The sequence below is a fragment of the Pelmatolapia mariae genome, linkage group LG9 (assembly GCF_036321145.2).
Source record: "Pelmatolapia mariae isolate MD_Pm_ZW linkage group LG9, Pm_UMD_F_2, whole genome shotgun sequence".
Lineage (NCBI taxonomy): Eukaryota > Metazoa > Chordata > Actinopteri > Cichliformes > Cichlidae > Pelmatolapia > Pelmatolapia mariae.
The window spans coordinates 36322039-36610396 of NC_086235.1; the positions used below are offsets into that span (position 1 = coordinate 36322039).

At 41.9% G+C, this 288358-nt stretch overlaps 1 protein-coding gene across 1 annotated transcript; it reads left to right on the forward strand.

The window, feature by feature from the left end:
- The first annotated feature begins 104089 nt into the window (after nt 1–104089).
- On the forward strand, nt 104090–109511 carry LOC134634200 (uncharacterized). The gene is made up of 3 exons (XM_063483258.1): nt 104090–104756; nt 106126–106256; nt 106450–109511. The coding sequence occupies exons 1-3, from the start codon at nt 104090–104092 to the stop codon at nt 106459–106461; spliced, it is 810 nt and encodes a 269-aa protein (XP_063339328.1). The 3' UTR covers nt 106462–109511.
- Nucleotides 109512–288358: the final 178847 nt, after the last annotated feature.

The window sequence follows — 288358 nt, forward strand, 5'->3', positions numbered from 1 at the left end:
ACGATGTGGGCTTCATAGATAATTGGCAAACCTTCTGGAGGAAACCTGGTCTTGTTAGGAGAGACGGCATCCATCCCACTTTGGATGGAGCAGCTCTCATTTCTAGAAATATGGACCAATTTATTAAACCCCCCAAAATATGACTATCCAGAGTTGGGACCAGGAAGCAGAGTTGCAGTCTTACACGCCTCTCTGCAGCTTCTCTCCTCCTGCTACCCCCCCAAAAACCCATCTCCATTGAGACTGTGTCAGCTCCCAAAAAGACAAAAAACAAACGAAAAACCAGCAATAAAATACTTAAACATAAAAATCACAAAGAAAGAACAATACAGAATCCACATCTGAACCAAAGAGTAAAACAGTGAAATGTGGATTATTAAATATTAGGTCTCTCTCCTCCAAGTCTCTGTTAGTACATGACTTAATAATTGACCAACAAATCGATTTACTCTGCCTTACAGAAACCTGGTTGCAGCAGGATGATTATGTTAGTTTAAGTGAATCAACACCCCCGAGTCATTCTAACTACCAGAAACCTCGAAGCACAGGCCGAGGGGGCGGTGTGGCAGCAATTTTTCACACCAGTCTATTAATTAACGAAAGACCAAGACAGACTTTTAATTCATTTGAAAGCCTGATGCTTAGCCTTGTCCAACCCAGCTGTAAAACTCAGAAACCAGTCTTACTTGTTATCATCTATCGTCCACCTGGGCCTTACACAGAGTTTCTCTCTGATTTCTCAGACTTTTTATCTGATTTAGTTCTCAGCTCAGGTAAAATAATTATTGTGGGTGATTTTAACATCCATGTAGATGCTAAAAATGACAGCCTCAACATTGCATTTAATCTGTTATTAGACTCAATTGGCTTCTCTCAAAATGTAAAAGAACCCACCCACCACTTTAATCACACTCTAGATCTTGTTTTAACATATGGCATAGAAACTGAACATTTAACAGTGTTTCCTGAAAACCCTCTGCTGTCTGATCATTTCCTGATAACATTTACATTTACAATGATTGATTACACAGCAATGGAGAGTAGACTTTATCACAGTAGATGTCTTTCTGAAAGTGCTGTAACTAAGTTTAAGAATATAATCCACCCACTGTTATCATCTTCAATGCCCTGTACCAACATAGAGCAGAGCAGCTATCTGAACGCTACTCCAACAGAGGTCGATTATCTTGTTAATAATTTTACCTCCTCACTACGTACGACTCTGGATACTGTAGCTCCAGTGAAAACTAAGGCCTCAAATCAGAAGTCCCTGACTCCGTGGTATAATTCTCAAACACGTAGCCTAAAGCAGATAACTCGTAAGCTGGAGAGGAAATGGCGTGTCACAAATTTAGAGGATCATCATTTAGCCTGGAGAAATAGTTTGCTGCTTTATAAGAAAGCCCTCCACAAAGCCAGAACATCTTACTATTCGTCACTGATTGAAGAAAATAAGAACAACCCCAGGTTTCTCTTCAGCACTGTAGCCAGGCTGACAAAAAGTCAGAGCTCTACTGAGCCAACCATCCCTTTAACGTTAACTAGTAATGACTTCATGAACTTCTTCAGAAATAAAATTTTTATCATTAGAGAAAAAATGACCAATAATCATCCCACAGATGTAATATTATCTACAGCTACTTTTAGTACCATTGATGTTAAGTTAGACTCTTTTTCTCCAATCGATCTTTCTGAGTTAACTTCAATAATTAATTCCTCCAAACCATCAACGTGTCTTTTAGACCCCATTCCTACAAAACTGCTCAAAGAAGTCCTGCCATTAATTAATGCTTCAATCTTAAATATAATCAACCTATCTCTAATAATTGGCTATGTACCACAGGCCTTCAAGGTGGCTGTAGTTAAACCCTTACTTAAAAAGCAATCTCTAGACCCAGCTGTCTTAGCTAATTATAGGCCAATCTCCAACCTTCCTTTCATATCAAAAATCCTTGAAAGAGTAGTTGTCAAACAGCTAACAGATCATCTGCAGAGGAATGGCTTATTTGAAGAGTTTCAGTCAGGTTTCAGAGCTCATCACAGCACAGAAACAGCTTTAGTGAAGGTTACAAATGATCTTCTTATGGCCTCTGACAGTGGACTCATCTCTGTGCTTGTCCTGCTAGACCTCAGTGCAGCGTTCCATACTGTCGACCATAATATCCTATTAGAGCGATTAGAACATGCTGTGGGTATTACAGGTACTGCACTGCAGTGGTTTGTATCATATCTATCTAATAGACTCCAATTTGTTCAAGTAAATGAAGAGTCCTCTTCACACACTAAGGTCTATTATGGTGTTCCTCAGGGTTCAGTGCTAGGACCAATTCTATTTACATTATACATGCTTCCCCTAGGCAGCATCATTAGAAGACATAGCATAAATTTTCACTGCTATGCAGATGATACGCAGCTCTATCTATCCATGAAGCCAGGTAACACACACCAATTAGTTAAACTGCAGGAATGTCTTAAAGACATAAAGACCTGGATGGCTGCTAACTTTCTGCTTCTTAATTCAGATCAAACTGAGGTTATTGTACTTGGCCCTGAAAATCTTAGAAATATGGTATCTAACCAGATTCTTACTCTGGATGGCATTACCTTGGCCTCCAGTAATGCTGTGAGGAACCTTGGAGTCATTTTTGACCAGGACATGTCCTTCAAGGCACATATTAAACAAATATGTAAGACTGCTTTCTTCCATTTGCGCAACATCTCTAAAATTAGAAATATCCTGTCTCAGAGTGACGCTGAAAAACTAGTTCATGCCTTCATTACTTCCAGGCTGGACTACTGTAATTCTTTATTATCAGGATGTCCTAAAAACTCGCTGAAAAGTCTTCAGCTAATCCAAAATGCTGCAGCAAGAGTCCTGACAGGGACTAGGAAGAGAGAGCATATTTCTCCTGTTTTGGCTTCCCTTCATTGGCTTCCTGTTAAATCCAGAATTGAATTCAAAATCCTGCTCCTCACATACAAGGTCTTAAATAATCAGGCCCCATCTTATCTTAATGACCTTGTAGTACCATATCACCCTATTAGAGCACTTCGCTCTCGCTCTGCAGGCCTACTTGTTGTCCCTAGGGTATTTAAAAGTAGAATGGGAGGGAGAGCCTTCAGTTTTCAGGCCCCTCTTCTGTGGAACCAGCTTCCAGTTTGGATTCGGGAGACAGACACTATCTCTACTTTCAAGATTAGGCTTAAAACTTTCCTTTTTGCTAAAGCATATAGTTAGGGCTGGACCAGGTGACCCTGAATCCTCCCTGCAATAGACGTAGGCTGCCGGGGATTCCCATGATGCATCGAGTTTTTCCTTTCCAGTCACCTTCTCACTCACTATGTGTTAATAGACCTCTCTGCATTGAATCATATCTGTTATTAATCTCTGTCTCTCTTCCACAGCATGTCTTTATCCTGTTTTCCTTCTTTCACCCCAACCGGTCCCAGCAGATGGCCCCGCCCCTCCCTGAGCCTGGTTCTGCCGGAGGTTTCTTCCTGTTAAAAGGGAGTTTTTCCTTCCCACTGTCGCCAAAGTGCTTGCTCATAGGGGGTCATATGATATGATTGTTGGGTTTTTCTCTGTATTTAATATTGTGCTATCTACTGTACAATATAAAGCGCCTTGAGGCGACTTTTGTTGTGATTTGGTGCTATATAAATAAAATTGAATTGAATTGAATTGAGTGAAAACAGATATAAGATCCCTTGAAAAATTATATAAATGAAACTTGTATGTTTTGGATACTTCCTAAAAAAATATATGAAAGTAATGAGAAAGTGGCCACTTTCATGAGTAAATCATGTAAGCCTTATATGATTCATTATATGAAGTAGGCCAACTCTTATGCAAGTCTTTTATAAGATTTTTTTTTATTTCTTTTCCATATGGGTAGGAATAATTCAAGTATATAAGGTCAAATTGGTAATACATGCACCCTACCCTATATTTCATGTCATTAAGCAGCATCTCCCTGGACTCTATGCAACTGTTTCCATTTTCTGTTCCAAACTAAAGGTGCATCTTCAAGAAGGCCTGCATTTAGAATTGGTAAATAGGTCTATCTACTGTTTCATTTTCAAAGATTGTCTATAAATAGGTAGGTGGGTGCTGCCTCAACAGCCTTACAAGCCTTTCATTCCAACCTCAGTCCGATAGCGGCAATCACATCAAAGTCACCTCGGAGGCGTAGGGTAACTCCCTACAATTATAAACAGCTTTCCTCTTACTCGTCTCCAAATGGACTGCAGCAACCTTTTGTTCTTGCATCCATTTCAATTCAACATCACCCCATGTGGTTGCTCAAATCATGTTTTCTTAACCTGGGGTTCTGCCTACTCTTTCTAAGACACCCAAGTCTAAACTCCTGACAAGTCGGCATATAGCTAGTGGTGGTATCCAAGTCTGTCTTCATTGTCCTGTTGCCAACTCTTAGCCTCATTAGGGTCTCTGTGCTCTCTTCCAGCCTACAGCAGCCTGAGCCTTAATGCAGGGTCTTCTCCCCCCTGTCTCTTGCAACTTTTTCGCAGCCTCTCTGCTCTCTGTCGGCCATCAGCTGCCCCGAGCCTTAACCCAGCTCTGCCGCTCTCCTGGCCTTTGTCATCCCTCAGCCCTTTCACTGTCTCTGTTCTTCTTTCTGATCGAATGGAAAATGTGGCCTGCTATCGGAAGGCCCAGCACTCAAGCTGATCCTTTGGGTGGAGTGTTCCTCCAGCCAACAGGCTAGCCTCTAGCCGTGGTCGGGATCTCTCCTTGCAGGTTCTCTGTTCTCTGTCGGCTATCAGTAGCCCAAGCCTGATCGCAGGCTCTTCTCTCTCCTGCCTCTGCAACTCTCAGTCTTCATTCAGTCTTCGCATTTTCAGCCTTTGCAGGCCCTCTGTTCTGTCGGCCATTAGCGACCCCTCACCATCGTGGCTCTTATATCCTTTCTGTCTCTGTTTTCCCTTCTGAACGCTGGGCCCAGCACTCATGCTGATGCTTTGGGCAGTCTGTTCCTCCTCCCAGCAGGCTCGCCTCTAGCCATAGTCGGGATCCTTCCAGACCTGTCCCCATTTCTCACACTTCTTGGTGCTTATGCACGTTAGGAGTAATGCATGGCACAGGCTTAAGCTGTTTTTCTGATAAATCTAGTATGACACGAATGCAACATAAGAAGACCCTGCAGCTTTTTATTGGTTTGCATTAGTATGTCACCTTTTATTTCAGGGCTGCATTGACTACCAAAAATCAAAGGCGGTATTCAAAAACTCAGTCAAAAAGCCATGTGACACTACCTGCCCAGACTCAATGCAAAACAGGGAGCAGGCAGTAAAACACTCATCAAAAAACAGGGAAGCTTTCAGGCATCTTTAGTCTTGAGTGTGGTGCACTGTGTGGACGTGTCAAAGACACAGCTGCTTCGTGAACTAGTAGAGGCACTTCCACTAATGACTTTTTGTGAGTGAGTTTGTGCTTTCACTTTGTTTGTGAGTCAAAATGTGTGTGTGAGTGCATGTGTAATTTATGTGTATACAAGTCTCTGTTATGCATGTGTTTTAGTTGTACTCAGTATGCATGTGTGAGTGTGTGTTTTTTTCTTTTCTGTCCTGTAATATTGTGAGGTGAAGGTGAGTAAATATATTCAGCTGAATAAATATAATGGTCTAATTAGAGAAGAGCAATATAAATACAATAATGAAGTTTAGTCTGTGATAGACAGACAGAAGTACAGGAGCAAAATAGAGACACTGTTTTATTTATTTATTATTTTTTTGTGAGCACCTCATCTGGGTGATTTCCACTGGAATACATAAAACATGTGTAATGACATTTTCATCTTGGACCATATTTCATTTTAGTCCACATTTTACCCTTCTCGTTAAAAGACCTTTAATTTGGAACCATTACCAAATTAGTAATGGTAATGGTTCCTTCACACCATTACCAAAAGAATCTTAGGGGATCGATTGATTGGTAAAGTTTTCTATAAGGTAAAGACATTGTAATATCAGAGAAAAGTGCCTTGAGGTGACCAATGTTTTGTATTTTGCTGTCAAAAACAAATAAAGTCTTCAGAGCAGTACTACAACAGACTATTTTCATCCGAAAGTGAACTTTAGGTTTAATAAGTGACTCGGTACAGTTAGAAAATGCTTTTTTACAACAGTGAGCTGATCAGAGTAGTAGACAGACATGAGACCAAAGAGGCCAAGGTTTTCTGGTTCGCAGTGACTAAACTGCAAAATCACAAGAGGACTGTTAATCAGTAAATTGATTGCACAGTTTCTCAGCTGGATGAACAAAATATTCTTGGACATTATACCTCAGTAAAGTCCATGATGATAAAGAGAAACGTTTTCTGAACCGTGCACCGCAGTCATTGCAAAGCTATCCCCCCACACAGAGGGGTAATTACAGAATCATTAAATGGCTAGAGCTAAGCCTAACCAAGTATATTTTACTTCCAAGAGACCTGGCTCTGAGAAGAAAAAAATCCAATGAACTATTGAGCTTCAGGTCTGTGGCGTGAGTTATAACTATATCTTCTGTTTCTTTCACAGAAAGAAACAGAACAAAAAGAACTGTGCATGGGAGCTGAGAGGATACTTCCTTGTCAACAACCAGTTTCCCAAGGAGATCCTGGAAATATGCAAGGTCCTGTTTCCGTTCCTCAACTGCTCAGAACGCTCTTTATATGAAGTTTTTAAGCTGTGCGTCATTGGGCACCTCTGTCATGAACAGAACAACACACCAAGGCTGAACTGATCGTAAGTAAGGTGATCTATAAAAAAGTCTGTTTATAGAACTTTGAACATGGCTGAAGAACAAGCTAATCAAAGAAAAAAACCCCAACTATATATTATTTAAAGAGTAACTGGGAACATTGCTGATGATCAACATCAAATACGACATACGTACACAACAAGTCCACTGGCGTGGTGACAGCACTTTTATTTAATCACACTGTGGTTTCAGTACAAAGCATGGGACACAGACACTCCCGCTCCGCTGTCACGCCCGCTCCTCTCTCCCTGACTGTCACTTTGAACGCAAAAAGAGTCACCATTAATCACTCGTTCCCAGCACACCTATTCATGCCGCCTCTGTGCCACCCCGGGAGGTCCCTGTGCCACCCCTCCTCTGCAGCCGGCCAGACGTCACACCCACGCCACACATCCTCACCGCCCGACTGAGGCGGGGCGCGGGCAGGATGCAATCGACACCGTCTTCTCCACTTGAGGACGCACCTGCACGCCCCCCAACTGGTACCCCAAATACTGTACCTCCCTCCGTCCAACCGCACACTTTTTCGGGTTGGCTGTGCCTCAGAGACTCCATGCGCCGCACATGCTCCACCCACGTGTCACTATATATGATTACGTCATTGAGATAGGCGGCAGCATATGCAGTGTGCGGCCGTGGCACCCGGTCCATGAGACACCGAAAGGTGGCTGGGGCTCTGAACAAGCTGAACAGAAGTGTAACACACTGGTACAAACCGTACGGAGTGGAGGAGGCTGTTTTTCCTTGGACTCTGCAGACAAGGGAATCTGCCAGTAGCCCTTGGTCAAATCCAGTTTCGTGAAAAGCGAGGAGTGCCCAACCGGTCCAGGAGCTCGTCGACCCGGGGCGTGGCATAAGCATCAAAACATGACACCTCATTTAACTTGCGATAGTTGACACAGAACCGTATAGACCCATCCTTCTTCACCACAAGAACAATGGGGCTACACCAAGCACTGTGCGACTCTTCTATTACCCCCAACTTCAGCATTTCCGTCAATTCCCGCTGAACAATTTGTCTTTTATGGCAGCCTGTAGGGCTGTGAACGCACCATCACGCCAGGCTGTGTTTCAAAATGGTGCTCTATCAGAGAAGTACGGCGGGGTAGGGGGGAGAACACGTCAGCAAAGCGCTGTTGCATTGCAGCAACATCCGTCCTCTGGGCCTGTGTGAGATGGCAATCACAATGGAGGAGGGCGGGCATGTTGGATTTTGGCACCTCCGGCCCCTACTCATCTCTCTCCCTTACTAGGCTCACCAGAGAAGCGGTCTCCACCTCCCTCCAGGCTTTAAGGAGGTTGAGGTGGTAAATTTGTGTAGCTCCACCCCTGTCCGACCATACTACTTCATAGTCAACGTCCCCCACTTGTGGTGTGACCACGAAGGGCCCTTGCCACTTGGCGAGTAATTTCGAGCTGGTAGAAGGAAGTAACACAAGCACTTTGTGTCCCGATGAAAATTGCCTGAGTTTCACTCCTCTGTTGCAAATTCTCCCGTGAGAGCCTTCCCAGTGTGTGCAGCTTTGCTCTCAGGTGCAGCACCTATTGAACTTCACTTTTCACAGGGCTCTGACCTTCCTCCCAGTTTTCCTTAATCAGGTTGAGCACCCCCTGTGGCTTCCTGCCGTACAATAGTTCAAAGGGAGAAAATCCCGTGGAGGCCTGGGGCACCTCCCGCACTGCGAATAACAGAGGGTCTAACCAGCGATCCCAATTGCGCTCATCCTCATGAATGAATTTACGGATCATGGTTTTATTCAGCCGCTCCACCAACCCGTCAGTTTGTGGGTGGTACACGCTGGTCCGAATAGCCTTAATGCCCAACAACCCATACAGCTCCTTCAGTGTGCGTATGGTAGCCAACCTTTCAAATGCAGGTTTGACAGGTTTGTGAGTGTACACTTTATCCAAAACCTAGTGATAGTTTACTCATCTTTGCACTCCGTTTAGCGAAAGTGTGTGATTGGTTGAATGTTATATAGAGCACTTTGAGTAATCCGGGAGAGTAGAAAAGCGTTATATAAAAATCAGTCTGTACACTGTCTGAACAGAGTTTCGTCATGTTACTTTTGCACTATTATGGTTCCGGCGCATGTTGTTATTATATGGCTTGATTAAGATACATTAGGCTGACATCTGGGGCCAGAGCTGAAACTGTTCTGGGCCAGCAATGTGTCTACAACTGGCCCATGACTGCACACAACTTACACATGGCCCTCATACGGCAAAGAATGACGGCCCTTTGGTGGCCCAGATCAGGTTTGCCAGAGGTACCACCAGTGTGTCTGCAGCTGGCCTTGTGCTGGCCCATGTGTGGGCCACATCTGGCAAACCAGATCTGGGCCACCAAAGGGCCGTCATTCTTTGCGGTACGAGGGCCATGTGTAAGCACATTGTGTGGGCCAGATCCGGGCCATACCAATTTTGCTATGTGGGAAGCTTCATACTCATCAAATATTAATATAATGCTGCCATTGAAGAATTTCTTAACAATATAAATCTAAACCCTGGCAGCCTACGTCTATTGCAGCATAACTAAGAGAGGATTCAGGGTCACCTGGTCCAGCCCTAACTATATGCTTTAGCAAAAAGGAAAGTTTGAAGCCTAATCTTAAAAGTAGAGATAGTGTCTGTCTCCCGAATCCAAACTGGAAGCTGGTTCCACAGAAGAGGGGCCTGAAAACTGAAGGCTCTACCTCCCATTCTACTTTTAAATACTCTAGGAACAACAAGTAAGCCTGCAGTGTGAGAGCGAAGTGCTCTAATAGGGTGATATGGTACTACAAGGTCATTAAGATAAGATGGGGCCTGATTATTTAAGACCTTGTATGTGAGGAGCAGGATTTTGAATTCTGGATTTAACAGGGAGCCAATGAAGGGAAGCTAATACAGGAGAAATCTGCTCTCTCTTTCTAGTCCCTGTCAGGACTCTTGCTGAAGACTTCCTGATAAAATAAAATGACATGTCGATTACACCAATCATGTTTTCCGTATTATTGTGGAGTCTGTACCTTACAGTACCGGTCCCCAACCTTTTTTGCGCCACAGACCGGTTTAATGTCAGACAATATTTTCACGGGCCAGTCTCTAAGGTGTCGCAGATAAATACAACAAGATAAAATGATATGACCAAGACAACAACTGTGGTATTTTGTAATTATAATAATAAACGTGAATTCACTATGTAATTGTGTAACTTTATTAGCAGCGTCCTCCTGAAATGCGCCAACAGTAAGAATAACATCCTCCTCTCTGCCCCTTAATGCCCTCTGGTCGCTATGGTAACGTGTAAATATTTCTTTCAAAATAAGACACACAACTACAACACGGGAAAAGACCCAGGGAAACCGAGTTAAAGATAAAAACCCTGAAAACCATAAATTTCAGACTTGACCTTGTAGTTGTCGCGGCCCGGTAGCAAACGACCCACGGACCGGTCCGGGGCCCGGCGGTTGGGGACCGCTGCCTTACAATATAAAGCACCTCCAGTCAGCTGTTGTGATTTAGCACTATACCAGTAAAACTGAATTAAATTGAACTTATTTAGGAAAATTTGGCTTTATCTTGTTAACTCGGACATTATTAACCTAAACTACAATCGTTCCCAAAGCCAGTTTCAGTGGCTGAACTGAACTAAATATTTTAGGTACTTAGACACCACCAAAAGGTGAATGACACCAAAGGTTGACAGCAAGTGAAACAAGAAACAAGTGAAATTGTAATACCAAAAGTTCCAAAATGGGAGCTGAATCACGGCCTCATTGTTGACAAACCTGTGCCTCACTTCCTGCTCCCTTAAATACATTTACAGTTACTTTTGTCAGACCAAACCACGCTACGTCCTATACCCCAGGCCAGGAACAATGACCTGCTTCCATGGTAGTGGATTGCATGGCTTCTGCAGTACCCTCCAGTTTCTGTCCCTTGGGCATGCTTAGAATTCCCATTTCTATGTTTGTGATCTTGAACGATGATTTAGCTGGAAATAAATCAATTTTGAGTCATTGTGCACGATATTAAAAGGGACAACTTTCAGCAATATAACCCTTCAATTAATTAAAATCTATTGCATTTCTTACAGGCAATTGTTTCACATTATGATGACTGATCATAAGAAATGTCTGTACTGACTGTAAAATAGGCAGAAAAGGAAGAGAGCTAAGAATTTGCAGGGGCAATGAAAGCAATTCAGAACTGAAAAAGACAATGAGTGATAACTTAAATCAGGTGGAACTTTGGTTCTTCAGGGTGAGGTCGCTTTTAGAGCAGGTCTCATATTGCATACAGTGACATAAGTACACAGCTATGGAAATGTGTCATAGGTCTGGTTTGATCACAAAATGTGAGAATTTCTGTCTAACGTCAATGGCAATGAACATTTTAAATGTGCAACGATGGCATGTTCACCATTCTGAAATTCTAATTTGAGGTCTGGTCTATATTGAATTGAACTGAAAATGCATTTGGCCCACTTCCTGATACTGACCACGGTTGGCCTAGGCACACAGGAAATAAAGTGGGGTCTGGTTCTGTGTTTGGAATGCTAAAAAGCTAAAAAGCGTAGCTGTATGAAAATAGAGGGAGATTTATCATTTGGCTCTGACGATTTCTGGGTTCCACTTCACTGTCCTCTATGAGCTCAGTGGGCAATGGAGCATCTAGTGATCCATGGGACAGAGTGTGGGCCATGGAGATCAGCTAGCCTCAGCCCACTTAAATCACTTCCAAAGATCACTTCCCTCTGCCAATCAGCATATAAATTGCCCTGATAACAACAGCCAAACCTAATAACTTGAATTGGAATCACGAAATGAAACATTCCAGTAAAGATGGGAGTTTAATCAGATGCTACTATGGAACTCTTTCCACCTGGACAAAACTGAAATGTGAATATTGGCTATCAGTCCTAAAATGAGATATTAGTGAATGCTAATTTCTTTCTTCTTCATGGTGCATGCACACAGCTAGCTGTCAGTGTAATTACTGACTGTGTACTCAGTGGAGTGTAAGAAAACCCCAGAACATTTATACACCCTTTTTCCCAGCCAGTTATTTATGCACAATAACCTACAATAAATGAGATCACCTGCATTAAACAGTTATTTTGCCAGTATGGAGTGTGAATTCTGGGCTTTTAGAGACTAACTGTTACATTGTTGCTGCATGTTTACTGAGGGGGGACTGTTGATTTGATTATCTGAAGATGTTTTTATTGAACATCCAAAGATGCATGAAGTTTCACAAACACACAACAAAGCACAACATTCAACCAAAAACTGAAAATACTGCAAACATATATACTGCTGAGAAAGTAAAGGGAACACATCAGATGTTGATGAATGAAGTATTTACACTGAAAATCTTACTGACATACACTGTGTAATTTGTTGAGAACAAAATGACATAAAGACCATCAGAAACCTAAATTATCAACACAAGAGCTTGATTAGAACCAAGCATAAAGTTAAAATCTTAGATTTTTAAATTGTTCCCTTAATTTTTGGAGCAGTATAAATCATATTATACTGTACAAATAAGTGTCTGCAGTGCAGTCTAGTTGTTAATTATTCATTTCATACTGATTCAACATTTTGACAGCGTGAAGAACATAATAGTTTGTTTATCTTTCACATCTAAATATGAATTCAGAGGAGCGAAAGGTTGGATAACAGGATTTCATTTATATACAAGACTGCAAAAATGCTGACATCATGCAAGTTCTAACATGTAAAATGAGAAAGTCACAGCTTGAGTTTGATAAACTTCATACTTCAAAAGTATGTGACTGCTACACACTACATACATACAGCTACATACATACTGGAAGTGATTTAGAGTAACATGACGCCCATAGGAAGTGAATGACATTCCATGACTTCAAGTGACTACACGTGAAATTACCACCTGTGACAGGAAGTGTGTGGGACCTGAGATAAACTTTTCTCAGCTTCCAGGTGAATGACTGAAGTGGCTACCAATTAGAGTGAAGAATACTGTGGATTGACTAAATAAATTAGAGTTGCTCAGGCAGCTGGAGCCTGGGATGTCAACTTGCCACGTCAATGACAATTTCTTTGAAACTGCATTTCTGGTGATCTGAGTGAGTGCAGCCATGTTTGAGGTTGTGTGGATGAGCGGTTCACACATTTTGGCTAAATGTTGTTCTCTGTTCTACTCTGTGGCTTAGGCACCAGAGACTAAGCTGAACTTGGCTTGTGTCTGTTTTATAAATATTAGTCATACCATTTTTCCAGAAAGGATGATTATCTGTGGTATGTTTATTTGGTAATAAGTCATTAGCTGATGAGTGTGTGGTTCAAAAGTCAGAACCTTCCCTCTCTTGTCACATATGGATTTTGCAACTAAGACGGTGATGATGAAATTGCTCATCTTGACGCTTCAGAATAATAATACTCATACTGATAATATGTTTATTAATATTAATGTGGCTTCAAGCCTCTTATTCCATCATTTACATCCCAACCAAGTGCCAAACTCTTATCCAATCCCATTTCTAACCTTAAACAGGCCTTTGAAGGAATGTAAATTAGTCACTCCAAGTTGTAGTTTTTTAATCACTTCAATCCTGCAAAACTATAGACTACTACGGCCCACACAAACACACACACACACACACACACACACACACACACACACACACACACGCACGCACGCACGCACGCACGCACAAACACAGACACACACAGTGTATTCTTATAGCTGTCTTTTACTTTAACTTAGTGTAGACAATTTCTGTAAACTGTCTAAAAATGATAACTAATGACTTTCTGGACAGGCTCTGCACTCATTATTATTAAACAGCAATACACTACATTCAAGCCAACATGATCGTTCCATTTCAGCTGACAGTGTCTGTGTTTCATTTTCGACTAATAGTGAGAAAAATAAAACCAGAACCTCCAAATTCGTTTTCAGAAGAATTAAAATCGAGTGCAACACCCCACTGATATTTATAATTGCAAACTTGGACCTTTTCCCGTAGCATGTCATTGTGGTTACTCTGTTTATCGAGATGAGGACATTTTTTAATGTAGCTTGTTCAAATCTATGCTTAGGAAGCAAAGGAACAGAAGCTTGAGAAGGCTAAATTATGTCAGCTAATAAACTCACTGAGCAAATTTATTTAATGTTATTTATATAGCAACAAGATAAATCATGTGTTATATTAACCCGTGCTTGTGTATTCCATTGTTTTGATGTATATAAATCAAACAATACTGTGATCAAAGGCCTCAAATAATGATATCCTATCAAAACATAGTTTCATAGTGAAATATGTCAAATTGCAAACATGAATTCCTTTACATGGTCATACATGAGAGCATTAAAAATTAAGACAAGAAGACAAAAACTCTGATTCTCTGTCTCTCGCTCACAAACAGAGTGTAGGTGGGAGAGGGGGAGGATGTAGCCACCTGGCCGAGCATGCAGGAATTAGCCTCCTGCTGTGAAAATGCCCCCCTGCTTCAAACACTGCCATGTTGATTGTCATGGAAATCAGGTGCCTATGTGTTTATGTGTGTAGATGAACATCTGTCCAACAGCTTGGCAAAATTTTTGTATATGCCTTTGTAGGTCTGTGCTGAGGCCCATAGGATAATATTCTATTTAATGTTTCCTTGATTGAAACAAATTCTGAAACTGAATTTTTCACATCATTTTTCAGGCTTTTATGAGCTGAGTTCACTGGTCAGTTGTGATAATGAATGGCTCTGTTTCCTATTAATTTTGTTTGTTTGTTTTTACAAATAAAGGTGATTCCCTCGTATATTTAGTGTATTTACATTGCTCCGGGATTCCATTTGTTTGTGAAATATTACAAATGTGTTTGTAATGAATTCTTTGCACCCCAAATTACTCTTCTAACTCAGGAAATGGAAGAGGAGCTTCAAATTAACACTGTGAAAATGTCTATTGTTACAAAATCATAAACCTTTCTAAAACTAACCAAACTTGTTCAGTATATTAATGATCAAGGAACTGACCTCACAGCCCATTGTTCATTCAGTGGTGCTAGTTTCAGTCATTATACAAATGTCCTGTTTATAAGGTTGGAAACCTGCAGTCAGCTGAGACTGAAGAAGTCACCTGGATGAGTGACGAAACGTTTCTCCCACTGAAAATGTCCAGATGAACAGAATCAACTTTTTGGGAAAAGGTTGAGAAACACTGGCTTAGAGGTCACGGGCTCAATGACCCGTGAAAGAAAATGAGCTGTGCAGTTCACATATCCTTTCCTGTATAGTACTTCGAAGTTGAAGGGCTACAGTGCAAGGAACCACCTAGTGACTCATGAGTTGGTGTCCTTCATGTTCTGCAGCCAGGACAGTGTTTCAGTGAATCCAGTGCCCACTTCATAGCCAGACACTCCTTTTCAATCACTGAATACTTTAACTCGTGCTTGAGAAGCCTCCTACTGATGTGGCCACAGGCTGGAGGTTACCTGGCTCTCCCTGCAGCAAAACCGCTCCAATGCAAACTTCAGAGGCATCCATTTGGACTATGAAAACCTGCTTAAACGCAGGGCTCCTCAGAAGGGGCTCATTGCAAAGTGAGTCCTTCAAACTCTGAAAAGCAGTTAAGGTGGGCGGTAACCCGCCAGCCCCCAATCACATGATCCAAGTCGGCGACAGCATATGCAGCGTGCGGCCGCAGCATCCGGTCCATGAAGCGCTGGAAAGTGGCTGGGGCTCCAAACAAGCTGAATGGAAGTCTAACAAACTGGTACAAACTGTATGGAGTGGAGAAGACTGTTTTTTGGAATCTGCCAGTAGCCCTTGGTTAAATCCAGTGTCGTGAAAGAACAGGCCGTATAGACCCATCTTTCTTCACTACAAGTACTATGAGGCTACACCAGGTGCTGTGTGACTCTTCTATCACTCCCATTTTTAGCATTTCAGCCAATTCCCTTTGAACAATTTGCCTGTTATGCTTGGGAAGCCTGTGGGGCCGTGAACGCACCGTCACGCCAGGCTGCGTTTCAAAATGGTGCTTGATGAGAGGCCAGGAAAGTGCTGTTGCAACGCGTAACATCCACTATCTGGGCCTGTCTGAGATGGTCATCACAATGGAGGGAGGTGGGAATGGTGGAATTTGGCACCTCCGGCCCCAACTCATCTCTCTCCTTAACCAGGCTCACCAGAGAAGTGGTTCCAGCCTCTCTCCATGCTTTCAGGAGGTTGAGGTGATATATCTGCGTGGCCCCTCCCCTGTCTGACCGTACAACCTCATAGTCAACGCCCCCCACACGCCGTATGACCACGAAGAGCCCTTGCCACCTGGCGAGTAATTTAGAGTTAGAAGAAGGGCACAAGCACTTTGTCTCCCAGTAAAAATTGCCTGAGTCTAACCCTTCTGTTATACAGGAGTTGCTGACGCTGCTGAGGGTCTAACCAGCAATCCCAATTGCGTTCATCTTCGTGAATGAACTTACGAATCATGGACTTTAAAGTCTTATTCAGCCGCTCCACCAGCCCATCAGTCTGAGGGTGGTAGACACTGGTCGAAACAGATTTAATCCCCAAATTTATGCAGTTCTTTCAGTGTGCAAGACATGAATGGTGTGCCCTGTTCAGTCAGTATGTCTTTCGGATGCCGACTCGAGAGCTGACCAGAAACGGCGCCACACTCTTTACAGAAATGATGCGCACTGCTTCCGGGTATCACGTTGCATAATCCACCAGAGCTAATAAAAGCAATAGCCACGTGCACTCTGGTGAAATGGCCCGATGAGGTCCATGCCAATGCGCTCAAAGGGGCTGGACTCTGTCTCAGACTAGATTTGCCCTCGGTGAGAGGCGGCGGGCTGGGGTGGTATCCCCTTGGCTTGCTGCCTGTAGGTTGGGGTTTCTCCCAGTCGACGAGGTTCAGGTTCAGGTTCAGGTTTATTAATTTATATAGCACATTTACAAACAACAGGGTTGATCAAAGTGCTTAACAATCAGCAAAAAAACAGCAAGAGATTAAAAGTTAACAAACAAATAACAAGCACACCAACAAACATCAAAGGTGACAGACATAAAACAGGCCTGATGATTGTTAAAACTAATTTGATCCAAAAGCCAAAGTAAAAAAATGAGTTTTAAGACGCGATTTAAAAGAATGTATAGACTCAGAAGTGCGAATAGAAGCGGGGAGACTATTCCAGAGTCTAGGTGCTGCAATTGCAAAGGCCCGATCACCTCTGGACTTCTGCCGGGGTCTAGGTTGTTCTAAGAGCATCTGGCAAGATGATCTTAGTGCCCTCCTGGGGTTATACAAGCGGAGGAGTTCAGTCAGGTAACTGGGTGCCAAATTGTTTAAAATTTTAAAAGTAAGCAAAAGAATTTTAAAATCTATACGGTGTTTGACAGGGAGCCAGTGCAAATTAGCCAGAACTGGGGTGATATGATCATACTTTCCAGTACCTGTCAGAAAGCGTGCACCAGCATTTTGAACTAACTGCAAGCGGTAGAGGGAGGATTGTTGGAGGCCCAGGTATAGAGAGTTACAATAGTCCCATCCAGAGGTGATAAATGCATGAATACGTTTTTCAAGTACTTTTAAAGGAATATAGCGCTTCGCCTTTGATATCAAACGCAACTGATAAAAGCTAGTTTTTACCACTTAGGACACTTGCTTATCCAATTTAAGAGAACTATCCAAAAACACTCCAAGGTTTCTTACCGTGTGAGAGAGAAGCTGGCAAGAGGACCAAGGGTGTCTGTTAACTGACCCAGAGAGGAATGACTATCAAAGACAATTACTTCAGTTTTATTTTCATTCAAAGTGAGAAAGTTTTGTGATAGCCAAACTTTAACATCATGAAGACAGTTGAACAAAGGTTGTAGTGGGTCAGAGACATCCAAGTTCAGGGGGAAGTAAATTTGGATGTCGTCGGCATAGCAGTGGAAGGAGATGTTATATTTGTTGAAAGTAGAGCCCAAAGGCAGCATATACAGGGAGAACAAAGTAGGACCAAGAATAGACCCCTGAGGCACACCACAGTGGATAGGGGCAGAAGAAGAAAAGTACTGGCCCATAGCAAGTCCTCTCTGAAAGATATGATTTAAACCAAGATAGTACTGTGCCTTTGAGACCAACAACATGCTCCAGCCTCGATAATAAAATGTGGTGATCAACTGTATCGAATGCAGAGGTCAAATCAAGTAAAACCAAAACCACAGAGCAGCCTGAGTCGACAGTTAAAAGTAAATCATTAAAAACTCTTACTAAAGCCATTTCTGTACTGTGGCGAGGTTTAAAACCAGACTGGAACTTTTCACCAATATTGTTAGCATCTAAGAAGGACTGAAGTTGCTTAAGAACTACTTTTTCCAAAATTTTAGACATAAAAGGGAGTTTGGAAATTGGCCTGCAGGTGGGGAGAGATATAGGCGAGGTGGAGGAAGAACTCAGCCTGGGTGTATATTGTCTTGTGTAGTCTGGAAGATAAGTGGATGACGGGGTGGGTGCAGTTTTCTCTGTGGTGGGGTCGGGTGGGCTGCCCCGGGCTCTGTGGGGCCGGGCGGCGCTGCTGAACTGGGCCCCAGTCCGGATGGGCCTGGGCCCCCTTTCCCTGGTGGGTTGCAGAGTATGGGGGTGCCTACTAGGGTCAGCGGGGGAGCTGGCCCCAGGGAGGGGCCACTTGCCCCTCCCTTCCTTCCCTCCCCATCTCCAGCTGCCTCCCTCTTCCCGCTCCACCACAGTCACCCACACATGCAGGGCCTTGGGGTGCAGGTGTGTCACCAAGGTGCAGGGGAGGCATCTCCCCCTCTGTCCCCTTCTGGCTGCCTCTGCCTCAATTTTATCCCACAACTTAGACATTCACATTACTCACACTCTCATTACACATACATATAGGACCTTGGGGATGGGCACGCTATACGTCATCCAGAAGACCATCAGGGTGTACAACCTCACCCCTGACGTCGTTGCCCACCTCTCAATTTTAAATACACGTAGACATTGAGGGCTATCAGGAGGGGCTATGCGCTTACCTGCTGCTCTCTGGCAGGTAGCTCCATGCCCTCCTGGGTTTTAAATGCACCTTAGAACACACATGCATCAACACTACATATGAGCGGGCGGAGGGAGGTTTGGAGTTTTCACACACCCCCGTTCTCTGCGGCCTGTTGGGGTGGGGGGACTGGGAGGAGGAGTTGGCCATCTGATTGGGGTCTGGAATGTGGGGCCTCCCTGCTGCTGCGGAGTCGGGGCAGTCTGCTTCTCTCCACCCCAGGGAAAAGGGTAACACTACCTGGGTCTGGGTGCAGTTTCCCCCTCCAGGTGCAAGGGTACCTAGACCTGGGGCTTAGAGTACGCTTGGGGAGTGTGATTGTGTGTACAGTGTCTATTTATATCTGTCTCCACGTTGGTTGAGTGTTGAGTAATTGCATATGAGAGCATGAGGGTGGGAATGGATGTTTGTATCTGTGTGTGCCTGTTTGTCTGTGTCTATATGTCAGGTTGGGTATCAGACGCCACCTCTCTGGGGACATCTCAGGCCCTCCAAGGTTTGGAGGCCTATCTCCCCCCACCACTCCCCCTGCCAGTGGCAGACGCCCTTAGACATCGGTGCATTGGTGGTTCTTTGTGTCTGGGGATGGGCGTCCAGGTACGCACTGGCTCACTCCTGGTGGCTGCTTGTCGGGGCCTGGAGCCTGGGGCTTGCTCGGGCTCCTTCGGGGGTGGGGTGCCCTCGGCCTCTCGGCCTGGGGCTCGGTCACTCTGGCACAGCTGGCTGCCGGCGGAGCTCACGGGCACGTCACTGCAACCCCCCCTGGCTTCTGCTCCGCGGCTGCTGAGTGACCCCTCATCTGGGACTCTCCTCAGCTCTTTCTGGGATAGTGGCGCGGCTGCCCCTCCATTGGTCTTCCTTGGTCTCCTTTGCTCTTGGGGCCTCTGGATGTCTGGAGTTTTGATCTCCTCCGTACCTGCTTCATGCCCTGGAGGACGGGGCTGTGGCCCCCCACACCCTCTAGCAGATCATTACATGAAGGAACCTTTTAAAAACAAGCGCGTTCATGCTCACAGGTGTACACACGGGTGCTCACACACACAAACTACACCCTTTTTGGCTCCTACCTCAAAGCACACTGTGCGCTGTCGATCTTACGTGCTGCACAATAATGTTTAATATTTAGTATTTACTGTTATATTCACATAGATCATCATGATGTTGTTTATTATATTGCTCTCTTTTTCTTTGCTTGTTTTCTCTTTTCTCTTTCACAACAGGTGATCCAGGTGATTGATAGACGTATTTTTTATCTGTTTGTTTTGTTGGTTTTCGGTTTTTGCCCTTCATCACCGTTCCTCTTCCCCGCTCTTTTTCTTTCCCTCTTTCTTTCTCCCTTTTCTTTTCCCCAGTCAAGTCTGTCCCGTGTTCAGCAAATGAAAATAAAATAAACAATAAAAGCAAAGGTGAATCAAATAGACCAATACGGCAAGGCTGGGATGGTCCATTTGGTAAAGTAAATCCGCTGGGCATCTTTTTTTGCCTTTAGACAATAATTCTGATGGCATAAGAACTAAACGGGACAGGCAAAAAAAAAAAAGAAAAAAAAAAGGAAATTGGTCTGTAACTGGAGAGAGCACTAGGGTCAAGATTTTTCTTCTTAATAATAGGTTGTACACCAGCATGTTTCAAGGCAATCAGCGCACAACCTGATGACAGTGATGCATTCAGCAATAGTAGAATATAAGGCCCAATGGTGTTCAAAGCGTCCTTGAAGATGCAGGAGGGAAGAATATCATGCGGGGAGTTAGAAATTCTAAGGTGACCAATTATCTCCTTTAAGGTGGAGAAAGACACAGGCTCAAACTGCTGAAAAACAATCTGAACTTGAGAAGCAGGAACTTGGCCAGCCAATGTCGGCAAATATGGAGCCCTTAGGGCTAAGATTTTATCAGTGAAATACTTTAGGAAGTTATCACAGACTGCAGGGGAAGCACCTCTATGAGTAATGACATCAGGGATAATCATAGAGTTAAAGATTTTAAAAAGGACTCGAGGCTTGTGACTGTTTTTTGTAATTATACCTGACAGGAAGGCAGACTTGGCAGCTTTAACAGTATTTTGATATTTTGATAAACAATTTTGAAGGATGTCAAAAGAGACCTGAAGTTTGTCCTTTTTCCGTTTTCTCTCAGCGCGACGGCTTTCGCGTCTGAGAGCGCAGGTAGTTTCGTTCAACCAAGGTTGACGTAACAGTTTAGTGCGCTTAGTCCTTAGAGGAGCCACATTATCGAGAATAGAGGAGAAAGTTGAGTTAAACAGATTAGTAAGCTCATCAACCAAAAGATCCTCATTACTGTTAGCATCATAAAGGACAGAGTTGGTAAAAGCAGTGGAGAAATGAGCAGTGGTCTGGGAATTAATTGTATGCAGTTGGCGCAACGGACCCACGCTGCTCAGCTCCACATTACACACTGAAACATTGAACATGACCGGAAAATGATCTGAAATTCCAGAGACCTTGATATCCGTAATGGAATTATCTAAGCCATTCGACAATACCAGATCAAGCATATATCCTTTTATGTGGGCTGGTTCTCTAACCCATTGAGTAGGATTAAAAGTGTCGATAAGGGTAAGGAAGTCTTTGACTAGTGGTCCAGTCTCACAGCAAACATGGATTTTGAAATCACCAACAATTAAAATACGGTCACCTCGTAAGAAAAGGCTCCCTAGTAAGTCAGCAAATTCAACGTTAAAATCCTTATTGAATTTCGGTACACCACAGCACAAAGAATCGAGGGGACGAAGTTTAGCTCCAATAGCTGCACCTCAAAGCTGGGGTACAAGACAGGAGGCAGTTGCCGACATCGAAAATTGTTTCTAAAAACTGAGGCTAGCCCTCCGCCTCTGCCAGAAATTCGGGGGGAGCTAATAAAAGCACACTCAGGAGGGAGAAGCTCTGAGAAGGAGAAGAACACACTGGGACGAAGCCAGGTTTCCGTCAGGAAAAAGTAATCCAACTCCGATGAGAGAAAAAAGTCGTTTAAGACAAAAGTTTTATTTGCCAGTGATCTTGTGTTTAGCAGGGCCATCCGGAGGGGGGGGGTCGCATTTTTGCTGGCTGGAGCATATCTCAGTTGACGAAGGTTGTTGTGGTTCACACCACCTCTGGAAGACCGTACCCAACTCCGAACAGGTGGAGGCTCAGCCGGCAGGTCCACGGGAGCATGAGGTCCAACAGGGCGAATCCAGTGATGGCAGAACAATCTGTGGCTTGAGTGATCCCAGTGAGCACGGGAGGGTGGTAGGGTGTCCATGAAAGCACTGTGAGTAGCCACATTATGAGAATTTAGAAAAGCCTTGATGCGAACACGGAGACCGCTTCGTTTACCCCGTCTCCTAGATCGCTTCTTGTGTGGAGGAGAAAAAGGTAAGCGGCGTAGGCAGTCAGAAAAGCCTGACGGAAGCGGGGGAAAATTTTCTGAATTCCACTTCAGATCAGGTGTTTGGTGATGCAAAGGCCTAAGATTCAGAAGAGTTTGACGATCATCTGTGAAAAGCGTGTAGACATCAGGACAACACAAAAAAGAACAAATAACAAACAGCAAACAGAAGTCGAAGAGACGGCCCGCTGTGAACACTGGCGCCATCTGGAACAGTCCTGTTGTCATGAGAGAGACGAGAGAGTTTGTTCCCTGCACCTTCTAGTCGAGGAGCGGGTCCTGAATATCGTTTGCGCTTGTGAGCTGAATGACGGTTCAGAGTACCCAGCCTTCTTGGAGTCCCTGGGCGGGGTGCTGGAGGGTGCTCTACTTGAAGACTCTGTTGTCCTACTGGGAGACTTCAATGCGGGCAACCACAGTGAGACCTGGAGGGGCGTGATTGGGAGGAAAGGCCTCCTGGATCTGAACCCGAGTGGTGTTTTGTTGTTGGACTTCTGTGCAAACCACAGTTTGTCCTTAACGAACACCGTGATTGAACATAAGGTTGTCCATAAGTGCACGTGGCACCAGGACTCCCTAGGCCCCAGGTTTATTTTGTAACCGCTCTATCAATTTATGTGACTTTGTGGCTGAGTTGCTGTCATTCCCAGTGACTTTCACTTTGTTATAATACCACTAACAGCTAACCGTGGAATATTTAGTGGAGAGCAGCCATGAAATGGCGAGTGAATTCACTGAAATTCACTGGAATTCACTGACCTCCTGAGAGCAACCTATTCTTTTAAAAATGTTTAAAAATGTTTGTAAAAGCAAACAGGTGCTCGATTACACCTTTGGCCATGGAAGTAATATAGTGCATATACATACTCCTATACTGATATTTGGTTGTCAGTATAGGAGTTGCGCATACTTTTGGCATCTGGTTGGTTTAATATTGTAGGGTATTTACAAAATAAACAAAATTTGAGTAAATGATTAGAGTATGTCACATGCAGCAGTAATAAATGAGCAAAAGCAGCTGTTTTTGTTTCACATAGTTTTAGTCAGACGGTCATACACCATTGTACATGCGGTAGATGACAGTGACTATTTTAAACATCAGTATTAGTCCTCTACAGCAGCGTACTGTCCTCATACTTTGCTAACCTCTGACTTTCTGAGTTTAAACATCCTAATAAGTAGAGGCAGCCTGCTGCTTCACCACACGCATCACAAATATCAAACCTAGACTTTCCACATCAGATGGCATACTCTGAACAGAACAGCAAGTGAAATCTAACATCACACACATGCAGACATGAATTCACACACACCCAGTAACAGGCAATCTGACCTCTTGTTACAACCGTCGCTTGCTTGTTGGAAATTAGAGTGTGGACAGCAGGCTAATGATCAATAGACAGGCCCACTGGAGAGCCCCCACTGGGGCTCATTATAAGCTACATGTGGTCATACTGGCACACACACAAACACACATACATCCCCAGAGAGATCTGATAATCAAACACTGGACCAACGCACATGGTCCTCCCACAGCGACCTGAAGAAAGCGAGGAAGGGGGAGACGGCCAAGGCATTTACAAATATGCATTTCTGGATTTAAACACCAGGAGAAAGTAAATACTGTCAATGCTTCGTTGCTGATTAAAGTTCACACAGTGGGCACCGAAGTCTTATTACAGAATAGAATAGCCTTTATTGTCATTGTACAGGGTACAACGAAATTCGAGTGCCACTCCCTTGGTGCAAAATACAATAATAAATATAAATATAAAATATAAAAAGTACAATAAAACAATCGTAAGTACTCAAACAATAGTAAGTACGATATATACAGGATAGCAGCATTAATATAATGACAGTATGAATAGCAGCATAATATTGTGACAGTGACAGTATGGTATAGTTAAGCAGGTTCAATTGTTTTTGTGCTTATTTACTATGGTGATAGCTCTGGGAAAGAAGCTATCCCTGAATCTGTTTGTCCTGGTTTTATGTGACCTGTACCGTCGGCCTGACGGTAAAAGTTCAAACAGTTGATTGCTGGGGTGAGAGTAGTCCTTGATGATATTGCCAGCTCTGCTGAGGTACCGAGAGTTTGCAATGACCTCCAGGCTGGGCAGAGAGCAGCCAGTGATCTTCTGGGCTGTGTTGATGACCCTCTGCAGTACTTTCCTGTCTACAGCTGAGCACCCTGCATACCATGTTGTTATGCCGTACGTTAGGATGCTCTCTATGGTGGCTCTGTAGAATGTCACCAGCAGCCTTTCCTCCAGGTTGTTCCTCCTGAGCACTCTCAGAAAGTGGAGACGCTGCTGGGCCTTTTTTACCACTGCCGTGGTATTTGCAGTCCAGGAGAGATCATCAGAGATCTGCACGCCCAGAAACCTCATGGAGTGTACCCTCTCCACACAGTTCCCGTGAATGTAAAGTGGGGCCGGGTCTGCTCTGCCCTTCCTGAAGTCCAAGATAAGTTCTTTAGTTTTCGTGGTGTTCAGTTGGAGGTTGTTAACTGAACACCACTCAGTCAGTCTGTTGACCTCATCTCTGTAGTCCGACTCATCCCCCCTTGAGATGAGTCCAACCACTGTGGTGTCATCTGCGAACTTTATGATGGTGTTTGAGAGATGGGTAGGGGAGCAGTCGGATGTGTAGAGCGTAAACAGGAGGGGACTCAGAACACATCCTTGTGGAGACCCGGTGCTGAGTGTGATGGTGCTGGACAGGTGGGGGCCGAGTCTAACAGACTGTGGTCTATTTGTCAGGAAGTCCTTGATCCAGAGGCAGATGGGGGTGGAGAGTCCCAGGTGAGACAGTTTCTGGACCAGGATCTCTGGGATGATATGATTAAATGCTGAGCTGAAGTCCAGGAAGAGCATTCTCACATAGCTTCCTCTGTGCTCCAGGTGACTCAGCGCAGTGTGGAGCGCTATGGTGATAGCGTCCTTGGTGGATCGATTTGTCCTGTAGGCAAATTGGTGGGGGTCCAGAGTGGGAGGCAGACCGGCCCTGATGTGCTGACAGACCAGTCTCTCAAAGCACTTCATCACTACAGGCGTAAGTGCAACAGGCCTGTAGTCATTTGGGCTGACCACAGCTGTCTTCTTGGCGATGGGGATGATGGTGGAGGTTTTGAGGCAGGGCGGGACGGTGTTTAATGACAAGGAAAGGTTGAAGATTTTAGTGAAGACTCCGGTCAGTTTGTCAGCACATGCTCTGAGAACCTTTCCATGTATTCCATCAGGACCAGCCGCCTTCCTGGGATTCACTGACCTTAGGGAGCATCAAGTGAGGTGTGTTCTAAGTGTTAGTGTGCCGGTGCTGGAGGCGGGTGGAAGTGGTGTGACAGCTGAGGGCCTGGTCGTCTCAAAGCGGGCGAAGAAACGGTTTAGATCCTCAGCCAGCGAGGCATCAATCCTAGATGTCGCCTGGTTATTGCTTCTGTAGTTGGTAATGTGATTGATCCCCTGCCACATTTTTCTGGGGTCGTTGTCAGCAAAGTGATCTTCAGTCCTCCTCCTATAGGCAGCCTTAGCTTTCCTGATGCCTCTACTCAGGTCTGCCCTGGTCGCCCTATACGCAGCCCTGTCCCCTGACTTGAAGGCAGTGTTGCGGCTTTTTAGGAGGGATTGCACTTCGCTATTCATCCAGGGTTTTTGATTTGGAAACACCCTGACCCTTTTGTTGACGGTGACATTGTCAACACAGTTCCTGATGTACGAGTGTACAGTGTCCGTGTACTCCTGGAGGTTGTGGCTGGAGAATAAATCCCATACAGTTGTTGAGAAGCAGTCCTGCAGTTGAGAGAGGGCTCCTTCAGGCCAGGTTTTTATTGTCTTTGTCTGGGGCTTTGTTTTCCTCAGCAGGGGGGTGTAGGTGGGGGTGAGGGACCTGTAGAGGTGGTCAGATCCAGCCAGGTGGGGGAGGGGTGTCGCTCTGAAAGCATGCCTGATGTTTGAATAGACATGGTCCAAAGTGTGTTCTCCTCTCGTAGCAAAGTCCACAAACTGGACAAATTTAGGAAGCACAGTCTTTAGGCACGCTTTGTTAAAGTCGCCGGCGACAATAAAAACCCCATCGGGGTGGGCAAGCTGTTGTTTGTTTATGGTGTTGAGCAAGAGGCTGAGAGCCGTGCCAACGTTAGCATCCGGCGGTATATAAACAGCTATCACAATAACTACTGTAAACTCCCTCGGGATATAAAAAGGTCTGCACGAGACTGCCAGAACCTCCAAATCAGGAGAATAGTGTGTGTGAATGATCCTGCTGTTACAACACCACTCGTTATGCACGTAAACACATAGCCCCCCTCCTCTGCTTTTACCTGAGTTGCTGTTTCTGTCATGCCGGTGTAGCGTGCGGCCTGCTAACTCGACTGCAGCGTCGGGAATCAGCGGGTGAAGCCACGACTCCGTGATAAGAATAATGCTGCAGTTACGTGCAAAGCTCGTGGTTGCTATCTGTAGCTCCAATTCGTCCAATTTGTGGGTGATGGATCTGGCGTTCGATAGGAAAAGGCTCGGAAGTGCTGGCCGGTGTGGTTGTTTGCGTAGCCTAGCATCTGAGACCTGCGTAGACATGCGTGTTATACAAAGGTCACATGTATGCACGGGGAAAATCAACCAAAGACCCAGACAGACTTTTAATTCATTTGAAAGCCTGATGCTTAGCCTTGTCCAACCCAGCTGTAAAACTCAAAAACCAGTCTTACTTGTGTTACTTGTGTCTATCGTCCACCTGGGCCTTACACAGAGTTTCTCTCTGATTTCTCAGACTTTTTATCTGATTTAGTGCTCAGCTCAGATAAAAATAATTATTGTGGGTGATTTTAACATCCATGTAGATGCTAAAAATGACAGCCTCAACATGGCATTTAATCTGTTATTAGACTCAATTGGCTTCTCTCAAAATGTAAAAGAACCCACCCACCACTTTAATCACACTCTAAATCTTGTTTTAACATATGGCATAGAAACTGAACATTTAACAGTGTTTCCTGAAAACCCTCTGCTGTCTGATCATTTCCTGATAACATTTACATTTACAATAATTGATTACACAGCAGTGGAGAGTAGACTTTATCACAGTAGATGTCTTTCCGAAAGCGCTGTAACTAAGTTTAAGAATATAATCCACCCACTGTTATCATCTTCAATGCCCTGTACCAACATAGAGCAGAGCAGCTACCTGAACGCTGCTCCAACAGAGGTCGATCATCTTGTTAATAATTTTACCTCCTCACTACGTACGACTCTGGATACTGTAGCTCCTGTGAAAACTAAGGTCTCAAATCAGAAGTACCTGACTCCGTGGTATAATTCTCAAACACGTAGCCTAAAGCAGATAACTCGTAAGCTGGAGAGGAAATGGCGTGTCACAAATTTAGAAGATCATCATTTAGCCTGGAGAAATAGTTTGTTGCTTTATAAGAAAGCCCTCCGCAAAGCCAGAACATCTTACTATTCATCACTGATTGAGGAAAATAAGAACAATATGCAGTGAAACGTTTTTGTGTCCGTGCTGCAGACAGCCTGCACACGTAGCCACATCATTCCAGGGCTTGGTTTTTAGCATGGGGGGTCTAGCCAGGACCTTTACTGGATAGAAATTGAACTTGCGACTCTCGCTCCAAAGGTGCGTAGTCTTACCACTACACTATCCAGCTGCTTACAGATGTAACGTTATCTACAGCTACTTTCAGCACCATTGATATTCATTAAGTCTTAAATCTAACTGATTCAGTACTGTAATTCATTATTGTCAGGAAGTCCTAAAAACTCCCTGAAAAGCCTTCAGTTAATCCAAAATGCTGCAGCAAGAGTCCTGACAGGGACTAGAAAGAGAGAGCATTTATGGTAAAATGTTGTTCTTTCCACTTCTGGATTATGGACCCTTCAGAAGTTTAGAAATTCTTTCTGAACCAAAGTATGTTTAGCGACAATAAGGTTACCTATTATGAGATGTTTCTTTTGTGCCACTTTGGGAAAGCGATACCTTTTTATTGGCCATCAGTTGGAACAGAACCCTATGAAACTCCACAAGCAATGTTCAAACATTTTTACTGATGTTCTCTCATCTTCACAAATGGTTCCAAATCCATGTTGACTCTAACTAAACACAAAATAGCAAAACAGCTTGTCAATGAAATGTTTATTTTTTCAGTATTTTGAAGAATTGTGAGAGCAGAGAAACAAGTCTGCAATTTGTGAAGTGGTCTCTCTCTCTCTGGATTTATACAAAGGTAAAACTTGCAATTTTCATTTTGTTTGAAGATCTGCCACCTTTTATTGGCAGATTGCAGATACATGTTGGAGGTTCTGTAATCTCTTCAATTACTTAAAATTCTTATTGTTAAGAATTTTGATCCAGTCTGTTTTTCCTACAAGACCACTTGTAGGAATCATGTTCTTCTACTGCTGTAAGATAAATTGAATTATCTTGAAGCACTTCCATCCAGATAAAGAATTCCTGGATGGAAGTGTTCATCTGGATGTAGCGTTTCGGTGGGAGAAATGTTTCGTCACTCAAGTGACTTCTTTAAACCTACGCATACAGCGCAGTATTTAAGGTTTGACTCTCATCATCCACTGGAGCACAAACTGGGTCAGAATGCTACAACACAGAGCGAACACCATCCCCACCGCCAGGGAAGCAGAAGAACATCACATCAAGAAGGCCCTGAGTAAATGTGGTTATCCCAGCTGGATATTTGTCAAAGCTGGGAAGGTGCCAAAAGAAAGCTCCAGCTGATCCAGGAGAGAAGGACAACTGCTGCCTAAGCGACCTGTAGTGATCCCGTACGTGTCAGGAGTATCGGAACAGCTGAGATGCATTTTCTCTAAACACTATGTCTCTGTGGCTTTCAATTCAATTTAATTCATACAGCACCAAATCACAACAACAGTTGTCTCACGGTGCTTGATATTGTAAGGTAGACCCTACAATAATACATACAGAGAAAAACCCAACAATCAGATGACCCCCTATGAGCAAGCACTTTGGCGACAGTGGGAAGGAAAAACTCCCTTTTAACAGGAAGAAACCTCCGGCAGAACCAGGCTCAGGGAGGGGCGGGGCCATCTGCTGTGATTGGTTGGGGTGAGAGAAGGAAGACAGGATAAAGACATGCTGTGGAAGAGAGACAGAGATTAATAACAGATATGATTCAATGCAGAGAGGTCTATTAACACATAGTGAGTGAGAAAGGTGACTGGAAAGGAAAAACTCAATGCATCATGGGAATCCCCGGCAGCCTACGTCTATCACACCATAACTAAGGGAGGATTCAGGGTCACCTGGTCCAGCCCTAACTATATGCTTTAGCAAAAAGGAAAGTTTGAAGCCTAATCTTAAAAGTAGAGATAGTGTCTGTCTCCTGAATCCAAACTGGAAGCTGGTTCCACAGAAGAGGGGCCTGAAAACTGAAGGCTCTGCCTCCCATTCTACTTTTAAATACTCTAGGAACAACAAGTAAGCCTGCAGAGCGAGAGCGAAGTGCTCTAATAGGGTGATATGGTACTACAAGGTCATTAAGATAAGATGGGGCCTGATTATTTAAGACCTTGTATGTGAGGAACAGGATTTTGAATTCTGGATTTAACAGGAAGCCAATGAAGGGAAGCCAATACAGGAGAAATCTGCTCTCTCTTTCTAGTCCCTGTCAGGACTCTTGCTGCAGCATTTTGGATTAACTGAAGGCTTTTCAGGGAGTTTTTAGGACATCCTGATAATAATGAATTACAGTAGTCTAGCCTGGAAGTAATAAATGCATGAACTAGTTTTTCAGCGTCACTCTGAGACAGGATATTTCTAACTTTAGAGATGTTGCACAAATGGAAGAAAGCAGTCTTACATATTTGTTTAATATGTGCATTGAAGGACATGTCCTGGTCAAAAATGACTCCAAGGTTCCTCACAGTGTTACTGGAGGCCAAGGTAATGCCATCCAGAGTAAGAATCTGGTTAGATACCATATTTCTAAGATTTTTAGGGCCGAGTACAATAACCTCAGTTTTATCTGAATTAAGAAGCAGAAAGTTAGCGGCCATCCAGGTCTTTATGTCTTTAAGACATTCCTGCAGTTTAAGTAATTGGTGTGTGTTACCTGGCTTCATGGACAGATAGAGCTGGGTGTCATCCTAGGCGCTGCTTTCAAATCCCAAAACACACTGTGCCAAAAACTGTTCCAGGAGGATTGCCAGGATTTATACATCGGGAAAACCAAACAACCTCTGGCTAAGCACAAGGCACAACACAGAAGAGCTACCTCGTCAGGCCAGGACTCTGCAGTCCATTTACACCTACAGGCCAGTGGACACTCTTTCAATGATGAGGATGTACACATCATGGACAGGGAGGAACTTATTGATCATGAATCTGACCTCACGGGCCATTGTTCTGTTTATAAGATTGGGGAAACCTGCAGTCAGCTGAGACTGAGGAAGCCACCTGGATGAGTGATGAAACGTTTCTCCCACGGAAAATGCTACGTCCAGATGAACAGAATCAATTTTTTGGGATAAACGGAATTGGGATTTTTTTCTATTACATCCTCCGCTCTTGCTCTCGAAAGTAGTAATTTTATCAGCCAGATCTACTTACCAAGTTGCACCATCGGCGTCATTTTGTGCTGAACATTGGGGGGGTAGGGGTGGGGGGTGTCAAGATCTCGGTCTACATAAATAAATAAATCTGGGTAAATTCCCAGATGATTTAACATGCAACTATTTTCCTGGTAATACCTGAAATGAGTAAAGAAAATCAACAGCCTATTTATGCAAGATAATTCATAATTTTATTGGGGGGGGGGGTGTTGTATTGGTTGGGTCTGATTATTGGGGGGGTCATAACCCCCCATCCCCCCTGGAAATTATGCCTCTGAGTTGCACCCTGTTCCGATTCTTTTGGTATCAACAACATAGCACAATTCCAGCTGGATATTTGACCACCCTATGTATGTTTTGGATACTTACTAAAACAATATATGAAAGTAATGAGAAAGTGGCCACTTTCATGAGTAAATCATATAAGCCTTATATGATTCACTATATGAAGTAGGCCACATCTTATGCAAGTCTTTTATAAGTTTTTTCTATTTCTTTTCCATATGGGCAGTGTTTATAGAAGCAGTCAGTTTGTGGAAGCCTATGTGCTTGATTTTAAACACATGGTAATATAGTAATATAGTAAGTGTACGTATATATATATACGTATAAGTATATAAGTAAGTATATATAGTGTACATACACATGCACCTTTCCTAATATTTGTTTAAATGTCCTTTAGCAAGTTGTACCTAAACTATATTCTTTTGGTAGCCATGAACAATCTTCATGCATAATTTTGGCAGGATGTGTGACCACTCATCTTAGCAGCATCGGGAGAGTTCATTTAAATGGTTGGTTTCCTGGTATGGACCCAGCTTTTAAGTATTATCCAAAAATTTTCAATAGGGTTCAATAGGATGTACACTGTAAAATCTAATTAGTTCCCAGAACTCAAAAAAGCTAAGGAAACTCGTTGCCTCAAAAAAATTGAGTAAAGCTTAGCTAAAAATGACTAAATTAGGACAACTTATTTATTTTGAGTACTCTGTAAAAGCTCATTTGTTCCCAGAACTCAAAACAATTGGATCAAATTTACTTAAGATGACCAAGTTAGGGCAACTTACTCATTTTGAGTTCACTGTACAGCCTTGTTAGTTCCCAGAACTCATAAAAAATATGGAAACTCGTTTCCTCAAAAAAACGAAGTAAAGCTTACTTAAGATGACTGTTAGGACAACTTATACATTGCAAGTCTGCAGTATTAAGAATAACTTGATATTTCTGACTGTACAATACTAATTGTTTACCTACTGACAAACATTTCAAGTTCAACTAAATGAAAAAACAATTTGTGGTAACCTGAATATGATTAAAAATAATTAACAACACTTTTTGTAATGATGTTAAAATGAGCCCAACTTTTATTTTCAAACACAACAAAGTATAACAGCCAACATACTGGACACTGTTCTGCTGAATAAAAATTATATTGCCATCACTGTTATAATCTTACAACGAAACAAAGTCTCAGATGTAATTATTCTGAGTTTAGGCCTACCACAAGTTTGTTTTGTACTTACATTACTTATATAATCAAAATAAAATATATTTATTGCTCTGTCACAAGTGCAGTCGCTAATTTAAACAACACATTTGTTTTTCATTCCAACACAGGAGCTGGAATGTTGTAATATTTTAAGGATGGCTTGTTTCCAGTCCAGGCATTACTGCCTGAATGACTGTCATGGATCGAGGTGATCCAAATGTAGGTGCAGAAGAAAGTCTTTAACTTCCCTTAAGTACAGTGGCAGTGGATGTGGGTTGGAGATGCAATGAGCTTGAACCTGCAGGCGACCATCTTCACTGACCACACCATCTGTGACGGAGGACTCATCTCTCCTGGTGTCTTGCAAGCAAACAATCATATTTTTTGGAACATGAACTTAATTGCTTTCTTAAAACAGTTTTTTCTGCATTTGGTATAAAACAGACTCCAATTTAGACAATCTCAGGCTCCCTCCCCACCGGAGAGGTGACATTCAATGTCCCAATTGTCAGTCTGGATAGCCCTGACCACCACCCAACACACAATAATGTCATGAAAGCATCATTTGTGATGCTTTTTTGCGATCCTCCTTTTCCCCAGACTACCCTTTCTGGGTCACAAAATAACCTTTTAAGATATTTTCAGGCGAGAATGTAGCTGTGTAATGCTCAAATATCTACTTAATTTATCAGAATATCACATATTTGCAGAAGTGCTTCCACATTTTCGGAGAGCTCTGTTATCCACCAGCGCGATAGCTGACCGGGAGGTCAAGGCTTGATAGAGTCCGCGAGCACAGCTAACTCCTGGCGTATTGTTTTCAACCCCCCTGCGGTCTTTTGCTACTCAGGTTAAACATGATATATAGTTAGTTACTTAGTTAGTTAGTTAGTTATGGCTATGGAATGTAAATACCCACCCCACCCCTAACGGCTGCACCTCCCGAAGAATTTTGTCTGGGCTCTTATCTCACTTTTTTATTTCAAACAATCAACAGAAAATTTCACAGACATAGTTTTATGTAAGGTTTTTAAGGGTGTGGTGTTAATTTTTAAGTAACATGAGCCCAGCGGCAGCAGCAACGCTAGGCTAACACTAACTAGCTAGCAAGATTATAAACCTGGTGCTAAACTAAGAGAAGCCACAAATCAGTTTGAATAAGAGTAAACATTTACTCACCAAGTCAGTGTATCAGGTAAAGATCCACAGCAATGACAACAATAATATCTTGAGCTGACACTTCTCCAGGTTTGCTCAACATATTCCATAACAAATGCACCATGAACATGCGGACTGATCCGCGAGGGAGGAGGACGGTAGTCACGTGGCATTTTCAAAACACATCTTTCATCCTTCCGCACAGAGAAGCAAAACTTCCAGCTTACTTAGTTTTTCTAAGTTAAGACAACTCAAATAAATTGAGTTTATCAGCGTTTTTGCATAAAAAGTACTGGTAACTTATTTAAATCGAGTTCTAATAACAAATTGATAAAAATTGAGTTCAGCCTATTTAATATTTTTAATTAAACACAATATTACATTTTACAGTGTGGCCCGTACAACTGACCAAAAACAGCACTACAGCATGATACCACCATACTATGCTTGTCAAATAGCTCAAGCTTTGCTTTGTCTGACCTTAACTATCTTCTCCTGGGCAGGTGCAAATTTCACTTGAGTTTGAAGTTGTTGATCTTGGTTCCCTGTCAGTCCATGACAATGTAAAACTTACTTCATTGTGGACATTGATCCTGGTGTTTTCCATTAGTACCTACATAGCACTGAGTACCAGGTACTTTTTTAGCACCTGCTTGCCCGGGGTTCCAAGCGCAGGTACTAAATTGGGACGTCATCATGGCACGGATTGGCTGGTCAGTAGCATCACTCGATGACTCATGAGAGTGTCTCGTTCACGAAAATTATAAACAACATTTTTGAAAACCGGCAACGAGGGAAATTACTGCAAAAACAATGCTGCGTTCCCCGAGTCTGACGAACAGCCACTGAACGAGGAGCAGGTATATTCTTGCTTCAATTTCCACCTTTTTTGTAGCGTTTGTGTTGCATATTAATTAGGCTGTGGGATGTTCGGACGCGTTACTATGACGACAACAATAGTACCGGATTGTAGTGGAAACCAGTTGATCCAAGTTGAGTCGTGGAGAGTCAATCTGAGTAAGTACTGATGGAAAAGAGGTTTATGTGCTGCACTGAATGGCAGCAGGTGTGAGTAGCTCCTGAGAACGCGTGCAGCTTTTGAATGCGTTTTTTGAGTGTTATGAATCACACAACTTTTGGGAAAAGTAGCCTTAACAGATGTCAGATGGTGGAAGAAGAAAAGAGATAAATGACTAAGAATAACTGTGTGGAGAATAACTATAACTTTTTCCTTGATGTTTCTGAAATGATGAATCTTTAGAGGAATAATGACCTGGAACTTTATACAAAGTGTATCTCAGTTATCACGGCCACTTGCTGAGCTATTCCTCACCACAGTTTTATTGTGGAAGTCAAGACAGACTAACTGTAAGACAAAGTTTGATCAACTTTGTCTCCAAAACATTGTGCAAATACTTAATGTTTGTTTGACCCTTTGCATTTCTCATCTGTGGTTAACAGTCTCTTTCTTTATAGAGTATAACTCTGAATACACACATTAAACTGCCTGGATGAAGAGACACACACCTCTAGCCAATAGACACACCTCTAGCCATCACCTTGCTCTCTGTGTCAGCTATCATCCCACACACACACACACACATACATCAGAAATCCCTATTTAGTCAGGACTGGGGATTAGAGTTGGCCTTTGTGGATCTGACATTCACCAGCTGGACTTAATTAGCAGTGCTGAACCTGCTGCTGACCTTTTGTCATGTGAGCTGTCATTGAAAACCTTTCTGTTGACTTGAATGGGGAATGCTATTTGTAATGTAATCAGAGATCATCCAATTCAGGCTGCTGCACATAGGGAAGTATTGTCTTCTCACTGTGTGGAGAAAGTAGGGTTATCAAGGTAGTAGTAGTATTTAAGACTCCATAATGAGCAGTCCCAGCAGTAATAGCAAGTTAGTCATTTCTTGAAATAGTTATTGATTTTCAGGTGATTTTTCCAATTATAAGTTAGATTTAACAAAATACATGTTTATGATTTAATTTGAAGGGTTTTACAAATTATTTAGAAAATTTCCTTACATATAGCAAAGTGGCCTCAAAATGCAGATTTAACACACGGAGGCTGGAGAGTAATGTGGATAATTTTTTATTTACAAAGACGTGATTAAAACAACTATTCAGTAGTGAAAGGTGCAGGTAGCTATATACAGTGATGTGAGTGAAGGGGCTATATATGCAGTGCAGGCAACAATATACATGGGCGTGGAGAATCTAAAGCAGTGTAACCAGGAGCAGACTATACAGAAGAACATGAGCTAACAAGCCAGAGCAGGATGTCCCCAGCCTCCTCCTTTCGCTTAGTGTAGTCTCAGGATGCTGGATTTGGGGTGTAACCCTCCATGCATGGTCAGGAGCTTCCTGGTCTTGATGTCAGTGGCTTCTATCTCCCCTTTTGGCCAGTTTATTTTCCCAGCAGGGTACCTGATCACCTGCACGGCATAGGTGTTGATAGCCCTAGTTCAGTGGCTGGCTTGGCATTGAATGTTTTTTGTGTATCAATAAAAATTATTAACACATTTGCAAGTCATCTTTTCACAGTAACTGACATTAGCTAAACTCGGCTAAAGGTCCTTTTACATGAGATACGTCACGCACAGTGCAACACCATTCATCTCTATTGCATGTGTTACATAATAACGGTTTCCCACTGCTCTGAGCAAAGCGCAGCGCAAACACGCCAGTGAGGAGTACTCTCTGTATCCGTGCGCATTCTGTGCATATCTGAGTTTGGTGAACTTTTTGACACAAGTTTGCAAGCACATATAGAGACCTCCAGAGCCTTTAAGTCATTCCTTTCAAAGGCTTTCCTTGGGAGGAAAACAGTGTTGTGGAAACGACAAACTCTTCACTAGTACGGACAGTTACCACACTTCCTACTTTATGAATGTCAGATACATGTTGTTTTAAATTAAAAAACATAATACAAACTCTCGTAGAGGATAGAAAGTCATTGTATATTATGTCATCATTATGGATCCACACTCTAAAAAGTAATTCAGAAGCTTAGTAAATATCACTATAAATATAAGTTAGATGAGCCTGATAAAATCTATGAATATCCTTTTAGTAATTATTTGAGTTTGATAAATTGAAATAAATGTCTAAAATGTTAACGTATGTGCTTGTGTTAAATTAAGGTATTTATTTACATTTATCTCAGACAAAAAATTCAGTATGTGGTTCACAGAATACCTTCTTTGCATGTACTTAATATTTTTGTTTAAAATTGAATCAAAATATTTGAGAAACAGGTATCTATACTCATCAGTATCTTTTACTAAAATCATTAATTATCCAAATAAATCTTATAATCTTATAATCTTATAATCGGAAGGTTGCCGGTTCGAGCCCCGGCTTGGACAGTCTCGATTGTTGTGTCCTTGAGCAAGGCACTTCACCCGTTGCCTACTGGTGGTGGTCAGAGGGCCCGGTGGCGCCAGTGTCCGGCAGCCTCGCCTCTGTCAGTGCGCAGCTGTGGCTGCAATGTAGCTTGCCATCACGTGTGTGTGAATGACTGAATGTAGTGTAAAGCGCTTTGGGATCACATTACATTGATCAAGCATGTCAGTGTTATTTACTCAACTTTTTCATGTTTGTGTAACAACTACAATTATTTATTTCAACTTAATATGTTTAAGCTTTAGTTATTCAATTGATCAAGTATATTGAACAGATTTGACTGGTTTCCAATCTACTCAATATTTTTAAGTGTAAAAGTGTTGCCTCAAAAATTTTAAGTATATGTCAGTTTTAGTTTTTAGAGTGCAGCCAGCATTATCTTTGTATATATGTAAATTGTCCATGTACATTTAAAACATGGTTTGTCCTAATTTTTTTACTGAATGGGGTCTGGAGTGTTTTCCACTACAGAAAAACATTTATGTCTGTAGACTGATGGGTCCAGATAGTTTGGAAATGACCATAAAACCCAGCAACAGTTGGTTCTCTAAGAGCATTGCTGATGTCTTTCCTCCCCGAGATAGTATTAATATTAAAAGTACCTCAAGGGTAGCATTAGTATTGGTTTACTTTTATATGCTTTTATGGAAGTGCTCATACCTGCTTATTGCTTAATTAAGGTCAAGGTCAAGTTTATATATATATAGCACACTATCAACAGTCCATACTGCACAAAGTGTTTAATAATGTAAAATGCCACTAAAATAAATAAAATGCACAACAATGATGCAATAAAATATAGAAGAGAAAATAAGTAAATAAATAAAATCAAAGTCAATAAAATCAACTTAAAACAACTTAAACAACAACAACAACTCAGGCTGTTAAAACCAAAATGTTTAGGTCAGCGTGTGTTAAGAGCTAGACCATAAAAATGTGTCTTTAGTAATGATTTAAAACATTAAAGCATTTGCGCAGATCTAATATTAAAAGGAAGACTCTTCCAGAGTCTGGGACCTGCCACAGAGAAGGCTCTGTCACCACAGGATTTAAGTTTAGACCGTGGCATAGTTAAAGTTAGTTCTGACCTGGACCTCATGGTTCTTTCTGAAGCATAAATGAATAGAAGCTCAGACAGGTGAGAAAGAGCTCGGCAATTAAGTGATTTAAAACAAAAAGTAAAATTTTAAATTGGGTCCTGTGAGGAACAGGAAGCCACTGTAGAGAGGCCAAAACTGGTGTAATATGCTCCTTCCGTTTTGTGCCAGTTAGCAGATGAGCAGCTGCATTTTGGACCAACTGGATATGATAAAGAGAGGCCTGGTCCAAACCAAAGTACAGAGAATTGCAGTGGTCCAGTCTGCAAGTAATGAATAGATGAAGAACACTTTCAAAGACATTAGCCGGAGGTATGGCTTTACCTTGGCTAGTCTCTCACCTGCCCACACAGTTTAGAGGAACCACAAAGGTACACACCAAGAATTTTAACATTTGACTTACAATAGGAAGATAATGGCCCCAGAGGAGTGTCAATGTGTTCATTAACAAAGTTACCAAAAATGACAACTTTGGTTTTGTTTTCATTTCATTTAATTTTTTTTTTTAAAGACATCCACTGTTTAACGTCATCAGAGCTGCGTAATAATAACTAAAGTGAGTTCTATCCCTGCTTTTAAAGGCAGATAGATCTACAAGTCATCTGCAAAACAGTGAAATGAAAGGATGTACCACTTTGTCCATAACTTTTAAAAGGAAAGCTCTAAATTAGCCAGAACAGTTGGGTCCAGATTGTGTTTTTTAGGGAGAAATTGAACATGCTTGTTTCAAACATGATGGGACACAGCTTGTAGCAAAGCAAGTGTTAATTAATCTCTTTTATTAATCTCTAATTAATAAAAGACCCAACAGTATTAAACACATTTTTAAGTAGACTTGGGGGAAGACAATCTGATGGACAGTGATGATCTTAGGTGATGAACTACCACAGACAATTCACTCAAGGAAACAAACTCAAACTGCTCTAAAACAGCTGAGCACATAGGAGGAACACTGGGGTCTGAGACAGTGGGCAAGGAGACATAAGACCTTATAGCTGAAACTTTGTTGGTAAAAAATGGCAAAAAGTCATCACATAGTGTCAAGTTAGCCTTAAAAGAATGGCGACATCTGTTTGAGGGAGCTGGATACCTATTTACCACTTTTATAGATCATAAAAACCTCACTTACCTTAGGACAGCCAAGAGACTCAATGGTTTGCCTGTCTCCACCAGAAACTCTGTGATCCTCTCTGTCATTGATAGGTTCTCCAAGTCGGCTCATTTCACCCCCCTAGATGAGCTCCCCTCAGCTGCAGAGACTGCTAAGCTCATGGTGGACCATGTGTTTCGACTTCATGGAATCCCATTAGAAATTGTCTTGAATAGAAGCCCCCAGTTTGTCTCGCAAGTATGGAAATCATTCTGCAGCGCCTTCGGGGCCAAAGTCAACCACAGCCTCAGTCAAACGGCCAAACTGAAAGTCTAAACCAGGAGCTGGAATCAGCCTTCTACTGCATCACTGCACACAGTCCTGCAACTTGGTATCTTCCCTGGGTAAAGTATGCACACAATATACTCACCTCAGAATCAACTGTCTCCTGAAGACGAGGCTGACGTCGCAGTCGCCTCAGTTCAGCACCATCAGTTCAGCCAGTGCTCTCAAGTCCAAAAAATAAATAAGTGCCAGCATCAGGCACTCTAGCCAAAGTGGCAACAGTTTCAGCCGGAGAAGCTTCGGCCAGCTCCCTCTCCAGATCTGCAAAGCATCTGAAGGAACAGTTCTGCTACCACTGCAGAGACAATGGGCATTTTGCAGCATAACCCAGAAAGTCAGAGCAAGGTCTTAAAAAAATAATTCAAGCACTAAAGCTTGTAAAGTAACACCAATCATCTGCTGTAACAGCAGGGACAGAAGTTAACTGTGGTGTCAAGAGTAGTCTCATGTTTGAAGGTTCAATTGAGTCCTGTATCAAAAGCACCTGCCAGATGTCCCCAAACAACCAGTGTCAGGTCTTGCTCTCTGGGGTTTAAGGGGGTCAGAGGCTAGCTGTCCCTATCATGGATACATTGTGGTGGACTTAGAGTACCAAGGTTGACATGTCAAACTGCAACTGTCCTTGCCCTCATTTGCCCCAGTCCACGAAATGATGAGCAGACCCCGGTTATTACAGGGACAAATACCATTCGTGTCAGAAGTCTAGTGAAACAAAGTCTGCAAGTCTCATTGATATCTCACACACACGCACACACACACACGCACACACACACACACACACACACACACACACACACACACACACACACACACACACAAACAAGCTGACTCTATCAATGAGTGTTCTACTGCAGACACTACAGCACCTGCCAGTGAGCCTGAGAACAATGTTGGCATTGTGACATTGTGCAGGTTCCTGGCTCTCTTACTCTGTCCCCAAGTGAAAACCTGCAGGTGTTTTGCAAGGTTGACCTCTTAAAACCTGTTCATAAAGAGATCCTGATGGTTGACTCATCTAGGTTCCACTTCCAGCAAGTGTGCTGCTGCAGCCGTTGGTAGTGCCAGGGCATACTGTGAATGTCAACAATTTTAGAGTCCTGGTTCAGAAGGAGTCCTTGAAAGAGACAGGCATACCAGTGGGCACAGTCCTGGGACATGTGTATGTCACCAAAAGTGTTGTTACTGTTCTTCTGACCAAATCATCATCTTCAATGGACATTGATTCCAGCCTCATTCATTTTGGAGATTCACCTGTCCCAGAAGAATGGAAGGAAATGCTAAGGCAAAAACTGTCTCAAAGATCTGTCTTCTCCTCCCGCATAGAAAAGCAGGAAGCATAACAGAAACCCAACTTAGAGCAAACTAAAACAGTCAGAATCTTTTGGCGAAAGATGGGATCAGTCCCGCATTGATGCATTCCACCAAATAATCTACTGCTTGACTCATGCCCCTGTATTAGCCTTCACCAATGCAGAAAAGCCATACATCTTGGGGCAATTGGGGCTGTACTGTATCAGGAATACTTGGAAGAATTAAGACCAGTTGTGTTTGCCAGCAGAAAGTTAAGCCAGTTTGAGAAATGCGACCTGATACATCAACTGGAGTTCCTGTTGCTGAAGTGGGCTGTGGTGGACAAGTTCTATGATTACCTTTATGGGGCTTGTGTCACTTTGCGTATGGATAACAATCCCTTGACATACATGCTCACCACAGCCAAGCTTAATGTGGTGGGGCACCAATGGATTGCTGCCCTCTTTACACATGACTTTCCAGAAACTTTCCAGATGACAAAAACAGCACAGAATGGGAGACCATTCAACAGGCAGAAATAAAGTCAATCTATCAACATAATTCTGTCTCAGAGTCCTCTGATTGTCCCCCAAGGTACATAGATGAGTTTGGAGCTTCTTCTGTTTGCGTTCCAGATGTCTACTCTTTTCCAGCATGCATGGAGCTGAAGTCTTTGAAGGATCTGGGAAAACCACAAGTAGTATGTGCTTAAAAAGAGGATACAGTGATTTGGAGCGGCTTTCCAAGCAGCGCAACACCAACAATGGCTAGAGGATACAGACAGTAATCCGGAGCTGTCTCAACTGAAATGAGAAAAAGTTAACTCATAATAAAGGATGGACTGCTTAATCGTGTAAGCAAGCAACCTTCAGGGGAAGAGTTCACTCAGCTTGTCTTACATTAGGAGTTTCGTAAGGTTGTGTTGAAATCATTGCATGATGACCTAGGACATGTAGGAATCGAAAGGACTAATGAGCTTCTGAGAAGAATGTTCTTTTGGCCCCAAAATAGCAAAAGATGTAGAGCAGCATGTAGAGTGCATTACCCATAAGTCACCCCCACAGAGAGCAGCTCTATTACATCAGATCCTGAGCAGTGGACCAATGGAACTAGTATAAACTGACTTCCTTTCAATGGAACCTGACTCTAAAGGCCTGAGCAATGTATTAGTCATCACTGATCAATTTACACAGTATGCACAAGCTTTCCCTACAAAGAACCAGAAGGCTCAGACTGTGGCAAAGATTCTGGTTTATAAGTACTTTGTATATTATAGCCTGTCCTCCAGAATTCATTTGGATCAATGATGAGATTTTGAAAATCACCTGATTCAAGATCTCTTAAACATGCAGAGAGTACTAATGTCACAGACTACTCTGTCTCACCCCCAGGGAGACCCTCAACCAGATAGGTTTAACTGGAATTTGCTCTCCTTGCTTGCTACTTTGTCATGAGGGGAAGCAACAGTGGAGTCAACATGTTGGATTCCTGGTTCATGTCTACAACAGTACTAAGTGTGATGCAACAGGTTATTCCCCTTATTATCTGATGTTTGGTAGGGAAGCCCGGCTCCCAGTAGACTTGTGTTTTGGTACTACCCAGGATGGAAAAGAAGAGAGCCATTCACGCTATGTGGCAAAGTTGAAAGAAGATCTCTAGAGAACATATCAGCTTGCCTCTGAAACAGATGAAACAGATTACAAGAGTCACCAAAAGAACAAAAGAGTTGATTTTCAATCTGTAGAAGTAGGTGACAGAGTGTTACTTAAGAACTTGGGGCTGAAAGAAAAGCATAAGTTGCCCGCCAGCTGGAGTCCTTTCTGCTACACAGAAAGGGGAAATTGCCCAAGCTTCCAGTTTATAAGGTCAAACCTGAAAAGTAAGTAAAGTAAGTAAGTAAAGTAAAATTTTATTTATATAGCACCTTTCAAGATAAAAATCACAAAGTGCTTTACAGAGGCAGAAAACAGACATTAAAATCCAAAACAAAACAAAATTAACCAAAAGCGAGTTTAAACAGATAGGTTTTTAACTGCTTTTTAAAAGACATGACTGAGTCCACAGATCTCAAACTCAAAGGGAGCGAGTTCCAGAGTCTGGGAGCCACTGATACAAACGCTCTGTCACCTTTTGTTTTTAACCTTGTATGCGGGACAACCAGCAACCCCTGGTCACAAGACCTCAGGGACCTGCTGGGGTGATAAGAAAGAAGAAGATCACTTAAGTATGTTGGAGCTACACTGTGCAGGGCCCTATAAGTCATGATTAGGATCTTAAATTGGACCCTGAACTTGACAGGGAGCCAATGCAGCTGAATCAGGAGGGGAGTGGCATGGGAGTGTTTGTGATGCTTTGTCAGAAGCCTAGCAGCAGCATTCTGAACAACCTGCAGCCGTTCCAGGGAGGCATTACTTAAGCAAGTAAACAAGGAATTACAATAGTCTAAGCGGGATGAAACAAAAGCATGAATAATCATTTCCAATTCGGAACGTGACACAATGGGACTCAGCTTAGCGATATTTCTTAAATGGTAAAAACAAGAGCGAACCGAAGATTTAACGTGTGTGTCCAGCGTCAGAGCTGTATCAAATGTAACACCAAGGTTCCTAATGGATGATTTAATGCAAGAAGCAAGAGGGCCTAGATTTTTAACCACGTGGGGAACAAATTTCTCAGGAGCAAAGACAATGATTTCCGTTTTATCAGCATTTAGTTGAAGGTAGTTACCAGCCAGCCAATCTCTAACGGAATCTAAGCAGGACTGCAAGATTTGGAGCTTAGAAAAATCAGGTGGCCTAAAAGAGATATATAGCTGAATATCATCTGCATAACAATGATATGAAATATCAGAGAAAGAGCTGAGAAGTTGCAGAAGAGGGAGTAAATACAACAAAAACAATAACGGTCCCAAGACAGAGCCCTGAGGCACCCCATAGGCAAGAGAGCTGACAGCGGATCTGAACTTAGAGGTAGCCACAGAGAAAGATCGATTAGACAAATAGGATTTAAACCATTCCAATGCGGTACCCGATACACCCACCCAGTGGTTTAATCTATCTAACAAAATAAGATGATCAACGGTGTCAAAAGCAGAGGTCAGATCCAACAACATCAAAACAGTGCACTCTCCAGCATCATAATTCATCAAAATATCATTAGACACTCTAAGAAGTGCAGTTTCGGTAGAGTGAGCCTTACGAAAGCCAGATTGAAATTTATCAAGAACCTTGTGTTCATCTAGAAAATTCGTGAGTTGCTTGGCCACAACCTTTTCTAAAATCTTGGCAATAAAAGGCAGTTTTGAGATGGGTCTGTAACTGGAAAGCAAAGAAGGATCAAGTTTAGGTTTTTTTAAAAGTGGGTGAATGACAGCACTTTTACAGTAAACAGGGACCTGACCAGAGAGTAGAGATGCATTAAGAATTTTAAGAACACTAGGACCAATAGACTCAGAAACATTTTTAAGTAAAGACCCAGATAAAATATCAAGGGGGCAAGAGGACGATCTCATTGAAGAGACCAGCTTCAACAACTCAGGTAAAGACACTGGTGAAAATCTTTCAAATATGACAGGCTTAAGTAAAATCGGAACAGGCAAATGGTACATGGAGGGAGAGATGTTGCTCCTTACATTGCTAACCTTTTCAACAAAGAAGGAAAGAAAATTTTCACAGTCTTCATTCGAAGAAATAGGGACAGCAGCAGAAGCCGGAGCAACAATATCCCTAATTGTGTCAAATAAAACCTTAGGGTTACCTCTGCTCCTAGAGACTAGGTTTGAAAAATAAGCAGCCCTTGCATCACGAATTAAAGAGTTAAAAGAAACTAAAAGGTCTTTTAAATGAAAGAGATGAACCTGTAAATGAGTCTTTCTCCACAAACGCTCAGCTTTACGACAGACACGCTTTAAGCAGCGAATGCTGTCGTTTATCCAGGGCGAGGGTTTTGTAACGGGGGCAAGTCTAGTTTTAATAGGACAAATATTATCGATAATAGAAAGACAGTAATTATTAAAAAGATTTGTTAATAAATCAACATCATTAGAAACAGGCAGAACCAAATTAAAAACGTCAGAAAATTTAGCAGCAGTAGAAGAATCTAAGACGTGCGAGCTAAGAGCACGACGCTCAGGAGAAGGAGGCAAATAAAAAGACAAATTAAATATAATACAATGATGGTCCGAGATAAAAATATCCTCAGAACTAATACAGTCCATGGTTAAGCCAATAGTAAAAACAAGGTCCAGAGTGTGCCCTTTGGTGTGAGTGGGGCCAGATACATGCTGTGTGAAATGAAAAGAGTCCATGATGCTAAGAAAACCTCTGGCAAAGAGGTCAGAGTCATCATCAATGTGCATGTTAAAATCGCCAATTATTAGCAATCTGGACAACTTCAAGATGGAAGATAAAAAGTCACTGAATTCCTTTAAAAATTGACTGTTAGGTCCAGGTGGACGATAAACTACAGCACAGTAACACGGATCTTTAATTCCAATTATAACCAGCTGTAGTTCAAACGTTGACATTTTTTCAACCATCAATGAGCGACAGTGAAACCAGTTTCGATACACCACAGCCAGTCCTCCGCCACGACCAGAAGTCCACGGCCGACTGACGAAGGAGTACCCGCCTGGGCAAAGTTCAATAAGAGAAGAATAGTCACCATCACGCTGCCAGGTTTCGGTTAAAAATAATAAGTCCAGTTTTTTGGAAAGAATAAGATCGTTTAATAAGAACGTTTTATTTGTCATAGATCGGGCATTGAGAAGCGCCATGCTCAACGAGGAATAAGTCAAACCATTATCAACACTGACCCGTTTTAGGGGGCGTAGAAACTGGGGGTTCGATCCATAACGATCATAGATACCGCTTGCTGCTGGGGCAGCGGGCCAAATAATAGGAGAGTCTGGATGAACACTCCTAAGGAAACACGATCTCATAAGTCCAGGCTTTGCACAATCCAGCAGGGACGGGGGAAAAAGATTCACCTCCGAACAGGTAGTCTGAGCACAGGTAACCAGAAATGCTTGACGTCGCTTACCCGCTAATCCACGTCTGAAGAGGAGTCTAAATTTCACCTGGACACCTGCTCTTTTACCTCTCCTCCTCCGAGATTTGAGTGGACCCAAAAGGGTGCTGTTGGCGACATCTGTCAAAAATCCAGACACCGGCAGCGGAGGAGGGAAGAAGCCATTGTATGAAGGAGCGATATCCAGGCCCACCATAGAGGAGCGAATAGACAGTAGTGTCAGACGATCATAGACTAGTGCGGGCAGTACATCAGAGACAAAGAAGGAGAGCAGGACAGTCAGAAACAGCAGCATAACAGAGCGAGGGAAATTGCAGCCAGCAGCGGCAAGGCCGAACACAGGCGCCATCATACCGTGAGTTGCTTGGGCAGTGGAGGTGTGAAATCTGTCCATCAAGACCATATCCTGCCTAATAGACAACTTGTGAGGTTGCCAAAGACAGATTGCAGCCCTTCTACCAGGTCAAAGACCAGAATCTCAGCTGCCCAGAGGTGGACCCAAAACTCACCTCGGGGTCAAGACATACAAGACTCTTACTCATCCTCTGAGTTAAGTATTATAAAGCTAATAGATTTGCTAATTAATGCTCAGAAACCCTGGAGCAACAACTCTGGCAACCAGCTAGGCAGTCATCTGTTGTACTAGAGGATGAGAGGCCACTTTCTCAGTCAAATGAAAGTCCAGAGCTGGATAATTCTGAACAAGAGTTTGGAACGACCAAGATTAGGAATCCCATAGAATTCTGTTCCTCTTTCTGAAACTGGCTTTGCAGAAGACCTGGAAGAAGATTTGGAAGGGGATGGAGCTCATGATACTAAACTTCAAAATTTGTGAGAGAGACAGATGGCAGAGTTGATGAGAGAACTGAGACCCACCCCAAGAAGACTGTGAAACCAGTAGTTGATCAACCTACGATGAGACAGGTAATGCCAAAGACCAACCAATCACCATCATACATAGAGGTGTTGTCATAACAATCCATAAAAGTCATAACATTTCATAAAAATCCATCACAGTACAGCAGAATATTTCCATGCAACCTTACCTTAGTTTACCTTAGTTTGTTTTGCAGCACATTTCATAATATGAAAAGACATAACGTCACATGTAAAGACCCAATATCTGATTTAAAAACATGAAGAATTATATGTAAGCTTTCAATTTCCAGTTCATTAAATACAACTGAGTAGTCCTTACCTTTAAATACCGTTTTCTTCCTTTCCTGTCCTGTCTTTCATATCTTTCTCCATCTCTGAGTGAAGTTAACTCTCATTCTTTTTCCGCCCTGTAAAGTACAGCAGCTGGACCTTTAGCTAGCTGATGCGCTGTGCACCAAACTGCACACAAACTGTTTGTGTTTGCTGATGTTTATTGAGCTGATAGAAATGCTGCATTTTGAAAATTATCTGCTGCTTAATGCAAGCTCCTTTTCAGTATCAGTAGCTAAATTAATTACTGTGATGGCAACTTATGGACATCTGCAGTCATTCTGGTGTTGTGTCAAAAAAAAAGCCCAAAACAAAACACCTGCTGTGAAGTTGGATCATTTACACACGTACAAGACACTGACGTGGTGACAGCACTTTAAACATTCTTTTACTGTGGTTTTTAATGGCACACAGACACTCCAGCTCCGCTGTCATGTCCGCGCTCTCCCTCCTCCAACTGTCACTGTGAACATATAAAGAGTCACATTCACATCCCAGCACACCTGTTCACCCCGCCTCTGCGCTCCCCCGGGAGCTCGCTGCACCACCCCTCCTCTGCAGCCGGCCAGAGACCACACCCACGCCACACCTGCCCATGGTGCACAGTAATGCCTCTATCATCTCTTTTTATGCAATATCCCCTCTTGATTGATACACAAACAGGATTACCTCTCATGTGTTCCTGTTTAGGCTCAAATTGGTTTGATGTACGGAGTCTCCCAGTGACGTGAAACAATAACTCCCCTCAAATGCATCAAACCAAAAGTAACAAGCCTGCTTTGAAAATGTAAGGAGTAAAAACTACAGATACTTGTTAAAAAGGGAGTAAAGGGAGTAAAAGTAAAGAGTTGTCAGAAAAAGAACAACTCAGTTTAAATTTCTTCGGTATTGAAAAGCAGAAATGAGGCTTTCTTCTCTGAAGTCATTTTTGAAAAAAACAAACAAAAAAACACAGTGGCCGACAGCGCTGAACACAACGGTAGACTCATGTGGCGCTGTCACTTGGTGTTTCGCTCGCTTTGTGGTAGAGTATCACTTCCTGTTCCTGCTCAAACACAGTGGTGTTTCTGAGTAGCTTTTCTGCTTAGCAATTTAATTGAAATCTTTTGATACATCCCTTTTTCATAGTATAATCTTAACGTGCTTCATCTGAATCACCCTTTCTGTGTGCTCACTACCTAATTTATAGCCAAAGTATTCACTCACTGTCTCTTTACTGTTTCGCTAGCTTAGCTTAGCTCGTAGCCGACTCGTTAGCACCATGGCTACTTCACCTGTCCCTCCTGCACTTTCCTGCTCATTGTGTCAGATGTTTAGTTACTCCTCGGCCTCCTTTAGCAGTAATGATACCTGTAACAAATGTAGCATATTTGCAGCTCTGGAGGCCAGGATTACTGAATTGGAGACTCGGCTTCGCACCCTTCATTCACCCGTAGCTAGCCAGGCCCCTGTAGCTGGTGCAGCCGACGATAGCGTAGGCCCCGCTAGCTCTCCCCCGGCAGACCCCAAGCAGCTGGGGAACGAGGGCGGTTGGGTGACGGTGAGGAGGAAGCATAGTCTTAAACAGAAGCCCCAGGTACACCATCAACCTGTTCATGTGTCTAACCGGTTTTCCCCACTCGGCGACACACCCGCCGGGGGTCAAACTCTGGTAATTGGTGATTCTGTTCTCAGACATGTGAAGCTAGAGACACCGGCAACCATAGTCAATTGTCTTCCAGGGGCCAGAGCAGGCGACATTGAAGGAAATTTAAAACTGCTGGCTAAGGGTAAACGTAAATACAGTAAGATCATAATTCACGTCGGCAGTAATAACACCCGGTTACGCCAATCGGAGGTCACCAAAATCAATATTGAATCGGTGTGTAACTTTGCCAAAACAATGTCGGACTCTGTAGTTTTCTCTGGTCCCCTCCCCAATCAGACCAGGAGTGACATGTTTAGCCGCATGTTCTCCTTAAATTGCTGGCTGTCTGAGTGGTGTCCCAGAAACGATGTGGGCTTCATAGATAATTGGCAAACCTTCTGGAGGAAACCTGGTCTTGTTAGGAGAGACGGCATCCATCCCACTTTGGATGGAGCAGCTCTCATTTCTAGAAATATGGACCAATTTATTAAACCCCCCAAAATATGACTATCCAGAGTTGGGACCAGGAAGCAGAGTTGCAGTCTTACACGCCTCTCTGCAGCTTCTCTCCTCCTGCTACCCCCCCAAAAACCCATCTCCATTGAGACTGTGTCAGCTCCCACAAAGACAAAAAACAAACCAAAAACCAGCAATAAAAAACTTAAACATAAAAAATCAAAAAGAAAGAACAATACAGAATCCACATCTGAACCAAAGAGTAAAACAGTGAAATGTGGATTATTAAATATTAGGTCTCTCTCCTCCAAGTCTCTGTTAGTACATGACTTAATAATTGACCAACAAATCGATTTACTCTGCCTTACAGAAACCTGGTTGCAGCAGGATGATTATGTTAGTTTAAATGAATCAACACCCCCGAGTCATTCTAACTACCAGAAACCTCGAAGCACAGGCCGAGGGGGCGGTGTGGCAGCAATTTTTCACACCAGTCTATTAATTAACGAAAGACCAAGACAGACTTTTAATTCATTTGAAAGCCTGATGCTTAGCCTTGTCCAACCCAGCTGTAAAACTCAGAAACCAGTCTTACTTGTTATCATCTATCGTCCACCTGGGCCTTACACAGAGTTTCTCTCTGATTTCTCAGACTTTTTATCTGATTTAGTGCTCAGCTCTGATAAAATAATTATTGTGGGTGATTTTAACATCCATGTAGATGCTAAAAATGACAGCCTCAACATTGCATTTAATCTGTTATTAGACTCAATTGGCTTCTCTCAAAATGTAAAAGAACCCACCCACCACTTTAATCACACTCTAGATCTTGTTTTAACATATGGCATAGAAACTGAACATTTAACAGTGTTTCCTGAAAACCCTCTGCTGTCTGATCATTTCCTGATAACATTTACATTTACAATGATTGATTACACAGCAATGGAGAGTAGACTTTATCAAAGTAGATGTCTTTCTGAAAGTGCTGTAACTAAGTTTAAGAATATAATCCACCCACTGTTATCATCTTCAATGCCCTGTACCAACATAGAGCAGAGCAGCTATCTGAACGCTACTCCAACAGAGGTCGATTATCTTGTTAATAATTTTACCTCCTCACTACGTACGACTCTGGATACTGTAGCTCCAGTGAAAACTAAGGCCTCAAATCCGAAGTCCCTGACTCCGTGGTATAATTCTCAAACACGTAGCCTAAAGCAGATAACTCGTAAGCTGGAGAGGAAATGGCGTGTCACAAATTTAGAGGATCATCATTTAGCCTGGAGAAATAGTTTGCTGCTTTATAAGAAAGCCCTCCGCAAAGCCAGAACATCTTACTATTCGTCACTGATTGAAGAAAATAAGAACAACCCCAGGTTTCTCTTCAGCACTGTAGCCAGGCTGACAAAAAGTCAGAGCTCTACTGAGCCAACCATCCCTTTAACGTTAACTAGTAATGACTTCATGAACTTCTTCAGAAATAAAATTTTTATCATTAGAGAAAAAATTACCAATAATCATCCCACAGATGTAATATTATCTACAGCTACTTTCAGTACCATTGATGTTAAGTTAGACTCTTTTTCTCCAATCCATCTTTCTGAGTTAACTTCAATAATTAATTCCTCCAAACCATCAACGTGTCTCTTAGACCCCATTCCTACAACACTGCTTAAAGAAGTCCTGCCATTAATTAATTCTTCAATCTTAAATATAATCAACCTATCTCTAATAATTGGCTATGTACCACAGGCCTTCAAGGTGGCTGTAGTTAAACCCTTACTTAAAAAGCAATCTCTAGACCCAGCTGTCTTAGCTAATTATAGGCCAATCTCCAACCTTCCTTTCATATCAAAAATCCTTGAAAGAGTAGTTGTCAAACAGCTAACAGATCATCTGCAGAGGAATGGCTTATTTGAAGAGTTTCAGTCAGGTTTCAGAGCTCATCACAGCACAGAAACAGCTTTAGTGAAGGTTACAAATGATCTTCTTATGGCCTCTGACAGTGGACTCATCTCTGTGCTTGTCCTGCTAGACCTCAGTGCAGCGTTCGATACTGTTGATCATAATATCCTATTAGAGCGATTGGAACATGCTGTAGGTATTACAGGTATTGCGCTGCAGTGGTTTGTATCATATCTATCTAATAGACTCCAATTTGTTCAAGTAAATGAAGAGTCCTCTTCACACACTAAGGTCTATTATGGTGTTCCTCAGGGTTCAGTGCTAGGACCAATTCTATTTACATTATACATGCTTCCCCTAGGCAGCATCATTAGAAGACATAGCATAAATTTTCACTGCTATGCAGATGATACGCAGCTCTATCTAACCATGAAGCCAGATAACACACACCAATTAGTTAAACTGCAGGAATGTCTTAAAGACATAAAGACCTGGATGGCCGCTAACTTTCTGCTTCTTAATTCAGATAAAACTGAGGTTATTGTACTCGGCCCTGAAAATCTTAGAAATATGGTATCTAACCAGATTCTTACTCTGGATGGCATTACCTTGGCCTCCAGTAATGCTGTGAGGAACCTTGGAGTCATTTTTGACCAGGACATGTCCTTCAAGGCACATATTAAACAAATATGTAAGACTGCTTTCTTCCATTTGCGCAACATCTCTAAAATTAGAAATATCCTGTCTCAGAGTGATGCTGAAAAACTAGTTCATGCCTTCATTACTTCCAGGCTGGACTACTGTAATTCTTTATTATCAGGATGTCCTAAAAACTCGCTGAAAAGTCTTCAGCTAATCCAAAATGCTGCAGCAAGAGTCCTGACAGGGACTAGGAAGAGAGAGCATATTTCTCCTGTTTTGGCTTCCCTTCATTGGCTTCCTGTTAAATCCAGAATTGAATTCAAAATCCTGCTCCTCACATACAAGGTCTTAAATAATCAGGCCCCATCTTATCTTAATGACCTTGTAGTACCATATCACCCTATTAGAGCACTTCGCTCTCGCTCTGCAGGCCTACTTGTTGTCCCTAGGGTATTTAAAAGTAGAATGGGAGGGAGAGCCTTCAGTTTTCAGGCCCCTCTTCTGTGGAACCAGCTTCCAGTTTGGATTCGGGAGACAGACACTATCTCTACTTTCAAGATTAGGCTTAAAACTTTCCTTTTTCCTAAAGCATATAGTTAGGGCTGGACCAGGTGACCCTGAATCCTCCCTGCAATAGACGTAGGCTGCCGGGGATTCCCATGATGCATCGAGTTTTTCCTTTCCAGTCACCTTCTCACTCACTATGTGTTAATAGACCTCTCTGCATCGAATCATATCTGTTATTAATCTCTGTCTCTCTTCCACAGCATGTCTTTATCCTGTTTTCCTTCTTTCACCCCAACCAATCACAGCAGATGGCCCCGCCCCTCCCTGAGCCTGGTTCTGCTGGAGGTTTCTTCCTGTTAAAAGGGAGTTTTTCCTTCCCACTGTCGCCAAAGTGCTTGCTCATAGGGGGTCATATGATATGATTGTTGGGTTTTTCTCTGTATTTAATATTGTGCTATCTACTGTACAATATAAAGCGCCTTGAGGCGACTTTTGTTGTGATTTGGCGCTATATAAATAAAATTGAATTGAATTGAATTAATTTTAACGGGCCTCAAATGACGTGCTCAAACCACTACTCCTCCACATCAAAAGGGTCAGTTGAGGTGGTTGGGGCACCTGATAAGGATGCCTCCTGGGTGTCTCTTGGGTGAGGTGTTCTGGGCATCTCCCGTGGAGCTGAGGCCCCGAGCCAGACCCAGGATATGCTGGAGAGATTCCATCTCTCGGCTGGGGAACATTCCGTAAGGATAAGCTAGAGGAGGTGGCTGTGGAGAGGAAGTTCTTGGCTTCTCTGCTTATGCTCCTAGCCCTGCAAAGTGGAAGAAAATGAATGGATGAATATTGTGTTTTGATTTATGTCTGTATTATTAATATTGGATTAGTAGTTCAGTATTTTCTCTGTTATCTCTAGTGCAAGTCTTCTTGTTCCTGTGTTGTGTCTTGTGTGTATTCCCTAATTTATCTTGAAAGTTTGTTAAAAGTCCGAATGGCCTAGAGGAATAAGCTGTTTGTGAGTCTGGAGGTGTGGGACCTGATTAACCTGAGGCGCTGACCAGAGGGCAGCGGGTCAAACAGGCGGTGGGCAGGGTGTGAGGAATCACCTATTTTGGCCCTGGTTTTCCTGATATAGGAGCGGCCGGTGATGACCTCCAGGGTTGGCAGAGGGCAGCCAGTGACTGTTTAAGCAGTGTTTATTATGCTCTGTGCAGCCTTCCTGTTCTCATTTGTCGCCCGTGCTTACCAAACACCCAGGCAGTAGGAGAGCTCGCTCTTCGTTGAGGAGCAGTAGAAGTAGGAGGCCAGCAGGTAATAAAATAATTTGTCTCAACAAACAGAAGCATTCACAGACTTCTGACTGCCTGAAAGGTTGTTTGGCTTCTTTTAGAAATGTATCAACTGTAGTAAAGTAGCATGAGTCCATATGTATACAGACTGTTCTTTTTTAATATTATTTGTTATGCTATTTAAAATCTTATTTACTCTGTCGCATATATAAATAATCAGGTAAATGAGTTTTAAGGCCAAATACCAGCTTGTACCAAGATGGTTTCCTTGGCACAAAAATTAAGCTGACCCCTCTTCCACTTCAGTTCTCTTAGTTAGAAACCAATATAGCGGATGCCATTAGAAAGAAGTATCAGTCAATGAATAACAAAAAAAGCCCTCCACCCCCTCAAACCCAAAGGATTTCGGAGGATAAGTCCCTGTTTTGTTATACCCCCCCCCAAGCCATATCAATGGCTGTCAAAAATTAGTTCTACCTCAGTTCATTCACCCACCTACTCATCCTCCCACTCCCTACCCTGTGCTTGCCTCCTTCCCCTGCTCCGTGCGATATATGATCACTCATGGATAAATACTGCGAATAAGTGCCAGTAAGTAATGAGGGACCAACTGAGCTCCAGCACACCACCAAGAAGCAGCTGAGTGAGAGAGGGAAGGTGACAGAAAAAAGAGAGAGGAACTGGAAGGACTGGGGGTGGGGGGTGGGTGACAAGAACCTTGACAGTTAATTATCTGGGGAATATGGCAATCAGAGCAGCAATGAGTGTTTCTGAACGTCTTTCTGTTATTTGGTCCTTGGGGACATGTCGTCGAATTCAGTCGACAGACAATCTGCTGAAGGCCTCTGGGCTCCTCTGCTCAGCTGTGTCCACTGCCACACCATTCTGTTTCTCTGATTATTCACCTTCACATGTTTTTTCTTGTTGCCTGGAGTAACGCTTTTACACAAGTAGCTTCCCCCCCTCTTTTTTCTTTTACATAATTGTATGTATTGGTTCATCCATATAAAAAAAGAGCCAGACTTCTAGTTTAGCTTTTTTTCCCCAGTCATATGGATGGACATTTGGGTAATTTTTCTTTCTTTCTTTTCTTATCTGCCACAGCATTTTTTTGTAGTTATTCCATGTGTAGAAGTCTATTTGAAATAGACTTCAGCCTGTAAACACCAAACTCTACACATTTAAGAATGCTGTTTTCTGGGCTAAACTGGGCTCGCCGTTCATGGCCTTTAATCTGGATCTTTTAAATTTTTGATTTTGTCCAAACTGGGTTAAGAAGTAAAATTGGAAAATCACTTTTCAGACTATTACAAGAACTTGAATGCAACCTAATTTCTACCATAAATTCATATTTTTGTATTGAGAATTTTTCTGTAAACTCCCCCCCCCCCCCCCCCCCCCCCAATCATCTTTATGGTGAATAACCATCAAGGTTAAAACTGGATTAAATTGAATTAAAACTTAATCTTCATTTAATATGAGATTTTATTGACATTTTATTTGGTTGTGATCAGATTGTTACACACCTGGACATGAACTCCAGGTACAGAGACCAGAGACTGCTTCAGCGTTTGCACACCTGAATGAATGACAGGTGCGTTTAGAGACCTTTTTCTTTAAAAAAGGAAAAATTTGAATTCATAATAAATTATAAATGTTCTTACTTACCACGATTAAAAATCACAACATTTTGGACCAACTGACTATCATCAGGTACAAACAATGTACACACAGTCACACACAATAATATATGTTCACTCGCATTCATCAGGCAGATTTCAATCATTGAAATGGGGAACTCTGGCTGTTCATGCTATTATTCAGACAATCAGATCAAAGATCTTAGGGACATTTTGTGCCATCCACTTTTTTATGTTCATGCCATTTTTTGCTGTGCTGAATGAATATCGCCAAAATCTGCCAGACGATGTTAATTTAAAAACAAAAATTTCGTAGAACTTTGATCTCAGTTAAATTAGTTTAAAATGGCTAAATCAGGGGTCGGCAACCTTTCTGATGATGAGCGCCGTCTAAAATTTCCTCAGAAGTCAATGTGCCATATGATTGCATTGGCAACAAATTTAATAACGCTCTATATTAACAGTTATACACTATATAGAACAACTTTATAGAATTATATTTGTTCACAGATGTTGGCAGCTATCAGCGAATAATTATCAGCTATTTTGAAACAAAAAAAGACTTTTCATCCATAACAGCAAATGAACTGTACAACAGAAAATGCAAATGCTATTTATGGTCTCCTCACAACAATGATAAGAAAAATAAACTGGGCCAATATGGCACGTTTGTTAATACAGAGATACACATGTTAATGTGATCTCAGGTCTCCTACTCAGAGACACAGGTCTCCGAGTGTCCAGCATTCAGACAGCTACCTGAGGACACTCATGTGAGAGAAAATCTGCTCACACAGATATGTAGAGCCAAATACTGTCAATAAGGCCTCTGCAATGTTCTGAAGACAGTTAAACTTGTCAGGTAGTGATGTCCAGCAGGTGAAAATGCAGCTCCATGAACACGCACAGCTGTGGATTCCAGCTGCATTCGTAGTTCTGCAAACTTTGACCCCACAGAGTCGAGCTTTTCAGTTCAATCAGCTGCATTTCGATGTCCTCTGTGTCCAGCCAGTTAATGTGAGACAAACCCAGCTGCTCATTAAAGCTTTCTGGTTTGATCAGAAAAGAAAACATTGGTCCATACACCTGAAAGTCCTGAAAACACATTGTGAATTCTGTCTCGAGTCTACGGATGTATCCGTGTATTTCCGTGGTGCTGATGCTGTGCTGAGCGGACAGCTGCTGAAGCATTTGAAGTGTTGGAATGTGGAAATTTCAACATCGCTTGAAAAAACTGCCAGCTAGCAACGTCCCTCTCACCGGTAGGCTAAGTTATTTTTAGCCAATTACAAGTTGAATCTGGTAGTTGGAGTTGTTAGCTAAGATACTGTCATTAAGAAGCGGCACAACTAATGTGTGTATGTGAGCTAATCTGCGATGTGCACTGCTGGCCCGGCCATTTATTTTTTAATGCACCTTCTCAGATTAACTCACTGCGTGTCGTGCCCAGGGCTGGACTGGGACAAAAAATCGGCCCGGGCATTTTGACTAGAGACCGGCCCACCAGGTATTAAAGCCATAAAGCCTTTGAATGAAAACAAACACTGTTGTGACAGTGATGTACAGTCTTGTTGGTATATGTATGATTTCTATGCATTTTACATCAGATAAAAACTTTGGTTGTAAGATTCAGATAATTATTTAATAACAGCCAGACATTTTAAATGAGAATAAGAAAGAGAAGTATTTCTTTGTGCCCCCCTCTCCCTGTTAATGCCCTACCTGGCCCCCTGGCAAAACTTTGCTAGACCCGCCCCTGCACAGTTACCAGCTGTTAGCTACTTAGAAAAGGATCTTGGTGTTATTTGTCTCTCAGAAACAGTTCATAACTTCCCCTTAACTTCAGCTCTGATGATTCAGTAAGGACATCTCCTGGTTTCATCTTCATGTTTCCCTCTCACCACATATCCAAACTGACATCATGACCAGCAGCTTTTACAGCTGTGGCTCCAGCAAACATCAGCTGATACTAGAAAGTAATATTAAATAAATTCTAACAACAGCTGATCAAACTTAAACGTGCTGCTGTTGTTTAGCGTGACATCCGCTGGTTTCCTCTTTCTGGTGCAAAGTGGGCGATAAACAAACGAGAGAGAAAAGCCGATCAGCTGATCATTGATCAGTTTCATGATTGAAGTAGAAACAGGAGAGGGAGGGGGAGAGAATGAGAGGAGAAGAGGCAGCTGTGCAGCAAACACAGAATAACTCCAGCTTTGTGTCTTTTTTCATTCTACCTGAAGTTCGGGACAAACTGCGCTCCTTTTCAGCTCAATACGAAACACGTAATATTTTCTCTTAATACGAGATGATTCCGTGTTTTACGGGACGGTTGGCAACTCTACTAACTAACCTTATGAATACAATAAAGTTCACTATCAATAACATCAAAGCACCCACCCAGCTGTATATAAACTCCGTCATGCTAGCTAGCACGCAGTACAAGTTATTGTAACTGACTGTAAAAAGTCAGCACAATGAAAATAAACTCCACCTAAACTTGGTTTATATCAGACCCAGATAGACTGCAGCTCATAACTTCTTACCTGAAGTTCAGTTCACCTGACACTCGGACCGGCAGCCGCCTCTCCTCCTCCTGCCTCCCCTTTCCCTCATCCACCTGCTGGCCTCTGTGGAAGCTCCGCCATTGCCACCACCAAACAACTGACTTATTGTCAAATCAAATCAAATCACTTTTATTGTCACATCACATGTGCAGGTACACTGGTACAGTACATGTGAGTGAAATTCTTGTGTGCGAGCTTCACAAGCAACAAAGTTGTGCAAAATACAATAATGTAAAACAAGCAAAATATAAAAATGGCTAATCTAAAAAGTAATAAATATATGTACAATATGTAAAGGTATATACATTACTGAATGTGTATACTAAATATGTTTTTCTACGTGTGTGTGTTTGAGTGTGTATATAGTATGTATATACATGTTTTACAAATGAAATAAAGTAAACAATAAAATAAGATATATAAAATATACAGAGGTTGGTATGTGCAAAACAGTGGTATTTATATACAGTATGGAGTGCATAATGTTGAAGTTCCAGTAGTGAGGGTGAGGTGTCTATGAAGTGTTCAGCAGTCTGATGGCCTGATGGAAAAAGCTGTCTCTCAGTCTGCTGGTACGGGACCGGATGCTGCAGAACCTCCTTCCTGATGGAAGTAGTCTGAACAGTTTATGGCTGGGGTGACTGGAGTCCTTGATGATCCTCCCCGCTTTCCTCAGGCACCGCTTCCTGTAGATGTCTTGGAGGGAGGGAAGCTCACCTCCAATTATCCGTTCAGCACACCGCACTACTCTCTGGAGAGCTTTGCGGTTGTGAGCGGTGCTGTTGCCGTACCAGGTGGTGATGCATCCAGTGAGGATGCTCTCAATGGCACAGCGATAGAAGGTCCTGAGGATGCGGGGGCTCATGCCGAATCTCTTCAGTCTCCTGAGAAAGAAGAGGCGCTGCTGCGCCTTCTTCACTGTTTTGTTTATGTGTACTGACCACGTAAGATCCTCAGCCAGATGTACACCAAGGAAGCGGAAGCTGCTCACTCTCTCCACAGCGGCGCCGTTGATGGTGATGGGGGTGTGTACTCCTCTGCACCTCCGGAAGTCCACTATCAACTCCTTTGTCTTTGCGACGTTGAGGGTGAGATGGTTGTCTTGACACCAGTGGGTCAGGGCGCTGACCTCCTCCCTGTAGGCCGTCTCATCACCGTTGGTAATAAGACCCACCACTGTAGTGTCGTCCGCAAACTTCACAATGATGTTGGAGTTTCTAGTGGCCGTGCAGTCGTAGGTGTAGAGTGAGTACAGGAGAGGGCTCAGTACACACCCCTGTGGAGCACCAGTGTTCAGTGTGATGGGGGATGAGGTGGTGCTGCCCAGTCTGACCACTTGGCGTCTGTCAGACAGGAAGTTAAGGATCCAGCTGCAGAGGGAGCTGCTCAGTCCTAGATCCTGCAGTTTCCTGTCCAGCTTCGAGGGAACGATGGTGTTGAATGCTGAGCTGTAATCTACAAACAGCATTCTCACATACGTGTCTCTCTTCTCCAGGTGTGACAGGGCAGCATGGAGTGTCAGGGCTATGGCATCATCAGTGGACCTGTTGTGGCGGTATGCGAACTGTAGAGGGTCCAGTGAGTCGGGTAGTGCAGAGCAGATGAAGTCCCTGACCAGCTTCTCGAAACATTTGCTCACGATGGGGGTCAGGGCTACGGGTCGCCAGTCGTTCAATGAGGAGATGGTGGAGGATTTGGGTACAGGGACGATGGTGGCCATTTTGAAGCAGGCTGGGACTACAGACAGAGAGAGGGAAAGGTTGAAGATGTGTGTAAACACTCCAGCCAGCTGAGCCGCACATGACTTGAGGACGCGGCCGGGAATCCCGTCCGGACCAGTAGCTTTGCGCGCGTTCACCCTCCTGAAGCACTTCCGCACATCCTCCTCAGACACAGTGTGCGCACTGACGTCATCCGCGGTGCGCACACTGTCCGGTCTCGTGGTGTTCGCTGTGTCGAATCTAGCGTAGAATACGTTTAGATCCTCACACAGAGAGGCCGTGGTCTGCGGTGTGCTGGTTTTCCCTCTAAAGTCTGTGATCGTGTTTAGTCCCTGCCACATACTCCGAGGGTTGTCAAAATGTTGCTCCACCTTGTCCCTGTACTCACGTTTGGCTGCTTTGATCGTCTTCCGGAGTTGGTAATGTGCGTGTTTGTAGTCCGATGTGTTCGCGGAGGCAAAAGCGGTGCTCCGTGCCGCCAGTGCTGTGCGAACATCTCCGTTAATCCAGGGTTTTTGATTTGGGAAGGATTTAACTGTTCTGGATGGGACGACATCTTCCACGCATTTTCTGATAAATCCGCAGACTGAGTCTGTGTACTCGTCAATGTCTTTAGCAGCCACGTGAAACATTTCCCAGTCCGCGTGATCAAAACAGTCCCGCAGCGTAGACTCCGATTGGTCCGACCAACGGTGCACCGCCCTCAGGGTTGGAGCTTCCTGTTTCAGCTTCTGCCTGTAGGCGGGCAGGAGCAGGATGGAGCGGTGATCTGATTGGCCGAATGGGGCGCGGGGGAGGGCTTTGTATGCATCCCGGAAAGAGGTGTAGCAGTGGTCAAGAAGCCGGTCTCCACGAGTGCTGAAATGGATGTGTTGGTGGAGTTTTTGTGAGACTTTCTTCAGGTTACCCTTATTAAAGTCCCCGGTCGTGATAAACGCCGCCTCTGGGTGTGCGGTTTCCTCACTGCTGATCGCGCTGTACAGTTCCCTGAGTGCTCGGTCAGTGTCGGCTTGTGGGGGAATGTAAACCGCCGTAATAATCACTGCTGTGAATTCCCTCGGTAGCCAGAATGGCCGGCACTTAATCATCAGGTACTCCAGGTCCGGTGAGCAGAAAGATTTGACCGGGTGCACGTTCGCATAATCACACCAGCTGTTGTTGATCATGAAACATACACCACCGCCTCTGCTTTTCCCAGTAAGCTCCTGTGACCTGTCCGCGCGGTGCACAGAGAACCCCGGTAGTTGTATTGCGGAGTCCGGTACCTTGTCCGATAGCCAGGTTTCTGTGAGGCAGATCACGCAGCAGTCCCGCATCTCTCGCTGGAATGAGATCCGTGCCCGAAGCTCGCACAGCTTGTTCTCCAGAGACTGCACATTAGCCAGTAATAAACTGGGTAACGGTGGTCTGTTAGTGCGCCGTCTCAGTCGAACCAGAACGCCAGATCTTCTCCCTCTGCGTCGGCGTTTGCGGCCTCCACGGGCCCAGAACAAAGGCGTCTCAGGTGAGATGAATGGGGGGTCTGCAAACGGAGGGTCCGTGTTGCAAAACTTGAACTCCGGAAAGTGATGAGAAAGTCCATCTTTTATGTCCAGTAAGGTTTGTCGGTCGTACACAAGGAGACATGTGCTACTCGTGAAAAAATAAAGAAAAAGTAAAATTAAACACAAAAAACAGCTGTTGCTTGGGGGAGCTCGCGACGAGGCTGCCATACTCGGCGCCATCTGGAGATCATTGTTACACATCGGCCAGCATCTGGCCAATCCACCACCTTTCATTGCTTATACCGTTACAAAAAAAAAAAGAAAAAAAAAAGGATAAAAACAAAGTGACATTGAAAATCTTTGAAAATGCAATTTATCTTAACTTCAATTTAAGATTTTATTTTGCACTACTCACTTTACGTCTTTAATTTGCCCACCAGGTGGCACCATGTTTTACTGATCAAAGCATTTCCTGCTTATTAGTTAAAAACTGCCATAGGTGTTTCCAGATAATAATAACATACTTCTTAAGTTTGCTTTAGTAGGTTATTAATATATTATGAAATATAAATTGGGCGTTTAGCATTTTTCGTCTCTGTTTCCTGCTTATTACACAGAAACTACCACAGGTAATTGAGTGGTAATAACTTAGAATTGAGTCTTGTTCCTGCCTTGTTAGCCTACTATTACTACTTTATTACTGAGACATAATAGAAAGTACTACCGTTATTTTATTTATTTATTTTTTTACCATTTAGGAGATTTGCAAAATCTTTCTGCTCTTCTTCACTTCCCTAAAAAATACAAAACACGTAATGGATCTTTTGATTGGTCATGAATCTATAATATTTTATTAGTCACAAAAATATCTGTTCAAAATGGACTTAAATTTGAACAATTTTTTTAAAAACAAACAAACATGTAAGATAGTATAATGGGGTAGGAACAAACATTATGTCCAGGTAATTTCCTGAGTACGGTAGCCGTAATACTCCGACAATCCATCAAGCGGTGCCGCTTCGTAACTCAGCAAAGTCGTACTAAAACATTTTTTGACAGATTTTTGAGCGCCGTGTAGCACATAAAATCGGTTCAAGGTCAGTAAGCACAACCAGTATTCATACATGAGGCGCACTGTCGATTTTTGAGAAAATTAGAGGATTTTAAGTGCGCCTTATAGTGCGGAAAATACGGTAATTTATGTTTGTTGTTGTTCAACACAGATTTCAGAGGAGCAAAGAGGAGCAATGTTGCTTCATCCTTAATACTTTAAAGCAGAACTAGATTGGAAGTCAACTATCCTTAAAAGCTTTTTCTCCTCCCCGACTCTCAAAGCCAAACTTCACCCCTGAGAGCTGACGGGATACGATTTTTTAAAAGTGACATTATCAGAAACCAGTGGCGGAGCGGGGGGGTGGCTTACTGGGCTTAAGCCCGGGTTGTTTTTTCAGAAGCCCGGGGTCTTTTGGAGTGTAAGTTTTTCATAGTTAGATGCCTGACTGACAACTGTATAAAACAAAAACTACACACAAATTTCGAAGCACATAGCGCACACTGTGGGAATTTATGACTGTGCATAAATCCCCCCTAATTTTGGCATTATCCGAGCTCAGACACTAAGCGACTGAGCGAGGGGGCGGGGAGAGCTGCTGCCTGCGAGTGCACTGTTGGAGAAACGCAGCCAGGCAGACAGAGGAGAACTGAAGTTCAACCAGGTACCAAAGCAAATCATTCGTACTGTACAAATAATGTAAATATGACGGTGTATCACGAAAGATTGATATCAAACTGATCACTTGACCCATATTACGTTTCTTGCTCTTCAAGTGAATCAACAAATGGCGAAATGAAAAGCTGAACAACAACAATGCTGTTTCTTTAGAGAGTCTTAGCTTACATGTGGGTTTATTTCATAGTTTCAGTTGTTACCCTCCACGGCTAAACAAACTCTCTAAACCGGTTTCAGTTATGTACTGATATACAAGAATGGACATAAGGGGCTTCTTTCAAAGAAAAAACTCTGGTAGATGTTATTTTATATATTATGCTTTGTATGTTGTTCAGTATATTTCTATGCAAAACAAGAGGAATTTCAATACACAGCAGTATATTCACAGCTGAAACCAGATATTTACATACACTTTATGGAAAACACAAGAACATTTTTTTTACTGTTAAACATCAATTTAGAGTAAACTTGTTTTGTTTTGGATAAATAAATGTTGAAATATCTTTTAAATGTCAGAATAAAAAGAGGGAGCTGTCTATTTTAATCACTTTCATTAAATTTAGGAGTACATATACACTAAGTTTATTGTTAATTAATAAGAAAACTTCAGACGATTCCATTCTGAGCTGAAGAAGCTTCTGATTGGTTAGTAGAGTCCATGTGAGTAAATTGGTGGCACAGCTGTGGATGCATATAAGGCAAAACACAGAGCCTGTTTCTTTGAAATGGGAAAATCAAGAGATGTCAACCAAAACACCAGGAAAAGAATTGTGGAGCTCCATAAGTGGGGCTCAATTTTGAATACAATTTGGTGCCATTTACAATTAAGAAATACAGATAGTTTCTCTCTTTACTCTTAAAGTTAACAAATATGTTTTTATATTTATCAATCTAAAATAAACATTTAGTCTGATTTGATGTTACAATTAAAAAGTGTTTGTGTTTTTATCTGAAGAGTATGTAAATATCTGGTTTCAACTGTATATTTGATGATGTTGGTGTTTGGCTTGATTGTCAGCACAAAGAGGGAGAGAGAGGAACAGAGAGGGAGAGAGAGGGAGAGAGAGAGAGGAACAGAGAGGGAGAGAGAGGAACAGAGAGGGAGACCTTTGACCTTTAACACACCTTTATTACATCAATACGTCAACTCACAACCATAACTGAAAATACATGCCAAATCAACATATGACCAAGCCTCCCCTCCCACCATCAACCCCACTCAAATGCAATAAACACAAAAAGCAAAACAAAACCAGAAAACCTCTTTTCAAAAATTCAAAACTAAATCATCATCAGTTATTTTACACAAAACTCCATTAATGCCCCAAATAGAGACAAACTCTTCAATGTTGGACACCATCTTATAATAAACAAACTCTACTTTCAAACGTGCACCCACTAACCCTTTAAACATAAGTTCTAAGTTAACAGATCCTGTCCCCTTCATTTTGTTCCTCCTCGTGAGCCATATGCTCATCTTAGCCTGACCTATTAAAAAATTAATCAAGCAAACCTTCCTACGCTGCGCTGCAGAGTACCTCGGACCCAGGATAAAGAGACCCTCCTCCAAAACACTCCCAAGGCCAGCAAGCCACTGCCGCAGCAATGAAAAAAGGCCAGCTAGCCTGGAACAGCCAAGCCACAGGTGCTGCAGTGTTTCCCCAGTCAGACAGAAAAGACAGTGGGTCCCTGTTCGTGGATCCATATGTGCCACGTGCCTGTTCGTAGCCACGGCCCCATGCACTATCCTCCACTGGAGATCCGCACTGCGTTTCTCTATAGGAGGTTTGTACAGGGACCTCCAGCTGCCCCTCGGAGATGACCCCGGAGCCAACACACCTGACCACTTCGACTCCAGAACACCAGCCAACAAGCCCCTATTCAGCACCTTCACAGCCACCTCATATATAGCCTTCTTTGAAATCCGTGACAGGTCACCCAGAACAGGTGTTCGAAAGGAAAGAAGAGAGCCTCCCTCCTCATCCTGCTCCCCAACTACAGCACAAACAGACAGCGAAGGGAAGTCAGCTGAACTTGGTTGACTACCTGCAGAGCGATTCCCCAGCGCAGCCCTCACGAGTCCAGGAAGAACACTCATGACCTCTTCCACCAGCTTCTCCAGAAAGCGCAGAGACCTGATCCCAGTCTCCTGAGCCAACTTGGCAGCCGTTTTCCACTGCCCTGCCGTCCTCAGGCCCGCCAGCTTGGTAAGACCAGCATTTACGAGGAACCTCTGCACACTAGCAGTGCTGAGCATCCTACTTGGCACCAAGGAATTGTAAAAAAGAGGCTCCTCACCAACATCACCATAAAATTGAGAACAGTCTCTCTGTACTTTAAAAACAGTCTTCCAAGCAGTCAAAACAGACTGGTAAAAAACAGAGGTCTGCGAAAGATCCATGCCAGTCAGGTCTATGAGAAACAGGTGCTTGTCATATGTAAGGTCCTTTACTCTGTGAAGCAGCGTAGATGCTGTCTTGAACCAGGGTGGTTGTTGTCTTCGATAAAGATAACGCTGTGCTGTCTGAAGACAGAACGCTGTGATCCGGCTGCGAAGGTCAATCAAACCCTGACCCCCCTCTGACACAGGTAGAGACAGCACAGCAGACCTGGTCCAGTGAAACCCTCCCCAAAGGAAATTAACCAGTCTTTTTTGTATCTCCTTGAGAAGAGAGGCTGGAGGCTCAACAACAGTGGCACGGTGCCAGAGTACGGAAGCGGCCAAGTTGTTAACAACCAAAGTCCTTCCCCTATAAGACAACTGTGGCAGGACCCAAGTCCATCGAGACAACCGGGCAGCAATCTTTTCAACTACACCCTCCCAGTTCTTCCCCTGAAAAGCATCAGTTCCCAAAAAAAACTCCCAAACACTTCAGCCCCTCCCTGTTCCACTGTAAGTCTGCCGGTAACACTGGCTCCCCTTCATCAACCCACCCTCCCAAAATAAAACCTTCACACTTTGACCAGTTAACCTTTGCGGAGGTTGCTCGCTCATACAAGTCCAGTGTCTTTCTGAGTGTTTCAATATCACATTGACCGGTTATAAAAACCGTAACATCATCAGCATAAGCTGACAACTTTACTGGACTTCCTGCTTTGTCAAAGGTAAAACCTAAGAGTCCCTGTCTAAGATGGTGTAAAAGGGGTTCAATAGCCAGTGTATACAACATACCAGAAAGAGGGCATCCCTGCCTAATGCCCCTCTGAGCTGGAACAGGCCGACTTAACCCTCCCCCCACTTTTAACATGACAGTAGCATTCGAATACAACAATTTAATCCAAGAAATAAAAATGTTCCCAAACCCAAAAGCTTCCAAAGTTTCAAACAAATAATGGTGATCAACTCTATCAAAGGCCTTCTCTTGATCCAGAGATAAAAACCCCACATCCAAGTCCTTGAACTTGGCCAGATCAACAACGTCTCGAATTAAAAACAAGTTGTCCATAATAGTTCTTTCAGGGACACAGTACGCTTGATCCACATCAACAATCATGTCAATACAGGTCTTCAACCTATTAGAAAGACATTTCGCAAGAATTTTGTAGTCCGTACAAAGCAAAGAGATAGGCCTCCAATTTTTGAGCAAGCCCAGGTCCCCTTTCTTTGGCAGTAAAGTCAAAACTGCCCTTGTGCAACTTGTTGGTAAGATCCCAGTGGTCATACAGTACGTGAAAACTTCATAAATGTCCTCTCCTATCAGCGACCAGAATTTCTGGTAAAATTCCGCAGGAAGACCATCAACTCCTGATGACCGACCACCGTTGAGTTGTTGAACCGCTGAAGACATCTCCACAAAAGAAATAGCAGACTCCAACACAGCCGATTCAGCCTCATCCAACCGTGGCAGCCCCACCAGCATCTTCGTCACACATTCAGGGTCACACGCGTCAGCACTAAAGAGGCCGGCATAAAAGTCAATGGCGAGCTTCCTCATTGTCGCTGGGTCAGATGTCACCTTCCCATCTGGAAGCCTGAGGTGCAACATTTGGTGTGACTCTCGAACCCTTTTCTCCAGCTTAAAAAAGAACCTTGTCGGGGCATCTATTTCCTTAATAGCAGAAATCCGAGTCCTGAGAAGAGCACCCTTTGCTCTCTCGTGAAGAAACTTACCCAAAGCCTTTCGCCTACTGTCCCAGGTATTATTTGTATTGTCCGTCCCACTTATAATCTCAGTCTCCAGCATCTTGAGCTCTCGTTCTAAGTCCTCAAAGTAGTCTTTAACAGTGGCTGTTGCATGTGATGTGTATTGTTGACAAAAAAGCTTTATCTGTGTTTTCCCCACCTCCCACCATTGAGCCAAGTTGCAAAAGTCCATTTTCCTTAGTTTCCAGTGGCACCAGAAGTCAGAAAAAGCTCGACAGAACTCTGTGTCATGAATCAGCTGCACGCTAAAGTGCCAGTGTGAACAGACGTTAGAATGCATCAATAAAGAAATATCCGCAGTCACTAAATGATGATCAGAAAAACCAACAGGTGTAATCTCTGCTTCAACTAGCCTATTATTGTACGTCTGGTTGATATATAATCTATCAAGCCTAGCTGCCTTCACATTGCTCTCAGAGACCTTTACATATGTATACTGTCTGGTTGTGGGATGGAGCTTTCTTCACACATCAGTCAAATCATTCTGAAGAATGACTGTAGACAAAAGTGAGCCCGAAGGTGGGTGAGGCTCTCCTGTGTTTCTGTCAACCGAAGGGTGGGTTGTGCAATTCCAGTCCCCTCCCACCACTATTATTGAACCACTGTTTAATTTTGATAACTCATCACTAATTTTGCGAAATAATCGCACACGACCCGCAGCTGAGTTATGGGCGTATACATTCATAAAAGCAAAAGATATTCCCTTGATAGTTGCTTTTACCACCTGAGCCCTTCCCTGCTCTATCTCACAGACAGAAACATGTGACAGGTGAAGGTGCCTAGAAAATAAAATTGCTACACCCGCACTGAGGTTGGTACCATGACTTAAAAAAGCCTGCCCACTCCAACTCATTCCCCATTCTGTCTCATTATCTATAGTGCTATGTGTTTCCTGTAAAAAGAACACATCAATGTTTTTGTTCTTGCTAAGCTCCACTAAGACTGCACGCCTTTCCCTATCCCTACCCCCATTAATGTTAAGTGTACCCACTCTCAAACTTGCCATAAAAGACAGAGAGAAGAGGAGGAGAAAAAGAGAAAAGACAGTGAGACGCCTCCAGAAAGACACCCTTAGTGCTCCAAACATTTTACTATGCTTTTAAAGGAGTTTTCCCTCGTTTTTCCCTCCTCAACTTAGTCAAGATCTTTTTAAGACGGAATCTTTTCTGTTTGCTTAATTGTTCATAACCAACAACTCTTCTCAGTTTCAGAACAGATTTTATAAAAAGATCAACATCCGGAAAAAACTCTGCAACTTCCACGGACTGCATACCAAAAGTCTCATCCAAAAAGCGGTTTATATCTCCTAAGGAATACGACTGCTGATGGTCCTCTTGTGAAACAACATCAGAGCATTGTGACAGGGAATCATCTTCCAACAAGTCGTCTTCCTCATTTTCTGCGCTCAAAGAACCTGAAATTACATTCGCAACACCCACCTCACTTGCCGTGACGTTGGCCTGCCCACTGTCCCGATTTTCCTCCACACTTTCCCCGTCCTGTATGTTATCAAATCCATCCTCCACCTCATTGGTCCCCTGTACTACCCCCTGGTCTTCTAGCGCAGCCTGTGGAACACTGGCTGCGACCTCCATTCTGTCACCCTGAGCCGCTAGCGGCTCGCCGATGACAGCGCTGCTCGTAGACGGCTGCTCGTCCGCACCGCCACGAGCCAGCTGTTCCCCCGTACCGGCAGCTACAGCGCGCTCCCGCTCACTTGCCCCACTAGCATGAGCCTCTTGCTCACCTGTGTCACCACGCACCTCCCGCTCTTTATGAGGGCAGGAAGAGCGTTTATGGCCAACATCACCACACTCAAAGCACTTCATGCTACCTGCACTTGCGTAAACAGTATATAAACCATTTTCATATCTCACTTTAAAGGACACCTCCAGTGTCTGCGAAGGATCGTTCAGGTACATGAAGGCCTGCCTTCGCAGTGACTGAACGTGCTGCAGTCTGGCGTCTTTGCAGCCAAGACGAACAACCCTGAACCCGCTAGCAAACTTGCCAAAGCGGGTCAGTTCCTTTTCAAGCAGTTCATTCGGGATGAACGGCGGGACACCGGACACGGTGACCTGCGTAGACGGCACAAACAGTGGCGAAACAGCCACAAACAAATCATCCAGAATGATCCCCCTTTCAACCAACAGGTGAACCAAGCGCTCCTCACGGAGAAAAGCCACCACAGCCTTGTTCATCCGAGAGCCATAAGTTATGTTCTCGTGGCCCACCTGTTCACCAACAGCTAGCAGAACCTGCTCCACGGTGTACTGTTGGGGTGCCACCACCCTGGCCCCATGTCTGATAGACAGGGGAGGCGAACCCTCCCTGGGGAGGGACGCCATAACTCAAGGAAAAAAACGGCCAATTAGCTAAAATTCTTCACTCCACACAACACAATGAAATAAACGTGCCTTACCTGTTAACCACCCATAAAGCCCAAAGTTTCCCAGAAAAAAGAAACAGTCCAAACGTCCCAAACTCACTCAGCGGCTCCACGCACTCACCACACACATTCACACACCCATTCACTCACACTCCCAGCATGCAGTGCAGGAAGGAGAGGAACAGAGAGGGAGAGAGGAACAGAGAGAGGGAGAGAGAGGGAGAGAGAGAGAGGAACAGAGAGAGAGAGAGGGAGAGAGAGAGAGGAACAGAGAGGGAGAGAGGAACAGAGAGGGGGAGAGAGGGAGAGAGAGAGAGGAACAGAGAGGGAGAGAGTAACAGAGAGGGAGAGAGAGGGAGAGAGAGAGAGGAACAGAGAGGGAGAGAGGAACAGAGAGAGAGAGAGAGGGAGAGAGAGAGAGGAACAGAGAGGGAGAGAGGAACAGAGAGAGGGAGAGAGAGAGAGGAACAGAGAGGGAGAGAGGAACAGAGAGGGAGAGAGAGGAGCAGAGAGGGAGAGAGGAACAGAGAGAGAGAGAGGAACAGAGAGAGAGAGAGGAACAGAGAGAGAGAGGAACAGAGAGAGAGCGGAACAGAGAGAGAGAGAGGAGCAGAGAGGGAGAGAGAGGAGCAGAGAGAGAGAGAGAGGAGCAGAGAGGGAGAGAGAGGAGCAGAGAGAGAGAGAGGAACAGAGAGAGAGAGAGGAACAGAGAGAGAGAGGAACAGAGAGAGAGAGGAACAGAGAGAGAGCGGAACAGAGAGAGAGAGAGGAGCAGAGAGGGAGAGAGAGGAGCAGAGAGAGAGAGAGAGGAGCAGAGAGGGAGAGAGAGGAACAGAGAGAGAGCGGAACAGAGAGAGAGAGGAACAGAGGGAGAGAGAGGAGCAGAGGGAGAGAGAGGAGCAGAGAGAGAGAGAGGAACAGAGGGAGAGAGAGGATGAGGACAGAACAGAGATGGAACAAGAGCAGGTGAGACACACATGTTAGTCACATGGTTGTTTGCCTAAACTCATCAGAACATGTATCTCGCACCTAGTGTTTCTTTTTAGGTTTGTTATTTTTCAAATTCTATATTTATTAAGTTATGCAGGCTTGTTTGCACAACAAGGCTAAATAATTATATAAACTTTTCTGAATCTAAATAGTGGACTTTGGTAGAATTAAAATAAAGTGTAGTGCAGGTCTATGATGATTTTTAGTGCTACTATCATCTAGTTCTGATTCTGGTTCTGTCTTGGTTAAATCCTAAGTAATCCTGATTTTGAACTGTTGTAGTCCTGTTTTAATTCCGGATCAGTTCTGGGTCTGGTTGATTTGGGGTTTAGTCCTCGTGTCTTGATACAGCCCCGACTTTGTTCTGCCTTGCTGCTTAATTAAAAAACTAGTTTAAGGTGTCCTGCATATGTGATATATAATCTTCCCTATATGAAGTCATTCTGTTTTGAACAAAACTCAAAACAGAGCCTATTAATCTTTCAGTCATTTCAACCCCCCCCCCCCCCAATCCCACATGCATACTACCCTTTAGGGCTAACCCCCGGGTGTATCAAGTGTCTGCCTCCGCCTCTGTCAGAAACAAAGGTGAGCAACAATACTTAATATTTGCTTTTAAGATAACTGTCATTTATAGAGCCATCTTGTATTTGTTAAACAAAATCAACTGTTTGTTCGTTTGTTCTGCCACTTAAAGGACATTTCAGAAGTAACTGACTAGTTGAATGTTATTCTAGTGACTCCTGGTCATTTGCAATGATGGACATATTTTTCATGTTCTTCCATCTATTGAGTAAATTCAGTATCTGTCAGTCCTGCTATTTATAGTTTAATGATGTAAGATCAGATGTCGGTTATGGTATTACATAAGCATTCATCACATATCAGTCATATGCTGAACAGTACAATGTTACTGACACAAGAGAGGGACAGCTATGGCTATTCAACGTCATTACACGACACATTCAAGCTCCATAAAGTAAATAAAATGACTAAATTGTCTTTTTTGTGGCTTATTGTCTTCAAACCAGCAGACAAAGCCGATGGAATTCAGAAGAAGTCAGGGAAGAAATCTTTGGGGCCGTGTACTGAAAAGGTTTTGTTTTCTTGTTATCATAAGACATTTGGAGTGACGGCTTCTACAACTGCTGAAGTAAAGTACAGTCTGAGAAATCACAGTGTTGATATTCAACACAAAGAGAAAAGCTCACCTGTTTGAATCTATTTACAATTACAAGTTTGATATTCTGTGACACTAGACGTCCAGTGAGGAGATTTAATAAAAGTAAAAAGAGCAAAGAAACTGTCAGCCTGCAAAGCCACAGGTGTGCTTCCAAGCTAGAAGCTCTACTCACATTCACTGCCAGCTAAACACCTTGAAGAAACTTGCTAACAGGGGACAGGTACACCTGCCCAAACTGACATGACCCCACAATACAAAGTGAACCAACTCATTTAGTTAGACAACAGGGGGCCAAATGCACCTAGTGTCTAAACAACCTCACATTTCGTCACCTGATGTTAAAAGAATGGACGGAAGTGTTATGGTCCTGGGTCGGTGACCCAGTGTTTTTGGTTTTTGTACTTTTACTTTTGATTTCAGCATGGTTTGTGACCGTTTGTGTTTTGGTTTCTATCCTAGTGTTTCTAGCTCCCTAGTTTCATGGTACTTCCTGAGTTCTGAAGTTTAGGTTTTGTTATTTGGCTTCCCGGTGTTAATTCTGTGCTCCCTCTGTTCTGTGTCTTCGCATATGTTTTGAGTTTCCTGTTTTATTGTGAAAGTCTGTCTTATGCCAGTGTGTCCAGTTTGCGTTTCCCCTGTCTCGTCTTGTCAATCAGAATCAGCTGTGTCTCCCTGCTGTGTGTCGTTTCCTCATTCCCTTCTGTGTATTTATAGTGTGTGTTCCCTCATGTTTGTTGCTAGTCCGTCTGTGTTTCTTCCCTGCGTTTTCTCCCAGAGTCGTCTGTTCAGGTTCGTTTTGTTAGTCACTCCCAGTCTAGGTCAGCTTTAGGTTTTGTTTTTGTTCGCCATGTTTCTGTTTGTGCACCAGTGTGTTAATAAAAGCTCGCTCACATCCAAGCCAGTGCCAGCATCTGGGTCCTCTCTCAACCCTCCACACGTCTGCCCCCGCAGCCGTGACAGGAAGTTAAATGACTACATACATAAAAACCTAAAAACCACTTATTCCCAGATACTGAGTATTAATTGTACTGAGCTTATACCAACAGTTGTAGATGACTAAGCTACCTGAGACATTGCATTCAATTATTGTTTACATCCTAATTATTTCACCTGGCTGGTTTCACCTCAGATATTCTACTTTTGCTTTTGGTCGATCAAAGCGTCTCCGCTGTTTCTGCTTCTATTTGGATGCCAAGAAGAAGAAGAATGCTTCAAAGAAGTGGCATTCATGGTCTCAGTGAACAGTGTGCCAATCATGGTCACACACTGCGTGTGGTTTTAAAAGCAACGATCAAAATACTGATCAAAAACTCTGAAATATGTATTGTTGTTTGGACATGTCTGTTCTGTTACCTATTGATGGGCTGCTTGACTGTGATTTGGAAGTGGATGCAAAAATCACATGGAGCGTGCTGTAGTTTCTTTTTTAATATGATGGACTGAACACAGGAGGTGTCTGCTTTTGACTATGCAAAGATTAATCTGATCCCATTTTTACCTGATTTAACTGAAGTTTGTTCAACTGTAATTGTCAGGATAGGTTTATTCCAACTGTCATAGAGCAAATGAATGAAACAGTCAAATGTTCTTTGATTAGATACACAATGTGAAGTTCATAATTCTCTTACAAATAACACTGTAAAACAGAGCAGCTGTGCTTATTTATGAGGCATGAATGTTTGTAAACAACTTTATTTTTTGAATGTGTTCATATTTAGACAGTTTTTTTGTAGGCTGAAACTGTAACGGTGAACCTGAGGTGATGGTCAACAGAAAGTAAATATATATAAATATAATACAATTCTGAAGTAATGTCTTCACCCTGTGCAGTGTGTGGATGCTGTGCACACAATCATCTGTAATAAACGTTCACCGCTAGCTAACATGGCTGACTCTGTCTCCATGGTTACATCAAATCGTACATTATTAGCTATGTAAACAGCTTCCAAAGATACCGCCATAGCTCTCTGCAGCTGCAACACTTTCACTGTTTGCAAACATTTCATATTCTTGATATGAAGAAAAAATATGTTTTTAAGGACATACTAGGCGTTTGCTATGGTGGTATGGTGATTCAAACCTCACTTTGTCCTTTAAGAAGAGGAAGCTGCTCATGACGCACGCACACACACGTGCACGCACACACACGCACGCACACACACACGCACGCACGCACACGCACGCACACACACACACGCACTTTGCCTCACCCTGACAATGCAGTGTCTGATATAAAGTGGAAAATGAAGCATTAAGACTCGGGGTCTGCAGTTCACAGTATACGGTCCTGAATGACTCCTTCCACATTCATATAATTCATTCAGACTGTTACTGTTTAATTTTTTACCTTGTTACCTCGTTATGTCATGAAGGTTCACCTGCTGGAGGTTTGATGGATCAGTTGGACGATAAAGTCAAAGACAGGCTTGAATGCACAGCCATTTCTTCATTTGCAAGAATCCCAGTTTATACATACATTCATATTTTTGAACCAAATATTGAAAACGACCCTGTCAGACTGGATACCTGCCCACAGTGTACACTGTCTTTCACCCAAGGATACCAAGAACAAGCCCCGCCCCACCATGAGCCTGGGTGGATATGTGATTATAAAATGAATGATACTGAATAAGAATATTACATGAAAATCAAATTATAATACAAATTCCTAGGTGTTTGTTGTAGCCAGCAAGAGTAATATGGATTACATATGTCTGCTAATGCTAACTCTAGCTCAACAAACATCAATACCCTGGACTGTCAGTATTATTATGCTGTGAACATAAGTAGCTTTGTTCACAGTTTCAATTATAAAAGAAAAAGCAAAATAGAAAAAACCTGTGACATTGTGATGTCATTTCTTTCCAACTCACAAGAAATTCTTCAGGCTCACTGTTTATGACGGGTTGGGCCAGGTTAGGGTCACCATCTCTGTTTGAGGATAATTAATAAGCAAAAAACACTAAACATTATACATTAATTATTAATAAGTTATACATGATTAACAGCATTATTAATAGCATATTTTTCTTCAGATTTTCTAACAATTAGAAAAATTAGACTCTCATATTGTTACAGTCCTAGTGCCAGTATGATTCTTCGTAGCTCCTGCTTTGAAATACTGAACTTTAAAATTTACCTCATGAAAGATAATAAGTATATAATCTGAATCTCCTTTCTCAAATGTGCTGTGAATAAATGCTGCAGGTAACTCACTGTGGGGAAGCTGTTATTAAAGTGAAAACATGTGACACATGTAACACTGAGGATGAGGACACAAAGGGAGGACACACAGAGGCTGTGTTAAAGTCAAAAATCCAAATCTTTAGTCAAAGACAGGCAGCAGTTACAAACATGAAGGCTCAGTCTGTTAAACAGTGTACTGGTGCACACGTAAAGAGAATTCAAAGAGTAATACAATAACGATGTGGGCGAGTATGTTCAAGGAATTCTCATCAATTACAAAAGAAGACAAAACTGCATGCAAAGTGAGCAGATAACACAAAGAGCAGAGGTTACAAAAATAATCAGAAATAACTTCAAACTTACTGAGAGCAAGGCCTCTTTCAAATATCAGTCTCATACATGATCAGTGTTAATGGTAATTGAAAAGCTGCCTCTACCCAAACCATTTACATATTTCATAGAGTCAACAATTCCTAACATTTGTTTTCTTAGAGTGTGGCAGGTAAAGATGAAAACACATGCAGAATAAGAAGTGAGTTTGGTTTGTTAGCAACAAATGATGAGAAAAAACAAGAAACACAATCATGCTCATGATATTCATGAATAATGAGGAGGCAGCAACATGGTCGTGGGTTTTTTCAGTCTGGTCCTGAGGAAGGCGGGGCCATCTCTGGTGATGTTACCATGAATGGCAGGACCAGCGTCTGCCACGTGTTGGTGAAACATCACAGTACACTGGTGTAGTTTCCTTTCCAGGAAGAAACAGAGTCTAAGGTGACTGGCAGGAAGTAACCAGGTCGTTAGAAAGTGGATGGTATGTGTTTAGAGTGACTGTGTTATGGTTACTACAGTTAGGCAGCTATACTTACCAAAAGCAGAAGCAGACACACCAACAGGGGTGATCATTGAATGCTGCTCTGTTCTTTTGTCGCATGTCTCAGTCTTTTGTTGAAGTTGGCTGGTTGGACACTCTAACAGCGATGTCACATGCAGAGGTTAAGAACATTACTACTTTTAAACATTAGAGCTCAAGTCTACATACTTTAGATCTAAATAGTTCTTAATTTCAGCAATCCACTGACAGACAGGAGATCAGAGGACAGATTGGTGTTTTAGTCAGCCAGTGAGATGTTGCATGGTGAAGCATCTCCTGATTCTGAATGAATACAGTATGATGTCATTTTAAATTAATGTGTCAAAGTAATTTATCAAATGTATGTTGTTTTTTAATTAAAGAAAAGCAACTCTGAATGAACTAAACATTGAACAAAAAATAAAATATATAGTAACATTCTACATTTTCAAATACAAATTTCATGAAGTTAATTTTTGATGAACAGAAAAAAATATTCATTATAAAAAATAATATATATTATTAATAGTCATAGTGGTTTATATTCTGGAACAATGACCAAATTCATAATCATCATGCCAGTATTGTGGATGGTATTACTGCTTGGCTCATACTGACAAACTTCAGGAGAGCTGATGATGACAAACAGCTCCAAACACTACAGTAAAGTCAGGTTTCTTTTCTTGTTTGTGTGACCTCAGCATGCTGGCAGACTGCTAAAGATTTTTAAAAGTGATAACTATAGGGAAGAAATTTCTCTTTTGCATCCTTTTCACCAAACATTTTATATCACAGCTGTCTCCGTCCTATAGTGTTCTGTAACTACAACTAAGCTTGGATTTGGCTGCAGGCATCCCTGTACAGCCTTCTCAGCAGCACACATGTGGGTATACTGGCTCAGTCATACTTCGTCCTGAGCTTTGCTTCCTCACAAGACCAAAGGTGTCACAGTCCTAAGGACCCCACAGTTGTATAATTTTTCAGACAGTCCTTTTCCTTTGCAAGGAGAGAAAAAGTAGACACAGTTCTTCTGACTGTTAATGTTTTGTTATAATGGTATTTTCTCTTATCCGGTGAAAATGATAATATTATACTGCATAATATTACACGAGGCATGCAGTGAGGGCAACTCAGATTGATAATTAGGCTGCTCCGATTCAGTCTCAAAAGTGTCTGATGCTTGCTGCAGGCCTGGCTGCTTTTCCTATGGATCACCCCCAGACACAGTCCTGCATTTACTCTTCAGTTTACAGCCACTGCATGCACATACACAAAGATGGAGAGAGAGAGAGAGAGACAGGCCAGCAGGACTGCAGTTGGTAAAGGTCAAATTTCCTGGTCAATATAAGGAAAGTTTAGACACAAATAAGCACAGAACAATCCCCAACTGTCCGCCCACTCTCTGAAGCTCATATAACTTCAAGCTGTAAATATCGACAATCCCAACTCTTTAACTCTTTTCAGGATGGATTGGCAGAGAAGGGAGGGCAGGGGGATTCACGTACTTGTGCTCTGAAAGTCAGAAAACAGTTTTCCTACATATTCCCTCCCACCCACCACTGAATTGTCATACATTTTGATTCTTTTTTGGGCAAAGAAAACTTTAAACAATAAAAAAATCCCACAATCTGGGTCCCGTGTATGTTCTGAGCTTTTATTTCTGTTTAAAGAGTTTTTTCTCCCCACTTCTATTAAGCATCAAGAACCTTGAGATGATTTGTGTCTGACCTGCTGCTACAGATAAAAAAAATCAACTGACCATTTCAACTCTGATGTCAGACTTTGAATGGTAATGGGCATCATTCCATGGACCCTGATCAACGTAAGCCAGGCTTCGATGAGCTCTATAGGCAATCCTGGCTATTGTAGCAGCACAATGTTGTGTCACACAAATGTTCCTTCCATCAACGTTCCAAAAAAGCTTGGGTGCCAGCTACCCTAGCACTTCTTTTTTTAAGAAGGAAAGTAACAGAAAAGTAACAGAAAAATCAAAGAAAATACTCAAAGTATTACAGAAAGAAATACTATGATAACCAAAGATCAGTTTATTTACAGTCAGTGTCAACAGGGAACCATTTACTTGAGGCAGGGAAAGTCCAATAGTGACAGTTTGGGCTCCAATTAGTGAAGGGACGTACTGTACAGAGGCTTCGGGGCACGTGTCGAGAAATCCAGGAAGGCTTTTGTGAAGCACGTGCTGGGCTCACTTTATTAAGGGCGAGTGATGTCACTGATGACGTCTGAAGCCTCGCTGTTTCAGAAAGTCGTTCAACTGTTCTCATGGCCTATTAGGTTTAAGCACTGAGTGAAATATAGTTTCATTTCTTTAATCAGTCAATCCACACTTCCTGTTGGAGAGCCACACTCCCTCTGTAGAGAGAGAGAAGGCAAATGCAGTACTGCTGAATTAGAAAGTTGGATATAACTACAGTTTTACACAATACTTGTGCAAACTGAACGAAGAGTTTCACAAATGTAGCTGTGTTTGAACTGTTTCCTGGTGAGATGAGTTAGGGCAGCTAACTAGTCTTGCAGCCATGTTGGATGTTATTGTGTTTGCACGGTGACCTCGATTTCCCATGCTGGCAGGTGAGCATTACATTTATGCTGTTGTTTTTAACCAAGTTGCCTTAATGAACTAAAATTAAACTTTTAAATATAAATGGTAGCCTCGCTTTGATGCTCAGTGCATTGCACCCTGTGATAACAATAATATGTAGTACGTAGTTTAATGCATTGCATTATGATGTTGTTTACTTGAGTGTGTAAAACTAAGCACAGGTAAAATATATGTTAAAAGTGTATATTGTTGATGTTTTATGTTAATAATTGATGGTTAAATAAAAGCTAAAGAGACAGCATGAGCCGTGTTCTCCCTCTGGTACTTTGGGAGGTGTTGAGCCAGCTCTGAACCTGATCACCTCCTTCAAGGTGATCTGAATGAAAGCACAGGTCAGCTTGTCTGTTAGCTACAGCTGTCTACAAACCAGGGGAAAGTTCAACTGGGGGAACAAACTAAAGACATTTTAAATTATTTACTTAGACTTTCTGAATAACACCATAAACCAATAACATTTCCTAAAACTCTTGTTTGCACTGTAGTACTTTTAGAAATGGTTAGTCCATTATTTATAAAGTATAAAAATGCTTGTTATGTTATGTTATGCGTTATGAGCTTATTAAGCAAGACTGAACATTTACATCTATGTTAATAAATAATATACTGTGGACAAATAATGCTTTATAAATGACAAATTAAATATTAACCACTACTATAACGATGCTTATTAGTGTGCAGTTCTTATGAAATTTATTCAAAGCTTGTTTTGATTTCTGAAAGAGGCAAAAAGGCATGACAACCCTTTATCATTAAATAAGCATCAAATAGCATTAAATATGGATCTTTTGTTAAAAACACATGAACTGTGTTCTTGGCATGGTGATACTGGTTGTGATAACCTGTAGCACACATTACATTGTTTCCATGTTGACTCTGTTTGATCCAATTCAGGCACCAAAACGTATTATTATAATAACCCATCCACCCATCTGTTTTCTCCTGCTAATCCATAGTTCGGCCATGGTAGCAGTGGGTCAACCAGAGTAACTCTTCAGGAGGATTCCCAGGTGCTCCCATTCCAGATCACAAGTTTTGGCTGTACCTCAGGTATTTTTCCTACATGAGTGTGTTCACAAAAGGGAGGAACCAAGAAGGTATGCATAATGGATGCCAGACTATCTAAGCCGGCTCTTTTGGACACAAAGAAACAGCAGCGTGGGCTCCCTCGTCTATTTCTAAGGCTGAGCCCAGTCACCCTATGCGGAGAAGTCATTTTGGGTTTCTACTCAGAGCTCAGGACCACAGGTAAGATGCTGAGACATAAAGTGAATGGCAAACTGAAAGCTTTGGTTTTTGATTAGCACTCTATTAAACCTGCATGCTAGAAGTAGAGCTAAATAGTATGTAAGATGTTAAAATACAACAACGAATTGTTCTGGCCAACAAAACACTCAGTACTTGATATTCAGACCCTGAATCCATAAAAAGCTGATGTTTTTTGCAGCAGCACAAATAAGTGCATGTGTGCAAACAGCTCCTGCTTTATCCTACCAAGCTCTAAAGCCCCAAGCAGCATCAGAAGCCCAGGTGGATGTATTCGTTATGCGAAGCTCTTCAAATCAAGGCCACAGGTCACCTACTAACAAAGAGCACTAGAGTTGCTCTGCCTCACTTGGAAGCTGCTGGTTGTTAGTGTCATAAGGCAGAATGTGCATGTTGTGATTGCCACGTTTTAACTAGGTGTGTTTTTAATTATTTTGCATGAGTTGCTGTGTTTTATCTTTTTTTTAATAGTAAGTGTTTTATTCTTCCAGTTTTATCTCATGCTTTTATTGTGACATTTGTTTGACTTGTTCCTGGGAGGCACTCCATCTTAGACACTAAATAGTCTCGCAGTCATGAGGTGGTGAATAGCAGCATGGCGACTGTGATGCAGAGCAGCACATAATGGACAAAAGAACTCGGTGATGATGATGATGACCGTGATGACCACCAAGAGCACCACGGCTGTAAGAGCTTTGGGCGGCGTAGCCGGAGACGAAAAAAGAAAGGACACTGTCGGCGGAGTGTGAAGAGGTGACAGGAGAGCATCAAGAAGAGAACAGAGAACGGTGGCGGGCGAGTTAGGAGCTCTGCCCATTCAGTTCCAAGTTCCAAGTTCGGAGCCAGTCCTCGGATGAACGAACATTGGTAAATACAAGGAAGTGACTGCCACTGTCCTCCTTTCATGGGCAGCAGAGTGAAGAAGTGGAGAGAACATGTGAGGACGCTGCTGGACTTTGTATTTTAATGGACTTTAATTGGACTTTCAGCAGTTTTAACTGATCGGCTGTCACTATTGTACGGAGCCCTGCAAGGGACATTGGAGAAAAAACATTGAAGATGTCCTTTTGCAAGATCCTGCAAATGTTTTAAGTCCATGCCCCTCCAGGTCAGTACTGAAACCTTAGAAACAACCACAGCGATGGAGGACACACAGCCATGTGAGAGATTCATAGATTTTTACTTTGAGCTTGGCCTAAACTATAAAGATATTAAAACAGTGCTAGACACAGTTTTCAAATAAGAGAGAGACATCTCAAGAGAGTTCTTAGCACAAGGGGACACGCTCGTCACAAAACGTACTCTGACCTGCAGTCTTTGACCTGCAATTCATTGACCACCAATTGCAGTTCTCTGGGCATCTTCACGGGTACCGAAGGATGTTTGCTGAATGCAGGGAACATGGACTACAAGTGAGGAAAGAGGATGTGCGCTTGGTGTTGAAGGAGCTGGATAACTGAGGAGTGGCACTGAGGAAAGCAACACGTCTCAGGCGAAGGAACGAGTTTTCAAAAGGGTCGAATTTCATCTGGCACCTGAACTCCATATGGCATCTGTTTCAATGGGAGTATTGATGGTTTCTCAAGAAAAATAATCTGGCTTTATGCCTACACAACAAATAGTAATAGTAAAATGGCCATGGTAGAGGCTTTCAGCGTTTCCTTGTGCCCGTGGCTCCAAACGGCACCCTTGAGAGTTACTTGGAGTGAGCAAGTACCACCAACCAAAGAACTGAACACTGGTGGCAGTTTCTGGACAAAAACCTCCTTCAGTTTTGTTGCATGGGACTTATCCAGGTGAGTTAATAAATTGTGTTTTCTTGCGTGTGTGGATGCATTCGTGTGTGAGTGAGAGATAAAGGGAATGGAGGAGGTGACAGAGTGGGAGTAGACAAAGTATAGTGAGAGATAAGAGCAGGGCCAGGTTGAGGAACGGAGAGACCTGCAGGAAGAAAGAGACAAGAGCAGAGGTGGATCAGGGAGTGTATGAAATGAAAATTGTGTAAATACTATAATTTAGCCTACTACTTTTTTAGGCAGGCATGTATGCACATTTCTTAAATTTGTGTTCTTTTTAACAGGATGAGTTGGATGACACTGCACAGGTTTGGAATACACCATCAGGCCATCAAAAAACATCAATATCCCCAGTGGAACTGTTTAAAAACAAGTGTGTTTTTCAACTGACCAAACCATGTGATCCAGATGTAGGGATGGGTATTGATAAGATTTTCACGATTCCGATTCCATTTTCGATTCTTTATCGATTCTCTTATCGATTCTTATTTTTTAAAAAGGAGAACACTAAGGTTGATTAGCTTAGAACTTTGTTTTATATCTTCTCTTTGAACAAGATAGAAATTTAGGAGTAACATGGCCTTACAAACCCAACAGTGAGATCTTAAGAGATCCACAGCCTACGGCTCTTCAATGGGGTGTCACAGGGTCCCCGGGGAAAAAAATTGTAAATGTAAAATAATAAAATAAATATTCTTCTGTAGCAATAACAAAGTATAACATAAATTATTCTGTAGCAATTACACAAGAATATCCAGTAATGTCCCTGCCTACAATTAAACACATTCACTTACCGAAAATCGGGGGCATCTGCTGTGGCAAATGGGTGCAAGCCTTTGACCACAAACTTAGTCACTGCTCGGTGACATTCGTCTATCCTGGCCTGAAAGGAGACGCTACCGGTAGACTGCAGCGACAACTGCCAGCATCTGAGCCAGCCAGACTCTGTCTCTCTCATCATGGTCACCTAAATGCACAGTAATGGCAGGTTTTGTAATAAGGCAGATCACGCTAACATAATATGCACTGTTAGTTGATTATTTACCTGCCGCATTAACGGGAGAGGACGTGCAAACGTTACCGCTGCTGCTGGGTTGAGATTCACGAGTCCGGAGAATTAAAAACACGACATTCATTTAAGGTCATCGCGTGTTTTGTGAGCAAATGCTTTTGCATATTCGTAGTGTTTCCTCCCTTAAATGAAATATCTACTTTGCAAGTATTGCAAGTTGCCCTGTTGTCATCCGTTCTCATAAAGTATAACCAAACTTTTGAGCGTTTGAGCCGCTTAGGCGCCATGTTTCCTGCCAGGTAAATGACGCTCCACAACGTGGTGACGTCATTCGGGGCGACTGGAATCGATAAGGGAATCGTTTGCAAAAATGGCAAACAATTCCAAGGAATTGAAACAGTGGGAACCGGTTCTCAACAAGAACTGGGTTTCGATACCCATCCCTAGCCAGATGTATATGAATCCTTACAATATCCTTATGAGCCCCATCTGACTCCACCAACAGACCCATATCAGGCTGTGAGCTGTGTACATGCATCTAAGAGAGACCATCATGCATTCAGTGTAAAACACATGCACTGCAGCAGAGATCATTTCTCAAAATGCAAATATTTATTTATTTATTTATGAGAATAAATATATCTTAATTGCCCCTTTGGGGATAAATAATAAAGTCTTTCTGATTCTGATTCTGATTCTGATTATACATAAAATATTGAATATTGTGTTCCAGGAGGGTCAGTGAACTAAAGTATGAAGGGAGTCTCTGCTTTTTAATGATATTCTGAGTGTTCTTTAGCACAAAAACACTGTGATGTTCTGTCAAATGTTATCATGTCTTATGTCTATTACTTTGAATTACTCTCTCTGGCTTGATACATGGATCAAACCATAAGACAAAAGTCTGAATTATGTTTTTTTTGATTGAGGAAATCTCACAGGAAAAATGCTCACACCAAAACATTTAATTAGGAGTTTTAATGTACAGTATTTACTCAGATAATGATGATAATCAACATTTTTGAACAGTGAGTTGGCATTTATTGACACCAGCTGACTGGAATATTTAGTTTTCTATCGTGGCCAGGGGCATTTTTAGCCCATTTTGGGGGTGCTTTAGCACTCCCAAAATGACTCAAAAAAACCCTGAAGATTTCTTACTTTTTTTTGACAATATTTGCTGTTTGTGTGACAGACTACTAAAAATATAAAAACCATACAGTACTTGGTTGAGACGTAATATTTTAACAACGAAAGTATAGATATCCCCCCCCAAAATGGTTTGTTCCAGCTCGCCTCTCCCCTACTCTGGCTCTAGCGCCCTTTCTGCCAGAGCGATGGTGGCTGAAACGCAGCCGAGCGGAGGTGTGAGTGCCTGGCTTCAAACAGGACATGTTAGCTGCATTTAACCTTCAGTTACTCTTTATATAGTTAGGTAGGAGTCAGACCATGTTTCTTTTTAGCTGAAGAACATTACACCCAGGTAACCTGCAGTGTTGAAAACGTTAGTGACATCTGACCGTCCTGTTGCGGCCATTGAAATGTATACAGCCTATTTAAAATCTAAAACTTAAAATTGTCCATAGCCTACTGTTGTTACCACTGTCCTGTTTGAAATGGAATGAGAGAAGCTGCTTATTTTGTTATATGTGCCGATATTAAACCCAAGGTACTAACTAGCTAACTGACTGGATGCCCATTAACCTTATAACTCCTGTTGTGTGTGTGTGTGTGTGTGTGTGTGTGTGTGTGTGTGTGTGTACAGAGAGACAGCCAGGTTCATAATGGATATAAGGAAGTTTTTTCAAAAGAAGGAGCCACATTCAGGTAAAAGTGTAAGATCAAATGATCCGTCAATAAAGGATAATGTTGGATCAGTGTTTCAATATTTATATCTTTTATTAGATGTTCATGTGGTTTGGTTATTTGCCTTTTGGTTGAAAGTACACTGAGAGAGGATTTTTTTATTAGTGATCTTAATAGTATTTTTTTTCATATTAATGTAATTTTTTCATCTAATTGAATACAATCTATTTGTGTATGATTGTAAGTCCAAAGAGGGAGAGAGGAAAGAGGGGAATATGAGGAGAAAGTACAAGGTCAGGAAGAACCAGGTAAGAAATCAGACAGGGAACAGTGACAGGCAAAACAGAAACTGTTAAACTGAGAAAGAGAAAAAACCTGATTTTACTCATACAATCTGGAAGTTGTGTCCTCCCTATATTAAAGCTGCTATACAGAATCTGCTAAACAAACTGGGTTGAAACATTTTTGACAACATTCCAACATAACATTATAATTGATTGGGGAGATTAAAATTAATGATATATTTTTGTTGTTCAGCCACAACTCTACTAAAACCTCAGCCAGTAATAGGTAGGCCAACTTTTGGGCCATCTAGTTGTCTGTATGACTGCTGCAGTACATGCGTCACATTTGCGCACTATCAGAAAGTGCCAAACGGTGCCCTGGTGGAGTGAGGAGCTGTAAAGAGAAGCAGATGCTCTGTTTATATTCTAAAAATGTTTTAAGCTAGTTTGTTTCAAAAGATTCTGTACTGCAGCTTTAAATGTTTTCCAAAAGCACACATACACTTAATTATCAGTGTTTCTCAAACTTTTTACAGTGTGTACCACCTGAGAAAATGTCAAGCTCTCCCAAGTACCACTATGAAAGCATGAAACTCACAAATCTTACAACACAACATTCCAATCTGTTACTAAAATGAAAAGTCACATAGGTTAAAAGAAAAGAAAAAATCTGCAGAGCCATAGTAGTATCTGCAGTAAAGATTTTTTCATACATTGTATACACTGTACCATAGGCAAAGTTGCCTCCATTTTTATAAATTTTTTATTAATATTTTGTACATTTGTACATTTCAAGGACTCTTCTATTTTTGGAGTGTATTTTTTATGTATCTGTATTATATTATACATACACTTTAAAAGTGAATCTCTGTCCAAAAAATGCACTCAGTTTACTTTTTACTCACTATGAGCATCATTCATTATTCTCCCGCAGTAATTAAGGTTAGGATATGTATTTTTTTTATTCCAATTCCAATGCTGCGTTCTTCTTTTGCGGCATTTAAATAACCTTTATCAGATTTGATGGTTTTGTTACAGACTTCTCAAAAAAGTGTTTTGCTTTTCTTTCACAAATGTGGGGATTAAATTGTGTTAAAATGTCCAAAACAGTGATGTCATGTTTTGAGACGAGGACCCAGGCACAGAGAGACTTGATGAATTTAAGAATCTTATGGTTTAATAAAGAAATTTGCAGACTTGCACAGAGATGGTAAAATTCTGATGACTGATAACGGAGATGAAGACAACAGACGATGAGGACAGGGAGGAACAGGGGTTTAAATGCACCAAGGAGACGGTCAAAGAGAACTCGGCACAACTGGAGACATTTAAGGATGCAGGGACTGACAGAGACAGGGAAGAAGTCTCATCGTGACGTTTATCTTGCCTGGCTGGGCAGCTCTCTGGGTGCTCAGCACCTCCAAAGCTCTGATCCTAGAATCACCCCTGATGGTGGCTAGAATAGAAGTTAAAATTGAAGAGAAATTCTATTCTTCTTTGCTACTTCTTCTCCATGGCTAGCTAGCACTAGGCGTGGAGAAGTGCAGAGGCAGGGAGAGCAGTCCCAAAACTGACCTTTATGGTAAAATAGCTGCTAAAAACCACAACCAAGGAAAAGCAAGAAGCAGAAGAGATTTTTTTGGTACCAAGATACACAAGGAATGGACATTAGACCTGTGGAAATCTGTGCTTTGGTCTGATGAGTCCAAATTTGAGATCTTTGGTTCCACCCAATGTGTCTTTGTGCGAAGCACAAAAGGTGAACGGATAGTCTCTGAATAATAATAATAATAACTTTATTTATAAAGCGCTTTCAAACAAAGTGCTGTACAGCTATTTGAAACTAAAAAGATAAATAACAGCGATACATAGCAATACAAATAAAAAACACAATACACGTTAAAACAGTAACAATTTAAAAACCAGAAGGCACAGAATTAAGACATGTAGGATCGGGTGAGCAAGTGGGTCTTCAGCTTAGTTTAAAAAACCTCCACAGAGCATGCCTGCCTAATATCTTGAGGGAGGTTGTTCCACAAAAATGGGGCACGAAAAGAAAAAGCACGCTCTCCAGTTGTCTTTTTTTTGGCTCTAGGAACCTTTAGAAGGCCAGAGTCCTGAGATCGGAGAGCACGGGATGGAACATAAAGGTGTAAAAGGTCAGAGAGGTATGAAGGTGCCAATCCGTTTAAAGCCTTGTAGGTGAGCAGCAGGACCTTAAAATCTGCTCGAACCTGACAAAGTAGCCAATGAAGAGATCTCAGTACAGGGGTAATGTGCTTGAATTTCCCAGTTCTTGTTAAAATGCGAGCAGCTGCATTTTGCACCATCTGTAGACCTCTAAAACTTTTCTTTGGTAGCCCAGAAAGAAGAGCATTGCAATAATCAATACGTGAGGACACAAATGCATGGACAAGAACCTCTGCAGTGTCGCTTGAGAAAACGTGTCTGATTTTGGCGATGTTCCTCAAATGATAAAAGGCGGTCTTTGTTATCTCTTTTACATGAGACTCGAAGGAGAGCACCATGTCGAACCACACGCCCAAGTGTTTTTACCTTGTCCCTGCAATTTATGACACTGTCATCAATTTTCTTGTGGTCCAATGACCATCAACTCTGTCTTATCAGTATTTAGGCGCAAGACATTATCCGATAACCAGCCCCTAATTGCAGATAGACAAGATTCTAGTTTAGAGACTTCAGCACAGTTTCCAATGGTTAGAGGAACATAAAGCTGCAGGTCATCAGCGTAACAATGAAAGGTTATATTAAAAGAACGTAAAAGAACACCAAGAGGCAGCAGGTACATAGAAAACAGCAATGGTCCAAGTACAGAGCCCTGAGGGACCCCATGCCCCACTGCACAGGTCTCGGAGAGATCATTTTTAAAACTAACAGTCTGAGACCTCCCAGACAGGTAAGATCTCAGCCACAATAAAACATTTCCTGTAACTCCAATAAAATGTTCAAGCCTATCCAATAAAATGCAGTGATCCACAGTGTCAAACGCAGCACTTTGATCCAGCAGTAATAAAACTGAAGTGTGATCGTTGTCTGCATTTACCAGCAGATCATTTATCACTTTGACGAAAGCTGTTTCTGTGGAGTGATTTGGTCTAAAAGCAGACTGAAATGGTTCAACAGATTATTTGTTGACAGATGCTCAGTGAGCTGCTTAAAAAAAATACTTTTTCAAAGACCTTAGACAAAAAAGACAGATGTGTTAAGAGAAACAGAATGTAGGGTCCTAATACTGACCACAGTTCCTTTATAGCCCAGGCTGGTACAGGATCCAAAGAACAGGTTGTACATCGAGCTGCTTTTACAACCTTAGTTAATCCAGACAGAGAAATAACCTTGAAGTCAGAGAACAGTTTATCAGCACCAGCAGGCAAAGCAGCCGAGTAGTCTAATGAACAGCTTGAGGAGGGAGTAATCTGATTCCTAAGTGTTTCAGCCCTGTCTCTGAAAAACATAAGAAAGTCATGAGCCGTCAAATTAGAACAGCAGAGAGTTGACTTACTCTCTGTTGCGACACTGCGTTGATGACTCATGATGAGATTTGAGAAATAATTTGCTATCGCTGCCGACATCACAGATTGAAAAAAAGACAGTGAGTCCAAGCCTGGAGAAATACTTCTAGTCTGGAAGATCGCCAGTGATGCTCTGCTTTTCTATAATTTTGTCTCAAATTCGAGAGCTCCTCATTTAGCCAGGGCATAGGGTTCCTTTTTTGACATTTTAACTTCTTTATAGGAGCAACAGACTCCAGTAGTTAGAGAAGTGTATTATTAAGGTTCGCAGTCAAGGTGTCCACACATAACTCCTGGGTAAAAATGGGGTCCAACACATCAGGTAAATGTAATTTAACTTCAAGCAATGCTTCGGGGCTAATATGACAAGATGATCTGAGGGGCAATTTCCCCTCTCAGAAGCTGGAGATTTAGGGATTCAAATATGTGGTCTAAAATAGGTAAAACACAGTTTTCAGTCACCGACACATTCAGCCCGTAACCCAACACAAGGTCTAGGGTGTGGCCCTTAAGTGTTGGCCCAGACACAAATTGTGTGAAGTCTGAGGAATCAATTACATTTAAGAAATCTTTGACCAGGGGTTTATCCTCACAACACAGATGAATATTAAATTCCCCCACTATAAGAATCCTTAGTCTGAAAATTCCGAAATAAACAAGTCATTATATTTAGGTGGACGGTAGATGACTATAATTAGAACCGCAGGACAGCTTAAAGTCAGGAGCTGGGACTCAAATGAGGTAAAAACACCAGGACTTTGTATCTGTTTGCATTTAAAACAGTCTTTGATGATAGAGGCTACCCCGCCTCCCCTCCCAGACAACCTGGGGGAGCTGAAGAAGCTGGAATCAGAGGGGCAAAGTTCCAGCAAGGGTGCCACTTCACCAGCGCGCAGCCATGTCTCAGTTAGGAACATGACGTCCAGCTTATGAGTACCAAAAAAGTCCCGAAGTACATGAGTTTTATTTGATACAGATCTTGCATTTAAGAGAGCTAATTTAACTCTCTGTCCATCCGTGGTAGCAGGCAGTAATTGTAGGTTGTTTATATTCGCTTCACCTCCCCTCGTATCCCGTCAGCATGGCGACCAATGAAACTGCGTGAAACTGTGAAGGCAGCGCTGTTTGAGGCCAAAATAAAGTCCTAAACAGCCAGGGTCGCCGATGGTAAGGGCCCGCCACATCCAAGTTCTGACCTGAACACACTTCCCAGAGTGCATGCCACGTATACGTCCACTTCTTTTTTTTTTTTTTTAATTGTTTATTTTATTTTTACTTGTTGTATGCGGGACAGACTTTACTGGGGGAAAGAAAGGGGAGAAAGAAAGAGGGAAAGAAAAACAGCTGGGAAGAAGGACGGCGAAAAAGGGCAAAAAAACAAAAACCAACAGAATAAGCAGACAAAAAAAAAAAATATATATATATATATATATATTGACCACCTGGATCACCTGTTGAGAAAGAAAAAAGAAAACAAGCAGAAGAAAACAAGAGTAATAGAATAAACAACATCACAATGATATATGGGAATATGGCAGTAAATATTAAATGTTAAACATTGTTGTGCAGCACGTAAGATTGACAGCGCACAGTGTGCTTTGAGGTAGGAGCCAAAAAGGGTGTAGTTTGTGTGTGTGATCACCCGTGTGTACACCTGTGGACATGGACGCGCTTGATTTTTTTAAAAGGTTCCTTCATGTAATGATCTGCTAGAGGGTGTGGGGGGCCACTGCCCCGTCCTCCAGGGCATGAAGCAGGTGTGGAGAAGATCAAAACTCCAGACATCCAGAGGCCCCCAGAACACAAGAGACCAAGGAAGACCAACAGAGGGGCAGCCGCGCCACTATCCCAGAAAGAGCTGAGGAGAGTCCCAGATGAGGGGTCACTCAGCAGCCGCGGAGCAGAAGCCAGGGGGGGTTGCAGTGACGTGCCCGTGAGCTCCGCCGGCAGCCGGCTGCGCCAGAGTGACCGAGCCCCGGGCCGAGAGGCCGAGGGCACCCCACCTCCGAAGTGGCCCGAGCGAGCCCCAGGCTCCAGGCCCCGATAAGCAGCCGCCAAGGAGTGAGCCGGTGTGTATCCGGACGCCCACCCCCGGACACAAAGAACCACCAACGCACCGATGTCTGGGGGCGTCCGCCACCGGCAGGGGAAGTGGTGGGGGGACATAGGCCTCCAAACCTTGGAGGACCTGAGATGTCCCCAGAGAGGTGGCGTCTGATACCCAACCTGACATATAGACACAGACATACAGGCACACACAGATACAAACATCCACTCCCACCCTCATGCTCTCAATTGCAATTACTCCACACTCAACCAACGTGGAGACAGACATAAAGAGACACTGTACACACAATCACACTCCCCAAGCGTACTCTAAGAACCGGGTCTAGGTACCCTTGCCCCTGGAGGGGGAAACTGCACCCAGACCCAGGTGGTGTTACCCTTTTCCCTGCGGTGGAGAGAAGCAGACCGCCCCGACTCCGCAGCAGCAGGGAGGCCCCACATTCCAGACCCCAGTCGGACGGCCAACTCTTCCTCCTAGCCCCCCCGCTCCAGCAGGCCGCAGAGAACAGGGGTGTGAGAAGACTCCAAACCTCCCTCCGCCCGCTCATATGTAGTGTTGATGTATGTGTGTTCTAAGGTGCATTTAAAACCCAGGAGGGCATGGAGCTACCTGCCAGAGCAGCAGGTAAGCGCATAGCCCCTCCTGCTAGCCCTCAATGTCTACGTGTATTTAAAATTGAGAGGTGGGCAACGACGCCAGGGGTGAGGTTGTACACCCTGATGGTAATTTGGATTCCGTGTAGCGTGCCCACCCCCAAGATCCTATATGTATGTGTAATGAGAGTGTGAGTAATGTGAATGTCTAAGTTGTGAGATAAAATTGAGGCACAGGCAGCCAGAAGGGGACAGAGGGGGGGGGGATGCCTCCTCTGCACCCTGGTGACACACCCCTACCCCAAGGCCCTGCATGTGTGGGTGATTGTGGTGGAGCGGGAAGAGGGAGGCAGCTGGAGATGGGGAGGGAAGGAAGGGAGGGGCAACTGACCCCTCCCTGGGGCCAGCTCCCCCGCTGACCCCAGTAGGCACCCCCATACTCCGCAATCCGCCAGGGAAAGGGGGCCCAGGCCCATCCGGACCGGGGCCCAGTGCAGCAGCGCCGCCCGGCCCCACAGAGCCCGGGACAGTCCACCCGACCCCACCACAGAGAAAACTGCACCCACCCCATCATCCACTCATCTTCCAGACTACACAAGACAATAGACGCCCAGGCTGAGATCTTCCTCCACCTCCCCTGTATCTCCCCCTCCTGCAGAGAGAATTCCTGAGGAGAGGAAAGCTCCTGCAAGATGTGACATCCTCCCCCACCAGTTGAAGAGCCCCCCAGGTGGCTCGATGCACCGGCAGCACCCTGCGCCAGGGCTGGGCCCCCATACACCCACCCGCCCACAACCCCGGCAACACACCAACCAGGACCCAAACCCCTGAGGCCCGGCCAGGGCCCCAGCCCAGAGACGGAGCGCCCCCAGAACCTCACGCCCGTCCCGGATCCACCCAGGGGCAGCCAGGCTACCAGGTCAGTAACCCACGTCCGTCAGCACAGACCCTCCCCTAGCCCCGCTGCACGCAGCCACGAGGAAACCGTCACCTAAGAGCCGACAGAGCCCCTAATTGGCCATGACCGCTACCCCGGGTTGAGCCCCCCAAGGAAGATGCTCCTGGGGAACCCCCCGACGCCCTAAGCCTGTCCCTACCCCCACACCAATCACAACAGTGAAGGTGGGACCAAACTATGACCCCCCACCCCCACTAGGTGATGGAGCTGATCAAAGGAGCCCAGAGCAATTGATCTGATGTGGTGGCAGAGGCTGTATCAAGACTAATGTAATCTAATAGATAATTTCTATATTGGTTAGAATTAAGATTATTTTTATTTTTCCAGTTCATGAGGACTGTTTTCTTGGCTATGCATAGGGCAGTGAAAACCATATGGGCTATATTCTTTTCCGTAGTGACATTATCTAAGCTGCCCAACAAACATACTAAAGGAGAAGTTGGAATGTTACATTTCAGACACTTTGATAAGTCTTCACATATCTCGCGCCAAAACTTCTGAACTGGTGGACAGAACCAAAGAGCGTGGATATAATTGTCCGGTGAATTGGTTTGGCAGTGTGAGCAGTTGTCGGTAGACGTAAAGCCCATTTTGAACATCCGATGACCTGTATAGTGCACTCTATGTAGTATTTTGTATTGAATTAATTGAAGACTGGGATTTCTAATTAGATTAAAGGTTTTTAAGCAAATCTGAGACCAGAAGTTTTGGTCTAAGTTAACTGATAAATCCGCTTCCCATTTTGCAATAGGAAGTGATATTGATTCATCTGTTTTACAAAGCATTCTGTATATTTTGGATAGTAATTTGGGGGTTTTAAGAGTAAGAAATTGAACCACACTTGGTGGTGTTTGTAGTTCAACTTGACCCGGTTTAAATCTCTTTTTTACTATGGATTTAATTTGTTGATATTCTAAAAATCTTTTCTTGTTGATCCCATATTGTGTAACTAGTCTGTCAAATGAAATAAATTCTGTTCCTTCTAGTATATGTTCTAAATATTTGATTCCTTTACCACTCCAATCTGAAAAGTTTATCATATTATTGTTTTGTAATATGTCAGGGTTGTTCCAGATAGGTGTACGTTTGCATGGGATTAATGAGGACTGTCATTTTTAGAAACTCCCACCATGCTGTCAGAGAGGAGCTAATGTTGACGCTTTTGAAGCATTCATGTCGTTGGATGTTTGAGCTGATAAATGGTAGATCTGAAATCTCTAGATTATTGCAAAGTGCTTGTTCTACATCTAGCCAAGGTTCATCTAAGAGGGTATGTTTTAGCCATCCTGAGATAAACTGAAGCCTGTTGGCTAAGAAGTAGTGCTGAAAGTTAGGTAGTTCCAATCCTCCTTTATCCTTGGTCTTTTGTAGTGTTTTTAAGCTTATATGTGGGGGCTTATTTTTCCAAAGGAATTTGGACATATATGAATCTAGAGATCTGAACCAATCTTGTGGCGGTTTAGTTGGGATCATTGAGAATAAATAATTAATTTTTGGTAATACCATCATTTTTATAGCGGCAACCCTTCCCATGAGTGATATGGGTAGACATTTCCACCTAGCCAGATCACCTTCTACTTTCTTTAAAAGTGGGATATGGTTTAATTTAGTTAGATCTGCAAGCTTGGGACAAACATTAATACCTAAATATTTTATATTTCCCGATTGCAGTGGAGTAGAAGAGGAATTATGAAAGGAGCAATTAATCGGAAGGACTGTAGATTTTGACCAGTTAATTGAGTAATCTGATATTCTTGCAAAAGAGTTTATCAGTTCAATCACCCCAGAGATATTGGTTTGTGAATTTTGGAGAAAGAGTAACACATCATCCGCATAAAGGCTTATTTTATGTTCCACGTTCTTGCATTTTATGCCCTCAATTACTGAATTCTGTCTAATTGCTGCTGCTAGTGGTTCGATAAAAATTGCAAACAGTGAAGGGGAGAGTGGGCATCCCTGCCTGGTGCCCCTCAGGAGACAGAAGCTGGAGGATGTCTGGTCATTTGTTCTGACACAAGCTGTTGGGGAATTATATAATATTTTTAACCAGTTGATGAAAGAAGATCCAAAACCAAATTTGTGTAAAGTTGCAAATAGAAATTTCCAGTTAACTCTGTCAAATGCTTTTTCTGCATCTAAAGAAAATATTGTAGTTTCAAGGTTTTTACTGTATGAGTAGTCTATCAAATTAAGTAATCTACGTGTATTAGTTGATGAGTGCCTACCTTTTATGAAACCAGTTTGGTCAGGATGAATTAAGAGGGGGGTTATTTTCTCTAGTCTCTTCGAGAGAGCTTTGCAGATTATTTTGAGGTCTACATTTATAAGGGATATTGGACGATAGCTTGAGGGATATACAGGGTCTTTGCCTGGTTTTAGCAGGAGATTAATGTTTGCAGAATTCATATTTGATGGAAGTCTGCCATTTTCTTTGATTTCCAACAACGTTCTGTAAAAAATTGGGGCTAAAATCATCCAGAATTCTTTGTAGAATTCTGCAGGAAAGCCGTCTGGGCCTGGAGCCTTATTATTGGTCATATTTATCAGGGCTTCCTGGAGTTCACCTGATGTCAGTGGCGAATCCAGTGCCATTGCTTGAGAGTCTAATAATTTTGGGAGAGTTATGTTGTCTAAAAATTGATCAATTTCCTTTTTAGATGGGTTTATTTGTGGTGAATACAACGTTTTATAGAAATCCCTGAAAATGTTGTTTATTTGTTTCGGGTCATATACTGTGTTCCCAGATGAATCTTGAACAGCCCATATAGTTGTTTTTTCTTTATTTATTTTTAGCTGGTTTGCTAGAAATTGACCGGATTTATTACTATGTTCATAATTTTGTAAGCGTAGTCATTGTACTAAGAATTTTGTTTTTTTATCAATTATCTCATTTAATTCTAGTTTTGTTTTGCGTATTTTGTTCAGTGTTTCCTGATCTTGGTGGGACGCGTAGGCTTCTTCTAGTGATTTGATGGTTTTTTCTAATTCCTGAATATTTTTGTTTTCTTTTTTCTTTTTATGTGATGAGAAAGAAATTATTTTACCTCTCATCACAGCTTTCCCTGCTTCCCATAAAACAGAAGCTGATGTTCCGGGAGTGTCATTAAAGTCTAAATATGAAGTCCACTCTTTTTTAAAATATTTAATAAAGTCTTCATCTTTAAGCAGTGATGTATTAAATCTCCAGTTTTTACTTGGCGTAGTATTATTCTTGTGCATTAGTGTTAAAGATACAGGAGCATGATCGCTGACAGCTATAGGGTGAATCTCAGTGTCTGAAATGTCACTCAGCAGTGAGCTGCTGACCAAAAAATAATCCAGACGAGAGTAGGAGTGATGAACATGTGAGAAAAAAGTATATTCCTTACTGGTGGGGTGAAGGGAGCGCCATGCATCGCAAAGACCAAAGTCGCTCATATACTGTTTGATTATATTTGTGGACTGCCAATTACGCTGAGTTCCTGTTGTGTTGAGCCTATCCATTTCTTCATTTAGTCCAAGGTTGAGGTCGCCTCCAAGAACAAGTGTGCCATCTAAGTGTTCAGAGAGTGCACTGAAAAAACCGTGAAAGAATGAGGGATCATCAACATTTGGACCATATACACTTACAATACATAGCTTTTTATCAAGTATAGATAGTTTAATGATTAAGAATCTGCCCTCTGGATCTATAACTGTATCGAGTACTGTGAAATAAATTTTTTTATGGATTAAAATTGCTACTCCCCTTTGTCTAGAATTATAACAAGCTGAGAACACATTAGGAAACTCAGGTGTTTTAAGTTCATTTGAACCTCTAAGAGGTCTGTGGGTCTCTTGTAAAAGCACAACATCTGCCTGTAGTTTTTTGAGTTGGTTAAATATTTTTAACCTCTTTTCTCTGGAGCCAGCTCCATTTACATTCCATGTAACGAATCTTAGTGCACCCATAGATGTCTGTGTATAACTAGGGGTGTGCGCTGTGTGTGTCGCTTAGACAGGTGGAGAGAATACATCACGTGTTCATAAATAAAGAGAGGGAGAGAGAGAAAAAATGTGTGGCGAGATGCTCCCTGAGTCTGACTATGTGTGTGCATATTTACTGATATGAGTACGCTTGGCTTAAGTGTGTGTATCCTATACGACTGTGTGCGCTGTCTGACTGATGTAAATGTGCTGCCGTTGAGCGCATGACTGTGTGTGATTGTGCTGTGCATATGTGTCGAAATAAGGGATGTTGTTTGTGGATGAGTGTGGAAGCAAGTGATCGAAGCAGTGAAAGAAAGAAAGAAGAAAGAAAGAAAGCAAGGACAAGGGTGAGCAGCATAAAAACAAGAGGGAAAAGGAGAGAAGAAAAAACGAGAAGAAAGGAAAAAAACCCGGAAACATTCCGATCAAACCATTGACGGTGAGTGACGGTGTTAATTCTGCTATGATATCACACCTAAGATGTGATTTGATACTGGTAAGTTAAACAGATGTTAATGCAAGTTAGTGTGAGTGGGTGGGGAAAGGGTGTAGCGGATTCTTATCTGGTGTGAAGTTAATACAGCCACGGAGTGATGTCGGGGTCGCGGTGGAGCTGTCCGTCCACGTACAGCCGGTCCACAGCGATGACAGCGCGGGAGCCCTTCTGGATGAAGCCGCGTCGGATTGGGAAGAGGACCCTGCGTCGTTCCAGGTTCTCTTTGGGGAACTGGTCGTTCACGCTGAAGTCCGTTCCTTTTAATTCCCTGCCGCGGCTTTTCACATGTTCCTTTTGTTTGAAGTGGCCGAATTTGGCCACGATAGGACGTGGTCTCCCGGCCGCAGCCCGAATGGGGACGATGTTCTTCACCGTGTCCTCCGGCAGCTTCAGGTGGGTTTTGATGAAGCTTTTTACCGTGGTTTCCGTGTCCTCTCCAGCGGCTTCTGGAATACCAGAAAATACTAGATTATCACGCATGCTACGAGCTTGTAGATCAATAACTGTGTCTTTTATTTTTTTATTTTCTCTATTGAGCTGGGTAACATTTTCTGTGAGACATTTCACCGACTCCCTTAGCGTGGCATTTTCAGTAGCGAGCGTTTCCACTTGCTGCTGGCTGAACTCCAGGGATTCTCGCAAGGATTTAAATTCCCGGTGAAGAATCTCCACCAAGGACAGCCTTGCGTCGAAACTGGATAATCGCTTGTCGATTGACTCCAGTATGTCGGCAATATCTTTGCCGGCTGGCGATGTTGTGCCGGGGGAATCTGCCGGGTGAAGTCTTTTCGACGATGGCGTCTCAGGTTTGGCCGGGGAAGCTGCACTCTGGGCCTTCTTCATCACGAGATCCTGGAAGCACTGATCAATGTAATCTTGGAGAGCCTCTAAACTCTCCCCGTTGTTCTCCAGGGTGTTGGAGATTATTTAGACAAATATTGTTAGTTATAAGACAATTGATAAGTGTATTTGGTAATACTGAAGCTTAAAGGAATTTGTTCAAATCTAAACTACCATTTGCTTTAATTTTCCGCCAAAATCTCCGGCGTCTGACGTCAGTTACAACATGAGTCGCTTACCTTGTCCGTCACTTCCGTCACTTACCTCTCCTCCCTCGGAGGTGTCCACTTCTCCAGCGCTTCCGTTTAGAAGGATTCCAGGGTGGATCACAGCGATGCAGTTCCTCCGGTACCGACGCCATAGGCGACGGGAGTCCTCCACATCGCTCCCTGACGCTGGGGAGCTTAAGCAGTCACAGATATTAAGCAGCATCTGTCGCTCATACACCAACAGGGAGTGGGTTTTTAAAACTAGCAGGGACACCACTAAGAACACAAAGCATAAACAGTGCAGAACCGAGAGACGGCGTGCCATGACACCCTGCGCCATCTTCTCATATGTTGCTTTGTTTCTGAAAAGTAGATGGTTCCCACCATGAAGCGTGGAGGAGCAGGTGTGATGGTGTGGGGGTGCTTTGCTGGTGACACTGTTGGGGATTTATTCAAAACTGAACCAGCATGGCAAACACAACATCCTCAGTATCATCCGAATCACCAGCCTCAGAAATTGCCATCCGATCGCGTTTAGTTTAGAAGTGGGCTGATGAGATGAGAACAGGGCGCTGTTGGAATGCTACTCCGCAAGTAACCCCCGTGGAAGGAGGACATGAAGAGGATGTGAAAAAACCTATGTAATTTTCAATACCCAGCATCAAGACTGAGGATGAAACAACTCAGTGTTCCAGCATTCAGAAGAAGGAACTGATGTGTCTGTGAAGGTTCTCATTCATCCAGGTCATCGTAGTCCAAGGAGCTTAGAAAGAAAAGCGTCTGGACTTCTTTAAGTTTCCTTATAGACGTTTCACCTCTCATCTCAGAAGCTTCTTCAGTTCTAAGAGCAACTGGCGGAGAGTCCCAGATTGACCTCAGTAAATCACATGATAAAGTGGGGCTAGGTTGTCTTCAACTGTCTTCACACCCTGGCTCATGTGATTAGGTAGAGGATCAATAGGGGGTCCATGACACTCTTGGGGACACTCCCATAGGGCGTAAATCTGGGACTCTCCACCTATTGCTCTTAGAACTGAAGAAGCTTCTTGGGTGAGAGGTGAAACGTCTTCAAGGAAACTTAAAGAAGTCCAGACGCTTTTCTCTCCAAGCTCCTGAGACAAGGAACTGATGTCATAACTGGAGATCAATGAGATGCAACACAAGTGCCATGGTAAGGGGACATCAGGTAGAGTGCGTGTGTACTCTGAGTGTGAGAGGAATGGACCTGAAAGACAGGATCATGGCAAAGCTGGAAACCAGGACCCTCCATAGCCAGTTACCAAGATTAAGTGAAGTACCCTCTGAAGGTCTACTAGAAGATGTGAATGCAGCATTACAGACAACCCTACTGTGGCCATTGCTGAAACCAACGGACTGATCTACACTAGAACTATACAAGATCAACAGGACCTAAGAACCTTTATCAGGAACTCAATGGGGATGTGGTGTACAACACTAGAGGCCAACTTCAAGCCTATAGCACAAGTTACCATCAAGCCTGGGATTAACCAAGGAGAGATGCTTTGTCTCCACTATGTTTTGCAAAGGCCTGAACCCCCTCAGTGAGATTATTGACAAGATTGGCTACAGATACCAACTACAGAATGGAGCAATTGTCCACCACCATCAAGATGTATCCCAGGACTGAATGAGACATTGATTCACTGGTGTCCACCACAAGCATATACAGCGCTTTGGACTATAGAAGTGTAGTGGGATGCAGCAAAGAGAGGGAAGGTAATCAGAACTGAGGGGACTGACTTCTGCACTACCAGAAGTCAACATTGCAGGCATCAAGGACACCTGGAAATCTCCCAATCAATACCTATGCTCTGCCAATGATCAGATACCTCGCTGGGATAAATAGCTGGCCAAAAGGAGGCGATAGAAGCCCCTTACATCAGGACAAGGAAGCTCATCACGGCCGCAAAGGCCGATGCGGAAAAGTGGACCCAAAAGCAGATACAGGTGAAGGTACAATAGACAGATTTCTAATCAGAATTTATTAGCAAACACCAGGTTACATCTTAAGTTTGTGGAAGGAGAGAGGCATGAATCAAAACGTGATTAAGGAGTGGAGTGACGATGGAGGTCACTGAAACAGAAGGAGAGAGATATCAGAGGAGTTCTGCATGAGGCATCGGGAGGTAATGCACTGTATAACTTGCAGGGTTTACTTGCTCGCAGGTGGAGTGCAATGTGAAGGGGAGGTGGAACGGTCCGGGTGAGGACCCAGGAAGGGAGAGCGGGTTCCTACGGTGATGTGTGATGTCACACAGGTAATATTTCACACACTTTCCTTCTCATTCATGCTGACTGAATGTGAACGGTGTGAAACAGCAGTGAGCAGGAAGGGAGTGCGTGGATTCCCTTCCCTCTTATCCCCGGAGCCCTGGGCCCCCACCCAGCTCACTGTATATATATTGCACTGTGGTGTTCCCAGCTGAAAATAAACTGTGAACTTTTTCAAGAGCTGTGTCTGCGCTCGAGTCTGTTCTGTCCTGTAAAATACCCAAAGTTATGCAATACTTACAAAACAAATTCACTGCCTAAGGTTACTCATATATTACTTAAATTTGCTTAGAGTATAATTATTTATTTGCTTCCTGTAAAACACTGCTCCCTTGCTGCTCCCTTATTCTACTGTACCTATCATTAAGTATTTGTAGTTATGATAAATATGATTACACTGTAATTTTTAATAAAATCCATTTCAGTTCCAGTTAACTACAGTGCAAATGCAGCCATATTATAAAGTGTAACTTCATAATCATAATTATGAAGTTAAGGATCTCAGTCTTACATCAGACAATAAAAAGAGTCAAAGCCATCAATGACTAGATAAATTTGCTTTCGGTTAGGTTTAGATGCCAAAACTGCTCGTTAAGATTATGAATAGTTTGGTTCAAATGTGTTTCATCCTTTGCAAGGATTCAAATAACATGTCCTCACACAGAGCACTTAATCTACAAAGGTTCTTTTACTTTGAAAATTGTCAGGATTTTCTCAGCTAAGAAACTCAGCTTGATAGAAAACTGTGGCACAGCGAGCAGTTCTGTTGGCCACGCTGGAGCCTGAATGTGAAACAGTCACCTACACTGCATTTCTAGAGTTAAGCACTTTTTAAATTCCTGTTGATTTCATAAACTGCAATTTTCAGTTATAGTTAAGACCTTCTGCTGGATGCTGCCTCCTGTGGGTTTCACAGCGCTGAAGGAAACCTCGCGCCTCTACGACGCTGGCAGCTTTGACTCAACAGAAGCATTTTATATCCTTGGAATTAAATGGGATAACTGATTAGTAAAGAAACCTTCATTGCAAAAAATGATCAGCTGTGATGCTGCACAGAATATGCAATACTGTAATTTGATATTTTCTGTTATAGAAACTAATGACAATAATATTCATAAATTATAACGACTAATTATTTATAAATGTAATTGAAACATTTTTGTTATTTTGTGCAGCAAGTTAACTGTTTACTAAAGATTAATGAAGCAATAACTTTGTACTTTATAACAAAGTGTCACCAAAGAAACGAGGCACCAAAGCTGTGTCCACACAGGAAGCAGTTCACAGCAATCAAAGACTAGAGAAAGTCAATGACATTCTGTGGCTTTAAATAACTACTGGACAAATAAATGCTGGTGACGCAAAGTGGGCAGGTCCCATGATTAACATATGACATGCCAGTAAATCCATTGGAGGTTACCTTGGCAACTGGAACTTCAAATACCCAGAGGCTTTAAGGGGTGGCTACAGCGCCTTTGCACCTTTTGTTTTTTTAAAGATCCATTTTAGTAATATTACAAAAAGATGTAAAAAATATTACCAGATATTCAGAACTGGTCTCTGTAAGGTACCAACCACAAGACTACCCCCTGTCAAAGGTACAGCAGCATTATCTTAATAATGTCCTCACTGACGAGCTGTACTGCTAAAGGTACAATGGAGCACTTTATGTTCGTAGAGTGTAGTCATTTCAGCTGTGAATCTGTGCTTGGTTTCTGGGTGTCTGGGGAAACAATGTAACTAACACATATAGTAGGAGTCTGTAGAGAGCCAAAAACAAGTGTTTGCCCTGTGGCCCCTCAGGAGAATAATCCTCAGTACATCGCAACAACACAAAAACTGCTGGGCATGACCCATCAATGTGCTCGCTGTTTGTTTTTTTAACTACATAAACTCCACATTGCATACTTCCACACTGACATGAAACAGAAAGGCAGTAGAAAGAGAACCGTCATCCTTACCTCTGTAGACAATGGAAGTATATAATAAAAAGGGAATAAATAATAAAGTGTGCTAAACCTGACTGACATAATTCATCTGCACTCTGGCATTATTTAAATGTATGGCTCCAAGATACAAATCTCTAACTATTCGAGCTAAAACTCAGACACAAAGACCTTGATTTCAAAAACACACTGCATGACTTTGCTGTAATGCGAGTCACCTGTCTAATGAAGTAGACGTGCATGTGCAGACCTGTGATTTGTTGAGCACGGCAGGAAAGGCGAGGCTCCATCTTGTCATTGAAAACCGCTTTATGGGATTAATTGGCTGCTGATGGCTTATGGATTTTTTCTTTTTCCTCTTTCTGTCTTTGTGTCACAGTTGTGCTGTACATGTTGCTGTGCTGATATTTGGCCTTGTGGTGCTTCAAGCTCAATTCAGTGGCTTTTGTAAGGCTGGCTGCTTTGAAAAGGGGAGACCTTCCTCTCTCTCTCTGCCTCTCGCTCTGTATCAGAGCAAAAGGATTTTCAGTCCAGCCTGATTCTTTGGGATGAATGCTGTGGACAAAACATATCAATATATTTAGTGAGGAACTTGAGGAAATTCACTTCAGTGAAGGTGAATATAAACACCTTTTTTTTTTTTACTTTTCTAAATGTTAATTTATGGAAGAAGTGTGTTTTTGTATGTAAAGGAGAATACAAACATGAGCAAAACATAGTGGGACATTCTTATTCAGAACACATGTAGCGCCTGTTCATGCCAAAATACATTTGTTCATAAAAATGCATAATCTCTTAGCACTATGTTAACAAAGAAGAATGAGCAGCACAGTTACAGCTCATGTCTAGTCCCAGAGTGCTCTTAATATAAGCATTTAATAATAAAACATTTCTGCCCATGTCCACAGTAATGTCCACCTCAGCTATGACGGACCGTCTAAAAACCTTTTGATAAAAACAAACAAACAAAAACATGTGGACCTCTAAACCCTGCCAGCCTGCCTGTGAGCACACGGCTTCAATGAAGAAGCTTTGCAGCTATTGGCAGAGATCTCTACACTGTGTGTGTGTGTGTGTGTGTGTGTGTGTAAAGAGTCATTAAGTTCACCACAAAGTCTACATGTATGACAGAAAGACGTGCTGTTAGGTTGAAGCCTCAAACACAGAGCAGCAGTGTTGTGATTATTTAAATGCACTTTCCAGTAGAAATGCAGGAGAAATGATATTCTCCATGTCAGGTGGTCAAATATTAATAAGCTGAATGGTGTTGCTGTGCTGGTGCTGGGTGTGTATCTGAGACTGGATTACTTAGATTACTCTGCACAGTCCTGGGTGTGTATTGTGGCTGTAGTCTTATTCCCGCACACACTGATAACCCTGATCTCTGATATTCAGTGTCTCTCGGCTTATCCCTGTAAAAGGACCATCTGTGGCTGAACAATGAGCCCACAGCAAGTGGGGGCCACTAGGGGGCACTACACCGCCACGAAACAGAGCCAGTGGCCCCCCCCAGCTCCTCAGGCTCTTTTGTCTGCTATACATTAACGAACCATCTCTTTCGCAGATAAAACCGTGTATGATTATTTTACCCCCCCATTCGCCCTCAAAGGCGCCACTGATCACTGTGGAATCCTTGAGAGATTTTAATTTCCATTGACTCTGGAGATTCGCCAGTGTCAGAGGAAGTAGCAGAAATGTAAATGTAATTGCTCTGTTGCTCCATTGAAATGAAGACACTGCTGAAATTAAGCATTTGTGTGGCTGCTTCTTTTTTTTAATCTACTCACAGTCGACTTTGTTCAAATGTGGAAAGAGGAATCAAACAAGAACAAAAGAGAACAAACAGAATCATCACACACAGGCGCGTTGCAAGGATCGCACTGCCTAATTTCTCAATAGTCACTGAGAGATTTGGTGTGCAGCTTGTGGCCTTTCAGTGCAGCTACAGTAAACACAGAAATAGAAGAAGAACATGAAAGCTTCTTGGATGTTTGTCCGCATTTCATTTCTGGCACGGCTTTGAAAAAGAATGGCACAACATTACTGCTGTGTTCCTGCCTGTGTGTGTGTGAAAGAGAGCTGGACACCTACAGGGAACCTTATATGATCTGACCATTATCTCTGGTTAAAAACACGGGCTCGTTTTCTCCCCCACAAATGATTTTAAGCCTTCCTAATTGAAAATGTCAGCGCCTGTTGCAGCGTGTTAAGAGAGCAGTGTGGAATTAAGAGCATCTTAAATGGACCCCGAGGAACTCGGTTTCATTCCTCCTCACTTCATCCTTCTGTTTTTTCATACTGTCACTTTGGAACTGTTTTTCCGAGCTATTCTGCAGGTCTGATGTGAGGGTCCGAGTCACACTTTGGTCACTGATCAGTTTCTGAATGTTCATGAATCAGAATACTTTATTAATCCCTAAAGAAATGATGTGGGATACAGATGCTCCAAGACAGTAACAGTAACAGACCAAACTAATATGTTACAAATTTAACAAATAGCACCAATGTATAAAAATCACTCAATTATAAATATCAAGAATATTACAGAGGTGGACATTTGACTCTAACCTGTGAACTTTGTCACTTGCTATTCTACTGTACAGCGTGTGAAAAAAGGATATTATTATTATTATTTTCATAAAGAAAATAAAGAAAAACACACACCGTGTGTGCTCACTGCTGTTTCACACCGTTCACATTCAGTCAGCATGAATGAGAAGTGTGTGAAATATTAGCTGTGTGACATCACACATCACCGTAGGAACACGGGCGTTTGGCTCACACCACCTGAAGCGTCCCCTTAACATGTTTAACAAAGACGGCTAATAGGAAATGTTGGCAGACTTCAATCCACACAGCAGCCTCGTCGTCCTCTGTGTGTGTGCGTATCAGTGATTCCTCACATCCTCGTTGTATGCTTTCATCAGTCCCAGGGGCCCATTCATTTCCTCTCTTCTTCTCCAGCATCATCACAGTCACCCCTCACTTCATTTCTCATTTTTTTCTCCCACAGTTTAGTGGCTGCTGGTGGAAGTGTTGGCTGAGGGCCGTGAAGCACACAGTACATCAATTAATCCAGCAGTACTAGGTTCCAGGATGTGTGTGTGTGTGTGTGTGTGTGTGTGTGTGTGTGTGTGTGTGTGTGTGTGTGTGTGTGTGTGTGTGTGTGTGTGTGTGTGTGAAACGCTCAAATCTAATTATTCTCTACCTCTCCTCGTAGCAGGGATGTGGCTTAGACAGACTGCTGCTGGCTCAAGGTTTTCATTGCTGCAATACCTCTCTCTCTCTATCTCTTGCTCTCTCCCTGCATCCTACCTTACCCCACCTTCTTCCTGGTTCATCTATCCTCCTGCCCCCTGTTTTATCTTTCCCTCTCTCCTCTATCACTCTCTCACAGATGCCACATCACACCACACACTTGCACTTTCCCTCTCTCTCTCTCTCTCTCTCTCCCATCTGCCTGCTTTCTCACTCGCTCCACCAGCTTGTCGCCGGCTGTCTGTTCATTTGCCACGGCAGAGCAACAACTGGCTTCTTTCAGTGCTGGAGAGCAGCAGGAAAAGTGGAAGGAGAAGAAGAAGTAGAGGAGGGAAAGGAGAAGAAGAGGAGCTCTTTTGTGAAGCGTCCTTCGCTCGTCCCTCTCTGGCAGCAGCAGCCGCAGCATCCGTACTGCTGCCTCCATCAGCAGCGGCGCAGCGGCCACCGCTCTCGCTGCTGGATGCTCCGTCTCCTGCCGGGATCTGCCTCCACCTTCTCCTCAGGGAGCTCTTCCTGGAACTGGGAGGGGGAGGGAGATCACCACCTCCCAGTTTGCCACGGACCCTCAGCGAGGCAAGGAGAATTGTAGGAGAGCTGAGGAGAGGCACCACCCTGAGTGACAGGAGGAAGCAGGGTAAGAGGCCAGAGTGGCACACACAGAGCTCGCACTTCTATACTTTGCTGTCTCCATTTGCACATCCTGTGAAGCGCAGAAAAAAAACCTGGCTTCTACATCACCTCCATCAGCCTGCTCTCATCATCTTCACCAGACTGTGGGCACTTTAGAAGAACCACAAGATGTGTGAATGTGTGTGTGTGTAAGCAAGGTCCTGAAAGTTGAGTGGAGACAGGAGGGAGTAACTGCAGTTCCTGTGCAAAGAGAAAGAAAGCAACTGTTTGGGGCAGCATCCTCCTGATGTGTGCTGCTGCTCTTCCTGACGCTCACAAACAAAGACTGACACAATCATGCTCACAGTAATCTGATGAGACTCCAGGGAGCTTCCACTCTACAATCACTGATACTTGGGCCGGCCGACCTCTCTGAGAGTGTGTGTGTGTGTGTGTGTGTGTGTGTGTGTGTGTGTGTGTGTGTGTGTGTGCGTGTGTGTGTGTGTGTGTGTGTGTGCAGTCTGGCCTGGCTGAGTCGAGCTTAAGTGAAGAATAGAGGAGGAGATGCTAGGTTAGCCTCTGCTTTCTTCCTTCTTTGTCTCGTTCCTCCTCAGTCTTCCTCCTGCCAGCTTGGGGCCGCTGACTCTGATCATCAGTTTGTTTCTTCGTTCTGCTTCAGCTCATCTGCACGTTGGGATTTTTCATCCTCGTCACTGTGTTTTCTGATTGCAAGTCCAGTCACATCAGTCTGTTCCTCCTGTTAAATATGATTTTTCAGTTCTCAGGAACAATGAACATTTAGTGCCAGCGTGACAGAGACACAGACTGACAACCTTTTACCAAAGCAGCCACAGACTGATTGTGGAAAAAAAATCAATGGAATGATTTTGGATCAGCTTAGCTGGAGCGTGCTCTTTGTATTCAGCCGGCTAGTTTAATTAGAATAGAATGGAATAAATTTGCTTGAACTTTTCATCCATTATTCATGCATCACCCACCGACATTTAAATACATTGCTTTAATTTCAAAATAAAGAAATAAATCTGCCAAACTAACATTTAGGAACCGATTTATAGTCAATTTTAAAGTTAACAAGTTGCAACAAGTAAACTCTGTAAACGTGACAAAATGCTTGCTCTTCCAGTAAATAGCCCGCTCCAGTAAGCTAGACTGCTGCAGAAACACAGTAGTATTTCATAAAATCAAACAAATGAGTTGCCTGCATGCGCTGCCCCCTCCCTCCCTCCCGTTGTATAATCCATGTGTTGATTTCTCTGCCTGTCCCGTGGGGGTGGGGAGGGGATGCTAATGGAGCGTACAGGGCTATTGTCACACCGCAGCAGCTCCTGGCCTGACCTGCCTAACCCTCCGTCTCCCCTGTGTGTGCACCCCAGCCCCCCTGTCACCCTCCAACCCCTCCTTCCCAGGTCTCACGGGGAAGAGCTGGATGAGCACCGGGAACCAAAACTCCCCATTGCTTCGGACTTTCGGGAGATCTGGGCGGTGCTGCCGGGCTGTAGTCCAGGTGAGAGACGGTCGCCGTTTCTCACGCTCCCCCCTGTCGCTTGCAGAGATGGTTGCACAGAGCCGTGAGAGACTGAATCGATGTAACGTGAGCTTTTTCACACCCTTTTTTCTCTGTTTTCTGTGTCTCCCTCTGACACCCACTTGCTGGCTTGGATTGAAAATGCCACCATTGTCAATTTTCTCCTTTGCAGAGGAGCCATTGATGGAGCCTAGCCTCACACTGCAGCGAGGCGTCTTCAATCAATGCACTGGCCACTCTCTGTGTATGTGTATGTTTCTGTTTGCCACCGGAGCCTGAAGGGGGGCTGCTGATGGCAGCGGCGATGGCCATGGTGGTGATGGTGGTGGTGATGATGATACGATGGCAGTGGCGCTGCTCACGTGCTTTCTGGCTTAGCTCCCCTGTTTACTGAAAGACTCTCTTCGGTGACGGGTATTCTTGGGTGGATAATACAGATCACGTTGTTATTGCTTAAGAATACGCGTAGTCGAGGAGAGTCCTCTCTTCGCCCAATACCCCTCAGCCCCCCCGCACTCACCCACCTCACCTCCCCCCGACAAAACACCACCCAACCACGGAGGTCTGTCAGGTTGGGTGAAGCCACACCTCCACGCTCCACCTTCCTATAAAGAAAACCCATCTCTTCTTTGATTTCCGCTGCATCCCGCTGTCTTGCCTTCCCGCCCACTTCCTGTGTGCTGAGCCACGGTGTGAGGTCGACAGTGTCCTCGTGTCTGTCCCACCATACATCTGTCGGTGTGTCTCTGTCTGCGAGGCATGGTGTGTGGATGTAGTCTTTCAGTGTGTGTGTTGTTCTTTGAGGGAAACACTGGATTATTAGACGTGTGCATGCGTACGTGTTCCTGCAAACCCAGCCTGGAAAAAGCAGTGGCAGCAGACAAATGCCTGTCTGAAGCCTTCCCATCAGGAAGGACACATTCTCTCACGCGAGCAACAGGTTTCTGTGCTGAGCGCTGGATCTGCATTAATACTCCCGCCTGGCACTCTGTGTGCCGACAACATGAAATAAGCAAAGATAAGGTGCTAGATTTAAACATAGAAACTAAAGCACGGCTCATCAGGTGTAATATCTTTACATCTTTCATTTCCTTGGTCTGCACTGGACTGGCTGTACCTTAGACTCCAGGGCTGTGTGTGACAGGTGGGATAGGCCCCGCACACTCACACTGGGTATGCAGAAGAAAGGGCTTTTTGGTCCTTGAAGGTTTGGAAATTAGTCAATTAATAAAAAAGATCATTATTACAATTGGAGATAGATGATTTGACCACGCCTCCAAACACGCCCCTAGCTCTACGAGCTTTTCGTTCTTGTTTTCTTGCCCCACCCTCCCTCCCCTTTTTCAGTTCTTTCACTTCTTCTCTTCTCATTAGTAAACAGGGATCCCTCCAACACCTTCCCCAAACCACAGCTCAGTTCACATTTAATCCTTTATCTACTCAAAACGCTGTCAAACCTAAAATAAGGACGTGGGACCAGCTCGTGAATGCACTCATCGAAGAGCAGGATGAAGACCAAGGCTCAATTCTGTCTAACACCGAAGATGCCAACAACACCAAGAACATACTGAGAGTGTGTGGTGATGGCTTCAGACTGCTTCTCTTGTTTGAGCGTCAGTCCTCATGTGCACACACTGCAGGCACAGCGCTCTGTGCTCCGGCACAGCTAAACAAAAACTACCATAAAAGCTGTGTGATTAAGTTTGGCTTCATTAGAGTGTGACATCTAAAGGAGCAACAGCGTGGGCCTGTAATATTTACTGAGGGGCCAGTGGACATCCACCAGCTGCGGTTACAGAGTGGAACCTCCTTTTCTTCAGCTCCATGTAGTGCATTTATTCTGTGACTGAGCTGTGCTGAGCTGCCTCTTGTGTTCCCCCTTTTTTATGCAAATGGCTGCTCAAATGGCATTTATCGCAGTGAGGTTTACGCCACATGTAACACTGCTGCTGCAGCTGAGCCTCACACACACTCACACTCATGCACGCACACACTCATAGCTGAGAAAACAAAATGTCCACCACGAGCAGTCGACAGCTCAATTTATGCATTGTGGAAAGCGGCGTCTAGATAAACAATTACCCCTGGCTCAAATGGTCTATAACCAGCTTTTTCTGCGTTGCCAGCCGGGCCAATACATCATGAATATGGATTCCATCTCCATGTCTGATGGCACATTCTGAACCTTAACAGCCGTGTAAAATCCATTTAAACACCTAATAGGATCAGCTCGAGTCATACAGCCATGTCCTCACATGTATCGCCTCCCGTGATTGTGTGCCGCAGATTTCCGTATCGCCGGCCTTTTCCAAGCCTTTAAGAAGCAGTTTCTGTGCCGGCTTTGCTGCCACGTCAAATATTAAAGTTAGCCGCAGAGTCACTTAGACATGCTTGTGATTGTAATTATACAAATCATCCCAGTCATTACCACTGCAGATTATTCCAATAATGCAATTAATGCTTAACACTTGGCTTAGCTGATAATTACTGCTCCTTTGCTCGTGGAAACAAACAGAGCAACATGCTTAAATGTGTGTAGGAGGACGTAAACCGGAGCATTTGTGGGGTAATGACAAATCCAAAAAAGAGCCTCCTCCCCTGCTCTGCATGTCCACTGTGCCGTAGCGTGGACGCGGTCCTCTCGCTGTTTGCTACCTGCAACTGTGTTTGTTGCTGCTGCGGGGCTTCAGCTGGCTGCCACCGCTGCTGTCATCTCATGTTGCATTGTGTAAACACCTTACATCTAGCTCCACTGCTACACCGTTAGTCTGTGATGATTCCTTTGTTTGCATTAAAAAGCAAACACATGCATCGAGGCAGTCAACTGTCGCATTTCCTGACTGATTTTGGACTCTTCAGTGGTGTGTGATGAGCACACCGTGATGTGGTATAAAGTGTTGTGTTAGTCACTGTGCGTGCCAGCCTGTGTTTGGACTGTTTCAAAAGAGCTGCTCTGCTGTAAAACCCACTGTTGACATGTCCTGTCAAATGCAACGCTCAATTTCTTTGAGGCGTGGATGAATGAGGCATTGTGTGCTGAGAGTGACGCCTATCTAAAGTGCATGTGTGCTCCTGTGCTCGTGCACTAATGCTGTTGTGTACTGACGGCATGCTGCTGCAGCTGCTGATGACTACGGTGATCCCTTTAAGCTAACCACTCTTTTCAACACATGTGAGTTTGTCCTGTAAGTGTGCCTTATTTCTGTCAATAAATTGTGGCTGTAAATACAAATAAATCCCTCTCTTCAAATTGAAATGTGAAACGAAGCATTAATTAACAACTTGTGTATACACACACACACACACATTGATGTGGAAAGAGGCCTTTACTGTGTGCTTGAGGCCTGTTTCATATCATAACACAAAATAAAAAATACACGAGGTGAGAACTGCATTAGTGTTAAATATTCGGGTTTAACATAACTTAAACACTTTTTGTCCCCACACTCTGTTGGCCTTTTCACCTCAGAGAGTAAAAACAAAACTATCTCCTCTGTTCTGCTCTTTGGCAGTTAAGTCCAAAGAAGCTGAAATATCCAGTGTATTTAAAAAAGGCAGACCGAGCTATGAAACTTTCATTTGTAAATAATAGATATTTTTTACTAAATTGCAAGGTTTCTTCAAACTACACACACACAAGCAGTAACGGCTAAAAAATGTGACTGACGAGCAGATTTTAAAATCATTTCCTCTTTTTCAAAAAGAGCCATTTTTATCCCTCTTATTTTCACTTCTTTACATTAACTAATAGAATTTTCATCAGTTCAAAAAAACAAAGAAAAGCAAGAAAAAAAATATATAAATACACTCCTGAAAATTGTTTTGTGACCTTACAAGAGCCACCAAAGGATTTGCTGCCCTGGGTTTGCTTCAATCGTGCATCTCTGCACCCTGAGGGAAAGACCTGCAGGCTCTACTTAGTGCTGCAGAAATGCCACGGGTTCAGCACCAGCACGCATCATAATTTTGGTATTCTACTAAAGACTGAAAATTTTAAATAACAATAAAAAAGATCTTCTTTTTCATAATATATTAAAACTGTTCGGACAGCCTTGAGGACAAAACGGGGCTTTCAAGCACTTTTAATTTTAATAAGCTTCACAAAGAAAAAAACCCACAGATTAAATGCAGGGAACATTTAACTGCAGTTAATTAATCGTTATTTATTGTTAAAAGACAATGAAATATTTTTAATTGATGCCACTGAAGTTTAAAAACTTTATGAATGGTAAATAAATATGATTACAGCAGAGGAACAGATTCATGTGGTGCTTTTATGAAACTGAAACAAATCCTTCTAATACTTGTTGCGGAGGCAGACGGGATGATGAGGGTTATTGTTTTTATTTGGATAGGCCGAGCCACCGAAACGCAACAGAGGACTGTGGCTTTGATTACCCTGCGTGTTGAACGATGATGCTGTAATGCATTCAGAGCGCCTTTAACAAGCGTCTACGTGTTTGTCGTTCGTTTTCACCAGTCCCACCTTTGCTTCGCACCTTGAATTATTCGGAACGTGCTCAGCAATGCAACCTTGTTACAGAACAACAACTGGTCATCACTGAAAAACACATATAAAAATGTAAGTAAATATAGTGAATATAAAAATGGAAATATAATGTAATCGTCTCTTATCAACTATAATAAATATTACATTTATTCTTTTTTTTTAAACCACCAAAATAGTGACATAAATAAAATTAAGTCATATCTACTACTAAATAAAATCTGCTAATAATTATTATGAATCGGGGTGACATTATTTGTTTAGGGTAAAACATCAAATAACATGATAACAACACACTCACTTTACAATTTGTTATTGATGGTTATGATTGGGTTTTTTTGCATGTTGGGTTAATTGGTGATTATAAATTGGCTGTAGGTGTGAATGCACGCTTGAATGGTTGGTGTAGCCAGACTATCCCCCTGTGACAGCTGGGATCGTCTTCAGGCCCCTGTGAACATGAATGAATTGGATAAGCAGAAGAAAAATATAATATAATGAAAATATTGAGCCTACAAAGTCCATTGAGGTGAATCAGTATAAAGTGACTCATTACTCTCATCATCCAAATAATAGAACTACATCATATTTTAGCGTGAGACCTCTCTAACCCACAACTACTAAAAAATTAGAGAACCTGACGCCATTGTTATTCACACCAGATTACTGATCTACTGTCAGTGGTTATTTGCATCCTCTTATCACTAAGCAACAGATTACCATATTACATCGTATTTAATTTAGCCTGCAAATACCCCAAGCATCTTAGTGCCTTTTATCTCTTGTAATCCTGTTAAAACCACAGTAATTGGAATCACAGAAATAACCCCACTAGACCAAAAACACTCAGTGTAGCCAAGGAAAATTTCACTGTTTTTACTGGACAGCAGTGATTCCAAAAGACAAAATCTATTTAACAATATCTGCTGTTTTCTTTTTACATCTGCAGGCGTTGATCCTTTCATTGAATCAGTTTTCAAATAGGACATTTAGTGTAAAAGGTAAAAAGAAATCCAGTCGAGTCTTCACACTGTACTGAAAAAAAAAGTGTGGACTGGAAGTTCAAACATGGCTCTTTTTGTATGTTGCAGTGTATTATTAGGAAGGAGTTTACAGCCCTGTGAAAGCTGCACAGCTATTGGTTGGGGATGTTTTCAGGCCACTCATTACTTATTAAACACACTATTAGTGAAAATTGACAGTAATGATGGGAAAGATAGGACCCAGGCTCATTTGGCAGAACCGCCACAGGAAATATTCAGCTTTTGTACCAATTAATTATGCATCATCTTTACTTTGCTCTCTGTAGACCGAAACTGGGTGTAATGTAGCAGAACACACTGCAGTAGGTGAAAAGGAAAAACCCTCATTATAAACAAATAGAAAGAATACAAGACTAAATTTTATTTTGTAAGATCAAGTGCATTTAAACAAAATACTTTAAAGCCAAATGGATTTGAATTTTAAAAGAGGTTGTGTTATAGACAAAGGTCAGTATTCCCTCACGTTACTCCTATTTCATGAAATCATTAAATTTGAAAATAACAAACAACGAAATAAACGATAAAAATGTTTTGGTATTTTCCAGTTGCCCTCTAAGCTGATGCTTTTACCTTAAAGAAGCAGAGAAAGCTGTGCACTTTCATTATGTTTAGTTTAATACACAAAGTATAATACAGCAACTGCTCTAATCTTAAATCACACTCGGTTCTATATTTTTATTCTTTTCAGCAAATCCCGTATGCGATGCCAAACCACCACTGATTATACTCCACTAACAAGCACTGTGTGGGCATCGCAGCCCGATATAGCTTACTCCTGCGTGGTACAGTGTTCCATTGTTTTCCAGAAATCATTAAAAACACATCAGTGAGCCACACTGGTGTGCTCGGTGACATGTTTCTTCATTATCACAACACACACACATATGATATTTATTTAAACTCAGTCACACACACACACTGTCCTGATGCTACACTAGACCACAGGGTCTGGGTTCAAATGCTGTGGAAGGCAGTCGCAGACAGATGTTGGCGTTATCCACTTCCTGTGTAAACACTGAGCTAATCCATCCATGGAGGTGTGTGCTGTTTCTTTTCCTCTTTTTTAAAAGTCTGTTTTCATCTTTGACAATCGCTGGTTTTTTAACAAAGCGACACACAAATCTTGTCTTGTACAAATTATTCTTACATGCTGTTAATTTGTTTTTAGGGAAATAGAAAATGCTCGTGTGGATTATAAACTGACTTACATAATACAGCATAATGAATATATTTGCACAACTTTCTCTGCTTATGTTTTATGTTTTATTTTTTTTAAATATCTGTATGTTATGATTTAAGCATAAATCATCTTCAGTTGTTTTGTTTTTTTTCAAATCTGACTCATCACAAGTATTTATTTCCTCTTTTGTAATGGACAAAATATTATGTTTGTAAATGACTTAGCTGTTTTTCAACCAGTGCAAAACTGCTGTGATAATCTTCAATCTGTTCATTTATAAGCACATTTAAAAAACAACACAGGTTGACCAAAGCGCAAAGTAAAACAAACAAACACAAAAAGAACAAAACAAAACTCGGTCACAATTAAAAGCTCGGGAGTAAAGATGTGTTGTTACATCTTATTTACCAAAAGGCTGATATCAGCTGACAGTGACGTTCAGCCCTTATTAAAATCCATGCTGCTCAGAAGCCTCACACTGGATCTGTGCACTTAGTTAATTATGTAAATACCGTCTTTGGCCATTCAAAGGGTTCCACTGACTTCAGTCAAACTACACGGATGTGAAACTCCTTTGCTGTCAGTGGCCTGTATGCTAATACGCTCACAATCCACGCTGATCATGTTCACAAAGATAATAAAAGAAAAATATTTGCAGACTTTTACACCTCACTGAAAGATAATTTCACTAAGACAATGATGATAACTGTAATTTGTTTAATGTAGTGCAGCAAGGTATAGTGACAAAACCTGAAATTACATTTGTTTTCCAATTTTTTCATTATGTGTTTAGAATGATGTTTTATGGTTCTGCAAACCATTTTGTAGGGCGGTTGTTATTTATTCCCTCTTTTCGATTTTAAAGTCTTTAACTCTATATGTTGGTATATTTAAACCTTTTTTCACTTGCATAAAATCAATATGATAAAACAGACAGACTCATGTCAGGAAAGCATCAGTAGCTTTTAATATCAGACGTGTTGTAATGTTTTGTTTTTTCTTTTTTTCAAAAATCAACAGTAATTAGAAGCACACGTCCTTATTTTAACATTTAATACCTGTAAATGCTGTTCCACCCTATAAGTAAAAACATTAGCACCCCCCAAAACCAAACTCATGATTGCAGATTTTTAAAACCACAGGAAAACGTGCAATTGTTTTCATTTCATTTAGCCATTTCAGAAAATTCAGAAATGTTCAGAATCTCAGAAAATTGGAGGAGCAGAAAGCAGCATCATGAGCAGGCTCAGGACAGTCATTGTATGCAGCAGCAGGACTGGGACAGTGAGAAACAGCTTAAAGCGTCTCCTGAGCTGCTCTATTCCCCTTACTGAATCACGATAACAATTCTGGCTCTCCTCCTCCTCCTCGTGTCCCCCTCTGCCCAAACCACCCACCAACAGGCAGGATAATGTGGTTTCCGCCAACAAACCCTGTCTGCAGTATTAATCAATTGGAAATGTGCTGCATTTCCTCTCTTCCTGAGACAAAAGCACATTGATGTTTGTCTTTGCTTCTTTTTCCCTTCTTTCGCTAGCTGTAGCATAACATTGACTCTAATGAAGTACCTAGTGGAGCTACACAAAATATCTTGCAGTTAATAACTATGTTTTTGATTTTTCATTGAAGGATGGCCTCCCACCTCCCCCGACATGTCTATAATGTGTCTTTGACTATTTTTTACATTTATTTCTGACGTCCAATAAGGGATGAGTGCTAGACTACCAGTATTGTAGCCCTAATAACAGTAAGTGGCTCTGCTATCAAATATGCTGGCACTCATTTAAACAAGGGCCACTATGAAATGTGTCCACATCAGTGGCTCCAAGATAGAGAACTAAGCAATCTATTTAAAAAGCAATCTATTTCTCGCTGTTGTGGAGATTGCACAGATTGACTGGGGGAGTCTGAACCTCAATGGAAGGCCCACTCGATCCACCCTCCACTCCACTTTTATCTCACAGCTCTTCTCCAACTCTCTGCTCTGGGCTGCTTATAAAGAAAAGGGGAGAAGGGGGAGCTTTTCCTGTAATGCATCCATTAAAAAAACAACCCAAAATGAGCTCAGCACTGATGAGAGCTTCTTATAAAGCCGCTGTGCTCAGGTTTCATAGCCAACACCAAGACTATAAACTCTTAGCCAGAGAACAGAATTCTTTTTTTAAGATTAACATGGCCACAGCATGAGAAGAAAATCATTTCAATTGTTGCCTCAACAATATATGAAATTAAATAAATCTATAACGCATACGAAGAAAATCAAAATTGAAGATTTTCCTCAACTTTTAGTTTTTAGTTATGAATATTTCCTTTTTTTCATTTTTGTCCCCTGCTAGAAAAGCTTTACAAAATTTTCACATCCAGAATAATCTTTATTTATCTTATATTGGGCTTCATTTGATCATCTGTCTGAAACAAGGCATCTTATCTTCAGCCCTACACCAAAGTCTCTCTGACTCTGATTAGCCACATGAGCCATTCATGCTTTCATTTTGCTATTTTATTTGCTCTTGTTGCTGATGGACCAGCAAAAATGCTGGTGAGAGACTTCAATTGTATCGTATCTACTTGTCATTTATTCAAATATAGTTTCTGCATAAATAAAACAACTCTGGATTATTTTGAGCAGAGAAACAGAAAAAATGAGACATATGCTGTAGATGTCGGCAAAGACTTGGAGCACTCAAGTCTATTAAAAACGTGCTTGTTTGAATGAGGCATGCTGTATGAAGCACTTTAGGTGCTTTCTATCTAACATTCATCCTCCAATGGCTGCATCAGAGACCCACTTGGGTTTCGTATCTTGTCTGAGGATATTTGGCATCCAGACTGGAGCCATCCAGGATCGAACCACCATCCTTTGATTAGTAGATGACCTGTTTTTACCTCCTGGGTTGCAATCATCTGAGAAATTGATAAAGGTAAATTGAAAAAACCAACAACTTTTAAAACAGTGAAGAATTGGTAAATGGTGTAGCCATTAATAATTTTGTATGTATTCCATTATTATTCATGCATTTCCTTTGAAATGAACTAAATTTTCAAAGCAATATTCTAGCCTTACTGAACAATCCAAGTTTTACTCCCATACTTTTATCTGGCAACTTAAAAACAGGTGATTTTTTTTTATTTCACCCAATGTGATCCAATAGTTTTTTCAATGTATTTTAGCTTTATTAAGATGGAAAACCGGGAAGAGAATTTCTCTTCACTGCCAACACTAGCTAGCTTCCCCTACCAGTCACAACTGCCAGATGTCAGAGGTTTCCAGCCAGATGCTTAGCAGCATGGACTCTTCACCTTTCCCTTCTGTACTTTCCTGCTCATTGTGTCAGATGTTTAGTTACTCCTCCGCATCTTTTAACAATAACCATACCTGTAATAAGTGTAGCCTGTTTGCAGCTGTGGAGGAGACCCGCTTCGCACCCTTGAAAAACCCATAGCTTTCCAGGCCCCTGTAGCTGGTGCAGCTGAAGGTAGCATCTGGGAAACAGGATAGCTGGGTGACAGTGAGGAGAAAGTACTGACACATGGTTACCTCAATCGGAGGTCACTAAAATCAATATTGAATCGGTGTGTAACTTTGCCAAAACAATGTGGGACTCTGTAGTTTTCTCTGGTCCCCTCCCCAATCAGACCAGGAGTGACATGTTTAGCCGCATGTTCTCCTTAAATTGCTGGCTGTCTGAGTGGTGTCCAAAAAACGATGTGGGCTTCATAGATAATTGGCAAACCTTCTGGAGGAAACCTGGTCTTGTTAGGAGAGACTGCATCCATCCCACTTTGGATGGAGCAGCTCTCATTTCTAGAAATATGGACAAATTTATTAAACCCCCCAAAATATGACTATCCAGAGTTGGGACAAGGAAGCAGAGTTGCAGTCTTACACGCCTCTCTGCAGCTTCTCTCCTCCTGCTACCCCCCCAAAAACCCATCTCCATAGAGACTGTGTCAGCTCCCAAACAGACAAAAAACAAACAAAAAACCAGCAATAAACAACTTAAACATAAAAAATTACAAAGAAAGAACAACCCATATGGAAAAGAAATAGTAAAAACATATAAAAGACTTGCATAAGATGTGGCCTACTTCATATAGTGAATCATATAAGGCTTATATGATTTACTCATGAAAGTGGCCACTTTCTCATTACTTTCATATATTGTTTTAGTAAGTATCCAAAACATACAAGTTTCATTTATATAATTTTTCAAGGGATCTTATATCTGTTTTCACTCTTGTATGCTTTTCATACAAGTTTCACACAGATACAAAATTTATAAGATTTATATATATCTTTTCCATATGGGAATACAGTATCCACATCTGAACCAAAGAGTAAAACAGTGAAATGTGGATTATTAAATATTAAGTCTCTTTCTTCTGTAATATGGTTACAGCATGATGATTATTTCAGTTTAAATTAATCAACACCCTTGAGTTATACTAATGGTCAGAATCGTCAAAGCACAGCCCGAGGTGGGATGGCAGCAATCTCCCACTCCAGCTTGTTAGTCAACCTGACACTGAAAAAATGACTCATAATTATCTCACAGATGTAATTTTATCTACAGCTACTTTTAGTACCATTGATGTTAAGCTAGACTCTTTTTCTCCAATTGATCTTTCTGAGGTAACTTCAATAATTACTTCCTCCAAACCATCAACGTGTCTTTTAGACCCCATTCCTACAAAACTGCTCAAAGAAGTCCTGCCATTAATTAATTCTTCAATCTTAAATATAATCAACCTATCTCTAATAATTGGCTATGTACCACAGGCCTTCAAGCTGGCTGTAGTTAAACCTTTACTTAAAAAGCATCTCTAGACCCAGCAGTCTTAGCTAATTATAGGCCAATCTCCAACCTTCCTTTCATATCAAACATCCTTGAAAGAGTAGTTGTCAAACAGCTAACAGATCACCTGCAGAGGAATGGCTTATTTGAAGAGTTCCAGTCAGGTTTCAGAGCTCATCACAGCACAGAAACAGCTTTAGTGAAGGTTACAAATGATCTTCTTATGGCCTCTGACAGTGGACTCATCTCTGTGCTTGTCCTGCTAGACCTCAGTGCAGCGTTCGATACTATTGACCATAATATCCTATTAGAGCAATTAGAGCACGCTGTAGGTATTACAGGTACTGCACTGCAGTGGTTTGTATCATATCTATCTAATAGACTCCAGTTTGTTCATGTAAATGGAGAGTCCTCTTCACACACTGAGGTTAATTATGGAGTTCCACAGGGTTCAGTGCTAGGACCAATTCTGTTCACATTATACATGCTTCCCTTAGGCAGCATCATTAGAAGACATAGCATACATTTTCACTGCTATGCAGATGACACCCAGCTCTATCTATCCATGAAGCCAGGTAACACACACCAATTAGTTAAACTGCAGGAATGTCTTAAAGACATAAAGACCTGGATGGCCGCTAACTTTCTGCTTCTTAATTCAGATAAAACTGAGGTTATTGTACTCGGCCCTGAAAATCTTAGAAATATGGTATCTAAGCAGATTCTTACTCTGGATGGCATTACCTTGGCCTCCAGTAACACTGTGAGGAACCTTGGAGTCATTTTTGACCAGGACATGTCCTTCAATGAACATATTAAACAATTATGTAAGACTGCTTTCTTCCATTTGTGCAACATCTCTAAAATTAGAAATATCCTGTCTCAGAGTGGCGCTGAAAAACTAGTTCATGCATTTATTACTTCCAGGCTGGACTACTGTAATTCATTATTATCAGGAAGTCCTAAAAACTCCCTGAAAAGCCTTCAGTTAATCCAAAATGCTGCAGCAAGAGTCCTGACAGGGACTAGAAAGAGAGAGCAGATTTCTCCTGTATTGGCTTCCCTTCATTGGCTTCCTGTTAAATCCAGAATTCAAAATCCTGCTCCTCACATACAAGGTCTTAAATAATCAGGCCCCATCTTATCTTAATGACCTTGTAGTACCATATCACCCTATTAGAGCACTTCGCTCTCACACTGCAGGCTTACTTGTTGTTCCTAGAGTATTTAAAAGTAGAATGGGAGGCAGAGCCTTCAGTTTTCAGGCCCCTCTTCTGTGGAACCAGCTTCCAGTTTGGATTCAGGAGACAGACACTATCTCTACTTTTAAGATTAGGCTTCAAACTTTCCTCTTTGCTAAAGCATATAGTTAGGGCTGGACCAGGTGACCCTGAATCCTCCCTTAGTTATGGTGTGATAGGCGTAAGGTGTTGGCGGATCCCTTTGATGCATTGAGTGTCTTCTTCAGTCACCTTTTTAACTTACTATGTTTATACGCCTCTCAGCATTTAATCATCAGCTATTGTTAATATCTGGCTGGTTAATATCCAGTGATGGGAATAACGGCGTTACTAACGGCGTTACTTTTTTCAGTAACGAGTAATGTAACTAATTACTATTCCTATCGTTACAACGCCGTTACAGTTACTAACAAGAAAATGCGGTCCGTTACTATTTTTCAAAATACAGATGGTTGAAGCTGTCTTTAGCTTACCGCACCTTATTTCAGTTGCATGGAAGGAGCTGTAAGTAATCTGGGCGCTACAGCTTTAAGCAGCTCTGCACGCGGACGGCAATCACTTTCTGGCAGACGATCACTTTTTGGCACAACACCTGGAGCTAAAGGCAGCAAAACAATCGCATGAGTGCTGCTGTTTGACTGAGGAAGAATAAAGTAGTCGGGGTAAGGAATCACATGACCTCTTCAAGATGACAAAGCAAAAAGGTGATATATACCAGTTTTTAAATTGTGTTGCTAGGCCACGTAAAACCAGAGTCATGATAAACAATATATACGCGGCGTTTTTTCCTCAATAGTTTCGTCACATTTAACGTCTAAGGACAGCGCTAGCAAGCACTCTCTGCTTATGACCAAAAAAACAAAAAAACAAAAAAACAAAATCAGCCCGTTTGTGTTGGTGGAAAAATGCACCATGTCGACCAATCAAAAAATGATATGGCAACATGACATTTGGTTGTTTAGGAAGAGGGGGAAGTTTTAGGAGTGAGGGTGAGAGAGAGAGAGAGAGAGAGAGAGAGAAAGAAAGAGAAAGACAGCAGAAAAAGAGAGATAGCGAGTTTTGAGATGTGAGAGATTTGTGACGTTTAGCGTGTTTAGAGTGTGTAGTTAGTGTGTAGTGTTGTGGATAGTTTTGTGTTGTCTGTCAGAACAATGCTGTCTCCAGCAGTCACCTCATTTTTTTTCGAGTGGCACAAATAATTTGTGTGGCATCTTATTGAATGCAGAACAGCTGATTGTTCTGTAAATAGTTTGAAATGGGTATTTAAAAAATCAAGGTAAAAGGTAAATGGCTGCAAATAACTTTGTTGTTTGCAAAACTTGTGCATATGATTTTTAAAATTGACAATTTATATTTGCATTTAACGTTATGAAATATGATTCATTAAACATGTTTGTGGTTGTTACAGTAAAAAATATAACTTTCTACTCGGATTTTATGTTTTGTGTCTGATTTTAGATCAGTTGTGTTAATACATTATGTCAAAAAGAAAACATAACTGTAAATTCAGACACGTGAAGTTGTGCTGAAAAGAATGATACCAAACAAGACAAAGTAAATAGTTTTTAAAGGTGAAATGTAGAGGAAACATCAAAAGTAGTTAAAAATGGCCAATTATACCCTGGACCCCAGAGGGTTCAACATTTTTTTTAAAGTAACGCAATAGTAATTAATTACTTTTAGAATCTTGTAACTCAGTTACAAACTCAGTTACTTTTTTGAAGAAGTAACTAGTAACTATAATTAATTAGTTTTTCAAAGTAACTTGCCGAACACTGTTAATATCCACAGCATGTCTTTATCCTGTCTTCCTTCTCTCTCCCCAACCAATCACAGCAGATGGCCCCGCCCCTCCCTGAGCCTGGTTCTACCGGAGGTTTCTTCCTGTTAAAAGGGAGTTTTTCCTTCCCACTGTCGCGAAAGTGTTTGCTCATAGGGGGTCATATGATCATATGATTGTTGGGATTTTCTTTCTTTCTCTGTATTATTGTTGGAGTTCCTGACAGAGCAGGAAAACATGGCGTTAGGTGACTTCTGGAATTGTCTTTTTTTCTCCAGAATAATTTTCTCTTTCTTCAAAGTGTATTTTCAGTACAGTGCACCCTCCAAAGAAAATTAAAAAAATAAAATGAGCTAATCACCGAGTTACTGATGAGCTTATCCAGAGAATATTATATCTTTGTTTTAATAATGGTGATTAGTTTGACTAGAAGCCTTTCATACTGCATGCTGCTAAAGCCAATCTCAATCCAATTATTTCTGTTAAGACTGATGCATTCAAGTCAGCACAGTTAATCACTGATGCACTGATGCAGGGAATATGTTTTCACAGCTCTATACAGCGGTTTTGTGCACGTGAACCTGTGATAGAACAAAAAATATATGTTTGATTTAAATAACCAGTTTAGTCCAGGAGGTCAAAGATGAGTGTGATGGTTTTTCTGACCTCGGGTAAGGACAGAGATGTCTATACTTGCATGTACTTCTTTGTGAGTGATTTAGACTGGATGGGTTTTTTCAGACTGTCTAATGGTGTGTGCTCTGGCTGTGTGCTCACTGTTGCAGTCAGTTCAACACTTTACAGTCAAATCTTTCTGCTGATATGCTTTGTAAAATTCTAAGTCATTACAAGAGAGCATTTCTGTAAAGTGAGGATGAAACGAAGTGGAGAGAAGCAAGTAGGAAGATTCAACAAACTGCTTCAGTCTTTACCTGTCATGGTCCTGGGTCGTTGACCCAGCATTTTGTGTTTCATTTTGGTTTCATCTTGTGTTTGGTGTTTATTCTGATTTTGTATTAATTCTTTGGGTTTGGTTGTCGTGTTTATTATCCCTACCTGTGTCTCCCCTCTGTGCTCTGTTCGGGTCCCTGCGTTTTGTGTTGTAAAACAGTCTGTGTGTTTCCGGTTTTACTTTGTAAGTCCATGTCTGCATGTTTGAGTTTCCCTCTGTGTCTTTCGGTTCTTAGAGTCCTCTGCCTTATGGTTTATGTCTCTGTGTTTCTTAGTTGCTGTCTCCACCGTGTCAAGTTCGCGTCTCTGTGTCATACTTCCTGTTTTACTTTGAAGGTCCGTGTCTTATGTGAATGTGTCCTGCTTTGCTTGTCTCATCAGTCCTGATTTCTCCCAGCTGTGCCCTCCTTCTGTGTCTCATTCCCCTCGTTACTTCCCAGTGTATTTAAACCCTGTGTTTCTCTGAATCAGTGTCGTGTCGTCCCTCATGCTGTGTGGATCTCCCTGTGTGTTAGTTGTTATTTCCCAGTTTAGTTTAGTTTGCGTTGAATACTCGTTTTCCGTGCCAGCCATTAAAGCTGTGGTTTTGAGTTCATCCCTTGTGTCTGAGTCCTGCATTTTGGGTCCAACTCCTGCCAGCCACACAGCGATCCATGACATTACCACCTCATCCACCGTTTATGCGCGTAAATACAGAAACTAACAGTCAGGGCAATTTACATAAATCTTTATTTTTAACTGTGTCTCAGCATTTGTGGATGTACTCAGTTGTCACGAAGCAGCTTCAGCTGACACCTGGAATGTGGAACACAACACCATGTTGGTCATCAGGTTGGATCAGATTACTTCAAGTACAAATGACAAACGCTAAAAGATGTTTCAACACATGAAATAAAACAACTGAATGTGTAAGAATGAATGAATGTGGCTTCTAGTGAATGCACTTTATACTGTAAGTATCAATCCGTTTGGTACAGGCCAAGCTGGCTTTTCATACAGGAGGATTAAATTAACTGAGGCAACACCACCAAACAACACCAGTTGCCTGGGAATACCAAAATAAAACCACTAAAGCAGTTAAAGGTCATATTTGACACCCAGACTGCACTGCATGGACTCGAGAACACTTCTGTTTGCTGATGAATGCAGGGTTTATAAAGGTAAGGTATATACATAGAAGGAAGATTTGAATTAAAGCTGGAAGTCTGCATATGCACTGAACAAACAAATTAATTTTAAACAGAGTTCAAAAGTTCACTGAAAGACACGATGAGCACAAGAGCAACTATCTTTTTGTAATGTAGTAAGTAATAGCTGACAAATAATGTCAAATTTACAAGTAGAAAAATAATTGTTTTAAGATTTTTTTTTCTTCTTCAAATAAATTAGGGAAGTCTGTGTATGTGGTTAATGTTTAGAATAATGCATCTTTCAACAATGTATGCAGTGCATGAGCTGATTCTCTGTTTCTGACAGTACTTAGATCTGTAACCTGCCCTATCTTCCAGCTGAGGAAAGAGCAGTAGTTAGAGTAGATCAACAACGGCTCCAAAAACTTTCCTGAGGACATAATCCCAGGACATCCTACTGGAACGAGACATGGGTCTATCATGCCCATTTCATGCTTTCTCTCTCCAACGCATGAAATGGACACGCATGCAGAAGTTGCAGCACGGAGAGATGATATATTTAAAGCCAAGAAGTCACTAGTGAGCAAGGAAGGTATGAAGTACATTCCAGTGTCCTTCTATAGCAGAAATGATGAAGTTAGGCGGTTACTTATATATTTCCATGTAAATGTATTAGTAACGTCTGTTTAAATACTTTCCCGCGATTATTTCCATGGTGTCTTAAATAAAATTTCTCCCTTTGCTGGTAGTGCAGCTTACTGCAACTTCTGCATCCTTTTCATGATTTGCTTCTCCAAAGCGTTAAATCGGCACATTGGACCAGCATGCCTATTAAATATTTCACCGAGATACTGGGTTGGACCCAGAATCTGAATCTTCAGTCTTCTAGTTCCAAATCCAAATCCTGGAAACTCGATCAAAAAGAGTGGATGAAGGATCTTTGATATGTGATATTATGACTCTGGAAATGTGTCCATTAACAAATTATATTCTTTGAAAAACTGATTATACTGGGGAAAGTACAGATTTAATGTTTAAAGCAAAGAAACTCAAAATGGTCTGTACAGAGAGAACATCAGTGATCTAAGAAATATCTCACGTCTCCCCCCTTCAGAATCAAATTTTCCAGTGATTTCTGCAGAATCTCTTCCCTCTCATGCCTCAGGACTGTGCTGTGTAAAAAAATCTCACTCTCAGAGGACTGTCATTTTCTTTCCACATGTAAATGTCAGTCTCTTTTGACAGCCTCCCCACAGTTTTGGAAACGATTAAAACCGTACCTGAAACTCTGATCATCAGTGATGAGCCTGGGATAAAGCAGAAGCTGATGTTTGATCTGTGATGGCAGTACATGTGGTCACAGTGGGATTTCCACTCTGAAAACATACATGTGTGAACGTGCACGAGAAGATGAAGACTCTAAACAGGAGATTTCTTTTTTCTTTTTTTTTCTTTAAGAGCCATTTACCAGAACTGTCTGTTCTCACATCATAGATGCCGCTGGCAAAGTTATACAGGACACTGTCCGGTTCCAGAGTCAGGGAAGTATGTTGGCTTGCTTAGTATTTCGAATACAGTCACTGAACAGCTATAGACATACACAACACATTGTGCTGGACTTGTGTATATGCTTTTGTCTAAGCAGTTTCACTAAAAGCTGTGAGGCAGTCAGTCCTTGAGTGTGTAGTTTAGCAATCTGACCACAGACATATGTCTACGTGCTCTGTAGCATTTACATAAACCAAGACAGATCTGTTAGCATCAGCAGACCTGTTTATTACAGTATGAAGCAGAGCACAAACACCCTCTCAGTGATAAACACATGCTCATTCATATACAGTCGACCTTATACTCACAGACCATCTGTTGCACCTCACGAGAAAAATCTGAAGTTTTTATGGTGTGTAGATAAAGAAATTCTTGTTTTTCCTCCAAGCAAAGCTTTCAAAGTAATGATTTCTGTCAAAAGTATTTCGTAAACAGACTGTCCTCACACAGGAGGTCTCAGGTTTCTAACGTGTGATAATACTTATAAGAGAATCTGACCCACACCACCATCTTTTCCTAAACATAAGAGAACAGTGAACAACAACAAAGGTTAGTGACTCCTATGTGTGAGTCAAACGCCAACATTGTGTCTGAAAATCCTTTTTTTTTTTTTGTCAAAATCACTCAGAGCGGAGTTTGTTCTTTTAAACTGCACTACACTTATGCCTGCTTGCAATTTATGTCTATGTAATGAAACCTGTAGATTCAAATTTCAGAAGTTTATTGTTAATCAACTTGCCTGATTCCACTCAAGAACAGTCAGGTGGTGAAGTTTAATCACTGCCACTGGACAGTCAAGCTTGAGCTCTAAAAGCAGTGTATGTCCTTTCCTCTTGTTTCTTTGTGTTGGACACATGAACACAACAATGCACGCACATTGGATTTCTTTACTTAGTGATTTCATGAACATTATGCACTTCTTGCTCATTCCAGTGTCCAAAATACCACACGTGGACTTAAATACCCCTTGATTACTGAATATGGCCCCATCTCTACACTTCTGAATCCCCACCTTGACATGTCGATTGCATTCATGTGCCTTTATGACCCCAGGGACTCTTTTGCAAGGAGAAATTGCTCCTGGTACAGCAACTCAAGATTAATCAGTCCTGAGCAGAAACCGCCAAAGAGCAGGAGCTTCAAAAGTGAGCTATCTGACATTTATAAGAGACATTTCTGCCGAGGTGGACAGCCAACACAGAGCAGCCACCTCATGGACCAGCCATGTGCAAAGAGGTGGGATCTTTCAAACAGTGATACCAAAGGAACTGATAATACCCACCTGTGAGGAAATTAAACAGCATGTATAGTCTGGACACGAACCATCGAGAAGATGTTTTATTATTTTCCTGTCTTCAAGTGTTTTGTTTTTCTTCTATTTTGTGTGTTGAGATCTTAGTGCAGTCTAAATGTGAATAGGTTTAGGAATCAACATAGATTGGTCAGGAAAGTCATGGATTGTGTCAAATATAAAGATTACTGGTTTTACGTGTCATATCACAGTAACCTGTGATGTATTTGTGCTTCCATGTAATTAAATACAAGCAGAGGAGCTATGAAGATAAATTTGCTGATAGGTATAGAGCTTTGGAACTGCAATGCATTCTGGGTAGTCACCACCATGTCAGAAACCAATAAGTAATAAGGAGGAGAACACACTAGGAAAAGCTGAAAAAAAAAACCCCAAACAGAGAAGATCAGATGCATGATACGAGGCAGGGAGAAACAATGAGGCGTAGCAGTGTTCTTTGGGGGAGGGGCTTGTTACATGTTCTCGAAATCTATTTGTGATGAGCAACAAGACATTAAACAAGTTAAAAATAACAAATGGCTTCAAGCTCACGTTCATACACATGGCACTCAATTAAGTCATTCTCAGTCAATAACCAAGGCTCTGTCATAATGCTGACATTTGCAACATTGGGAAAACTTACAAGGGAACCAACTACTAAATGCTCGATTACTATTTTGCCCCTATATGGCGGTCAAGAGTGGGGGCCCTGGCAGACTGATCCCCGGCTATTGGTGCTGACTACTGGGACATGGAACCTCACTTTTATTCTGACTAAATAAAGTCAGGCTCACCTCAGTGCACCGCTTGGCCTCTGGAACCGGCCACCTGGAGAGGGGTTGGACTGTGTTCTAGTCTGGAGTTGACCTTGGCAGCAGGCAGGGGTGGGTATTCATGTATCCCCTCGGTTTGCTGCCTGTATCTTGGATTTATTTGCCAGTGGAAGAGAGGATTGTTTCCCTGTACCTTTGGATCAGAGAATAGGTCCTGACTGCAACAGTTCAGAGTACCCAGCCTTCGTGGGATGCTCAGTTGTGATCCAGCTGGCAACTCTGATGTCCTACTGGGAGACTTCAGTGCTCACATGGGCGTGGGACACTGCCATTATGGGCAATGGACATAGCGGCATCATTGGATCTGCAGCTGTAGGTTATGGTGAAGAGAGAAGCTGAGCAGTCAACTGATCATTACCTGGTGGTGAGTTGGATGAGATGGCATGGGAGGACACTGGACAGACCTGGCACACCTAAACATATTGTGAGGGTGCGCCGGAAATGCCTGGCAGACACCCCTGTCTGTGAGACCTTCACCTCCCGTCTCTGGCAGAGTTTCTACAGTATTCTAAGGGTGGCTGTAGCTCCTAAAAGCTCCTCTTAAATATTTGAAACATTTTTTTTATCTGACCACATTAAAAAAAAAAAAAAGATATCAGTCAGTAACATTAAAAAAGAACTGATCTAAATTAATTTAACTGTCTCTCTTTGTGAGGACAGCGATTCCATTCCCAAGGTTTAACCATCACATCTAGGTGCCAAACGTTTACCCTAACTCACATCTAATTTTAACCCTAAGATCAGCTCTTCACCCTCAAATGGGCCTTTTGAATGGCTAAAAACGTGTAACTTTTACAAAATTTTATTACTCTAATGTACTCAAAGCAGTAACTTATGCACCACACTCGTAATCAAAATGACAAATAAACATATATCTTAGAGGAAAGCTCATTCAAATCAACAAAGTTCTGAGAGTTGGAGAATTAGTGCCAAGTACTTTGAAGCTGTGGTCTAATGCTTTATACCATGAACATGAGAAGTATCAGCAATTTCCCAGTTCCACAGAATTTCTTGGCTGTATATACATGAACACTGTGAATGACTGTCCTCATTGTCAGCAGACTTTTGGGAGGCCCAGGTCAAACTGCCTCTAGCTCAGTCTTTTTTTGCTCTGAGATCAGATACAATGTGCAGATACACAAGGTAAAACAAGACACAGGAGCAATAAGCTAGCTAATCACACTCTGACTCATTGTAATACCTACAGCATCCTCTAATCTCTGCAGAGACTGATGAGCTCTGAAATGTTTCAAATAACCTATTCCTCTGTGTGGGGTGGGGGCGTGTTCTGCAGTGCCCCTGCAGAGGAGGTGGATACACCTGCACGGCAATCACCGATCGCCAGCTTAAAGTCTGATGCTGAAAAGCATGCAAATGTGGACGGGTCTGCTGTGGTTCTGTTACACTCTGCAGATCATCAGTTAGCTGTTTTACAGCTACTCTTTCAAGAACATTTGAGATAAAAGGAAGGTTGGAGATGAGCTTTTAATGAGCTAAGACAGCAGGTCACCTAGTAATTAGAAGGTTGGATCCCTGGCTGAGCAAGAAGCTACACTCTGAGTTGCTATGTGTTTATCAGAGTGTGAATGTTGCACTTTTAACCAGTCACATGTAGCCCAAGTCTACATTTCAACTCTGTTTTGTTAATTGTAGTAATTAATTGAATTAATTCTTTACTTACTCTCAGACCATTGGGTCTGCAGTTCAAAGAAGAAAAACTAAAACTTTCTTATGCAAATTTTCACATTAATTTAATGGAATAATTGATGATAACCCATCAGATTCTTGATACAAATACAGGAGGAGCTTAAGGAGAGGACAATCATCAGCTTCTAATTCTGAATCGGTATTTCGTTTGAATGACCAGAAGCATATCAGGAAGTAGGTGTACTGAATTTATCCCTTTAAAAAATTTTATAGCCATTATTACACCTTTTAATTTTTCACATACGACGGCTCCATCGTCTTTAACAAATTTACGAAGGGTCCAAAAAATTAAATCTGTCAAGGCTGTACGACGAAAAATCTTGTAAAAATCTTGTAAAAATCCAGATCAAATATGCGGCTCCTCTGCTGTCCATTAGTCTGAGACCTTTTAGGAAGCTCACTGTGCCTTGTTTTTGTCATTGTGTAACTATTTCGGAATTTCTGCTGTGCTGAAGTTCAAATTTCCAATTGGAACTAAAATGACTTATTTTCTTCCTTATCTATTTCTGTAGCTTGTAAACATCTTTCTCACAGGTTAAAGACAAACAGATGGTTGGTGTTGCAAGTGTTTTTTCAGTGCAGTATTAATTAAAGCTTATAGCAGCTGATGCAACAGATTCACACTGACCTGCAATTAAGGAGAACACTTGAGAGTTTGGAGAGCTGGGGATATAGCAGCCTAACAAAGTGCTGCCAACTGCCATTAAAAATCCATCCCTCTCACTGGGATTTGTACTCATTAAAAGTTGCTTTGTGACATTTTGATTTAGATGGTTTTTTTTCGCTCTTGTCTGTGTGCTTGTGTTTGTCTGGTGCTTGTGAAGTTCTCCTAAATGTGAGGTTGGAGTAAGTCGATGAGCAAAATGTAAACACGAGAGGATGAGTTTACCAGGTTATACACGGCCACGAACTTTATGAACATAATAGCATGTTAAGTTAATAATAATCCGTCCTCTTTTTCGCTTGTCCAGAAGTGTGCAACAAGTAACACGGGAAAAAATACAGGTCAGTAGTCCATCACCAGGCCAATGCAGACAAACAACCACAAATCACAATATCAAATTCAAAGGAACAGAAGACATACAGTTTCCAACCAGGAGACCCACATCTACAACCTGGAGCTTTGAGGTGACAGGGAAGGAAGCTCACACGGGGAAGGAAGAAGAAAAGAAAAATCCATACAGCACCTGCAATGCAGAAATATAAAAAAATGTACAGATACGTGAGGGCGTGTGTGTGTGAGAGAGAACAAGAGAGAGAGAGAGAGAGAGTCTGTGTATGTGTCTTTGTCATGAAATCTTCTTGAAAATGAGGGTGTGAAGCTTCAATATCGCCCCCTGGAGCTACAGGCAGACAGAGATATATCCAGGAGTTCCCCAAAGAGTACCAAAGACCTAAGGCCTCACATCTGGGCAACAACTGCTTGTCCATTCCAGGTGGGGTCACTGCATGTAGTGAACCGTAATGACTAGTTTAGTGTAATTAAAAAGGAGGGGCAGGTCGCCGCACAGCCAGCAAAGCCGCATGATCACATGACTGACTCACAATTCTTTATAAAACTCTGCTGGAAACCCATCAGGACCAGAGGCTTCACTGTTTGGGAGATGCTGTAGGTTCATGAAATTCAGACAATGAAAGAGGTGAACTCAGAGCCTCAGGCTGTTCTTTTAGTTTTGGTAGATTTATATTGTTAAATTCTTCAGTGGCTGCTTTATATGAATTAATCTGTGATGCGTCTACAGCTTCATCATAAAACTCTCTAAAAAGAATTTTTTATTTGTTGTGGGTCATGACTAATGTTTCCAGTTGAATCCTTAATAAAATGAATAGCAAACAAAACGTTTTGCCACGTTTGAAGTTCTCCAAAAGCCGCCTTTATATCAGAAATTCTTATTAAAGATTTAATTGAACTCCAGTTTCAGTTTTCTCAGTGTGTTAATTATATGTTCATCTGGTGAGGCAGCATACACAACTTCTAATGGTGGAATTTTTTGTTTTAGTTCTAATACAAGCATTTTTTCATTATCTTTTTTCTTATGTGAACAGTAAGACATTATTTTGTCCTAAATTATCAACTTTCCTGTTTCCCAAAGAATACATGGTGAAATTAGTGGGGCGCCATGTTCCCTCAGTGAGCTGTCATACTCGTGAGTTTGAGGAAGTGAACACCCCTACTTGTAATTTAAAACAACAACTTTTTTTCAAGTTCTATTAACATCTAACTGTCCCAGCTGCTGTATAAAGTATAATCATCATAATTCTTTCTTGTAAATTACGTTTGTGTTTCAATCCTCTGACAGTTTTTAATTTCATTTATCATCATGGTCTCTTACTATTCGCTTGTTGTTCATTTATCTCAGTAGTCACCACTAACAGCTCCCTGTTAATGTGTTCTCCTGCACCACCCTAAAATAAAAATCACTCTTAGTTTCATAGTTTTTTGGTGTTTAACTGAAGAAAACAATCATTACACCAAGTAAAAAAGACATCCACACATGCACCATACTTTGTTCCTTCTTCTATGATCAAACCAGCAATTACAGTATCACCAAGCTATTGCATAAAAAAGAGCAAACTGGGCCCACTTCCATTTGAATATATGGAAGTGGCTCCAGTTTGCACTGAGCTGAGAACATTGTGTAATACCACTGACATCACGTGCAATGAACAGATTTAATGCCTGTATTTTGATATTTTCGGTATGGGAGCATTTATTGGGGACTTTACATTTCTTTCTACATTTCTTTACATTAGGACCATGCCACTTAATCCAGTAGGCCAAGCTGTTTTTTTTTAATCTTTTAATCTCTCTAAAAATTTGACTTAGTCAGGGTCAAGCTGTTCCCAAATGTAACTCACACTGAATTCTGTGTTTCAGTCTCCTATAAAAAGCAATCAATCCAAAGATCAAATCATCCTGTAAATAAGTTGTTTTCCCTGCCCCATCCTTGTGGACAAGTTCCTGCCATCCCCGTCTTAGGTTATCTTTCATTATTATTATTTTGTATACTTTTCTAATCCCCAGTAGGGAAATTACTCTCTCCATTTAACCCATTCACTCAGTGTGTAGGGACAGTACCTTACTCAGGGTACCAAACGGCTACCTCAGGGCAAACACTTGCTATCCCCCCCCCCCCCCCCCCCCCCTTATTATACTCTCTATTTTCCTGCTTATACTTATATTTACACCTAACAACAATTCATTCATGTTGTATAATTTGGAAAAATTGTGATTTCTTTTTATATAACATTATCAACACAAAACTTTTCTTAATACATTTCTACAGTTCTAATTTCATCCAAATTTCTAACAGTCCACTGAATCATCATTCCACTAATTGCACCTTACACTGTAAATTCCAGTACCTTACATAAATTAGTTAACTTGGCGAGGAACAATACAAGATTTTTAATAGTTTGTGTTAATTATACAGTAAAATTTTTAATGAGTGTTTACTGACTGTTAAGTGAAGACAGTTGTTTTACCAGTGGGAGGAAGTAATGCACTAAAGTATGCCTAGTCAGATGAAAAGAAGATGCTTAGTTATTTGGAGAGATGTGGATTTTGACCTTTTCTGAAGACCTTTTTTTTCCAAAAACAGTAGGGTGAGTAATCGAACTAGGAATAAGTGGGATTCCCTCTGTTTCTCAGCTGATAAATAACGTTTATTAAAGTATTAAACCCCACTCCAGGAGACTGATTCCAGAGTTCAAGCCATGTATCGAGGTGATCCCGACTATATGTTCCTGTCAGTCCTGTCAGCCGAATCCTGGCCCTTCTCCCACCAGAGAGGTGAAATTTTATGTCCCAGCCACTAGCATCAGTCCACCATGGCCACCACTGCCCGACACATACTGCACGTGACCCCTATGATGCTTTGTAGGTAAGTTGAAGTTTTTGCCAGTGGAAGAAAGGGTTGTTTCCCTGCACCTTCAGGCCAGGAAATGTGTCCTGACTGTCATCTGCACTTATGCACCAAGTGACAGTTCAGACTACCCAGCCTCCTTGGAGTCGCTGAGTGGGGTGCTCAAGTGTTCTCCATCTGGTGACTTAGTGGTCCTACTGGGAGACTTATGTGGGCAATGACAGTGATACCTGGAGGGGCCTGAATGGCAGGAACAGCCTGCCTGATCTGAACCTGAGTAGTGTTTGTTATTGGTTATGGGAGTCACAGTCTGTCCACAACAAAGCTGTGGATGCAAGGGAGTTGTTGCATGTCATGGTGATAACCGCTGAACTAGATGATAGACACCAGTGTGTATCCTGTAGGAGGTGCTGTGGGAGTATGCGGTGTCTGTTGAGGTGGTATGGGCATCTGACTAGGACACCTCCTGCGTGAGGGAGAGGGACATCTGTGATCCTCTGCTTAGGTTCTTGCCCGCATGATTACCCCTAACGGTCCCGGATAAGTGGAAGAAATTAATAATTGAATTGTCATTAGTTATTATTAATCTATGGCTCTCTTCCGCAGCGTGCCTTTGTCCTGTTTTTCTCCCATCACCTCTAACCAGTTCATCCATAATATACATCCCCGTACTTTGGACTTAACCTTTATATTTATTTTCATCTAGTTACCTTTAAAAATGACTCGATGAAAGGAGCTTTTTATTTATCTCTATGAAAGCTCTCAATTCACATTTTCAATTTAACTCCGTTTTATTTATTCAGAACCAAATCACAACAACAGTGCCTCAAAGTGCTTTATATTGTAAAGACCCAACAATAATACAAAAAAACACAGAAAATGTCAATGATCATATGACCCCCCAGTGAGCAAGCGCTTTGGGAAGGAAACAGTGGGAAGGAAAAATTCCCTTCTAACCTTGGACAGAGCCAGGCTCAGGGAGGGGCGGCAATCTGCCGTGACCGGTTGGGATTAGGGGAGGAAGACATGCTGTGGAAGAGAGCCAGAGATTAATAATAACTCATAATTAAAAACAGTAATACATATAGTGATTATTAATATAGCATACATTTCCTACTGCAAGAGGCAAATGGTTTATACCCTTTTTTGTTTTAACTAAGATTACCTAATTAAAATTTACAGTGCTAACAGGTTTTAACCTGCTGTTACAGGTCTCACATGCCTTTGCAAACTTAAACATTTTCAGTTTTAAAAGAAAAATAAAACAACGCTTTCAAGAAATGTTGTTTTAATTAAAAGAAACACAAATTAACAGAAATATAAATTAGATTTTGTTACTAGAAGACCCTTCCCTTTTAGGTCAAACTGTCGTGGTTTGAGGCGTCACAGACAGACTTCATAAATTAAAGGTGATCTTCCATGAACAACAAAACAAAATTAAAATGACAGGGCTGGGTCAGGTGAGCCTGAATCCTGCCTTAGTTATACAACAGTAGGCCTGGGCTGATGGGTGTTTCCCATGATGCACTGACAGGCAAGAGACAGAAGACTCACAAAGTAAGTAACTAAACAGGGAACCAATGAACACAGTAATACTTTGAAGGCAGCAAAAACTACAAAGGAAATATATATTCTATGCACGTTGTTAGAGTATTTATTATTGTACTGCTGTCAATATAGTTTTTAAAGTACAGCTCAAACAACTTACCAATAGCCAATTTAGTAACTCCTTTTTAAGCTTTTAATTTATTCCTTATGCTGTTGTGAAAAAAACTTCGATGAAAAATGTGTCACTGTAAAAAAATGGACAATGAACTATGAGCTATCTAAAGAATACTTATGAACCTCAACTAAACAAGGTCTGGACTTAAACATACAATCAGAGTGTATACTTGACTATTGTAATGCCATTTTTAAAAAGAAATGAATATGTACAAGTCTTACGTTTTTTATGTTCAGATGTAGGTGACCGAATCAAACATAAGAATGCCAATGATTTAACATGCCAGGATTAAATCCCCTTCCCACATTCAGCTGTGTCATTTAACTTAAACATTTAATATTTAATAATATAACAAATAATTACAAATTTGAACAGTGAAGAATGTTGTCAATTCAATTGTTAATATTTGCTATAGTAGATTCCTGCATATCAGATTTAGAAATGATAACATCCTCCTCTGTCACACCAACCTTGTGCATGTCCTCTATCATTACATCTATGAACCTCCTCTGAGGACTTCCTCTTTTCCTTCTGTCTGGCAGCTCCATCTTCAACACATCCAATAAATCCACTATCCCTCCTCTGCACATGTCCAATCCATCTGAGCCTCACCTATCTCAATTTGTCTCCAAAATGCTCAGCCTGAGATGTACCTCTGATATACTCATTTCTAATCCTGTCCATCCTGGTCACTCCCAAAGAAAATATTAACGTCTTCACCTCTGCCTCCTGTCAGTTCCACCATCTACAAACCATACATCATAGGAGGTGTAGCTGATACCCATCTGTCACAAATCACTCCAGCATTCATCTCCACCCACTCCACCCTACTTGCACTCTCTTCTGCTTTGATGATGGACTGAAGAGTGCCGTCTTCAGTGCAGTATGCCTTTTACCTACATCTGTAAATCTCTGTACACAGAAGGAGGCAACTCTGTTACACTGACTGAGATCAGCAGCAAAGTATCAGAGACAAATATGTGATAATGACTTGACTCTCTAATGTGCTCTAACTTGTGAAAAATGGTCACACTTTCACAGAGGGTTGTGGCTCCTCTTTATCACTTCACATTGCTGGCTTTGTAACTATCAGTGCCCATTACTTACTGCAAACTATGCATGTATGTTCTTCAGATTTGCTCTTTATAGAGGCATCATAGGCACACAGAGGGAATATTTCTTCGATTTGGAACAGGAGGTGGTTACCATTAATGATGGATGGAAAGTGAAACAAACGCATGCACATACAGGGCACTTGAATTCACATTCACTGGACCCATTAATAAGATGATTGGGATTCAAAAACTCCAGAAGCTTTCAAACAAGTTTCATCATGTTGCCACAAACATAATATGCTCTGCTCTACTCTCTATACACACACGACTGCACTCCTCGCCACCACAGCAACATCTTTGTGAAATTCGCAGACGACACCACTGTGGTGGGGCTCATTTCCAAGGGTGACGAGTCTATGTACAGAGACGAGGTGGAGCAGCTGACGTCATGGTGTAAGGCCAATAACCTCCTCCTCAACACTTCAAAAACCAAAGAACTCATAATAGACTTCAGAAGGAAAAAGGCAGAGATCCAACCACTATTCATTAATGGGGACTGCGTAGAGAGGGTGGCAAGGTTCCGCTTCCTGGGAGTCAATATAGAGGAGAACCTTTCCTGGAGTGTGAACACCTCCGAGCTGCTGAAAAAGGCCCAACAGAGATTGTACTTCCTGAGAATTCTCAGGAGGAATAACATCACACAAAGACTGCTGGTGTCCTTCTACAGAGCCACCATTGAGAGTGTTCTAACCTACCGTATTTGCATTTGGTACACTAGCTGCACAGGAGCTCAGAGGAAAGCACTACGAGGGATCATTAACACTGCCCAAAAGATCACTGGCTGCCCTCTCCCCACACTGGAAGTTCTACACAACATCCACTGTCTTAAAAAGGCCCAAAACATGATAAAAGACACCTCACATCCTGGCCACTCCCTGTTTGAACTGTTGCCCTCAGGCAGACGGTACAGGGCAATCAATTCAAGGACTAATAGACTCAAACACAGCTTTTATCCAACCGCAATAACACATCTGAATACTGCAAAAAAATGTCCATCACGCCACTCTTGTGTTAATCCATTCGTGGTCTGAAGCATGTATGTGGGAATGTATGTGAATGTTTACTGATATGTCTTATTAGTATTTTAAGTATTTTGTTTATTTTATTTATTATTTTGTTTATTTTATTTATTGAAATTTTATTGTTTTATTTATATTTTGATATTGTTAGGGATGACGCAATGATCGGGGACCTTTCTTAATTTCGTTGTACCTGTGACAATGACAATAAAGTTTCTGATTCTGATTCTGAAATGCATGAATGAGTTGTAGTGGGATATTCATTTTTAGGTTTGTATCTGCTCTTTGTTTTCAAAGTTAAGGTTCTTTTCCTGGCGAAACACTGCTTTCACATGTTTTTTTCACACATATTTTACCTCTGTTGGGTTGTTCCTCTATGGAATCTTATGGACATAGAAATAACAAATAAAACTACCTTCAAGTCTTCAATAACTTACATGGTGATTTTTTCACAAGGATACTTAGATTAAACTCTTGTGAATCATCAGTAGTAAAAAAAAATCCAAATTGTCATATATAATCAGTTAAGATGGGATTTTCACGATAATTTAAACTCTAGGCCACCAATCGGCAGACTGCGGTCCAGATTTGGACACAGCTGCTGTTCTACACCTACAGAGACCATTGCTATTTTACTCTGGGCAGCTTTTCTCATATTTATAGTGTAATTACATGTTTATATATACTGCTTACATGTGTGGCTAAAGAAAAGAAGAAAAGGGGAAACTTACACTACAGTTTTTCATTACCTTTTTAAAATTAAGTGCTTAATTTGAAGACAGGCTTTCCAAAAGCACTTTATTTTATATTTGAATGTAAAATAACATTTATTTTATTAACTAACATGTGTTAGTGTCAAATTCAAATTATATTATAATACATGTGGAACTTTGTAATATTCCTGACAATTGTTAAAGGAATTTTTTTCTAACTGGACCTCCGTAAATTTTTTATTGACTAACCCTGAAAAAAAGTTAAGTAAAGTTTCTATCCATCTATCCATTTTCTTCCACTTATCCGGGCCGGGTCGCAGGGGCAGTAGACTAAGCAGGGAAGCCGAGATCGCCCTCTTCCCAGTCAACTCTTCCAGCTTGTCCAGGGGAACACCAAGGCGTTCCCAGGACAGCTGAGAGACATAATATCTTCAGTATGTCCTGGGTCTGCCCTGGGGCATCCTTCTGGTAGGATATTCCTGGAAAACCTCCCCCAAGAGGCATCCTAGATGCCTGAACCATCCTAACTTTTCGATGTGGAGAAGCAGCGGCTCTACTCCTGAGCACCTCCCGCATGGCTGAACTCCTCAGAGAGAGGCCAGCCACCATTCATTTCTGTTGTTTGTACCTACAATCTCGTTCTGTGAGTCACTACTCAAAGCTTGTGACCATCGGTGAGGGTAGTTATGTAGATCGACCAGTTAATCAAGAACTTAGCTTTTGCACTCTCTCTTCACCATGTCGATTGGTACATCATTCACATCACTGTATCCACAGTATCAATCCATCTGTCAATCTCTTGCTCCCTTCTCCCCTTACTCATGATCAAGACACCGAGATACATAAACTCCTCCATTTGGGACAGCAACTGAAGGGTTTTGCTTCAGCCACTGCTCAAGTCGCTTTTCACTTGGCCTGTCGGTATCTATCGGCTGCCTCTGTAGTCCCACAGACTAACCAAGCCTGATAGACACCGAGCCGCCTGTCAACAAAGCTATTAACTCTCAGAAACTTGTCCTCTCATTCAGCTGTGTCTTTGGAAGAGGTCTGGCAGACCCAATCAGAGTTTGCCCCAGTTTCTGAGTGCCTTTTGATGGTGAAGGAAACTGTACTTACTGACACCTTGACTTTGCAATTTCTCTGTAAGAAAGACCTACATTTTTAAGTGTTATGATGGTCTGTCTTTTTCTTGCCATTTTTATAAAAACACACTACTTTCTTCAGTACAATACTGTTCAACTGATGCTCACGAGGGTATGGTACCACAGTGTGTTCCAACACAGAGGGAGTTGTAAGAGAGCTAAGATCCAGTGTAACTTCCCACAAATCTTAGCTCAGTCATTCTCAACCACCCTAGGGGCCATATCCCATTTTGACCTCGGAAATCCCAGGACATGCTTGGCACAGATGTTCCTATATGCTATGCAAGCCACCTGGTTATGATGTTTCATGTATGCCCTCCCTGCTAGCATTGTGATAAGAAGATTTCCTGTCTTGATGTCAGTGGCTTCTATCTCCTGCTTTGGCCAGTTTATTATTCCAGCAGAGTATCTGATCTTGTTATTCATATTAAGCTGACTCCTCAGGATTTGCCTTAATCTCTGCAGGTATTTGGTTGTTGTAGCTTCCCTAGTGGCCTCTTCATGGTTCCCATTTGCCTGTGGGATCCCCAGTTACTTGTAGCTGTCCTCTATGTCTGCAATGTTGCCTTCTGGTATTGCAAACCCCTCAGTTCTGACTACTTGCCCTCTCTTTATTACCTTCTGACTACACTTCTCCAGTCTGAATGACTGATGTCATTGCTTTAGATCCTAGTGGCATGGATCAGTGAATCGATGTCTTGTTCACTCCTAGCAGACATAGATAGCTCTAACTCAAACCATGTAGAGGAGGTGGCTGATGTTTGTTCCATTCCATAGCTGGTATCCATAGTCAGTCTAGCTAAAGATCTGGATATGGGGTTTAGCCCTGCAGAAAATCAGTGGGGACAGAGCTTCTCCTTGGTAAATCATCAGCTTAATGGTTAATGGATCATCTTGAAATTGGTGTCTAGTGTTGTTTGCCATATCCCAGTTGAATTCCAGGTGAAGGCTCTTAGGGTCCTGTTGATCTTGTACAGTTTTAGGCATCCCAGGATCCATGTGCTAGGCACTGAGTCAGGACTTAGCCATTCTATGTATCTTATACATTATTAGGTGGTTCATTCGTGCTGCCAGATGCTCATGGTGCGCAGTTAGCTTCTTTAGCTAGTTGGTGTGGATTATATCAGAGTGGTGACATGTCAGGGTGTTGCTATCCAGCTCTTCATATTTGAGACTCTTTCCTTGGATATACCAGATGGTTACTGGCAAGGTTACCATAGTTAACTGAAACAAAAAAACCCTAAAACTTGATGTAAAAAACACTCATGTAAGACCTCTTTCAATACTTGGGATACAGATTGGAATGCTTGCCTGGGTGCTGGGCCAATAGCTAAGGTTCGACTACTAGAGCAAATTGGATGACTAATAAAACGCTCTGAGAACTTGGTTTCATGAACTTGTATTCACAAATGAATAATCACATATACATACAATGAAAACAATAGCATTACATTAAAGGAAAAATTGGGCCCAAATCATGGAAAATAATAAACAAAACACTCCCTCGGGGGATTTTGCTCGGTCTCTCTAGTGTCAGGCCAAACCTTGAAGTGTGAGTCCAGCAATAAGGCTTCTCCTTGCAGGATACGCAAAGGAGAAATGAGGTGCAATTCTGTCCTACCACTTAAGTAGACTTTGTACAGTTCAAGGCTCGTCCAAAGAATTTAGTTTTGTTTTCCGACCAATCATCTCAAGGACTCACGGAGGGGTACATCCGAAAAAACCTGACCTGTATAACAGAATCAGAGTAACATTCAGAAATCTCCACTTAGACATTCATACATATATTCTTTCCTATATTTTCTACATACATACTAGCAAAGTTGCAGTTTTCTGTCTCTCCAGTATACAGAAAGAAAGACAAAATATCCCCAAACATTGACAATGATTATTTCTTATTAAAGTAAACAACAAAATGGGCTCTCCTGGAGCTTCAAAATGTTGATGGTGCAGCGTCGTAGCACAACTGCAAAAAAAACCCACCCCCTTTTCTTTAAACTGCATTAACTTCACAATAAATACAACTAGAGGTTTGATATACAAACATACACTCTCTACAGCATACCTTCACATTTAACCTGCAGTCTTTACATACAGTGTTATAGGAAGCTAACAAAATCTAATATAAGGTTTGATCTTCACAATTGTACATTTACAACCACAGGCTAATAGCAATGGCCACGATAGCTGTTAGCATGTCATCGTTGATGGCTTAACATCACAATATTCTTACTCAGAACAAGTCAACTCACCCAGAAGAATCCCAGCAATAACAAAACTCTTCTCCAATTAAGAACAGTACCCAGACAGTTCATTCCCTCCGTACAATCCGGATAAAGAAAGGCAACCATGTTTCACACTTGGAAAACCAAAGTTTTTTTTTCCTCTCCCTTTTTCCCGATCTCAGTAGCACCCCCCCCCCCCCGCCATATACTTCAAAGACCATCTGGACATCATAAACACCTGCTATTTAATTATTTCTCAACAAAACAATTTTACTTAATAAAGCTTAATAATGAACACAACTTTTCAACCTCACTCATAACATACTCAAACCATTAGTAACTCTCTAAGGTTACACTCACACTGTGAAAAAAAAGTAAAACTAACAAAGGTCTTTTTATTTTTCATTTTGTTTTTATAATACCTGCCCTTATTTTCCTAAATCTTGCCTTCACATATGCCTTCACATAGTAATTCAAAAGACTAAAACTAACACTGGTACTACTAAAAACTAAGCTAAAACTAAACATTTGCAAACAATAAAAACTGAAAAGAAATTCAACTCTGGAAATGAACTGAAACTAAACTGAATTAAAAAGTCAAAAATAAAATATTTTAAAATATTTTTTTAAAGATTCCTTAATAATCACCTCTTAATAAATACCAGAATGCAAAGAAAAAATAAAGATAAACTTATAAATAAGTAGACTTTATATATCAGTCTAAGGTTTTGTCCGTTTTTAGTTAGTTGCATGCAATTTTGTTTCACTAATAAAGGTTCAGTAAGACAGATTTATAATCACTCACCTGCTCCTTTCCTGGGTGTTCAGCTGCTAATTTCTTCATCACATCACTATCACTTTCCCATGTTGTTGATCTCAATACTGACATCATTACTATAATCGAATCATCTTCTTGCTTGCTTTCTTTAAGCCAATCAGCCACCATTCTGTGTGGTTTAAATCAGTGCTCTCCATCATTCTCTCTTTTGTGAACCCTCCGTCTGGCTGACAAAAGTGCCTCAGAGCTCTATCCAAGCTTCCATCTTCTTCTTCACCACGACCAAAGTCTAGACTCGTGTCCTCAATCCTATCACTGATGGGATCTGTTCTGCCATGATGGGTCGTCAGAATCTAATCGCCAAACACATTAATTTCTTTATCTTGTTAATTCTTCCAAATGAGCCCTCCATATTGAACTATAATATCTAGAAGCTGATTAGCTCATGTGCAAGTCTAATGGCACACTTCTACAAGTGTTACTCTATCAATCTTTGTCTTTAGTTCTCATCTTGTCAGACAAGCTCTCATCCACTTTAGACTACCTTCTGACAGTTTTACTACCCGCATGTTGTTCCCTTCCCATCGTGGCTCTAGGATTGTACAACCAAAGATGATCTAATAGTCATAAAGAATGTGTATTAGACAATAAATATCATCAATAATAGTGCAATAAATAATTTAAAAGAACATTATGAGAAAGCCTAAAAAACTTTTTTAAAATTTGCAGTTGCTGTAGATTAAAGTTTTAATTTGCACCCCTCATTACCGGGTGTATCCTAAAATGCGTAGAATTGTACAAGATTAATCAGGACTATAAGAATCATCAGGAATTTGATGTGGCGAACAACACTAGAGGCCAACTTCAAGCCAACTGCACATGTCACCATCAAGATGCCCCATCTCCACAGCTGTCTGCGTAGGCACATGAGACAGTCAACACAGTAAAGATGATCAACAGTGTCATTAATATTTTAAAAGAACATTTTAGAATAGCCTAAAAAACATGCAGTTGCTGTAGATTTAAGTTCTATTTTCCTCAATACCGGGGTGTATCCCTGCATCAGACTGGTGATCTGTTCAGGGTGTAGGCCGCCTCTCGCCCTTTGCTTGCTGAGATATGCTCCAGCTCCAGAGCCTCTTGAGAATAAGTGGACGAAGACGGATGGCTGGATGGATGAATGGCATTACCTGTATGGTCAGATTTGTTCATTTAAAATCTGCTTTTACACAAATTCTGTTAATGCTATGCATACTGAGAATTTGGATTCTAGAACATCTTGTTCAGAGTCCATAGTCAGATTTAAAATATTACGCTCTTATGATTCAAATCCAGCGGCAATAATTACAGCAAGCTGTCTGCTGCTGTGCTTTTTTTCAATCGTTTGATTTAAAGGCAGTTTGTTTACACTCATATTCCTCAAAGTAAGAAAAAAATCAGTAAGCGCACACGTTTTCTCCACTTAGGATGGTAAAGGATGGCTCTCATTTAGACTGCAGACAGTTATTAAGTCATAGCTTATGGAACACAATGTGGCCTGCATATTCAATATCTTCATTAAACAATTACTGTGCCTTTGTTAAATTGGCTGGCCAGATAATCTTATTAAGCCATTTGCCAGAGGCCTAATTCCATGGAAGGTGATACAGACTATTTTGAGGCATTGCTTGAGCTTTCATATCAGGACCTGGTATTGTGTTTGTAATAGCAAGGCAGTATTATTAAAAAGTAATGTGGGAGTTGAGATGATATTACATATAATGATTATGTATTCTTATTTCCAAATATAAGACTATGGAGACTCACAGGCCATGTTTAGTCATGCTGGCAGACGTTAAGCTTCTTCCACCTTCACATTGCTTCATTGTTGGATATACTACTGCATGGATACAATTCTTTTCTTGCCAATCAGTTTCACAAGTGCACTATTAGGAAACAGCATTTTTCAATTTTGAATTAAATTATATCTATTTAAAAAAGTGTGGAAAGTTTCTAAATATCTACGAAAATGTGATTTATTCAACTATTCAGCAGCTCAACTTCAAAAAGTGAAGCCAACAGAAGCTTAGAATATGTTTTCAGAGCAACAAAATATATTTTTGCCAAATTTTCACCAAAACATCACTTAATCAGAGTAAACACTGAAATGTAATACAAGTTGTAAGTTAAATTTTTTGGTAACACTTTATAATAAGTGCACACTATTAAGCATTAGTTAATCATCTGTTAAGCATTACTTAATGGTTACTTACAGCATCTACAAAGTATTTCTCATAATCAGTTAATAGTTTTCAAGCACTGCTTTAAACACTTTATTCATGATTAATAAGCTAATGTACAACACTTTTTATTAATTATGTTTTCATGTTCTAAAACTCATTGATTAATCATTTATAAACGCTACTCTGCATCAGTTACAAACCACTCATTTCAGGATGTTAAATGGTATACAAAATCATTGGTAAAAGGTAAGTAGATGGTTAACATACCCTACATAATACTATAAACTCTACATGTACTACACATAGTAGTTTCATACTAGATGTTTTATAAACACTGAATATCAGGGTTACATCACTCAGCTGCTATATCTTAACAGATGTCTTACAATACATTTATAACTGTCACTTAAAGGCTGCCAAAGCTGTAACTCACTATCGGCCAACTTCTTTTTCGAAAGATTATCTATAAATACTCATAAATACCTTAATAAACGTATTTAGGAAGTTACAAACCATTTACTACTTGTTAGTAAAGTATCTTGAGTGAGCCCATCTAAAGTGGGGACCATATATACCTTACAACCTATTTATAGATGTGAAAGTTTTTAAAGTACATTGTAACAAAAAATAAATGACAACACACAGGATAGATCCAGAATGCACTGTATTTTTAAGATGCCAATCACAAAAACATGAGAACAGATTGGACACACAAATTTTGATACAAAAATAAAAAGTGTCATTAACTATCAGCCAATATTTGAGGTAATACAGAACACGGCTGGATGCAAACTATATGACCTGTAGTTCTTTACATTAAGTGTATCACATGTGTGATCATTAAAATAAAACTACAGAATTTATAAAAGTAAAATAATTATAAAAAACATGCAAACCAAAAATCAAAAGTGTCATCTTTTTAAACAAACAATTGACCAATCAACCAGAATACATAACTTGTATTTTTTAAGCTGTTAACAATGGTGGACTCTCACCACATTTCACCATGTAAAAAAAACAACAAAAATCGAATCTTTCTTTGTTTTAAGAGGAAGTAACTTTCCTGAAGACTTTGAATTTTTCCTCTGTTTCTGGATCTGCACTGATTGCTGCAGCACACTGTGTAGCAAACAATGAAAGTTTCTGTCCCTGCTTGTTTTTTTCTAATTCTTTATACCTCTCAGGTGCAACAATGAATAGCTCAGCAATTGGAGCAGTTGCCACAATCGTGTTCCGGTCCACTCCCAGACATTTAAAGGCAGCAGACATGGTGCCTCCTCTTTTGAACAGCCTTAAAATCTTGTCATACCGGGTGACTACTTGCTTAGGATTCTGGACTGCAATTGAGAGAACATAATCATTAATGTAATGTAATAGTGTAGTAACGTAACACACCGCATGCAAAATCAAACTGTTAAATTAATCACTTTACCTATTTTTCTTTGTTTTTGGTCATGTTTCTTTGACTTCTTGTGCTTTTTTGCGTTGCCCTTCTTCCTCTTCTTCCTGTCTTCATCTGATGAAGTTGTGCTCATGGAGGAGTCAGAACTCTCATCAAAAGACCCATCAGAGGACAGTGAAGATATGCTCAATACCTCACTGGAATCCTGGACAGAACTTGTGGGTTCCTTTGAGAGAGCTAGTAAAACAGTTAAAAAGACAACACAAAATTACTCAACAGAATGCTTACATAAGTGCTCAAGCAGAGGAAGTATGTGACAAGCTATGTAATGTTTTTAAGAGTGGACTTACATGCTGCTAATTGCTCCTTTAGATAGTCTCTTTCTTTGGTGAGCTCATCAATCTTATCCTTTTGCCACTCTAGCCTCATCTTACAGATCTCCAACTCTTGTGATTTTCTTCTGTCTGCCAGCTGTGCAGTTGGGGCAACAGTCACACCTAGAGAAAATTAAAAACAAAACGAGACTTGGCTATAAATAAAATTAATAAAACAAATAAAATAATAATAATAATAATACTGTACACTTTGTAGAATTTAAATAATAGTAAAGGCATTGCAGTGATTGATAAATAGCCTACACTGGCAATATTACAAAATATAATGAGTTATGTATTTAGAAACTGGCCAATTTGACTATAATTATATATTAACGTATTTCAAACATAGTGCATTAGATTGTACAATGTAGAGCATTTATTGTGAATTTATATTGCATAGACATGCAGCAAAATAGCTGGAGAAGGCCTGACAAACTAAATTACAGAAAGCACAATTTTTAATTACAGCCCAGAGTAACACCAAAGGCGATAATCCTCATTTACTTCTTGAGCCACAAGAAACAATTAATAAAATAAACTGAACTGTGTTTTTGCCGATATCTAAATTTGAAATGTAGGTAAAAGCTAAGCTAAGCTAATCGCCTAATAGCAGCTAACGAAAAGCTACCTGCTAATAGGCGGTGGGTGTTTACAATGAAATACGGTAATACAATGAGGTAAAAAAATATACTCACCACTGGTAACACGAACATCCATCTTGTTCACGTTATTATTTCCCCTTTTTGCCCGGGTTCGCATGCCGGTAGATCGCTCGGGGCTTGTCGTGTTCACAGAGGAAGCCATGACAGCAGCTTGATTATGACCTACAGGTGAGAGGTCACAGCATCGCGGTCTCCTATTGGTCATGTAGGAAGCAGGAAGCAGCAAAAGCGCGGCTTCCTCTGTTGGCTTAACAACAAACTGGCTAAAAAATGGGAAATCTCACGCAACTGAAAAAACTAATTAACGAGGAGATTTCGAAAAGAGGCCCACTGAAGCTTATAAAATATCTTCAGAGGAAAAAGCTACTTAAAAGAAAAAAAAAATGCAAAGTCTGCCAGCAGAAAATGAAACTGAAGAAAAGGGTGAACAACGGAGACCAATATGCTTGGTAAGATCTCTATATTAATTTTCATATTATTTTTTTTAGACTCAACCTCATACGAAGTGACACACTTACTGTAAAATTTATTAGTATTATTTGTTTTCACACCAAAATTCTCCTTAAAACGGAGCTAACAGTGGTTTCATTTAAAGCGTGTGGTCTGGCAAATTAAAGCAAGTGAAGTCAGTTAGATTATCACCTTAAAGACTTGTCATTAACATTACAACTACACAGAGTCCCTTTTATCACATTTGATAAAAAGACACAATAGTAAATTGAAGGCTACAATTAAACAAAACAAGGAATGACAAAATTTGTCTGCAAGTGCACATTAAGTTTAGTTTAAACAAATACTTATTGCATATAATTAAACATACATATTTCATGTTACTATTTTGAAAATAGGATCTGTCGTGGAGCAGCACATGGTGGACACGTCAAACAAACCTCCGTCAGACACAAGTCACTTTTCAGCCGTTCTAAAGTCTCACTCCAACGCTGGATGCAATTTATCTACAGGTGAGCTTAAACACTACAGAAAAAAATAACGAAATAGATTTAAATTACTCTTTGTAAGGATTGTTTAATTTTCTCTCAAGATTTTCTCAGGGTCTGCGATTACATCAAATCGACATGATAGATGACACCATTGCAGGCAGCACAACAACACTTAGTAAAATGTCCAAAAAAATAAGGAGGGTATGTGTGGCTGCAGGTCAAAGATTGAGACGTCGTACAGGTCAGCAGATTGGTGGCCGAAGGGAGTTTGTTGTGACTGATGAGAGTCACTTTCGTCACAAACGAAAGGTAAGTTTTTGTGACTGTAATTTAATATTACATCTATATATTTATCAACCTTTCATAGTATCATTTAGTCATTTTTTTTCCATTTTGTTGTTTCTGCATCAGTATGGGAGAGGAAGAATGGCTGGGGGATGGAAAAGAAGAAAGTGGGTCTTTGGAATGCTGGGCATAAAACATCGAGGGGAAACAAGGCCTATCTTACGACTTGTGGAGAAAAGATCTCGAAGACATCTTGTTCCAGTGATTACCCTTCATGTCCGGATTGGTTCCTCAGTGATAAGTGATGAATGGCGGGCCTATCGTGTACTCCCAAATTTAGGGTATGAACACCATACTGTTAACCACAGCAGGTGGTATGTTGTCCCTCGTACAGGTGCCCATACCCAACTTCTGGAGACAGCCTGGAGGTCTTACAAGGAGCAAATCTGGAGACTCAGGGGTAACAGAAATCATAGACTACTGTCAGAACACCTTACAGTTATTGAGTGGAACGAGTGGCTCGCAAAAAAGCACAAAAATGGTACATTGGGGAGACTGATATATGACATTTCCAAAAAATACAGATAATTCTAAAAGTTAATGTTGCTACTGCTTTTTTTCTTCTTTTTGAAAATGTTATTTGAAAACTTTATGTAAAGAACTACAGGTCATATAGTTTGCATCCAGCCGTGTTCTGTATTACCTCAAATATTGGCTGATAGTTAATGACACTTTTTATTTTTGTATCAAAATTTGTGTGTCCAATCTGTTCTCATGTTTTTGTGATTGGCATCTTAAAAATACAGTGCATTCTGGATCTATCCTGTGTGTTGTCATTTATTTTTTGTTACAATGTACTTTAAAAACTTTCACATCTATAAATAGGTTGTAAGGTATATATGGTCCCCACTTTAGATGGGCTCACTCAAGATACTTTACTAACAAGTAGTAAATGGTTTGTAACTTCCTAAATACGTTTATTAAGGTATTTATGAGTATTTATAGATAATCTATCGAAAAAGAAGTTGGCCGATAGTGAGTTACAGCTTTGGCAGCCTTTAAGTGACAGTTATAAATGTATTGTAAGACATCTGTTAAGATATAGCAGCTGAGTGATGTAACCCTGATATTCAGTGTTTATAAAACATCTAGTATGAAACTACCATGTGTAGTACATGTAGAGTTTATAGTATTATGTAGGGTATGTTAACCATCTACTTACCTTTTACCAATGATTTTGTATACCATTTAACATCCTGAAATGAGTGGTTTGTAACTGATGCAGAGTAGCGTTTATAAATGATTAATCAATGAGTTTTAGAACATGAAAACATAATTAATAAAAAGTGTTGTACATTAGCTTATTAATCATGAATAAAGTGTTTAAAGCAGTGCTTGAAAACTATTAACTGATTATGAGAAATACTTTGTAGATGCTGTAAGTAACCATTAAGTAATGCTTAACAGATGATTAACTAATGCTTAATAGTGTGCACTTATTATAGTGTTACCAATTTTTTTTTTCACAAACCTGTGAATGTGCAGAAAGTACAGGCAAAATTTTTCCAGTTTAGCATCACCTGTACGCTGCATAAACACTGAATTAAAACAAAAAGAAATGTGAAATTTCTGTGCCGTGACGTCATCTCACAAGTGCTTTGCTGGGACAACTGTTTGTGATGAAAGGAATGACAAAAGACAAAGTCCCATCTTCACTTTATAGTGTAAAAAGATTTTGTAGTTATTCCATTAGAACACATGTGTCAAAGTCAAGGCCCGCGGGCCACATCCGGCCCGGCGTACATTTATATCCGGCCTGCAAGATCATTTTATATAGATGTACTATTATTGTTATGCATGGCCCGGCGATATGAGGCGCTAATAATATACAAACTACAGATCCCATAATGCAGCGCTGCAGCCTCCTCGCTGAACGCTAGGCTAACTGGGAACATTCCCCGTCAATCAAGTCAAACTTCTGTTATTGCGAAGCTAGCCGCTCACAATGGTGGAGAGAAAAGTTGATTCTGAAAGCAGAGCCTTTCAGCGCCGGTGGGAGACTGAATATATGTTTACAGACATTGCCGGTAAACCCGTGTGTCTTATTAGTGGAGCTAATGTGGCTGTAATTAAGGAATTTCATTTAAGACGGCACTACGAGACAAAACGTCAGGATAAGCTGAAACACCTAAATGCAGAGCAGAAACTACAGAAAGTAGAAGAGCTAAAGAAGAATCTGACATTTCAGCAGACGTTTTTCACCAGAGCAAAATCACAAAGTGAAGCTGATGTGAAAGCAAGTTTTATTGTAGCAGAGGAGACAGCCAAATCAGCCCAGTACCACTCTGAAGAGCTGCGTGATGAAGCTGTGCGACGTCTTGTGTCCAGACAAAACGCAGATTTTGGCAAATGTGAGCCTGAGGAGAAATACGATTGCTGATCCGGTTTGGCCACTGATTTAAGAACACAGTTGTGTGAAAGAAGCAAAAACTTTATTGCATACTCTCTTGCTGTGGATGAAAGTATAGACATGATGGATATTGCACGGCTGGCCATCTTCATCCGTGGAGAGGAAATATTGAACATTAAATCGATGCACGGGACAACGACAGGAAAAGACATTTTTTAAAACGTATGTCAAAGTGTAACCGACATGAAACTGCCCTGGGACAAACTTGTTGGACTTACAACAGATGGAGCGCCGGTGTTGTGCGGTGAAAAAAGCGGACTAGTCAGCAGGATGCGAGTAAAGATGCAGGAGGAGAACTGTACCGGTGAGTTATCAGCATATCACTGCATCATACACCAGGAAAGGCTGTGTGGTAAAGTCCTAAAAATGGAGCATGTAATGATCACCGTAACGCAAACCGTAAATTTTATCTGAGCTAAAAGTTTAAATCACCGTCAATTTGAGACTTTTATGTGGGAAATAGATTCAGAGTTTGCCGACATTCCTCATCATACAGAGGTCCGTTGGCTGAGTTGGGATAAAAATTCTCAATAGAGTTTTTGAGCTCAGCAAGGAAATCTGTCAGTTCATGGACATGGCATGTATGATGCGGTGAAGGCATTTCAAGTGAAGCTGTCACAAATGCACCAGTGCAACCTGCCTCACTTTCCCTGTTGCCAAGTAATGTTGAACCAAGTCAGCGGACTTTGCTGAACTGCACCTGTGCAGATTCAGATGGAGCTGCAGTGTAATGATACACTCAAGGCAAAGTACGACACTGAATGGCCCGCACAGTTTATTAGTTCCATTCCTGAAGCAATGCCCAGCTCCGTCTACATGCAGCTCGAACCTTGTGTTTGCTTTCATTTATTTTTTTCTGGGGTTTTTGGCAGCATGTTCATATTTCTAACTTGCATAATTTTGACAGGATATATTTTTATGAAGAGCAAAATATTTAAAGTTAAAGTTTATTTTTTTAAGTTTATTTAATCTGGAATAATATTCCTGTCTGTTTTTATTCATATTTATGTTTAAAAAACATTGTTTTAGTGTGTTCAATAAATGTTTATCTTGTTTGGCCCGCGACCTAAAGTGTGCCTTGAGTTTTGGCCCCCTGTGCAATTGAGTTTGACACCCCTGCATTAGAAGGATGCACCTTTATACTGATCTCCTTAACAAATAAGTTTGTCTTGTTAACACAGCAATTACAGTTAGTTTATTCTTAAATGTATTTTAATGCATTATGTTTGCTTTAAACACTTTCTATTGTACCATTAGATCAATGAAACGGTTTAATTCTTACATATATGCACATATTTCACTACTTTGGATGTATAGTTACAGCCATAGTCCTCAGGTCTTCACCCACTCAGCCAGTTGTATCTGTCTCTCTTCTTCATATTCACTCTCGTCTCCCTCTGTGTGTGTGTTCTGTTATGTGTAACTGCTGAGCTGGGTCCTCCTCCGCTTCACTGTGAATAAACACACAGTCACTAATCCGAGTCCTGCATCTTGAGTCCATCTGCACCATTAACGATGAAAGCTACCTCTCTTTGTGTGACCCAACCACAGAAAATATGGTTCAGCCAACCTTTTGATAAGATTGTTATTACACATATTATTCCCTTGCAAATGTAATTTAATTTACAACCCCAGCAAAATAAGGAATGCATCGAGTCAATATTCACTAGACTTTAAGCTCGAATAATTAACAGACTTGTGTTGTGTCCATGAACTATAGTGATGGGTCGGTCGCGAACAAAATGGCTCTTAGAGCCGGATCTTTGACGTGAACGACGCGAGCCGGCTCCTTATCGCGAGCCGTGGTTTTTTTTTTCTTTCTCTTACCCTCTCTCGCGCACTTTTTTTCCGCTTCACTCCGCTCCCGAGCCTTGTGCTTTACGCTGGGCAGAGGGGGGAGGGGCGGTAGTTACACAGTTAGCACAGGAACAGAGCGGGAGGGAGAGAGAGAGAAAGAGCCAGGGACAACAACGTCACATTAGAAAGGTATAGTAATCATCCAGAACTATTTTCAGTTGCAGATGATAAAGGATTCAGAAAGTTTATTCATGCAGGGCCCATATGACAGAGAAGATGCATCTTCTTTTTGTTTTCATATTTTAATTTATATTTAATTGTGTTGTGGTTTGCAGTGTTTTGTGTTGTTGCACTTTAAATTAGTTTAAAAGGAAAAAGCTGAAAATTTAAATAGTTAAAAGTTGAACTGTGACTAGTTGGTTTTTGTATTATATGATTTATTTATTACATTTTATGTGGAGTGAATAAATAAAAGTATATTTACGGTGGCCCCTACAGACAAAGCACGTACAAACTTCAAAACGCGTACGAACTCTGAAGCAAGTACAAACCCTGAAGCACGTACAAACTCCAAAACACCTAAAAACTCCAAAACACGTAAAAACTCAGAAGCACATAAAAACTCAAAACACGTACAAAAGACAACAGAAGTGCTCCAGGATGCTAGGCGCAGTGTTGAGCTTTTGTTACCTAGTGGCTACACAAGCCAGCAAGTACCAACAACCGGATTTGGTGTGTGGTAGTAACAGGTAAATGAACATTTTTTTAAAAAATATATTTGAATATATATGAATACTTGTGTATAAATACACAAACAACACACATATGCTTTCATGCTTTCAATTGTGTAATTTAAGTGATCTAGGTAGCTCTGTTTTGGAAGTTCAGTTCATGCTAGAAATGTGTTTTGGAGTTTGTACGTGCTTTTTGGAGTTTGTACGTGTTTTGTCTCTAGGGGCCACCGCATATATTTATATATAAACATATATAAATAAACCACTTTTTTTTACATTAGTAATTACTTTTGTGCATAATTTTATGTTATTGTTAATAATAAATTAACTAAATCAACAAAACAACCTAAAGAGCCGGTTCGGAGCCGAAAGAGCCGGCTCTTTTTAGTGAGCCGAACCGAAAGAGCCGGTTCTCCAAAAAGAGCCGGAAATCCCATCACTAATGAACTAACACAGTCACAATAAAAAGTTAACACATTAAATAGTCAAACATGAAAGACACTTAATTTCAGTGAATGTAAGATCATCAGATTAACTTGTCATGATCCTGGCAGTCTGGCTCTTTTTCCTTCTTTCTCACTCCCTCTATCTGTCCTCCTTTAGGTGGAGTAGTGAGCCCACTGTTCCTTACAGAGCTTCTGAGTATCCTGAGATTAGCCATCACACCTGTTTCTCATCTCTCCATCAGAGAGGAAAGTACAGTTAGTCGTTTTTTGAGGTGTTTAATAGAAAAACTTTAATGCTCGACTCATAAATGTACATTGTTTAGGTGAAATAGGTGAAATCAGGGAAGTAGCCAACTTTATTTTTTTACAATTATTATAGATGTTTTAAAGCTGTAAAACCCCTCACTACACACTTTATACACTTTTCTCAGACAGACATTTTCACACTTTTCTCTCTTGTTTAAACTCTCAAAGTTCAAACCTTCGTAGAAAAATAAGTCCAGTATTATAGAATGAAACCAAAGGCACCCGCGGTTGCCTTTAACAGTGCAAAACGTTTTGTCGACATTTTTGTGTTTGTTGGGGAGAAAACTTACAAACATACAGTACAGCACTTCAGAGTCACACTGCTAGCGATCGAAGATTTATGTAAATTTGACAAGCTGAACACATTCTGTACTGTACAGGAGACACGGCATGAGATTGATTGACAATGGTCTACAGCCAATCAGGACGCAGAACACAATGCGCTGTTAAAAAAAAAAAAAAAAAAAAAGCATGGAAAATTGAACAAAAGAAATCCGCGAAACAGCGAGTCCGCGAAAAGTGAACCGCGTTATAGTGAGGGACCACTGTAGATTTGTGTATGCATATATGTATGTACGCATATATATATCTATATATATCTATAGGTATATACACACATACAGGCAGTGTTGGGAAGGTTACTTTTAAAATGTATTCCACTACAGATTACAGAGTACATGCCCCAAAATGTATTTTGTAACGTATTACGTTACATTACTCAATGACAGTAACGTATTCTGAATACTTTGGATTACCTATTATATTATCATGCTTTTTACAACTACATGAACGTACTATTGCTGTGTGAATTATTACTATTGCTGAAGGATACTCGCCATACCAATACCAACTAGATTTTTAAATCTTAATATAAATGAGTAACAGTAGGTGGACATTAGGTAAGGCTACACTTTTTGTAGCGATCTCATATAGAAAACTATTCCGCGCGTATATAAAACAGGTCCGCGGCTCCGAACCGTAGTAAAGGGACCTCTGGCTAATACGTCGGGTTCGTGTCGGGCTCGTAGCTGAAAACTAGCTTTACTTTGTTGTCTGGGTCAACTTTGCTAGCGAGAGACAGAGAGAGGCGTTGAAAGGCTGCTCCAACGGAACTTATTGTTTCAGAGGAAAACACGAACACGGTGTACAGTCGAGTCTTAATAGCTTACTTACAACTGGGCTCGTCAGGCACTCTTTTTGGCTGCAGTGGTTATTATTATATTTACATGCTTCCAGCTCCCGTTTCTGCTCTGTGACAGCTCCTACTTTTCGACTCTGCTTTTTCTCCCTCACTCGCTCACAAACACATAACGGGTATGGCAGTCCATTCTCCCTGCAGCACGGACTACACTGCACGTAGTCCCAAAAATCACAATGTGCTTCACAGAAAAGCTAAAACATAAAAACAAAAATCAACCAAAAGCAAGTTTAAAAAGATGAGTTTTTAGCTGTTTTTTAAATGAAACCACTGAGTCCACAGATCTCAAAGGAAGGGAGTTCCAGAGTCTGGGGGCCACAGTTACAAATGCTCTATCGCCTTTCGTTTTCAGCCTTGTATGATGGACGACCAGCAAGCACTGATCACATGAACTCAGGGACCTGCTGGGGATGTAAGGATGTAAAAGATCTCTGATATAGGTTGGTGCTTGTCCATGCAGAGCCCTGAATGTCAAAGTCAAAATCTTAAAGTGGATTCTGAATTTTATGGGGAGCCAGTGCAACTGGATCAGCAGTGAGAGTATATCACGTTACACCGCTCTCACAGTATATCTGCTCAGTACACAGTTCATTCTCTATGTTTTTTTAAATACATGTATTAACGAATATAGTGATGTCATACAAAGGACCGCAGCAGAAACAAACGGCCCACGTTAAATCAGTTCACATGTACCTACCTGACACTGTGACAAGCAATCAGATATCTACGGTGGTCCTGAGAGGCCAAACGGACAGCAACTTCAAAAAACATCAGCAATAAGAAAAACACTGCAAAAGCACACAAAACACAACGGAAATAGGAAAAACGAAAACACAAATAGGAAAAAACACAACGGAAGTGTTTCTGGGGAGACAATAACCCGACGGACCAGTTGCAGGAAGCAAAATAAGCTCCGGACCCCACATAACTACCAGTTGTCACGTGACCATTTTTGCAGCAACATGAACAGCACCACTGTAAGCGGCACTGCAGAAACTTTTAAGCCATCGGAGTATTCATCTCTCTTTAATTCGCATGACATCGAGCTGTATATCACAAAAATAAATAGGTTAAATATTACCGACCCCTATAATGCTCCCGCTTTTCAAAAGTATTTCAGTGTCCCAGATCTATGCAGGATATACACACACACACACACACACACACACATATGTATATATATATATATATATATATATATATATATATATATATAGCACTGTAGCCAGGCTGACAAAAAGTCAGAGCTCTACTGAGCCAACCATCCCTTTAACGTTAACTAGTAATGACTTCATGAACTTCTTCACAAATAAAATTTTTATCATTAGAGAAAAAATTACCAATAATCATCCCACAGATGTAATATTATCTACAGCTACTTTTAGTACCATTGATGTTAAGTTAGACTCTTTTTCTCCAATCGATCTTTCTGAGTTAACTTCAATAATTAATTCCTCCAAACCATCAACGTGTCTCTTAGACCCCATTCCTACAACACTGCTTAAAGAAGTCCTGCCATTAATTAATTCTTCAATCTTAAATATAATCAACCTATCTCTAATAATTGGCTATGTACCACAGGCCTTCAAGGTGGCTGTAGTTAAACCCTTACTTAAAAAGCAATCTCTAGACCCAGCTGTCTTAGCTAATTATAGGCCAATCTCCAACCTTCCTTTCATATCAAAAATCCTTGAAAGAGTAGTTGTCAAACAGCTAAAAGATCATCTGCAGAGGAATGGCTTATTTGAAGAGTTTCAGTCAGGTTTCAGAGCTCATCACAGCACAGAAACAGCTTTAGTGAAGGTTACAAATGATCTTCTTATGGCCTCTGACAGTGGACTCATCTCTGTGCTTGTCCTGCTAGACCTCAGTGCAGCGTTTGATACTGTCGACCATAATATCCTATTAGAGCGATTGGAACATGCTGTAGGTATTACAGGTACTGCGCTGCAGTGGTTTGTATCATATCTATCTAATAGACTCCAATTTGTTCAAGTAAATCAAGAGTCCTCTTCACACACTAAGGTCTATTATGGTGTTCCTCAGGGGTCAGTGCTAGGACCAATTCTATTTACATTATACATGCTTCCCCTAGGCAGCATCATTAGAAGACATAGCATAAATTTTCACTGCTATGCAGATGATACGCAGCTCTATCTATCCATGAAGCCAGGTAACACACACCAATTAGTTAAACTGCAGGAATGTCTTAAAGACATAAAGACCTGGATGGCCGCTAACTTTCTGCTTCTTAATTCAGATAAAACTGAGGTTATTGTACTCGGCCCTGAAAATCTTAGAAATATGGTATCTAACCAGATTTTTACTCTGGATGGCATTACCTTGGCCTCCAGTAACACTGTGAGGAACCTTGGAGTCATTTTTGACCAGGACATGTCCTTCAAGGCACATATTAAACAAATATGTAAGACTGCTTTCTTCCATTTGCGCAACATCTCTAAAATTAGAAATATCCTGTCTCAGAGTGATGCTGAAAAACTAGTTCATGCCTTCATTACTTCCAGGCTGGACTACTGTAATTCTTTATTATCAGGATGTCCTAAAAACTCGCTGAAAAGTCTTCAGCTAATCCAAAATGCTGCAGCAAGAGTACTGACAGGGACTAGGAAGAGAGAGCATATTTCTCCTGTTTTGGCTTCCCTTCATTGGCTTCCTGTTAAATCCAGAATTGAATTCAAAATCCTGCTCCTCACTTACAAGGTCTTAAATAATCAGGCCCCATCTTATCTTAATGACCTTGTAGTACCATATCACCCTATTAGAGCACTTCGCTCTTGCTCTGCAGGCCTACTTGTTGTCCCTAGGGTATTTAAAAGTGGAATGGGAGGGAGAGCCTTCAGTTTTCAGGCCCCTCTTCTGTGGAACCAGCTTCCAGTTTGGATTCGGGAGACAGACACTATCTCTACTTTCAAGATTAGGCTTAAAACGTTCCTTTTTGCTAAAGCATATAGTTAGGGCTGGACCAGGTGACCCTGAATCCTCCCTTAGTGAGTGAAGAAATACTCTGGGAATCCCTCAGCAGACTCCACCAGCATAACTATGTGCTAATAGACCTCTCTGCACTGAATCATACCTGTTATTAATCTCTGTCTCTCTTCCACAGCATGTCTTTATCCTGTCTTCCTTCTTTCACTCCAACCGGTCGCAGCAGATGGCCGCCCCTCCCTGAGCCTGGTTCTGCCGGAGGTTTCTTCCTGTTAAAAGGGAGTTTTTCCTTCCCACTGTTGCCAAAGTGCTTGCTCATAGGGGGTCATATGATATGATTGTTGGGTTTTTCTCTGTATTTAATATTGTGCTATCTACTGTACAATATAAAGCGCCTTGAGGCGACTTTTGTTGTGATTTGGCGCTATATAAATAAAATTGAATTGAATTGAATGTATATACATACCCAGCCAACATTTATATGTGGGGCCCATATGGTTTGGAAATGGGCTGAAAAATGGGCCCCATATAGGATTGTCCGCGGGTTCCGTAATGGCCCCATGTTAAATGCCCATATAGGTGTTATGTTAGGAAAATTTGGGACCTAAATGGGCCCCAAGTAAGTTTTTCTGTGGGTACCATGTGGGCACCACATAGGCTAAAAAGTGGGTTTTAAGTGGGATTGTCTGCGGGTTCCATAATGGCCCCATTGTGTAAGCCCATCTTGGTGTTATATTGGTAAAATCTGGGAACTAAATGAGCCCAAACTGGGCAAAGTACACAGAAACCCACCCGGGCCCCATCTTTCAAGTTTTTTGTGGGTACCATGTGGGCACCACATAGGCTAAAAAGTGGGTTTTAAGTGGGATTGTCCGCGGGTTCCATAATGGCCCCATTTTGTAAGCCCATCTTGGTGTTATATTGGTAAAATCTGGGAACTAAATGGACCCCAACGGGGCAAAGTACACAGAAACCCACCTAGGCCCCATTTTTCAAGTTCTTAGTGGAAATGAGGAAAACATGAGCTAAAAAGTTGGAATGGCATTATCAGTGGGTTCTGTAGTTGCATCTTACTTCTTGTTTGAATTGGCTAATTTCTGGCACTGGGTGGGTCCCATGTAGAAAAACAGCCACAAAATCAATTTAGCAGACGGCCAATACGGGTTCTGTGACACAAAGACACCAAATATATTAAAGCTGACTGCAAACAGAAACATCAAGAGGGGACACAAAACACATTTTTTCACATTTATTTTGTCCAACAACTGTGGGTTTAAGTAACTGCATTCCAAGGAGTGTGAACTTAAAAAACTAGAAATGTCAAACTACATTCAAATTGCTTAGAGAGTTGGAACTGTAGCAACATGGGAAAAAAATGAGAAGGGGAAACTCAAAACCTTGTCTTGAATCAGCAGGGGTGTCTTTTTTTACAGAGCCGTTAGTCTATTTTGTCCCCTTGCAGCCCTCAGTCCTCCTGTCTCTAGCTCCAGTGAACCACTTGGAGAGAGCTTTCTCTGCTTCTTGCAGGTTGACTTTTGCTGTCAAAGAATTCTTCTTCAGTGCCTCTGCAAATGAAGAAGAAAAATGGGTAAGCCAAAGTAAAGTTAACCTTAGCTTACTTCCTTTGGTGATGATTTACAAAGAACAATGTTTATTTCACTTTCTTGCCTCAAATATATAAGATGGCACAATAACCAATCTCAGTTATGCTTTTAAACACTTATTAAAAAAGTTCAAGTGTCTCTAGTGAAACTAACTTACCATACACAACATTAAAGAGGCGCAAATCTCGGAACTTTTTTTTCCCATGTCGGCCAAGCAAGTTGTACTCCACGGCAAGCTCAGGTGATATGAGGAATTTCATCATCCTTCTTGTAGCATCATCTACACTTGTTCCCCCTATATCTGCTACCATGGCAACCTGAGGGGAACATACAAATAGGACAGATTAGATACTGGCATCTGGGTAGGATGCCTCCCTGGTGAGGTGTTTTGGGCACATCCCACCAGGAAGAGACCCAGAGGAACACCCAGGACATGCTAGAGGGACTATGTTTCTCGGCTGGCCTGGGAATGCCTTGGGATTCCCCTGGAGGAGCAGGGCCAAGTGACTGGAGAGAGCGAAGTCTGGGCCTCTCTACTTAGTACCGGATTGGGTCGCAGGGGGGAGCACCCTAAGCTTAAGATAATGGAGCAGGAATGGAGGATAAATGGATGCTTTACATATTACTTAATGTTAATTGTGTGGTGATAAAAAAAAAAAAATTGTAGTAACACAAGCTAAACTGTTAAAAATTGAATTGAAGTTCCTTAATAGGGCTGGGTATCGTCACTGATTTCTAGAGTCGATTCGATTCCGATTCACAAGGTCGGGAAATTTTGTCTCAGACAGTCAGAAATACTATAAGTCTGATCACGTATCAGTACATTTCCATATTTTTATATCTATAAAAAAAAAAAGCTGACACTTGCGAGACTTTATCAAAGGTGTGAGCATCACAGCAGATGCCTTTGTATCAAAGTAACTGAGGATAAAACACAGAAAAACAAGAAGCCGATTTTCTGGCCTGGGATTTTATACCAAATAACCTTAAAAATATTCTGCAGTAGATCAAAAACGAAAGAAAACCATTAATCAACATATGAACATTAGCTGATGCTGCTGAAGTGAAGCAGAGCAAAGTTACAGAGGTTTTATTAGAGACACAGCTAAGCGTTTTGCGATTTTGCATAATTTTAAAAAGTTTAAATTTGTTCAGCAGGCCTATTGAAAGGCAGAAAGGCTTTCTCTTCATAAGTGAAAGAAAACACAGATTTTTAGACGGGAAACTGTTCTTGAAGTACACTGAGAGAGAGTGAGAGAGAGACAGCGAGCTCTGCGTGAAGTGTGATTTTACCGTGGTGGAAAACCACCGTGGTGGAAAACCAAAACAGCAAAAGTCAGAGGGAATTCATGACGATGTTTACGTGAAGCAAAATTTTCAGTGTAGTTTGGATCTTCTTTTGCTGCTGGTTCAGTCAATATTGTTTGGAGAGAGATAAAAGCTGCAGCTTCAGAATCTAGCACAAAAAAGTGCTGAGAAAGGCCACATCTCACTGATTCTGATCCGTCGGCGGGTCCGCGCTTTGTGTTTACATCTTTGTGCAGAATGCACGTGCCTGCTCTCATTTACTTTCTCCAAACTAAAATAGGTTTTAATTGATAAATCGATAATCAAAACCCACCCCTATTCCTTACCCCTTTATCATTTACCCATAATGTTAAGCAGGACACCTGGAATTATTTTGCTGTTTTAGCTGTAAAAGTGTCATAAAATCAGCTGTGAGTGTGTGTGCTTTTATCCCTTTTTTCAGGATTACTTCTACTTTCCACATCTGGTAGTTTTTTTTTCTCTACTGTATACTATAAGAGTGTAATCAGGGATTAATAACAGAAAAGCGCAAAAAACAAACTTGAAATTTTACCATTTTTTTAACTGAAAAAGGCACTCAGAATGTACATGAATAAAAGATTTAGAATAGGCAATTTGAATTATTAACTGTAAAACAGAACAAAAACAATTTTGTGACTTTTGGCCATGTGGTTTGTTTTTGGGCATCTCTTTTCTCCTAAATAAGTCCAGGCGTGTTGGGCCCCTGGTAGAGCTCTGGTTGGAAGAGACAGGTTGGAAAAACCTGTCGCCGGCAACGGGTTGGGGGCTAAAGGGTTAAAATAAATAGGAACTGGCCAAAATTTGTATAAACTATCATAGCAGAACAAAAATAAGAAATCTATCCGTTATCAAAATCAGAATCAAATGCTTCATTAGAATAAAAAAATGTAACTTTCTGGAAGGTAAACATCTGGTATAAAAGTAACATCTCAGAAAAAAAACATCATAGCAACAGAAAAACATGGTAGCAGATGTGATGGTCTCTGGCCTGCTTTGCTGCCTCAGGACCAGTAAGACTTGCTGTGTTAAATGAAACCAATTATGCTGTATACCAAAAAAAATCATGAAGGAGAATGTCTTTCAGAAAATATATCAAAGAATGTTTTCTGACTATAAAGAACAGTGGCAAGCAGAATGGGGAGGAAAAAAACTTACTACAGCAGACATGAGACTGGAGTCCTCCAGTTTTCCATTAAGAGCCTCAACATCGTCTTGGGTTTTAAGAGGTAAAACAACCCCTTCAGGGACCTCCGTAACTGAACCATTTTTCTGCTTCAGCAAGGCATTTAACATCTTGCTATGAACCAGTTGTCTCCTTCACTTCCTCTAAAATGGCAAGGACTTTCGAGAACATGGCTTCACAAGTGGGGCTGGCGGCACTCCGGGCAGTGGGGCTGGCGGCACTCCGGGCAGCGGGGCTGGCGACACTCCGGGCAGCGGGGCTGGCGACTACACTATTGTTTTTTCCAGAGGGTCGCTTAAGGAGTTGTTCTGGAGGCGTAGGTGGAAGTTCTTCATCTGAATCAGAAGGCTGACTTGATTCAGTGTGGCTGCTCAGTTGATTCTTCATCAGTTTAACACTTGGCCTAGAAAGGTTAAGCACAGAACATTTATGACATTTCAGAAGGAAATAAACTTCATCTTGTTTGTATGCTAGTACCACTTACTTTCCTTTTCTTATGCCATTCTCATTGTCCGTCAAGTCTGATGAATTCTCTGCTTGATGCAACTTTGCCCTGGCATTTGCATAAGTTGCTATAACATGTACAGAATACCACATGTAAGATACAATGTAAAGAAGAAATAAATCTGCAAAAACAATGACAATGAAAAAATGGTTTCCAGTAATACAGGGCCATACATTTACAAAAGCCTCCAAGTAAAAAAAAAAATGTGCATGTATAAACTTTTAAAGAAAAGGAAATACAGATGTAGTGTACAAATAAAGTCAAACTTACCTGCATTTCCCATGACACGGACATTGCAGAGTATCCAGTTGCTGGTTGGTGGTGTTCCTTCTTTTACAGCCTTTGTCACATTCACCAATGAGGCAGGAGGCCACCAGCATAATTTTCTTTCTGTGTCATGGAACCACTCTGATGGAACGATGTCTACCTTCTTGCAGCCATCAGAGTCAACTTCATCCACAAACTCGACCACACTGAATGAAGACATCCTGTAAACGGCATGAAGTTACATGCTGTGTAGCTGAGGATAAGCTACAAATGCATTACGAAAAAGTAACAACATAACTGGTTTTGTAAATTTAGTTACAGGAGCACTAGCAAGATGACCTGAAAGTTTTGACAACAAATGTACACCCAGAGATGTTGAATCAATAGGGTAGTTAAAAACGCTGTTCCAGTCTCGAACAGTTCATACAAAACATGTATTTCTCCGATGAACAGCACAATGTTCCGCACAACTGCAACTTTGCCTTCAAGATCAAAACAATTTGTTCCGTTGGAGGTGGAGATTATTTGATTTCCATGTCTGTACATCTTGTACTGAAAAGAATGATGGACAAAAATTTCAGTCATCATAGGTCCAGATGTATGTGGCTGGCATTTTGCAAGACCTGTGAGGATACAATTGCTTTTCACAAACTCGTCTGACAATTTGCTGTACAGGATCCTGTGCTGTGGTCTTCTCACCAAATGGAAAACATGAAACCAAATCCAGAGGGCCATACTTTGTAGCATCATCTGCTAGGTGCAAAAGACTGTGTGTATTGTTAACTAAGAATTTAGTCCCATAAATCTTAGCAAAGTTGGCAACAAAGCATCTTAATACATTTTTGGCATAATAACAGTACTCTTTACACAAAGGAGACAAAAGTATCCACATAGCAGATGACAAAACCAGGAAGTTCTTGTACTGTGGATTGCACAGTTTCTGGAAAAGCACAACTGGTCCAGTATACAACAAAAATTGGCTTAATTCTGTAGCTTTCCATTGTCTGTACTCCATTAGGGACCGTGGCTTTCTGGAAAACGTGCATGGCAGACTTTGCCTACACTGTTTTAAGTGATCAGAAATGGCAGACAGAGTAGAAGTAGGAACCCGACACTGCAATGGTCCCTTAATCCACAGGGCAAGTAATTTACGTACAATACCCAAGCAAATTAAATGCATATAGTCTAAGGGAAAGGCTGAAACCATGCCAATGCCTAGCTCTTGAAGAGGTGATTTGGAGTTGTGGTGATCTTCATCTAACATTTCTTCAAACTGAGAATCTGATCTGAGACTTGAATCCATATCTGGAAAAATAACTTTCCCATCAACATAAACACCATACTGTGTACAGCGCTCACAAGAACTGTAGCCACCATGACCTTTGATGCATTTTAAATAAGCTCTAGCTGGGGTGTCACAGATAAAAGCATCTGGAAGGGGTACATTGAAGTGTTTTCCATTGAAAACAATACCAGTTTTTGTGACTTTTTTTAAATCTCCTATAAAATCATGCATGTAGTCGTTCACCGACTCAGGTTTGCAGGGACCAGCATATATACCTATCATGAAAACATTTGCTTGTGGTAGTTCAACTATCTTACCTAAAATAGGCCACAGTTGCATATTAGAGCTTTTAAAGAGAGGCAAACCATCAACATTCACACGAATGGTTAATGTATCAGTTTTCAGTTGATGTTGATTTATCATTTTGAGTTCTGACAATACTGCACTTTCAAGACCAAAATGGTAGTAACTTCCCCTGCCAATCTGTTTCACTTCACAGTCTTTTAATGTACTGAGCAAAGTTCTGGGATCCTTTGGCAAATCTAGACCAAGCTCCAAAAGTATGGTTAAGAGCTCTGACAACACAGAATGAGACACATTTCGGTTTGCTGCCCATTCAGCAAGTTTCCTCTTAGCATCAGAGTTTGACTCCACATCAGGAAAGTCACAGTTTGGTTCTTTATCCGCTTCACTATCCATGTTAAAGTCATCACTATCAAAATCCAGAGGTAAATCTTCATCCAAGCTGTTACTCGAATATTCCTCTACATTGTCCTCTGCCTTGTTGATAGTCTCATCTTTATTTTCTATATCTTCAATATTTTCCACTGCTTCATCCACAATCGAATGTTTGTTCGCCACATCTTCAGTGTATTGCAAAGCCTGGTCCACGGCCTTCTCTGCAAGTTCCACAGCATCTAAAGCAAGGCTCTTTAAATGCTCCTGAACTCTAACTTTAATTCTCCTTCTCCTCGTCCGTGATTTGGCAAGAAGGTAATCCATTCCAAAAAATTGCAGAAGATATTCTGAAGAGGAATACAGTGGCTTGCAAAAGTATTCGGCCCCCTTGAACTTTTCCACATTTTGTCACATTACAGCCACAAACATGAATCAATTTTATTGGAATTCCACGTGAAAGACCAATACAAAGTGGTGTACACGTGAGAAGTGGAACGAAAATCATACATGATTCCAAACATTTTTTACAAATAAATAACTGCAAAGTGGGGTGTGCGTAATTATTCAGCCCCCTTTGGTCTGAGTGCAGTCAGTTGCCCATAGACGTTGCCTGATGAGTGCTAATGACTAAATAGAGTGCACCTGTGTGTAATCTAATGTCAGTACAAATACAGCTGCTCTGTGACGGCCTCAGAGGTTGTCTAAGAGAATATTGGGAGCAACAACACCATGAAGTCCAAAGAACACACCAGACAGGTCAGGGATAAAGTTATTGAGAAATTTAAAGCAGGCTTAGGCTACAAAAAGATTTCCCAAGCCTTGAACATCCCACGGAGCACTGTTCAAGCCATCATTCAGAAATGGAAGGAGTATGGCACAACTGTAAACTTACCAAGACAAGGCCGTCCACCTAAACTCACAGGCCGAACAAGGAGAGCGCCGATCAGAAATGCAGCCAAGAGGCCCATGGTGACTCTGGACGAGCTGCAGAGATCTACAGCTCAGGTGGGGGAATCTGTCCATAGGACAACTATTAGTCGTGCACTGCACAAAGTTGGCCTTTATGGAAGAGTGGCAAGAAGAAAGCCATTGTTAACAGAAAACCATAAGAAGTCCCGTTTGCAGTTTGCCACAAGCCATGTGGGGGACACAGCAAACATGTGGAAGAAGGTGCTCTGGTCAGATGAGACCAAAATGCAAAACGCTATGTGTGGCGGAAAACTAACACTGCACATCACTCTGAATACACCATCCCCACTGTCAAATATGGTGGTGGCAGCATCATGCTCTGGGGGTGCTTCTCTTCAGCAGGGACAGGGAAGCTGGTCAGGGCAATCTTGGAAGAAAACCTCTTGGAGTCTGCAAAAGACTTGAGACTGGGGCGGAGGTTCACCTTCCAGCAGGACAACGACCCTAAACATAAAGCCAGGGCAACAATGGAATGGTTTAAAACAAAACATATCCATGTGTTAGAATGGCCCAGTCAAAGTCCAGATCTAAATCCAATCCAGAATCTGTGGCAAGATCTGAAAACTGCTGTTCACAAACCCTGTCCATCTAATCTGACTGAGCTGGAGCTGTTTTGCAAAGAAGAATGGGCAAGGATTTCAGTCTCTAGATGTGCAAAGCTGGTAGAGACATACCCTAAAAGACTGGCAGCTGTAACTGCAGCAAAAGGTGGTTCTACAAAGTATTGACTCAGGGGGCTGAATAATTACCCACACCTCACTTTGCAGTTATTTATTTGTAAAAAATGTTTGGAGTCATGTATGATTTTCGTTCCACTTCTCACGTGTACACCACTTTGTATTGGTCTTTCACGTGGAATTCCAATAAAATTGATTCATATTTGTGGCTGTAATGTGACAAAATGTGGAAAAGTTCAAGGGGGCCGAATACTTTATATATATATTAGGGGTGCAACGATACACAAAATTCACGGTTCGGTTCGGTTCGATACTTTGGTGTCACGGTTCGATATTTTTTCGATACAAAAAAATGTTCATGCCTTTTTAATTTGTCATTTATTAAAATTATAAATATATATTTTAACTCAAAAGTAGTTTTTAAATTTAATGTTGCTGAAAGTTGAATGTATATGGTATTAACACAAATTTCGTAAAGGAACATATGGATTTGCTTGTACGTCCAACAACTCATGTTTTGAATATGTCTTTCGAACATTCCATTGTTCCAACAGATTGGAAAATTGCTGCAGTTACACCAATTTTCAAAGCAGGTGTGAAGACTGACATGGCTAATTATTGCCCCATAAGCATACTCCGGTCATATCTAAAATAACTGAGAAGTGGGTGGTTAAACTCCTCACTGCTCACCTAGAAAACACCCAACCCTCATTACATCCATTGCAGTTTGGCTTTCGGGCACATCACTCCACAGATACTGCCCTGTGTATGTTAGTGGAGAACTTGAAGAGCTTGCTGGACAAGAGTCCCTGTGTTGGAGCTGTAGTTTTAGATCTGAAGAAGGCTTTCGACTCTGTAAACCATCAGATATTGTTGTCCAGATTGACTCAGTTTAATATCTCCAGTCAGGCTCTTCAGTGGTTTGCCTCATATCTCTCACACAGGAAACAGTGTGTGGTGTTGGACGGGGTTAAATCTCCATATTTAGACTGTGATACAGGGGTTCCTCAAGGATCTGTTCTTGGGCCCTTATTGTTCTCTCTTTTTATCAATAATTTACCTGAAGTCTGTCCAAATATATTTGCTCAAATGTATGCGGATGATGCAGTTATATATACGCAAGCAAATAGTGTCCAGCAGGTGGCAAAAGATCTTACAGCTGCTTTAGCATTAATGCATAGCTGGCTGGAGGACTCATGCCTAATGCTGAACACCTCAAAAACTGTCTGTATGTATTTTTCAAAACGCTTGAATTAGCTCCAGAATTTAAATATCTTGGGGTCATTCTAGACCCAACATTATCCTTTAAGAGTCACATAAATAAAGTGTCTCAGGTACTTAAATTTAATAATCGAAATTTTAATCATATACGTAATAATTTAAATATGAATGTTGAAAAAACTTATTTTTACTCAATGATCATCTCTCATATGGACTATTGTTTGACGTCCTGGTCACTTGCTTGTCCAACAACACTTAAAACTATTGAAAACATCTATAAAAGAAGTTTAAAACTACTTGACAAAAAACCGACTTCCCACCACCACTGTCATGTGTTAAAAAAACATAAATTACTGAACTTCAATAACTTAGTGAAACTTAAAAGAGTGTGTTTAATATATAAAGTCTTACACTCCCTTGCTCCACCACCACTAAAGCAGTTCATTAGGCATAAAGAAAGCTCATACAGGACCACTCGAGCTACAACCCAAGGAGACTTGTTTATACCCCACAGACGGAAAGCATTTGGGCAGAACGTCCTTTCTGTCCAGGGCAGCCATCTGTGGAACAGTCTTCCCCAATCCATTAGAGAATGCTCTACATTCAACTTGTTTAAGGCACAGGTTAAAAACTGGTTATGGACAAATCAAGTGTGTGATCATGTATAAGTTGTATAGTTTTAATGTTTTATTTGGGAATAGAATGGTGTGTATGTGTGAGTTTGGTGATGGAGTTTTTATTATAAATGAATTATGAATTCTTTATGAATTATTATGTCTATTTTTTAATGTTTTATGGACAACAGTTGGAAATTAGCCCTTGGCTATAATCTGGCATGTTTACATTCATGTAATTTATTTTACATTTATGTTAATTAACATGCACTGTCCTAAATTAAAAAAGAAAAAAACAACAAAATAATAAAAAAATAAATATCTGATGGAGAAATCACTCATCTTTGGAAAAGAGGGTTTATTACAGAGAAATGGCTCTTTCCAAAATAAAAGCTATACTATACCCTTCTTCTGGGCTATATTCTCAGCTGCATGTTAAACATATCAGGTCCCCATAAGGAGAATCATGTGCTAACGACTGTCTAAATGACTCGGGTAAAGTTTGTAGCATGCGTGCTTGTTGTTTTTGTCTGCTTCCACTTGTCTTTGCACTAGGATGATGTCGGCGTAAATGTGCAGTCATATTCATTGTGTTCCCGCTAGTGCTGTCAGCGTTAATCTCGTTAAAATGACATTAACGCCATAACGCGGCAAATCTCCGTTAACGAGTTACCACGGATCGCCCCGTGCGTGGGGCTGGACGGCGTCAACACGTTAACAAGCTAACTGCGCTAACGCACTAGTTCCCACCAATTGAGCATTGCGTGGCACATCCGACATACTGTTTTACTTTTGTCCATGACGCGCTTACCATCAGGGTCATACTTCACATGAAGACCAAGATAGTTCCAAACGCCAGATCTGAATGAGGGTGGGGGAAGTTCAATTTCGGGTAGCGTTGAGGCAGTTGCCATGTTGCAACGAGCTTAGCTTCTGTCTTGCTAGCTTGCGCTGTGCTCAGTGGATCTGTATTCGACAGTGCAGCCTAGGCGGAGTAGTCGAACGCAGATCCACTGAGCGCTCAACATAGACAGCATCATCAGAAGAAAAGTTGATAAAATAAATAAAAATTTTTGTATTGTTCGATACATATGCGTACCGAACCGAAAGCACTGTATCGAACGGTTCAATATCGATACGAGTATTGTTGCACCCCTAATATATATATATATAACACCCAGCACGCCCCTGCGGGCGGTTTATCCTTCAAGCTCGGGTCCTCTACCAGAGGCCTGGGAGCTTGAGGGTCCTGCGCAGTATCTTAGCTGTTCCCAGGACTGCGCTCTTCTGGACAGAGATCTCCGATGTTGTTCCCGGGATCTGCTGGAGCCACTCGCCTAGCTTGGGAGTCACCACACCTAGTGCTCCGATTACCACGGGGACCACCGTTACCTTCACCCTCCACATCCTCTCGAGCTCTTCTCTGAGCCCTTGGTATTTCTCCAGCTTCTCGTGTTCCTTCTTCCTGATATTGCTGTCATTCGGAACCGCTACATCGATCACTACGGCCGTCTTCTCCTGTTTGTCTACCACCACTATGTCCGGTTGGTTAGCCACCACCATTTTGTCCGTCTGTATCTGGAAGTCCCACAGGATCTTAGCTTGGTCATTCTCCATCACCCTTGCGGGCATCTCCCGTTTTGACCTCGGGACTTCCAGGTTATACTCGGCACAGATGTTCCTGTACACTATGCCGGCCACTTGGTTATGGCGTGTTCCATGTATGCCTTGCCTGCTAGCATCTTGCACCCTGCTGTTATGTGCTGGATTGTCTCAGGGGCATCTTTACACAGCCTGCACCTGGGGTCTTGCCTGGTGTGATAGACCCCAGCCTCTATGGATCTTGTACTCAGAGCTTGTTCTTGTGCTGCCATGATTAGTGCCTCTGTGCTGTCTTTCAGTCCAGCTTTGTCCAGCCACTGGTAGTATTTCTGGATATCAGCCACCTCCTCTATCTGCCAGTGGTACATACCGTGCAGGGGCCTGTCCTTCCATGATGGTTCCTCGTCTCCCTCCTCTTTCTTGGGTTTCTGCTGCCTGAGGTATTCACTGAGCTCTCGGTCAGTTGGGGCCATCTTCCCAATGTATTCTTGGATGTTCCTTGTCTCATCCTGGACTGTGGTGCTGACACTCACCCCCCTTCCTTCCGCTTAGCGTACAGCCTCAGGGTGCTGGACTTGGGGTGAAACCCTCCATGCATGGTAAGGAGCTTTCTTGTCTTTATGTCAGTGGCTTCTATCTCCTCCTTTGGCCAGCCTATTACCCCAGCAGGGTACCTGATCACGGGCAGGGCGTAGGTGTTGATAGCCCGGATCTTGTTCTTACCGTTCAGCTGACTCCTCAGGACTTGCCTGACCCTCTGCAGGTACTTGGTGGTTGTAGCTTTTCTAGCGGCCTCTTCATGGTTCCCATTCGCCTGCGGGATCCCCAGGTACTTGTAACTGTCCTCTATGTCTGCAATGTTGCCTTCTGGTAGTTCAATCCCCTCAGTTCTGACTACCTTCCCTCTCTTTGTTACCATCCGACTACACTTCTCCAGCCCGAATGACATCCCGATGTCATTGCTGTATAGCCTGGTAGTGTGGATCAGTGAATCGATGTCTCGTTCACTCTTGGCATACAGCTTGATGTCATCCATGTACAGGAGGTGGCTGACAACCGCTCCGTTCCGTAGTCGGTATCCCTAGCCAGTCTTGTTAATGATCTCACTGAGGGGGTTCAGGCCTATGCAGAACAGCAGTGGGGACAGAGCATCTCCTTGGTAGATCCCGCACTTGATGGTGAGTTGGCCTCTAGTGTTGTACGCCACATCCCCATTGAGTTCCTGATGAAGGCTCTTAGGGTCCTGTTGATCTTGTACAATTCTAGGCATTCCAGTATCCAGCTGTGGGGCATTGAGTCATAGGCCTTCTTGTAATCAATCCAGGCAGTGCACAGGTTGGTCAGTCTGGTCTTGCAGTCTCGGCTGACTGTTCTGTCTACCAGTAGCTGGTGTTTTGCGCCTCTGGTATTCTTGCCAATCCCTTTCTCTGCCCTGCTCATGTATTGACCCATGTGCCTGTTCATCTTAGCTAATATGATGCCTGACAGGAGCTTCCATGTAGTACTGAGGCAGGTTACTGGTCGGTAGTTGGATGGGACCGGTCCCTTCTTGGGGTCCTTGGGGATCAGGACCGTCCGACCTTTGGTTAGCCATTCCGGGTGTCTTTCGTTAACTAACTAACTCATTTGTGCTGCCAGACGCTCGTGGAGTGCAGTCAGCTTCTTCAGCCAGTAGGCGTGAACCATGTCGGGCCCTGGTGCTGTCCAACTCTTCATACTGGAGACCCTTTCTTGGATATCTGCCACTGTGATGGTTACTGGACCCTATTCAGGGAGGTCGCTATGGTCTGCCCTCAAATCCACTAGCCACTGAGCATTGCCGTTATGGGTTGCGTCCTTCTCCCATATGCTCTTCCAGTATTGCTCCGTCTCCAGCCTTGGTGGTGCTGTTCTCTTATTGTTCCCTTGCCACTGAGAGTACACCTTTGCTGGTTCTGTGGAGAACAGCTGGTTTATTCTCCTGCCTTCTATCTTTCTGGTCTCTCTGGACTCCTCCTTGCCGTAGCATTTATGTTGTACCTCGTCAATCTCTAGCTGTGAGAGCAGTCCCTTCTTTCGAATGTTGGAACACTGAGCTACTAGTTGTTTCGCCGTCATTGTGGATGTTGGGTATCGAAGAATCCATAGGTCCCTCATCCTATTCATGTAACCCCTTCCGCCAGGGTTACTTGCGTAGTAGCATTCCAACAACGCCCTGTTTTCGTCTCTTGCCCACCGATGCCTTCTTGTTCCAGTAGCCCACTTGTCGTCAGGGTGCCCTGGTTCCTCAACACCTGACGCGGACCTTGTTGATCCGGGCGACGTCCGAGCCGGCATGCCTTCATATTTATCTGTCTCGCTCATGTCTGCGGTAGGCTCGCTTAGCATAGGGGGTCTAGCCTTAGGACCCTTACTGGATACAGACGCCCCAGGCAGGAATCGAACTTGCGATATATATATATATATATATATATATATATATATATATATACATATATGAATGAATCATTCAGCTTCAGCTGTATTTCTATTCATCTTATGGATTCCAGTCTAATGTCAATTCACTGTTTGAGTTCAGTTTTGGTCTTAAACTCCAGAGAATACCACCTGGTTCAACAATCTTTTTATCTGATTATTTGCAAAACAGTTTTCTTCTGAGAGATGCTGCTGGAGCTGAAATTGAGCCCAAAGAAACAACAACAAAGTTTAGTTCCTCTGGATTTTCCATGGAATATTGTTTTATCACTCACTCAGGTGACTTCTCCAGTGTCACGGATGAGTGTATCTCCCACTGGAAACCATTGTGTCCAGTTAAAGTCAATCGACTTTTTTAAGGAGAATTGTTAGATGCTGTGCTCATGAGGACAATGGGTTTTAACTTGCAGCACAACACAAAGTTGCCATATTGGATCAACGATCAAAACACTTAATTGAGCAGAATTAAGTCAAAATGTAATATCCTCATATGATGACACATCACACATGACCCAGCATTGTTCTAAGAATGCAAACTTTCTTATTGGAAGTTTCCACAGCTGCCAGAAAGGGACAGATTTCTGGCTGGTCTTAATGAGTGGTCGTTGCTCTCTCGTTTTCTCTGGAATTGCTGCACAGAGGATGTAACACCCATGATAAGCGCTGAGGTGTGTGTCCTTGTCAGAAATCAGCCATCCTCAGCTTCCAGGTTAGGAAAAGTGGAACCAGAAGATATTCAAATGCATCTCTCCACAGCTGCTGATGAATTCTACAAAAAACAAAGTTTGTTAAAAACATTTGCAGGTGAATCACCACTGATTTATCAGTGACATCCATTTACTCAAAAATTACTGACAAGTGGACAACTAGAATATATAGTTTATAATTTCAACAATGTACTGTACAAAATGGAACTTTATATGACAAATGTGGTGTGGTGCTTGTGGAATTTTTAACAAGGGCCCTACAAAACTTTACAGTACTCATGCTGCCAAACTTCTGATGGCTAGGTGTGCAGTTCCTGCTTTAAATGCATTCACTTTTAAGATTAAGGAATCTAAGTGATAAGAGGCCAGAAATGTTTGAACTCGCTTATAAACCTAAACCACTGAGGCCGTCTCTCCTGCATGAAGTCCAGGTGCTGGTTTTCCAGTGTGTGCATCTGATGGCCCAAAGCTGACTCAGAGCTGTAACACCATCAATGGCTGCAGTATGGAACAGATGTGGGTGTGTCCTCATCTCCCAGAGGAGTCCAAATCGTCATCAAACAGCCCTACAGACACAAAAACATGAAAATATAAACAACCAGACTATCAGCAGTGATTTAACTACTTTAAGACCTCTGTGAAAATCATTTACAGTATTTATCACAGAATTTAAGGCCTTTATAATCACAGAGCATACAGAGAAAAGTACTAAACAATCAATTTCAGCTTTAGTTTCTCATGATGTATATTGTATTAATAATTAAACTTCATTATCTGTGTCTTTACCACACATGTGCCACACAGGTGTAGATACTGTAGGTTCAGTGAATGCTTAAATTGCACTGATTAGAATATACTGGACATTCAAAGCTAAGATTCAGCGCACTGTGTTAGAGGCTGGGATTTGATGACTTCATCATATATACAACCTTTGATCATCATTTATGTCCAGTTGAGAATGAATCTGTGCACTCACATATTAAATGAACTGAAATCAGTAGTGTGATCTCCAGTCTTGACATAAGGAATGAGAGAACTGACAGCTGTTATTTTAATCAGCCTGTTTCAGTTGTTTTAACTCTAAGTATCATAAAGTAATGTGGTAACATCTGGACTGACGAGTTTACTGTCAGCATTTTAATCGCTAGTTTAAAGGCTGTAGGTTACAGCCATTGCTCTAACACTGTATAAATGTAACAGGGCTCAGTGCTGGTTCTAACAGTCTGAGCTGCTTCCAGCTTTATTTGTGAAGAGCACAGCAGCTTACAAAACACGTAGCTAGCTCGTACAGCTGTGACATAAAACTTTCATAAGCTAAGATGACCTTAAAATAACGGGGCTACGTGCGGTGATGCTAGCATTAGCCATGTTAGCACGTTACCTTCAACAGGTGGTCAGACTGCGAAAACAGGCACTCAGTCAGAGGTTGGGCTCTCCATTTCGCTGCAGGGTCCCCTCATTCTTCACATATCCGTGTCGAGCCGAGTGTAAATCCCGAGGCTGAACGGCCTTTGTACAAGCACACACGCTTCTTAGCAGGGCGAAGCTATGAGCTAGAAAAATCCAGGCTGGCAGACAGCCTGTGTCTGACCAACCAATCAGAGAACTCCTTACATCCCACGATGTTTCTAATTTGAATAGCAGCAGGTTGTTAATCCAACAGCTAATCCAAAAGTTAATCCCTGAGCGAACAGGAAAGGGAAATGGATTTTGAAATGCAGTTTATTAAAGTGCAATTCAAAAAAGGTTTTTGAAATGAAGTTTATTAAAGTGGAATTCGAAAATGTTTTTTGAAATGAAGATTTAAAAAGCATTTTAAAAATCAGTTTATTAAATTGGAATTCAAAAATGAATTTACAAATGCAGATTTTATTCTAGAATTCATTATGCAAAAGAAGAATAAAAGTTAGAATAAAGTTAACAAAAAAAAAAACAATAGAAAATGATTTGGTTCTAATAAAACGGTTTTCTACTTTATCTGAGCACTCAAAGTGCTTCACACACCTTGCCTCATTCACCCAGTGCTTTCTGTCTAACATTCACATGCATTCACACTCCAATGGTCTTGAAGGATTTCATTAATAAAGGTAGATAGAACAGGAGCTGTGCAGTTTTTCAAGTAAGGGAAGAGGACAGCGGACTATCCAATCTTCATCAAGACCCACCTGAAGCTTCTGGAGGACACCATGAAGAGCATCACCTTCCACCACATCCATTGGCTGGGAGATCAGCTGTTTTCCTATTTAGTCACACACAGCTTTTCTCTAACATTATGGACTGTTCCTATCTCTTTTCACTCCCTCTCATCCCCAATCACTTCCCAATTATTTTTTCTTTTTCTTCTGCTTCTGCACCCTCGATCTTTACGCAATGATTATTTCATCTGCACGATTACTCACATACACACTCAGCATCAGCACATCCACTACAGCCTCACAGTGCACACAGACATATAGGACTCACACACAGGCATGCACATGCTCACTAATATAAGTTAATGTGCACACATATAATGTCACAGGGTGCCGAGGCAGGCCGTGTGGGAATTATTTAAGACCAGGAAGCGGCAGCTCAGGTGCAGGTGAGTATTTATTAACAAAAGAAAATACAAACAACAATGGCACTGGGAACATGAAACAGGAACCTAAACTGGGTAGAGCTAACAAAACAAACCAGAACGAGGATGCAGGGAGGACGGACGGAGAGACGCAGGGAGACCAAGGTAAACAACGCAGACGAACCAGCAACGAGGACGGGTGAACACACACTATAAATACACACCAGTAATCAGGGAATGGGAAACAGGAGGGAAACACACCTGGGAGACATAACAGCTGACGAGGCAGGGGAAACGTAAACAGAACACGCTGACATAAGACAGAGACCTTCAAAGTAAAACAGGAAACACATATGCAAGGACACAGACTAGGAAACGCGGACTTAACACAGGAACAGATGGGCCGAGCAGAATAAACACTAAACAGGAGGGACAGAACCAAAATCACAATAATAGAAAACACAAAACGCTGGGTCAAAAGGACCCAGGATCATGACATATAATGACACAACATCAAGCACTACTTGGGTCTATGTATTGCACTCTTGTGGAGCCTCTCACCACGCGTGTTTTTTTTACTCATTCTATTCACACTCTGAGCGTCACACACAGCATTCAACATTAGCAACACACACACAACTATGGGTCCACTAAGATTTATCACATGGAATTTGCATTGAGCTGGTTCCAGAAAGAGGTTAAAGATCTTTAATCAGCTTAAAAAAAACTACAGGTAGATGTTATCTTACTGAAAGTGAATCACAGACCTGCCATAGCTACAGATGAACTTAAAACACCTGAGTTTCTTAATGTGTTTAATGTGTAAGCTTGCTATAAGTCTAGGCAAAGGTGAGTAGCAATTTTAATACATAGAAATGTTAATTTCATAGTACTACAAAAAGTTCTGTATTGTACAGAATATATGGCCCGAAGGTTGATGACCCCTCATTCTTGACTCTTTTTTAATGCACTCTAGATTGCTCACTTGTTCTTGGGGGTGACCTCAGCTTTGCACTAAATTAAGAAATAGACAGACTCAGTACAGCTGGAACTAAGCGGAACTGGCAATCCACAAATATCGTTAAACAAACCATGAGCGATTACCCAAAATTGAACCACAGGGAATATACTTTCTTCTCACATATCCATCACTCTTACTCTCACCCGGATCATCATTGGCACCAGAGCCAAAGGCCACTGCACCCAGGCAGTAAACACTTTTATTGCGGGTCACAGAATGTTAACATGATTGGTAGAAAAAGTTGAGGGTGGCCTTATGTCTGGTATTGGCTCTTGTTTCTTCCTCTGCATCTCATCTCCTTATATGGAGATAAGCCTTCTGCAGAAAACACTCCTATTGCAATGAATTTGGTATTTTCTGGCCTTTGGACAACAACATGATTGCTACACTACCAAACAAACAGAAAAAAAACACTATTTGGTCACAATGTTTAATGAATATTTTGTTTTAATCTTCTGGCAAGGACCTTGCCATAAAACAACATTCATGTATTTCAAGGTCTAACTTTAGAAGTGGAAGTGGGTGGCAGCTGGATGGGGGCCTAGGATCGTTGCCTGGTTTAAGTACACTAATCCCATATACCCACATAGCAAAATTGGTATGACCTGGATCTGGCCCACACAATGTGCTTACACACGGCCCACATACCGCAAAGATCTGGTTCCGATCTGGTTTGCCAGATGTGGCCCACACATGGGCCAGCACAAGGCCAGCTGCAGACACACTGGTGGTCCTTTGCTGGCCCATGTGTGGGCCACCTCTGGAAAACCTGATCTGGGCCACCAAAGGGCCGTCATTCTTTGCGGTATGTGGGCCATGTGTAAGTTGTGTGCAGCCACGGGCCAGTTGCAGACACACTGGTGGCCCTGTGCTGGCCCGGAACAGTTTCAGCTCCGGCCCCAGATGTCACACTAATGTGTACCTTAATCAAGCCATGTAATAACAACATGTGCATAATAGTGCAAAAGTAACATGACAAAACTCTGTTGAGACAGTGAATGGATTGATTCTTATATAGCACTTTTCTACTCTCCTAGATTACTCAAAGTGCTCTATACAACATGCCACATTCACCTAATCAAACACTTTCTCTAAACTGAGTGCTTCCTAACTACATTCATACACATTCACACTCTTGACATGCAGACTGGAGAAGCCAGGGATCGAACCACTAAGCTACCAATCAGTAGGGGACCTGCTCTACCTCCAGAGCTACAGCCTCCCAGTGGTAGACATGAGTAAACTCTCACTAGGTTTTGGATAAAGTGTACACTCACAAACCTGTCAAACCTGCATCTGAAATGTTGGCTACCATAGCAGTATAGTATTGCAACATGGCATTTGGGTTTTCTAACTAAAATAAGAAATTATGAACATAAACAGTGCCATCATTGCCAGACCTGGCCCACATCTGGTTGACATACACTCTGCCATGACATAGGGTCAGTCAGAAGTGCCAGCTTGATGCCAGATCCAGGCTAGACCTGTTTTCTATGGGCCTGGGCCATGTAAAACACAACAAAAAGAAAACAACACAAAAACACCTGAAGCCTTAGAAACTGCCCAGCAAAGACCTATAGCCTTGAATAGTCACTTAACCCTCTGGGGTCCAGGGTATAACTGGCCGTTTTTGACTACTTTTGATTTTACCTCTATATTTCACCTTTAAAAACTGTTTATCTTGCCTTGTTTGGTATCATTATTTTCAGCACAACCTCAAATATCTGAAATTTGAGTTATTTTTTCATTTTGGCATACTATATTAGCACAATTGATCTAAATCCAGACAAGAAATTCAAAATTCGAGTAGAAAAAAGTTGTATTTTTCACTGTAAAACCCACAAACATGTTTAACGAATCATTTTCATAACTTGAAATGCAAATAGAAATTGTACATTTCTAAAAATTATGCACAAGTTTTGCAAACAACAAAGTTATATGGTACTGTTTACCTAACAATGCAGCCAAGGCCTCAGGCGTTTTTTATATAACCATTTAAATCTATTTACAGAACAATCAGGTGTGCTGCATCAAATAAGAAGGCACACAAATTATTTGTGCCAGTCCAAAAAGATAGTTTGTGTTCAGTATAAGACAGAGGAGAACACCACAGGCCTAAACCCTGCAGGTCTGACAGCAGGAGGTGGATCAGTCCAGTTTTCCATGTGGAGACAGCGTTTACACTGGAACCTGCCTTTGATGGCTTTTTTGGAGCAAATGTGACATTCAGCAGTATAACTGACCCACAATACAAAACATTAACTACACAACACACTAACTATACACTCTAAACACGCTAAACGTCACTAATGCATTACATATGAAAACTCGCTCTCTCTCTTTCTTTCGCCCGCTTTCTCTCGCAGGTGTCGGTCCTAAAACTTCCCCCTCTCCCTAAACAACCAACTGCCACATGTTGCCATATCATTTTTTTGATTGGCTGACATGGTAAACTTTAACACCAGTAGGGAAGGGGTGTTTTTTCTTTTTCTTTTTTCACTCTCAAGCAGAGAGTGTTTGCTAGCGCTGTCCGTAGAAAACACCGTCTTTACCGTTCTTCCCACTGTAAACACCACTGTTTTGATCAGAAAAAAACATTGCATGTATTTTTTATCAAAAACTAGTTATATATATAGTTTTAAGTCCGCACTTTCGACCCAAGTTGAAATGGAGACTCTGAGTCGCTGCATCTTGTTGCTGTGTCGTCTTAAATTGGTCATGTGATTTTGACTCGCCGGCGTGTCCATCGACCCCAGAGGGTTAAGGAGGTATACTAGAGGAAGGTCTTATAGGTCGGACAGTCTTGATCCGCAAGGAGCCCCATAAGGGAATAGTCCCATCCAAATACCAGCCAAAAACCTGTCTCACCACCACAGCAGCTAAGATGAACTGACAGGAACACCAGAGGGGCAAAACACCAGCTATTGGTAGATAGAACAGTCAATCGAGACTGTACGACAATACCGACCAACCTGTGTGGTCAAGATGCTAGCAGGCTGGGTATACATGGAGCCTAGTAAAGAGGAACATCTGTGCCGAGTATGGCCTGGAAGTCCCAAATTTCAAAATGGGACACCCCACCGAGGGTGGTTGAGAATGACCGAGCTAAGATCCTGTGGGACTTCTGCATACAGATGGATAAACTGGTAATAGCTAACCAAATGGAAATAGTATTGGTGGGCATGCAAAGTTAGACAGCCTGTAGCGATTCAGATAAAACTGAGGTTACTGTACTCGGCCCTGAAAATCTTAGAAATATGGTATCTAACCAGATTCTTACTCTGGATGGCATTACCTTGGCCTCCAGTAACACTGTGAGGAACCTTGGAGTCATTTTTGACCAGGATATGTCCTTCAATGAACATATTAATCAAATATGTAGCACTGCTTTCTTCCATTTGTCCAACATCTCTAAAATTAGAAATATCCTGTCTCAGAGTGATGCTGAAAAACTAGTTCATGCATTTATTACTTCCAGGCTGGACTACTGTAATTCATTATTATCAGGAAGTCCTAAAAACTCGCTGAAAAGTCTTCAGTTAATCCAAAATGCTGCAGCAAGAGTCCTGACAGGGACTAGAAAGAGAGAGCAGATTCCTCCTGTATTGGCTTCCCTTCATTGGCTTCCTGTTAAATCCAGAATTCAAAATCCTGCTTCTCACATACAAGGTCTTAAATAATCAGGCCCCATCTTATCTTAATGACCTTGTAGTACCATATCACCCTATTAGAGCACTTCGCTCTCGTACTGCAGGCTTAGTTGTTGTTCCTAGAGTATTTAAAAGTAGAATGGGAGGCAGAGCCTTCAGTTTTCAGGCCCCTCTTCTGTGGAACCAGCTTCCAGTTTGGATTCAGGAGACAGACACTATCTCTACTTTTAAGATTAGGCTTCAAACGTTCCTTTTTGCTAAAGCATATAGTTAGGGCTGGACCAGGTGACCCTGAATCCTCCCTTAGTGAGTGAAGAAATACTCTGGGAATCCCTCAGCAGACTCCACCAGCATAACTATGTGCTAATAGACCTCTCTGCACTGAATCATACCTGTTATTAATCTCTGTCTCTCTTCCACAGCATGTCTTTATCCTGTCTTCCTTCTCTCACCCCAACCAATCACAGCAGATTGCCCCGCCCCTCCCTGAGCCTGGTTCTGCTGGACGTTTCTTCCTGTTAAAAGGGAGTTTTTCCTTCCCACTGTTGCCAAAGTGCTCGCTCATAGGGGGTTATATGATTGTTGGGTTTTTCTCTGTATTATTGTAGCGTCTACCTTACAATATAAAGCGCCTTGAGGTGACTGTTGTTGTGATTTGGCGCTGTATAAATAAATTGAATTGAATTGAACAGAACAGATGGAGCTATACCAATTGATTACAGTAGCTGGGACACTGACGCCCATGCAGGGTGAGTTAGGAATATTATATTTATATTTTTAAAAGTTCCCCTCTCACTCTGTGTGGGGTCTGTAACCTTTAGAGACAGAGGAAGCAAAAGTGAACATAATACACATGAGGCAGTAAACTATCAAAATAAAACAAGAAGTAAGACACACAGGCTGAGAGTAAGGCTTGGCAGTGGGACTGGGGAAAAACACACATGGAGAGAGCAGTTGCAGAGGTGAGCCTCGGCTGCAACAAACAAAAGAGGAGGTAGACCGTGAACCAAGCTTGCATTCTGGCTTCTCCTCTAAACAAACCCTACTGCTTGCTTCTTTTATTTTCAGCAGGCATTGAAGCAGATCTTCAGTGTCTTTTCTCTCTCTGTCCCGCTTCTCTTCTAGTTTTCTTTCCCTCTACTTCTGCTAATTTTCTTCCCAACTTCTCTTTCTTTTTTCTTTCTCTTTCTCACGGTCGTTTCCATTCTGATTGCAATAACTTAAAATAAAAAAATTTATTAAAAAAAAAATAATAATAATAAAGGTCTGGCACGACCATAGCTGGACTGGCCATCGGTCAAATGTCCGGTGGGCCGATGGAGATTTTTCGTTTTTATGGGCTGATGATTTTTTTTTTGTTTTTTTTGTAACGGCATGAACAATGAAAGGTGGTGGATTGGCCAGATGCTGGCCGAAGTGTAAAAATAAGTCAGTTGTTTGGTGGTGGCTATGGCGGAGCTTCCACAGAGGCCAGCAGGTGGATGAGAGAAAGGGGAGGCAGGAGGAGGAGAGACCCGAAGCGGTCGCCGGTCCGAGTGTCAGGTGAACTGAACTTCAGGTAAGAAGTTATGACCTGCAGTCTATCCGGGTCAGATATAAACCAAGTTTAGGTGGAGTTTATTTTCGTTGTGCTGACTTTTTACAGTCAGTTACAATAACTCGTACTGCGTACTAGCTAGCATGACGGAGTTTCTAAACAGCTGGGTGGGTGCTATGATGTTAACTGATAGTGAACTTTATTTTATTCATAAGGTTAGTTAGTAGAGTTGCCAACCGTCCGTAAAAAATGGAATCATCCAGTATTCAGAGAAAATATTACGTGTTTCGTGTTGAGCTGAGAAGGAACACAGTTTGTCCCGTACTTCAGCTAGAATGGAAAAAGACACAAAGCTGGAGTTATTCTGCGTCTTTACGCTGCACAGCTGCCTCTTCTTCTCTCATTCTCTCCCCCTCCCTCTCCTGTTGCTACTTTAATCATGAAACTGATCAATGATCAGCTGATCGGCTTTTCTCTCTTGTTTGTTTATCGCCCACTTTGCGCCAGAAAGAGGAAACCAGCGGATGTCGCGCTAAACAACAGCAGCACGTTTAAGCTTGATCAGCTGTTGTTAGAATTTATTTAATATTAATTTCTAGTATCAGCTGATGTTTGCTGGAGCCACAGCTGTAAAGCTGCTGGTCATGATGTCGGTTTGGATATGTGGTGAGAGGGAAACATGAAGATGAAACCAGGAGATGTCCTTACTGAATCATCAGAGCTGAAGTTAAGGGGAAGTTATGAACTGTTTCTGAGAGACAAATAACACCAGGATCCTTTTCTAAGTAGCTGACAGCTGGTAACTGTGCAGGGGCGGGTCTAGCAAAGTTTTGCCAGGGGGCCAGGTAGGGCATTAACAGGGAAAGGGGGACACAAAGAAATACTTTTCATTCTTATTCTCATTTAAAATGTCTCGTTTTTATTAAATAATTATCTGAAGCTTACAACCAAAGTGTTTATCTGATGTAAAATGTATAGAAATCATACATATACCAACAACACAGTGTACATCACTGTCACAACAGTGTTTGTTTTCATTCAAAGGCTTTATGGCTTTTCCTATAATACCTGGTGGGTCGGTCTCTAGTCAAAATGCCCGGGCCCATTTTTTGTCCCAGTCCAGCCCTGGGCACGACACGCAGTGAGTTAATGTGAGAAGGTGCATTAAAAAATAAATGGCCGGGCCAGCGGTGCACATCGCAAATTAGCTCACAGAGACACATTAGTTGTGCCGCTTCTTAATGACAGTATCTTAGCTAACAACCCCAACTACCAGATTCAACTTGTAATTGGCTAAAAATAACTTAGCCTACCGGTGAGAGGGACGTTGCTAGCTGGCAGTTTTTTCAAGCGATGTTGAAATTTTCACATTCCAACACTTCAAATGCTTCAGCAGCTGTCCGCTCAGCGCTGCATCAGCACCGCGGAAATACACGGATACATCCGTAGACTTGAGACAGAATTCACAATGTGTTTTTTGGGACTTTCAGGTGTATTGACCAATGTTTTCTTTTCTGATCAAACCAGAAAGCTTTAATGAGCAGCTGGATTTGTCTCGCATTAACTGGTTGGACACAGAGGACATCGAAATGCAGCTGATTGAACTGAAAAGTTAGACTCTGTGGGGGTCAAAGTTTGCAGAACTACGAACACAGCTGGAATCCACAGCTGTGCATGTTCATGGAGCTTGCATTTTCATCTGCTGGACATCACTACCTGACAAGTTTAACTGTCTTCAGAACATTGCAGAGGCCTTATTGACAGTATTTGGCTCTACATATCTGTGTGAGCACATTTTCTCTCACATGAGTGTCCTCAGGTAGCCGTCTGAATGCTGGACACTCGCAGACCTGTGTCTCTGAGTAGGAGACCTGAGATCACATTAACATGTGTGTCTCTGTATTAACAAACATGCCATATTGGCTCAGTTTATTTTTCTTATCATTGTTGTGAGGAGACCATAAATAGCATTTGCATTTTCTGTTGTACAGTTCATTTGCTGTTATGGATAAAAAGTGTCTTTTTTTTGCTTCAAAATAGCTGATAATTATTCGCTGATAGCTGCCAACATCTGTGAACAAATATAATTCTATAAAGTTGTTCTATATGGAGTGTAACTGTTAATATAGAGCGTTATTAAATTTATTGCTAATGCAATCATATGGCACATTGACTTCTGAGGAAATTTTAGATGGCACTCTATTACTGGGGTAGGCAACCTTTCTGATGATGAGTATGACAATCAAGTGGACCAGTACAGCAAAAGGTCCACTTGGGAAAATAAATCTGTTGGGCATTTTTCTTGGCCTTCAGAGGATAATTGTGATTGCTGCTAATCCTACTGGGTTGGTTGATTTTGTTGACAAATCAATTAGAAACACTTTGGCATTTGATTCATATATATTTTTATATAGGCTCGCACATAAACAACACCAGATAACTGGTCAATAACAATAATGATAATAAATAACTTGAATGTTAATTCATTAAATGGTTGTGAGACTAAAATTTTTCCAGCTGTGTGTGGGATCAGGAATACCTAGTTATGGCCAAACTATAGTTTGACAGGCAGTTAATAGGTCACGCCCACACGGTGTTCAGTAACACGAGAACAGAGGTTTTCTCCTTTTTGCAGCTTTACTGCCCCCCCCCTACAAGAGCTCTGGTGTCATTGTTTACAAGGAGCTCAGTCCTCTAATAAGACTTGACACTGTGTGGGCCAGCAGCCTTCATCGCTGCACAAATAACACTGAGTGTACTGAGTGTGCTCTGTGTATGTGTGTGTGTGTGTGTGTGTGTGTGTGTGTGTGTGTATGTGTGTGTGTGTATTTGTGTGTGTGTGTGTGTGTGTGTGCGTGTGCGTGCGTGCATGCGCGCAAACACATGATCCAGGAAACAACAATGACCATGAACACACACTGATGTGAGTTTTAGCTCTTTGACAGACCCATTCATCATGGCACAAGTTGTTGAATACAGTATACCCGCATTATCTGCTATTTTACCTTAAACCAGTTCAACCCCAGGAGGAAATGGTTTTTCTACCTGAACTTTGATTCTTTCTGTTCATGCAAATCTAGATACAGCCATAAAAAAGACATTAAATGCCACAATGTGCTATTTAAACATGTAAATGTGTTCTGTATTGAATAGTAGCAAATCACATTTTTTTGGCCTTTCAGTAGGCACTCTGTAGAAAACAGCAGCCACAGACACATGGCTCTTAGAGAGATCAGTTTGCATAATCACTGTTGTCCTGTCCACTGCCCTCACGGAAAGAGAGAGCACATCATCAGTGACTGAAATGCTAAGTCACTCCATCATCCTGCACAGCTTCCTGTTAACAAAGAGAGCCACACATATTAAGAAGAAAAGATTGGGGGGGGGGTGACTGACGGGGCACTGGGTGGTGAATGTGACTTCTGGCTTTCATCTGGGTATGAGCAACATATGTGCTGTGCATTTTAATCAAACCAAGGTATGCCTTGTTACCACTGTTCTCTACTAAAAGTGTCAGCAAACCAAATGTACAAACACTAACTTATTTGTCTTAACAGCAGAACTGCAATAAACGTGGGCTCATATTTGACACAAGCTTATTAACAGTTTAAAAAACGGGAATTTCATTGTATTTATTGTAGTTTTGGATTTAAAGGAAACATTTGGGGGTAAATTGTAAATTAAAACAGGTTTTTGTTATATCAAAAGAGAAAGCAGAGTGATAAGTAAGATGTGGCTCTGCTGCACTGATGTATTAGTTCCATAGTTTGTCATCAGTCAGTGCCTCTTTTCCACAAGTACGTACTTGATTCGACTTGATTCGGTTTTTAGGGTTCCAAGCAAACTGAGTCCATTCGAAAATCTGACATCAGCGCTGCCGTGTGTGTGTGCTGCGTGCGTGGAGTTTGAATGTTCCCCCGTGTTTGTGCGGCTTCTCTCCGGGTACACCAGCTTCCTCCTACAGCCATGCAGTTAGTGAGGTTAGGTTAACTGGTGAGTCTAACTTGCTCATAGGTGTGAATGGCTGTCTCTCTTTACAGACACACCTGACCAAGGTGTACCCTGCCTCTCACCCTATGGTAGCTGGGATAGGCTTGGATAAGTGAAAGAGAATGGATGATTGGATGGATGGGTGGTTACATCCAGTTCATTTCAATAATGACAGGATGCCCACTCTCCCCTTCACTGTTTGCAATTTTTATCGAACCACTAGCAGCAGCAATTAGACAGAATTCAGTAATTAAGGGCATAAAATGCAAGAACGTGGAACATAAAATCAGCCTTTATGCGGATGATGTGTTACTCTTTCTCCAAAATTCACAAACCAATATCTCTGGGGTGATTGAACTGATAAACTCTTTTGCAAGAATATCAGATTACTCAATTAACTGGTCAAAACCTACAGTCCTTCCGATTAATTGCTCCTTCCATAATTCCTCTTCTACTCCACTGCAATCGGGAAATATAAAATATTTAGGTATTAATGTTTCTCCCAAGCTTGCAGATCTAACTAAATTAAACCATATCCCACTGTTAAAGAAAGTAGAAGGTGATCTGGCTAGGTGGAAATGTCTACCCATATCACTCATGGGAAGGGTTGCCGCTATAAAAATGATGGTATTACCAAAAATAAATTATTTATTCTCAATGATCCCAACTAAACCGCCGCAAGATTGGTTCAGATCTCTAGATTCATATATGTCCAAATTCCTTTGGAAAAATAAGCCCCCACGTATAAGCTTAAAAACACTACAAAAGACCAAGGATAAAGGAGGATTAGAACTACCTAACTTTCAGCACTACTTCTTAGCCAACAGGCTTCAGTTTATCTCAGGATGGCAAAAACATACCCTCTTAGATGAACCTTGGCTAGATGTAGAACAAGCACTTTGCAATAATCTAGAGATTTCAGATCTACCATTTATCAGCTCAAACATCCAACGACATGAATGCTTCAAAAGCATCAACATCAGCTCCTCTCTGACAGCATGGTGGGAGTTTCTGAAGTTGACAGAGTCTTCATTAATCCCATGCAAACGTACACCTATCTGGAACAACCCTGACATATTACAAAACATCCATCCATCCATCCATCTTCATCCGCTTTATCCGGGGCCGGGTCGCGGGGGCAGCAGCCTAAGCAGAGAAGCCCAGACCTCCCTCTCCCCAGCCACCTCCTCCAGCTTATCCGGGGGAACACCAAGGCGTTCCCAGGCCAGCCGAGAGATATAATCTCTCCAGCGTGTCCTGGGTCTTCCCCGGGGCCTCCTCCCGGTGGGACATGCCCGGAACACCTCACCCAGGAGGCACCCAGGAGGCATCCTTGTCAGATGCCCGAACCATCTCAACTGACTCCTTTCGATGTGGAGGAGCAGCGGCTCTACTCTGAGCCCCTCCCGGATGGCCGAACTTCTCACCCTATCTCTAAGGGAGAGGCCAGCCACCCTTCGGAGGAAGCTCATTTCTGCCGCTTGTATCCGCGATCTCGTTCTTTCGGTCACTACCCACAGCTCGTGGCCATAGGTGAGGGTAGGGACGTAGATCGACCGGTAAATTGAGAGCTTCGCTTTTACACTCAGCTCCCTCTTCACCACGACGGACCGGTGCAGCGCCCGCATCACTGCAGCCGCAGCACCAATCCGTCTGTCGATCTCCGGCTCCCTTCTCCCATCACTCGCGAACAAGACCCCGAGATACTTGAACTCTTCCACTTGGGGCAGGAACTTATCCCCGACCCGGAGTGGGCACTCCACCCTTTTCCGGCTGAGAACCATGGCCTCAGATTTGGAGTTGCTGATCCTCATTCCTGCTGCTTCACACTCGGCTGCGAACCGTTCCAGTGCGAGCTGGAGGCCTTCACCCGATGAAGCCAACAGAACCACATCTTCCGCAAAAAGCAGAGATGAGATTCTGAGGCCACCGAAGTGAAAGCCCTCCGCCACTTGGCTGCGCCTAGAAATCCTGTCCATAAAAATTATGAACATGTGACAAAGGGCAGCCCTGGCGGAGCCCATCACCCACCGGGAACGAGTCCGACTTATTACCGGCAATGCGAACCAAGCTCTTGCAATGGTTGTACAGGGATCGAATGGCCCGTAACAATGGGCCAGACACCCCATACTCCCGCAACACCTCCCACAGGACACCCCAAGGGACACGGTCGAATGCCTTCTCCAAGGCATTGTTACAAAACAATAATATGATAAACTTTTCAGATTGGAGTGGTAAAGGAATCAAATATTTAGAACATATACTAGAAGGAACAGAATTTATTTCATTTGACAGACTAGTTACACAATATGGGATCAACAAGAAAAGATTTTTAGAATATCAACAAATTAAATACATAGTAAAAAAGAGATTTAAACCGGGTCAAGTTGAACTACAAACACCACCAAGTGTGGTTCAATTCTTACTCTTAAAACCCCCAAATTACTATCCAAAATACACAGAATGCTTTCTAAAACAGATGAATCAATATCACTTCCTATTGCAAATTGCCTGAAGCGGCAATTTGCGGATTTATCAGTTAACTTAGACCAAAACTTCTGGTCTCAGATTTGCTTAAAAACCTTTCATCTAATTAGAAATCCCAGTCTTCAATTAATTCAATACAAAATACTACATAGAGTGCACTATACAGGTCATCGGATGTTCAAGATGGGCTTTACGTCTACCAACAACTGCTCACACTGCCAAACCAATTCACCGGACAATTATATCCACGCTCTTTGGTTCTGTCCACCAGTTCAGAAGTTTTGGCGTGAGATATGTGAAGACTTATCGAAGTGTCTGAAATGTAACATTCCAACTTCCCCTTTAGTGTGTTTGTTGGGCAGCTTAGATAATGTCACTACGGAAAAGAATATAGCCCATATGGTTTTCACTGCCCTATGCATAGCCAAGAAAACAGTCCTCATGAACTGGAAAAATAAAAATAATCTTAATTCAAACCAATATAGAAATTATCTATTAGATTACATTAGTCTTGATACAGCCTAGCCAGCCCTGGCGCAGGGTGCCGCCGGTGCACCGAGCCACCTGGGGGGCTCTTCAACTGGTGGGGGAGGTTGTCACATCTTGCAGGAGCTTTCCTCTCTTCAGGAACTCTCTCTGCAGGAGGGGGAGATACAGGAGAGGTGGAGATAGATCTCAGCCTGGGCGTCTATTGTCTTGTGTAGTCTGGAAGATGAGTGGATGATGGGGTGGGTGCAGTTTTCTCTGTGGTGGGGTTGGGTGGACTGTCCCGGGCTCTGTGGGGCCGGGCGGCGCTGCTGCACTGGGCCCCGGTCCGGATGGGCCTGGGCCCCCTTTCCCTGGCGGGTTGCAGAGTATGGGGGTGCCTCCCTGGGGTCAGCGGGGGAGCTGGCCCCAGGGAGGGGTCACTTGCCCCTCCCTTCCTTCCCTCCCCATCTCCAGCTGCCTCCCTCTTCCCGCTCCACCACAATCACCCACACATGCAGGGCCTTGGGGTAGGGGTATGTCACCAGGGTGCAGAGGAGGCATCCCCCCCCCTGTCCCCTTCTGGCTGCCTGTGCCTCAATTTTATCCCACAACTTAGACATTCACATTACTCACACTCTCATTACACATACATATAGGATCTTGGGGGTGGGCAAGCTACACGGATTCCAAATTACCATCAGGGTGTACACCTCACCCCTGGCGTCGTTGCCCACCTCTCAATTTTAAATACACGTAGACATTGAGGGCTAGCAGGAGGGGCTATACGCTTACCTGCTGCTCTGGCAGGTAGCTCCATGCCCTCCTGGGTTTTAAATGCACCTTAGAACACACATACATCAACACTACATATGAGTGTTGATTTCGCGGCTGCCCCTCTGTTGGTCTTCCTTGGTCTCTTGTGTTCTGGGGGCCTCTGGATGTCTGGAGTTTCGATCTCCTCCATACCTGCTTCATGTCCTGGAGGACGGGGCAGTGGCCCCCCACACCCTCTAGCAGATCATTACATGAAGGAACCTTTTAAAAAAACAAGCGCGTCCATGCTCACAGGTGTACACACGGGTGATCACACACACAAACTACACCCTTTTTGGCTCCTACCTCAAAGCACACTGTGCGCTGTCAATCTCACGTGCTGCACAATAATGTTTAATATTTAGTATTTACTGTCATATTCCCATATATCATCGTGATGTTGTTTATTACTCTCGTTTTCTTCTGCTTGCTTTCTTTTTTCTTTCTCAACAGGTGATCCAGGTAATCGATATATGTATTTTTTGTCTGCTTATTCTGTTGGTTTTTGTTTTTTGCCCTTTTTCCCCGTCCCTCTTCTCAGTTTTTTTCTTTCCCTCTTTCTTTCTCCCCTTTCTTTCCACCAGTCAAGTCTGTCCCGTATTCAGCAAGTGAAAATAAAATAAACAATAAAAGGTGAATCAAATGGACCATTACGGCAAGGCTGGGATGGTCCATTTGGTAAAGTAAATCCGTTGGGCATCTTTCTTCGCCTTTAGACAATAATTCTGATGGCAAAAGAACCAAACGGGACAGGTTAAAAAAAGAAAAAAACAAAACAAAACAAAAAAAAAAAACAATAATGACAGGATTTAATGATAGGATTTATAGGTGCGTTTGTTTCCAGACACAGCGAGGCAGCTGAAAGAAAATTAGTGGCCTTGATATGAACAGAAATCCTTCCACTGTACAAACCTGCAATCTGCCCTGTAGGTGGCACAGAAGAACACAAAACATGATTCTTTTTTCATTATGCAGGCTGTTTGATAATGGTGGTATTTATTAAAGTCAAATTCAGACATCAGTCGTACACACTTCTGATCTGTCTCATTAATACCTGATTTTTTAAGTTCTATTAGAAAAGTAAAGTAAAAGGAGACTCAAAGTACCTCTGTGTGTGTGTATACGGACCAGTAACAAAAAGATTTTTCAATTGTTGCATAAATAACTTGCAACCAAGTTAGTGGTTACAGTACAAACTATTCACTCACTGTAACCACTAACTTGTCTTGCTCTATCCATTCATACAAGAGGCACTCTGGTGAGTGGCTTTCCTCACTCTGTCTCTGTTTCATCGAAGTGTTACTGAGATCAGTAAATGATGGGCTTTAAAGACACTTGGCCCTGCAACAGGATGGAGGAATAGATGGACGAATGGATTCAGGTTGAGAAATACACGATTTCAGTTTTACAATTATTTTGATAACATGTTCTCCTTCTGCTGCAAATAAATCAGCACTCTTATCAACAATTATAACCCCACTGGGCAGAAAAAGGTTTTTCAGCATTACATTTATGCCATTTTCCACATACCTTTGTAAATTAACACCTATAAATACTGAGGCCAGCTACACATATATTTGGGTCAATGTGCATGCTGACCATAAAGCACTGGTTATGTTACGAAGCTATGAAGATGTATGCAGGACCGAGAAAGTCACTGAAGAATTTAATGAATAAGTAATTAGTTTAGTCAATTCATTTATATATTAATAATCAATAGCTATTTATATTTATAAATTATATCGTGATGCATGCTTAATCATCCAGGTAAGGAAATCCCCCAAAGTTGATTTTTTTTTCATTTGGCCATCCTCTTAGCCAGAGGTTGTTTGGTTTCCCCGATGCATAAATCAATCCTCCTGGCACTTAACAGCGTACACTATATTACTCTGTTTGTGCCGGGAAACCCGATCCTTGGTCTACGACATGGCACAACACAGAAGAGCTACCTCGTCAGGCCAGGACTCCGCAGTCTATTTACACCTACAGGCCAGTGGACACTCTTTCAATGATGAGGATGTACACATCATGGACAGGGAGGAACGCTGGTTTGAGTGTGGAGTCAAGGAGGCCATTTACGAGAAAAGGGAAAGACCATCTCTGAATCGAGGAGGGGGCCTAAGGGTACATCTGTCACCATCTTACAATGCTGTGATTGCAGCCATTCCCCAACTCTCTGTGAATGGGACTCATGGCCATCGATTAATGGTCATGACAATTTACATATTACATATTAATGATCAATTAATGCATACTAAATAAATAAATTTGATTAATGCAAATGTACTGTGTATAAGGTTGGGGAAACCTGCAGTAAGCTGAGACTGAAGAAGTCACTTTTTGGGGTTTACAATTTATAGTTATTTTGTTATAATAAAAAATCAATTATTAATCCATTGTTAAACATGTAGTAAAAAAAAGTAAGTAAGTAAAATGTATTTATATAGCACATTTCACAGATAAAAATCACAAAGTGGCTCACAATAAAATCAGAAATACAAATAAAATAATATAAAACATTGAAAAAATTAATTACAACCTCGTTTGTATAAAAATGTCTTCAGCTGCTTTTTAAAGGAGTCAATGGAGTCTAGACAGCGTAAAAACAATGGCAGGGAGTTCCACAGCCTTGGTGCCTGAAAAGTCCGATCCCCACGTGTTTTAAAGCTAGTACGTGGGACTGCCAGTAACCTCTGACCTGACAACCTAAGTGCTCGGGATGAAGCATAAGGTTTCGACAGGTCAGAGATATACTAGGGAGCTTCACCGTACAGACCTCTAAAAGTTACAACTAAAATTTTAGAATGAACCCTAAAATTTACTGGCAACCAATGAAGAGAAGCCAAAACTGGAGTAATGTGTGAGCTCTTGTTTGTGCCAGTTAAAAGTCTTGCCGCAGCGTTCTGTACAGTCTGAAGGCGATCCAGAGCGGATTTGTTGAGACAACTAAAAGACCATTACAATAATCCAAACAAGAAAAAATAAAAGCATGAGTAATCACATCAAGTTCTGCCTTGGACACCAGTAGTCTGAGTTTAGAAATATTTCTTTGATGATAAAAACAGTTCCGGACAAGCTGTTTAGAGTGTTTCTCAAGAGACATTGAACTGAATATAACATCTAGGTTTCTGAGACTCGACTGAAATGAAGGGTCTAAAAAACTGAGAGCATGTGATCAGGTGCAATAATTAATGTTTCTGTATTATCTGCATTTAACTGGAGGACATTGTCATTTAACCATTGTTTGATCTCAGACAGACAATTATTTAAATACGACAATTTATAAAACTCAGAAGTTTTGAAAGAACAGTATAACTGAATGTCATCAGCATAGAGATGATAAGAAATATTATTGTAAGGTCTGATAATTTGGCCTAGAGGGAGTATATACAACAAAAACAGAACTGGACCTAAAACAGATCCTTGAGGTACCCCAGAAGGCAGAACTGATGTTTCAGACAACACATGATTCATACACACAGTAAAAGATCTCTCAGATAGATATGACATAAACCATTTTAAAACAACACCAGTAATCCCAAACAAGTCCTTCAGCCTATTTATCATGATGCTGTCATCAACCGTATCAAAAGCAGAGGTGAGATCCAACATAACCACAACGGTGTACTCTCCAGAGTCTGCTGCCATCAGAATGTCACTAGACACTTTAAGTAAAGGGTTTCAGTGGAGTGCAATTTGCGAAAAAAACAGACTGGAAAATGTCCAGAACATTGTTCTTCTCCAAAAAGTTGTTAAGTTGTTGTGCAACTGTTTTTTCCAAGATCTTTGACACCAATGGTAATTTTGATATTGGCCTGCAACTGCTTGGAAGAGATGGGTCCAGATTTGTTTTTTTTTAAATATTGGTTCAACAATAGCTTGTTTAAAATAGCTGGGAACTAAGCAAGTATAAAGAGAAGTATTAATTATTTCCAGAATACAGGGGCCAATAGTCAAATGGAAAGAGGATTTACAGAAACAAACTTTAAACATTCTTTGAAAAATTATTTATGAATTTATTTTTGAGAAATCAAAATCTTTGAAAATGCTGTTTAAAAAGAGAACAAAACTGGATTTTATATCAATGCAGATACAGATTTGTTTTCCTGACACTGAAAATGACATTCCTTATCCCCATAAAACACAATGCTCATCGTAAATTATGGCACTTCAAATGTGTCTGTGTGCAGTTTCCACTCACACAGAGTGTGGAGAGGGATTTTCACCCATCACAAACATGCTCCTTTGCAGTCCTCCAAAATGTGGATGACATATCCATCAGTCGAATGCTGATTGATTGACGAGTAGGCCGGAACATCAATGGGAGAAGCAGGAGAGTTCACCAGGAACGGGAGAAGCATGAAAAATAATCAAAGATCAAAAACACAGCATGAAAATTGGAGACAGTGTCTGCAGTGAACACTTTTCATTGTTTTTAATACTTAACGTCAGCTTTTTAGCACTTAGCTCTCCTTCTCTTCTCTGCAGATGTACCAACACAATCAACCCACACATTGCTTGTATCAGATATTTTTGCCACTGCCTTGATCTGATAACAAAAACTCTCTCACAACTGTCACATCAGCTGCCCTTGTACTATCCCCTACTCAAGCATTAAAGCATCATAAAGCAGCCTTCTCTGTCCAGAGACTGATTAGCTACATTGTTTCTAGCTGCTGTTTGTGCCTAGATTTGCACTGTCAAGGAGAATCTTTCATAGGAAGTGTTTGTGTTTGCATAAGGACATTTTGCTTCGGTATTGCCTCTCTTACAATATTCAACATGAATATACTATGAAGAATGTCAGGGGACACTGCAGTGAAATGGGGCCCGATCCTCAGAGTGTACACCAGTGGAGACACTCGTCTTCTGCTCTCAGCCACTTTGACCCTTTTGCATTTTAAAATACATGTAAAACCACATAATCTGGTATTTTATGAGATTTTTTTTTTTGAAACTTTGAAACATCATAAACTTTGGAGTGTGCGGTACAACACCAATAGCAGCCAAAGATGTCATCATAGAAATTAATATAAAACAACAATCGGGCATGCTGGTTGCATAGCAACACTTATTGTTTACACACATTTTAAAATATGAAGGCTGCTATAACATGAACCAGAGCTAGATGTGACTGATAAATAAATATCTGGGAAGTGTAGTCAGAAAACAATGAATATTGGGATGTGGATTAACTGGGCTTGTTGCTGGCTGAGCAGAGGCCAAACTGTGGAGAAAACAAACTGAAATTTAGAGCAGCTATGTCGCTTTCAGGCCTGAGGAGAGGATCCAGCGTGGTTTCATGCTGCATTTCAGCCAGTGGTTTCAACCTGTTCTGTGTCAGGTTTAGTCAGTAGAAATAAGGGTAAAAAGTTGTTGGTTTCTCTGTGGCTCCTCCCCTCCTGCTGCACCTGCATCAGCTGACTGACACTCCCACTCATTTCCTTGTACATAAAGTCGCTGTCAAAGCTTAGAGCACAGCAAATTCATCTGGAGAGGTTCATGGTTTCACACACACTGGTATGCTGGTCGACATTTGTTTGCTATTTTGTGACTTTTTACAGTATTTTAGTTACACCAGGACAGATACACAATGATCAGTTCATTGTTTTTTTACATTAATTTCTATGACACTGCCCTGCATTTTTTCAGATAGATAAAACCATTACTGAACTCTGACTATTAACAGTAACTCAAAAAACATCTATGCTATGGCTGTAAGAGAGCCTGGGATCAGACCAGTTTAGAAACGATTCAACTGGGAATAGTAAAGCAGAGTTTCTCTGTATATTTCTTATCCAGCTATGACAGAAATAATGATATTCTCCATTAAAAAAGAAAACAAGTGAGGGTGTTACATTCCCTCAAGAGATAAAGTTTTTACTGAATAATTACTCAAACAATAAAATGGTCATGCACTGTAGCAAAAACAATTTGTACAAAAACCAAGTTGAAGGCAGATCCACCCCGGGGTCTGCTGTCTGGGTGTTTTATATCAAACGTTATTCCTTCTGTGATGATGAGAGTCGGCCTAGCTAATTAAAATGACTCTTTTCTCTCCTCCTACTTTTCGAGATAGTTGTAACGTAATGGAACGCTGACACGTGTTCATATTCCTTGGTCCACTAGATTAAAATGAAGTGCTGCTCTTTACTTCCCTGTTGTCATGGTAAATCCCAGTATCACAGCTCCATTGATGATTTGTTTCTCTACTCACACACATGCTTAACTCAGAGTTGATTAAACTAACTATGATCAGTTGTTCTGGAACAGGAAACTAATCCCAAAGTTGATCAACTCAGTTTATGTTTAAACTCAGGTTGTTGAACACACTTGCTAGAATAGGGCCAGGATGGATAGGTTGCCGTATTTTGGAGTATGTTGAAATTGTACCCAAAATGCACAGATGCAGAGGGGCAGACTTTAAAAATAAAAGGTGAGGCATTTTATTTTGAGCTGAAACAAATTCTCTGCACAAAAGCACAAAATAAATAAGTAAGTCCAAAATAAAGCTTTAGGGAAACCAGAGCCCCTATGTGATAATTTTCAGTTTTTATTCAATAAAAAACAGTTTCATTTCTTCAGTAATTCCAATAATAATATTAATTATTGGACAAAAATGCTTAAAGACAGAAAAACTTTGCTTTAATGTTCCTAGTGTAGTATTAGATCTAATATCAATATAATGAATGTAAAGTTTTATTATAAAAGGCAAACATATTACAAATGACTTTATATAGGCTGTCTATATGGTAATCAGCTACACTGTTAAAAAAAACATCCTAAAAAAACAGTAATATTCCAGCAGCTGGGGCGCCAAAATAATACCGTAAAATAACAGAAAATAACTTTCTCATAAAAATACGGTTATTTTCAGTAATGAAAATACAGTTTGTTGCCCTAATTTGACATGGGATTTGCCTTTTACAAATGCTTTTAAACATTAAATTAGGAACATTTTAATGTGATCAAACAATGAAATTACCTATAAACAAGGTCAATGAATACAGCAATATGAATAATAATGCTTAAATTTACAGAAATATACAGTTAATGTTATTTACACCAACTGTTATTTGATGTAAAAAAGTTGTTTATCCAATTGTATTTGATGTAATACTACAGTATACAACAAAAAATAATTTGATTTCTCTTTCAAAACGTGTCAAAAACTTGTCAAAAAACTAGATATTGGATTTAAAATTACAATTTACTGTTGATTCTAGATAATATCACGTATAAATGTAGTTTCTAAATGTAATCTAACATAGATTTCGTGAATATGTACTGGACTTCCAATTTCAATTCAAATCAAATCACTTTTATTGTCACATCACATGTGCAGGTACACTGGTACAGTACATGTGAGTGAAATTCTTGTGTGCGAGCTTCACAAGCAACAGAGTTGTGCAAAATACAATAATGTAAAACAAGCAAAATATAAAAATGGCTAATCTAAAAAGTAATAAATATATGTACAATATGTAAAGGTATATACATTACTGAATGTGTATACAAAATATGTTTTTCTACGTGTGTGTGTTTGAGTGTGTATATAGTATGTATATACATGTTTTACAAATGAAATAAAGTAAACAATAAAATAAGATATATAAAATATAATATAAAATATACATTAAGTGTGCTCCCTGTAAGATTGTATGTTTTATCTGTAACAAAACATCCAAAGAACCCTTATTAAACAAAACCCTGATTATAATTACATCAAGATTATGTTAATTCTTGATCATATGTTGTGTATGAGCAGTTTTTACATATTTATTTTACTTATAAGACATGAGACATGATTTCAATCATTAACATGGATTTTATTGACAAAAAGATAACCCTTCCTGGAACAATCCAAGAACAACTAACACTTATGCATGAACAAAGGCACAAAGCCAATTCAAACGCACATTTGAGCACAAAAGAAGGGCACACTATCGCAGGACAGAGTGACAGAGAAGCCTGTCAGCAGACAGTAACATACTAACTGGCTAGCACTAATGCTAGCTAAATGTGAATAGGATCTGCAGCCTATATTTCACTTTTCCCGTATCAAGCGGGCCACCCGTGCTGTTGACATTGACCATGAACCAGAGACCAGTGCTACTGAACAGCAGATTATGTTATCCTCAGGATAAAAATAAGAACTTTTTATGCTCTCCACTCGTCGTCCGCAATTTTGGTGATCAATGTCAGAACCTTTGGATTGACTGCAAGGTTTTTCTTAGACGTGTTCCACTCCACTTTGGGTTTATCTTAAGGCACCTGTCGAATGAAAAACAACAACTTCATTAAGAAACTGAGGACTGGACTGTATGTTTTTTACGTTTGAAATGAATCTAAGTGTAGATTGAGCTTGCTTTTGAGTGCGTGTTTGGACATACAGGTCATTATGGAACAGAGGGGTGATGCAAAGATGTTTGGTTAACCTGTGAGTCTTGCAAATACTGTTTCAGGGTAGTAAAACATCTGTGAACATCTACTATTCAAAGGTCTCTTTCTATAACTTGACATAAGCATGAATCAAGGATATTTCAGAGACAGCCATCTGAAACACAAATATTAATTATTTGTTGATTTCTCAATCTACAAATCATCTCAACACTCAAGCATTGCTCAGCCTTGTGCTTTTTAGCTGCAAATGAAAGGAGATCTGATGATTTGATTTGGCTTGCATAACTTTAGATTTCACTGTCTCATCATTCTTATGTCTCAATGCATAAAATTGACTGGTGCCGCCTTACCGTTGCAAGAATTCCAAGGTTGCTGCCTGGGCTACTGGATAAGAAATGTTCGTGCAGTAGTAAGAGCCAAACATCAGGATAAGTGCGTCGCTGAAGATAGTGATATGGCCATTCACAATGGCCTGGTCCACAGATAACATGAAGTGCTCGGCTGCCAAAGAGTTTCCTGTTGTGTACATGAACAAGAGACAAGGGGACAAAAAACAAGTCCACACATGACTCAAACAACTAACTGCAATGTTACAACTGATGTATATCAATTGCATACACTGGCATGCAGTTTGGGCCCCCCAGTCAACTGCAAGGTGTCCAAACTTTTGCTGTGGGCCCTTTCCTTTTCTGTTTAAAAAAAAAAAAAAAATGAAAATGATTTTATTTAAAATTGAATGTCATCTGTAACTTTATGCCATTTGGAAATTATTTCATCTTCCACTTGCTTAACTGTTCATATGAGCTAAAATTTTGACCATGGGTGCCCAAACATTTACATTAAAGCACCACAACTGCGACAGGTGTAATCTTTTGACCTCCTTAAATGCAGCACAATACTCACCTTTACAGCTTACTGAATAAATTTGAGAACTCACGCCACTAATCTGCAGAGGAAGAAAAAAAACCTTATAAATCATGAAACCTGCCAAAATCCAAATACATGTCTGCAATGTACGTTTATATGTAGTCAAATAATTCACCTCAGCTGCTTTAGTCTACTTCCTCTCCACAAAATAAAATTAAATACTTGGCTTATCCTTTACATATCCATTACATTTTACAGGGCAAAGCTAGCACAGTGGGCTACTTCTATTTCCCTCACTTCGTCATGCAGCTCATCTTGGTGCGCACGAGCTCTCTACATGAGTGCAGGTGTGCTGCTAGAGTGGAACAGCTCGCCTATTAGCTCTTAAGTTGCATACTTAATTTCACATTAAGACAAATGCATCAGTGGCAGCTGTCGTCGTGGGCCCCCTAACGGGTATTAGCGGTGTAGAAACTATCCGCGTTGCAACTGCTGTGTTTACACGGTCAAGAAAGCTGGCAGCTAACAAATTAGCAAACAACAACTCTGGTAGCCAGCCAGCTAGCGGCTGGTCTAACTACACCCACACTGACAGACGACGTGCTTTGCCTTCATAGCTCGGGATTCCATGCCTTTTACCATCTCAGTAAACTACGAGCCATAGTGGTCAAGCAATGCCAAGTTAATTCAACTAAGCTGAGTTTAATATACTTGCCTTGCAGCACTGCATGGATGATCTTTCACCAACCTCTCTCTTCCACCACACTTTCCACAGCCATACACTCGACCTTGTGGTTGTTAGTTCAAATTCCTCATGTCGTTATGTGTCCAACATCCAATGGCATGTCACATTGTTTTCATGACCACGCCCTCTCACCCCAGGTGCAGAGGCCTATTTCTGTTCAGGAATGTTGTGAATACTTTGAAATTTATATTAATTGCAATTCCTACCTCTATATTTATTTTTTTTTAAATATATAATTTGCACAGTGTGGCCGTGCAATGTTTTATATGTTTTTTTAGTTTTTATTCCTATTAATTATATTTTCACTTTTTACCTCTGAATTATTGAAACAGAGCTAGATGACATTTTCAGCAAAATTATAATTCAAATACTCCTTTTATTATTATTAATTATTCTCATTAATTTTTAGATCATTTTATATATTTTTCCATAGTTTTACATTTGAATTTAACAGTTCAATCTTTCAAATAACGGAAAAATATTTGTGAAAGTATGATACATTTGTGAATGTATTTTAACAATCTAAATATGCATATGTACAGAAAAATATATTTAAAAAACAAGAAAATTATGTTTTATTACATTTACAGTGATTTTATGTTATTTTACATTTGACATGTAAAATCACAGTCTATTTAGGTAAATTTAATGATATTGCAGAAAAACAGTACAAAACTGTAAAATACACAGTAAAATACTTTGATATTACAATTTTTTTTTTTACAGTGTAGATATTAGATTTTTCAGATTTAGTATTGGAAGTTTTTAAATTTAGACTATAGATGGTTACAGGACAAAATAAGCCACCATGGCTAGCGCTAAACTGGATGCAGACCTGATCTAGTCTGAATAAAGCCATGCAAGTGCACTCGGACACGATTTGCTGCTTGGTTCCAGAGCCTACGATTTCTTCAGGCGAATCCAGTTCTGGGTTTGTGTCAATAGAATATTGTATTTTTTATTAATCAGTATAAGCTTTTAATGATATAAGTTTACTTGTGATAGAATGCTGCATGATGACCTTTTTATGACTTAGACTGATGTCCACTACAGGACTGTTTTATAAATTCTTTCTCACAGCTGAACAAGCTGTTATTATTTCACTCCTGCCAGGAAGAGGAGGGCTGGACACTCTTATCTGACGCTCCCTAACAAGAAAAGGGGCCGCGTCTTTCTGTATCCCACAACACACACACATACACCTGAATCACTCTTATCTTCACTCCCTACACACTAACTTTCCTCTGCCTATGAATAGACGTATTCACTGTTGTATTACTTTTGTATATAAATAAAGACAAGTGCGAGAACAGAGCGCGCATCGCAGGGCCCCCACTCTGGTGTGAGCGTTCTGTGATCGCCCTTGTATACAAGTAAATGCTGCAGCGTCTGTGTGTTTCTACCCTTAGACTCTTAGCTGAAGAAGTGTCTTTAGAATAAATCTCTTGACAGTTTGTCACGGCCCCTCGGTCCTCCCTGACTGACTTCACCAGCGTTTATTTTTGTTTGCCTGCTGTTAATGTCCATGAGCGAGACCCATTCTGGGTTTCCACCTCTGAAGTTACAGACCTGTGTTAATCAACGCACCTGCCTGCAATGATTTCATCTGTACCCACTACTTGAGGTAGAGCCTGTCTGGCATGCTTTGCTGGAACATTGAACTTTGCAGTTAGTAAAGCCCTGGCTCCTTCATTTAAAAATATAGACCTTGTTTCTTCTCCCTGTATTGACTTGTTTCAGAAATAAAGCTGCATTTTGTGTTAAAAGTCCTGTCTAAGAGTCTGCGTTTAGGTCCAATCCTGCCTGCCACACAGAGTTGATGACAGTTTCTTGCTTTGTACAGATCTTCCCTGGATTCCCCTCCCTGGAGTATTTCGTGAGCCTGCCAGAGCTGAGTAAGTGTTTTTGGATATTTGGACCCCCTTCTCCCTGGAGCCCTGCCACTACTGTATATATATATATATCACATTGGTGTTCACTGTAAATAAACGCACTTGGCTTGACCTCCCAGAATCCTGCTCTCAGAGTCCTCTCAGCCAGGTGTTCGTGACAGAACGTTCCAGCCAGAAATGGACTCAGTGGATTCAGACCCAGGACAACCTGCACTCACCGCTCAGTAAGCGCAACTCAGCTGATATGAGCAGATGCTCTACCATGTGACCAGCGAGCTCAGTCATGACCCAACCGATGGCCGAAATAAAGAGGTATGTTAAGGCCTCCATCTGTAACCCACCACCCCCTTAGCTTCCAATGTCTCTGCTGTCTGTGCAAAATTTATACCCCTCAAAAGTCAGAGCTCTCGGAGTGGCCGTTACCAACACCCTATGTTATCACGGGTGAGTTGGAGAAGAGTGGTGGCTTTCTCACAAAATGTGCTTTAGCATTAAGACAGAATCGAAGATCATATAAATCTGACAGTTCAAGGATAACCTGTATACAACTGATGCATGACTGCACCCTTAAGTGGCTCATGCAGGAACAAAGGCTAACCCTGAACTCTTCTGACCATTTCCCATCCATATTCAAAAGTTTTTGTCAAAGACTTTAATCCTGATGCTGCTGCACACTGCCTTTTCTCATTAAAAGAAAGGAGGCAGAGTATGTGGTGTTATCGTAAGAAAATGGAAAGTAATATGTTAGACTGCAGGTGAAGGCCCCAGACAGTAATATCCAATTAAAGGGAAAGTGCGGGAGCGAGGGGCATCATGAGAGATGGTGTGTTTTTGTTTATATTGCAGCTAAAAGAGGAATAAAAAAAGCAATATGAGTGGATTGAGTCTCAAGCCTGTTTCCTGGTAGAAAATGCAACATGGTGTCGGCAGTCTGTCATGAGGTCTGCCAGTCTGCCCCAAAAGAAGGGTAAGAGGCTGCAAAAAGTAGGAAAAAGAAAATAACGTTCGACAGGGGAGATGACCACGCGGGGAAGAAGGATGTGCACAATCTAGTTTACGCGAACAAGAGTTTCTGCAAAACACCAAGAGGTTAAATACCTGTCAGGCTTGGTGGTCTTTGTTTTTTGCCCGCTTTAACTTCTCCATTTCTTATCGTCTAGGCTCCAACAATGTTAAACCTGATGCTCTCTTCTGGCAGACTCTGATGAAGAGTACACAGAGTTACAACCTATACTTCTGACCAGGTGTAAAATCAGAGTGGTGACATGGGTGGCGCAGGACGGCATTGATCGTGCTCTCCAAACGGAACCGGACCTTGTTAAAGATCCAGCTAACTGCCTGGCAGCCAAGGACATCCCACTTCGTGCAACCTCCCGCAACTTGTTGCCACTCTACATCAGCCCTTTTAAGGTGGACAAAATCATCAGTCCAACAGCTCTCAAGTTCTCTCTTTCTCCTACTTTGTGGATCCAGCCTTTGTTCCATGTTCCCAGGTGAAACCAGTGCTGTCGAGTCCTCTGTGCCATTCGTCCGACCCTCCACCTCCAGTCCAGCTCATTGACGGACGATTGGCCTTGTCGGTCTGGCGTATCCTGGATGTATGGCAGCAGGGTAGTGGGCAGCAGTTCTTGGTGGACTGGGAGAGGTACGGGCCGGAGGAACGTTCATGGGTGTCTCTATCACTAATACTTGACCCTTCTTTGATCACTGATTTTTTCAGGTCACATCGCAGGTTGGAGGCTGATCGACCGCCAGGAGGCGTCCCTTGAGGGAGGATGTACTGTCATGGTCCGTGTGAGTATTTTTTTCCCATAGAGCCAGTGGTTCCACCTCTGGGTGGAGTCGCCGCATTCCAGCGTGTAGTCTACAACTGTTGGCAATTAAGCCACCAGTACTGAAGACTAGCACTCACAACTACTATTTGCCAGATCTTCAGCTAACCTCCGTTAGTGTAGGCTGCCACAGATCTCTGCTCACCTTGTGCTCTCTCAGCTTACTGTAATCCACCCGGTCACCACGCTCAAAAGTAACAATACTAACCTTCATTTGGACGTTGGTCTTTTCGGCAGCTTCTCGATCACAGCGGATCTCACCGGATCCCTTGGATCATCTCTGTCTGGATCTCCAAAAGTTGACTCTGTTCATCTGGAAGTAGCGTTTTCAGTGGGAGAAACGTTTCATCATCATCCAAGTGACTTTTTTCAGTCTCAGCTGACTGCAGGTTTCCCCAAATCTTATAAACAGTACATTTGCATAATGACTGAAACTAGCACCACTGAAGGAACAATGGGCTGGGATGTCAGTTCCTTCATCATGATTAAAATTCTTATGACCACTGATCAGCAGCCACTGATCAAAGGCCACTGATCAATAACCAGGAGTACCTTTCACAAAGAGCTGAGGAATGGCTGCAATCACAGCATTGTAAGATGCTGACAGATGTACCCTTAGGCCCCCTCCTCGATTCAGAGATGGTCTTTCCCTTTTCACGTAATTGGCCTCCTTGATTCCACACTCAAACCAGCGTTCCTCCCTGTCCTGGATGTGTACATCCTCATCATTGAAAGAGTGTCCACTGGCCTGTAGGTGTAAATAGACTGCAGAGTCCTGGCCTGACGAGGTAGCTCTTCTGTGTTGTGCCATCCGCTTCACCAGAGGTTGTTTGGTTTCCCCGATGTATAAATCCTGGCAATCCTCATGGCACTTAACAGCGTACACTATGTTACTCTGTTTGTGTCGGGGGACCTGATCCTTGGGGTGGACCAATTTTTGGCGCAGTGTGTTTTGGGGTTTCAAAGCCACAGAGACACGATGTTTAGAAAAAATGCGTCTCAGCTGTTCCAATATACTCCTGACACGTACGGAATCACTACAGGTTTTTGCTTAGTTAGCGGTTGTCCTTCTCTCCTGGATCGGCTGGAGCTTTCTTTTGGCGCCTTCCCAGCTTTCTGACACTAGTAATGTTATTAGTTAACGTGGTTCAGGTTCTACTTGTTTAGCCTTTACTTTAAAAATATACACCGTTCCCCTCGGGATGAATAAAGTATGATCAATCAATCAATCAATCAATCAATCAAAAGTTGACTTTAATCTTACAGAGAATGCGACACTTTTATGGATAATTAAAGTCAGTAATATATCCACAAACAGAACAACCTGAAATGTATACAGACTTTGAATGCTGCCTGGTTTTCAGTCCCGAATATCACAGTACAAGCAGGATTGATTGCACTGTTAATGTTAGCTTGGTTATTTTGCTGCCTCTGTGCAGTGGTGTTGAGCAAAACGGACTTTACGTTTGTTTTAACGAGCTAACGGTTCACTCCTTAAGCTAAAAGTGGCATGATCCTTATGTCTACCCGAGTCAGTAAGGACACAAGTGTGTTTGTGATTTTGCTCCTGCTCTCTCCCTCCCTGTCTTCTCAGTGCCTGGGCGGAGCTCATTTCGGGCTCCCGTCTTTGGCCCACACTTTTGGCCCACGCACCTGGCAGTAATCACACACCTGAGGCTCATTACCTGGGTGGTCTATTGGCCACTATTTAAGATGGTGCCTCAGTGTGTCTCGTCGCTGGACCGTTGTATTGACCCACGTTAGTGTAACCCCAGCTTTGGTAGATCTCTTGGGACCAGTCGGCTCAAGACGTTTCTCCACTTCAAGGAGCGGTTTGCTTCGGCACCCGTCCTTTGCCAGCCAGATCGGAATCAGCCCTTTGTGGTGGAGGTGGACGCATCTGATTCTGGGATTGGAGCAGTATTATCCCAAAGTAAGGGTGATAAACTCCACCCATGCACCCGTCTCTCTCTGGCAAAGCGCAACTACGAAATTGGCGATCGGGAGATGCTGGCAATGAAACTGGCCCTAGAGAAGTGGAGACACTGGCTGGAAGGCACTATTCAACCGTTCATCGTCTGGACAGACCAAAAAACCTTGGAGTACCTCCAGTCAGCGAAGCAGCTCCACTCTTGGCAGGCCAGGTGGGCCTGCCAAGAGTTCACTCGCTTTAATTTTTCAATCACCTACAGACCTGGGACCTGTAACATGAAACCAGATGCACTCTCCTGACAATATTGGACCCCCGTCCTGTCCTTCCCACCTCCTGCTCTATAGGAGCCGTGACCTGGGAAATAGAATCCCTGATTCACGAAGCCCAGGAGACGGAATCTGACCCTGGAACGAGCCCTCCAGAACGACTGTTTGTGTCCTTTTCTGTTTGCTTGCAGATGCTGCAATGCTGCACAGCTCAGTTTACCTGTCGCCAGGGAGTTCATTGCACAATGTAGTTCCTCCAGCGCTACTTTTGGTGGCCCGCGTTGGCCAAAAGCGTGCGGGAATACGTCACCGCCTGCTCCACGTGTGTCCAAAACATACTGCCTAACCAACCACCCTCTGGATTGCTTCAACCACTACCTACGCCTGGCCAGCCCTGGTCTCATATCACCTTGGATTTCATCAACCATTTTGACAATTGTTGACCGGTTCTCCAAGGGTGCTCATTTTGAAGCTTTTCCCAAGCTTCTGAAGGCCCTTGAAACAGCACACCTACTTACCACACATGTGTTCCGGCTCCATGTCTGTCCGCAGCCCTCAGTTTACCTCCCGGGTATGGAAGGAACTCTGCTCCACCCTTGGGGCGATGGTTAGTTTCTCATTTGGCTTCCACCCACAGAGTAACGGGCAATCAGAGCAGACCAACCAAGAATGCTCTGCGATGTGTGGCTTCCACCAATCAGGCCATCTGAAGCGAACAACTACCATGGATTGAAAACGCCTGCAATTGTCTAACCTCTTCAGCCACCAGAGTTTCACCTTTTGAAGCATCCCTGGGGCCTCCACCATTTCTGGCCATTGAAGGTGAGCAACACCATATGTACAGGTGCCACGGGGAAGGGGCCACCCAGGCAGCACTACTCCCGACAAAGGAATGGAACAAGGCTCTCGCAGACCGCCATTGGACTCCCCCTCTAGAATACACCATGGGACATGGGTCATTGATGGGCAACCGGCATACACCATCTCCCGCATTATGGACTCCAGACACCGGGGGGCGGGGGTTCCACTACTTGGTTGACTGGGAGGCCAGAAGAACTTTCCTCAGTGCCTCGGTCAGCTGTTCTAGATAAGTATATGCTCCGAGAGTTCCATCGCCAACACCCAGGTAAGCCTGGGTGTTGTGTGTGTGTGTGTGTTTTGATTTTGTTCCTGCTCTCTCTCTCCCTGTCTCCTCACTGCCTGGGCAGAGCTCATTTTGGGCTTCCACACCTGGCAGTTATCACACACCTGAAGCTCATTACCTGGTGGCCTACTGGCCACTATTTAAGATGGTGGCTCAGTGTGTCTCTTGGCTGGATGGTAGTATTGACCAACATTAGTGTAACCGCAGCTTTAGTAGATCTCTTGTGCTTGAGTGTAGCGAGTGGTGGTAATTCTTCCATTTGTTTGTATATAGATTTCCCTGAATATATTCCTGGACGTTATATGTGTGCTCCCGTTATATCACGAGTTGGCTGAAGGTTCTAGGAAAGACCTTGATGTCTATCTTTGCCTCCACATAGACCGTGTGATTGTGCAATAGATCTGCTCCCTGGTGCTCCCTTGCTCCTTGAACACAAATGCATGGAGAAATACATTAATGAAGCATTAGCTGCTAGCATAATTTGACCCTGGTCCTCTCAGGGTTTGGGTTCACAAAAGGGTAAATCTTTGAGTCAATGTGTTGATTTCTGGGGTCTCAACTCAATCACTGTGAAAAAACAAATGCCCTTGCTTACATCAGTTTTTGAACTTTTACAGGGGGCCACCATCTTACTAAGCTTGACCTGTGTAACATATACCATTTGGTAAGAATAAAGTAGGGGGGCAAAGGGAAGACATCTTTCAATACTCACCTCTGCCATTTTAAATATTTGAACATGCCATTTGGACTAACAAACTCCCCAGCAGTGTTTCAGGCCAGGGGTCGTGACAGGGTTGACCCACTGCGACTGATTTAGGTGATTTTCAATGAAAAATATCTTAATGTTCAGACTTTGAATGTTTTAAATGTTACATCACATCATTTAATTACTGAATCCAACTTCCAACCTCTTATAACAGGGAAAGTCATCAGTGATTGATCAGTGTGTAACATACAATAAATGTTAAGAAACTGACAGTCTGATACTGTGGACATTAATGCAACTGTCAGAAAGAGGGAGAAAATGCAGATTTTATTTTGAGCAGATTATAAATCCACGATGTAATCACCGTCTCAGTCCTAATATATTGACAACTGAATGACTGTAAAAGTGGTTATAAAATAACAAATAACTGGGATTTGAGTTTTGCAAAACCATAAACTTCTGCAGATTAGACTTGAATTAAATTCTCTTTCTGGAATGGATGAAGACCACTTTCCCTCAACTAAGTGTTAACAAACTCAGAGTTTTCAGCTAAACCTTCTTCCTGGCCCAGCAGAGCTTTCTATTGTCATGTGATGGTAGAGTGAGATTAAAATCCCCCCAGCCGCCCCCTGTTATCACATCTAAAGAGGTCCGAATATTTAGCTATATGTGTTTAGAAATTATCAGACTACTAAAACAAAGCTCTTTTTTTTTAGCTCTTCCTTATTTGCTAATAGCAAAGGATTTGTATTCTAAATCAAGGATAAATCAAAGTATCAGTTTAGTATCAATACGTTCAATGAGAAATGTAGTTTGAGTAGTGAAAATGACAGTTCAAATGTCTGGATTTTGTGTGTTCTGTCAGTCCTGCTGTTTATTTCTAAGGTTATAGTTGAACACTAGAGCCGTGAATCTTTAAACTGCTGTCATTTATACAGTAAAACTTACTGCCTGATACAGGAGAAATTGAAATCAGCAGTTTGTCACAGATCAAAGTAAAATAAATCCGACATTGGCTGAGAGTCCCACGTTTTCACTGATTCTTTTATTTACAGTATGTTTCAGCAGAAATTGCTCTACCTTACTAAAACCACAGAATGAATTCTGTCATAAATTGGTTCTAATCTGCAGCCGCAGATTAGACAAACCTGGCGATTATCCTAATCACTGATGTTAGGGTAAGTGAATCTACATGTCTAGATGGATTTCCAGATGGAAAGATATCCAGGACATGTTCAACAAGGTTTATAGTAGGCCCAGGGACGTTAATCTCATTACCCAGTTTCCAGAGGAACAGAATGGAAAAAAACAAAAGGACTAAGAAGATTTGCAAATAAATACAAATGGAAATTAAAATTTTGCTACAGTGCATGACCAATTCATTGTTTGAATAATTATTCATCTATTGATTGACTATAACACCCTCACTTGTTTTGGTGTTTATTAGAGCTGGGCGATATAAGATTTTTTCATATCACGATATGTTTTTTTCATTTCAGGCGATAACAATATATATCACGATATAAGCCAAATAACTATATTTGTAAGATTTAAATGTGCCGTTGCTCACAAGTAAAATGTGAAATAATCTGCAGCTTGTCTTGATTTTACTATTTATTTCCCATAATAAGTTCAACAGGGTAGATGTACTTAAGGAACATCAGACTTTTTGAGATAAATAAAGGCAAATATTGCAAACTACACAAAAGGCAGCGTTTAAGTTTCAAAATAGAACAAACAAAACAGACTACTAAATTGTCAATTCCACTTAGAAACAAAATATTAATTCTAAAAATAAATCTTAGTTTGTTTTACAGAAGAACAGACAAAATTGACTAACTTTTGTCAATATCAAATAAACTGAGAACTAAAAGGAAATTTTCAATCTCTCCTTGTTGTATAGCTTTCTGAACTTTCTGAATCATTTATCATCCGCAACTGAAAATAGTTGTGGATGATTACTATACCTTTCTAATGTGACGTTGTTGTCCCTGGCTCTCTTTCTCTCTCTCTCTCCCTCCCGCTCTGTTCCTGTGCTACTGCGAGTGTAACTACCGCCCCTCCCCCCTCTTCCCAGCGCAAAGCGCAAGGCTCGCGTGCGGAGTGAAGCGGAAATAAAGTGCGAGAGAGAGAGAGGGTGAGAGAAAGAAAGAAAAAAAACCCCCACGGGTTGCGATAAGGAGCCGGCTCGCGTTGTTCACGTCAAAGATCCGGCTCTAAGAGCCATTTCGTTCGCGACCGACACATCACTACGAAATACTACTACTACTACTAATAATAATGTGCGGCTTGGCACTTGTGCTGTACGTAACAAGTCACGTGACGTGACGCTGCGGCTGTGATTGGTTCGGCTCTGCGCTACTTAATTTGGATTGGCTGTTCTTCTTTTCTTTTTTTTTAAGAGAGCAAGAGAGAGATGAGGTCTATCGCAATAGTTTTAATTTTTCTATCGAGAAAAAGTTATTTCGCAATACATATCGTTATCGTTTTATCGCCCAGCTCTAGTGTTTATTAAAGAATGTCATTATTTCTGTCATTGTTGAATAAGATATGTAAAGAGAAAATCTGCTTTAACCTCCTAGGACCTGGCATCCACATATGTGGACATCACATTTTGGGTTGTCTAGACCAAAATACTAAATTTTGCTCTACAAGGGCCTGATATCCACTTACGAGGACATTATACTGCCTCTGTTTTATCAAAATTTAAAACGAATATCCTCATATGTGGCTCTCATTTTTCTAAGAAACAAACAAAAAAATATATATCTGGTGATTCTTTGTTTTTACATTCATTAGGTCCCAATCAGCCCAAATATCAAAGAGAAATTAAAAATGCATGCCATGGAAGAATTCGGGTCTTAGGAGCTTAATGCTGTCAGTTTAATCATTTTTAATAATCTGATTTAAGGAACAAGCACAAGGACAGCAGATTTCAAACAGAGTCATAGAAATATGTAGCTACCACCATCTGGATTTCCAACCAATCAGAAAGCTTATGTAGCTTGTCATATCATTTATTTGCATTTTGATTCCATGTTTTAAAAGCAAGTGATCAAGCTAATCGAGTTGTAAATTGAAACAGGAAATGGGAAAGGAAGTGATGAAGGGAATCTAAATTTTAAATCAAGAAAGAAATCTGCATTTGTAATTTTTGAATTCTTTTACTTGTTTTAAACTGCATTTAAATATATAACAGTATATATAAGTATTTTCTTGAGTGTTTAATTATTATTCTGTAAATCATTTTCCTTTGATTCTCTGAATGGATTAATGGATTAATAGTTTGTGTCATAATTTTTTTATTGTTCATTAAGATATCGGTAACACTTTATAATAAGTGCACACTATTAAGCATTAGTTAATCATCTGTTAAGCATTACTTAATGGTTACTTACAGCATCTACAAAGTATTTCTCATAATCAGTTAATAGTTTTCAAGCACTGCTTTAAACACTTTATTCATGATTAATAAGCTAATGTTCAACACTTTTTATTAATTATGTTTTCATGTTCTAAAACTCATTGATTAATCATTTATAAACGCTACTCTGCATCAGTTACAAACCGCTCATTTCAGGATGTTAAATGGTATACAAAATCATTGGTAAAAGGTAAGTAGATGGTTAACATACCCTACATAATACTATAAACTCTACATGTACTACACATGGTAGTTTCATACTAGATGTTTTATAAACACTGAATATCAGGGTTACATCACTCAGCTGCTATATCTTAACAGATGTCTTACAATACATTTATAACTGTCACTTAAAGGCTGTGTGAACCCCCATCGCTGTCTGAAGCCTTCAATAACTTGTATCAGGTCATCTCCTCGAGGCCATTTAATGTACTCAGGCATGAGGACATAGCGGACTGCAAAGCAGAATTCATGGACGATGGAACAAACTGTGGATTTGGCAACTCCGAACAGGTTTGACATGGTCCGATAACATGCGCCTGTTGCCAGCCAATACAGCCTGATTCCAACGCGCTTGCTCACAGGTATGGATTGGCGGAGATGAGTATCCTGTCTAAGCATTCTTGCTGAAAGGCGCTGACAGAGATATTCAAATGTTTGTCTTGACATCCTGAAATTGTGGATGAACTCCATGTCAGTGAAGCCTTTCACATCCCAATCCCACCACTCCTGGTTCCGACTCCGTGTCCATATATACCTCTGCACGGAGGTAGCAGCCACTGCTCCAAACAAGGCCATTGTTAAAGCACGGGCTCTCTTTTTTCTCAGTGTCCTCCTTTCTCTGATTAATTTGTCAAGATTCTGTCGGTTACGACTGTGTAGAAATTGACAAACTGCTGCAACAATACCTACTCGTTCTGTAGCCGCCATTTTTACTTCCGTAAACAGAGCGTGTTGTGTGTGATGTCTTCTTTTGCGCATGCGGGTCGCTTTGAGGGCCGTGAACCGTTCACACTGGAGCGCGTTTGCTGTCGCATTTTATTTGTAGTGTGAACAAGCAGACAAAAAAATCGGATTTGATCAAAAAATCGGAATTGAGCATTAAGACCTGCAGTGTGAACGTAGCCTTAGTTACCATGTGCACCAATCAAAGGGGAACTGGAGTAACAGGTGTTACTGATAGATACAGGGACTGCAAGGCTCCTCAGGTTCTCAACTTTTATCAGAAGAGGCAGGGTAGACACCTGGATAACACAGGCAGTTAGACGACAGCTTAGATGGAGCCTGATGGATGGATTCGCCCAGTTCTAAGCCTGTAGGATCGGAGATTAGGACTTTTCAAACAGAGAGCTGACCCAGACTTCCAGCACTGTGGTGCCAGTTCCACCAGATCAACACTTCCTTCACTCACCTCCACAGATGTGCAGCAAGCAGTGTTGGGGAGTAACAGGATACATGTACCGGCATTACGTATTTAAAATACAAAATATGAGTAACTGTATTCCGTTACAGTTACCATTTAAAAAGGTGGTATTCAGAATACAGTTACTTTGCTGAAATAAAGGGATTACATGGCGGTATTTTCCTGTTTCATATGTTCGGCTATGCCCACTCTATTTTTGGTTTCCACGCCCCAAACAAAACACGTACTAAGAGGCTCTAATGCCTGTGTCTCAATCTCATGGCCCATGTCACCTCTACTTGCGGCCCGCATAATGACGTGAAGAAATATTTTAAAAAATTATTCACAAAAATGATTTCATATGAAGGCAATAGGCAGAGTGTTATAGGCATATCCCTAAAGAATGTAGCTTCATGGGCAGTGTAGTCCGTGCTGCAGGGAGAATGGACTGCCATACCTGTTAATGTGTCTGTGAGCGAGGGAGGGAGAGAAAGGAAAAGTATGAGCTGTCACGGAGCAAAAACGGGAGCTGGAAGCATGTAAATATAATAATAACCACTGCAGCCAAAAAGAGTGTCTGACGAGCCCAGTTGTAAGTAAGCTATTAAGACTCGGCTGTACACTTTTTTCGTGTTTTTCTCCAAAACAATAAGTTCGGTTGGAGCAGCCTTTCAACGCCTCTCTCTGTCTCTCGCTAGCAAAGTTGACCCAGACAACAAAGCAAAGCTAGTTTTCAGCTACGAGCCCGACATGAACCCAACATATTAGCCAGAGGTCCCTTTACTACGGTTCGGAGCCGCGGACCTGTTTTATATACGCACAGAATAGTTTTCTATACGAGATCTCTGCAAAAAGTGCAGCCTTACCTAATGTCCACCTACTGTTACTCATTTATATTAAGATTTAAAAATCTAGTTGGTATTGGTATGGCGAGTAACCTTCAGTAATAGTAATAAATCACACAGCAATAATAAATTCATGTAGTTGTAAAAAGCATGATGATATAATAGGTAATCCAAAGTATTCAGAATACGTTACTGTCATTGAGTAACGTAACGGAATACGTTACAAAATACATTTTGGGGCATGTAATCTGTAGTGGAATACATTTGAAAAGTAACCTTCCCAACACTGGCAGCAAGGCACCAATCTCTGGTGGATGCTCAAGGCAAAAGCTGACGGGAATAACAATTCTCCCTTTGATAACAAGACTGTGTTGTGACTCTCTTCCCCCTCCTTCAATGCCACCCGCGTCGACCTAAGACTTTTGACTTTTGCTTAATCGGGTGAAGGGACACTTTTTTCCGGCTGAACATGGAACACACACATATACGCATGTACACTGACACAGACCTACACTCAGCCCCCACCCACACGCCTTCGAAGCTTATGTCTTCTACGTTGTGAGATGTGATGATTCATGTGCTGAGGTGTTTTTTTCTGTTCTCAAACTGATCTCCCTGTTGGAGCTCAGTCTGGGGGGAGTTATTTTTTCTCCTTATCTTTCCTCATGTTGTGCATTTTCCATGTTATACCCCTCTGACCTGTCTTCCCCATGTAATGTTTGTGTAATGTATGTATGGTCAGAAGGGTAAGATGGTGCTGGCAAATCCTAACCCTAACCCTTCGGGGTCAACCTTCAGGATCAATAAAGTTTTATTGAATTGAATTGAATTGAATTGAATTGAATTGAATTGACTTGAATTGAATCTCGGTCAGATTTGGGCCAACATCACTGACTAGAACCTACACTGAGAGTGAGAATATTAAAGTGCTTTATTCCTTTATTCACTCACATCAGCTAAGCTGTATTCAACATTTAAAATTCAGCACATTTGTATTTTTGTTTGATAACAATAGCAGACCCTACCTGGCAGGTAATGTGCAGTACAGCTGACTCTTATGATTTAAAAAAAAGGCATCCCTTGTATTTTAAAATGAATCAATATGCAAAACTATGGCACACCCTTATTAACTCTTTATTAACAGGTTAAATACATGATATTTTGCTACCTTTACTGTGTTTTAAATCATGCAGACAGAGAAAAAGTGTTGGAAAAGCAGAGGTATGCAACATCCCCCCGAAGTCTTGCTAATTAGCAAGCAAAATCAACCCGTCAAATCTCTTTGTGTGTATCACACAGAAAGAGGTAGAACATGAGTGAAGCAAAGCTAAGAGTTATAGCAGCAACCTCTTGCCAATGAGCAAACACTCTTCTTCACTATGTAGTGGCTACTACTACCCACACAGCACATATATATGTCAACAACACATCACTCTCGGTTTAGTTTTTATATCTATCCATGCTTCTTCATTACGTTCCTGTTCTAGTCATTCAACATCTAGAATGAGCATCCTCACTGTTCATGTCAGCCTCTTGGTTCTTCAAGAGCGTCACTCAAAGCAAGGCTCACAAGGACAAATGAGAAATATGATTTTCCCGTAAAAGGGGGAATCTTTATCTGTGTGAAAGAGCAAACGTCAAACCTTTCATTAGTGTCTTCATTTTGGGACTGGTGATAACAGTGGCATGACCTTTGCTAGCTAAACATTGAGCACTTAAACTGGGGGGCGGCTCGTGGTGTCAGCAGGGCCTTGAATGACTCCTGGTTGGTTCTCTTCCTGTTATAAATAGCTTTGCAGTCTTAATAATAGCCATCTTTGGTGCAATTAAATCATCCATTTCCCCCCTTATGGCCTTCACCTCCTGTCACATACATGATTTTTATATCCACCACAGACTGGAAAGGGTCGGGAGAAAGGAAGGAGAAATAGGAGGATTCTGCGAAGGATAATGGAAGGAGGAGGGGGATGACGATAGAGAGGGTGAGGTCAGGAGACACGGGGGTGTAGGTGGGGGGTGGGGGTGGCTGGCTGGAACGACAGGCCTTTTGTGTGTGTGCAGATTAATTAGAATCCTTCTGGACTGCCATTAGAGCTCATTAAAAGAAGCCACAGCCACACAGGCGTCAAACAAAGAGCTGGGACTGAGCCCCAGTACAACCCCCACCACTGTCTGCCACATTCACAATAACTGTGTGTGAATGTGTGTCTCCATATACTTATTGCCAAGTGTGTTTGAAGAGTGTATATTTATTTTTATTGAGAATCATTCATATGCAGTATATGCATCCATGTTTGTGTGTGTTCTGTTTGGATGGATCTTTTAGTAGGCGGGTTTGCAGAATGTGCATGTGCATGTGTGTATATTATAAGACTAAATGTTGTGTATCATAAAAAACACAGCATGTATGTGTATGTGCATTTGTGCATGTGTGCATACTTGTTATACACACATATCTGTGTGTCTTTGTGTCGCTGCTAGGACTGATATTTAAATGAAGCATTATGTTAATTATATTTTTTCTTCCTTTTTGCCTGAGTCTCCACAGGCCCTGTTAGCATAAATGATGTTCCCCAAGCTAGCCTACTGAGGCTTGCCCATTTCTACTAAAGGGATGAATTAGGCCCAGATCAGATCCCTGTTCATTTTCAGTGAGGACGGGATGGATGTTCCACATGTATTACAATGAGAGTGTTTATGGCTGCTTATTAGCGGGTGCCCAAGGTGGCTCCAAATGATAATCTACTGGAGTTACTACAGCAACATACAGAACAGGCCTGTGGCTGTGACAATTACAGTAATGATCTGAAAAGCTTTAGTTTCATAAAAAAAGAAAAGAAAAAAGGTAGAAAGCAACTGCTGAAATGCTGCATGTCTACTGCACAAAAGGTCTGCTGTGTCGACATGACGTCTCAAGAATTAAAATCTCTCGCCACAAAAAACATTTTTTAGCTTTAAAGAAAGAAAGAAAGAAAGTTCCCTTGTAAAACAGCAATAATAATATAAAAATTGCAATAAATACAAGCTGTAAATTGTCAAATAATACTCTAATGATTGTAGCACATGTATGTATATATGTGTATCAGTATCTTCCTAATGGATGAGCCAATCTGAACAAAGCTTTATACAAACATTGTCACACATACAGCAATTATTAACATCTACATGTTTAAAAAAAGATTTATTATAAATCCAAATTCTTTCAAATTTTACATTTAGGCTGTCAACGTTAACGTGTTAACGCGCGTCAATTCATCGTCATGATTAATGCAATTAAAATTTTCAATGCAATGAACCCATCTCGAGTGCAGACTGGACGAACTTTGTACAAACTTCCCAAAATGTGTTGACAGTGACATTTCAGGGATTTTGAGTCATTCTGCGCTCCAGATGGGTCTCGCACTGACTGGATTAAACATGATGTTGGAAATGTTACCAATCAATGATTTTATTGCATGTTACCAGAGAAGCGTAAACATTTAAATGCTTCAAAATGATATTGCATACTGCGTTGATCTGATGCGCAGCCACATATCTTGGGAGGTGCATGTCAGGAAGATATGGTTTAGAGTAAAATACTAAATCCTGCTTTGGTCTCTGTTCAAAGCCTAAAAGTTTGAGTGTTGGTAGCGAACCAACACGGTGCATGACAAAATTGTTATAGTTTGCACCTTTTCTGCGCTTGTGTTAGGACAAGTACATTGATGGTGGAACATTTTGCATCCTGAGGGGATACATTTACTTCTTGATGCATTCAACAACAGTTGTTTCAGTTTGAGAGTAAAATCTGTCTTGAAGGTTTGTTAAAGTAATGAATAATGTTATGTTATGTTGAAAATTTTAATTTAATCCTCATTTTATAGTTTTGTGCAAAGTGCAGAGCAAATTAACATAACTTTATCTGGCTTAGCAGCTGAGCTGACTTCAGCTAGCATGTGTGTTGCAACATTGGCTATGTGAAGTGTGGGTAAATGTAACTCTTAAATGTTTACTTGTAACTTTTGTGGGAAGTCAGTTAAGACACTGAGGGGTTGTGTTCTACATTACAAACTCCATCAGAGCGAACCACATTGTTTATTTAAGTGCGTTGATGCTGTTTATGAGCAAGTATTTTGCTGATATGCAGCATTTCAAGCTCATTTAAAAAAAGCCTGCATGTGGTCCTTTTAATATCACTGTCAGGATGCCTGATAACACTGCAAAATGTGCAGTTCTTATGTGAATGCCAGTGTTGAGATGGCAAGGCTCTAATAGATCACTTAAAGGCGCATATTGTGGAAGGACGTCCTATGAGTTGTACAGTGACAGGATGCAAAAATGTTTAAAAGTTGAAATTGTCATTTACACAGATGCACATACTTTTCAGACCGCAATCAAATATCCCAACTGAATCTGTTAACTATGGCCCTAAAGTGTGTAAATTTATTGAAGTTAACATTGCCTGAATATCCACATTGAGGTCCTTCAGAGGTAGCATTTTCATTTTTTCAATGAATCACTGTTTATAGTGGTTGATTATGACTTCTTGTGTTCACAATGGTGTGAAGGGCACACAAATTGAACCAAAGAAAAAGAAGACATAACCCAAACCAGAGTGAGCCCAAGAGTCCTCAGCCCTCATTGCAAATCTCTCGTACAGTGTCTCTCGTACACGTACTGGATCACAGACCCAGTACCGTGACACCACTGAAGTGCAGTACCTTTAATGCCTACAGAATGCTCTAATCGCTGTAATCAAAATGTTTTGGGCAGCCTTGTAGGAATGGAGTCTAAAAGACACTGTTCTGTCCTCACTAAGTGTTGTCCTCGTGGACGTAGACTCAGCTATACAGACAGCTAAACACTCTCCTAATCAAAATCCAAGGAACAGGCCGATGTGTTGAGTTGGATGATTTAATAAGGAAAAAGTGTGAAACTGTTGACAAAACCAGAAATAAACCAATAAAAACGTTGCATCAGTATAAAATATAACAAACACACCAGTAAGTCACATATTCAAAAATATGAGCACAATATTTATCTGCTTAGTGAGTGCCCGAACAAAACACCAAATGAAATCACGCTCATGATCAAAATGTTAAAGAAACCACATGGCATATGAGCTAGCTTAACCTTACTAGCTTAGGTTATACATGCATTCAAATTAAATTCAAACTACAAACTTTATCACGCCTTCACAACAAATAATAATGCACACAAGTCGTCTCAGTGATAACAAACAATATTACTTACAGATGATGCCGTTTATCAACTTGTGAAGGCATGGATGGCAACAGATTAACAGAGGTGAAACTGCCTCTGGCTAGATCTTGCAGAGTAAAAGAATACACAAAAACAACCACTAGAGGGCAAACTGCTGCAGAACAGAAGATACCTAATGCCAGCATACTCCCCACCTGACATCCCTAGGGTGTCAAACTGCACATCACTTGACAGAGTTTCTCTGCAACAGGACTATGACTTCAGACACTGGCCTTAAGTAAAGTTTTGAAACACTGTCTCTGACAACTTTCACCTCAACCTTCCTGACCTTTCCATCGTCACTTGGAAAAGTCCTTGTGATCAGTCCTGTGGGCCAGTCATGTCTCTTCAGTGAATTGTCTTTCATTAGAACAACGTCTCCGTCCATGAGATTAGGTCTCTCCATTCTCCATTTCTTTCGACCTTGTAGACTACTGAGGTACTCCCTTTTCCACCTCCCCCAGAATGTGTTGGCTAAGCTTTGAACCTGATGCCACTGACATCGCAAGATATTACTATCATCAAAGTTACCAGGAGGAACAGGGGGTACAGCAATCTTCTGAGTTAGCAGCATAGCAGGAGTGAGGATGAGAGGTTCGTCTGGATCTGTGGACACTGAAGTAAGTGGTCTGGAATTGACAATTGCAGTTACCTCTGCCATAAATGTTGTCAGGACCTCATGTGTGAGCTGAACAGACCCAAGCTTGAGGAACGTCAAGGATCCGACGTGTGACACCGATCATCCTCTCCCAGCTTCCCCCCATGTGTGAAGAGTGGGGAGGGTTGAACAGCCATACACAGCCCTGATCAGACAGGTAGTTGGACACTTCCTTGTTGTTACAGCCTTTGGAACTGATCCCAAGCTCTCGACAGGCTCCAACAAAATTAGTTCCACAGTCTGACCTTAGCTGTTTGACAGGCCCTCTAACTGCAAAGAAGTGTCTTAGAGCGTTAATGAAACTGGATGAATCCATTGATTTGATGACCTCGATGTGTATGGCACGCATGCTCATACATGTGAAGATGATTGCCCAACGCTTACTGTTGGCTAGCCCTCCACGTGTCCTCCTCGAGGTGACACACCATGGTCCGAACACATCCAATCCAACAAAGGTGAATGGAGGATCTGTACTCAAGCGATCAGCAGGCAGGTCTGCCATTATCTGCTCCTCCTCTCTCCCACGCAATCTTCGACATGTCACACAGTTGTAGATCAAACTGCTGACAGACCGTCTTCCTCCAACGATCCAGAAACCAGCACTCCTCAAAGCGCCTTCCGTCAAGTGTCGTCCTTGATGGCAGACTTGCTCATGGTGAGTGTCTGATAAGCAAGGAGGTAACATGATGGTTACCAGGCATGATAACTGGCTGACCCTCTTCTGCTGTGAGCTGTGACTTTTTCAGCCGTCCTCCGACATGGAGAAGGCCTTCAGAATCAATGAAAGGACAAAGGTTGCTGAGAGAACACTGTTTAGAGACCTGATCTCCCTTTTGTAAGCAATGTATTTCTTCTGAATAGACCTGCCTTTGGACAGCAAGCAAAATTCTGATCCTTGCATGATGTAGCTGGTCTGGACTGAAGAGCAGCTTGCAGTTGTGCCAACCGTGGCAAGGACCTTCTTTTGCTGCCCTTGTAAAGGAGTAAGCAATGTGGCAGAGCCTGGCAATAGCTCTGGTGAGTGACCTCCAACTTGAAAATCGCTCAAAGCGTTTACTGCCCAGCTGAAATGACAAATTTGTGGCACAAGTCACTACCTCTGGATGTAGTTCCACATCTGTTGCGGGTTCAACTAGGCTGAAAGCTTCCTGTTTTAAGTGACAATGTTGCTTGTCTACAAGAAAGGCTGGTCCAGACTACCAGGAGGAAGCTGCAAGCTGGTTAGCTGGAATCGCTCTAGTTGCATGGTCAGCTGGGTTGACATCAGAAGGAACATAGTTCCATTGGCTTTTGTTGGTTGAAGGTCTGATCTTTTGTACCCTGTTATGAACATAGACGTAGAACCGTCTAGAGCAGGGGTAGGCAACCTTTCTGATGGCGAGTGCCATTTAAAATTTCCTCAGAAGTCAGTGTGCCATATGGTTGCATTAGCAATAAATTGAATAACGCTCTATATGAACAGTTACACAATATATATAACCACTTTATAGAATTATATTTGTTTGCAGATGTTGGCAGCTATCAGCGAATAATTATCAGCTATTTTGAAACAAAAAAAGACTTTTTATCCATAACAGCAAATGAACTGTACAACAGAAAATACAAATGCTATTTATGGTCTCCTCACAAGAATGATAAGAAAAATAAACTGGGCCAATATGGCATGTTTGTTAATACAGAGATACACATGTTAATGTGATCTCTGGTCTCCCACTCAGAGACACAGGTCTCCGAGTGTCCAGCATTCAGACGGCTACCTGAGGACTCATGTGAGAGAAAGCCTGCCCACACAGATATGTAGAGCCAAATACTGTCAATAAGGCCTCTGCAATGTTCTGAAGACAGTTAAACTTGTCAGGTAGTGATGTCCAGCAGGTGAAAATGCAAGCTCCATGAACACGCACAGCTGTGGATTCCAGCTGCTTCGATGTTGCATTAACTGGCATTAGCTCAGCCAGTTAATGCGAGACAAATCCAGCTGCTCATTAAAGATTTCTGGTTTGATCAGAAAAGAAAACATTGGTCCATACACCTGAAAGTCCCAAAAACACATTGTGTCTCGAGTCTGCGGATGTATCTGTGTATTTCCGTGGTGCTGATGCTGTGCTGAGCGGACAGCTGCTGAAGCTTTTGAAGTGTCAGAATGTGGAAAGCTAACAACGTCCCTCTCACTAGTAGGCTAAGTTATTTTTAGCCAATTACAAGTTGAATCTGGTAGTTGGGGTTGTTAGCTAAGATACCGTCATTAAGAAGAGGCACAACTAATGTGTCTATGCGAGCTGATTTGCGAAGTGCACCGCTGGCGCGGCCATTTATTTTGATGCACCTTCTCAGATTAATTCACTGCGTGTCGTAACCAGGGCTGGACTGGGCCAAAAAAACAGCCCGGGCATTTTGACTAAAGACCGGCCCACCAGGTATTAAAGCCATAATGCCTTTGAATGAAAACAAACGCTGTTGTGACAGTGATGTACACTGTCTTGTTGGTATATGTATGATTTCTATACATTTTATATCAGATAAAACTTTGGTTGTAAGATTCAGGTAATTATTTATTAAAAGTGAGACATTTTAAACGAGAATAAGAAAGAAAAGTATTTCTTTGTGCTCCCTTTTCCCTGTTAACGCCCTACCTGGCTCCCTGGCAAAACTTTGCTAGACCCGCCCCTGCACTGTTACCAGATGTCAGCTACTTAGAAAAGGATCCTGGTGTTATTTGTCTCTCAGAAACAGTTCATAACTTCCCTTCAACTCATTCATGTCACCTAAAAGGTAAACCTGTTTCTCCATCACCTGTTCAGCTCTGATGATTCAGTAAGGACATCTCCTGGTTTCATCTTCATGTTTCCCTCTCACCAGATAACCAAACCGACATCATGACCAGCAGGTTTTACAGCTGTGGCTCCAGCAAACATCAGCTGATACTAGAAATTAATATCAAATAAATTCTAACAACAGCTGATCAAGCTTAAACGTGCTGCTGTTGTTTAGCGCGACATCCGGCGGTTTCCTCTTTCTGGCGCAAAGTGGGCGATAAACAAACATGAGAGAAAAGCCGATCAGCTGATCATTGATCAGTTTCATGATTAAAGTAGCAACAGGAGAGAGCGGAGAGAATGAGAGGAGAAGAAGAGGCAGCTGTGCAGCGTAACGACAGAATAAATCCACCTTTGTGTCTTTTTCCATCCTAGCTTAAGTCCGGGACAAACTGCATCCCTTCTCAGCTCAACACGAAACGCGTAATAATTTTTCTGAATGCGGGACGATTCCGTCTTTTTACGGGACGGTTGGCAACTCTACTAACTAACCTTATGAATAAAATAAAGTTCACCATCAGTAACATCATAGCATAGCATAGCACAACCAAAATAAACTCCACCTAAACTTGGTTTATATCTGACCCAGATAGACTGCAGGTCATAACTTCTTACCTGAAGTTCAGTTCACCTGACACTCGGACCGGTGCGGCCTCGGGTCTCTCCTCCTCCTGTCTCCCCTTTCCCTCATCCACCTGCTGGCCTCTGTGGAAGCTCCGCCATAGCCACCACCAAACAAATGAGTTATTTTTACACACCGGCCAGCATCAGGCCAATCCACCACCTTTCATTGTTTATACCGTTACAAAAAAAAAAAAAAAAAATCATCGAGACTGGACTGGCCATCGGGCATACCCGGCATTTGCTCGGTATGCCCGATGGCCAATCCAGCTTTGGTCGTGCCATCAGTTAACCCTTCACGTGCCAACTGCTGTACGCGTGCCTAGGGTTGCCGACCCCTGGTCTAGAGTCATTAAATATATACCCAAGTACTACTTTACTGTCTGAGAAAAGCTTGATGTCGTCTATCTGAATGTCCAACTCTGCAGACATAACCTCTGCCAGTTCCACTGCAAGAACGGCTGCACAGAGCTCAAGCCTTGGGATGGTGATGTCAGGCTTAGGTGCCAACTTTGTTTTCCCAAACACGAATCCAACTTCGCTATGTCCTGCAGCATCTGTGACTCTCAGATAAGCAACAGCAGCAATAGCTTTGGTAGATGCATCACAAAAGATACAGATCTCCTTCCTCTGAGCTGTGGAGAGCGGGACCGTTGTGTAGGCCCTTGGGCTCTTCAACTCTCTTAGGTCTTGAAGGGATGTGCACCACCTCTGCCACTGTTCAAGCTTTTCTCGGGGCAGTGGTGCATCCCAGTCACAAGTCTCAGTGGTGAGTTCTCTCAAAATGAGGCGGCCCTGAACACTGAAGGGAGCAGCGAACCCCAACGGGTCAAATAAGCTGTTGATAGTAGATAACACACCCCGACGTGTAAAGGGTTTTTCTGCGCCTTCCACACGGAAAGTTAGAGTATCTGTAGCAAGATCCCAACCAAGATCCAGGCTGCGCTGCATGGGAGGGGAGTCCTGACCCACGTCCAGGTCTTGCAGGTTGCTAGCTAGATCTTCAACTGGAAATGCCCTCATGACCTCAACACTGTTAGACACAATCTTGTGTAGTCTGAGGTTGGATTGCGCTAGCATGTCTTGTGCACCTTTCAGCACTTTGATGGCATCTTCTGCACTGAGGAAAGATTTCAGGCCATCATCAACATAGAAATGTCTGTGCACAAAGCTCCTCACTTCGGGTCCATAGTCCTCTTCACCCTCCATAGCTGTCCTCTTCAGGCCATAAATGGCCACAGCTGGCGAGGGACAGTTACCAAACACATGAACCATCATGCGGTACTCCAGCACTTTGTCATCAAGTTGGTGGTTACGAAACCACAAGAATCGGAGGTGGTCCTGATGATCCTCCCTCACTAGGAAACTGTGGAACATCTGTTGAATGTCTGTCATCACAGCAACTGGGTCCGTCCTGAAACGCATGAGGACACCAATTAGGGTGTTGTTGAGGTCTGGGCCTTGTAAGAGCACATCATTCAATGAGATGCATTTGAACTGTGCGCTTGAATCAAAGACGATCCTTATTTTTCCCGGTTTCTGGGGGTGATAGACACCAAAGGAAGGTAAATACCAATACGCTTTGTCAGGCTCTGGTGGAGGAGCTGGCTCAGCATGTCCATTTTTGAAAATATCCTCCATGAAATCTATGAAATGATGTTTCATCTCCGGTTTCCTATTCAAGGTACGGCGAAGTGACATCAGTCAGCTGAGGGCTTGCTCAGCCGACTGGTGGTCTTGGACTACGAAATGGCAGGGGAGCCACCCAGCTGTTGGAATCATCTTTCTTGAACTCCTTGTTCATGATCTGGAGGAAGATTTCATCTTCGATGGAGGGTGCCAGCTTATCATCCTCTTTTGAATGGCTGAAGACCAGCTCACCTACGCTTGGCTGAGTGGAAGTCAGTGTGTCAGGGGATATTAGCTGTTCCCCTATGACCTTTTCTTTGCAGATGATCCTGTTCTCACAAGGCTTGAAGTAGCTGGGTTGTCCATTCTCAAGGACATTGGTCTTGAATATGTTGACAGTCGACCAGTGAGCCCCACCGAGACAGACGTCACCGACTATTACCCAACCCAGGTCCACTTGTTGGGCATAAGGTTCGCTGTGACGGCCGTAACGCTGACTGCGCACTTTGTGAACTCGGATGATGTCCCTCCCAAGTAACAAAAGTATCTCAGCTGACGCATCAAGAGGAGGGATCCTATCAGCAATAGACTTGAGATGCTTGTGGCTTTGGGCAGCTTCTGGAGTAGGGATTTCGTCCCTATTATTGGGAATCAGGTTGCACTCAAGAGTCGGCAATGATAAGTGCAATTGTCCATCAGCTGACTCCACCATAAATCCAGAGGCCATTCTTCCAGCAGTCTCGGTGATTCCTGAGCATGTTTTGAGGGTATAGGGGGAAGCCTCACCCTGGATGTCAAACATGTCAAAGAATGCTGATCTGGCTAGCGACACATTGCTTTGGTCATCCAGCATCACGTATGTCCTCACCTTTTGGTCTGGGCGACCCTTGGGATACACACTGACCAGACAGATTTTGGAACATGATTTACCTTTAAGACCCTCACCACACACGGCTGTGCATGAAGAGGCTGCTATGTCAGTGACACACTCGGTAGGCTCCCCACCATGCTCTGCAGAAGGTGGTCTGGAACTTGGAGCCCAAGGTGCCGGTTGAAAACGATGTGCCGGGAGTCCGCTGTTGAGTTTTGGACGAAATGCATTCTGGGATATTTAGCTGTACCAAGTCCACACAAGTCACCACCGATGCATGCTCAATAAAACGGGCGGAGCGAGAACACATCCGGGACTTTTTCGCGTTCTCGGCTTGATGCGTACTTCGAATTGGAACAGTACTTGGTCTCCGACTGATGACGTATCACGAGTACACGAGAACGCAAGTACGCACAAGTACGCATATTGAGAAACGGGGATGGAGTGCTCCACCAGGAAGCGTCTTCGCTCTGCAAGTGATCTTCCTCGAAAGCCTCTGCATTTCCTGAGGGAGTGAGGTTTCTTGTGGAGAGGACACTCTCTGTCTAGATCAACGGTGAGTCCTTTGGCGGACTGAGAGGTGGGGGGGTTTCTTACCTCAGTTTTACTTACGGATAAAGGAGGTTTGGATTTCCATTGTTTGGAGAAGGATCCGTCACCTTTGAATGCAGCTGAACTGAAGTTAGCAAAGGCAAAGCTAGGATCATTTCTCATCTCTGCATAGTTATACACGAAGTCCACAAAAAATGAGAAAGGGGGATATGGAACTTGGTGCTCCCTCTTATAGCGAGACCCCTGAGTTATCCACTGTTCGTGGACGTTGTGGGGCAGTTTCTCTACTATAGGGTTTATTCCCTGTGCAGTGTCTAGGAAGCTGAGCCCTGGCAAATATCCCTCTTGCTTAGCAGCTTCGGTCTCTAGGAGCAGGTCTCCGAGTTCTTGAAGCTTCTGGTGATCTCTATTTGAAAGCTTTGGGAAGTGGTTCAATCTATCGAAGAGAGAAGCTGCAATGGCCTCTGGAGAGCCATAGCACTTGTCCAGCCTTCGCCAAAGCATGTTCAAACCCATGGATGGATTGTTGACATAAACTGCCCTTATCCTCTTAGCGTGGTGTAGCGACTCCCCACCAAGCCACTTAATGAGCAGGTCCAGTTCTTCACTAGGTTTGAGGCTAAGTCCCTCCACAGCGTTAACAAAGCTAGATTTCCATGCCAGATAACTAGCAGGCTGGTTATCAAACACTTTTAGTCCAGCTGTGACAAGGTCTCGACGCGCCAGATATACAGCTAACTCAGATACACCTCGAGCCTCCAGTGGTGAGCGAGGTGGAAGTTGGTTTGCTGAGTCTGTGTATCGATGTGTGTGCATGGAGGGAACATCTCTATCTGTGTTAAAAGACAGAGGGTCAGGGCGATTTTTTCTCTGGTTGCCTGGGTGCAGGCCTTCTGCCGAACAAGCAGATTGATACGGCTGTTGTGTGTCACGACTGATGCGATGAACTTCAATATCTGGGAGGTGTCTGTGTTGTGGTACAGAAGCAGCAGCCTCTGTTTCTTTCTCATTTTGAGCTGAAGCATAACTCTGCCCTGAAGAGAAATGTGCTTCCATGAACTCACCAGTTCGCTGTAACGACTGCTTCGTTGCTTGAGCATGACTGGCTTTACTCCCAAGGCCACAGTTGTCTAAATCTGCAGCAGCCTCAAACACCTGAGCCTCTGCTGAGGCAGCCTCAGCTTCACACTCTTCTTTTAGTGCATTCAATGTAGCCTCTATGCGTGCTTTCTCCACTTGCATGTCTATTTTGCATAGGCTGCTCGCGTGCATGCAGCTTCCGCCTTGGCACGAGCAGCGGCACTAGCTGAAGATTTATTTGAACTTTGCTTGGAAAATGCAGCTGAGGCAGCACACTCTGACCTAACCTCCAGGCCCTGAATATCGGCGTCGATAGGGTTTGAGCTGGACATCGTTTAATACAGGCAGGTGAATGGGTCTTCAAATCCCGTAAAAAGATACCGAAGAAGCGAGCGTAGCCTCTTTGGTGTTTTTCTTCTACTCACTGGTTACTGGTGGCTATGAAATGGGCTGCCGAGATTCCTTCACAGCTTGATGTGATGGTCCATCTTTTCACTGTTCTGTCCTCACTAAGTGTTGTCCTCGTGGACATAGACTCAGCTATACAGACAGCTAAACACTCTCCTAATCAAAATCCAAGGAACAGGCCGATGTGTTGAGTTGGATGATTTAATAAGGAAAAAGTGTGAAACTGTTGACAAAACCAGAAATAAACCAATAAAAACGTTGCATCAGTATAAAATATAACAAACACACCAGTAAGTCACATATTCAAAAATATGAGCACAATATTTATCTGCTTAGTGAGTGCCCGAACAAAACACCAAATGAAATCACGCTCATGATCAAAATGTTAAAGAAACCACATGGCATATGAGCTAGCTTAACCTTACTAGCTTAGGTTATACATGCATTCAAATTAAATTCAAACTACAAACTATATCACACCTTCACAACAAATAATAATGCACACAAGTCGTCTCAGTGATAACAAACAATATTACTTACAGATGATGCCGTTTATCAACTTGTGAAGGCATGGATGGCAACAGATTAACAGAGGTGAAACTGCCTCTGGCTAGATCTTGCAGAGTAAAAAAAATACACAAAAACAACCACTAGAGGGCAAACTGCTGCAGAACAGAAGATACCTAATGCCAGCATAGACCCAAACAGAAGTCTATGTGCGAGTGGCCTGAGTGATGGGGATTACTCAGACCATGGCCTAGTTTGGTGGGTGGGTGGGCAAGGTGGCATGTAGAGGGATAGTGTTTATTTAATGTCCAAATGGCCCTGGGGAAGAAGCTGTTTGTGAATCTGGAGGTGTGGGACCTGATTGATCAGAGGGCAGTGGGTCGAAGAGGTAGTGGGCATGGTTCAAGGGGTCACGTGTAATGACCCTGGTTTTCCTGTGAAAGGAGAAGCTGGGGATGGACTCCAGGGGTGGTAATTCAATTTTAATTCAATTCAATTTTATTTATACTGCACAACAACAGTCGCCTTAAGGTGGTTTATATTGTAAGGTACATACTACAATAATACATACAGAGAAAAACCCAACAATCATATGACCCCCTATATGTGACCGGATGGGGTGAAGGAAGGAAGACAGGACAAAAGACATATATGTGGGAGAGAGCCAGAGATTAATAACAAGTATGATTCAATGCAGATAGGTCTATTAACATATAGTGAGTGAGAAGCTGAAGGAGAAATACTCAACAAAATAAATGAGCCAGAGAATCATAGATTTATTAAACTGACCGACAATAATAATTCCAATATTTTATTTTTGTCCATAAATAATTTTTCTCATCCATATTTAAAAAAATACTTTAAATACTTTCTACAACCAAAAAAGGTGAAATTCTTTCCACAACAGTGGGGGAAACAATTAATGTTGAGAGACAGAATATTAAACAAAATGTACACACACACACACACGCGCGTTATATAAAAGTTATTTCAGTCAATGACATTGACATGCATCGATAGGAGCCAGTTGAGGGCACATGACAAGGACATGCTGGAGAGATTATATCTCTCGACTGGCCTGGGAACACCTTGGTGTTCCCCCAGACAGGCTGGAGAAGGTGGCTGGAGAGATGTAGGTCTGGGACTGGCCCCAGATAAGCAAAAGAAGATGGATGGATGGACACTGACATACAGTCAATTTATAAGTATTTGATCCGTTGTAGCCTCGCTGACACCACGGACCTGCCAAACACCAACGACTTGTCAAAGGATTGCAGGGAAAACATTGCAGACCTGCACAAAGCTGGAATGGGCTACAAGACCATCAACAAGAAGCTTGATGAGAAGACAACTGCTGGGGTTAGTATGCAGAAATGGAAGAAATACAGAATGCCAATCTATTGCCCTTGGTCCGGAGCTCCAAACTGAGCTCTCTGGCATCAACTTGACCCACTGTGTTTGGAGGAATGGATGCAGCCATGTACAGTAAAATCTTACACGAAAACCTTCCCTCAGCCATAACACAAATGGGTCTTTCAGCACAACAGTGACCCCAAAAGTACTGCCAATGCAATAAAGGAGTGGCTAAAGAAGAAGCACATTAAGGTCATGGACCAACATTGTCAGTCTCTAGACCTCAGTCCTATAGAAAATCTGTGGAAGAAGCTGAAGCTCTTGCCAAGTGGCAGCAAGAAACTTGAAGGGTTTAGAGAGTTTCTGTAAAGAGTGGGCGAAAATCCCTCATGAGATGTGTGTAAATCTGCTGACCAACTACAAGAAATATCTTACTGCTGAGCTTGCCACCAAGTACTAAGTACATCTGCTTGCGATCAAATATTTATTTCATTCAATGACGTGCAAATCAGTTTAGAAGTTTTATTTAATGTGTTTTTCTAGATTCTTTTCTTTCAATTAAAATGAATCTGCCGTAAACTGATAGACTTTTCATTTATTTGTAAGTGTACTAAGAATATTTGCAGGTGATTCAAGTGAAAGTATTCTTTAATTAAGCATGTGTGGAGTAAAACATGAAATATGTTGCTATATAAAAGCTTCAAATTAATTCAGCTGTACAAATTAAGCTACAGAAAACACGAATGACCAATGACCTGCAGGGTTAGAGCACCCCAGTGATTTCAGTCCAGTCCTCCATATGCATCTTTAGACACACCGCATGTTTAGCAAGTTTCTAACCAAATGAAACTGTTTTGTTACAGTGCTTTTCTCATACACTTGACTCCAGATTTTACAAATATGACCAAACAATAGCTAATAGGTTATTAGCAGCATGATGGCAGTGCAGCAGTTATGTGGCTAAACTAGAATTATAGGTCCTGATTTCCTCTGAAAAACCAGTAATGTTTAACACAGATCAAGATAAAGGTATCCACTGTGCTGCTGGGTTGCATGAATACATACCTGATTTAGGGCCCATTATGCCATAACAGGTTTCGTAGCTTCCCGCTGATCTTCTATCATATGGGTTTTTTAAGTGTGTGAGTGTGCAAGTATATGTGTGAGACATCTCGTTACTGCTCCATCTAAGACAACATTATGTCTTTCACCCCAAGGAATCGAGCACAGTAGCTGCGCAGCAACCTGGCTGTTCAAAATCTGAAAATCTTATGGACGTTGTGGGAAAAGCTTTGTTGTTACAGGCTTTATGGTAATGCTCTTATGCATGAGAGCTGCATTCCTGTATAATATGCAAACGCTGCTTTACAGATTTGGGTCATGGAGAGGACAGGAGATGCCAACTCCTGGTAACTATTCTATATACCAGTAAATTTTTTGCCTTCTCAATGGGGTTGGGCCCATCAGTTGTGTTGTGCAGAGGTCAAGTTGGTACACAGCTGACAGCCCTATTTGACAACTGTTAGAATTCATATTTTGGCAAGAACCAAGTAGCTAAGTAAAGAGGACAGTCCACCATTAGTTTAAGAACTGAAATTTGGTCCATCCAGAATATCGCTAAAACTTGTGCTTGAATATGTATATATATATATATATATATATATATATATATATATATAGACATATATATACACACACACACACAAACACGCTAAAACATTAGACAAATGCAGCAACATTTTGTGTGCACATATTTATATACTCACACAAAATGTTGACGCATTTGTCTAATTATTTAATGCAGCAGGGGGGCTGGAGACTATCCCAGCTGTGATAACACTGGCAGACGGCATACACTCTGAAAGGTCACCAGTTTATTGCAGGGATAATGGCAATAAAATGTTGACACTAATTTAATTTATTATGTAAATACTTAGCTTATATAACTTAGTAGACTGTATATAAACAAATTAAGGTCCTGAGTTTTGAAATCAAAGCCAAGGAAAGTGCTTTAAGTATTTTTTTTCCCAATGCTCATCACAGGGTCACTCCTTTGGCTACATACCCTTGGCAAAATACAACAAACTTTATTTCTATAGCGCCACCTTCCTATTCCAAAGTTACGAGATGCTTCACACTATTTAAAACAAACAAAACAAAAGAATGGTATTAAAACACAACCAAAATACAAAAACTGCAAATGCAGTATTAAAGAAAAGAAGAGGTAAAATTTAATGAGACAATACATTATACATACATCATATGTAAGACGAACTGTGCAGGTAGGTTTTAAAAAGGGTCTTTAAATGTAGATGAGGAATTGATTGCACTGGTGCACCAGTGCAACCAGTACAGTAATTTGGTAATATGCTTTCAAGCACATCATATTGAAATGACTGACCATATTGTGGAGATTGTTATGCTGAGCAGAGCAACTAAATTTTTCAGATATCTCAAAAGCGCTAAAGGTAGCAGGATAATCTGCAGACAAGTTTCTATTAAAGCTTTGCAGGGACATTGTTTGCTTAAAATCAGGAGAAGGAGAGGTGCACTTTATATGAAATGAAATCATCTTATCAGCAGAAAGAGTCTGTCAAGGAGACGGAATTAATGTCTAAACCTAATGTGAAGCTAGAGACACCGGCAACCATAGTCAACTGTCTTCCAGAGGCCAGAGCAGGCAACACTGAGGGAAAGTTAAAACTGCTGGCTAAGGGTAAACGTAAATTCTGTAGACTGCACTTAAATATAGAAGGAAGTGGGTGTGAATGGGTGAATGAGGCATGTTGTATACAGCGCTTTGAGTACTCTGGGAGAGTAGAAAAGTGCTATATAATTGTCAGTCCATTCACTGTGTGGACAGGGTTTCCTCAAGTTACTTTTGCACTGTCATGTTCCGGCGCATGTTGTCATTACATGGCTTGATTAAGGTTCACATTAGGCTGACATCTGGGGCCAGAGCTGAAACTGTTCTGGGCCAGCACACGGCAAGCAGTGTGTCTGTAACTGGCCGTGTGCTGGCCCATGTGTGGGCCACATCTGGCAAACCAGATCTGGGCCACCAAAGGGCCGTCATTCTTTGCGGTATGTGGGCCATGTGTAAGCACATTGTGTGGGCCAGATCCGGGCCATACCAATTTTGCTATGTGTGTTAAATTGCTGACTATCTGAGTGGTGTCCAAAAAATGATGTGGGCTTCATAGATAATCCCACTTTGGATGGAGCAGCTCTCATTTCTAGAAATCTGACCAAATTTATTAAACCCCCCAAAATGTGACTATCCAGAGTTGGGACCAGGAAGCAGAGTTGCAGTCTTACACGCCTCTCTGCAGCTTCTCTCCTCCTGTTACCCCCCCAAAACCCATCTCCATAGAGACTGTGTCAGCTCCCAAACAGACAAAAAACAAACTAAAAACCAGCAACCAGTTTTTAGTTGGTTGCTGGTTAAATGTTTAACATTATTGTTCTATAATTTCTTTGCTGTAAGTGACTTGTGTTCCGATTTGATGTTTGGTTTTCATCATTGTTATCACTATAAGTGTATAAGCTTCTTTCTCTGTATTTCTAGTGCTCTAGTTCTTTGTTATGTGATTTCTAGTTCTTAGGTTTTCCATGTGTCCCTTTTAGTTCAGTGTCAAGTCTGCATCTTTGTGAATTGTCTCTTGTTTCCTGTTTTATTTTGATAGTCCCAGTCCTACGTTAGTGTTCCGAGCTTCGCTTCCCCTTGTCTCGTTATGTCCGATTAATCCCAGCCGTGTCTCCCTTCTGTTTCCCATTCCCTGATTGCCCTGTGTGTATTTAAGCCCTGTGTTTTCTTGTGTGCGCTGCTGGTTCATCTGTGTTTTTCCTGCTGCGTCTCCCTTTCAGGTTTCAGTTCTGTGTTTTGTTAGTTTTTCCAGTTTAGGTTTTGCTTAGTTTCTGTCCACACCTTCGCCGTTTCTGTTTGTATCACCACCTTATGAATAAACACACTTGTATCTCAGGTGCCTGCACCTTGGGTCCTAATTCTCCACCTCCACACGTCTGCCACAGCGGACGTGACAAAAACTTCCTTTTGGCTGGAAGAAACCTCTGGCATAACCAGGCTCAGTGAGGGCTGGCCATCTGCCATTACTGTTTTAGGGTGTGGATGTATGATTTTTGATCTGGATGCATTTGAGTGAGATGAATGCCATCTCAGTACCCAGCAGAGGTTCATTATATTTTCATCAAGGACTATTTGAGACAAGCAGAAACAACCTATTTTTCAACTTGTTTGTTTGACCATGTTTTTCACACTTAGGAACACAAAAACCACACTCTCATATTTTAAAGCATTTGAAGGTTACACAATGGAATAAGTCATTACGTAAAAGTTTGTAATTAACTGCGCCACACAGATTACCCTGCAGAAAAACACCACTCTACAGAGCAACAATAAGCGATAGAAAAGCAAGGCAAAACCAGAAGGGCAAAAACCAAGTCAGGCTCTTTTCCTTTACTTCTGCCTGGCAGCTTCATCTTCCATATTTGTTGTCCAACATATCTCTCCTCTACACATGACCAAACCATCTCAGCCTTACCTCTCTAACTTTGTCTGCCTCTTGTACTCATTTCTAGTCCTGTCCGTGATGCTTACATCCCATGAAGATATGAGCATCTTCAGCTCGCCTCCTGTCTTTCTGTCAGAGCCACTGTCTCCAAACCAATCTATCATACCAGCTCTCACTACCATCAGACCTTTATTTCACTGTTGGTACTGTTGGTCAGTCTTGTCTCCACCCACTCCACCCTGCCTGCACTCTCCTCTTCACCTCACACACATGTATTCTGTATTCTTTCTTCTACTGACTTTTATTCCTCTTCTCCCGGACCATTCATCCACCTATCCAGGCTCTGCCCCACCTGCTCCCTGCTCTTACTACAGATCACAATGTTATCTTAGAACATCATAGTCATCTGCAGCAGATGGCTGGTTCAGCTGGAGGTTTCTTACTGTTGACGGTGACTTTTTCCTTCTTGAAAATCTTCTTGAAAGTCAGTACCAGCACATTTCTCCATTCCTCAGGCATCCTCTCACTATCCAGGACTGTAGCACTTTTCTACTCTTCCTGAGCACTCGAAAATCCTTATACAACTTGCCTCATTCACCCATTCACACAAGCACTTTTGCTATGCTTTTTCTACAGAAGTGCTTTCCATTCAGACACATTCATACTCCACTAATCCTCCGAACTTCTTGATTCACTAACTGTCCTCCATCCACCCAAAATGGAGTAGTGTTAATAATAACTAGCAGTGAATGAATCAGAGGACTCATAAATGATCTCCAATAGCTACCCTTTTTCAAAATTTCAGGTCAGTAAACGCTGGTGTTAAAAACTCCTACCTTTAAGCTTTCTAAACAAAATATTGATGCAGAGTGCAGCTCTCTGTTTGTGGCGTGTCTCTAGCTCACCACTCACAGTTCCCCTTTTGTCAAATCTGGGGACTATGATCATGCTTCCCAGTCATCTGTTCTCCCCACCTTCACTGAGTATACTGCCACACTAGAGACAATAAAACCTTGAACTTACTGTAAGCAAGCATTAAGGATGCATACACTCTACCTCTTCACACCACCTGAGACTGTTCCATACTCCCCACCTCTCCCTGTCACCAATGGCGCCGCCCCACCCTGATCACTTAAAATGAAAAAAGTATTATGCTGAAGTTCTAGTGTTACTTGAATAGTTCTACCCACAAATCAAAACAAATGTGATTTTTTTCCTCACTTTTTCTGAAACACAGCTTTAGCCCTTTATCACTCCTCTCCTTGACTGCTGACCAGATGAGAAAGGAGCAAAAGAAGCTCAAGAAAAGAAAAAAAAATCAAGAAGCTGAAGACCAGAAAATCAAAGCAACAGGTCCTTAGTCTGGAGAAGGTCCCTATCTTATGGATGAATTCTTGAATGGATCAAGTACCAAGGAGCCTAACCATTTCAAACCTGTCAGTATTAATGTTTCCTGTTTTATTGTGATAGTCTCTTGTCTAGTGTGTGTTATTTTGTCTCTTTAATCCTAATTTCCTCCTGCTGTGTCCCCATGTGTCTCCACTTCCTCTAATCACCCTCCTGTGTATATATTGGGCCTTTCTCAATATGCGTACTTGTGCGTACTTGCGTTCTCGTGTACTCGTGATACGTCATCAGTCGGAGACCAAGTACTGTTCCAATTCGAAGTACGCATCAAGCCGAGAACGCGAAAAAGTCCCGGATGTGTTCTCGCTCCGCCCGTTTTATCGAGCATGCATCGGTGGTGACTTGTGTGGACTTGGTACAGCTAAATATCCCAGAATGCATTTCGTCCAAAACTCAAACGCGGCAATGGCGGACGAGCGGGGCTAAAAACTTTTAAATATTACTCTTTCTGGGTCACAAAATAAACTTTTAAGTTATTTTCAAGCGAGAATGTAGCTGTGTAAACTTCAAATATCTGCTCGATTTATCAAGATATCATATATTTCCAAACGCGCTCCGACGTTTTCGGAGACGTCTGTGACCCGCCAGCTCCATAGCAGACAGCGAGGTCGAGGATTATTAGAGCCGGCGAGAACAGCGGACTCCCGGCACATCGTTTTCAACCCCCCCGCCCGCCCGCCCGCCCGCGGTCTTTTCACTACTCAGGTTAAAGAAACCCCAGCAGCTGTCTATAGTATTGAGTGTCCACTAAAATAAAAATAAAAGCGTTCTAACATCTCACCTGCTTGTTTTTATTAAGGTATGTACACGTATGTACATGCACACTATTTTTATTAATAGAGGTTTCACTACTGAGGTTAAAAATGATATATAAGTCATTTAGATCACTTCTAAATGTTAATGTTTGGTTTATTTCAGTGTTTTATTTGTTCCTGAGTAAACCGGTTTGGCTGTGATTAAAGTTAAGCTTCATAACATGTTACTCACAGTTAAATTAAGAGGGGACGGCAGTAAAAACTCCGGACCTGTGACATCATCAAGTACGCTGGTGTTCCAATTGTACAAATCGCGAGTCCGTGCTCGCGTTCTCGGCGAGTCCGTACTCGCCGAGAACGCGAGTACGTACTCGCGCACTTGAGAATTGAGAAACGGCCATTCTCTCAGAAGCCCTTAGTCCTTTGTTCAGCGCCCTGGTGTTAGTGTGGTTCCTGCTTTGTTGGATTTCAGTTCCCAAGTGAGTTTAGTTATACTAACTCACTTTAGTTACATTCTTTACTTATCACCTCAACAAAGGGCTCACCTTTAGTTAAAAACCTCCCTCTTCCACTTCCATCTGCAACCTTGGGTCCTCACTACTCATATTATGAGAGATGTGACTGTTGCTTTGACTGAAGGAATGTAACTTTTTTTTTTTCCACAAAAAAAGTGGAGTACAACACATGATACATCAAAAACAAAATATCCAGAAATGGCCCACTTTGAACTTTTTACATTTTGAGAATAAAAAAATCAGAAAACAGACAAATAAACACACAGGAAAAAACAGACAAACAAAAGAAAAAACAAAAGAAAAAAATGCTGGGGGAGAGAAGGCAACAATGTCATACATAAAACTCAGCAAGAAATAAAACACAGCACTTAAGTCTCTAAACAGATGAAATTTCAACGAAGTCCGGTTGAAGATGCTTAATAAAATTGACCCACTCGCACCATAGCTTGGCAAAAACATTCTTCTTAAGACGAATTGAGGATGTGATTGATTCCATTATATAAATCTCATTCACAATGTCCATCCAATCTGATATTGTGGGGGGCGTGGGAAGGAGCCAGCATCTTGTAACTGCTTTTTTGGCAGCTGCCACAAGGATCATAAAAATATATTTATTTATCATACCCTGCAGATTATCAAGATTAGTTAGAAATATAGTAGAGAATTGTAAAGGTATATTATTTGCCTTAAATATGGTAATTAAGGCTTTGTGGACCTTGTGCCAAAAGGGCTTGATCTTCGAGCAATCCCATAATATGTGCCAGTGCCCCATCTCCTGCGCCCCACACCTTCTCCAACAGCTGAGGGCACCCGTGTGCCAATGTGTCATCTGGTTTGGTGTTATAAAAAAATGCATCAGACTTTTCCAACTGTAATCCCGCCACATATTAGAGTTCATACATTTCCATATCGATTTACATGCCATCAGCCATTCATTTGATATTGCAATGTCACCTTCTTTTTCCCACCTTTCTTTAATATAAATAGTGGAATGGGGTTTCCTGGGTAATAGCCCTTTGTATAATTTACCAATCATACCCTTAAGTAAGGTGTTTTCGTAAGCTTTCCGAAAGATTATTAAAACGGGATCATCTAGATCTGTTTTGGTAAGGATGTTTAGCTGGAGATAGTTCCTCAGCTGGATATATCTAAAATAGTCTAAATTATTAAGCTGAAAATCCGTCTTCCAATTTTCAAAATCCTTAACCTGTTTATTATGTATGAGCGAGTAGGAAGTTGTCAACCCCTTTGAAACCCAATTTTTAAAAGTCCCATCAAAGAGGTTAGGTCTAAACCCAGGGTCAAATGCGCACCATTGAAGAATCTGAATTTTATTATCTAATTTATATAGTCCTTTTACTTTGTCCCAAATTTTTAACTGAGTTTTAATCCAAGGGTTCTGAATCTTCTCAATATGGGTACCCAGGCTTGTGTGGGCCACTAATGCTTGAATTGGTGGATCTTCCATTATTGCGAGCTCAATATCCTTCCATCTTGCATTAAATTCTGAGGAGCACAAATAAACAAGAGGCTTGACTTGAGCCGCATAAAAATACAGTTTGAAATCTGGTAACGCCCTGCCTCCTTCCTCTTTTGGAAGTTGTAAAGTTTTATATTCAACCCTAAGTTTCCTACCTTGCCAAATAAATCTATTTATTTTGGCAATTGACAAAGTCATTTCGAAATGACTTCATTTCTGACGTCATTTCTAAATGACTTTAGAAATGGCTTTCTCAATCGCTGATAATTCTGTCTGGGGGATTTCCACTGGATGTGCCTGGAACAAATACAAATATCGTGGGAGTATATTCATTTTCACACAATCAATTCTATGGCCCAAACTGACAAAGGAAATTGCATTCCATCGTCTTATATCTCCTTTAAGTTTATTATATAAAGGGAAATAATTAACTTCGGCTATACGGGAGATATCTTTTGGCAAATAGATGCCCAAGTATTTCACCAATTGCTGATCCCATTTAAGAGGGAATTTCCCACAAAAATGTTTTGATGGATTTTAATTAAAAGCTAGGAGTTGAGTCTTTTACACATTGATTTTATAACCAGAATAATCCCCAAATTTCTCCAACATATTCATCAGTTCCGGGAGTGTTTTATCAGGTTCAGAAATATATATCAAAACATCGTCCGCATATAATGCAACTTTAAAGGTATCCACATAAATGGAGAGGACCATAATGTTATCTGTCTGTTTTAGCCATTGTGCAAGCTGTTCTATATACAAAACGAAGAGGAGCGGTGAAAGGGGGCATCCTTGCCTCGAGCCACGGTGTGTAGTAATAGACTCAGATAGATCCCCATTAATTCTAGAAAATGGTTTCTCATGCAAAGTTCGAATAACGTGAATAAAATCATGATGAAACTGCATTCGTTCCAGAACTTTGTATAGGAAAGCCCAGTTTGCTGAGTCAAAGGCCTTCTCCGCGTCAAGGCTCACCATTAAGGCCTCCAGTTTATTCTGTGAGATATGCTGTAGAATATGTAGTGAGCGCCTAATATTATCGTGGTCTGTATGTATAAGATGCGGAAGCCTTTTCCCCAACCTTTTGGCCAAAATGGACAAAGTTCCTATAGTACTTCTCGAAGGCTTCTAGCAAATCCTCTTGTTTAGAAAGCATAGCTCCGGAATCTGGGTCCTTAATTTCAGATATTGTAATATCTGCTCTTTCGTTTTGCAGCCTTCTAGCAAGAATTTTTAACACTTTAGGACCAGCTTTGTAATATTTTTGCTTAGCAAAGACAAACTTTTTTTCAATCTCCTGTAAGTATAACAAATTTATTTCATTCCAAGTCTTTTTAATATCGTTTAAGAGATTGGGCATTGTCTCTCTTTATGACGTAATTCCAACTCTTTCAGTTTTTTATTAAGGTCCACTCTTCTCAGCTGTTTTGCTTTATTATTATGTGCACACAATGAAATAATTTTCCCTTGAATCAACGCTTTTAACGTATCCCAAACAATTGAAGAATCAACCTCTCCCGTATCATTAATCTCCAAAAATTGTTTCATTTCCTCTCTCATCAGGGCCACAAACTGAGGGTTATTTAGAGCCTTTACATTAAGTCTCTAAAGGGTATTATGTGGGGTTTCTCCCATATATATTGTACAAAAAATCGGGGCATGATCAGACAGATCAATGGAGCCAGTCTCACAGCTGGTAAATCTATAGCGATCCCTCTTGAAGGAGAAGAAATAATCCAATCGAGAATATGTATCATGTGGATGAGAAAAAAACGTATAATCGCGACCTGAGGGGTAAAACTCTCTCCAGATATCTAGAATCCCCAGTTCTGTCATTAAATCACTCACTTTTTCATACGTTACAGTTATGGGGGCCTTTTTACATGTGTCTAAATCAGGGCTAAGTTCCAATCACCCCCGCAAACTACAAATCCTGGTGCCCCGATGATTAAATCCAGCATCTTTCTATAAAACCCATAGTTACTTCCGGGGGGAATGTAAACATTACCAATAGCCGTTACTACATTGTTTAGCTTTCCTGAGACTATTATATGTCTCCCTTCCTTATCAGCTTCCTCAGAGAGATATTCAAAAGGTCCTTTTTGTGATATTAAGATTATGACTCCCCTTCTCCGTTCATTTTCATAAGAAGAATAGTATGCCCTTGTATAACCCATTCTCTTCAATTTCTCATGCTCCGATGCTGTAAGATGTGTCTCCTGTAATAGTACAATTTGAGCATTTTCTCGCTTTATTTTCATTAAAATCTTACTATGTTTAATCAGGCTTGAAAACCCCTTCACATTAAAAGAAACCATCTTAATGTCTTGAATGATGATATTGTAAAGAGCGCACTATTTATATTTCAATTCTTTCATTAAACCTGAGCCATTTGTCTCCCACAGAGCAAGTAAAAACTTGAACAACAAACAACAAAAGTCGAAGAAAAAAAAATAAAATAAAAAAGAAAGTAGTCCTTCCAAGGTAGAGGCTCATAGTGTCACGGTTCTGGGTCATTTTGACCCTGCTTATTCGGTTTCTTGTATTTTGGTGGTTTTACCAGATTATGCTCATTATAATTATGTTCTGATTCTTTAGTTATCCTGTGTTGATGATGATGATTATTATTATTATTATTATTATTCTGGTTTAGGTTTTGTTCTCTTGCCCTCATGTTTAGTTTAGTTTTTGTCTGTGCTTAGTCTTCTCTGCCCGTATGTCCCTCTGTCTGTCCATGGTGTCACTGTGTCTGCTCGTGAATCTGTCTGTTAAGTTCAGTGTCTTGTCTGGTCCTCTGTGTCTGTTAGTTTCCTTTTTTATTCTGAAGGTCCTTGTCTGATGTGAGTGTGTTCAGGTTACATTTCCTCTGTCTCGTCAGCTGTGATTTCTCCCAGGTGTGTTCCCCTCCTGTCTCTCATCCCTTGATTACTGCTGTGTGTATATAAGCCCTGTGTTTCCTTTGTTCTCTGTTTCGTCGTTAACGTCTACTCACCCTCAGTCTACGCTCTGTGCTCCGGTCCCTGTTTACCTGCCTGTTAGTTTATATTTTCCAGTATAGTTAGTCTTCTGTTCGGTCACCTTCCTGCAATAAAGCTGTTTATTCTGAGTCCTGCATTTTGGGTCCTTCCTCCCTGCCTGCCTGCACACAGCCTTGACACATAGTAATGAGCCCTGCAGGACCCTATGCTATTCAGCTCCCTGTAAGGAGTATGTCCCCTCTCATTGCTGAGGGAGAGCCCTAATGTGTGTCCACGCCCTAGCAAAAACCCCTCTGTCATCTCCATTTCTGCCCGACCTTCTAACTAGAGATGTCCAAAAAAGCAATAGTTATTTTCAGAACCGAGAAATAAGCAATATCAGCAAACCAACAAAATAAGACATTGTTAATACAGAGAGGGAGGAGGCAAGTTAGCTACTCTGCTAAGGAGTATCTTCATAGTCCTATTAATCTAAGAAAGGAAACTAGCCGAGCTTACCCAATTATCCAGTTCAAATAGGATCTATTTATAGGGTCTCTTTGCATAATTTTCAGAACCTCTAATGTTTCTAATTTTTTTCTCAATTCTCAAAATGTCTTATTTGTTCCAGTACTGCATGAGGCTATGACAGGGTTTTGTTATGGTATCACATTTTGGATCCCAAAGTTATAGAGCATAGAGCAGATTTCTCCTGTAGTCGCTTTCCTTCATTGGCTTCCTGTTAAATCCAGAATTCAAAATCCTGCTCCTCACAAACAAGGTCTTAAATAATCAGGCCCCATCTTATCTTAATGACCTTGTAGTACCATATCACCCTATTAGAGCACTTCGCTCTCACACTGCAGGCTTACTTGTTGTTCTTAGAGTATTTAAAAGTAGAATGGGAGGCAGAGCCTTCAGTTTTCAGGCCCCTCTTCTGTGGAACCAGCTTCCAGTTTGGATTCAGGAGACAGACACTATCTCTACTTTTAAGATTAGGCTTCAAACTTTCCTTTTTGCTAAAGCATATAGTTAGGGCTGGACCAGGTGACCCTGAATCCTCCCTTAGTTATGCTGCAATAGACATAGGCTGCCGGGGATTCCCATGATGCATTGAGTTTTTCCTTTCCAGTCACCTTTCTCACTTACTATGTGTTAACAGACCTCTCTGCATTGAATCATATCTGTTATTAATCTCTGTCTCTCTTCCACAGCATGTCTTTATCCTGTCTTCCTTCTCTCACCCCAACCAATCACAGCAGACGGCCCCGCCCCTCCCTGAGCCTGGTTCTGCCGGAGGTTTCTTCCTGTTAAAAGGGAGTTTTTCCTTCCCACTGTTGCCAAAGTGCTTGCTCATAGGGGGTCATATGATTGTTGGGTTTTTCTCTGTATGTATTATTGTAGGGTCTACCTTACAATATAAAGCACCTTGAGACGACTGCTGTTGTGATTTGGTGCTGTGTAAATGAAATTGAACTGAACTAGCTGGCAATCAAACTGTAAGTGCTAAAGTAAGCTAGGGCTTATCTTCTCTCCTTCTTGTTAGTCCTAGTGTCTTTAACATTTCATCCAGTTGTGTATAATCAAACAGTTGTGTATTTAATGGCCTATATTGGTCAACATATGCATTTCAGAACCTAGATTAATCTCACCCAATGCCTATGAGATTCTCTCTGCCTACCTACACTGTGATTTCTGCTTAAGTACCTAGGAGTCAAGTAATGTGACGCCTACCTGAGAAGCATAAGGCCACCACAGGCTATTTTCTTATCTCTGAAAGAGAAATTACCTTCTCCAAAGCCTTTTTGTATTTCTTCATTGACATAATAAAGCACCTGGGAGTCTATTCCTGACCTTTGAATGTTTGGCTTTGGCTTTGTCTTTAATCCTATGTTGGCCTGATGCATTCGTGGTCTGCTGCTGTAGCCACGGTGGATAATCTTGCTCTGACTAATCTGGCTAGCCTTGCTGATTTAGTCTGTTTGTTAATTAATCATGTGCTATTTACGTTCCCCAGCTGACTGCACCCTTTCTCAGTTTTCAGGTGTTATTACAACACGGTGTAGAATTTTCATAGTATTACTATCTGTTCCCGATTTAGTCTCTATATTATCATTGCTGTTTATTGTAGTTTAGATGGTCCTACAGTGTATAATTAATTAATTATAATTCATTGTATAATTTTAATATAATTATACAAATAAAATAGGAAGTTACCCATCCATAGCCAGGCCATTCCATGGTGGTATTTTATCTACAAAGCTTTTCTTCTATTTTCCCCAGTAAATGACCTCCATACATTTGAATTCCTCTTCCCAGGGATAGCACTATTAACACTATTATTGTTAAAGTTGGGATGTCATACTGTGACACTGGACTAAACTTTATTACCTGTGAAATGAAAAAATTAATATGGTGATCATGACAGATGTGGGGAAAAACATTTTGTCAAGCAGTGGATGAGATTTTGTCACAGCACCATGCCACCATGAAGAAATCATCTTTTTACTAACTCACCCACTGTGAACAGATTAGAATAAGAGGCTTTATGCTTTCACTCACAGCCTGTGGGATACTAATTGAGGTAGGCTACTGGTGTTACCAGTAAAAGAAAAGAAAAACAGCTCACAGTGACTCCAAAGGGGACTGGAACACAGCGCTGCTAAAGCAAGTTTGGTTTTACAAATTTTTTCTGTTTAGACCAGTGCTCCAGAGAAGTCATTTTTCCTGTTTTTATCAGTAGTTCAAACAGGATAATTGCATAAAGAAGGCAAAGCACCATGCAAACATGGCACTTTCAAACTTAGCCTTAGCAACTGTCTATCTTTTTACTCCTGCCTTTAAATACCATAGCGTCTCAGATTCCACATAAAAATAGCTGAATATGCTGAAATTTCACAAACAAAACAATATACTCAACAATGAGCAATACCACTAATTATCAATTAAAAGGATCATTCTTTCTACAGTTAGCTCCTGTTATTTTCATCTTCTTCATATTGTTTTATCGTTTCATTCTTATAGCACATTTTAAATGGAAAAATATTTGTGCAAACCTTAAGATTATCATGGAGAGAATTCCACGTTCTTATACTTATGACTGTTGGACACATTTGTCTTTGTGTGGTCCGAGCAAACCGATGCTTAAAATAAAACTTCCTTCTACTGTCCCCATTTTCTGAACACAGTACAAATAATCTTTGTAACTTAAGAGGCAATGTTTTATGTTTTGCCCTAAACATAATAATTCATGTCTGTAATTTCACTATATCTTCTAGTTTTAATAATTTTGATTTTATAAACAAACTATTTGCCTGTTCTCTATATTTAACATTATGCATAATTCGTACTGCTCACTTCTTCAATAAGTATAATGGTTTTAAATTAGTCGCATATGTATTCCCCCAAACTTGAACACAATAACTTAGATAGGGTAAAAATAATGAAAAATATAATATCCGCATTGCCTTGTAATCTAATATATATCTAACATTACCCAGGATATAAATACTTTTGGCCTTCTTTTTTTTTTAACATGTTCAATATGAAATTTCCATGTTAACTTGTTTTAACTTGTAACACTATTACACCCAGAAAATGGAATTCTATAATTGTTTCAATCAATACTCCATCTATAGAATAGAATAGAATAGAATAGAAGAATAGAATAATCCTTTACTTGTCGCACAAGGGGAAATTTGATTGTATCAGCAGCAAAAACACACATATACAAACAGAACAGGACACAGAAACAGAATTTTTACATATTTACATCATGGACAATAGTTACCAAAGCAGAGTACCGTACAGTTATTAAAATTAGAGTACAGATAAGTGGCAAACCCAGGTTGTAGTGTGCAAACAGAGCAGGACACTGAAAGATGTTTAAATAGTAAAGAATATTTAGAATAATTAGAAAAGTGCAGATTGTGTATTGTACTTGTGCATTGAAAAGAATACATGTAACTTCCAATAAGTTAGTGTATATATAAACTGAGAAAAGTAATGTGCAGTTATAACAGTAGAAGTTGTTACAGCGCTGATGTAAACATCTATGTTTGTTGGGAGCAGTTCTGATTGTACAGTCTGACAGCTGCAGGGAGGAAGGACCTGCGGAAACGCTCCTTCATGCATCGAGGATGCAGCAGTCTGTCAGTGAAGGAGCTCTGCAGTTCAGCAACATTTACATGCATGTGGGTGGGAGACTCTGTCCATCAGAGATGTTATTTTGGCCAGAGTCCTTCTGTCTCCCACCACCTGCACTGGGTCCAGGGTGCATCCCAGAACAGAGCTGGCCTTCCTGATGAATTTATCCAACCTCTTCCTCTCAGCTGTTGATAAACTGCTGCTCCAACATACAACACTGTAAAAAATGACAGATGCCACCACAGAGTCATAGAAAGTCTTTAGAAGCGCTCCCTGAACTCCAAATGACCTCAGCCGCCTCAGCAGGTAGAGTCTGCTCTGACCCTTCCTGTAAAGAGCATCAGTGTTGTGGCTCCAGTCCAGTTTATTATTCAGGTGAACACCCAGTTACCTATACGTGTCCACTATCTCAATGTCCACTCCCTGGATGTTCACTGGTGTCATAATAATACTACCTCTTCCCCCCTTTACATGATTTCCAAATATCATAAACTTTGTTTTTGCCAAATTCAGCGATAACTTATTTACATTAAACCTTTTTTTTAGTTTTTCCATTTCAATAACAATAATTTTAACCAATTCTTTCAAGTTTTTTCCAGAACAATAAAAATTTGTGTCGTCTGCAAACAAAACAAAATGTAACATTTTCGACACATCACAAATGTTGTTTATATACGAATTTAAACGTTTTGGTCCTAAAACAGAACCTTGAGGGACCCCGCATTCTATTTTCATTCTTTCAGATGAATTACCTAAATACTGCACATACTGAAACCTATTATCTTATTGAGTAACTTCTTACCCAGTTCAATACAATTCCTCTCACACCATAAGTACTTAACTTGGAAATCAAGATGGAGTGTTGCAGAGTGTCAAAAGCTTTTTTTTTTTAAATTATTATGTGTTGCTGTTGATCTGTTTTGTGGAAATCCATACTTACTGTCACTTAAAAGCTGATGTTTTTCAATGAAACTATCAAATCTTTGTGCAAAGACTTTTACAAGCACTTTAGAAAACTGTGACAGCAATGATACTAGTTTATAATTATTGAAACTATGTCTGTCTCCTGATTTATAAAGAGGGATAACGTTTGCCATTTTCATTTGAAAGACTAAAAATATAACAGAGAGGTTTGATTATACAATCCAAAGTCTTTTTTACTATGACCATGTCTAACCCATCACAGTCAGTGGAAGTCTTATTTTTAGACTTTGCTACAGTAGCTATAATTTATTTTTCAGTGATATCCCCAAAAAACATAAACTTTAGCACTCTGCTATCTCCTTTCCATTCATCATTCCATTCTGAATCATCCTGTTTTCTAATTAAGTTTGTCAGGTTAGGTCCGATATTTACAAAAAAAGAATTTCATTTACCACTTCATTCATATCACTTACAACCTTATATATCCTTAAATTTGCCTACTTACTTTAATAAGAAAAATATTTATTACCCCACTACTTTAAAAAAAATATTCCACGTACCCTTAATATTATTTTTATTGTCGTAAAATAATTTATTATAATATTCTTTTTTGGCCTGTGTTCCTTCTTTTTCCCTTCAGACTTAGAAAGGCTGAGGGGGAAAAGAACACATGTAAAGGAAGCACTTAAAACATGCGGTTATCCTAATTGGGCTTTCATCAAGTCAGCAAAGAAGCACAGAAAAGAAGATCAGACACCAACGAGGGAGGATCAGAAAGACAAACGCAACAACATTATCATCCCCTATGTAGCCGGTGTATCAGAGAAACTCAGGAGAGTTTTCTCCAAGTACGACATCCCAGTGCATTTCAGACCCAGCAACACACTCAGACAAAAACTGGTTCACCCGAAAGACAAAACTCCTAAACACTCCTTGCTCCTTGCTGTACAGTGCAGCAAGGAATGCCCAGACCTCTACATTGGAGAGACCAAACAGCCACTTTTTATGAAGTGGCTGTTTGGTCACTTCATAAAAAGTATAAACCCATGGCACAACACAGAAGAGCCACCTCCATGAGACAAGACTCGGCTGTCCATCTGCATCTAAAGGTCAAAGGTCACTGTGAGGATGCCAATGTTCACATTTTGGGCAAAGAAGAGAGATGGTTTGAAAGAGAAGTGAAAGAAGCATCTATGTCCACTGTGAACGACCATCTTTGAACAGAGGCGGTGGCTTACGACACCAACTGTCTGCCATCTATAATCCAGTTTTGAGATCCTTCCCAGACGCCTTAACACCCACTCACACCCTGGGCCATCTGACCTCAGGAAATCACATGGACTGAGGATAGAAGCTCCTCTTGAGCCTCTGTTTTTGCCCGGATGCTGCAGAACCTTCTACCTGTTTGCAGAAGTTGGAACAGATTGTTGCCAGGATGGGACAGGTCTTTCAATACCTGAGCTGCTCTAGTCCAGCATCTCCTGGTGTAAATGTCCTAGAGGGAGGGGAGAACAGCCCTGCAGCAGCGTTCTGTTGTACGGATCACTCTCTGAAGAGCTTTTTGATCCTTGACACAGCTGTTCCCATACCAGGATGTGATGTTCTGTGTGAGGATGCTCTCCACATACAGTGCCTGTATAGAAACTGGAGAGACCCCGAAATTCCCCAGTTGTTGTAGGTGGTATAGGCACTGCCTAGTCTTTTTGAACTGGACCTGAATGTCTGCAGACCATGTCAGGTCTGAGGAGATGCGGACACTGAGATACTTGAAGGACTGCACCCTCTCCACTGGAGCCCCATTGATGATAATGGGCTTGTAGTCTCTGTTCTGACTCCTTCTAAAGTCCACCACCAGCTCCTTGGTCTTGCCGATGTTCAGCTGGAGGTGGCTATCCTGGCACCAGAATGCCAGATTCTTCACTTCATTCATGTAGGCCGCCTCATCGTTGTTGGAGATGGCGCCCAACACCACTGTGTCGTCAACAAACTTCAGAATGGTTTTGGAGCCATGAGTGGCCACAAAGTCTGAAGTGTAGAGGGAGTAGAGCAGTGGCGAGAGTACACACCCCTGTGGCGCTCCCGTGTTGATGGTGGTGCTGTCGGAGACACATCTGGAAGCTTTCTTAACTCATGTGACATCCTACCTTCTATGTTGTATTCATTATGGTCGATAAGCTGAACGTCAATGGGCAGTTTTAATCACTCCATGGCTGTATTAACTCAAGTGTAAAAACGGAAAAGAGGAAAGAGATGTTGTGCAGATAGAGATCACCTCTTTTCCACTAATTTAATAGAGTAGAACAATTTATGCCTGTTTATCAGTGTAGTGTTGTTGTTGTTGTTGTTGATGATTTTACGTCACCCAAAATGTTTTTTTGGTGGCTGCACTGCCTTACTCCCCTCACGTCATTTCTCTTCTTCTGCACTCAGCATTATGTATGCTCTGCCTACAATACTGCAGTTCATCACATGAACATACATACAGAACAGTCATATATACACCAATACACAGGGCAGATACATACACAGATATGATCGCTGACAATGATAGGATGAATCTGAGTGTCTATCTCCCTGACACAGAAAAGAGTCACACCACCAATTAGGAGCTGGAGATTAATACATCATCACTGAAAGAACAATTTCTTCAAATGGTAAATGGACTGGTTCTTGTATAGGTCTATTCCACTCACTGTGCTTTACACATCTTGCCTGATTCACACAAACACCTTTTTGATGCTTTTTCTATCCACCATTCACACACATTCATACTCAGATGGATGCATCAGAGAGCAAATTAGGGGTTAGTATCTTGCCCAAGGATATTTGGCATGTAGACTGGAGCAGCCAGGGTTCAACCCACCAACCTTCTGATTAGCAGGTAACCTGCTTACCTCCTGAGCTACAGCCAGGACACAGCGCATGGGCAGTGTATTTAGATAATAATGACCTACCTGGAATATCACCATGTGTTCTATGGGAAGCAGGAAAGGTAGTAATGTGTGGCAAAATACTATCCTACTGTTTGAATAAGAAAAAGAAGGTAAAAACACTTCGATCTGAACTAGAACAAAAAAAATCTTATCACTAGAATCTGCGTTTGCTGCCTCGCCACAAGAACTTATAATTAGCAACCTGAAAAAACTAAAAACAGAATTAAATAAAATAATTAATGAGAGAAGAAAATTTCTGATGCAAAGGCTGTGTTTGGAGAACTTTGAACATGGTAATAAAGCTGGGAAATTTCTTGCTAACCAGTTAAACCTAAATAAAAAAAAAGAAAACAACTATTTAATCTATAAAGCATTCTAATGGGAACATCACTCATAGTCCACAAAACATAAATAAATCATTTAAAGGCTTTTATGAAGCTTTATACTTATCACAGTGTAAAAATCTCTAATCTGCCTTTCATCAGCTCCACTATTAAACATCACAACTGCTTTAAAAACCTCAAACACTTCTCTGACAGTTACCACTACGACAGACACCAACCACCTTGCAGCTGCAGCTCAATGCAGCAGCTTCAGAAAATTGTGGAGTGCCCACTGCAGGTCAGGGATGAGTTCCTGCCCCAAGTGGACGAGTTTAAGTATCTTGGGGTCTTGTTCACAAGTGACAGGAGGGTGGGTGTAGCTCTGGTTGGAAGGTTGGTGATTCGATCCCTGGCTCCCCCAGCCTGCAAGTGATGCGGAAGCTGTACCGGTCCATCATGATGATCTGCTGGTTACAATAAAATTACATACTCAAGGCAAAAATAACAGGTGACTAGACAAATCTGATAGTCAGTACAGGTGGCTTATAGCTGATCACAGGAGGAAAGCTAGAAGGGAAGCAGAATACTATTGTAAACACTGCCTGACATACCAGAACTGTCACAAGTCACAAGGCCAGTGTGTGGACAGGACCCAAAATCAGACTCAATGAACCAACAGGTTTACTCAGTAAACAAAGCTTTGTTTCAGAAAGAGAAGTGGGGTAGGGGACTTAGGTGAGTTTCTCAGGTGTCACAGCCACTGAAAGCAGAATAAGAGGGAGATAAGAGGAGGAACAGGAAATAACAGCCAGGTGACGGATGATAACTGAGAAAGTGCTTACTTGTCGGGCTGGTAGAACCAAGGCCTGGGGAGGGTAGCCAAGCGAGAGTCCAAGAAAGAGAGAAGGCAGCATGTTGAGTGATCCCGAGGTGAGTGGTGGGCAGAAAGTTGGGCAGATGGGGCTTCCATGAGTGTTTCCAGGAGACAGAGCAGAGCCAGCAGACTCTTTTCAGATGAGCAATCTGGAAAGTCTAGTGTCCGTGAGGCTACTGCAGGTGAGGTGAGTAATTGTCCCGAGTTCCCAAGTTCCCAAGCTACCACCATGGGGTAGCAGACAGTCTGGCAGAGAGTGGAAGTCAGCGCTGGTTTTAAATACTGGTCAGCTGATCGCTGTTTGATGGCTTGCAAGTGGCCACAGCAGGTGAGAACTGGAAAACCCGCCCTGAAGGCCCCGAAGGACCTGAATGGCAGGGCCACACTGAAAAAAACCCAGACACTCGCACAGATCATGACAAGAACAAAAGGAATGTGTGTCTGAGTGTAAAAGCCAGTGTAAAAAATGTCTGAGTGTAAAAGCCAGTAAAAGTAAAGGAAACTGAACAAAAAAATAGATCTAGGAGTGCATATATACAGTTTTTATAATGTTTTAAGAGTTTATATAATATTTATTATGAAAGCCCAGACATAAAATCAAAGCAAAGCCAGAAGCTTTCCCCTGTTGCCTGTTTCAAAGAGCTAAGTAAATATATATATAATGAAATATCTCAGAAAGAATTATGTTTGCCATGAACAGTATCTCACATTAAACTGTGCATGCAATTTGGCCTAAACTCATCTAATCAATCAGATATTGTTCCTTACCCAACCAAGGATTTTTTTAACTGCAGATACTGCATGTGGGGAGTGACAAGTGTTTGTCAACTCCTCTGTGACAGCTGGCCTGTGTTTACCGAGAAACAACAGAACAATAAGCCCTGTGTAGTCTTTGACAGTTCTCAGAAGATGTTCAGTTTTGTCTGTTGTGACTTTGGCTGCTGATATATGAAGGATGAAAATGGGTCCAAAACACTAACTAATGGGTATTCCAAAAAATGTGCTTTCAGGAAAGGAGCTAAATAAGGCTGAAAACACACCAGTGATATAAAATTATAAAAATTTTTTATATTGAATAGAAAGGAAAAAAGATGCTTCATGCTTAAAGGGGAGGGGGTGGGGGGGTCAATATTATGCTTTATCAGTCGCATTCATAGTGTGTTCTTGTACATATGAACTAAACATCTCAAGCTGAATGTGCAGCCTTGGCTAGTTTCTGCTCAGCTTAAAGATACAGTGCAGAAATACTGACTTACTTAACGAAAACTCAATAGCCAGATAAGAATACAGGAGCATTATGAGCAAGAAATGTGATCCACATGGGTCAAAACTGACCCTTGTCTGCTGGCTGAAGAACTGAGAACATTATGCTGCTCGTAACATCATAGAATCCATTCAGCAGTCATTGACTAGTCCAGTGGTTAACCTGTAATCTAATGTAACGCAAAGCCAACAGCACAAAGCAAAGATGAAAACCAGCACAAAGGGACTTTAAAGCGATCGTTAAGGTGACTGCAAGAACAAGTGGAAAGGGAGGCTGCAGCCTGACCGCTCATCATTTTGTTACCTGATGAAGTTCAGGGTCTGCCTGCTGGCAGTCACTGTGGGTGCTTATCTAGCTCAGTGTTAGCATGCTGTCTGTGCATATATATGTACACAAATGGCCAAAGTTCTGTTAGGAGCCGTTTCTGTCCTGGAAACATCGTATACTTTTCCTTTTGTGCAACAAAAATAAAAGTACTGTCAATATCCAAGCTTTAGACTGCGCCACTATTTTCCTCCTCAAACAAACTGAAAATAGGCTGATTATAGCGCAAATGTAATTGAAACCAATAAGCAGAATGAGAGGCAAGCAGACTAAAAGTTACAAGGAACTACCTCCGATTGACATTTCCGGGTGTAATTACTGCCGACGTGAATTGCCGGGGGACAGCCAGCTGGGCGTATGCTACCTTCAGCTGCATCGGCTACAGGGGCCTGGCTAGCTACGGGTATCATTACTACTAAAGGAGGATGAGGAGTGACTAAAGATCTGACACAAGCAGGAAAGTGCAGGAGGGACAGGTGAAGGGGCCATGCTGCTGCTGTGTCTGTGGGGATGGTGTTCGCTCTGTGTTGCTACAATAGAGAGCGAACACCATCCCCACAGACACAGCAGCCAGGGAAGCAGAAGAACATCACATCAAGAAGGCCCTGAGTAAATGTGGTTATCCCAGCTGAACTTTTGTCAAAGCTGGGAAGGCACCTTAAGAAAGCTCCAGCCAATCCAGGAGATAAGATAAGACTTTATTGATTTTTTGCTTTGCCTCAACTCAGGTACAGATATCAGAAGGAAAATACAAAAAATACAAATAAAATACAAACAAATAAAAAAAGAGAAGGACAACCGCAGCCTATGCAAAAACCCTTTATGTGTCAGGAGTATCGGAACATTTGAGTTTTTTTGTCTTTGAAACCCCAAAACACGCTGCGCCAAAAAATTGGTCGACCCCACAAACAGAGTAACATAGCGTACGCTGTTAAGTGCCAGGAGGATTGCCAGGATTTATACATCGGGGAAACCAAACAACCTCTGGTGAAGCGGATGGCACAACACAGAAGAGCTACCTCGTCAGGCCAGGACTCTGCAGTCTATTTACACCTACAGGCCAGTGGACACTCTTTCAAGGATGAGGATGTACACATCCTGGACAGGGAGGAACGCTGGTTTGAGCGCGGAGTCAAGGAGGCCATTTACGTGAAAAGGGAAAGACCATCTCTGAATGGAGGAGGGGGCCTAAGGGTACATCTGTCACCATCTTACAATGCTGTGATTGCAGCCATTCCCCAACTCTCTGTGAATGGTACTCATGGCCATTGATCAGTGTTCTTTGATCAGTGGGTTTTGGTCAGTGGTTGTTGATCAATGGTCATGAGAATTTGCATAATTAAGATTAAGGAACTGACCTCCCAGTCCGTTGTTCCTTCAGTGGTGCTAGTTTCAGTCATTTTGCAAATAAGATTGGGGAAATCTGCAGTGAGCTCAGACTGAAGAAGTCACTTGGATGAGTGACGAAATGTTTCTCCCACAAAACGCTATGTCCAGATGAACAGAATCAACTTTTGGAGATTATGTTGTAATGTCCTGAAATACATTTCTGTAGTGCATTAAAACTTTTTTTTTTTTAACATGAACACAATCTTCAGGCCTCCTCGTGCCTTTTCCAGAATACTAAAAGCTAAATAGTCCCAGTTTTGATACACTAGATTAGATCCAGCACCAAAATGTCAAGAGGTGCATGAGAAGATAACCTGGAACAGGAGATTAACCAAATATTAACCAGTTGAGTTTCATGGCTTTCAGACTCATTTCCATGATGAAAAGCTTATGGCTAGCATACTAACTGACAAAACCCATTTTTCTGTCATGTCTCTCCTCTCTTTGCCTTCAGCCTCTAGCTGACTGGGGCAGATAGCTACTCCTCCCTGACCCTATTTCTGCCAGACTTTGTGTTGCGGCAACTGTCTTAGTCTACTGGTACTATGTACATAACACAATATAAAACTTAACACTTTTTCCAGTTTTCCTGAACATGCTGAACATGAGGCTTTGGAGTAATAAAAAGGCACTGTGCGGACTGTCTATCGTGCACTGACTTCAACCCTGTGATGTGAAGTCAACTCGCTGTGACATAATTTAACATCCAGCTGCAGCCCTAACCCTTTTCAAACTCAATACTCTAACATTTCAATCTAATATTGCCCCTGGCCCACACAAATAATCTGAGGGGAGAAAAGCAATATTAGGTAAATTGTTTCTGAAAGATACCCACATCCTTCTGAGGTATTCAATAAAGCCATGTCTGCTGGAAGCTGTGTGTATGACAGAATAATTATCAATTTCCATATTATTATGATATTGGGGTTGGAAACAGCATAACAGTAAACATTTGTTAATGCCCAATGATTAGATCAAGTGTGCACAATGCAGCATTAGGCAAATTAAATTTCAAATCCACAGACTTGTGGGTTGGCTGAAAATCTGATGAGGTCCATGAGAGTAGGTAGGCATTCCCAATTATTATGTAAGATGGGAAAGTTAATGTTGCTGAAAAACTGTGCACATAAGCAAATTGAGAGAAACACTGCAGAATGAAACATTGTAATAAATGGCAGCAAAAGTCCTGAAATGAAATAATATCAGTATTCAATGGGGTTCTCTTCGTCTTCTTTTTCTTCTTTTTACAAATAAATTGTAGATGCCTTCTATACTATATTTTGATGCTATAATGTAAGTGTAAAAATGGTATTAATGCATGTGACCTTTGCTCATCCTTTACTGAAACACTTTCCAGGATTATCAGTGTGCAAAATTTATATTCAGGGTGTCTACCTAATCAATACTCTGCCCAAGTTCTGTTTTAATATGACTACAGTGATACTGTGGTTTTTAATATTCTTTACAGATATCCTCAGTTGTTTGTTTTTTCTGAATAGTGGCAGAGCATCAAGAGTTATATGTCCAAATCACAAAGAGTGTGTCAATCTTCAGGACCAGCACCCCAATACAGGGAGTCTGGATCAGCTCTCTGTTTTAAGTCCTAATCTTTGATCCTATGAGTGTTACCTAGCCTAGCAGGCAATGCAGAGTTCAGATGGAGCCAGTGTGGGCGAGGGGGGTCCCCCAGTTCTAACTACCTCACAGTCTAGGTGTCTCCCTGCCACCTCTGATAAGAACAGCCTGAGTAGGCTTGCCGCACCAGTCCTACCAGCCACACCTGTTATTGCAGCGCCTTTCTTAGTCGGTGCACTTGGTAATTAACTGGGTTAATTTTTGGGACCTGAAAAATAGGCCTCAAGAGTCTGTTAGATTTAAAGGGCTGGAGTAACCTGTGAAAGCTATTTACACTAAAATGGATTAATTATTAATCCATTAGTTTATTAATAATTTTAAGATCGTTAAATATCAAGAACTTGAGGTCTGGTCCTGCAACTGAAACACCACTGTGTGCAAATCATATGAGTCTTGAGAAAAAGACTGGTAGCTTTACCTAGGGAAAGGAAAAGGAGGACACAGGGACATTTGGAGTAATTAAGGAAAGACTGAATCAAACTGTAAGAGCTCTGTTGCTGAAGTAGATAAAGAAGCGTGGCTTCTAGCGTGACTCTGATTTTCAGATTGTCCCCTGGAAGTTGCATTTTGATCACTGACACTGTGTACTCTGGCAGCAGACATGAATGTCTCTGTCAGAGTGACCATCATTGACCATCACTGTGTGTGGGATCATCATTGGTGATGGAGCAGGGCCTCTAACAGTCCACAATTTTCAAACCTGAAGGCAGCTTGTCAGTTCAGAGCGAGAGCATGCTGGTTCGGCTTGCTTTGGAGCATGAATAAACTCCCAACTGATAATTGGAGGGGTAGCTGAGGAACTGTGTTAAATTGTAAATGGACTGACACTTATAGTACATGTGTACTCTAACTGAACACTCAAGTGCTTAAAGACTGAAGACCACTAATACAAATACGTAACAAAGGAAAGTTGACAATTATCATGTTGGCGAGGATGATCTGGGGGAGGAATATGGTAACACACAGGTGACGGAGAGCAATGAATTGAGCTTTGCAACCACATGACCTGGGCAGCTTACACTCATTGAATTGACCATCAACTCGGGTACAGCAAAGTATTCAAGAGATAAATGTGAGACCATCTGTCTGACTGCTAAAGTTGGATCAAAATCGGGTCATGTAACAGGATGATAATCCCAAGCACAATAGAAAATTTACAACAGAAACTATAAAAGAGAGGAATCAAGGTGAAGCAATGACTTTCAGAGGCTAAACCGTCAGGGTGAATTATGCAGCATAAAATATTTGAATATGGCCTGGCATTTTTAGTGCATTTTAGTTTTCTAGTTTTATTATTTGTTCATATCTTTCAACTGTATAAAGAAACAATAAAACAGCAAATCCTTCAAAACTATGTTACTTTCAAATCTCTTTTTTTCCTTTGACTGTAATGACTAACTACTCCTGAAATTTTGGAGATGTTCAATACGTTCTCACTCCCAAAGTGTAATGGGACCTAAATGGGAAAACACAGACATGACAAAGACACAAGGGGAACCTAATAAACAAGGAACTAAACTGATCATAAGAAAACTCAGAGACATAATAAGAATGAACTCAGAACTAACCAGTTAAACAGAAAAAATAGTACATAACAGATACCAAAACACTAGAAAACTCGAAATGCTGGGTCAAATGACCCAGAACCGTGACAGGATCAGGGTGATTTCTAAGTCCAATATTAGCTCAGAATATTAGTCTGATCAGAAATACCAGTGTCAAGTGTGCATATATGTATCTGTGTGTATTTGTTTGTGTGTGTGTGTGTGTGTGTGTGTGTGTGTGTGTGTGTGTACAAGTCAAAGAGTGTAAAAGAAAGAGAATCTGTTAATCTGCTTAGCTTCATTAAAACAGAGGCAGATTAGCAGGAGGTGCATGTAAATGAGCCTAATTCCAGGATAAATTGAAAGAGATAAATATGTCATGAGGGAGAGACAAATATAATCAAAATTGCAATTAATTAAATTTCCCTTTAAAAAAATTGCATATTACTTAGTAGAATTACAAGCAACGACAGTGATCTAATAGGTAAGTCTGATTTTCAGGATTTGCGTTGCACATCTTCTCCCTTCTCTATTTTCTACCATCATTTCAGTTCTATCATTTTCATCTCTGGTTTCCTTCCTGTAATTCTCTGCCATCTCTTTCTTCATATCAGCTTTCACTGACTTTTCACATATTTCTTTTCTTACATTTTATTAATCTTTTTTGTTCTTCTGCTTTATGGATGTAAGACCATGAAGCCTGGCATTGTAATGTCACGAGCAAAACCTGCATTAAAATTGCCAAATTAAGCCACCTCTAAAAGTAGAAGTAGAAAAAAGCACATTTTCTTCAGGAAACAGCGGGCTGGAATACTTAACCACAGATTAACTTTTTTTTTTTTTTTTTTTTTTTACAATATTAGCAGCAAAACATCAGGCAACTCTGCAGTCCAGGAAACATCAATGTTGATGTATTGAAATGAACATTAAACAGAATTACCAGGATCCCTCAAAAAACATTTAATTTGTGTAATTGTAATGAGATGATCAACCTGTTGGTGGTGTTAATATTGAGGCGTTTCTAATTAAATGTCAAAAGCTAAAACAACATAATTGGATGTACAGATATCACATTTGTTCACTTTAGTAAGACCCTAATTTTAATATTCAAATCAATATTTTCAGTTAAAAAGACATTCAAAAACATTTGGACATGAAAAAACTGTCCTCAAGAGTCAACAGCATCAGATCTCTAGAAAAAACAGCATTATAGTATTTTATATGTACACTGTAAAAAGGATCTTGTTACTCACTGAAATTGAATGAATTGAAGTTATAGCTATGTAAAGCTTCAAATTAACTACACTTAAATGAGTTGATTCACACTTTGTTGACTTAACTTCCTGTGCAGCATTAATTGGATTAAAAAATATAGGAGAACTCAAAACATGTCAGTTGAACTCAGTTTATCAGGCTTTTTCAAATGTGAACCGAACAGGCTCCATATAAAATACTTTGTTAAACTTATATTACCAAGCAATAGTTTAACAGTATCTTCGTTAGTGACAGGGGATTTCTAAAAATCACCCCACAGTTCTTCAGCTGAGACACCTGAGTTAGAAAACACAAACACTGCAGTTGTCTTTTACTCGCGAGGGCAGTCATAGAGCACTCGTACTCACAGACTCGTGCTCCACCACTGTCTGCGTTCTTTATTTATACAAGCTTATGTGTGTGTACAAAGATAACAAAGTTATTCTAAGAACTCAGAGCTGAGGTTCCCCTTTTCTAAGTCTGCATGTTCTTAGAAAAGAGGAAGCTGTTAGTTGTTTATCACACAAGAGTTCATGTCAAAAGTCATGTAGACATTTGCTTAGTGATCAATAAAAGAGCACATTTCATGTAGCTGATCACATTATATACAATTTTTCCTCTGACAGTTAGTATACAAGCTCTCTTCCACAGCATGTCTTTCATCCTGTCTTCCTTCCGGTCGCAGCAGACGGCCGCCCCTTCCTGAGCCTGGCTCTTCCTGTTAGAAGGGAGTTTTTCCTTCCCACTGTCGCCAAAGTGCTTGCTCATAGGGGGTCACATGATTGTTGGGTTTTTCTCTGTATGTATTATTGTAGGGTCTACCTTACAATATAATGCACCTTGAGGCAACTGTTGTGATTTAGCGCTGTATAAATAAAATTGAATACGTTTTTCCAGAACTTACTAAGACAAGAAACCTAACACCTATAAATCTACTATAACTCAACAATGAACAAGTCTATCCTAAACATAAAACACAACAACAATAGCTTAAGATGTATTTCAATCAAGAATTTTATTGTATTAATGTCAAGTAACTTGTTCAACAGATTTCATAAAATAAAATCTCTCAGAAACATAGTAGCAACATGGAAATTTGACTATGTTCAACCAAAAGTGTCCACGTTGGAGTCAAAACAGAAATTAACTGTCAGTGTATCCTTGTCCTTTGGAAGATAGTCAGTGTTTGTTGTCACGACCGGGCGGTCAAACACTGGGAAGAGGACTCAAATGTAGAGACCACACGGAGACTCGGAGGTATAGTGAAAAAACAAAATTTATTTTGGCACACGAAAGTGGCACACAGGGGAAAGGTAAACACAAACAAAACACTAAACATGAACTAAAGGCGAGAGGGAATAAACTTAACCTCTGAGTATGCTCAAACTAAAATACTAACGCAAAGCTTCACACTTAGGGGACTAAGAAACTAACTTAACACACACTAGATACAAAAGTATTACTATGAGATGCCGTGAACGCAAGCAAAACTATGAAGCAGTAATCTTGGCTAGAACTATTCCAACAATAGTCATGAAACATGAAAACAAGAGTCACACTACAAGTGCAGCAGCAGAGTCCAAAGGAAGATAGTCTCTTTTAGTCGGCTGGGGAAAAAACAGCCTGGGGCCCGACGCGGGGTGTTTTCCAGAGCAGGCACTCAAAGGTGGAGGATTTCAGAGTCACTGTAACAAAGGAGAGCAGAGTCAGAGTCAGAGCTGCCAGGGAGGCAGGCAGGTGAGTAACGCCGAGAACAGATAGCAAACCAGCAACTGTGACTTGAGTGGCTGAATCAAAACTTCTGTGAAGCTGCAGAGGGCGAGAAGACAAGATTAGCTATAAAAATAAAAAAAACCACTAAAACAGGAATTTTAGTGACATGACTGTGACTTTCACTAATGAGAGTTGGGTGAGATTCCGGCGAGAATGCTGGTCTTAAGAGCCAGCTGATTGCACACAGGTGCAGCAAACCAGAGGAGGTGTGGTGACTCTGCCCAGTGATGGATTCACTGGCACGCTGGAAAACCCAGCACTCACCTGGACCATGACAGTTTGTGACATTACAGAAGTCTTGGAAATCCTCGTCTTCATACTGAAAACCAAATGACTGGTGAAACCGCAATCGATTTTTCAACTCCAGTTTCAGAGCATCAACCGAATCCAGAACCGAGTCCAAGTGGAGCTCTGTAAAATCCTGTAGTGAAATTATCACTTGTAGCAACTTCTTCCTTCCACTGGGAAATTCTCATATCACCTGAGTTAAATATTTTTTTCAGAGATGATTAAGTCCTGATAGCACACCCAGTTGTCATAGACATAGTGAAGAGGACAGTTCCTTGCCTGGATACAGTGCTTCAGTTTGTAATGGACAATTAGAGCGTGTTGACTTGGTAAGTACAATACTTGCAGGACCACCTCACTGACATTGTATGGTTGTCAGCACAAAACACAGTAAAATCTTTTTCACAATAATAAAAAGATATTAGCTTTCCAGATTTTAACATACTCAAGACATGGAGACACTATTAGAAAGCACACTGAATGACATTACAAAAAAGAAGCAAAACTAATGGGTCTTTATTTCAGCAAAAACAATGTGAATGACTAGAAAAAAATGAATATACATTTCAATTAAACAGTACCTTTTTTGTGTGTGAGGAGGGCAGCTTGGCTTTTAAATATTTAAATTTTCCTGAAATTGCACAAAGGAAATATATATATATCCATATCTGTATCTTTCTCTCTCTCTCTCTCTCTCTATATGTATATGTATATATATATGTATATATATATATATATATATATATGTATATATATATATATATATATATATATATATATATATATATATATATATATACACATATATACATTTTGGGTTTTTTTTATCCTTTAAGCTCGGGTCCTCTACCAAAGGCCTGGGAGCTTGAGGATCCTGTGCACTGTTTTTGCTGTTCCTAGAACTTCTGGACAGAGATCCCAGATGCTGTTCATGGGATTTTCTGGAACCAGTCGCCTAATTACCACCGGGACCACTGTTCCCTCCACCCCCCACATCTTCTCGAGCTCTCCTCTGAGCCCTTGGCACTTCTCCAGCTTCTAGTATACCTTCTTCCTGATGTCGCTGTTATTTGATATAACTACATCTATCACTATGGCTATTTTCCTCTGCGTGTCCACCTCTACTATGTCCGGCTGGTTAGCCATCACCAGTTTGTCTATCTGTATATCGAAGTCCCACAGGATCTTAGCTCGATCATTCTCAACCACCCTAGAGAGCGTCTCCCATTTTGACCTTGGGACCTCCAGGCCATACTCAGCACAGGTGTTCCTGTACACTGTGCCGGCCACTTGGTTATGACGTTGACACTCACTAATCACTGGCCTCCTTCTTTTCGCTTAACGTACAGTCTCAGAGTGCTGGATTTGGGGTGAAACCCTCCATGCATAGTCAGAGGCTTCATTGTCTTGATGTCAGTGGCTTCTATCTCCTCCTTTAGCCAGCTTTATATTCCAGCAGGGTACCTGATCACCGGCGTAGATGTTGGTTGCCTGGATCTTATTCATCCCATTCAGCTGACTCTTCAGGACTTGCCTTACCCTATTTGGTGGTTGCAGCCTTACTAGGGGCCTTGTCGTGGTTCCCATTTGCCTGTGGGATCCCCAGGTACTTGTAGCTGTCCTCGATGTCTGCAATATTACCTTCTGGTAGTACAATCCCCTCAGTTCCGACTACTTTCACTCTCGTTGTTATCATCCCACTACACTACACTGCTCCATTCTATAGTTGGTATCTGTAGCCAGTCTTATCAATGATCTCACTGAGGGGGTTCTGTACCCCCTATCAATCAAATAAAATATGTGCTGATGTTAGCTAAATCAACTCAAAGCTAGCTCACTAATACGTGAACATGTACTTCCAATAACCACAAGGACGTAAACATGGAATATGACTATAACAGAGACAGGATGTTTAGTGCTTTGAAATAAGCTAACTAGAAATACTTACTCGATAACAATGTTCAGTAAATTGAATGGATTATTATGACTTTTAAAGTATTTTTTTTAAATTGTACTAGTTGTAACGCATCTTAGTTGTAATAGGCAATAAGTTCAACCAGCATAATTATACTAATCCATCTGATGCTAGTACATCTGACAACCCCAAATCCCTTATAGTTTTATTCTACTTTCTTCATTTTACACAATTCTTTCAGCCTTGTAGGCAAACAAAAATCCCCACATCATTTGTTTGATTCAGATCCACTACCACCCTCTTCCTTCTGCTTTCTGCACTGATTGTGATGGTTCGCTAAACGACCCCCCACAGGGTGCCAACATGTTTTTTGAAAGAGCGAGTTTTTCCCTAAAAGCTAATCATGTCAGACATCAAAGAGCAAGACTGCTGTCTTGATCAAGAAACATCTGAAGACACTGCTTGGTGCACTGTGCTCCTGAGGATTAGGCCTACCATGTGGTGTGTTTCTCTTATAAGAATAAGTTGAGATAAAGTGCAAAGAAGGAAGGGCTTATGTCAACAAAAATGGGTATATATCACCAGCAATTAAAGTTTATTTAATAATGATTTAAATCCAATTTGATGGACCCACCATGTTGTTGGGTCTTTAAATCACTACAGCCATAGCAATTTCTGTAAAAATCCTTAATAGATGTTTACTTTATTAAAATTACAAGTAATGTAGATCACATATATTGTTAATATTTGGTACTTATCTCTGTTAGACTACATTTTTGAATAAAAGTGATACAATGTAAGGAAGGTATTCTCACTCTTTTCTCACTTCTTGTATACAACATGAGCTGCACTAAATAAATACAGAATCCAATCTATGCAACACATAGAAATAATAACAATAATAACACATAATGCAGTAAATAAATGTTTTTAGTCAGAAAGAGAATAGGTGAAAGTTATCAAGACCTACCCCCACAAGTAAAATCGGACAAAAAATACAAAAAAAACCTTTTATGCAATTTTATGCATGCATGCATGACTGATTTGGATATTACTATTGTAATATCCAAATCAGTCAAATCATCCTAATATTTTTTTTCTGCAGTTGTGTGAACTTATTGACTTACAAAAAAGTTTTTGTTTCCTCTGTAAAGTTATTTCAGTGTCACTGAAATTCAGTTTAGTTTCATTTATATAGCCCTGAATCGGAATCAGGTAAAAAATGCAGAAAAAAACATATGGCCCCCCTATGAGCAAGTGCTTTGGCGACAGTAGTAAATAAAAACTCCCTTTTAACAGGAAGAAACCTCCAGCAGAACCAGGCTCAGGGAGGGCCGGACATCTGGCACAACCGGTTGGTGGTAAGGGGAGAAAGACCAGGATAAAGACATGCTGTGGAAGAGAGCCAGAGATTAATAACAAGTATGATTCAATGCAGAGAGGTCTATTAACACATAGTGAGTTTGAAAGGTGACTGAAGAAGAAATACTCAATGCAAATTAAAATCTCCTTCGTACAAAAATGATACTTTCAGCTTAAAACTACTCAGCAAATAAGATTTGTTACCTTAAGAAGTGAGCTGTCATTAAATAAATAAGTGTTTTTAAAGGTTTTGGGTTACCCAGTAGGGATGCTTATTAAACTGTAGGGGGAGAGGCTTTGGGAAGAAGATAGTTAGCAGCTAAATAAATTGCTTTGTTTCCTTTTGTGAATTTATTAGAAACTTTAATTGTTGAGTAGCCAGGCTGGCTAATCACACCATTTATATTTGAAATGTGGGAGGGTCTCTATACAGAGGTTTCCAGGGTAACAGTATTATTATTAGGACATTATTAAGTCAACATATTGCAGCAAATGAAAGTGTTACAATTTAATGTGTTAAACCAATTCATATACTTAGGGATACAAATTATCAGTGCTAATTGTAGAAATATGATGAAATAAACTGTTTCTCTAATTGGTAAAATAATAGCTTTTTAAAAAAAACATTATGGTCTTATACATTTTTTTAATCTTTTTCAGACACTCCCACTATTTGTAGGATTCAGATGGAATCCTGGACTGACTGAGGCCAGTTTGTGAAAAAATCTTTGCTCCGGGAGCAGGTGGCAGGAGGTATCTGAAGGTGGACCAGTTTGGTGGCGAGGATGTCTGGGATTATGGTGTTGAATGCTGAGCTGTCCATGAAGAGCATCCTCGTGTAGCTCTTCCTGTTCTCCATATGGCTCAGCACTCTGTAAAGGGTGAGGGTGATGGCATCGTCCATTAACCGATTTGCTCTGTACTGGTGAGGGTAAAAGGAGGGGTGTAGACAGTCTCTTATATTGAGACACTATTCATAGCTACAGACGTGAAGACTATAGGTCTGTAGCCACTGAGGCTGTTTATTCCAGTCTTTATGGGGACGGGAATGATAGTAGAATATAGCACACACCTATTGCTGGAATGACCAAGACAGTTCTACTACAACAGCAAAATCAAGATGCAAGTCACCAAAGTTCTTTGGTAATCTCGTGCACGAGGGAGAGAACTGTGACGAACGCTGTTTCTGACGCTCGAACCCCAGTCACTCTCAGTTAGCTCCCCCCATAGCACTGTTCTTTATTGAGGTTACATATTCATGTAACCTCAATAAAGTGTGTGTCGTGCAGGTATTTTAAAGGCTCTTACACTCAAACAGATATAGGTGTGTTTGCTATACCATATATCAAGAGAGAAGATACAACCTCTCATGACCTTAGGATGTGTGTGTATGCCAGAGTGCTCTGGGAGGCACACAGAGTCTTTGCAGACTGCTAAGGATCAAACATCCTATCAATATGCAATCGATTATATAACTCTAAGCATATATAGTTATATATTTCTAAGCATAAATGACAATCCAACAATACAAACCTAACATTTCCACCCTGTTTGCATTTATGCTAGAAAGTTCCCAGTTATGAACACCTTGTGTTTGACAGTTTCAGTGCAGGCATTTTTATACCCAAAAGCTGTAATTCACCCCAAATTACTGTAGAAGTACACAGTTGATAAATGTGTTAGCAGTCATCCTATTCCTCATCGATGTCATATAACGGTAAACTGCATCCTACAGGTAAGCAAATGAATTGTTAACAATCAAAACAGAAATTAACATTTCCAAAATCATTCCAGCTTCGCGGTGCTCCTCCTTCAGATATGTAAATCACACATCTCTCTGCAGAGTGGTTTGAGTTCTGCAGAGCTTCATAAATGTCTCTTCCAGTTGTTGATCCATCATTGTCCATATGACCAGAGTCCAAATGTATGTACAAAGAGACATACACACATAGCAGTTAGTATGTTGGTTGTCCTGGTGGCTTTCAGTTATCTTCAAAACTGCAGGCCTTGTCAGCACTCCTGTTTTATGGCCCCTACCAACCCCCATCACCTCACTTCAGACACACCTTCACTTCATTCTTCCTGTGGGGGGATACTTATGACTCCTCTATTGTCCATTCATCTCTGCAGACAACCCTTCTTTGGAAAGGGTATTGGATCCAGTTGTTTTACTGCTGTTATGCTCCCACCTGTTGAATCACTTCAGCAGTCTTGTAGAAGTGTTCATGATGCAAATGACAACAACAATGACACAAAGGAAGACCCCCTTCAGAGTGTCAAAGTATGCACAGCACAGTGACACAGCATTAGGTGATGTTCATAGGAAATTGCTGCCATCACCACCATAGCTTTTGGTTTCTGTGCTGTTCACAGAATCATGAGCTCATCATTGGACCCACTTCAGTTTGCCTACCAGCCTGGCATTGGAGCGGATGATGCCGTCATTCACCTCCTACATCGTTCCCTCTCTCACCTGGAGACCGCTGGAAGCACTGTGAGAATCATGTTCCTTGATTTCTCCAGTGCCTTCAACACCATTCTTCCCACAGTTCTGAAGGACAAGCTGGAGAACTCTGGAGTGGACCATCACCTCACTACCTGGATTTTGGACTACCTCACCGACCGACCACAGTATGTGAGAACTCAGGGCTGTGTGTCGGACAGGGTCGTCTGCAGTACGGGGGCCCCACAGGGAACGGTTCTGGCTCCGTTCCTCTTCACCATCTACACTGCAGACTTCTCCCTCAACTCCACCCAGTGCTTCCTGCAGAAGTTCTCTGATGACTCTGCTATAGTCGGCCTCATCACTAATGGGGACGACAAGGAGTACAGAGGACTGACCCAAGACTTTGTGGACTGGTGCCAGCTGAACTACCTCCACATCAACACCAGTAAAACCAAGGAGCTGGTGGTAGACTTCCACAGGCACAAACATCCTCCACTGCAACCAATGAACATCCAAGGTATGGACATTTAGGCTGTGGACAGCTACAGGTACCTTGGTGTTCATCTGAACAGCAAACTGGACTGGACTCATAATTCAGACGCCCTCTACAGGAAAGGGCAGAGCAGGCTGTACCTGCTGCGGAGACTCAGGTCATTTGGAGTGGAGGGCCCACTCCTGAAGACCTTCTATGACTCTGTGGTGGCCTCAGCCATCTTTTACGGTGTGGTCTGCTGGGGCGGCAGCATCTCTGCTGGGGACAGGAAGAGACTGAACAGGCTGATCAGAAGGGCCAGCTCTGTTCTAGCTCTGTCATGTCATCCCTGATGGACAACATCTCCCACCCCATGCAGGAGACTGTGACAGCACTGAGCAACTCCTTCAGTGGCTGCAGCACCCACGGTGTGGGACGGAGAGATGTCGCAGGTCTTTCCTCCCCACAGCTGTCAGACTCCACCACAAAGACTCCAACTGATCAAACACACACATCCACACATGTGCAATAACACTAAGTGCAATACTCTTTTTCCGGCAAAGTTGTATTTTTACTCAGTTGTATAAAGTATCTGTATTCTATTTTTATCCTATTGTATATTTTATTCTATTTATTCTACTTTATATAGTATTTTATTTTATTCTATTCTGTACAGTTGTGTACAGTATTTTATTCTTATTGTATTCTAATTTTTGCTATATAACTTTTGCACTGTCCACTTCCTGCTGTGACAAAACAAATTTCCCAAGTGTGGGACTAATAAAGGTTATCTTATCTTATCTTATGATGCCATCCTTGAACTCCCTCTGCGCTGTCGATTGGAGCTTGGCACGCTCCCCTCATCCTTCAGATGCCCGTCTATTGTCCACAATCTCCTCTTGATGACCTCTGGAAAGCCCTGTGGCACAGCTCTCATTCCAACGCAGCTTTATGGTCATTGCTGTGGCTTCGGAATCTTCTCACAATGACCAGTAGGGCCCCAAACAGCACGACCTTTGACCTCAACCACTGCCTGGGCTGTCAGCTATGCCTGGAATGATTTTTGTTTCTCACTGGGACTCTGAAGATTTCTCAGGAGATTCCAACCTTTGGGATGATTTCTTCCAGCAATACTCTGGCTGCTGCACCTGTATCTCCTTACTAGAAGGAAAAACTTCCAACCATTTGGAAAATATATCAACCATCATCAAACCACATTTCCCTGTAGTTCAGTGAACTTCACTTATAGATCATCAAAACCTTATCTGAACATGGATGCACCACTTGTATAGGTTTAATACCTGTACATAACCTGTTAATCCCTCCTTTTGACACATGGACACTCCCATGAGTCAACTCATCAGAACTAGGCTCCTTTCTTAAAGAAAAAGATTAGTTAGATCATTTCCCAGGCAACATCAGTCCCTTAAGTTAAGTCCCTTTAACTCCTACTCCGCCTGGAGCCTGCATCCACACCATCATTGCCTGGAAACCAAAATCTGTAAGTTTAATCAAACTTCACACTTGCAAACACTTGTAGATCATAAGAGTAATAAGGTATTCAGCATTGCAGAGACAAGTATCAATGCAGTTTTTCATCAAACCATTAAACCACTACCATTAGCATAATTTGCCCCGAACATGGATCATTCCATGTATTTATTCCACATCACTGTAATCAGTGACTTTCCTTAAGTAATGTCACTCATTTCATCACTATGAGCTCAACAGTAGTCAGCTAACGAGCCCAACATTAAAAAATGTCCCATAATCACTGCACATGTGCTCTAACATCACTTGTCTGTCTGTGCTGAATCCTTCACAAGCACTCTTAGAAAAAAAACAAACATTAGCCTTAGAGCATCGTGGAGGTCAGGTCTGGATCAACAGATTCCAGAGATGCTGTAAAAAGGCCATAAAGTTAACCATCCACAGCTGTGAAAAGGAGTGACACTGGTTTCAACACAGTATGTGTCTCACATTGTATTCTCATTTTCACAGTAACATTCACAGTTTCCCAACAACATAGTGTAATTGCATCACCAACACATTACGTTCCCCTGAAGGGTCTAGGCGGTGAGGGGGGAAGTAACAAAAAGTATCCGGGTTAGAAAAAGGAGACAAGAAGGCAAAAGGGTTAAATTAAATAGCTTTATTAAAGTTGGTATTAAAACTAACTAAAAGAGACGGACAAGCCGCTATCACCATTTAAAGAAACAAACAAAACTCAAGCGTTGGTCAATAAAGTAAAACGTAAGCCAAAAAGAAAGAGCAGCTCACTAGCTGCAAACATAGCAAAGACACACACAGCTCACTAGCTGCAAACACTGCAAACACGGCAAAGACACACTCAGCTCACTAGCTGCAAACAGACACGCAGCTCACTAGCTGCAAACCACAAAGCACAGCTCACTAGCTGCAACCACACTAATGGCACACTGGCCCAGAGCTCACCTTTCCCTGTGCTTAAATACTCTTAATTACTGACAAGCGTCAGCTGTGTCAAAGAAAAGAGGTGGCACCTCAGGCAGAAGAGGTGGTGGGACACGCCCACACAGGCACCTTCAGGAGGAGGCCCTGCTAGGGCCGTAACACCCCCTCCCATAAATACAAACCCGTGGTTTGTCAAATGATTACAATAACCAAAACAATAAAGTCCCATAACCGTTGCACCACCAAAACTGTAGGCTTTCCACCTACCAAACCCCATAGGAACGGTTAGGCATTTCCTGTGGAAGCTGCCAACCCCATCTCAGTGGGTTCAAAATACTGACTGAGGGTGGCCACAGACCCTCAAAACAATGTCTTGTGTGATAGCCAGGGCTTTTTTGAGCCATCACATGTGGAGAACCCAGCAGGCAGCTAGTGGGCCTTACAGAAACACTCCGCAGACGATTCCTCAGGTCAGGGGTACAGGCATGTTTGTTAGCCAGGGTTGCGGGTCTTAATGGTGGTTTTATACACAGTCTGTCCCCCTGCAGGTCATTTTGAGGACCTGGGAAATTGTCAGCCAGCGGCAGCTCAGGGTTAGTTGACCTCCTACACTGACTACATGACACTACTGAGCAATTATGCTCCCAGTGTAGCCTTTTACTAGGCCTGGCAACCTTGTCAGTTTGAGAACCCTGACTGACTTTTCTCAAAGCAGGCCCTTTTTGCTTTGACTGTGCATTCTGTTTGAGTTTCAGCTTCAAACAGTTAGCAACAAGGTGTCCAGATTTGTGGCAGAAAAAACACAGCTTTGTTTTGGGTCTCAAAACCACAACTGCATTAGCTTTGTTAGCTGGCCCACTCTTACCTCTCCCAGAGGTACTACGGCACAAAGGGATATCGTGTCCTGCAGCCTTGGCTTTATGAATCAGCTTAAACTCATCTGCCAAGGTGGCAGCTTGCTGTAAAGTGGACACCCTCTGTTCACTTAAATAACGAGCTATCGACTCAGGAATAGAGTTTCTAAAGTCCTCCACAAGAATTAGCTCACATAACGAACTCAGATCATTAGCATGGCTTGCAGAGCACCACCTATCGAAAAGCTTTTTCTTCTCTCTTGCAAAGTCAAGGTAAGATTGACCCTGTGTCACTTCTAGACCTCGAAAATGCTGCCTATAGGCTTCCGGTATGAGCTCATGGGCTTGGAGGACAGCACTTTTAAGCTTTTCATAAACTAAGCAGTCCTCCATAGACAAACCAGAACAAACCTCCTGAGCCTTACCCGTCAATTTACATAGTAACATCACGCACCACATGTCTTGAGGCCATTGCAGTGCAGTCGCTATGCGTTCAAATGCAACAAAGAAGCTATGAACACTGGACTCACAGTAAACTGGAACCAGGTGGATGTTATTGCTCACAAACGAGCTTCTAGACACTTGTGCATTGATAGCTGTATCATCCATTTTAGGGGCAGAGAAGGCTTAACAGACACACCCTAATTAAGACACTGCCACACCCCCTGCCAACTCACCCAGAGACTACTGAACAATTAACAAAAAACTACACAATTCACTTTAACTGACCAACCTACCTCTTGCTGCATACACACTAACAAATACAACTTACCCAGTTCCTAAGCACACCAAACTATACCTACCTATCTTCTGGAGCGTGCTGGGCTCGAGGCAACTTGAAAGGCAGAACTTCAGCGACCGGAGCCCTGAATTGCCTACCCCCAACAGGGAACTTATCCCCGCCCAGGATTACTCCAAAAATAAGAAAGGCAAAACAACAAAAGAGTGCCCGATGGAAGAACTTAATAAGCTCAGCTGGACACTCACCTAACTTAACTGGGAAGTTGGGGAATCTCTAAAGGTGACAAAAAGCAAGATAATCAAAAACCCATACCAACTCAAAATTCCCTTTTCAACATCCCGGACGAGCCCCCACTTGTTACGTTCCCCTGAAGGGTCTAGGCGGTGAGGGGGAAGTAACAAAAAGTATCCGGGTTAGAAAAAGGAGACAAGAAGGCAAAAGGGTTAAATTAAATAGCTTTATTAAAGTTGGTATTAAAACTAACTAAAAGAGACGGACAAGCCGCTATCACCATTTAAAGAAACAAACAAAACTCAAGCGTTGGTCAATAAAGTAAAACGTAAGCCAAAAAGAAAGAGCAGCTCACTAGCTGCAAACATAGCAAAGACACACACAGCTCACTAGCTGCAAACACTGCAAACACGGCAAAGACACACTCAGCTCACTAGCTGCAAACAGACACGCAGCTCACTAGCTGCAAACCACAAAGCACAGCTCACTAGCTGCAACCACACTAATGGCACACTGGCCCAGAGCTCACCTTTCCCTGTGCTTAAATACTCTTAATTACTGACAAGCGTCAGCTGTGTCAAAGAAAAGAGGTGGCACCTCAGGCAGAAGAGGTGGTGGGACACGCCCACACAGGCACCTTCAGGAGGAGGCCCTGCTAGGGCCGTAACAACCTGTAATCCTGTGAAAAAACATTAACCAACTGTGTGTCTTGGTATAAATCACATGATGAAATCATATGATTAACCCGCAGGTGTATACACACTTTCTCACAGTGACCTCTGCATTCTAGGTCATGAATAACACACTGCTGGTAAATTCACAGACAGAAAAATTACAGCAACAAGGTTAAATTTACAGAGTTCACACTCTGTCATGTGACCCAAAGGTTCCCCCTCTAGTCTCCTCCTGCTCCTGCAACAAAGAAACACACATAGAAACATCCACCCTTTTGTCATGTCTGGGTGGAGGTGCAACCTCACATGTTGACGTTAAGTCAGTCAAGTCAGTCAACTCCTACCAGTCCAGTCAGGTCCCCATTTTTTCATTCATTTCTGATAGTGGAATCTATCGTCGCATTAAGTTTCTCACCATCAGCAATATGACACCATTTCAAAATGAAAAAGAATTTAGACTGGATTACCTCGCTGAATCCTTTTAGACAGGGACTCGCTTTCTGATTGTCCCAAATAAGTGACTTTCTCCAGAACCCATTTTAATGTGGAAAAGCTCACTTGCAACGATTTTCCCGACACGTGTCGTATAGCGCTTTCATTCTAATCGTTCAGATCTGGTTAAATGACAGAGACATTATCAAACAAAACTTTCAGTGCACTGTGAAAGTATCAAAATGAAAAGGCCTAGTTAAGTCATGACGCATGCTCCTCATCTGAGGAGGGTAAATCATACCAAACCTAATTGGCAGGTTCAACTTTGCAACAAAAGAAAAACTCATCTAGATTACTCTCAAAACATTCATCCATCAGCCACACACCACACAACATAACCCTATTGTCTTATTAGATATGAGTTTCTTCCCCAGGTCTGTGTTTGTCACTCATTTAGGTCACAGGTGGCACTGTCACTTGGTGTTCGCTCTCTCTGCGGTAGAGTATCACTTCCTGTTCCTGCTCAAACACAGTGGTGTTTTTGAGTAGCTTATCTGCTTAGCAATTTAATTAAAAACTGTTAGATACATTCTTTTTTCATAGTATAATCTTCACGTGCTTCATCCGAAGCACACTTTCTGCGTACTCACTACCTAACTTATAGCCAAAGTATTCACTCACTGTGTTTTTACTGTTTCGCTAGCTTAGCTTAGCTCGTAGCTGACTCGCTAGCACCATGGCCTCTTCACCTGTCCCTCCTGCACTTTCCTGCTCATTGTGTCAGATGTTTAGTTACTCCTCGGCCTCCTTTAGCAGTAGTGATACCTGTAACAAATGTAGCATATTTGCAGCTCTGGAGGCCAGGATTACTGAATTGGAGACTCGGCTTCACACCCATCATTCACCTGTAGCTAGCCAGGCCCCTTTAGCTGGTCCAGCCGAAGATAGCGTAGGCCCTGCTAGCTGTTCCCCGGCAGACCCCAAGCAGCTGGGGAAAGAGGGCGGCTGGGTGAAGGTGAGGAGGAAGAATAGTGTTAAACAGAAGCCCCAGGTACACCACCAACCTGTTCATGTGTCTAATCGTTTTTCCCCACTCAGCGACACACCCGCTGGGGGTCAAACTCTGGTAATTGGTGATTCTGTTATCAGACATGTGAAGCTAGAGACACCGGCAACCATAGTCAACTGTCTTCCAGGGGCCAGAGCAGGCGACATTGAGGGAAATTTAAAACTGCTGGCTAAGGGTAAACGTAAATTCAGTAAAATCATAATTCACGTCGGCAGTAATGACACCCGGTTACACCAATCGGAGGTCACTAAAATCAATATTGAATCGGTGTGTAACTTTGCCAAAACAATGTGGGACTCTGTAGTTTTCTCTGGTCCCCTCCCCAATCAGACCAGGAGTGACATGTTTAGCCACATGTTCTCCTTAAATTGCTGGCTGTCTGAGTGGTCTCCAAAAAACGATGTGGGCTTCAGTTGCAGTCTTACACGCCTCTCTGCAGCTTCTCTCCTCCTGCTACCCCCCCCAAACCCCATCTCCATAGAGACTGTGTCAGCTCCCAAACAGACAAAAAACAAACTAAAAACCAGCAATAAACAACTTAAACATAAAAAAATCACAAAGAAAGAACAATACAGTATCCACATCTGAACCAAAGAGTAAAACAGTGAAATGTGGATCATTAAATATTAGGTCTCTCTCCTCCAGGTCTCTGTTAGTACATGACTTAATAATTGATCAACAAATCGATTTACTCTGCCTTACAGAAACCTGGTTACAGCCGGATGATTATGTTAGTTTAAATGAATCAACACCCCCGAGTCATTCTAACTACCATAAACCTCGAAGCACAGGCCGAGGGGGCGGTGTGGCAGCAATTTTTCACACCAGCGTATTAATCAACCAAAGACCCAGACAGACTTTTAATTCATTTGAAAGCCTGATGCTTAGCCTTGTCCACCCCAGCTGTAAAACTCAGAAACCAGTCTTACTTGTTATCATCTATCATCCACCTGGGCCTTACACAGAGTTTCTCTCTGATTTCTCAGACTTTTTATCTGATTTAGTGCTCAGCTCAGATAAAATAATTATTGTGGGTGATTTTAACATTCATGTAGATGATAAAAATGACTGCCTCAACTTGGCATTTAATCTGTTATTAGACTCAATTGGCTTCTCTCAAAATTGAAAAGAACCAACCCACCACTTTAATCACACTCTAGATCTTGTTTTAACATATAGAATAGAAACTGAACATTTAACAGTGTTTCCTGAAAACCCTCTGCTGTCTGATCATTTCCTGATAACATTTACATTTACAATAATTGATTACACAGCAGTGGGAAGTAGACTTCATCACAGTAGATGTCTTTCTGAAAGCGCTGTAACTAAGTTTAAGAATATAATCCACCCACTGTTATCATCTTCAATGCCCTGTACCAACATAGAGCAGAGCAGCTATCTGAACGCTACTCCAACAGAGGTCGATCATCTTGTTAATAATTTTACCTCCTCACTACTTCCGACTCTGGATACTGTAGCTCCTGTGAAAACTAAGGCCTCAAATCAGAAGTCCCTGACTCCGTGGTATAATTCTCAAACACGTAGCCTAAAGCAGATAACTCGTAAGCTGGAGAGGAAATGGCGTGTCACAAATTTAGAGGATCATCATTTAGCCTGGAGAAACAGTTTGTTGCTTTATAAGAAAGCCCTCCACAAAGCCAGAACATCTTACTACTCATCACTGATTGAAGAAAATAAGAACAACCCGAGATTTCTCTTCAGCACTGTAGCCCATGCTTACAAAAAGTCAGAGCTCTATTGAGCCAACCATCCCTTTAATGTTAACTAGTAATGACTTCATGAACTTCTTCACAAATAAAATTTTAATCATTAAAGAAAAAAATTACCAATAATCATCCCACAGATGTAATATTATCTACAACTACTTTTAGTACCATTGATATTCATTTAGACTCTTTTTCTCCAATTGATCTTTCTGAGTTAACTTCAATAATTACTTCCTACAAACCATCAATGTGTCTTTTAGACCCCATTCCTACAAAACTGCTCAAAGAAGTCCTGCCATTAATTAATGCTTCAATCTTAAATATGATCAACCTTTCTCTAATAATCAGCTATGTACCACAGGCCTTCAAGTAGGCTGTAGTTAAATCTAAAGCCATCTCTAGACCCAGCTGTCTTAGCTAATTATAGGCCAATCTCCAACCTTCCTTTCATATCAAACATCCTTGAAAGAGTAGTTGTCAAACAGCTAACAGATCGTCTGCAGAGGAATGGCTTATTTGAAGAGTTTCAGTCAGGTTTCAGAGCTCATCACAGCACAGAAACAGCTTTAGTGAAGGTTACAAATGATCTTCTTATAGCCTCTGACAGTGGACTCATCTCTGTGCTTGTCCTGCTAGACCTCAGTGCAGCGTTCGATACTGTTGACCATAATATCCTATTAGAGCGATTAGAGCACACTGTAGGTGTTACAGGTACTGCGCTGCAGTGGTTTGTATCATATCTATCTAATAGACTCCAATTTGTGCATGTAAATGGAGAGTCCTCTTCACACACTGAGGTTAATTATGGAGTTCCACAGGGTTCAGTGCTAGGACCAATTCTGTTTACATTATACATGCTTCCCTTAGGCAGCATCATTAGAAGACATAGCATACATTTTCACTGCTATGCAGATGACACCCAGCTCTATCTGTCCATGAAGCCAGATAACACACACCAATTAGCTAAACTGCAGGAATGTCTTAAAGACATAAAGACCTGGATGGCCGCTAACTTTCTGCTTCTTAATTCAGATAAAACTGAGGTTATTTTACTCGGCCCTGAAAATCTTAGAAATATGGTATCTAACCAGATTCTGTCACAAACAAGGATGCAGTGGACTCAAGAGCAGACTCAATTGCTCGAACTATGTACAATTTATTGAAAGTAAAAGGAACTTAAACAAGACTGGGTCTAACAGAAATTATTCGCAGGAACTGAGGGAGGTCCGAGGGCGGCGAAACGGACGTTGAACACAAGGAGAATACGGGCGGGAACTTCTGCAAACACAGGAGAAAGGTTTTACTGAATGGGAAACAATTAAAGGGCAGAGGTGAGTGGTACTAGTGGAGAGTCTTGTGCTTACTTGAAAACACCGGCTATTAGGCGGGGAAGGGGTTGCCGTGGGAGCGTCCCAGGGATGGTTGAGAGTGTGGGGAAGTTGGTCCAGGTTCCAAGGTGTCCAGGGGAGTTGAAGTACTGGTTGGAGGGCAGGCTGAGAGAGAAGGTGAGTGTGTAGTCCTAGGGTTCTAGGCAGACTGGAGAACGGGATGGAAACAGAACCAGTGCTGCTGATGAGCACGACGGGCGATGAATCTGGAGAACACAGGAGACGGAGAACACATTAACCCACGATCCAGGCACACAGAGTCTGAGCACAGAGGAGGCCAAGTTTACCACGGGTGGTAGCAGGATGAACTGGCAAGGAGTGACAGGCAGCGCTGGCTTAAAAGCCCTCTAGATGGAGGCCCGGAAATTGGAAGCAGGTGATGAGCTGGCCAACTCCACCCCAGGGGATGGATAACAGGAACCTGGACCACACCCGACCAGACACTTCCACGGCATATGACAGTACCCCCTCCTCAAGGGTCGCCTCCCGGCGACCGTCCAGACTGGGCCCTGCGAAGAGAGGTGCGAAAGTCAGAAATCAGGGACGGGTCCAGGATGAGCGACCGGGGAACCCAAGAACGCTCCTCAGGGCCGTAACCCTCCCAGTCCACCAGGTACTGAGTACCACGACCGCGGCGGCGCACGTCAACGATCCTCCTGACCCAGTAGGCCGGGTGACCGTCAACAAGCCGGGCGGGGGGCGGGGGGGCGGACGGCGGGCACAGAGGACTGTTTCGGACCGGTTTGACCTGAGAGACCTGAAACGTTGGGTGGATGCGCCAGGAAGCCGGAAGCTTGAGTCGGACTGCCGAGGGACTGATGACAGCAGCGATCTCGTAGGGGCCAATGTAACGGGGTGCCAATTTCCGAGAAAGCGACCTTAAGGGAATGTCCTTAGCACAGAGCCAAACCCTTTGTCCAGGTTGATAAGCTGGGGCAACAGAGCGGCGGCGATCCGCATAGTCCCCTTGACGGTCGACAGTCTTGAGGAGCGCCTGTCGAACCTTCTGCCACCCCCGCCGGCAGCGTCGAAGGTGGTGCTGGACAGAAGGAACGGCCAGTTCCGTCTCATTCTCTGGGAACAACGGTGGCTGATAACCTAGTGAGGCTTCAAAGGGTGACAAACCTGTCGCTGAGGATATGAGAGAATTATGGGCGTATTCCACCCAAGGTAACTGAGACGACCAGGTAGCCGGATTCTGCGAAATTACACAGCGAAGAGCGGATTCTAATTCCTGGTTCAGACGTTCAGTCGGACCATTGGATTGAGGATGAAAACCGGAACTCAGGTTAACCTTGGCACCTAGGGCTGAACAAAAGGTTCTCCACACTTGGGAGATGAACTGGGGCCCCCTGTCAGAAACAATTTCTGAGGGTATGCCATGAAGTCGGAACACATGGTCTGTAAGAATCTGGGTGGTCTCAGTAGCTGTTGGTAACTTTTCTAGGGCTATGAAATGGGCCGCTTTGGAGAACCGATCGACTATGGACAGGATCACCGTCTTCCCTGAGGAAGCTGGGAGGCCGGTAACAAAATCCAACGCAATGTGAGACCAGGGCCTATGTGGGGCACTCAGTGGTTGGAGTAAGCCAGACGGGTGCCGATTGGAGGTCTTATTACAGGCACAAACTGAACAGGCTGCCACATAATCCTTTACATCCTTGTCCATGGAATGCCACCAGAAATACCTCTTCAATAGTGCTGTAGTTCTACTTACTCCCGGGTGGCAAATAAACCTCGCTGTGTGGATCCAGTGGATCACAGCCGACCGGGCGGCAGTTTGCACAAAACGCCGACCGGGTGGGCCAGTTCCCGGATCGGGTTCGCCTCGTAGACCCTGGCATATGGCCTCCTCCACATCCCAGGTGAGGGAGCCAATTCTGCAGGTGGAAGGGAGAATGAGCTCAGGGCCCCGGGGTTCTGAGTCCGAGGAGTACTGGCGGGACAGAGCATCAGGTTTAAGATTCCTGGAACCTGGGCGATAGGAAATGTCAAAGTTAAATCGGGTAAAGAAGAGAGACCACCGAGCCTGGCGAGAGTTCAGTCGTTTTGCTGATTTGAGGTAAGTTAGATTCTTGTGGTCTGTCCAAATTATAAACGGATGTTCAGTTCCCTTCAGCCAGTGGCGCCACTCCTCCAAAGCTAGTTTAATGGCTAGAAGCTCTCTATCCCCCACGTCATAATTCTGTTCGGCAGGGGAAAGGCGTCGAGAAAAATAGGCGCAGGGCTGGAGCTTACCATGTGGACCAGACCTTTGTGACAGCACAGCCCCCACCCCCACATTTGAAGCGTCAACCTCCACTATGAACTGCTTACTTGTGTCGGGATGGATTAGAATGGGAGCTGATGTGAAGAGCTGTTTGAGTGTGGTGAAGGCCGAGTGAGCCTCGGGGGACCAAATGAAGGGAACCTTTGAGGAAGTGAGGCGAGTGAGAGGTGCGGCTACCTGGCTGTAGTTTCTGACAAAGCGCCTGTAAAAATTTGCGAAACCAAGGAACTGTTGTAGCTGTCTGCGTGAATCAGGGACGGGCCACTCCACCACTGCCTTGATCTTTACAGGGTCCGTCGTCACCTGCCCTCCTGCCAGTAGGTAGCCCAGAAACGAGACAGACGAGGCGTGGAATTCACACTTCTCGGCCTTTACATAGAGACGGTTCTCCAATAGTCGCTGCAGTACGCTCCGGACATGCACCTGATGTTCTTCGAGAGACTTTGAAAAAATCAAAATGTCATCCAGGTAAACGAAAACAAAAACATTCAGGAAATCTCTGAGCACATCATTCACAAGTGCTTGGAAGACTGCAGGGGCATTAGTGAGGCCAAATGGCATTACCAGATATTCAAAATGCCCAAGCGGAGTGTTGAAAGCAGTCTTCCATTCGTCTCCCTCCCTTATGCGGACGAGGTGGTATGCATTTCTCAAGTCCAGTTTGGAGAAGATAGTAGCACCGTGGAGGGGTTCGAAAGCTGAAGTGATCAAAGGGAGGGAGTATTTGTTCTTAATAGTGATCGCATTAAGTCCTCTGTAATCTATGCACGGCCGGAGCGTCTTATCTTTCTTAGAAACGAAAAAGAAACCTGCGGCCACTGGCGAAGAGGAGGGACGAATGAGACCGGCTGCAAGCGATTCCCGGATGTACTTCTCCATAGCCCCCCTCTCGGGACGGGACAGGTTATAAAGGCGGCTGGAAGGGCAAAGGAGCACCAGGAAGGAGGTCAATGGCGCAATCATAAGGTCGATGAGGGGGCAGCGACTGAGCTCTGTCTTTACTAAACACCTCTTGTAGATCATGATATTCAGGAGGGACAGCGGTAAGGTCAGGAGGGGAAACAATCGATGGAGGAGAAGTAGAAGCCTCCGAGGGCAAGGCTGAGTTAAGGCAGTTGGTGAGACAAAACAAACTCCAACTTGCTACTCTTTTCCCTGTCCAGTCGATGTGTGGATTATGCTTCTGCAACCACGGAAAACCGAGGATTACTGGCGCGTCAGGGTAAGAAGTGGTAAAGAGGGTTATATTTTCCTGATGATTGCCTGACGTGACTAATTTGACAGGAGCGGTCTGGTGAGTGATCATAGCGAATACCTCATTATTTAAAGCAGAGGCTGGAATTGGAGGCTCGAGCTGAGTGAGGGGCAAGGTCAAAGATTTAGCCACCTCAGTATCTTTTTTTTTTTTTTTTAAACCTGTCCCGTTTGGTTCTTTTGCCATCAGAATTATTGTCTAAAGGTGAAGAAAGATGCCCAACGGCTTTACTTTACCAAATGGACCATCCCAGCCTTGCCGTAATGGTCCATTTGATTTACCTTTTATTGTTTCTTTTCTTTTCTTTTTCTTTTTTTTTACTTGCTAGATACGGGACAGGGGAAAAGAAAAGGGAGAAAGAAAGAGGGGGAAATAAAAAAAAACAGCGGAGAAGAGGGACGGGGATAAAGGGCAAAAAACAAAAACCAACAAAATAAGCAGACAAAAAATACATATATCGATCACCTGGATCACCTGTTGAGAAAGAAAAAAGAAAACAAGCAGAAGAAAACGAGAGTAATAGAATAAACAGCATCACAATGATATATGGGAATATAACACTAAATACTTAATATTAAACATTATTGTGCAGCACGTAAGATCGACAGCGCACAGTGTGCTTTGAGGTAGGAGCCAAAAAGGGTGTAGTTTGTGTGTGTGATCACCTGTGTGTACACCTGTGAGCATGAGCGCGCTTGTATTTAAAAGGTTCCTTAATGTAATGATCTGCTAGAGGGTGTGGGGGGCCACAGTCCCATCCTCCAGGGCATGAAGCAGGTATGGAGGAGATCAAAACTCCAGACATCCAGAGGCCCCCAGAACACAAGAGACCAAGGAAGACCAACAGAGGGGCAGCCGCGCCACTGTCCCAGAAAGAGCTGAGGAGAGTCCCCGATGAGGGATCACTCAGCAGCCGCGGAGCAGAAGCCAGGGGGGGGTTGCAGTGACGTGCCCGTGAGCTCCGCCGGCAGCCAGCTGTGCCTCAGTATCTATTAAATTTTGCTCTGACCCAGAGTCCACGAGAGCATGAAAAGAACTTAGTACTAGTTATCAAAGAAACTGACAGCAAAAGACGGGTTTATCTCCCTTGAAAACACTGCCCACCCGTAACCCTGGACTTACCGGCGGGCCACGCCTTTTGGCCGGAACGGGCAGAGAGCGATGCGATGGCCGCTTCCCCCGCAGTAGAAACACTCTCCGGCTCGGACACGCCGTTCCCACTCCTCAGGAGTGAGCCGTGAGTGGCCGATCTGCATAGGCTCTGGGGAAGGAGAGCGAGGACGGGCGGATGTTGTTACCGGAAGCGGCGGGGGTAACGCGGAAGTGGTCGCGGGCTGAAACAGAGACGGAGTTTGAAACAATTAAAGGGCAGAGGTGAGTGGTACTAGTGGAGAGTCTTGTGCTTACTTGAAAACACCGGCTATTAGGCGGGGAAGGGGTTGCCGTGGGAGCGTCCCAGGGATGGTTGAGAGTGTGGGGAAGCTGGTCCAGGTTCCAAGGGAGTTGGGCTGGAGGGCAGGCTGAGAGAGAAGGTGAGTGTGTAGTCCTAGGGTTCTAGGCAGACTGGAGAATGGGATGGAAACAGAACCAGTGCTGCTGATGAGCACGACGGGTGATGAATCTGGAGAACACAGGAGACGGAGAACACATTAACCCATGATCCAGGCACACAGAGTCCGAGCACAGAGGAGGCCAAGTTTACCACGGGTGGTAGCAAGATGAACTGGCGAGGAGTGGCAGGCAGCGCTGGCTTAAAAACCCTCTAGATGGAGGCCCGGAAATTGGAAGCAGGTGATGAGCTGGCCAACTCCACCTCAGGGGATGGATAACAGGAACCTGGACCACACCCAACCAGACACTCCCATGGCATATGACAGATTCTTACTCTGGATGGCATTACCTTGGCCTCCAGTAACACTGTGAGGAACCTTGGAGTCATTTTTGACCAGGATATGTCCTTCAATGCACATATTAAACAAATATGAAGAACTGCTTTCTTCTATTTGCGCAACATCTCTAAAATTAGAAATATCCTGTCTCAGAGTGATGCTGGAAAAAGTAGTTCATGCATTTATTACTTCTAGGCTGGACTACTGTAATTCATTATTATCAGAATGTCCAAAAAACTCGCTGAAAAGCCTTCAGTTAATCCAAAATGCTGCAGCAAGAGTCCTGACAGGGACTAGAAAGAGAGAGCAGATTTCTCCTGTATTGACCTCCTGCCTGCTTCTCTGCCCTCTGGGCTGCCACTCTGTTGAACTGCCCTTGGACACTTCCACAGACTTCCTCTTCTAAGAGCTATCTACCTGCAAGTAAAGAGAACAAAACTCACCAGCAAAATTCCTTCTGCTGCTTACCTCATTATAATGACTGATCCTCCATCTTCTTGCAGACCCTCCCTTGTTCCTCCCTTCCTTGTTGCTACTCTCCCCCTCTGTGAATCCAGTCCCTAGGACCCCCTCTCTACTACCTGTCACCATCTTGTTCCCTTAGTTATCTCTTCCCCAAATCCCCTTTCCTTTGTGATTATCATAGTTAAATAAAGTCTTTGTAAATAGTTTCCCAGTGTGTCTGCATTTGAATCCACTCCTTGGGCAAAACTGACATAATCAGGCCCATCTTATCTTAATGACCTTATAGTACCACATCACCCCATATCACTTAGGGTTTTCTATGTGTGTATTATTGTAGGGTCTAGCTTACAATATATATCACCTTGAAGCAACTGTTGTTGTGATTTGATGCTGTAAAAATAAAATTGAATTGAATAGATCAAGGATAGCGAAACAAACCTAGGAATTCCACAGCCACTGGGAAAGCTGCCACCTCTAATGCAAGTCCTGAGGAGGAGGAGGAGTTAGCTAAATGGGAAGAAGGAACACGAGAGACTGGAGAAATATCAAGGCCTGAGAGATAAGCTTAAGAAGTGGAGGGCGAAGGCAACAGTTGTACCCATGATAATCTGAGCACTTGGGCAGTAACCCACAAACTGGGCAAGTGGCTAAAGCTGATCTAAGGAAAGAAGTCCGAGATAACTGTCTCGAAGAGTGCAGTCCTAAGAACAGCAAAGATACTGCACAATACGCTCCACATCCCATACCTCTGGTAGAGGACCCAAGCTTGAAGGATATATATCTAACACGACCCAAAGTCTGGGTACTGTCAGCTGTGTTCATTTTTTTCCTGTTTCTGACACTTATAACAAGAAATGCCAGGCCTCTTCTGGTTTATGATCGCTAAGTATTGCTTGATTTCTGCTTCTATGTCAATTCTTCAATAAATAAGGACTTGGAGAACCAAACAAGACAACCTGTTCCAAACTTGCACACCCCTGCTGCGGCAGCGCTGTCATAGATGTAATGGTAAACATAGCGGCCTACTGATTAAACCAAAACCCCTTTCATTTGAAATTATTAAATCTCTTTATAATAATAATAATAATAATACATTTTATTTGTACGCGCCTTTAAAGACCCTCAAGGTCACCCTACATTTGTACAACAAAATAAAAGTTAATCAAGATAAAAACAGACTAAGAACGAGTCATGATGACGAATATGCAATTGTGAATAGCTGGGTTTTAAGACGTGATGTAAAAGTTGGGTGGTGGAAGGAATACTTCGAGGATGTCCTTAATCCCACTGACGTGTCTTCCGAGGGGGAAGCAGAGTCTTGGGGATGAGGGGGATGACCCGCCAATTTCCGGGGGCGAGGTCACTGAGGCAGTTAAACAACTCCTTGGTGGCAGAGCCCCTGGTGTGGATGAGGTCCGCCCCGGGTTCCTGAAGGCTCTGGACATTGAAGGGCTGTCCTGGTTGACACGCCTCTACAATGTTGCATAGGAGATCAGGGGCAGTACCCCTGGACTGTCAGACTGGGGTGGTGGTCCCCATCTTTAAGAAGGGGGACCGGAGGGTGTGTTCCAACTACAGGGGGATCACACTCCTCAGCCTCCCTGGGAAAGTCTATGCCAGGGTGCTGGAAAGGAGATTTCATCCGCTAGTCGAACCTCGGATACAGGACGAACAATGCGGTTTTCGTCCTGGTCGCGGAACACTGGACCAGCTCTTTATCCTCGCAAGGATACTTGAGGGCGCATGGGAGTTTGCCCAACCAGTCTACATGTGTTTTGTGGACTTGGAGAAGGCATTCGACCGTGTCCCTCTGGGTGTCCTGTGGGAGGTGCTACGGGAGTATGGGGTGTCTGGCACATTGCTACGGGCCATTTGATCCTTATACAACCGTTGCAAGAGCTTGGTTCGCATTGCCGGCAATAAGTCGGACTAGTTCCTGGTGGGTGATGGGCTCCGCCAGGGCTGCCCTTTGTCACCGATTCTGTTCATAATTTTTATGGACAGGATTTCTAGGCGCAGCCAAGTGGCGGAGGGCTTTCACTTCGGTGGCCTCAGAATCTCATCTCTGCTTTTTGCGGATGATGTGGTTCTGTTGGCTTCATCGGGTGATGGCCTCCAGCTCGCACTGGAACGGTTCGCAGCTGAGTGTGAAGCAGCGGGAATGGGGATCAGCACCTCCAAATCTGAGGCCATGGTCCTCAGCCGGAAAAGGGTGGAGTGTCCACTCCGGGTCGGGGATGAGTTCCTACCCCAAGTGGAGGAGTTCAAGTATCTCGGGGTCTTGTTCGCGAGTGATGGGAGAAGGGAGCCGGAGATCGACAGACGGGTTGGTGCTGTGGCCGCAGTGATGCGGACGCTGCACCGGTCCATCGTGGTGAAGAGAGAGCTGACTGTAAAAGCGAAGCTCTCAATTTACCAGTCGATCTACGTCCCTACCCTCACCTATGGCCACGAGCTGTGGGTAGTGACCGAAAGAACGAGATCGCGGATACAAGCAAATGAGCTTCCTCCGAAGGGTGGCTGGCCTCTCCCTTAGAGATAGGGTGAGAGGTTCGGCCATCCGGGAGGGGCTCAGAGTAGAGCCGCTGCTCCTCCACATCGAAAGGAGCCAGCTGAGGTGGTTCGGGCATCTGACAAGGATGCCTCCTGGGTGCCTCCTGGGTGAGGTGTTCAGGGCATGTCCCACCCGGGGCAGACCCAGGACACGCTGGAGAGATTATATCTCTCGGCTGGCCTGGGAACGCCTTGGTGTTCCCCCGGATAAGCTAGAGGAGGTGGCTGGGGAGAGGGAGGTCTGGGCTTCTCTGCTTAGTCTGCTGCCCCCGCGACCCGGCTCCAGATAAAGCGGAAGAAGATGGATGGATGGATGTAAAAGTAGAAAGAGAATTTGTAGTCCAGAGTATGTATGGAGAAGATCAGATAAATATGGAGGAAAAAGGCTATAAAGGGCTTTGAAAGTAAGTCTTCACTATGTTCTGCCCAGATCTGAACCCCTCTCACACCAGTTAATAACCTGGCGTGCCGGTACTGGTTGTTGGCATCTAAGTGCGATTCCAGCTGCTCTGATCCTTTGCACCTCACCTCTGCTGTGGTGGCATAAACCATGAGAATCTCTGTCTCCTAGAGTGGGTTAAGTGGATGCCAAATGTTTCGGGCGCTGCTCAGGCCCTGGTAAATGCTAGATCTACTGCAAACAAGAATTTCATCCTGAATGACTTCATCAACCTCTCAAACTGGACTTCTTTTTCATTTGTGAAACCTGACTGAATGTTGGTGTGTTGAATGCTTTCTCTTAACTGCTACAATCTGACTGTTATTGTCTTAACTCACCCAGGACTATTGGTCAAGGACGTAATACTGTTTCTCACCAGCCTCTACAGTGCAATAAGCAATACAGTTTAAAAATAATAAATACAGTTTAAAAGAATAAGTTTAAAAAGAGCAGTAAAAAAGGCAGTAATGAATTGCAACAATAGTTATGGATACATAAATAGCATAAAATCTAGGTTTTAAAAAAAACTCAAGTCACATTCGTTCGGGTAGATAGCAGCAGTCCTTTCACAGAAGGGGATGGTTAAATTAGGTAGTGTGTGTATCTGGGGAGTGTATTGTATATGTGTGTGTGCATGCGTGTGTAGATAGGGGCAATACAGACCGCTTGTGGATCTTACAGTGTAGCTGTGTGAATGGCTGTGTGGGTGGGGAGGGAGCACAGTCCATTTATCAGTCTCACGGCTTGTGCAAAGAACCCTTCCAGCATCCTGGTGGTTCTGCAGCTGATGCTCCTGTACCTCTTGCCAGACGGCAAGAACAGGCCATGAGAAGGGTGGTGGGGGTCTCTGATGATGGAGATAGCTCTACGTATGCAGCACTGTTTGTGGATTTGCTCCAGTGTTGAGAGAGGGGCACCAACAATCCTCCTGGCAGTCTTAACAATCCAATGAAGTTGACGCTTCTCGTAGGACTTGCATCTGCCAAACCGAGCTGCAAAACCTTGTGTCAGGATGTTTTCAATGGTGCCTCTGTAGAAAGTTGTGAGGTGAAGTGTGGAGAATCCTGCTTTTCTGAGTCTCCTGAGGGAGTGGAGACGCTTTGGTGCTTTTTTGAACTGCTGTGGTGTTAATGGAGAAAGACAGGTCATCAGCAAGGTGTACACCCAGGAACTTAACACTGTTGATCCACGGCATCACCATCTATGGTGAGGTCAGTGTGGTGATCTCTGCCAGCCTTCCTGAAATCGATTACTATATCTATAAAAAATGTCCTTCACCAGTTTTCAGCTAGATATGTTTGAGCTGGGTCAGTCTAACCCGCCACTATGTGTGTTGTGTTTAGGAGGTTGGTGTATCATCAGAGACCTCATAAATGACTTTTCTGAATTCTTAGCTGGAATGATGGGGAGAAATGACAGGATTTTAATCTTCGCACCTTGGTAAAAGATTTTCTGAATGACCATGTCATTGTGAAGGACTGTCTCAGGGGCATCTTTGCACAGCCTGCACCTGGGGTTTTGAGTGGTGTGGTAGACCCCTGCCTCTGTGGCTCTTGTGGATCTTAGCGCCTCTGTGTTGTCTTCGCGTCCATCGTTGTCCACTGGCAGAATTTCTTAATATCCGCCACTTCTTCTATCTTCTGGTGGTAGACAGAAGAAGGTGAAGGTGGCCACAACACGGTCAGTTGTGGCCACCTTCCTGATGTACTCATGAATGTTTGTTGTCTCACCTTTACAGTGAGTCCTCAACCTCCTTCTTTTTGTTTAGCATATAGCCTCAGGGTGCTGAATTTGGGCTGAAACCCTCCATGCATTGTGACCAGCTTCCTTGTCTAGATGTCAGTGGCTTCTATCTCCTCGTTTTTACAGCTGATTTTCCCAGCAGGGTATCTGATCACCGGTGTAGATGTTGATTACCTGGATCTTGTTCTTCCCATTCAAACGCGATGTTGCCTGTGAGGAGCTTCGATGTGGTACTGAGGCAGGTTAATTGGCCAGTATTTGGATGGGAACGGTTCCTTTTGAGGGTCCTTGAGGATCAGGACTGTCCGGCCTTTGGTCGCCATTCTGGATGTGTCTTATCATCTAGCAGTTTGTTCATTTGTGCTCATAAGCGCATGGAGTGCATAAAGCTTTTTCAGCCATTAGGCATGAATCGTGTCAGGGCCTGTTGCTGTCCAACTTTTCATACTGGAGACTCTTTCTTGGATGTCTGCCACTGTGATGTTTACTGGACCCTGTTCAGGGAGGTTGCTGTGGTCTGCCCTCAGATCCACTGGCCACTGAGCATTGTTGTTATCGGTTGTATCATTCTCCCAGATGGTCTTCCAGTATTGTTCCATCTCTAGCCTTGGTGGAGCTGTTGTCATATTGTTCCCTGCCACTGAGAGTACACCTTGGATGGTTCAGTGGACTACAGCTTCAATAGTTGTCTAACTTCCCTGCTGCCTTGATCTTAGCCTCTAGTCTGCTTCTCCATGGAGGGTACTGCTCCTTGTGGCTGTTCGTCTTATAGCCAAGCTATAAGACGAACGCCTGTTTACTACTGCAGTGGTACAGATCAGCTGGTTAGTTTTGGTGATGGTTGCAGTAGGGATTGTCCGTAATGCTGCATTCACATCTTCTGGTAGACCTCCAGAGGGTATTTCACGTAGTCTTGGTCACGGAGAGCCCAGGTTTCCCGCTTCACCATGATCATCCATCTCTTAGGTCAGGGGTGTCCAACTCCAGGCCTCGAGGGTCGGTGTCCTGCAGGTTTCTAGATCTCATCCTGGGTCAACACACCTGAATCTAATGATTAGTTCATTCTCAGGCCTCTGGAGAACTTCAAGACATATTGAGGAGGTAATTTAGCCAGTTAAATCAGCTGTGTTGGATCAAGGACACATCTAAAACCTGCAGGACACCAGCCCTCGAAGCCTGGAGTTGCCTAACCCTGTCTTAGGTCATCTGGTCTTGCACGCCTTGAGCTCTACTTGGGGCTTGGTAATCTTGAGAGAGGGTGATGATCTCTCCCCAACCTGACTTCGTGGCTCCCACTTCCCATAGCATTTGTGTTGTACTTCATCAGTCTCCAGCTGTGATCTTCCGAATGTTGGAACACTGAGCTACTAGTTGTTTCACTGTCAGTCTGGATGTTGGGTAATGAAGATTTCATATGTCCCACAATCTCTTTATATGTTTATTTATATAGTGCCAAATCACAGCAACAGTTGCCTCAAGGTGTTTTGTATTATTGTAAGGTAAAGACCCTACAATAATACAAAAAGATTATTCTTTAGCGATTAAAAGCTGTACTGTCTCACAAAACAAAGCCAGCACTAGACCTCTGTTCACTGACTATCTAAAAGAAATGATACACTTGCTTTACCTCTATTACTACCTCATCATTTAAAATTGCTTCACAGTGTTTAAATGAAAATTAAAGTAATGACAGTAGCATCTTAATAGAATTGGAACTTGCACATGAACTCCCCAGAGGTAAAAAAAGATTCCCCATGAATAGCTCTTCAGACAATCTAACACACAGATGAAAGCGCACACACACACACACACACACACACACACACACACACACACACACACACACACACACACACACACACACAGCATAAAGCATTCTCTCAGGTGACACTACTCTGAATCCCATTAAAGTGTCTGTGGTTATTATTGTCATTTGATTGGACTGTATTTTGACACTTGCATAATATTACAAACCTAACAGCACATTGTGTCTGCAATCCTCAGAGATAATGCTGAATGAACTGAGTATCTCCTGACAGTCCTTGACACACCTTGTTTGCTTTGCATATTGCCTGTATCTATCAAGGGTGTTAATACGCACATTTCATTAACACTGAGAGGACTTCTTTTTTTTTTCTCTAACAGAAGACATATAATCTGTCAGGATGTCCTCACGGATTAGTCTTATTTTTTTCCTATCCAGATTTGGTTGCCTGCTAAAATTCAGATTCATTCATAGAATAGACTAGAATAACCCTTTATTATCATTGTACATCTGAAACAAAATTGTTTGTGCTCCACACCAACTGTACAGGAATAAAATATAAATACTAAGACAGCAGGAATAAAGAGCAAACGTGCGAAATATATCCAAACAGGAGGAATACATACAAAACAAGAGAAAGGCACACAATAGAAAACTTGGACTTGGTGGCCTTAGAGACGAGGGTTATTTCTCAGACCATGTCACAGATTGGAGGGTCAGTGGGCAGAGGTGGGGTGTGTGTGGGTTTCAAGCAGATGTTGGGCAGGGGACAAAGGGGTCACCCATGATGTGTTGGGTTTTTTCATGAGAGAAGACAAATATGCTCAAATGATAACTTTTCACAATCTATTATCAAATGGTTAGAATTTCAGATTTGTTTTACATGGCGCCATGGACATTCGTCTCTCTGGCTCAGAGACAAAAGCAGTAAATACTCAGGCAATAAACACTTTTACTGCATGTGGTGAACACAGAATGGTAACCTGATTGGTCAAAAGTTGGAGGAAAGCCTTTAGACCCCATGTCTGGCTCACGTTTCATCTCCTGCACCTTTCAGACATCTCTCTATAAGGAGATGACACTTTGTTGGCAAATCATTAAATAAATCATTAAATAAGTCATGTAAGTGCTAGGTAGAAACTCTAAGTCATGTTTTCTACGTAAGCTAATAGCAAGTAAACGTGATGACACGCAGGCAGTCCTTTATCAGAAAGTTCTTGTGTCCGTGGAAGTAATTATATTTCTCATTGCTTGCTTTCAGTGTGTCAACAGAGATATTATTGCAATACATGTGGGAGATATTTAAATTTTGCCTACACATGAGTCATACAGGGAAAGGGAAAAGTTAGAAAAGCCATTATGAAAAGAAATGGAAAATAATTTCTGCATCTCAAGTTAGTCTTTCTTTTTTCACTGAACTCAAATCCTAAAACAAACAAAAGAAAATATGGGGTTGTTTCTGAACTTGTTTACTGAAACTGCTCTAGAAATATAGAAAAATGCTCTGAGAGTTAATAATCTACTTTGAAAACAATACACATGCATATGTATTAAAGTACTAATAAAGTAGAGCACTACACTATTGATTTGTAAAGACTATTGGAGGAAAAAGTTCCTCTCAGTTTTGCCTGCAAGCCAGAGGATATCATGTTGCTGTCACGGCTGGGGCAGCACTCATGTGGTGATGAGAAGGAGGATCCAAGTAGCAGACTGCAGCGGTGATGTGGGTGAGTTTATTTACAGTGCACAATACATAACAAAAGAGAGGGCTGAACTAAACATAAACCTAAACTGGGAAAAACTAATAAACAAACCTGAAAACATAAGGACACCGGAAGATACACGGAGATGATACGGAGAAAGCAGGGCAGAGATAATACAACTCTAAACACCAGAACCAAACCCTAAGAACTAATAAAAAATCAGAATTAACACAAAACACAAGGTGATACCAAAATGAAACACAAAACACTGGGTTGAAAGACCCAGGACCATGACAATTGCCTTCACAGTACATCAGTGCTAACCAAGGATGGAATCTGCACAGTAAAGGGCCCCATTCACTAATATATGTTCAGTCTATGTCCGTTTTAAATTTCTTCATACTGTATGAACAAATAAAGGTAAGAAAGTATTGATGGATTTTAAATTGGTGCATGAAACATTCATATGCATAGATTTCTGTGTATGCACTGTTTGTGAATTGTCAAAGAGATTCAGATCCCCCATCCCATCTTTCCTCGTAAGTGGGAAAAAAGCACAGCTTTTTTTATGGGAAAAATGATACAAAGTGCCAAACAGAGTTTATCTATATGTGACTTTGCTAATGGTGAATCATGCTTAATGTTAATAAAGTATAATTAGGAATAAACCAAATAAGTATGATGAAAAAGAAAATGTAGTTTGAGTGACAAAAACAATCTTGAAGTCTGGCTTTCTTGCCCACATTCC

What these genes read in the sequence shown, in the direction of transcription:
- LOC134634200 (XM_063483258.1), top strand. Translation starts at nt 104,090, where the DNA reads ATGTGGCTTAGACAGACTGCTGCTGGCTCAAGGTTTTCATTGCTGCAA. An exon ending in GAGTGACAGGAGGAAGCAGG is followed by an intron (nt 104,757 to 106,125) that starts GTAAGAGGCCAG and finishes TGTGCACCCCAG; the next exon opens with CCCCCCTGTCACCCTCCAAC.